The sequence below is a fragment of the Perna viridis genome, chromosome 1 (genome assembly GCF_037379345.1).
Source record: "Perna viridis isolate PV_CMFRI_1.1 ecotype Kerala chromosome 1, ASM3737934v1, whole genome shotgun sequence".
Classification (NCBI taxonomy): Eukaryota; Metazoa; Mollusca; class Bivalvia; order Mytilida; family Mytilidae; genus Perna; species Perna viridis.
In genome coordinates, this window is record NC_142445.1 from 22,024,474 (window position 1) to 22,271,304 (window position 246,831).

Sequence of the window (246,831 nt, forward strand, 5' to 3'; positions counted from 1 at the left end):
CTGCAGCTATTGTGTACTAGATCATCGTGTTGGTCTTGGAGAATGATACATTCACAAAAGAGTAGTTGTTCTTCTTGAACTTTTCATTGCTGTTGAGAAGATTATTGCTGAATTCGTCATAAATTTTTCATAATGGAGTTTTATATCGAAAAATTCTCAAATAACGCGATTTGGTTACCGTAATTAAGATTTGTTATTTAACGTATTTTTCGACTCGAGAAACAAGATGTTGAATAGTATAAACATATCTTTATTAAAAAACAAATAGTTTTACAACTGTGCCAAGCTCCGATTTACGCGAATTATCACCCCACACTGTTTAAAGTGGCAAATCCCATCTTTAAACACAATGCATTCTTTTTCCTATCTTGATAATGTAGATTCACAGTTAATTTTAAAACTATATACATTACATAACGTCAGCATGACCATAAACTAGACAAACGTTTTAATGAATTTTGGAGTCGTAAAAAGTCTCAGTTGTCAGGGTTTTTTTTACAATTAAATTGTTACCGTATAGATTGTTGTTTTTGTTAAACATTTGCTAACAAAGCCCTGCTGTTAATTAATACTTTCAATAGTTTTAGAAAATCAATTACTCTTTAAAGAAAGAGAAACTATGATGCAACACGTGTTTTTATTGTAGTTATAATCTAATAATAGTCACTAACTAGGATGTCGTGCCACAAATGGAACATGTTCCCATTCGATATTTGCATTCACTAGTCATTTATGATCTGTATTTCTAATTGAAAATAAATAACACATTACTGTTAGAAGTAGTAGAGTATATCTTCTCAGGAGTAAATCTGTTTAATTTTTTGATAGTGCAAATATCTTAGAGAGTACTGTAAACCTGGCAATGAATAAATAAGATAATTGATTGAAATACTACAACATAATTGCATGGTATACATATTGAAGGGTTCCCCTCTGTACAACAGGAACACTCTCACTCAGACGATTTATTATTCCATAACAAAAACAATTTAAAAAAGAAAAGTTTAAGAAGTGTAAATTACAAAAGAACATCAATAGTAAAGTACAGGTATTTACAAATCTATTTACTACTTTCTCTCTGTTGGTCCAATTGATGGACATTTCTCTTCATAGCTATTCAATGAAAATACGCCTCATTCATAAAAACTGAAAACTTTCTGACATATTTACTCATTGTTGCAATGTCACAGAAGTACTCAGAGATGTCTTAATTATTTAAATTGAATATATATTGCAAATACCATTGAAGCCGTTGGAAGTGTAAACAGATAAAGCCTTGAAATGCCAGTAATAGAAACACTTTTGATCGTTCAAATAGTCATAATGGAGGAAAGTGTCAAGGTTGCTACATGTCGCCACAACTTTTTATTGTAAACAACGAATTTACATTAAATTACATTCCCATTGACATAAAAATAAAGCTTAAACAAAGTGACTTATAGAATAGGACAAATAAGGCTTAATACATAATGTAAGCCTATTTTCTTGTTTAGAAGCCTAAGACAAAAGCCTCGAATAAGTGTATTAAGTGAGACACCATTGCTCTGAACAATATATAAGAAAATATTTTGTCAGTTTTATACTGGATTTTTCCGAGTTTTTCTGTTATCTTATTCAAGAGCCTATTAATATTTTTGAATGTATGTCGTCTATCGAGATATAGCTTGAAGATTAAAAGTCATCTGTGAACTATAATTGAAAGCGATGATGGTGGTTGCTCTTTAAATATCATTAAAGAGGCGATGCTAATGTATCTACAACATATAACTGACTAAACATTGTCAAAGAACTGTAATGTAGAACTAATTGCTCCCAAAGTACAGATGAAATTTTACCTTTTTTCATGTAATTTGATATTTTAAGGAATATTGAAATATTTAATATACATTTTTATGATTCATTTTTTACTATTTCATCATGAAAGGTGGACAAGCTTTTTCTTGTCCAGAGGGAGTTGTCACACCGAGGTGTCAATAGTCGCATCTTTTGTCAATCTAAGAAGATTTGAATGATCTTAATATTAAATCAGTACGTATTTGTACTGCCATTGGCTAATGATGATACCATCTAATAGAAACACAATAAACAAGTCATCGGAACCACAGACATATTAACGATACTGTCTCCTTGTCTATCTGTCAATATATCAATCAATTATTAAATTCAATTAATTTGGGTGTAATAAAAGTATTTCAATAAAAGGGAAACGATGACAAAATACCGGTATTATGCTTATCAGAACATCATCTTGCTTGCGATTTTCACGTTTGTGATCATTCAACAAAAATGTAGAAAGCAGTTAAGGGAGACAACAGTTAGAATAAAATATCGTGTTTTTTTTCTCTCCTATAATTTCTCATTGAATAATGTTCAACGGAGAAAAGGCTAAAAACCACTAATTCCACTTCCCATAGGCTTCTATGCTAATTTCACAATATTCAATGGCTTTCTGGACTTTACCTTAATTTTAACCTGCAGAGGACTATATATCAGCATGATTCTACACATGTCAGCTCACAATCCTCAGAATGGCATGTGGGGTTAGCAGACTTGCAGTGCAGTACTGGTCACCGGAAGTGAAGGGTCTATAAATAGCATGGGAAATCCCAGTGTTTTCACAAGATAGGGGTATATTTAAAAATCATTATGGAGATTAGGCTTCACATCACAAGAAGCAAAATGCACCTATAAAATGTACAGAAATGTTTTTCCTTTCAGAAACTGTTTAAATTTTTAAAATAAGATGAGAACTTTTTTCACAGCACTATGAGGAACAGGGGTAATTTCTGCGTAGGACTATTTTTGCGTACGTTCCAAATGCTCATTGGTTGAATTGGTGGTCTGTAACCTAATATTCAACGGAGAATTGCGTAGGATGCCATTAAATATTATAATAAAGCCTAGAACAGTCTTCTGACGACATAGTATTGTGGTAAAAAAGAAAATTATCCTAAACTTTACCTTTTGTGTAAGCTTAGTAAGAGAATTGCTTATAATTTTTAAATGGTTACTAAAAAAATCAAGTATACTTTGTATTGATGTAATAACAACTTGGTGTGGGGTTGTAGAATTTTAAAATCTGTATTAGCAAAAATATTTAAGGAATGACTGCCTATGAAAAATCATAATAATCATTATAATTAGTTTAAGTGAATTTAACAGATTTTTTTAAAACTTACAAGAATTGCGAAATTTTGCAAAGTTATAAATATTAATGCTTAGCTTTTTGATAATTTCCATTTACTTAATTTTTCTTAGTACTTCATTTTAATGTGCATTATGTTGTTACATGGTAAATATGTTCACGCCGTTGTTATGTTGTAATGTATACTAACATACCCCACGTGGGATCTTTGGTAAAAAAATCTTAATGTCTTATAAAGGAAGAATATATATGTCAGCTAAAGCATCCCCTGAATATTTTCCATGGTGTAATACTGATGGAGTAAATCTGGTGAAGACAAACAATCATTTTATCTAAGCAAATATGACATTTCGTTCATCGCGCAAGTGAATATCTAAACAAGGACGCGTTACGCTTTACTTAATCTTATTATTAAATTTTCTGAAATTGAGGTGTGAAAAAAAAAAGAAAATGTTTATACAGTAGACTTTGAGATATAAATCGTGAGTCATGATCAATATTAAAAAAATATTATTGCATTAAAAGGACTTCCTGTTGCGATCAACAAAATCATAAATTAACTCATATGCAAGTTTCATAAATGATATCAATTAAAAGGGAAAAAATAAAGAAACATGCTTATAATTGAAAACTCTCTTTGAAATGGTTTTTGTGGTAAGACATATTAGTCGGGTTCTCCCAGTAATCTAACCACACAATGACAATGATATCAAATACAAAAATAAAAAGTAAAATAAAAATAATAATTAGCATTAGAAGTCTGATTTTCACACACAGTTGATGTAATACTACTAATCTTTGGTTTAGTCTGAAAACATTCTTTTGATCTTATTATCTTTATGTTTGGTTATTACTTAAGAAATTTTCAAATTGCATTCGCGAAGTAAGATGCCGTTACTCTGTGTTAATCACAAATAATTGCTCTTTAGATACCACACTACATTAAATTACCAACTGTAAAGGCGTCCAAAGAAAAGTAGAAGCATACCTTGCCAACAAGCCATGTCCGGTCTTATAGAAAGTTGCATTACTGTTCTAATTCATATGTTTAAAGTAATATAAAGAGACAACAAATTAAATTAACGACGTGAAAAGAAAAAAAAAGCAAAAAAGGCAATAGTCAGGAGGAATAACAGACAAGAAGGGAAGAAGAGAAAGTCATAACCAAAGTAAAAAGAAATACCGACCGCGATGGTATTGACTAGGTGCAGGCGTTTCCGATAGAAATGATGCGTGAAACTAGGTTTTACAATGCATTTAAATCATTTTTAGTATTTGTTGCTATACTATAGTATACTTGCGTTATAATTTCTATTATTTAATTTTTACTGAGACTGCGTCGAATATCAGCTCTCTTTATGAACTCGGTAACTTTCATATATTAAATTCAGCTTTCTTCATTTTCAGTTAAAACTCAGATCTATGCTATTTCATGAATAATTAGTACGTATGTCTTGTTTGAAACTTCGTATTACCACATTTCATTTTAATAGTAAAATGTGAAAAGAATAAATTACAAAATATGAATCAGTATATCTAGTTTACTCAATCACGACTGTTTTTATAGATTAAGCATATAATGTAGCATTTTTGCAAGAGATAATAGTAAAATAAAGTAAAAAAATATTCAATCGAATGTCAATAATCAAAACAAACTGAATGGACAAATTATCAAAGCAAATAAAAGGAAGGAAAAATAACGAATACACAACTAAAATCCAAGAGCAATATCCAATTATAAGTTGTTTTTTTTTTAATCTTATATCAATTTTTGGAAACTTTATGTTACAAAGTAATGTCATTGCATTTTTCACTTGGAAACTCGAAGTCAGTGGACCCTTTCCCCAAGGATTCAGACCAAAGTTAAATCTGAAAAAAATCTTAATTTTTCTTTTACAAAAAATGCAGATCGGTGAAGAATGTAAATGAAGAGGAGTACAATAAAAGAAAAAACAGGAAACATTTTGACAAGTTCAACCGGAAATTTCCAAAGAAGCACACAATTACACAATTTCAACTACTAGTATTACAGTTAATGCATTTACAAGGTCAGTAACCTCGAAAATTCTAGTAAGATGGTTGAAATATGCCTGTAAGTGAAAGCATACGTCAAATTTTTGGTTAAAAATAGGTTGTTAGTGCCAGTCTGAATTCGACATATTGTTTGTTTACTGTGTTTGATATGAATTTTACCATTATAATGCAATTTCTTGTCGTTTTTGTTTTCACAAGACACACTTTATGTTCAAAATTTCGAGTTGTAGCATCTATGGGTTATCTATTTTGGTCAAATGCATAATCGATTGTATCCTGTATTTCGTTTATTTACAATATTGATAATGTAATAATTTGTTTTAACTTCGTTTTTTTTTAAAGCAAGACCAACAATGATAGAGACTCTGAAATATATGTACGATTTCGAATTTTTAAAGCCTATGCTGCCTTCCGTAACATCTAGAGGTAATAAAAAATTAGCAACTATACAAAAATCAAAATCTTCAAAAGTAACGTACTTTGAGTCCTCCACAGTGGGGCTGAATCTTGGAAAGTTACATCAGCCATTACGTCCAAGCTTGATGTTTTCTACACTCGGTGCCTACGAAGAATACTACGCATCTTCTGGCCAAAGTATATAATGACAAACTGTACCTGAGAACAAGAACCACCCCGATTTCTCCAGAGATTAAAAGGTGAAGATGGTTAGGACTTGCATGTAGAATACACCCTAACTCCATCAACAAATTCGCATTTTGACGGACTCCTAATGGAAAACAAGAAAAAGATGTAGACCAAAGAAGACACGGAGGAGTCAGTGGAGAAGGAGATGAAAGTAAAGGATTGGACGTGGGGACAAGTCCAGCTTTGGTCCCAAGACATACGGTCATAGAGGTCTCTGGTGACGGTCTTACGTGCGAACCAGCGCGAAGAGGACTAAGTAAGTAAGTATTAATTTGCTGTAATATTTTTTTTTTTCATTTCACTGATGATTTATATTTTTATGTAAAATTGCATTCTATAAGTTTTATTTTCTTCCAAATAAAGTCATATCTTTATTGTGACGTATATAAATGATCTAATATTAGCAGTTACACATTAGTATTTTTCTATGAACACAATGCTAAGAAAGCACAAGTCCTTTGTTTTTTTTCTAAGCTTTGGTAATTGAAATGAGTTAAAAAATAAAACAACATATGTTTCATTATTGAATAGAGGTTCACTATGCATAATGTGTTCTTTAAGAAGATGATCTGACATATATACAATCTGGTATATCTTATTGACATTTATATCGTTAGTAATGATATACTGGAAGAAGGATATTATAAGATCACAATGTTATGTTGTGAAAGCATTAGATAAAGATTAATTTTGAAGGCTGACGTAGTTATGATTTTAAATATGAATAATGAATGTAACTTTCGTAGGTTCACCAATTCGAAACTCTACAAACTAACGAACTATGACAAGCTTCGGAAGCTGATGCCCACAAATAAAAGAAAAACTTACCTGCAGCTAAGTCAACTTCTGTGTCACTAATATATGTTAGTAAAGTCACTTGATATAAGAAAATATCTAAAAATTGTTACAAGTTTTATTGGGAGCGTTTTTAACCCTTACATAATAAAAAATAATCCATAAATTCAGTTTATTAAGTGCAAATTTGATATTGTGGAAATCATTCGATATAAAAATTAATGATAAACCTATTATCATAAGCGTTCTTCATTGTGCGGTTAGAGTTGTAGGAGTCTAACCACGTTCGTTCCCATCATGTTCATTGATAACTTTTACCGGTTAGTTTATGATGATTTTATGATCAGAGATGGACGGATGTTACGTAAATGGGATTTCAGCGTCATATTATTGTTGCATAGTCATTCGTGCAACATGACAATTATGCACATAAAAGTACTTTATAGGAAAGCAACTTCCACATATAAAGTTCACACTGTACTCATGGTTTAATGGTTTAATTTAGAAACAATAAAGAATAAAGACTGGCATCGTGATTTTGATATACATTGCCAGATTACTAGTTCATTCACGTTGACGAAACGTCGCTAGCCTACATAGCTGAAAGTCCAGGGGGTTGTCAATGACTTGTCATATAACTACTTCATAACAAAACATTATAAAAATGTGTGAAGTCATAAATAAGATAAACTTAGATGTGAAGCAATAAAGAATAAAAAGTTTTAAGATAGAATCAATTGTAATGTTTAACCTTTATAGTGGTCAGTCGAATACCATCTCCATGAGTAACTTTTGGACTTAATAAAATTTTATCTCCTTAAATGTCTAGACTATTTTCATATAATAAATGTGATTGATTGTTAATGCATGTTTACGAAATGGTGTGAATGAATCACGGTTTTATTTTATTTTCAAATGATAATAGTAGATCCTAAGTTGACCGAAAATATCGATATCGATCAGAATTCAGGACAATTTTTGGATATCACTACTAACGAAAAAAGGTTATTCCAAGTCATCCAACACCTTTTTCGGTAGTGTCGTTTCTTTTTTTAAATTGTAAAATGACAATTTAAAAATAAAGATAAAAGAGTCTTTTCCACGAGAATTTAATGTTTCGTATTCGCAAAGCTAGCGACGGAGCGAAATAAAAAGTCGTTTCACTCGTGTGTAAGTCGGTTTTATATTTACATGTCTTGCATGGCTTCGGTTTTTAAATATTGATCTGGTAGCGCTCTAGTACGCCTCATCCGGTTGGGTCAACAGGGACCAAATTAAACCCTTGATGACGATTGAGAGTTAACTGAGATTACTTCCAAAGAACTTTGGCAAACAAGCGCATTTGCAGCATTTTGAGCATTACGGTCAGGTTCGAACTAAAAGCCTTATCTTTGCAATAAATACTTAATTTGACCGTTTAATTATATGCTACGGACGTAGTGGCACATACGTTATGATAAGCTACATAAGGTCTTTTGTTCGTGTGTTTTATTTCCATATAATACATTTATAGTTTTACCACGGGGGGGGGGGGGGGGGGGGCTATATCCCAATGTCAAATATACAGCCCCGCTAGTATACAACAACGAAAAGGATGATGCTAGATTTGGGGGTCCTCGCTTCAACTAATTTTTTTTTCAAATAAAATTGAATCGAATATATCATTATTTACTGCTCAGCAAGAAATTACTTTTTATATCGAAATTGAACGTTAATGAAATTGAATTTAATGTCAATCGAATGTCAAATAAATATCAAATGAATGTAAAACGAATGTCAAATGAATATCAAACGAATGTCGAATAAGTAACCAACTTCACATTGCTGCTGCATATTTGATAGTGGGTGCTAGCCCTGTAATTTTACTTACCATCTTGTGCTATTAAAAATGTGTTTTCTGATATCAAAGAGAATGCGGAGAATCCGATTTAAATTGTTAGTTCAGAGCAAAATCGTCGAATATGCATTTTTATACGATTTTCATTATTTTTTTTTGTACTTTTCCACAATTTTTTTCATAATTTTGCAATTTTAGCTACACTTAGATTTTCTTTACAAAATTCTATACAAATTTGGACATATTATCAGTTTTATTTTTACTGTTTTGACAGTTTTGGTTTTGGGTACTTCTTTTTTACAATTTATTTCCGGATTTACATCCTCCTATATATTAGCTTTTAATGCTGCTGATAAGAAGGCGTGTACAGCATCCGGGACTTCCAATACATGTATTAATGTAATTTTTTCTATTGAAACCACCTTAAATCTCAAAATGTTTTTTATGTCTTAAACGTTTTTTGTTATTTAAAAGGAACCTGTTAGTAACCATTTAATGCACATTAGGGGATGATGCACCATTTTAATTCAGTGAATCATAAAAATGATAAAGAGTTATAGTTTGAACTTTATTGATCATATGATTCCAAACATGCATTAAATGGATGTTCATTGTATGTCTATGTGTGTTAATGTGAGGTTTCTTCGTGTGACAAAAACTCTTTAGCATATCACTGAAACGATGAAATGGATCTGAACATGAAATAGGCAATTATGTCGATAATAAATTTAACATTTATCCATACCATCAATAGACATGTCAAAATTATATCATAAGGTTGAATGTTTCACCTTTCTTTTATATTGATCTCCATTAAACTCTCAAGTTCAAAACATATATTCTACAGAATTCGGCAAATTCACACCACACTTATTAGTATGATCACATAAAGTTTCAGAATCATTAGCCTTATACATTTTGTATTGAGTTCTTGCTGTCGTATTAACACGAAAAGAGTGACTACCTATCACAATCAAAGACTAATAGGTCCCCTCATGCAGAGAATACATGATAAACCGCAGCGTTAATCCGGAATTGAGTCTTTACAACTCCGACATTTACTTGTTGTGTTATTGTATTTATGTAGATTATGATTGAATTACATTAAGAAATTTTAATTTTGTTTATGAATGACTGATGTAAAAGGATTTATCGTGTATTAATAACTGTTTATTACAATATTCAATAAAATGCCGAGTATGACACTTCACGGATATTTGATTGTATAAATTAGAGATGAAGTCACTGAGTTTACTTATTATTTCTCCATTTTCTCTCTATTCATTCAATACAATAACATTAAAATTTTATGATAGAATTCAAGAATGGGTGGTACTGATTTGAACCTTCATGGAACAAAACTTTGAGAAACTTGAAGTGATACCTATTCATATGGTGAATATTGGAGTAATTGATAGAAATTAAGGAATTTTTATGACCATGCTCGTGTTATATCATACATTTAGAGCGATATCATTTACTTGTCCAGGTATTCATTTATATTGGAAGATTCTTTTTTAAGTTGGGCATAGGAATGCATATAGATAACAACTTTTATTGTGTCAATTGAATGTCAGTCCTGCCAAAACACATTTAGTATTGTGTATTAGTTTTGTGCATTACGCATTGATTTGGGTTTTTTTTCTTTAATTTTTCCTTCGTTTTTTTGCTTTGATGGAATTTCGGGTTGCATGTGTATTTTTTTATATTTATTTTTCACTTATCATAACACCAAACTTGTGTTTTGCTACTTTTTATTACCCCTTTTAGCAACTAAATGTCTTTTAGCTTGAACGTCTACACCATATAGGAACGTTACAGGTAGAACGGTGCCATTAATTTCCAATTGGCGACAATAGTAAAACTTTTGAAAAATTCACCTCTTCGAAACAATGACGGAGCTATATACTGACTTTTTTCCAGTCAAATCATCATTTTCTTAACTTAAAATGTGAGCAAAGTCATAGCGTCAGTCTGGAATTAATATCAGCACAATTTGTTCAATCACAGTGTCCGGAAGTATTTATTAAAGAAAGGTATACAAAAAGTCAACCTAAAATAATGAGAAATAGTACCGTTCTACCTATAATGTGCCTATCTTTACATAATCACATCATAGGCTCAACTATCTAATTACCACTAGGCACTGTACGACAAACTTGAGGTTTGATTTTTGCTTTCGTTTTTGTTGCCCCGTTTTTAACCCAAGTTATTGCTGTAACCTTGTTTTTTATTTGTGAAGACATCCAAAACATTTAGAAAATACAGTTTTTAAAGATCTCTATAACTCATCATACACCACATTTTTTAGTCTTTGTTTTTCGACTACTTAAATCGAAGTTGATCACCAAGTGTCCCCCGGATGCTGTAGTCGTCAACTCGTGGTTTGGAAAGTTCCATGGTATGAAATCTTTGATTATATATATATATATATATATATATATATATATATATATATATATATATATATATATATATATATATATATATATAATATTGTTCTGATAACGCTTTACTAAGTCAGAGTAAATATACTATTTGTTCAAATGCTAAATGTATTTTCTTTGTACTGCCCTGGTTAACATTTATTTATATATTACATACACTCGTTATTGTGAACAAGGTTTTAATTACGTCTGTTGGATGCTTGAGGCTGAATAGTTTAATTCATTATATCATTAGCAGATATCAGTGTTGCTGTGACTAAGCATTGGAACAATCCTGCAACTCAGTCTTTGATATAGCCACACGTGACACGAAAGCATGATAATATCTAATCAAGTAATGATTCTAGCATATTAATAAAAGTCACGAATATAACAACCTAAATGTAAGGTACCGGTTGATCGCATGCATTCATTAAGATTCAAGGTAAACAATATACACGTGGTGCAATGTCGTTAAATTTTGAGTTAAATTACAGAAGAAATTTCACTGCAAATACAGTTGCATTCATTTATTTGCGACGTCCTTTCTAGAAGTGTCCATGTTGAAAAAAAACCAAAAAAAACAAACAAACAAACAGAAAATATATTTGGATATACATTCCGACATATATTTCTATGGAAATAAATATATCCAATATAAGATTAAACACTAAGCAAGCAAACAAAATAATAATAACGTGTAGATTACAAAGCATATACTTCTTATAAAAGAAAGTTCAACTAGTAAAAAAGCGTATCAATTATTTGTCAAATTTGTTCGAAATAGGAGGTCCACACCCTTTATGAAATGATTTTTTTTTTATTAAAATGTCATGGATTTATGTCAATATTCAGAAAGCAAATTCATTATAAAGCGTTATATTATTAATACAAGTGAATATGATGCATATTTGTTCACATTTTCACATTGACCGCCCTTTCGTAAATTCTTTTATTTGCCAATGGTTTTGTTCAAGATATTCGCATTGATAACTGCACATACGCCTTTTTTCTGACAATTTTCAAACTCAATTTCCACTATTCGGTACTGCGAAAGAAAGACAGTAAGTAAGAATACATAAATACCCATTCACAACGTTTCGCTGAAAGAATGCTCGTTCAACAGAAACATTAGAAATGCTACCCTCTGAATGGGAATTCGACGATAGGAAATGTGTATATTATAAAATTTATGAGGGGGAGGGGCTCTTCCATCAATTTCTCTTTGAAATTCACACTACGAGACATAGTAAACAAGAAAACCAAGGTTCGAGCGGTAATCGAAAGATCATATTCCAAGGACAAAGCACAGAACGTGAAATATCCAAAATAACAAATACAAAGGAACAAAGAAATGGGCAGCACAGACTCCATTCAAAACTGGGAGCAGTGACCAGGTCCACCGGTAGGGTTAACGTCCTCTGCTTTTCTAGAAACAACCGATAATTGCTTATAGAATTTCATATCCTGGGTAGATGAGAGGGAAAAAGAAAACAATGACACGGTGAAAATTGGTTCTGAGGGGACAGGTGGATACACCATAGCGATCCTTGAGTTCACGATGATGGTCGTTAAACTTTTGTTATAATAACTAATTTTGTATACAATGTATACAATCCCCAAAACTAGGATTGTTTGAAGATCACACGTCATCTGTATAACAAACTGAACACTGAGCTCAAATGATGTGGCTTAACGATGTTCATTCTTCTAGAAAAGATCAGTTTTACAGTTAACTCAATAAGAGTGAAAGAAGGTACTTTACTGTGGCTTTAAGGCATAATTTACAAATGTGCAGTTAAAACAGAAGAACGTGATAAAAAAGAGAAATAGGATATTCTTAATTCGGAGATAAAGATACACATTTTGCACTTTGTTGATGTCAATTTTTTGAAACCTCCAAAAGTTGAAATATAATCAATGCAGCAGTAAGAATGTATACACTTTTTTACCAAATCATGGATCGTGAAGTTAATCGATATGATGATAGCATAAACTAAAGTTTTAGGAAGCTAATATGTGTGATGAAGGCGTTAGAACCGTTTCTATAAATGAAAGTAAACAGCTATGGTGAATTCAGATTTAAGATGATTGATATTCATTTGAGATGCCAAGGAACAAAACAGCTTAAATAAGGAACATGACAGAAATGGAACATGCGTTTGAAAAACAACCTTAATGACCGGAGATATAGATCTGGCCACGTGATTACGATCGAAACTCTTGAAGTAATGACTTTAATCAGAATGATACATATATCTTTCTACGAACTGGTCTTTGAGTTGTTTAGCATGATACAAAATCGATGCAAATTTCACACAAATGAACAATATTAACGATACGAAAACTTAAATTGACAAAACTGGACAAGACATTGAGTTAGTCGATAATGCATTTACTTAATGAATTAACACTATGTAAATCCCTTTAAAAAGGTCAAAACATGCGTTGATTGGTAGTGTCATCCTTTATACCAATTTAGTTAAAAATGATGCAAAGTGCAATCAAGGAAACCAAGATTCTAGCGGAGAAAAAAATAATATAAGCAGGAATTTAGACTAGACAGGGAAAACAAACATACAGAATTCCACTGAAAACTGGGAGTATAGACCAGGTGCACCGGTAGAGTAAGCGTTCTGCTTTTCTTCTCGAAACGCCCGCCGCTTTTCTCATAAAATGTCAATTCTGGGGTAGACGAAAGAGGTAAAGAAAACTATGACACGGTGAACAAATCAGTCCTCATTGTGCAGGCAGATACACTGAAACGATCCACGAGTTAGTTCATGATTACAACCATAAAATTTCAGTAGTCAGTGACTACATCTTGTACAACATAACCCTGTTCCAGAAGCCTAATTGTAAGAAGTATATCGCGGTACATAAATTCTGCGTTATTACGGCAAGCTCTGACATGACGTATGAGTTGTAATATGAAAACTCCATACGTAGGTGCTGAAGGGATGTAGTGTATAATCACAAAAAAATATAATACAACAATTGTGCTTAGCATTTTAATTTCCTTCCTCCCACCCATAAAATGGTAAAGCTGCTAATTCTAGACAGGAGATTATAATTGAAGTTCGTCCCTTTTAATACTCGTTTTGTGACATAATTTGAGAAATAAAATACGACGATACAGTTCTATGACAATATTATATATCTGTTCTTTTCATTTGTTTAAAGGGAGGAGTTCTCAAGTTTAAACGGTTCATTAGAATTGCATTCATAGTTTTTAAACTGTATTTCATTCTGTCAATTATCTCTTTTAAAAAAAAGATATGACATTGCAGATACCATTCATATAACCACAGCCAAATGGGAGATTTTTTTCTAGGTTGTATTGAAAGTCGTATTGTGTTTGAAAAACAAAAAAAAAACTAAACCGGTGAATATCAAAATGTTACGCTAAAACTGAAATGGATTTATTTTGATGATTAATGATTAATTTGAACATTTTTTAATTTTTGTTTGATTTCTTTTAAGTTGGCCAATTTGTAGTGATAAATGAGAATGATACAAAACAGGACGCTTTCCGTTGGTATTATTTCATCCGTCGGGTCAAGGTATCTATATGCCTACAGTTTTTGAAATTCCCTCATGTGTGCCGTTGTATTTGGTAAATTTTATTCATTAACTAGGGGTACCGTCTTTTTAAATCAATTATCGTTTATCATGCACATTACTTTTTTTTTATATTTATATTTTACATATTGTTTCTGTTTGGGTAATGTAGGGCACAAACCTTACTGAATTACCCTTCTTGTGGTTTGCTTAGTTGTTTTCTCTGATGTTGGTTTTCAAAGAACTGAATTGCTTTTTGATTGAATGGGGTTACATCATCGATATACAATTAATATCAATTATATTTTACCCCACAACACAAATGTGTACCTACAGCAAAGAAACTTTAGGACACTGTATATTAAGTCCTAATGCTTACACAGAATTTTATTTTTCTTCTATTTTTTATGTAAATTCCCATCCCTTCTGTGATTGAATATGTGCTATTTTTCACATAACGGGCAATCAATTCGTGATCAAATACATATCTGTTCTGCATAACATTATATCAGCAATAAAATGATTGTTGTAAATTTATTGCAGTATTTTTAACATATTTTCAGAGATTTTAGTATTTGGTTGCATGCATGGTTGTTTATTATGCTCGGCGGTTCAAAGAAGTTTTATATCTAATTGGAGAGATTGATGTTGCAAAGAAACAAGCATAAAATTTTATTTGGAAACCATTTAATTTGATCCTGTTATTTATCATTTTATTTTAGATATTGTCGGAGGAAAAAAGTGCATTAGCTGTGTGTAGTAAATTTTTTTCGAGTTTTTGATCATATCAGACAGCACATTTCAATTTACATGAACAGTTAAATGGGTTGGCAAGGATAGTTTCATTTATTCTTGAGGCTTGAAACATTTTGATGGAAGCTTAACTTGTTAAACATGTACTAAATCGAAACAAATATATTTAACAATGCTCTCATCTTTTGTTTACTGTCCATTATGATATGATGTTTGGTTTGGTACTGTTCTGATATTGATTGGGACTAACAAACGCAAATTTGTACATAAAAAAGATTTCAGGGCATTAACTGAAAAAAAAAATGGAAACAGCTGGATTGTGAAGTTTATAAAATACTGATGTTAAAGACTGGCTGTCACTTAAAATGTACGGAAGCTATGAAGTTAAAAGCAAAGAATACATATATATTGGTCGTCTCCATATTAAGGATGTAGACCTATGGTAAGGGATATAACTCTTAAAATCAGTGATATGTTTGCATCATATTCAAATACATCAAAACCTATCAAGCTTTAATTTCAAATAGAATGAAATAAATCAGAGTTACTTTGATGCTTAGATGAGATTGATATAAAATGCTTTGCACAAACGTTCCAATACGTTTGTGTGAAGCATTTTACACCAATCTCATCCTATTGTCCCTTGCCCTAGGTCTAGCACCTTAAATTGGAGCCAAGTCTGCAATAAAAGTAAAATTGCTAAGCTAAATTACAAAAAATCTTTGGCATAAGGAAAACAGTGTTTATAAGTGCACACATTCTTATTATCTATTGAAGGAAATAAGTATTTCAAGTGACACCTTAGAGGTACTCTTGATACAAACTCAAGTTATAAGCAATATTTCGGAAGAGAGATGATTTGATGTGATTTTGTTATCGCTTATTCTTTCTGATGATTATAGCAATCATAGAAGTGCAGACATTATGACACATGCCAGACATTTTGTCGAATTGGTATCACTTGAACTACTATTCTGTGAATTGAATCAGATATTCCAACAAGGAACCAATTCTCAAGTTATGTTTGGTAAAATAATTTATGTCAGTGTGACTAGGTACATTTACTTGTCTATGCCAGACACCTCCCAAGTAAAAGGTAATTTGGAATTTTGAAGGTTATCGAGATGCATGCTAGTTTGTAATTCTGGAAATCCATGCCCAGAATATTTCTTAATGAGTACCTGATTTGAAGCTCAATCACAAAACGTTTGATTGTGCATTTCATACATCGTCACAATGTCCTGTATGTATCTTCGAGTTCACCATGGCTCATTAGCTCCGACCAGATACAAAAATCCAGACATTATTCTATACATTTGCTTCTATACAATGTAGTTTTGCGACTTTGTTGTGTTTGTGTTTTTGTTTTTGTGTTTTTTTTTCATTGTTAACTTGCTTTCCTTAATAGCTATAGAACATGTTAAAAAAACTAGATTCACTACAAAAATCATGCGAACTGGTTTATACAATGGCAATATCCGAATTTCCGAATGGTAATTCTGCAAGCTTTTCATGTACGAGTTGATGTAATGTTCTACCAATTATATATTATCATATCGTTTGCTTTGTCCTTATAAGTAGATGTTGAGACTTCTTGACGAAGCCTTATACTCGGCGTCACAAAAATAACATACTGTTAAAATTTGAATAAAAATATTTTCTACGACTTTATTGACACCTACCGTCGTTTAAATTGTCTTAAATGACTTGCTTATTCGTTTAGGCAAACGGCTTCTCCCTAAACATTGAATCATTAAATTCCGGTCAGATTTTAATTCTCGGTGCCAATATTTACATTGTAAAAAGTCGGCCATGTTTACAGTGATCGGGTTGCTAGGAGATGTTGTTTACGTTTAAATGGTTTGTCCAAAAACCGAAGAACCCAGAATGTATTTCGGCGTTATTTCGGATATCTCGGATTTATTTTACGCCAACAACGTACAATACCGAGAAGTTGATCAAGCAGACGATTGTCACCGGAGTTCGAAGGGAACGTACGAACTTCGTTTGTAAACAAATCGTCCCGTAGAAACCAACATGGCGGATATTAGTATGGGATTTTCCCGTAAGGATTTGTTAGGCATGATTTAAGCTAATAAGCGACTTGTTTAGGGGAAGCCGTTTGGCTAAACGATTGAGCAAGTCATTTAAGACAATTTAAACGACGGTAGGTGTCAATAAAGTCGTAGAAAATATTTTTATTCAAATTTTAACAGTATGTTATTTATGTGACGCAGAGTATAGTCCAATCAAAGAAATATAAAATCTGAAAAAAAAAAACTGTGAGCGAATTGAGCTCACTTGGTGAAACCTCATTCCCTTCCCAAAAACTATATAGGAACCCAGAAGTCATTTAGATTAGGAAAAAAATAGAAGGTGCACAATGACATCGTGGGATTAAGAACTTTGTGAAAGCTTCATGAAATTCCATTCAAACATTTTAAAGGAGGTGCAGGTAAGAAGATGGTCCCCCTTTGGTCGACCAATGACAAAGTCCATGTTTCGAATCAGAAAGCCCAAAGTCATTCAGATTGAAAAACAAAATAAGAGGTGCACAATGCATAATGGCATAGAAACATTTGTCACATCTATGTTGTACGATACTCGACAGCTCAAACCGGTTTTTCACCTCAAAATACTATCAATTAACAAGCATGTACAACTTCCTAATTAATTGCAGACTGGCAATGAGACAATGTCTTAAATTGTGACTGTCAAATATATTGCCCCAAAATGCAAACTTGGTTTCATGAACTATCTTCAGTTGTAAATATCCTCAAATTCTTCAATTATTTAACATACGATTCAGTTTATTAAATGATCAACAATCATTTATCCTACAACACAAACATTCAGTCAGGTAATTAACTTCGAATTTTCTTTTCTTTAACACAATTTCAAAGCGACTAAAATTGACATTCTTTCAACGAAGTCCGATCTACACATGGCGTCGAGATGTTTATTGATGAAATACTCAAGTATTGCCCTCGGTTTAGTTCCAGCTTCATATTTTGTTGAATACAAACATGGACTTAGAAAAATAAATTCAATGAATTCCTCCAAATTAACTAATATTTACCTGAATTTTTCGCCTGTTTACTATTTTCATATTTTTTTCTTCACTATTTTGATATATCGCTAGCTGTTTTGAAAATGTTAAACAGTTTGTTTTTTTAATGTTCCTAAATATCACAATCTAATGCATTGGGAAGTTGTTTTTAATGATGTGAAATGCAGCAAAAACATGATCTTATTAACACAATATTCTCGAGATGAAAACGTCCCCTTGATATTAACTATAGATTTAGAAGTAAACGTTTTCATTTCAATTAGTAATATTACATTCCTCAGAATATTTCGAATTTCTATCTAATCAAGTACTAATGTTTTGATTATTTTAATTACAACCGCATTTTTCAAATTGTATTTGCTACTTGATATACTAATGGAATAAATAGATAACTTTGGATATTAACATCATCATCGTTACGAACAAGTTAACAATATTTGATTTTTTTTTCAATTGAAAGGCGTGGATATAGCAAAAACCTTAATACTTATTTAGTTGTTCCTGCATCCTTTTGGAAAAACATTGTTATTGAAATTAACAATCAACATTCTCGAATGAAGTATTGCACTACTTAATGTTCGAAGCTATATTTAGTTTTTCAAATTTGGAAAAGAAATACGGCCGAAAATCATTTGTTCAAAAGCTGGGTATCAATTCAAGTAATTAACGGCATTACCGACAGGACAAAAAATATACAGATTTTTTAATGCTACCAACCACTCATAAAACTCAAATTGTTGTTCCTCTAAATAACTGAAATGGACACAAACTACAGTTGGCTGTGTGACATAATAACGCACTCATTCTTTATACAACGAAAGTAATATAATGTAAAGAGGGAGCGTGTCCTTCAGAATAAAATGTGCAGACTCAAATTAGCTCAATTAACTTTGCAGACACTATAGTTTTTCTTGTAAACATCTTTAAAGATAAACTTTGATCAAGAATCTTTGATTCAATGAATCAAAATATATTTGGTAACTAAACGAAACATATCTACAAAAAATAATATAATTTTTTTTTATTCTAAAAATAAATTTAAGAAATTCAATTTTATTAAGAAAAATCACAATTATCTGTTTATGTGTACAGGCTTGCAGTTGCCTATAAAACATGATAATATTTGCGTGTAAGATTATACAGATCAACTATGATATATTATGCCTTTATGAAATATGAAAAAGGGCATGAATTCTTCGTTTTACGCGTGCATCCTTAATTTATTCACATATCTCCTTTTATTATAAAATAAGACACCAACAGATATCAGTAAAGGCTAAAAACCACTAATTCCACTTCCCATAGGCTTCTATGCTAATTTCACAATATTCAATGGCTTCTCTGGACTTTACCTTAACTTTAACCTGCAGATGACTATATATCAGCATGATTCTACATATGTCAGCTCACAATCCTCAGAATGGCATGTGGGGTTAGCAGACTTGCAGTGCAGTACTGGTCACCGGAAGTGAAGGGTCTATAAATAGCATGGGAAATCCCAGTGTTTTCACAAGATAGGGGTATATTTAAAAATCATTATGGAGATTAGGCTTCACATCACAAGAAGCAAAATGCACCTATAAAATGTACAGAAATGTTTTCCTTTCAGAAACTGTTTAAATTTTTTAAATAAGATGAGAACTTTTTTCACAGCACTATGAGGAACAGGGGTAATTTTTGCGTAGGACTATTTTTGCGTACGTTCCGAATGCTCATTGGTTGAATTGGTGGTCTGTAACCTAAAGACTGTATTTAATGCAATGCGTCTTATTTTAATTTTAAGTTGGAAGAGTTGACGAACATTTTAACATCGTAACAAAACGTGCCAGTCTCTCGGTTCATTATTTATAATCGTATGATGGGATTTTCAACATGTCCGACCTTTCAACATTTTTTTTTTTGCGTTTTTGTCATTTTGAACTTATAACATTTTTTTCCTAAACGATAATATTTCTCTGTTAAAAGGTCTAGACAGTTAGATATTTTGACTCGATCACATGAATATTGTTTGTTTCAATCAGAATAAAAATTTTACTTAGAAATATTTTAATTTGAAATTTCTTCGAATGCATAATATTAGATATGTTATTTATTACTGCTCAACTAATTATTCATGAAAGTAATGGATTAGAAAAATGAAAACAGAAGGAATGCATGCTGTTTTATACAAATAAATAAAATGAAACATGTATTTCAAACATTAAAAACTAAATTTATCTGAAAATGCTGTCAATTAAGATTTTTCAGTGCAATTGAACTAGGAACGTTACAATAAAAGCATTCTAGACTATGTACATGTATGTTTGGCGAGGTTTTTCATTTTTCCAACAACAAAAAATGGTTTCACTCGTACCTTAACTACTGAACAATTAATTTCAGTTAAAGCCATTAAAACTGGGGCAGCAAATATATCGGTAGCTATAACAAGCCTGTTTGTTTGGCTGTCCTTTGTAAATACTATATTTCTTTTGTATTTGTATGTTGGATCTAAATCCCTGTTTATTCTTCTTTAAGAATTGTTTAAAGGCAATTTCATTAGCCCAATAATATACAATAGCCTGAGTTTTGAGGTACATCGTATCAAAGAATATTTTATTTTTTCACTAACTTGTGTGGGCGATATATATAGAGAGCAAATCTTAAACATTTTTTTAAAATTATCTTTTATTTTTCAAAAACGTCATGAATGTTTAGCTATATAAAACCATAGTGTATACTTGATGGTTTTCTGTGTTTAATGTTCTGGGCCCGGTTTCATAAAAAAAATCTCAAATTGAGATTTTATACAAATCCTTGAGTTTTCCTCAAATTTTCAATTTCAAGCGATTTGATTGGTTAAAATTTGAGTTGAGGAAGGAGTTGAGGAAAATCTCAATTTGAGATTTTTTATGAAACCGGCCCCCAGACGCTATAAAAAATGGCTATGTTTTCCATTAAGCCGTTTCTCGGGGGAAGCGTTTTGATCATCTTATCTGAATTGAGCAATACAATGCCAATAAAAAAGAAAGAAAGAAAGAAAGAAAAGAAAGTCCATTAAATATACCTATACAGAAAGTGTTGATCAATATTATAAAAGAAATAAAACACTGGAAACAAACAAACGCTGAAAAGCAAATAGTATAACTCTTCAGTGCTCTAAAATTTTAGAAATTTTAGGTTACCACTGAAAATCACAAAATGAAACTTTCCACAATTTCTGTGGGCTTCACAAACTTGTAAGTAAAAGTTTTCAATTTGCTACAAGGTAAATAATTAATTAATAATTATTCCTCGTCAATTTTCATTTTTCCCTTGTGGCGGGGAAATCGGAATCATAGAACAATGATCTTTCTAAGCAGAAAATTTGGGTTCCAGTGAAATGTAAAAATAAATTACAAAAGAAAATAGCATGCGGATTTCCTCATATACACTTGGTTGTTTAATCTGTCGTTAAACCTATTATAAATAGAACCAAGAATTGCATGTTAGTGCATTTATGTAACTAAACGATTTTTTTTTCAAGGATAAGCTATTTTTAAAGGTAGGATTCTTTGATGTGTTAAAAATAGCAAAAACAATTAAAGAAAGTTTATATTTTGCTCTAGTAAGCGGTAACATTATATAAGATTATTATGTAAACCTATACTGATGTTAAAAGCAATACAATAAAAAATAAAAACAATTGTTAGCTTAAATATAAAAATGCACTTGGGCCATTTTACAAATAAACAGGTATATCAAAGACTGAAGTCTTCTTAGTCGCTAATCGTCAAAAATTCGATGCCACTGATTTTGGCTTGCATTCAACATCCGAAATGGCACGAAGGCGATATGCTCTAAAATCGGGTGCCTTCTGCTAGTATCTTGGTTCCCTTGATACTCTTTCGTAACCGAGACGACCCGAATGTTTCTCAATCAAAACAATGGTTACCAGGACGTGCGGGTAATGTTTTCGTTCTACACGTTTCTCTCAAGTTTATGACCTATATAGTCAATTGTCACGAGCCCCTGTGTCTGAATCGGTTCAATGCTAGCCGATTATGTCATCTTTTAATGTAAACTTCCCGTGCTCATGCAAGCAAAAAAACAAAACACAAAAAAACAAAACAAAACAAAAAACAGGGTATTAAAGTAGACACGCGTAGAACATACGTGGATGATATGATATGTAAGGGCTACATTTTGTTCTCGTGTGTAGCTAGAATTGACGGTTTCACGGTACCGATCAGCGTACTGAAATTACGAGTGCAAGAATTCGTAACATTAGTAGCGACTTAAAAAGATAAAATGAATGCAAGTTTGATTGGTGCTAGAACTGCTTATAGATATTAATTTTGATAAGTTACTTTTTTATATATGCAAGGATAACTGATAAATTCGTTTATATTGGTAGATTTCATTTAAATATACCTTTAAACCTATGCTGTCATTTCTACCTGTAAATTAGCTCAAAGGGATATTTTTTGTGCGCAAATGTAATAATGAAATGTTGCGGTAACGTTAGATTTATCCCGACATAACTAATCGATCAAATCGATCATCGATCAGTAATCAGTCACATTTCGAACACTAATCGATTGATTACTTTCTCTTATCGAACATTTATTTGGCGCAAAAATTAAAGCTCCGACAAAATCTTATGCGTGTATTTTTCACCAGGTAAAAGTATGTACTTGGACATGCATGGCTTAATCATTAGTTATGTTATGTGAAAAATTTAAAACGCATATTCAAGTTTTTTTTCTATAGGCACGTTTCTCAGCAGATTGTTTTTCCTCCATTTTATTAAGTTCTTTGTATGTTTCTGTGTTGTTTTCACGATGTCTGAAGTCTGATTTGTGGGATAATAGGGCACTAAGATTTCAGTTATTTGTCTAACATGTAATCACAGTTAGATATGCAGGTTCAAAACAAGTCTAACATGGATAGGTTGGAAATATGATCAAAGGGGAAAGCTGTACAATATCGATTTAGAACATTGAATTGTGCAGTGTTAGTGTATTTGAAGAGCTTAAACAATCAATTTATTAAGACAATATTGAAACTAAATTGAGGTTTGTTTTTTTAACTATCTCAGAATTTGCATGATTTTGAATAATTATTGACTGATTCTAATCGAAATGTGATTTTTCAAGTTGTCTGTATAATTTGATAAGACGAATTGTAACCATTCTTTTTTAATGGGCATCAATGACCAAACATTTTTTATGCTTGTCATTTTGAATTGTCATGTGAGGAGGGCCACAACAATGACAATAAAATAATAGTAGAAGTTCTTTGCATCACATTAATGACACTCCATGTGGTATTTTCATTTGCTAATTTACAATGAAATAAGACGTATTTTTTATCCATTTCATTATTGCCTGGTTAAATTACACTTAAAGGGGCAATAATAAAGTAGTTATGAACATAGAAGGTCATAATCAAGACATCAATTACATATCAAATGGATATTAATTAAACAAGCATATTCTATCTTTGGCTATAAACCACACCTGTACTGGCATGATAAGCAGATTCTTACCCTAATGAAACTGACCTTGCATACATAGAGTTTGGTTAAAATGTGAAAAAAGTAGTCTGAATATGGGTTACCACATTATTATTGGAACTATATTTTGATTTAATAATACATTAATTATCTATTTTTCTTGCATCAGGAATACTGTTGACATACTTATTTCGTTTGTTTGGGACGAAGAATAGTTTACTCATACTGGATACTATCAAACTAAGCGTTTCAAGGTTAAGTTGTCCTTTCAGGATTTTTATCCCCCGCCGCAACGCGGAGCGGGGACATAGAAATGCTGGTGTCCACCCGCCCGTCCGTGCGTTCGAAGCTTGTGTATGCAACTCCTCAGAAACGGCTAAACGCAATTTGACCGAATTTTGTAGGATTGTTTGTTACCATATGTAGTTCACCATACTTAACCGCTATTTTGATTCGACGATTTTTATAGGAGTTATGGGACTTTGTTCATTTTTTCACATTATTCGCAATAGGAACACATTGTGGACGCAACTCCTCAAAAACCGCTGAACGGAATTTTACCAAATTTTGTAGGATTGTTTGTCACCATATGTAGTTCATTATACTTAACTGCCATTTTGATTCGTCAATTTTTATGGGAGTTATGGGACTTTGTTCATTTTTCGCGTTCTTTTTTTGCGGATTTTTTTGTTGTATGAAGAATTCTTAACCTAACTTAATTTGATTCATTAAGATACATTAACCTTGAATCGCCATATGGACTTATGAAAGCACATAAGTTTTGAATCTACTATTTATACCAGTGTCAAACATTTGTAATTCAACTCTTTCTACAGCGGCGGGGGAAATATGGCTACGCGTAGCATTCTTGTGGTATTAAATTGTAAAACTAGTTATCCCTTTGTATGATTTACCCCTTTGCTTTAAGTTATTAAAATTCTGGGAATCTTATGCCAGTTCAGTTTCCATTGTGGGTGTTTTTAGAAAAGCAGAGGACGCTTACCCTATTGGTGCATCCGGTCCATGCAACCACATTTTAGTGGAGTCCGAGTTGCTTATTTACTTTGGTTTTTTTTTTTTGATCGTGTTATTTTGGTTATATCATGTTTTTTGCTGTGTGCGTGTTTAATTTATAGTCGTTATCCTTGGAAATATTCTTTTGATTGCCGTTCTAATCCTGGTTCTCTTGATCTTTGTAGTTATGTACTGTCTTCTATACCCCGACTTTACTTTTTTTTTATATTTCATTGCCAGTGACAACTTTGATGACCTTCCTATGAAGAGTTACTTTAAATTGCATCAAATATTTATTTCTTTCCAATTTACTTTTCCACTTTTCATTTTCAGTATCTTTCTTTATAACTTTGATAAAAATATTTTTAAAAATCATATAATGCAGTTGGTTCACAAAAGTGTTATCAGCTGTTCCGGCTGGATCGGTTGCAATCTTTGCATAGTTTAATGTTATTACCGACTGAAACCCTTGGCTAGCTTGAATGTAAATATCGACTGAACCCTCGGCTAGCTTTGATATTAACATCGCTTAAATCCTTTGCTAGCTTTAGTGTAAACATCGACTGAATCCTTTGCTAGTTTCAATGTAAATATTGGCTGAACTCTTAGCTGGTTTTAATGTAAATATCGGCGAACCTCTTGGCTTCGATGTAAATATAGACTAAATCCTAGGCTAGCTTTAGTGCAAGTATCGGCTGATCCTTAGGCTAGCCTAGCTTTGATGTAGATATAGACTGAACTCTTGGCTAGCTTTAGTGTTAATATCGGCTGAACTCTTGGCAGGCATCAACGTGATAAATAGGTGAAACCCTTGGCTAGCTTCTAGTCTTTTATTATGTTCGTCACAGATTGGTCCTTTGAATGACAATATAAACAACATAAAGATAGTATTTTTAAATTGTTTCAAACTTCTTTCTGTTTAAATATTATTTTGTGTAAGAATCAGGCAATGGGTGACACATCATTTTTCTCAATTTAGTCTTTTTTGCCTGGATTATATTCGGTACATCTAGAAAACAACTGAAAAGCTAATTAAATTTATCCTGAAGCATATATTTTTTGACTGCTTATATAAAGAAAAAGTACGGGAAAATTTCCCCGTCATTATTCCATAGTAAATTTTAACTAACTTTGACCTATCAATATCTTAAAAAGGCAAATTTTACAAACATTTTGATTGTTATTTCTGGAGATTATCAAGTATAAATACTTGGTTAATGCAATAAAATCTCTGCGTTTTTTCCTTCATGTTCCGCACCTTATACACATTTTGCCTGATTCTTAGTGGAAGAAGTACTTAAATCCTAACTCGAATTCGAAATATTGCTTTTTAGGAAACATTTCTTTATCGTCAATAATCTTCCGACAAAATATGAAGATTTCCGAAACAATGTCAAGTGATTCTTATACTTAGTATAGTTAGATGACTAAAAAATTGGTAAAAAAACTCTGAAGAATGAAGCTACCTCTTGCTTACCGTACATAAATCATCTCAAATACGGATTTTCTTCAAATCTCTGAGTTGTCAGGGTCTTACACTTGACATAACAATTTTTTTCAAGGAAACTTTGAAGTCTAAACCACTACATGGCGCAATAGTTAGCTCCGATTTTATCATGATATGGCAGTGATGATTTTAAAACATGATCAAGGATCAGTCATGGAGTTCAGAATGATAGTTGATTAGTATTTGATAATAGATGGTTTTCTCATTAAAGGTTTCAGATAGCTGGATATTCAATCAAATAAGGATGCCTTGGTCCTTCCCAGGTCATACTTTTGTGGATGAGCACGTACATTTGAAACACTTAATGAATCAGTTATGAAAAATCGTCATTAAATTATTTTGTTTACTTTATGACTTGTTGTTTTGTACTAAACTTAATTTGTTGAACCGAAATTGATTCCATTGATTGCTTTAAATCAGTATTAATGTTACCAAAAATATTTAAAATGCAAAAAAAACAAAAAACAAAAACACTTAGACAGTTAATTTGAAAATTAAGAATGGGTGAGTAAAAGTATATATCTGTGGCAAGTGTGCGATAATTGTTGTATTTTTATTAAAGAGTTCTTCAGTTCGCCTTAAAACAAGGTCAGTGCTAAGTCGTCATAGCCATATCTTATACATTTTTACAGCTCAAAAAGAAAAACTAAAAAAAAAAATAAATGGCAAGATATATTCCATTCCCAATAAAATAATTCGCATCCACCCATGAGATTGTTTCTGTTGGTATCTATCATTGGTTTGTTTGGGTTTTAAACAAATACAAAGTCTCGTCATGTCTTTTATGCTATAAACTTTAGACAATAACTTTGTCAGACCTGTCATTGGTAGATGTAAGAGTGGATCATCCGAGGGCATTATTATGACTTGTATAGAACTTTTATTACTTTTCTCGCACCTGAACCTATTAAGACCACACAGTTGTAGTTACTTTATTTCTTTTACGTGTACATTCCCAGAAAACTGATTAGGTTATTTAGTGCATTTTTGTTACACGAAAAACATATTGTGTAAAAAGTCTTAAAGTACAATCATCTTACATGATGCTTGAAATTATTCTGTGATGAATTATTTATCAGCATGCAGTTAAAAATACATCTTTTTGAACCAATGAGAAAATTTCAAGTTTGGTCAACTAACGTCTTCTCTAATAAAACACCACACAATATTTAGTATATATAAATAACACATGTTTATCTTCTTATAGAGAATATGACCATATTCAATACGCCTTCCATCAATTCTGTCACGGGCTGATCTTTGTGTCTCTGACGGTTCGGAAAACAGCACATACCTCTTTCTTACTTTCTTTTTAGATCGTTCTGATAGATGTTGCTTTGATTTTCCATTTTCTCTTTCCTTTAAGTATTCAGCCGAAGGTAGAACGAAGGTTCGAGTTAGTTGCCATTCTAATAGGAGCTGAACTTTCAATATCTTTCTTTTACAAGGTATCTTATGGTTTCTTGGATTTTTTTACTTGACACATATTATATAAATGGATTTATTTTCAAACAAATGCATTTTTCTCTTCCTTATGCATCGCTAAATACAGGAACTGATATGGTAATTCATCTTCGTGTCGTTTTTCTTACAACATTGGTTGCTATTCAATTCTTGCGTATGCTACCCTTGAAATAAATGACCAACTATTCTGTCGTATGAACTTCAAGTTATATTTTTCGGTAATTTCTAAAACATGGACTACTGTAGATCAGTAAATTGTAATGGTACAAATAACCTATGGAAGCAGAATTTGTCCCGTTGTAGATGGAACTTGTGCAGAATGGTTCAATGTTAAATCTAACGTCAGTCTAGCCATATATTTCTACAATCTTCCATAAAGTTCACTCAATGTCGTTTCAGATATATATGTAAGATTTAGTTCCCTGTCTTGTTTTAAGATGTTGCATAGTACAGATATCTGTTCTGAGTGTATCTTCCTATAAACAATATTCTACACTTTCAGAATTTTTCTTATTATTAATCAAAATATTAAATAATTTCTATTTACAGCATCGGGCGCAACTGTGGAATCTGACAGTGCGCACATGTTGCCGATTGTGGAATGGAATGAACAAAGAAACGTAACTCCACCTTGTATATAACTACACTGAAACGCAAGGGAAATTTTCGGCTATTGGCCTATAGGAAGTACGTGTGAGATAATGCATAGAAAAAAAATCATGCCTTTATTTTGAATGTCCATATAAATAAGCATTATCTCACACGCACTAGAATCAGTGGTTTTAGTGTGTAAATAGTTATTAAAGTACAATTCGATCACGCCGTAAAAAATGATCAAGATTTGTCAATGATTTGAAACATTTAAATCTAAAGATGACTTTCCCATTTCTTCCTGAAACTGACACTTCGTAGCCCAACAAAATAAATAAAACTCTAAGAATATAAAGCTTCACAGTAAACAGCTTGATACGTCCGCAGATGTCTAACCCTGAATATATGACACGGAATTGGAATTTCACCTGAATCAAAGTGGCCCATTATTTATAAATGGTTCGAGTCACGACCCCAAAAATTAATCACAGTCTTCTTTTGGGGTACTCCAGCAATGCTAGAGGTTGTCTGGCAAGCTATTTTCTGACTTGGTACTATGCTAACCTCTAGCATCTGACATGTTGAAAGCCACCGCAAATGTTAATTAGCTAAACGGGTTTTAAAATACTTTATGTCTTTTATTTATTTAAAAGATAAAAGACCGGAAATCGAACGATAAAAATCCTAAATATTTGTTAAATACCTAGAAAACATTTGTAATGAAGACAGTTGTCAAAATGACCAGCAATTTTGAATTAGGTCACTAATTTTACGGAATACAATATATTTTTGACGAAACGAACTCAAAGTTGGTAAAGACAATTCGTTGGTTAATTTGTCATGTTCGTTTCGCAAATTTTAAAATCCGTAATTTTATCAAACGGAATAACACACTCAAAAAGCTAAAAACCAAATATGAAGTTCATTTTAACTGCTTTTACAAAGGATTTCCAGGATTGCTGGATTTTCTCATCAGGTAGGTCATTGTTTTTCTTTAGTTTAGTCACCTTCTCCCGTGTAATGGTAAAGACACTGTATAAAACGTTTTAAATGGAAAATAGTTCACTATAATTCTGCCGATACCAAGGAACGGCGGAACCAGCGTTATGCAATATGGCGCTAGGAAGTAAGAGGTTGGGGTATGGAGGAACGGAATTCCAACCTCTTAAGTTGTAGGAGTACTTTTGGGGGATATGACACTTTACGATGCAATTTCATTGAGATACATAACTTGTGGTCAAGATATTGTCCGGACATAATGAAAATGCTTGTTTCTTGTCCTTTATTCATAAACAGTTCAGGTCACACACCCCCCCCCCCCGAAAAAAAAATCAATTCCAGCCTTCCGTTTGTCGTATGGCACCTTGTGGTACAATTTCAGATTCATTCATTTATAGTCAAATAATAGTCAAGGCATTTTCTGGACTTTTTGACGCAAACATGTACTTTCTAAATGGTTCAAGTCACGATTCCTTAAAATTAACCCCAGCCTTCCTTTTAAGGTATGCAACCTTTTATTACAATTACATAAAAATCCATTCACTTATTTTGTGGACATTATATAAAAAGCAGGTTTCTGGTCATTAATACCTTAAAACGGTTCGACAAAAAAAAACTAAGAATTAACCCCGCCCTTCCTTTTGTGGTATGGCATCGGAGTCATTAAGTTGGCACCGTGTGGATTGATTTCATTAAGGTCCATTCACTTATAGTCGAGTTACGGCCAGGAGACCAAATTGTCTATGGATGCCAGTATGATATATATATCATTTTTGCGGTCTGGAAATTAAGGAAGTCGTTCCAAAGGTGCATGCATGTTCTTTTATACATCTTAAGGAGTATGGACCTACGGTAAGGGACACAACTCTTACAAATTATTGGAACGTTTGTATTCAGCATTTGTAAGCATCAAATTCATTCTGTTTCAAATGAAAGCTTAATAGGCTTTGGTGAAACTGAAAAATGATACTAACATGTCACTGATTTCAAGAGTTATGTCTCTTATCCTTGATATACCTCCTTAAATCGTTACCTTCTTGCAATTTTTTTTTAAACAAAAAGATCATATCAATGTAACTGCAGGGGCGTAGCCAGGCCTGTTTTAGTTGTACGCAAAATTACGGCGAGGGGTCTTGGGGTGGGGTCGCTCAAGGCCCCCAGTGAGTCCGGCAAGGCGAAGCCCTGAGGGAATTTTAACGATTTTGGAGCCAGTTTTTCAGAGCCTATACTACGTTCATGGTATGCATATGTGGTAAATAACCTTTATTTCATCTTTTAAATGTGTGTTTTTATTTTTGTTACTTTTTCCGAAAATACGCAACTGCGTATTTGCGTATAGGCAGCTACGCCCCTGAACTGAGAAATGGACATCTGAAAGTTAAAAAAAAAAGAGGCTCCCAAAGAGCCTGAATCGCTCACCTGACAAACCATGCCCTATTAACTCAGTAAATAAAAGTATCATGCTTTGTTACCATGTTTGACCAAAAAATTGCTGTAAAAGAGCATATATCGATAATTCTGCAAGTTCAACTGAGTAACTAAGGCACTGCAAAATGTTGGAAATGCCTTCAGTGTTTTAGTACCTCAGGAAGGGGGATTAGCCTGCTATTTGTTTATCGATATAGAACATGAAGTTAAATCGTGGCTAGACAACATTTTCATTATCACCATTTATCTCAGGAGACAACACTATATAAACCAAATATCGTAGAAATCAAAACAAGTATAAAAATTAGAGGGAAAGTGGAAGCCATTTTGAAACAGGCCATCCATAACAAATTTTCGTCGTCACCATTCAACTTAGTATACTAAGAGAAATTAAAAAAATCATTGGAATCTGAGCAACTGGTAAAAATGGCCTTAAAATGGCAGCATAAAAAAATTCAATACTGGACTGGAAGTCAATTCATTACTCTGCAATAGTTGAGGCAAAATAAGCAAAAAGAAGGCATTTTGATCCGTGTGTTCTATTTTTAGAAATGACGGCCATGTTTTTCAACCCATGAAAAATTTTAAACAATCAGTTTGTGCAGGATTCCCTAAGGAACAATTACGTCAACTTTCATTAAATTATGCTGCACAGTTTCTGAGTAGATTTCCGAAGTTTTACACATGAAAAGCGAAAAAAAACTGTTTCAAGGGCTATAACTCCTACATCGGGTGACGAATCATTTTGAAAATTTCGGCATAGGTCGGTCTTCTAATAGTGAACAATATTATCCGTCAGAATTTTGGTAAATTCAACAGCTTTTGAGTTATTTGCAAAAAAAAAAAACAACAATATTTGGACTTTTTGACTCATATGTTCTACTTTTAGTAACAGTGGCCATGATTTTCACAAAAATTTATCAATCAGTTTGTGCCAGATACCGAAAGATATTGTTGCAGTTCAGTTTCAGAGAATGATATTCAAAGTTGTTAAGGTGAAATACAAAAAAAAAACTGTTTCAAGGGCCAGAACTCCTACATCAGGCAATGAATCATTTTCACAATTTCGGCATACCGATAGGTCCTTCTTTTGGTTAACAATATTAACCTCCATAAGAGCTAAATTCAACAGTTTTTGAATTAATTGGAAAAAAAAAACTATTTTGACTCCCATGTACTATTTTTAGTAAAATGTAACAGTGGCCATGTTTTTTTAAGTTTCAAAAATTTTAAACAATCAGTTTGTTCAGGATACCCTAAGGAACAGCCATGCCAAGTTTCATTCCAATTGGTCAAGCAGTTTCAGAGATGTTTGAAGAAAGCTAACGACGATAGATACAAAAAGTTATGACCATTACTTTAAGCTAGGTGACCTTAAAAGGAAAGTCACTACAACAAACGTGCCTCGAGTGACGTTATTAGTCCTTAGAAACAAGTTTACAGTAAGAATTGCTAAAGCTCAATGAACTATTAGAAAATTAGGATAGGTGGAACAATTTTCAAAAGGAGCACTTCTCTACACATTACTAATATCATAAGGGTACACTTCATATATTTCAGGTTAAAATTGTGCTGTGATTGTTTCTTATTTCCAACAGGCATTTCTAGGTATGTGGAGCTAAAAACATAAGTTTTAAAGAAAAAACTACAAAGACAGTGTGCAAAGTTCTTGCTTTCCACCCGATTTACAATTATAGGAATCCCGAAAGGCATTCAATGGTTTCAGAGGAGTTGCAAATGGGTCAGACAGCATGATCACTGCACACTATTTTTGGTTAGGGTCCAATAAACAATAAATACATTTGTACCTAGCATTGGATGCCAGGTACACATATGAGGTACACCAGGTATTTATCAGCTTATGAGGAAAGCTGTACTGTACATGTATCATCAGGTTTGAAATCTCATTAAGGGTATTCAAAATATTCAGAAACTTGACCACTTGCACATGTATTGCATTAAGTACTGAATGCTGGTATATATACAAGTCATGCTTGCATTATTTTTTTCAAGTGTGTAGGTATACATTTTTGTATCATGTTACATAATTGTGGAAAAAATATGTGTATGTTTACATGTAATAGGCAAAAAAAAACACTAATCAGATTCATGTTATCTATTTTCATATAAATAGTACTCATCAAAATATATCTCTTTCATTTAATGGTCAGCCAATCTATTGTAAACAATTCATTCACCTCAATTGACTTCCAAGTCTCATGTACATGTATGGCACACAAATACCTTTATCAACTCCAATATAACAAGAATATTGTTTTACACATAAAGCTGAACACACATCCAAAATTACTAACCTCAACCAGTTTACAGTGTATGCTGCAATGACCTTCTCAGTTTTGAGTCTCAAAAAAAAATTCTGGTTACGGAAGAATAATTAAAGCATATCAAATTTCAAAAAAAGAAGAATGTGCAAATATAAGAAAAATATATTCTTGGAGGGCTTGGACTACTTTCAATTGACATATTGACAGTAATACAATTAAGTGAAAAGCAAAAAATTCAAATTTGTTGAGATTGCTTTGTGTATTGAGTTAAGTACATGTACAAATGTACTTTAAAATTTTTAATCCATTGGAAAATACCATTTCAAAATCTTTTTTTATGGTTGTGACATGAAACAATTAAAAATAACTCATCTGCCAAAACAAGATCAAAGAATCACTTAAAGCTTTCATTGATAAAAATATAGTGTTCAAGCACAAATACGTTGTACATGTATAAAAACAATTTTTTTTAATGAAAGATTGTTCACAAATTTTTACATTTTCTGCATTTTCATGTAATGTTATTATCATCATCCAAACAAAAATGCAAAACTGATGCACCACACACAAACCATATTGGCCTACAAAAAAACCTTATCCTTGTGTATCAAATACCAATTTGTGACAATAGATAAAAACAATTAATTAAAGCATGTCAAATCTTTTGGTGTTTCATGTACTTCACTTTTGTACAAATGTACATTATGAGGTTTTGTGAAAAAAAAAAAAAAAAAACCCACACACACACTAACAAACAATTAAAGACATTTATTTATTGACCTTAAAATTTTTGTTTCCTAATTACTGCCAAGAAGATTAATTTTGTTGTTACTTCAAATATTTTTCAAAAATGTGTCTTATATATAACTTTTTTTACATCCAACTGAACTGAAGGCCATTCAATGAGATATAAGTAATATGACAATGAGAAAAAAAAAACATCAGGTCTACATTAAAATATATTTAATTGTTTGTTATTCACATAAAAAAAAACTATGAAGCAACTTAGAAACTTATTTAAACAGGGAAAGATAGTGTCAATCATAATTAAGGGACCCAAGATCACTCTTTAAATTGGTAAATAAACTTCAATAGATCTGATGAAATGCATTTTTGACTAATACATGTACATGTACATTTACTTGTACTTTTATCCCGGTTAGGGAAAACAATAAAATATGGATGGTGCTACCATTTCATTTACATCCTGGCAAATAAAGGACACATACATGTAGTGGTACATTGTACATTTGTATTTGTACATGTACATGAACATTTGTACATACATGTATTGACTGGGCATTTAGTTTTTTTTAAAGAGGGGAAAGAATAACTTTCTTGTACTATATTTTGACTCCAAAAAAACAGTCAAATCTATAAAAAAAAAAAAAATTATATCCATATCATTTCCAATAAATTTTCAAGTGTTAAAGCCTCTGAACTACATTTTGTACATGTACATTCAACTGAAAGTGCCACATTTATATCTTACATATATAAGTTTTCAGTAACACGTACACTTGATCATCTCTATCAAAATAAATACAGTAATACATACATGTATTGTATTTTTTTTGGATAAATATTTGATTCTAAAATAAACTAAAAAAGAATCAACTAAACCTTGAATCTAAATAATAAAATCTAAATCATAAACACAAAATACAAACTTAACAAACTATTGTACTCTGTAAAATACTCTAAAAACTATTTGAAATCTGTTCCAGTCAGCAAACCTTTCAAATACATGTATAAATTAACATACATGTACATGAATAGATGTTAATGTAAAAAAAAAACAAAAACAAAAACAAAAAAACAACATTGCAACCTACATGTTTACCCCTGATTATTAAAAATTATAATAAAATATTTGTTTAAAAAATGAATGCCCAATGGATAGGTCGATTTAAACTCCTGATTCACATGCGAATAGAAATTCTGTATTCTGTACTTTAATATAATTTTTCGACCTTAAATCCAAAAATTTCTAATCACCTGTTTACAGAAATGCCCTATATAGATCTATTTTCCTAGATGGTAAACTAAAAATGAAACTGGCAATTGTTAAATTCCCCGAAGCTAAGCTACAAAAGTAAGTCCAAATGTAGTTAACCAATTACCCAATAAACATTAACACCTGTAACAGAACTAAATGTACATGTAATCAAATAAGAAAGTGCAATGAATTTAATACAACAGATGTTCATTTTTGTTTTCATGTGCCAAAAAATACCCAACAATTATTAAATAGTCCTGAAAATATCAACTATGTTTTAAATTTCAACACCATAACAAATGAGCCTTGGCAAACATGCTAAGATGTTGAAATTAAATAAAGTGAGTTGAAATTTTGCAATAATCAAATTTCATGAGTTATAAATCTTTTTTCTTTATATTTCTTTTGGATTATCAGGCTGATATTCTAGTAATTGTCTGTCTATGATGTCACCATTTGTAGCAGGAGAACAATGTAAGCAATGTACATGTAACAAAGTTGCTGTCTACCTAATAGATTTTGTAGACAATGCAACACAATCACACAATAACCAAGCATAACATTGAATTTTTTAAATACATGTATCACTTGTTAGTATTACATTGTCCCATGGTGTGACATCACAAAATATTAAGCAATCCAAGAAGTGGATAAAACAAAAAATCATAGAGAAATATTATATTAGAGAATTTCTTATGATAAAGCGATATAATAATATACCAATGTATATTTAATAATACCCTTTTTACCGACCAGTTCAAGTTGACTGCAGTCTCAAATACTATTTACAATTTACTTTCAGAGAATATTGAAAAATACACAATGAGTTTACATTTTTACATGAACATGTACAAATGTACATGTAGTACCAATCAATTAATTCTTCTTTAAAGAAATAATTCTGAAAAAAATCACAATTTCAAATTCTATTGTGTATAGATTACTATTCACATGCATGTACAAATATATGAATTTAATTTACAGTAAATGAAACAAGCTGACTGAAAAAGATAACAAAATACAACAGAAATAAAAATACACACAGTAGCACTTTCATTTCATACTTTGGCAAGACAATACAATATAATAATAATGACTGAAAATTATACAACTGTCAACTTTTTCGTAATACAAAAATCAAATGCACCAAATACTTTTTTTAACTTATACATTATCTTTGTCATGGTTTTTTGTCAATAGATCTTTAAAAGGTAACAAATGCTGGCACACTTATAAAAAAAATATTAAATACATGTAGAAAACTTTACAATTCTGATATAGTATAAGTAGCACAACTGAAATACAAAAATAATACAACTATCGTTTATGCCATAATCCAAGATTTAAAGTGGTCAAACGCTTCAGTTGCATGATCTTTTCTAAACCCACTGTAGTTATCTTAGTACAACCATATAAATCAATAGAGTTTAAATTTCTTAAGTGGTCTGCTACTAGTCCCAAGCCTTTGTCTGTTATTCTAATACACTGGCCAATATTTAAGGTGGTCAACTCATGTAATGTTGCTACCAGTCTCTGAATGCCATCATCACTTATGTTACAAGCATTCAAATTCAAACACCGTAAACAGAATAATCCTTGAGCAATGTACTGAAGAGATTGGTCACCAACTTTGTCACAAAAACTCACATCTAGTGAGGTTATTTTAGCAGATCCATTTGCCAAGTATCCAATTCCAGTATCACTGATATTGTCACAACTTCTCAAATTCACTTCTTGCAAGTTAGGCATTTTAGAAATAAATTTCAAACCCATATCGGTGACACTACCACAAAAACTAAGATTTATTGTTTTAAGTTGTATTAGACCACCACTGACATGTTTTAATGCTTGGTCAGTGAGTTTTTGACAATCTTGTAATCCTAAATGCTCTAGTAAAAGTGTTCCTGAAGCTGCATTTGTGCTGAGACCAGCCAAGTGCCCAATGCCAATGTCTGAAATGTGTCGACAACTCCTCAGATTTAACTGCTTAAGTTTACTCAATCCCCATGCAATCAGAAGAAGTCCTGTGTTTGTGATATTACTACAGCCTCCAAGCTCTAAAACTTCTAAGTTCTTTAAACTTTGGGCTATTTTGCTAAGGCTGCTATCAGAAACTTGCTTACACAAACTGAGATTCAGTGAAGTAATACAAGGGAGATCATTCGAAAATGCACTTCCAAGGCCTACATCAGTCACATTATAGCAACCGCTCAAGTCTAAGCTCTCTAGATTTGAAATACCACATATTACATCACGTAAGCTTCTACGAAGGCTGAGAATTTGAACTTTTTTGATACCACGTTTTACAATACTGGGAAACAAAGACGGATTAGCTCGACGGAGATGAAGTTTAGAGATGACTCCTTTCCATACCATTCGATTGTATGCGGCATCTCGCCAAGCCACACAAACCTGGGCAGCTCTACCTTTGTCTTTAACGTCTAAATAACTGAATATTATGGTTAAAATCTCAGGAAATAGACATGAAATATTTGGTGAGGCCTTCTCGGCCTTGTTCTCCATTTTACATGGCTTCCTGTTCTGTCACGTGACGAAAGAAGGGCACCTACAATCACATGACGTTTATAGCGAATTTTAATTGGTGTATTAGAGAGAAGCGGGAAATTCAATATGTAGATCCCGCCTAAAAGAAGATTAAAATAATTAAAAGGTAAATTGAATTGAGCTGAAGTTTTCAAAAAAAAAGTTCCCGACTTGAAAAATCTGCCTGGCAAGTAAAAGCTCATTCAAAATCTTACTTTTAAGACATACGAATCGACTGCACATGACCCTGCTGCACGATGAAATATATATACAAACGCCCGGAGGCCTATAATTAAGGGATTTATCATTTTTACCTGGGAGGCGGGGGTTGGTAAAAATATAGGGGGATCACATTTTTTTCTGCTTACTGAAAAGGAATTTGGATATATTCCGGCAAGTACTTCAGGGAGACGTGTATGTGAAGACGTAATTCGTTGATGCAGTTGATACACAGAGACTATATAATACTTATAATAGTGATATAAAGTCAATGTTATGTATATATATAATCACGTGTGCATTATTTACATTGATTGATTGATTTATTTATTGGTGTTTGACATCCATACACGCAGCAATATATCAGCTATATCCGGGCGATGAACACGAAATGGATGACATGTATTTAATTAACAATAATGGGACACAAGGATCATAGGTACGACGAATATCGATTAATTGCCACTGATTGTTGGGAGAGGTGGTTAGGTTCGGGCAATTTAGCCTCATCTAGCGAAGCCGAGGCTCCTTCTCCTGTCGAATACCACAGCAGGGTTCTTTGAAATAATGTGCGAGGAACGAGGTATCCGTTTCCCAATACTAGATGCCCAATACCATGCACCACTATGGGTTGGGGTAAGGTTTTCCGTATTATGGCCTGACGACCCCAGCATGTAGCATGCCAAGGATACCCCATTTCTCCACCCGGGGCACACAACCCAACTGCTCTGTGGACAGAGCGCCTTGGCCACCAGGTAGGGTTCTAAGTGCTCTTTAAGTGTCATATTGCATATCGCTCGTTCCGACGTTCTTTGAAGTCGACGGAAATAAATGTAAAGAATAATATATACCATTAAAAAACTTTTTATACATTTATTTACCCTTACAGAGGAGGTGACTCAACTGAAGAAAAAAAGTTCGTTTTGGCAAAAATATATTGTATTACGGAAAATTAGTGATCAAATACAAAATGGCTGGTCACTTTGATAATTGTCTTCATTTCAAATGTTTTCTAGGTATTTGACAAACAAAAAAATAAATAAATACCTATGGCAAAGAACTGAGCGCCACTCTTGACCGTGCTGTTCCTACATTTTCGTGAATCCAACTTTTAACAAGAGCTCCTACAGAAAAAAAAAGAGAAGCGAGTATCCCAGTCCTTCAATATCAGTTTCCGTTAAATAGATGATGTTTTCTTCTCTGAAAAATCCTATAGTTTCAATGATTACCTTAAAAAACAACTGAAACACCTTCGCATGCCTCATATATAGACCATAATTTGTATGTAGATACTGTCAAGCATGCAGCTCACTAGTATATAACCACGAAAAGGGTGATCTCAGATTCGGAGTTGCCTCGCTTCAACTATTTTTTTTCCACATAAATTCGAATAACTTTTTACTGCTTGACAAATGATGAATCTAATAAATAAACACATGTATCAGCATCAAATACTTCTAATTAAATCAACATAATGATTTGAATATTCGAACTCCATATTTCTACAATCGCTTTGACCGAAAGCGACTGCGACTTGACGTCACTAAACAAACGCGGACAAAATTGTGGTCTGAGTTGAACAAAATCTACAATAGGAGGTGCACAATGGGGACAAATAATAAAGATTTTGGGAAAATCCACTGGTGTAAAGGAGGAGTTACGGATAATGTAACGGAATGAAGAAAGGAATGACGGAAGGACGCACACCCTATCACTATATACCGATAATACCCCCATGCACTTTGCAAGTGGGAGGTGTAATAAAATGTTCTTAAAATGGTACACGGATATCCATACGGTGTTCGGGCTGAAATAAATACATGTATCGATATTTATGATTTAACTCATTTTATCTATTACTTGTAGACGTTGTGCTATCATCTTAGTACGTTGAGAGAAATATCTATTGATTTGTTTGATACGATGTTAATTTTAATCGCATTGTTTATTACTTTGTGATATCAAGTTCAAGATCAAATCCCGTCGGTTTTAAAAAACGAAAATGGCGTATATTTTATGGTGATTATTTATCATAAGTACCTTAATCTTATTTTGTCGATTCTGGATAATTTTACACAGTGTCCAAGTTATTTACTATTTAATATCTTGAGAATGATTTCACTCAACTGTGAATAGTGTTAAACGCGTGTTGCGGAGCTACATTTTTGTTGCTAGATTAATCCCTAGTTTTATTGACACAAACGTTATGTTGTCATAAATCGTATCATCCCCACAATGCCAGGGTTTCTGTATCCAATTTTGTCCACGGGGAAAGTTAATGCGGTCTTCATATTTTAAACTGACCTTCACTTGTTATTTTTAAGTACTAAGATTTTTCATCCGGAGTCCACACAAATTTGAATCCATAACTGTACCTGTACTTATAATTTAGTACCGGAAGTTGTCAGTAGCGGATCGGACAAACGAAATTTTTATTTTATGCGTAAGATTTTTCTTTTTCAGTTATTATTATTTCATTTTGTCTTTCATTGCTACCTGTCTTTCATCTGGTCGAAATCCGACAGCCTTTTAACAAAAAGCAATTGTATGCATTGAACGCGTCTAGGTCTCGGGTAGTTACTCACGACACTGACTGAGCTGAGGTGATTAAATGAGTCAGACTCCGTACACCACCAGTGGTAGCTGCGAAACGTAGCTCTAACTATTTTTTTTTGTATTTTCTGAACGTTAGATCGCAAAATAATAAAAAAAAAAAGATCAAGAGCTACGATTTCGCAGCTACACCAGTGGTTGATAAGGAATTCCAAATTATACTTGGCGATCGTAATGCTAGTAGTAGTATAACAGTATACTACACAATACTGGTATAAAATGTTCCAGTATTGTATTCTATTATTCTACCAGTATTGTGTTTTTTTTTCAAAAACAATTCTGTTGTTTTGTAGCATAGACCTGTAATCAGGGATTCTAGTCACTTGTGATGAGTTGTGTAATAACCTATATAGAACATTGCCATTGTTATTTGGTTGTTTGTGGCTAATGAATTTTCTCAAATTTCAGTATTTAAAATCGGGTAACTTTGATAAACATGTGGGGATTTTTTATTTGTCAAAAAACATGGCCGCTGTTACTAAAATTAAAAATAGACCAAAGGGGTTGAATTGCTGAATTTTGCACATAACTCAAAAAGATGGGTTTAGCTGAAATCCGGTTGGGGTAAAATTGTTCAGCATGATGGGATGGACCTATGCCGAAATTTTCGGAAAGATCCATTGACGAATGAATGAGTTGTGGATCCTGAAGCTATTCAGGCTCTCCAGAACCTATGGTTTTTTTTAACAAATGAACATTTTTCACATGTATCAGGGGTTGAAAATTTATCTGGGAAGACCAGAGCCCTGGACTTTTTCATCTTTTGTACACTTAGCCTGAACAATGTTTTGTCAAGTCCCTATCATAAGATATATATATGCAATTTTGTTTTCTGATATTCTTATGTATATTTCTGTGTTTGCATGGAAAATGACACGGTGTCAATTGATTCCATCTCCCGATCGGATGCCTTGTCATCAGCTTTCCGTTTCTGCTTTTTTTAACCGTGACATTATAATTGAGCAACAATATCTTCCTCAAGGGAAAACCGTAATATTTATTTTCCCATGGCCAGCAATACTAACCTTTTCAAGTTTTTTAGGACCCCTGCAGGTCCGGGTGTCAAAAGAAAAGGCCTGCAGCAGAGTTAAGCTTGTTGTGCGACTAAATAGTGCTCATCCGGGGGCTAGGGCGCTCTGCCCACAGAGCAACTGGGTTGTGTGCCCCAAGTTGTGGAATGGGGTACCCCTGACGTGTTACATGCTGACTCTACCCACCTCTCCCTATTTCCAGTGGCAATCAAAATTTCTCGACCTCATTGTCCCCATCCAATTTTTCATTTCATCATCATTTCATGTTCATTTTATCATCCATTTCATGTTCATCGTCTGAACATAGCTGAAATATTGCTGCTCGGGCGTTTAATCCCAACAAACAAACAAACAAATCAAGTTTTTCAGTAATTTCTAATTAAAACTAGGACTCAAAAACCATTTTTTGTTGTAGTACTTTCCTTTAGAGATCGAAAAATCACGATGGGAACAGAGGTTGACCATCTTTTTTTTCAACCATCACAAGTTTGAAGGTACCGGAAGTTTTGCATTTTTTTTGGTTCAGCACTCATTTGTAATATGCAGTCTTTTTAAAATTGCATGAACTATGCATTTTGAAGGATAAAAAAATAAACTTATTTTTTTTTGTTTTAAACTTTTATCCTTTAAGAATCTGAGAGAGAAAAATCATTATTACAAATTTGTCAGTACACCAATCTATCCTTTCAAAGTTCTACTTCCTTTCATCTGAATAGGGTACACGATTGGTCAACCTAATGCAGGGAAGAAAATACTACTATTTGCCCTCAAAAGTTTATCAACGATAGATCTTTATCATTCCAGCGCTTGATTGATAAATTTGTAGTATGTCAAAAATGCGTCTGATCAAGCGCAGGTGTGATTCAGACTTGAGAATGACTAATCAATAGATTGATTTAGTGAATATCCATTCTGAAAATAAAGTTATAACTATTTATAGGTCAGGGAATAGATCGGGAAACATGGTCCAAATAATGACAACAAAATATTTCAAAACAAATAATTTTTATTTTTTTAGATTTGCCATGCCCGACAGACTTATTTCATTGACAAACGGCAAGTCCGAGGTTCATTTTTTTAGTCCCGGGTGCTGGGCTTTAGGAATTTTCAACCCCTGTGTATCTGTTTTTCATCTGTAAATCTGTCATTTTGTTTTAAAACTGCTAACTGTAGTTTACTCTGAAGTAAAATTTGTGCATCTATTAATGATCAATTAAATAAATTTGCTTTGTTTGATATTTAAGGACCTCTTCATCTTAGAATCATGCAAAATGTGATTCATGGTTGGAAAGCCTCCAAATAATTTTATTTTTGATATTTTGATTTTGATTTAAAATGCTTAAGTAAATGTACAGTATAAGTAGCATGTGGCTATTTATATAACCTTTTGTTCATATGAGATATAAATTATATAATTCAAAATTAAGGAAGATAACTCTGTAAATGACACTAAAATACAATTTTTGTTTGATTTTCAATATGAATTATATGCTAAGAGCAGACAGATTTGAATGAATGATTATACATTTCATCATTTACAATGTAGACTTACATTTATGTATAAAGCAAACTTATTAAAAAAATAAAAATGTGAAGCCATTTTGGGATGTATCACTTATTACAGAATTTGCATGATCCTGACAAAGCCTACTACTTGAATTAAATACTTTCTTGCAAAGGATAGCAAGTGAACACTAAATTTATATATTTTCAGCTGAAATGTCTGCTTGGCTGAAATATCCTAGGCCAAAACATCCTAAGCCAAATAGTTCTAGACCGAAATGTCCTAGCCTGAAAAGTCCTAGCCTGAAATGTCCTAGCCTGAAATGTTCTAGCCTGAAAAGTCCTAGCCTGAAAAGTCCTAGCCTGAAATGTCCTAGCCTGAAATGTCCTAGCCTGAAAAGTCTACTAGGTCCACCCACCATGTGAAACATAGTGTGGGGATCTGATTGTGAGATACATGTAGTCATGCCAGGGTGATCAAATTCAAATGTCAGCAGTATTTAACACCAATTTGTTGCAGGTCCATGAAGTGTAAAGAATAAAAAATAATTTGCACTAATATTCACCATGCTATGCAGAAAAAACTAAAAAAATTTCAACAACCAGCCCCAAACTGAAAAAAAGTGATATGCAAGTTTATGAAATAATACAATAAGTGCTGTTAGGCTATCATAAACCCACCATATACATTTATCTAATTTCCAATACTGGTACAAAATACCAAGGTACTAATTAGATCTACAACAAATACTGGCATTGTATAAATTTGAAAAAAAAAACAATCACAATATTGCAATACTGGAACATTTTTTTATTCCAGTATTGTGCACAGTACTGATATACCAATATTGTGATCGCCAAGTACGGGATATCCATGAGAAATTTTTAATCATGTGTAATCGTTCTGATTTTGCTATTTCTAATTTCTGACTGACTTCATTCTCTTATTTCCTCCAAGTTTAAGACTATTTTTAGGGTTCATCATGTTTATTCTTAGTGACTAGTCAGAATTTCCTCTGTGCATGGAACACTCCTCTAAGAAGATGAGGATTGCAGGGTCAGATGAAATTTTGACTATGGTAGTTAACTCTTAACAAAAATTTGCTGATATAATCTGTCGTAATATTTGCATGAATTCTGAATGCTTGCATGCATGTAGCTTCATAATATGTACATGTCCCAAATGTCAAACGAACAGCTTTTAATACTCTACTAGGACCAAAGAAATGTTACATACTAAACCTCAAAAAATAAGCCATCGGTTTTTCAACCTCAACAAGTCCCCTCAAACCCATACTTGGGACTCCAAATACAAGTAGATATAAAATGGGGAGAACATATCAACAATGTATGTAATGAAATGAAGCTCCACACTAGGCATTTTCAGATGGAATTTGCAACACTGTCCAAAAAAATGCCATAAAAAGCTAACATTGTATTAGTCAGCTCAATCATGGAGTAAAGCTATCATTTGGGATCCATACACTCTAAAAAGAAAGAAACAAACTCAAGGCCATCCTAAGTAGAGGGGCAAGATTGATCATGAGAGACTACAAGTTAAGAAGCTCAAAGACCTGGAATTGACCAACACTGCAAACCAGAAGTCAGCAACAACGACTGATATTCTTCAAAGTGGTTGAGGGGCAGATATCAGTGCTCACTCCGGGTGATCTGATTTCATTCCATTAAAGACTGAAAGACAAATTAGAGCAACATCATACAAAACTGTGTCATAAAAAATACCATTGATAAGCAAGTCTGCAACAGAGCAATAGTCATACCACCATACAAAACTGATCAGTTCAAAGACTCATTATTTGTATGCACAGCAGGTGACTGTAACCACCTAGAGGACTTTATAGTGAGTGTACACAGCAGTGGACTGGAACTACATAGAAGACTTTATAGTGAGTGTATACAGCAGTTGACTGGAACCACTTAGAGGACTTTATAGTGAGTGTACACAGCAGTTGACTGCAACCACCTGGTGGACTTAATAGTGAGTGTACACAGCACTTGACTGGAACCACCTGGAGGACTTTATAGTGAGTGTACATAAATCTGAGGAGTTCAGGTCGTTGCTCCACAGTGAGCACAACTAGATCAGCGCAGACTGCCCCATCACATAGTAGCCCAGAGAGATTATGTGACACACCCATACAGATACAGAATACAAATGGAATTCACAATAAAGCAGTATAGTTCCTATCTAATTTCTGTAGAGAATTTATTTACTTAAAATTTATTTGTTTCTGTGTGGTATCTTTATAATTGTTACAATTATGATTAATGGTGAAATTTTAGCCATAGAAATTTATGTTATGAAAATGGTTTTATGCATTGAAACAAACAAGTAAAATAACTATTTGTTGGTCCATTTCATGATCAGTCAGGTTGAAATGAAATTACAGTTACATCAATATCCATGGTTGAAGGGAAATATACACTGAATTTCAGCTAAAAAATCACCACTTCTTCTTTTCATTGAGATTTGTGTTTAGCATTTGGTTATTGTATTATTTCTACACAGAATGATAAAAAAAATCATGTAACACTTAAACAGGGAATATTAAAGAAAATTTGTCCAAATGACAGTGAGTGCTTACTTCAACCCCAGATGCAGCTTCAATTTCATTGTAGCTGATCATGAGATTTGACAGAGTTATCTGTCCTTGTACTTTCAAGTACAGAAGTCAGTCAGAGATAAATTGAGTGACTTCAACAATTTATTTTAATGTACATTACCATAATAATACTGTTACAATTTTTTGGTAATATTTTAAGGCATTACTACTGGCAACTGCTTTTCAGGCATCCTATTGATAATATAATTTCTCGCTTTGTTTTGCTTGGCAATCTGCATCACCAGGTATGGAACTAAGCTGTGCCTAAATGTTGTTACTGAAGCAATGTCAGAAAATTATTTAAATTCAGATGAGTTGTTTTCTGAAAAGAAAAGAAAGTCATGTTTGATTTTCGTGGTTATTGATAATTTGGTTGGATTATTCTTGATTTATAGACATTTTCATGGTTTTGCACATTATCCATAAATTTGATAACTTAAAAAGTACTTGTAAATTCACATATACTGTTTCTTGAAGCAAAAATTAAAGCCCACTCATGTAAATTATATGCAATGTATTATGATACACATACAATGAATGTGTTTGTTTTATTTAAAACACTGACACATAAAAAACTTATGGAACAACACAAATCGAAATAAACTGACTTTGAAGGATTGAACAATTTTTGTAAACTGTTTTTTATAAGTATTAATCAATTCTAATTTTATAACTTAGTTGCAATGAGGGTCTGTTTGTCCTGCGTAACTCTTCTTTCCAGGATTTTGAAAGCTTTAGTCACTTTTGCGTGAGAAAATGACGATCTTTTTATATACCCAATTGGTTCATGTATTTGATGTAGAGATTGTTAAAGGATAAAACTTGATTCAATATATATCACACTGTTACCTTCATTTCTATCTGAGCAGTCAAAATTCATTGACCACATACACATTGTGTACAGTGTACATGTATTTATAAGTGATATATTTGTCACTGACTGAAAATAACTTTCTGTTGTCTGCTGTGATGTCACAGTCCAAACGTCATTTGAATTTGCAAGGAGCCCCCGCCCCCAACTTGAATCACCACTTTTCTGGCACGGACCTTCATTTTGTTACAAGTTGTTCATTAGACATATTGAATTTTTATGGTAATAAATATACTTTGGGGAGGACAAGTTTTCTGGGCAGATTACTAAGGTGGAGTTACAGTAAAGAAAAAAAGCCACTTTATCAGTTAGGTTGTATAATTATAATTTATTTATTTCACTAATACGATTGTTTTTAATTTAAAAAAAGATCATGAGAAACAGTTGTATTTGGTGTTATATACACGTACTTGTATTTTCAGGTGTCATGCCACAATATTAAATCCTAATTAATTTCTATGTTGAATTCAGCTGTTTTTTTTTAGGCTAATAACCAATTTTTCTTTTAGTACTGATGGTGCTTGGTGGGTGTCATTATTATGGGGGACTCAATTTCAGCTTACCTTTGTCAGTGTTATTTCTTGCTATAAATAATCTCTGAAGTAAGAATGCCCACTGTTGTTACATGTAACACCACAGGGTTTTTGAACATTCTGTGGTGTAACCTTACTGCCATAAATCAATTTTACAGAGGACAAAAGAATTTGAAAAGCAATCCGAACATTTTGAAAAAATATATAGGTAGATACAATAAAAAAATACATATACTGGTAATCTAGGTCCTACTAGTATTAAAAATATTTAGAGACTTTTTGCTACTCGTATGGTATAGGTCACACTTAAAACTACCATTCTTAGCTAGCAAGAGGTTTATTGATTCTTAAAGAGTTATTACCCTTGAGATATCATTGTTTTCTGGTTTTTAGTGATGATTTGTTTATGCCCATGCTCAAAGAGTTATTTTCATGTCTGTTTATCATTTCTTATATGGTTTCTTATACATGCTTTTTATCCTTTAATACAATATTGTGCACATAAGGTACAGATCAAGGTAGATTATATGTTATATACATGTTGCTGCATTCAAAGATTCATTTATTACCCTATTTGTCCCCCATCGCAATGTTGAAGGGGACTAAAAAGTATCAGTATTCATCTGTCTATGTGTCCATCCATACGTCTGAACCTTGTGGATGCAACTCCTCAGAGACGGTTCATCGAATTTTGTTCAAACTTTGCAGGGTTGTTAGTCACCATGTGTAGTTGACCATATTTAACTGCCATTTTGATTCACCAAATTTAGGGGAGTTATGGGACTTTGTTGATTTTTCACTTGGTTCACTACAGGAACACTTTGTGACCACTATGAGACCATATGTAACCATATGTAGTTGATCATATTGAACTGCCATTTTGATAAGGCAAATTTTAGGGGAGTTAAGGGACTTTGTTGATTTTTTTACATGCTTTACTGCAGGAACACTTTGTGGATACAACTCCTTGTTTATCAATGAATGGTTTGTGGTTAAACTTTATATCATTGTTATTAACCATATGTGGTTGATTATATTGCACTGCAGTTTTATTCAGCAAATTTTATGGGACTTAGTGGGATTTATTTATAATATTCCACTATAGGAACGCTTTGTGGGTGCAACTCCTCAAAAACTGCTTATTTGGTTTTGTTAATTTTGTAGGATTGATAGTCACCATATGTAGTATGTTTTCACAAAGAATTTGGTTTGGTAAGGGCAAAAAATTGGCCTCAAAAACAAAGTCTATGTGAAGAAAATTTAATCTTGTTTCTCCAGCCCTTTAATGTGTTATATAGTTGATTTGATTGGTTTATGGTAATTATTTGAATATATATGGTCATATATGCCCTTCAGACTTGGCTAAAATCTGTTAAAAAGGCTGGAAAACACCAAATTTTGTGTAGTTTTTGACTCTTTTTAACAGTGCCCACATGTATGTTGATTCTTGTGCTTCATATATTTTGTGTATGATTGTCAGTTACGACTCATGTAAAAATATCTTGAGTCAACAGATGTGTGGCCACCTTCATTCAACACAAAAACCATCTTATAAATTGCAGAAATGTTAAAAGTTCAAGGTTTTTGTAAAAGTTACTTAATGCATACTGTTATTTCTTGAATAATGTCATAAATCTTGACAAAAACATCTTATTTTCAGTGTTTGTGACCATTTTACTACACTACTGCTACCTAGAAATCAGCTCTAATCAAATTTTCAAAAATGCCAAAATTATGAGGCCAAAAGGGGTCCCTACCAAACTTTCTCCTTTTACAGGAGTAATTGGGCTTTTTTTTCGTTGGAGGACATATACATGTAGCTGTGCGTAGCAATCTTGTTAGTGCAAAATGCCAGATCATCGTTCTCTAGTTTTTAAAAATTGCTTTCAAAGGTAAAATTATAAAATAGATGGTCCAAAATTAGTTAATTTATATGATGTTTCAGATTTAATTTAAACATATTTTTATTGCTCAAAGCACAACGGATTAGACAAAAGTGAATCACACTTAGGATGTCTTCTCCAATATACAATATAATAATTACAAATCTGTCGAGCATGCGTCATTTGTATAATAGTAATATTTTAGAAACAATAGGTACAAATGAAGACAAGGGGTTGATGAATGATGACGACATGACTTTGAAAAAGTACATGAAACAAAACACAAAAAATTTTACACTACAAGGAATCTTTTTGATGCTTTTATATAGTCTTGACTTGAAAATTCTAGTGTTTTGGTCATTTGTTAAATTCCTACCACCTTTGGTTAGAAGTTCAACATTAATTAAAGAGTTTTCTGGAAGCCAGTTCAGATCATTTATTAATGTATTTCTTTGTATGTCATATACTGGACAATCAAATAGAACATGTTTTATATTTTCAATTACAGCTCCACAATTACAGGACGGGTCTGCTATATTATTACAACGAAATAAATCGTAGTTTAGAAAAGAAGCAGAACATCTGAACTGTGTCAAAATAATATTAAGCTTTCTGGGACCAATTGAATAATGCGATGGAACATTTGGATTATCGTTTCTCAATCCAGCTTTAAATTTCTGTTTTGAGTCTACGTTTCTTAATATTGGGTCAAGTTGATTTCATTGCTTTATAGTTGAAGGGAAGAATGATTCAGTAAAGAATGTTAGTCTACAGAATGGTACAATAATATCTTGTCCATTCCGAAGGGGGTAGTTGGTAGTACTTTGAATACTAGGAGGGGTTATGTTGGTCAGGAAATTAGGTGCATTTTCTGGAAAATGTCGTAAAACATAGATAGTTTACGTAGTCTTCTTCTGTGTTTGCCATCCGATTTCTCTTTACAGAATATCAATTTTTGTAAAAGTTGGTAGACCTGTAACTATTCTCGCTGCTTCTAGTTGCAACTCTTCTAGTCTGTCTGAATTTCCATTCCCCCAATTGTCCAAAACTTCGTAAGCATACTCGAATATCGGTCTAATAAAAGCTAGATATAATTTGTTAAAGTGTAAAAGTTGAAAGTGTATATTTTAATTTACGAAGAATATTCACATGTTTTGATACTAGATAATATGTGTTCAACATGATTGTTCATTTGCCATCGCAGCTACCCCTAAGTGCTTATGAGACGTTGTCAGTGGAATATTTTTGTTATTTAAAGTTAAGTTAAAGGCAGGTATTTCAGTATTTGCAAAAATCATTCTCTGTTTTATCTGGATTGAATGACATGATCCATTTCTTTGACCAAACATCAAGCTGTCTAAGATCATGATCAATAGTACTTTTAATCTGTTCAGATACAGGAATGGTTTTAAATCCCTATATATAAGAGGGGTTCTTTAGACTACATGTACATGTATATTAGAATCATTGTGGTCCATTGTTTGTTAATTTTCCAAAACAATTTTACTGGTGGTGTTTTTCAGTTTCTTCTAACTTTATTATGACACAAAGATTTGTCTACAATTTCTCATGTGCATGTTACATATGCTCACATGATTCTCATGAAATTTTAGGCAATGATAGATTACTTTATGAGTGTGTGCAAAGGCATAACTTCTTATTTTCTCGCCCCGTGCAGGTCTGGGTGTTAAAAGAATAGGCCTGCAGCAGCGCTAAGCTTGTCGTAAAAGGCGACTAAATAGTGCTCAAAACCCTAGCCGGGGGCTAGGGCGCTTTGCCCACAGAGCAACTGGGATGTGTGCCCCAGGTGGTTGAATGGGGTACCCCTGGCGTGTTACATGCTGGGGTTGTCAGGCTATAATACGGAAAACCTGACCGCAAACCATAGTAGTGCACCTTGTTGGAAAAGATGCCACGTTCCTCGCACGTTAAAGAACCCTACTGTGGTATTTTCCTGGAGTAGGAACCATAGGGCTCCGCCACAGGAGGCTAAATTGCCCGACCCTACCCACCTCCCCCCATTCCCAGTGGCAATCAAAATTTGTCGACCCCATTGTCCTTTTGTCCCATCCCTTTTTCATTTCATCATTTCATGTTCATTTTATCATCAATTTCATGTTCATCGTCTGAATATAGCTGAAATATTGCTGCTCGAACGTTATACCCCAACAAACAAACAAACAAACAAACAAACATCTTATTTTCTCCATACTATATTTTGTGTGAAATATTTAAATCTGCCTAGAAAATTCTTTGAAATTTGATAACTTCCTTGAAAATGAAAATACTTTTTGAACCCTAATCATTAGTAATACAAGTGGAGTTTATGTCAATATGTACACAAGATAAAAAAACTTTCTGAGAAAATGTGACTTGCTATCACTGGAAATCCCGTTTCCTTAACAACAAGTACATTTGTATTGTGTTATTGATAAGTACCCAGTTGTAACAGCCTTATGAGTTGTTGTACCACTGCAAGCAAAAAGGATTTAATATTATGAGAGGGATTATTATTAATATTTTTGGAAATTTGTAACTTGGCAGGTATGATTTGGTCAGTCCATTTTAAATTTATGGCATTGGTATTATTCAGTATATTTTTGTACTATGGCGTGACTGTAAATGTCAAAGTGAAGAAATCTGGTAGATGTTCTTGTCTTGTAAATCTAAATCCTTATGATACATACATATATGTTGGATAAGTGTTTCAGTACTGATTGAATTTCATTTTTTTTTGTTAGAAGAATAATGTTTCTAATTTTTTTATGTAGATACTTGTGGAAATGGCAATGATAGTTTTACAGCTGAGCTCGTGTAAAAAAGCGATGTACTGCGACTCAATGTCTGTTTGCCTGTTAGTCATTCAGTTTAAACATACAAGTCTCTTCTTTTATATGAAAGCTTCTACTAGGAAAAATGTCTTTTAGAGGACTTTCAGGGCCTCATCTAGAAGGAGAAATGAGCAAAAACTTCTCATTGTTAGTGCTCACTTCTCCCATTTGTCTTTGGCAGGTATAAGTTTTTTTAATAGATTATAGAGACAAATATGTCAGTATTGTTATTTTTCAAATGTTCTTTGGAGTTTTTATCTAGAATGATAGAATTTGTACTCTTAGGAGCATCTTATCATTCAAAAATGCTTTTTGTTTAAAGATTTTTCTTTATGAGTTATTGTAAATTGCAAATGCAGCATGCTTTATAGATTGAGAAACAGAATTCAAGAATTTTTAACTGGAGAAAAAATGATGTGTATAAATCTTTCATGAATTGCATGTTGAAACTATGTACCAAATGTTTGCATTGTCAATAAGTTTTAATTTATGCTTATTAACTTTGTCTTGGAGGCATTTGAATATATTAGCTGGACATTTTGAATATGCTATACAGCATGCAAATTTTCATTATATTTGACCTACATTTGGATTAATTCTATCTTGTCTAGTGTCCTTCACATGTATCCCTAATTGTAGTAAATTTGATGTAAACATGCTAATTTACTATGACATGATATCTGTTTCTGCATGTTACAGATCACGAAACAGGTGTTAAACTGATTTTGTTTCCCCCCATATACATGTAATTGATACTGTGATGATATGTAAAGTCATACATTTTATTGCTGTGTCTGGGTGTAGCTCTCAGTAGGGTCTACTTATATAGAGGAATCAATTTCTAAGTAGTCTATAGTTTACTATTACTGATACATGCATGCATGTAAATGAAAGTATTAATTAATCAGATGAGTAGCTGAATGATTCATTATCGATGATGTGACAAATCCTGACGTTGTAACAGCAAGATTTAACACTTATAGGAAATATCACAGAGTCAAAAAGTCTGTAATTTGATGGTTTTGGAGGATGTAACTAATTTGAACAATAAGGCAGTGTCAAAAACAAGATATAGTCGTATTATATACCTTGTATTTGTTAACTACTCATGTGTTACTTAAAACAATAGCTTTGAATTCAGTTGACAATGTTCGTCCCAGAAATCTCTACATTGTACTGATTTGTACTCCTTGTGTCTGTAATACATCAAACTTATGAAAAGTAGTGCAGAAAATTAAGATGAATGGTAGAAAAAGACATTAAGACTCAGGAGTTCAATTTATTACCTGTTCTGTTAGGTTATGGATGTGACAAAGGACAGAAAAAAAAGGTGTTGAAGACTTGTTAAAGCCAGAATTTATTGTTTATTGCATTTTCATTCTATTTTATACAGAGATTTGATGTGGTTATAACTAAAGTATGGATGAAGATGGGGAATCAGAAGAACACAGGTTAGGTCCTTAATTAGTTTTTATTTTCATGAGTCTTTTTTCAATAAATCTGATTTTATTTACAGTTTCTCGCTAAAATATTCAACTTTTTTGTCCTTTTCTGATTTTAAAATGATTTTTTGCATTTAAAAAAATTGTTTAATTAAACAATTGTTATTCTATATTGTACCTTTTGCATTAATTTGTGGAAGAAAATTTGACATTTTCTGCTGTTGGTGTATGATCAGTGTTCATAATTTGAAATCTACACCAGAAATGCTAGAGGTTGTCTGGCCAGATATTTTTTGAAGTGTGACCATCCTTATATGATTGAGTACAGAAGAACTGAATTTTAACCTCTTATGTTCCATAGGAGTAAACTCAAACTCTATGATGAGATTTATGAATGAGAGTGCCTTGTATGTACTACATGTAAATATTAAGTGAAGTAACATGTAATACTTTCAAATGTAAGAAATCTCCTTGTGTATGGATATTTTATTTCCATACATGTATTTTTTGTACTAGGTATACAACAGCCATAACATTTGATGATCATATGAGCAGTCATTTCCACTCATGGAAGGAAGACTTTACAGAAAAACCTGAGAGATTTATGGAGACAATAAAGAGATGTGAAGAGTATGGACTTATCAAAAGATGTAAAAATCTCCCAGTAAGTTAATTGTATCTATTAGTACATGTAGGTTTCTTCCACCATTTATCTGTTTACATGTATATCTGCTAAATTATGCCCAAACTATCTCTACAATGGAGACTGTATATTTTTCTGTTGTGGTCTTTATGGAATAGATATCTGACATGTCTGACCTGACACCCAGATTTGACTTTTTTCTCCTATATAAGCTGTCAAAAACTTCAGAAATTTCTGTCTGACCCACTTTATTTTTGTCTGACATGTCTGTTGGTCAGGCGGTATTTCATAATGAATGCTGTCAGAAAAATTTGAATGAAACCTTACATATTAATGCAAGGCAATGCGGGATAGTAGAATTATTTATCAGTATTTTTTTTAGGTTTCTTTTAACTTACTGTAGTGTTCATGCATACGTTTATATTCAAAATATGTACTGACAAACAAATGCTGGTGACACGGATCAAGACATGTGATAGGTCTTGTTAAGAAGAATTATGCATACATTCATTTATTCAAAACTTCTTAATTTTTACTGCATTTTGTACAACTTATCAGGTTAAGTCCTATATAGTCATATATTCTATTGGCCTTAACAAGAGCCAGAATCTAGAGATGAGGGTTAAATGTTAACCTGCTATACTTGGATTCCTGCTGAAATTTCATTTCTAAAATATCAGGGTAATCATTTTACAGCACTTAATATGTCTACAAGATATTTTTAGTTTGGCCTTGTCTTGATTTAGGGTCACTATTTTTGTTTTTGGCTTCCTCTGAACAGTTTTCTTTTTTCTGCATTTTGTAAAGCTGAATTAGCAATTTTGTTTTTTTTTTTTGGTTTCCAGTCTAGGCTTGCTACTGAAAAAGAGATGCTGACATATCACACCAAAGAGTTAATTGATATTCTGGAGAAGTCACAACATTTACCTCTGGAGGAAATGAGGAAACTATCAAGAATGTACGACTACCTCTACTTTCATAAGGTACAAATAATTATTTGGAACAATATTATATGGGTTGGACATGGAATCCAGACTTCCTTACAGATTACTTATATTTAATTTAAGGAATTTATAGGTTGAAGAAAGAAAAAAATGTCTGTGTGTATACAAATAGTTAGTAAAACACAGCTTCAGAGGTAAAATAGGTAGTCTGCAGATGGTAATGACGGTTCTGGACTTAGATCTTTTGAAAAAGAAGGCTAAATTTAGATAGCCCATAGAACTACCATGAAAATTTTTCAAGTAGTCCTCTCCAAAATTAAGGTCGCACTGGACTACCGAACTACTGTTAGTTTTGATCTCTGACACAGTTTGAGGAGCAAGACAATTACTTTTTTTAATGTTTATTTCATATTCAGAAACAGTCACACACAACCTAACCAGTCTTAGTGTGTCATTCTGTTTTGCACTTTCGAGATAAATATTACCGATATATAGATTTTGCATGAAAGTGGTCATTTGCAAGGGTTATTTTCCTTGACTTTGTTTGATTTGTTCTATTTTAGTGGAAGATGAATGTAATTTAAAAAAAAAATACATATTTTAATTTAGAAACAACTATTGGTCACTTAAAATATTGCATGTGTAGACTTAATAATCATCCACTGTTGGATGGGTTTTTCTTCACAATGAATCACCTCTATCAAATGCACTGCTTGAATTTGATATGTACTCATACCTTAAAATACATTTAATTAAATTTAAAGATATTGAATCTGGAGAAAGATTTCTTGACTCCCTCAAACATAAATACTGGGCTTGATTTATGATATCTTGTGGATACTTACTGCTACATTTTAGAGTAACCAATAGGATCCTGGTGATTCAGTTGTTTGATTACTACTAGGTGTTAGTCATGGCCATTTAAGGAGGTAGACCTAGGGTAAGGGACACTTTTCATACAAATCATTGGAACGTTTGTATCAATCTCATTTAAGCATCAAAGTGACATTGACTGATTTCATTCTGTTTCAAATGAAAGCTGGATAGGCTTTCGTGAAATTGAATATGATACAAACATATCACTGATTTGATGAGTTATGTCCCTTACCCTAGGTCTACCTCCTTAAAGATATTTTTTTGATGTAGCCTTCTTTTATACTCAGCAAATCCAAACATCAGTGACTAGAAGGTTATTGACAATGCTCAAGAACACCCTTAGTAATTGTATTGGATATTTTTCCCTTGAATTTACCCTTAGATGGATACCCTTAGTGGAATATTGAATGTATCTCCCTATAGTGTAGGCACTCTATAACATTCTTGGGAGGTGTATGAATCATTTTCCTGTAATTAAGATGCTCAATAACAGCCTTAGAAGGTGTTTTGGATATATTTCTCTTTAATTAAGACCCCAAAAAAAAACATTTTAGGTGCATTGAATATATTTCCCTCTAATTTAGATACTCAATAACATAATTGGTAGGTTATTGGGTTGTCTTTGGAAGTTCCTGTAGGAAGTGAATTGCTTATTAACATGTAAATAGAATATTTTGACTTAGGAAACATATGACATAAGTCACTCATTAGAACGCAGATAAGAAAGGTAATGTATATTTTGCCTGAAAGTTTGGAGCCTGTTGCTCATCAACTTGTTCCTTTCATTTTGCCTTGACCTATGAATGATGGAGTGAGATTTAAGTATGACTTTTATTTGTTATTCTTGTACAATGGTCTTGTTGTTCACACTGACGCAAGTAAGATGAGGAAATAAAAAGGGTCATCATTCTTAGGGTCATAACTGGACTAGGAGGACATTGGGAAGGAGTAATTTGTCTTTTTTATTACCTTTATAATTGGATAATGTTCACTTTGTTCTGTGGTATTCTAGGTACACACTGACTGAAGTAAAATGAAAAAAAATCATTATTTATTACTGGACAAGGAGAAAATATGAACTGGGGATTTTTATTTCCTTGTTTGTTGTCAGTTAATTTCCTTGATAGAAACATAATGCAATATTCTGTACAACTTGTATTCTTTTTAATATTAATGTATGAATGTCATTGTAAATGGCTAATGAGGTCAGTGTCCAATGTATTTTATTTTTGTTGTACATCTCACTCCCCCACACCTGTTAAATGAATTAAATCTGTCTGTTAAGAAATAAGACAGATAGATACATATAAAAATATAAATGTCCTTTCCATCTGTTTATACAAGTTTGCCCTGTGAACAACAAACAACAAAGAATAGAAGTATATTGAAAAGTTCAATGTATATCTCTAGAGAATACACTGTAAACATATTAATTTTCATGGTTGCTAATTTTTGCAGATTCTGTCAAGTGAACATATTTGCAAGTATCAATTTTCACTGTATCAAAAAACGATAAGCATTATATAGTGTTAAAAATAAACTTTGTGGGTACAATTTTTCGCACTTTTCTGTCCACCGCGAAAAATTAACACTTTTACAGTAGTTAAACATGTTAAATTTTCCCTAAAAGAATTGAAGAGAAATTTCAAGATTTAAGGATGAAAACTTTCAAAAAGTCTATTTTTGTTGGCCACACATGCACTTTCTAGAAAAAAAAAATTAATGATGTTAATCCATTAAAGGGAATATGGCTTCTGAAAGTTACATATTCTTGACACTTATATAAGTTGGTACATAAATACATAAATGCAATGTAATTGTAATTCAAAGAAGCAGTAATTAAAATAAAATTAGCATTTAAACACTATAACTGGACTTGCCATAATTTGATGAATTATTTTGTACAGCTTTTTGATATAAAATTAAACACCATTCATTGAGAAATTTTACTTTTTGTTTTTTTTTTTTATTAAAATATAACTTGCGGTTGTTTTACAGCTGCAGCTGTATATCTTAAACCTGTATCATTGATTACCAGATTTTTTTGTAGGATATTTACACCAATGCTAGATTGGCCCTTGGATGTGTTATAGATCTGGTTGAGGAAGTTGTCACTGGCAAGGTAATTGTCAAATAAGTTATTTGAACTAGTGTTATTGGATTTTGAGAAAGCATTTCTTCATCATAAAGTAATTGAAATCCACATATGGCTTTTTGTGTAATGTATTGCTATAATTAAAATGGAATTGTGTTTATGCACATGTGAATAAATATACACATATATATGTTCATTTGAATTATAAATATTTGTAATCATATACCCTTACTTTTATTAGTAAATTTAAATCAATCTACTACATGTACACATTTTCTTGTTTTACAGGTTACCAATGGATTTGCCATAGTAAGGTATGTTTAACAAGTATTTAAGACAATCTCAATATAAGAAGAAGATGACTTAACATCATCATCATGTTACTAAATGTATTCACTATAACTCAGTCGCAATGGACTTACTTCTTACTTACACTTGTGGACACTATTGGCGAAAACAATATATTTTCCCATTGTTTTCATACTGAATTCTCCTTTTTTTGAAAGACTAATGATGTCACACTTTAAAATTACATTGTTTCATTGACATCAAAAGTTTATTCGAGACAAATCGGAGGTCATTTGGAGCAAAATGACAAGTGTGAATTCATGTATTAGCATATTATAACTCCACTCAATGAGTGGGTTGGTTTGTTTGGAATAATCTAGTCCGTCCATCTGTACATTCGATTTTCATAAAAATAATCTCAACTCTTAATGGATAGATTGATTTTATATAATATAGATGGGGCATATGCTGTGAGTGACTTTTATTGCTGTCCAACATCAACTTACAGTTTAGTGAGACTGTCTTTTTTATACAACTGCAAAATTTTGTTTCGATTGTAAAATGGTATCCCCCCTGTTGTTCTCATCATCATTGTTTGCATTGTTTGTATCTGTTAGCTTTGGTTTATTTACTATAACTTGTTCACTAAATGGAATGATTGGGTATACCTAACACCACAACACATATAAATTCATGATTTTTACTGTGTTAGTTCATTTTATTGTTAATTCCTTACTGCTAAAACCAGAACCTGTTAAGGGCAACAAATGCTGGTCTCAAATTACCTAATCTGTAAACAACTGCCTAATTCTTACAATGACAGGTACTCCTTACATTTCATTCTGGATATATAATTTTATTCTACTGGTGCAACCTTTGCCCTATAAGACATAAGATAATTTATCATAGAGATTTGTCAATCATACACAACAGGGTTCTATATTTATCATATTTAATCAAATTTGATGCATATTTATTTGTGATTGATTGTATATTAGATATTTTAGGAATTTATATCATGGAAAATATGCAAGTATTTGACATTTATCATTTGTAAAAGATAAACTGTAGTGTGTGTAAAACAACTTGGAAGTTTACCATACAATGTTTTGACATTTCAAGGCTGGCTAAAATCAAGCCAGGTCATGTTAAATTATCTGTATGAGGTTGTTAGAAGTGCATCTCAAAAGTTGATACAGTAAAGATTGTCTGCCCACTTGTTTTACAATATATCAAATATTCTAAGAGTTGATTTGATAATTATATGGTACATTGAAGCTGTCTACTTCCTGTTATCTTCACAAGAAGTAGCAAGGTATTATGTGATACCATCTTAAAAGTTGCATGTCACTTTGTTTGTCTGTCCCTTTTCAGTTTCTAGATGACAACTTGAGAACGAATCAATTATTTTTTTTTTAAATTTGCACATTTGTTTAGTACCATAACATACAGGTTAATTTCAATTTTCTGTAAATTTTCTGCAAAATCATAAATGTAGTTTCCATGTGAAGCCATTTTGAACATTTTGCCACACCTCTATTTATACCCCACTACACAAACTGTCGAAGTGGCAAGGTATAATATTGTTATATGTGATACCTTCCGAGAAGTTGTGTGTCCGTCTGTACAGCTATTTATTGAAATATGAACTGAAACTGAAGATGCTGTACATTTGAAACATTACTAAAAATTTAAGAGAAACAAATCAAAGTGTCTGTTATCAGTCAGCTTGTCAATATTTTTTGTGTAAGCACTATTCTCTTGAACTTTTCTATAGGTTTTAATTCAAGTTGAGACTTCTCATGTAGAAGTGCATAGAAATACATTAATAATGGAGTGATGCTTTTTTTTGTCTCATGGTCAAGTTCATGCTTGTACAGTTGTTGCAGTTTCTATCAGTCTACTTAAAGGATGTTTTTCATATTATTTTTACACAAAATGATATTGTGGATTACTTTCTTGAGAATGAGATATTCACTATAGGAATGTAGACTCAAAATCAATTTGTGAAGATAATAAGAACAAAGCAAAAGATGTAATTTCATGTGTAGTGTTAATTGGTTGATGATGAATTTAAACTGAATTGTCCTTATTTTTTTACTTTTTAGGCCACCGGGTCACCATGCCATGAATAATGAATTTAATGGATATTGTTATTTAAACAATGTAGCTATAGCAGCCAAACTGGCCATGGAAAAACATGGACTAGAAAGGTAACTTAACTGATCTTGTCACAGTATTTATACATGTTTATATTATATTTTGTTCATCTGAAAATCCTTTCACTTGCTTTGTCAAGGAAGACGTTAATGAAAGCTGAAAATGCAGTTTTACCATATGAATGATATAACGTTGACTGCTGATCAGATATTCTATCCCTCCAATTTTTTTTTCTGAATGAAAACTCTTGAATGATAATGCAATTCTACTACACGCTTCATATGTATGTCAATCAGTGGAAATGGATAAGTTTAAAATTATATACAGATGAGTAACAAATTTAGTTCGAGTTCTACTTACTTTATCATTTTGACAAATCAATCTTCAGTGAGGAACCTGAGACAATGTATTGCTATGTGCAATACCCTCAATATTCCAGGTTGTTACATTTCATATTTTATAGTTTCCATTTAAACAGTGTATTTCTGACCCATATTTTGTGATATTGCTTACTTAGCCTTTTGATACAAGTGATATTGCACAGCTCATGTTGACTGTTTATATTCACTATAGAATTGTTATCTGTGGTAAAACTATCAGAATCATAGGCAATATTAAAGTATCTAAAAAGTATTTTCCTAAATGTGTTAACTTTTAAAAAGACCTCCAAAAATAAATACATACAAAAAAAATGGTTATACTTTAACACAGTAAATGTATACCAAAATATATGTTTTAAAATTCAAGATGAAGCGTAACTCTCTTAATGGGAAATTCTTAAAATTTCTACAGAGACATGTAATAAAAAAGAAATATGGCAGCTCAAATCATGCAATATCATGCTTTAATGGACACTTTAAACAGATATCACCAAGGCCCAAGGCCGAGGTTGGATAATTCTTTTTATGTGAACCGTTAAATATGATATCACATGCCGTACTTGTATAATGTTGCTGTATTCTTTCTTTATTCTTTAATGATTCATTTTGTTTTTGTGGTTAAATTACTGGATGATATTCAACTGGCATATTCCTTGTAAGATATGTATATGCATTGGTTGTCTCCAGAAATTTTCATTATCAATTAAAATGAATCAAGTTTTCAATTATCTTGATGTTTTTTTTTAATTTTAGGGTTCTAATATTAGATTGGGATGTGCACCATGGTCAAGGAATACAATACTGTTTCTATGATAATCCTAAGTAAGTAAATCAATTTATATTTAACAATTGATTTAAACATTTAAGATGTTTTAATATTATCCCTCAAAAATTGAGACTCTTGCATATCCCTGCTATAAACAATTATCATTAAGCCAGTTTCTTTATGTACAGGAAGCCTTTCAAATTCATATGCATAAATGTTTATTTGTCCTATAATATGAAAAACTACAAATGCTGTGAAATAGTAGTAGTTTACTAAAATTTTAAAATACTGTAAATTCCAATACTTGTTGATGTTGAAATTTGTTATAAAAAAAGGAAAAGATTATTTAAGTAATCTTGTGTTATCATTTTTTTCTATTTTATTTCCTTTCCTTTTCAGTGTAATGTACATGTCTGTCCACAAATATTTAGATGGTAAAGAGTGGCCGTATTTACGGGAGTCGGATTACGATCATATAGGGGAAGGAGCTGGTGTTGGATATAATATCAATATACCTATTAATGTGGTGAGTTTATATGAAAATACTGATTTGTCTGGAATATTTCCCCTTCTATATCACAATTGTCTGTGACTGTCTGTGAATATGCCACATGTGGACTAAACTGCTCTGAGAGCATTCGGATTACAGAATATTTTTTATATTGGTCAGACCGGTAAGTGTACTTGTTCATAATACACTGTAACTTGATTAAACAAGTTTTACATGATGTTTTGGTGCTAGACTTTTTTGTGAATTTAAAATTTCACCACCAGTGGATGATATGTGCCTATAACATTATTAAAAATGGGGGAAGTTTAAAAATTTACTACAAGAAGACATTGTATGGAATATACTTTTATGTAGAATTTTTTTCTCTCAAATGTTTTTTACTTTATACACAACACAAGCTTATTTACATAAATTCTTCAAAAGAGTATAAACAGCTGAAGTGAAGAAAATGACTTTTGTGTTGTATCAGTGAAAAGCAAGAAAAAGAGGGCTATGTATTTCATCCTTCTGTATGAATGTTGTCGCAATTATCTTGGCTCCCAATGGAATGATTGATTTCAAATTTGGTGTGTGACTTAATATAGATAGTGCCTATAGTGTAAATCATTTACGGTGCCGTCTGGTATCAATTTCCAGTATGAGTAAGGGTATTCCTAGCACAACAATGTGCAACTCCATAAAATTTTTTACCAGAAATACAAAAATTATTTTTGTCCTAATTTTGATGCTTTCATTATATATAACAGATAGGCTGTGGTAACTGTGATTACATGGCAGTATTTCATCAAATTATACTACCGGTGGCTTATGAAGTAAGTATATTGGTTATTAGCATTTCTATATAATGATGTTATGTTTATACTTTTTCTTTCATTTAAATGAATCAATTTTGTAAGTTTCATCACTTAACTTTGTGAATTTTTTAGAATGGATCCTTTACTTCCATTCAGAAGAATAGGAAGTGGTTATTTATATATAGAGTGAAGACTATAAACTTATCAACATAAACCTCTTATGTGTAAATGTGATGTTAAAATATTATGCTTGACTATATTGACACTATGATAGAAAAGTCTAAAAAAAAAAACTGCATTATATTAGAAGTACACAGAAGTAGAAAACTTAATACAAACCTGTCATCAGTTTTGCATGCTTTTCAACAATAGAAATTCCTGATAAAAAAAAAGACAAATCTTACAAGCCATGTTGGTTAGAGAAACCATTATGTAGGGAAAATACTCATTAGGTAGTGATCTAATGTAGTCTTAGGTCTCATTAACCACTTCTGGTTCAAATGACCATCCACTATGTAGTACCAAAAACACACTGAAAATAGATCTATGCATTGTAAGCGCATTATTTGTCTGTATTCTAATCAAAAGTAGTCAAAATTCAGCTGAGAATGTGTACTTAAGAATCATATTTGTAATTACAAAAGTGTATGAATATTGTTTACATGTGTGAGTAATTTGCCTCCATGCTGTCAGTTAGCAGATAAGTTAAAAATATGGATTTTCAGTATTATTTATTGAAGTAAATTTGTGAAGAATTTCTACAATCATCATACCATTAGTATAATGTTTTGGAAAGCTTTATTTTCCAAACTTCGCAATGGTATGCAACTTAAAGATGTCATTTGTCCTGGGAATTCACACTGAAACTATGAAATTTACTTTTTAAACATGTAAAGTAATGAAAACCTTAGAAGTGGTTAGTGAGACCTCCTTACAATCAATTTACAACAAAAGAGCATGTGTAACCTTTAAACTCAACATGCTCAAAGAGAGTAATTAAACTTAATGGTAAGCAGTTATTGATTCCTTTACGAAAATGAACATCATACTAATAACATCCATCACATGACAAGCATTACAGGAGAACATGAATGAACAAAAACTGAAGTGACAACACAACCACAAAGTTCTTCTTTGTTTGATATTAGGTGTTAAGATCATCTTTCTTTAGAAAACTGATGTAAAGGATTAAAAGTAAAGTACATGTTATATGTTGTGGTTGAATTTGTGGTGTATATTTCAAAGGTATGGCATTATTGGAGGTGTATTTCTTTTCCATAGACATTTGTTTTGAACTTAAAGGAGAAAACCATGTTATTGTGCAAGTCATAAATATCGAAACTAATCTGTTAAATATTCATGAAAATAAAATTGAAACAAATTAATTTCCTTTTCTTAATTAATAAATCAAGATTTATAATTACGAAATTTGAATTTCCTGCGCCTATGGGCGCCACCATGACTGGTTGAACTGTGACGTCATGAAGTTGGTTTGTAAAGTGAAAGTAAATAGGTAATTGATTACGATGTCCGAAGAAATCGCAAATTTGGGACTTTTCCCTGTATAATTTCAACCCAAAATAAATAGAAGAGATTGAGGCACAACTTGTATAAGCAAATATCAGACATCATTGACGATCAACAGGATTTGCAGCCAGATGACTAGTGTTTGTAAGGAAAATTTTATGGCTACTTCCGAAGAATGTTTGTGTTGGTGGTAAAAAAACTTTTAGAACATTTCTCTTTTATCATTCCTGCAATCGTAAGCTTGACAAGTCATCATGTTTTGATGATAGATAAACATGATCATAGAAATATTTACGGAATATTCTTTGTTTACATATTATTTGCAGTACTTGTATCAGTACCAAACCGACTTAGTGACGTCACGAGCCAATCGGAAACTATCGGTAAAAATCAATAAAATCTGGCTATGATCTTCCTTCAGATAGGAGAGTTCTGCAAGATGGCTATTCACTTATATTTCAAGGATTTCAAACTTTGCATAGCCTTGAGCATTTTGCATAAAAAGTTATTTATTTTTGTTTATGTGGGTATGATTTATCATAAGAGCCTAACTTAATGCAAAGGTGGTCTTTCCCTTTAAGAAAAGGGGCTAAACTAGCGTAAGTGATAAGTAAAGCTTGTACATAAATAAAAGGAATACTATTTCATGGAATATTTATTATCAGCAACTTAATTATATTTCCATGGTTCTTACTGTCAGATTATTTCCTTCTTAAGCTACTGCAGTTGTACTTAAATATGATAACCTTCTGAATGACAGCACTTCATCAAATAAATGTTGACACTGTTTTTTAAGTAGCTGTCTTTGTAAGAATCATGCAAAATCTGAAAAATGTGATACATCCCAAAAAAGGCTACATATTTTTATTTTTGTAATTAAGTTGTTTTATGGGTCTATACTATGAAATGTGTAATTATTAATTCAAATCTGCCTGCTCTTAGGAGATAATCGACATTGAAAATACAGTAGATTCTATTGTATTGTAGTGCCATTTAGAGAGTTATCTCCCTTAATTTTGAAATCTACAGTGCATTTAATGTAATTTTTATCTCCTAAGAGCATGGGTTATATGAAAAGCCACATGTTTATTTCTGTTTAGTATGACATTTCAAACAAAATATCAAAAATAAAAATATATAGGCTTTTTACCCATGAATCACATTTTGCATGATCCTTAGCTGGAGTGCTACTTAATACCTCAACTGAACATCCCATTCCCCCTATCGACATATCTGTTAATGCTTCCACATTAGGGGGGAGACTTCCACTAAATCAATTCAAATTCAAAATCTCCCATATAAAAATTAATTTCAGATTTGCAGGAGATTTTGCTTAAAATTACTATAGTTTTGTGAAAAATACAAAATAATTGAATTTTTACATAAAAAATTTACTTTTATGTAAAAATTTCCCACATGAGAGTGTCAGTAGGGGTGAATCTCCCATTGTTCTGAAGGTTAACAGATATACTATCGAGCTCACTATGTTATTTTATCTCAACTTCAAAACTGCCATTATTCTAAATATCTAAACATTTTTTTTTGTAGTTTGACCCTCAACTTGTGATAGTATCAGCTGGTTTTGACGCTGCATTAGGTTGTCCTGAGGTAAGATTTACTTCTGTAATGTTATTGTTCTACTTTCTAAGTTGTGAAAACATAAATTTTCATTCCATGTCTTTCACCTGTTCATCAGTTTTGTCTTTTGTAAAGTTTTGCATCTACATAGCATACTGTCAATAATTTTAATTTCCAGCAGAAAAGTTATGAAGTACATGTAATACTTTGCAATAAAAATACAAGAAATATGGATATAGATATATATATTTTTTGATTTATATTTTTCTTTAATATTTTCAGGGTGAAATGGAAGTTTACCCATCATGTTTTGCTAATTTTACTAACTTATTAAAACCTCTTGCTGGTGGAAAACTATGTTTATCTTTAGAGGTAAGTTTATTATTTTACCGGGATAACTCTTTTATGCTATCTGGAATGTTTAAATTGTATTGAATAATTTACTGTGAAGATAATAGAATAGATAATGAAACTGTAGTAGTTTCTTTACTTTCATGAATAAATAAGTGTATATGGGTCAATTACTGGTGTTACTTCTTTGAAATAAAGTATGTTTTTATTGTTCTTTAATGCCCCAGCCACAGAGTCCCAAGGGTTCCTTGTCTTAACATTGTAATTATATCCTTCTGTAATTAAGGAACAGTTTTCATGACTTTTTGAATGCTTGTATTTATGAAGTTATTTCAATAGCTTTCAGTAATCAAAAATTTGTACAAATTCATTTATTTTATTGCAAATCATATTCGATTCATTATACCCTCTTATGAAGTTGCGACTTTTTTCTAAACGCTTGCAGATAATGACATTATTTTTTATATATAAATTCACCATGATATGTTACAGGTCAGGATTAACTTTCGTTTCGATCCAATGATTTTTACTGAAATTACGGGCCTTGAACTTGAAGTTTTCCTGACTTTTTTTTAAACGCTTGCAGATATTAACATGATTTTTGGTATATAAGTTCACCATGATTAGTTACAGGTCAAGTTTACGTTTTGTTCCGCTATGATGATATTTACTTTGGATTAACTAAAACTCGTAGAATTCACAGTCTGGAGTTTGAAACTACCATTCTGAGTAACAGAAGTTAGTTAGAAGATAAAGGTCTAAAGCCTAAAAAACACTCTTATTCCTTTTTTTATCGGGGTCCTTCTACATGTATATCTCTTACAAACAAATTTACTTGAGTATCCAACATGGGGACACGTGGGGTATGTGAGCGTGCTCACTAAGGTTCTTTAATTTACCCCTACTAACATTAATTTCTTTGTTCTCAGGTCTTCCTTTGTCTCTTTGGGATGCTTCATTATACACTTTTTTTTGCCATATCAGTAAAATGAAAATGAAAATAACAGGACCTCCCTCATCATATTTTCTGGCCATGAACAATATTAAAAGCACCCTCATCACTTGTTTGTTGCACTAAAAAGATGAAAAGAAATCCCTCTCTCCCTCATATTTCATGAAAAATTAGTATCAAGAATTCACTTTCCAAGGGCTAAATAAATCATTACTTCCAACATTTTACCGAGACAAGTGTTTTTCCTAAGAAAATTTCCTATTTAAAATTTGGTTCATTTTAAAAAATGTTTTGATTCTTTTTTTTGTATTTTAGGGTGGATATTGTATTGATACACTTGCAGAAGGTGTAGCTTTATCATTAAAGACTTTACTAGGTGATCCTTGTCCTTTACTGGAACCTCTTGGAGAACCACATCCAAGGTTAGATTTATGGTAGTGACATCTTATGTCCTGATAGGCTCAGTGGTTTCTTGGTAGTATGCTTGCCTTGTGTGTGGGTGGTTATGGATTGGCTTCCCAGCCAGTCATACTCAAGACTTAAGAATTAGAAATCACTGCTTTTCTGCCGAGCACATGGTATTAAAGAGATTAAATGATGTACATGGCAGGGTGTGTTCGATTGAACAAATGTTCTTATCTTGAAATACTTGATATATCTTCTATTGGACATCACAATCAATCAGCAAATCAACATTATGTGAAATTAGTGGAACCTTTTAGTCCAACACATCCTTGGAAACAAATGATTATCATACAGTTGGTTGGCATTTACAAGTGGAAAAAAAAACTGTTTTTAACTCTTGTTAGTTACTTACCTTATTTATCTTTTTTTTCAGGACAAGGGAATCAATATTGAACGTGATAAAAACAATTCGGCCTTACTGGAAATGTCTACAGTATCAAGGAGAATTAGCCGACTCTGTAGTGTCAGAGTTCAAAGGTGCTATGGATTGGCCTCCGCAGTAAGTAATAATCATGTATATTCTTAAAGGAGTAATGAAATTATGTTTGGTATTGTTATGTCGTTGATTATGGTCAAAGTTGAGTGGCATATCACTTTTTAATTTTTTAGTTTGTTTATTAATGACACAATGAATGATTAGGTCTTGTGTAGACACATTTGGTCACATATCATGAAAGTTGGTACCAATGCTTACTCTTCATGGGAGTTTGCACTAAGGCCATAATCAGTTAAAACCATGAAGCATCATTGTCTCTTTCCTTATTAATTAGATATTTAACATATGAAAACACATTTCCAGCTCTTTTAAAATTTGACCTATTTTGAATTTCAGGAGGGATGTAAAATTTTACACTAACGATAGACCTCGGACCTTTTCCCTCAGTCAGGAGTGTTTTAACCCAGAATACCTGGATGCTGAGGAGGAGCTGAAACTAAGAGTAGCTGAGCTTCTTAAAGAACCAGTACATCCCTGTGCACCAAACAAGTAGTGTAGGACTTCTATCTCCATTTGTTTTGTTTGTTGAAAAAGAATAGTATATTATGAGTTGGGAACTACACTCATAAGTATCTGAAAAACCAGTCACCAAGTCTTCATTTTAAATTATGAAGAGTTTTTTACTTGTTGTCCCAAACACACCAATATTCAATCTATGTTCATGGTGAATTTCACTCTGATTAATATTTAAACTACATTTATGCTGTTAATCTGTGAATTAATTTTCCTTGTTTTAACAAAATCTTATTCTGTTCAGTAGTTTAATTTGAACCCTTAGGTAATTCAAATATTGCTTTTGTTTCAATAAACCGTAAAAACACCCTGTGAAAACTGTCTTAGACAATATTAGTCTTAATTATTGGTTTACCAACCATATTTCATCTTACTTAGTAAAGATTCAAACTTTTTTTCTTCATAACGAGATGAGGATGTTTTTTTTTTTAATGACTTCTTGAATAAGAAATGAGCTTTCATGATTTAGCAAATTTGAAGTTTCTTAGCTGAATGTAACAATGATATTTTGATGTTTTTTTTACAAAACATTTGTCAGTAGTATTTAGTTCTACTTTTACAGAGTATGTTTAGGATATGCTGAGCAGTCCCTTTTACATAAAGACCTCAGTAGTGGGCAAGTATTATACAATACAACTGTTTACCACAGGAATAAGCTATTAATTGCTCTTTTACTACAAAATTTAATTTTTGCCATCCAGTTTTTCTGATGAATCCGCATTCAGAAGAGAAACTGCATCAGTCAGCATCTTTAGATAATAAAAAAAACTAGATTTTGACAACTGAATTTCTTGTTTTCTTTACAATTTTCTTCCTTCATTTGTACTATTTTATTATATATCAAGCATTAAAAAAAAATGTCATTGGCAATAAAATTCATTGATTTTTTTTTATAATTGGTGTGGTATTGTGTTCTTATTTTCAGTTTTGCATCCATATTTCATTTTAATATGAAAGCTTTACATGCAAGAAAATCTTTTTTAGGGGTTTTGAGGAATGTCCTGAAAGACTTACACATGTATGTAAATCACTGAAAGACAGTGGTGTTTGGAAGAGATGTCTGTTGACAAAGGTAATTATGTCAATAATTTCTGTGTTGGTACTTACATTTGTAAATATTTCTTTTTGTCACATTATCTCATAATATTGTAAGTTTTTAGTGATTTGAATGCATAATTTTCAGTATAGTCTGTTTTAAATGGAAAGTATACATTTCTTTTGGAAATCTAACAACCATGAAAACCATAAAAAAATGGTTCACAGCTCAATGTGCAGCATGTGATAATCATATGGTAATTTACATATGATAGTCATATGATTATCAAATGATTCTTATATATCAATTTTGTCTTGAAAACATATAAGAATCATATGTTTGTGCAAAACCATATGATTATCATATGATAATCATGTGATAATGATATGTAAACTGAAACATATGATTATCATATCATGCTTGATTCATATGATAATCATATGATGCAAACTCTATGATTTTCATGTGTAGAACATTTGGCTGTGTACCCTTCTTTACTTTCCTTTCTATATTTGTCAGATACTTCTCAGGATTATATCAGTAAAGGATTATAATTTTTCATTTTAAGGTGTTTACAATAAAGTCGTTAATAAACTTAGAGATTTGTATATTGATACTACTTTTAGGGGAGGAAAGCTACAGATGAAGAGTTGTCCCTAGCACATAATCCTGACTTCGTTAGGCAGCTTAAGAAAATAGAAAAATTAGATACAGAAGCTTTAATTAAGTACCAGACCAGTTATAAATCTGTTTATTTTTGTCAGGTAATGAAGGTTTGATTATTTTTTTAGTGGTCAATTTGAAATTTTCTTTTAGTTATAATTAAAACTCATGGATCAGACTAGTAGAAAAGATTGTAGCAATGGCAGCATATACTCAGTTGTCATTTTGGTATGTAAAATTAAAAGCAGTGCTTATCACATGACTTAAAAAAATATATATCATGAAGAATACATTATGGTGTAGGATTTTTATAAAATATAAAGAAACTTTTAGAAACGTGATATTGTGTATTGTAGGACAGTTTTGAGGCAGCATGCTGGTCTGTTGGAACATTGTTATCTGTTGTTGATAGTGTTTTATCAGGGCAGGTAAGTTGACTAGTAAAAACATCTTTTTTTGGTTGTTTGTTCTGCATGAACTTCAATTCTGTTGATGGCAGTGAAAGTTTTTTTTTTGTATTTTTCTATCTGCTTCATTTAAATTGATCTTTTGATTTTTATACAACTTCAAAAGATTGCAGTCATATAATGGTATGGCACTGCCATCCTTGTTGTCTGTGTTGTCGTCCCTAGACACTTGGTTTTCATGTGATGACTTGGATATATATTGGTTGATATTTATAAAGATTATAACAAAGTTCAAAACTACAATAGGAAGATTGGTATTGATTTTAGGGGTTATGGCTACAACCATTTTAGAATTAGGGGCCAAAAACAAGCATTTCATAGAATTTAACTATATAATTCCAGTGAAAGAGTAATCAAGGGAACCAAGGTTATAGCGGTAATCAAAAGAATGTAATCCACGGACAAAGACCAGACATGGAAAACAGACATACACAACAAAGAATATATAGTAACTAAAATCATACATACAAAGTAACAAAAGCAAATGAGCAACTTGGGCTCCACTAAAAACTGGGAGCATGGACCAGGTGCACCTGTAGGGTAAGCGTCCTCTGCTTTTCTAGGAACACCCACCGAGTTGTTCATAAAAAGTCATATCCGGGGTAGATGAAAGAGGAAAGAAAAACTATGACATGTTGAACAAATCAGTTTTCATGGCACAGATGGATAGACTGTAGCGATCCACGAGTTCATGATGACGACCATAAAACTTTTTTAGTTATGACTTCAATCTTGTAGCAACATAACCCTGTTCCAGAAGCCTATTTGTTAGAAGTCTAGCGCAATACAAAAAGTCTGCATAGATTCGGCAAGCTCTGGCATAACGTATGAGTTGTGATATGAAAACTATACGCAGGTGCTGAAGGGATGTCACCACAGATGAAGGGAAAGTCGACAAATCTGAATGAAAAGTCATCACGTTTGTCGTAAAGGTTGGTCAATAGTTTTCCTTTACCATCGATTTCTAAGTGTAGGTCAAGATATGAGATTGACCTCGCAGTGTCTGTTGTATCCTTTATCTCAGTTCTTTGGGGTAGATGCAATGTATCAAATCCCCGAAATTAGGATTGTTTAAAGATATTATGTCATCTATATAGCAGAAACTGAGATTAAAGGATCTAGCTAAACGATATTCTTTCTTTCGGATCAGGTCAGCTATACAGTCAGCCTCATAAGAGTGAAGGAAAAGGTCTGCAAGTAGAGGAGCACAATTTGTTCTTATTGGAATGCCGACCGTTTGTTGAAAAAACGCGTCCACCACACTGGACAAATATGTTGTCGATTAAAAATTCCAGCATTTTGTAAACATCATCTCCTGTATATTTGAAAGATGATTTGGAATTATTTTTCACAAAGTATGAGGAATCTCTACCAAGAACTATATATTTGTATCTAAGTGTACCCCCTTTTTTGGAAAAAACAAAGATGTATAATGTTTTTGAGTCGGGTTTTTAACTGAGAATGGGGAATAGAAGTATACATTGTTGAAAAATCATAGGTTTTAATGCTATTTTATTCTGATAATAGTCTTGAACAGATTGTCTCCAAAAGATCTTTCAAATTTTTCAGGGTCCACACTGAATTAATACCACTATGGGAGTAACAAGTGTTGTGGTAGGACTGCAGACCCTTTTGACAGCTGTGAATGTCCATTGTTTTACACCACTATATTTTACAAATGTCAGACTGGAATTTTGGGGTTAAGACTGTTTAGCAATGGAGGCCAGAAAGGGGCCAGAAACAAGAATTTTCATGATATCCAGACAAAAAAAATTAGACTTTAAGTAATTGGATATTTTTCAAATGGTACAACAATATACCATACCACCAAAGAAGGGCTTAGATTAATTTTGGGGGCTATTACTTGCAAGAAGTAACAATTATGGGCCAAAAAGGGTTCAGTAACAAGAGTTTTCTTGATGTCCAGACATAACTTGAGTGAAAGTGAATGAATCTCTTCTAAATTGTATAACATTGTGTCATACCTCAAAAAGAGCCTTGCAATGGATTTTAGGTTTTCAAATTGACCCAATTAATAAATTATGGGACCAGAAACAAAATTTTTTTATTGCTGGATGATAACTTGAGTAAAGGGAATAGATCTCTTTGAAATTCTACCACTAAGTACCATACCCAAAAAGTATGTTGGAGGTTGTGATGAGAAGCATTTAGGGGCCAAAAAGGGTCAAATTCGTATCCTGTATCAAATGTTAACCACAATCAACAATCAAATTATATGAAGTTTGAATTGTGTGTCCATACTTGTCCCTACTGTGCTGGGTTCCACTTCTGAACAAAGCATTTTTTGTTTTGTTTTAGTTGAAAGAAAAAACCATGGTGAGGTGATTTATTTAAAAAGATGAATTATCTTAGAAAGAAAGAAAAAAAATTAATGATTTTCTTTTTCAATTTTCAGTCACAAAGTGGGGCAGCTGTTATCAGGTTTGTTGTAAATCATGTTTTGCTCAGACTTAGTATCACTTGAATGTATTGAATGGTTTTAAAATAAAAAAATTGTATCTTAGACAATGGTAATTATAAATTACAGAAATAAGAATAAGTTTTGAAATAAATTATCTTTACTTTTTTCAGTCCCCTTTTTTAAAACAAGAAAGTATTATGAAATTACTTTTAATACAAAATAACAGCCTAAACATTTCCTTCCTATTAAAACATTATCAGTAATTCAGGGTAGTGTGCTCGTCTCGGGTTTGAGAGTCATGGGTTTGATGCCTGGCTGAGTCATATTATTGACTTAAAATTGGTAGTCACTGCTTCTTCCCAAAGCACGAAGTGTTTAAGAGGAAAGAGTAACGACTGGTCGGCTTTGTATCATGATAATGTGTCCAAGTGGAGTAGCATGCCTACCTGCTGTCTGTTGCTTCTGTAAGCTAGCACAATAAAAATCCAGCTCAGTATGTCTGATTAGTACAATGCTGGATTAGTCAATTGTTCTCATACTTATATGCATGAAATAGCTGCAATGGGACAATAAACCATAATTGATCAATCCTTTTTATTGATAGGCCACCAGGTCATCATGCTGAAGCTAATACAACAATGGGCTTCTGTCTTTTTAATAATGTTGGAATAGCTGCTAAATATGCTCAACAAAAATACAATGTCCAAAGGTATGGAGGTATATATAGTATGGGAAGTTTAATGATGTTTCATAGAAATGTATTTTAGTTGCACCTTAATAAATTAGAGCTGTCAGCAAATACTACATCTTTTGTTTACCTATTGTGAAAAAGACTAAAATAATAAAAAAGAAAATAGAGAGAAAAATTCAGATAACAATAGCTTGAAGTGAAGTAATTTCTTTCTTTTATTTTCGGAAGAAGATTTTTACAAAAAGACACCAGGCATTTTTGGTCACATCTGTAGTCCTTTTCTCTCTCATAAAATTTAAAAGACAAGAAAAATTATATGAAGTATATAAGAAGCAAAGATATCCAAACAACATAAAATTTACAAATCAAGGAAATTAATTGGGATTTATATAAAACTTGATACAACTGCTAAAGTACAAAATATTAGCATTTTTTTCTGCCGTCAAAGTTCTTTTAGTTAGCATGTACACTTAAAATTTTATATCTCAGGACATTAATTATCATTATTCAGTATATCAATTTTAGCTCCCAAGGTTTCATTTTTGTACTATATATAAATGCTTTACTTTACAGAATTGTAATAATTGACTGGGATATACACCATGGTAATGCATTACAGTCTCTGTTTTATGATGACACAAGGTAGGCCTTATTCTATGTTGTCACAAGGTAGTCCCGTTTAGTTATTTGTCTGTCTTTCCTATGATGACACAAGATCAGCCCCTTAGATATTTGTCAGTCTCTTTCCTATGATGACACAAGGTCAGCCCCCTTAGTTATTTATCAGTCTCTTTTCTATGATGACACAATGTAGGCCCTGTAGTTTTTCTATTATTCTTTCTATTAAAGACTCAAAATATGGGAAAACAAAATTAAAAAAAACAAACAACTTCTGCTGTAAAATCTTACCATTAGTTCTTTTAGGAATGAAAGACTAGATTTGACATATAAATTTTGTAATACATACTTAGCAATTGTATTATTATACCCCCAAAATGGGACTATATAGTGATGGGTTTGTAAGTTTCCCTGATGTTATAGAACTGAGGTACAGTGTTCAGTCCAGTATGGCTAGCCCTTGCCTAATAACTCATCCAATAAGGAAAACTGTACAATTCTGCCTTTACCAGTTCATTTTCCTGATGGCTTTGTTATAGAACTGAGGTACAGTGTTCAGTCCAGTGTGGCTAGTCCTTGACTAATAACTCATCCAATAAGGAAAACCGTGCAATTCTGTCTTTACCAGTTCAGTATTTGTCATATTGCCACTTCCAATACAGTATATTGGACAGATATTGTACTGTTGTACTGCAGCATTTTGTATTGTATTGACAATAATCATCATATTTAAGCTTGCATTCTATTGTCAGTCAATAACAATGTTTATAACTCACTTACCAACACATCAGTATACAATAATTACTGCACATTATTTACTTTTTATTAATTGCATGATTTTATTGTAGTGTTTTATACATATCACTTCACCGGTTTGACCTAGGGTCATTTTATCCGTATGGTGGAGAGGGTTTTCATAAGCGTATTGGTGGAAAGTCTGCTCAGGGATATAATGTCAATATAGCTTGGAATGATGTAAGCTTTGTTATTATATAGGTGATTTAAAATATAGAATAAGAAAAAATTTCTTTGCTAAGACCATAAAATTCAAAAATACCTTAATCGTAATTTCGAAAATATGAATTGTAATTTGCAGATTTACAAAATATACCTTGTGTAGCTTTATTAATATATTCATTTTGTAAATCTGGAAAGAAAGATATTAATTTCAGTATATATTTTTTGTAAAATTTCAGCAAGACAAGTATATAGGATAATTTTTAATATTTAAAAGCTCTGTGAAACAGAACAACATTCTGATAAAAACAGTCTATAAAAATGTCTTATTTTTAAAATGGTTGTTTATAAATATGTATTGGTACTTTCAGGGTTCAAGAGGCGATGCAGATTATATTGCAGCATTCCAACAAGTTATTTTACCTATTTGTTATGAGGTAATAGTCATAATTGCAATTGTATATATACTGAATATTACACGTCAAAATCTGGATCGCATGCTGTATCAACATGAGACTCCTATATGACCCCAAGGGCCACCAGCCCATGAGGTGATATAGGTCGAGGGTTGATACAGCATGTGATACAGATTTTAATATGTCATGTTCATTACATCATATATTTTAACCAAATTTCAAGTATAGTCTGTGAAGGGGTGCAATATAAGGTATGTGATATAGGTCTAGGGGTGTGATATATGATATTCAATATAGGTCTATAGGTGTGCAATATAGGGTGGATGATATAGGGTTTAAACAAACACTGATAATGCATATACAAAAAAGTTTTATTTTGACCTAAATATATGATATATGGTATTATTGTAAATATTTTATAGAAAATTTCAGTTATTTATTGTATATGGAATTGATATTAATTCCTAAACAGTGGATCTTTAAAGTAATGTGCCATTCACTGGATCAAAAGACTTTAGACTACAATCACGCCAACCAGTCTTGATGTATGTACTATGTACATGTATTTCAAGTAGAGTTTAATGTACCAATAATTCAGAAATTTTTGGAAATTTGATTTTACAGTGAAATGCAATACAAAAAGTAAAACTGTTCATGGCATAAAAATACTTTTTCATATAAATGTTAATCATAGCAAAGAAAAAGTATTAGCTTAATCTTCGCAGAAATGCACCATAAGCTTAGTTAATTTTCCCTTCCTTGAGTATAGTGCTACTTGTTCTGAAGTAGCCATAACAAAAACAAACCCATTTTTTAGTTTTAAATAAGTACTGTTACAGTCATTATTTTGTTATTTTTCTTTCAAATTGTTTTTTTAACCCTGTCTATTTATTTCAGTTTTCCCCAGATCTGGTGTTGGTAGCTGCTGGTTTCGATGCTGCTGAAGGAGATGTGCTGGTAAGGAAAACTATATATAAATTATTATCAATCATTAAATCAGTGAAATGGAATAATAAGATATTGGATTCCATTGAGAAAATCAACTTTGTTTACCCCTTGTTTAGTGGATTTTTCTTATTATAGATAATCACTGACTCAAGTCTTAATGGATTTGTTATACCTTGGCTATACCTACAAAGTTTGGGAAATTGTTTCTGAAGAAGAATAGCGGAATGATCAACTTTGTGAATTACTTTGCATGCAAATGATATGTTCCATTTAATGGTTTTAAGATTTTGTGTATAAATTTAGATTGTTTTTCTCTCAAAGGATATTTCAGTTTTTTTTTTGCGACACAACCAACTTTTGTAAGAATTCGGGGTATTTAAAGCATGATATGAAGAAAAATTTAAGAGAATTATACAAATATATTTAAGACAGCCAATCTAGCAATATAAGTGTTATTTTTGGTTCAGTTGTATCATGTACTTCAAAACAGCTTTTTTTAATTCAGGGTAACTACCATCTGTCTCCTGCTGTGTTTGGTCACATGACATCAATGTTAAAAAGTTTTGCAGATGGAAAAGTCATTTTGTCTTTAGAGGTAAGTATGTTTTGACTGATATTGGCCAGATAGGAATATTGATTCTTAATCAATAGAAGCCCAATTCAGCCCTTAAAATAAACTTAGTCAAATCAGTATAGATTATGCATTAAATTAAGTTAAACGTGTGCTTCCTTTACCAACAAAACCTTTTTTGCAGTTCCTTTTGTAGTTCATTCACAACATACATTGCATTCACAACATGGAAGCCTTATTGCAAAATGCAACCAAAATGTGTAAAATTTGCCAGTTTGTGGAAAAACACTTGATTTCACTACATTTTTCTTTGCAGGAGATTTCTGTTATAAAAGCCTATTGTATCATCACAATTTTTTACAAAATATTTAGTTTTTGAGGCATGTGGCCCATATGTCTAAAGTGTTAGTATACACATAAACCTCAAAATTACAAAAGAAATCATTGAAATTTGAATAGAAGTAATACTTCATGACGTCATTTTGACATGTAAATGTTGTAACAGCTTGTCTGGGTTAACTTAAGTCATCTTTTTAACACAAAAATATACCAGTAAGTCTTTTTAGAGGATAAGCTTAAAATTTCACTACACAACAGGGCCCAAGACTTACTGGTATAAACTGTTATAGTTACCCCTATCATTTATTAAAGTATAGTTATAATGTTTGGTTTGCGGTCATTTTAGCTTAATTTTTTTCAACTTCGTGCCTCAGATGAGTTTGAATGAAATATTTTGAAATGTTAATCAGTTTGAATCTTGACATGACACTTGATGATATTTCAGGGAGGATATAATCTGGAGATGACAGGAGAGTGTATGACCCATTGTGTATCTACATTACTTGGTGATCCAGTTCCATCATTAGGGTCTATCATACCAAGTCATAGGTAACTTCTTATAATGTAGGAAAAAAACAGATAGGCAGCAAAATCTGAATAGCTTATAGATTTTTATGAGTGTATATATCCAATTTTGTTCTTCAATGTTTGGGAAAGTTGGAGGATGGGGCTTGAATCACAGCCAAGTCAAATCAAAGACTTAAAAGTTGGTAGTTATTATAGTCAATATATATGAGATAGATTGATGACTGGTTGGCTCAGAGTATGAATAGTGTGGCTGAAATGAAATGGCATATCTTTCTGATGTGCTTTTGCTTCTGTAGACTACCATGTTAAAATCTGTCCCTGGTTGTTGGTCTGTTTTAATGTTATGGTCAGGAGATGCATGAAATATCTGGACATTAAATATCAATCAGTCTTTATGTTTGGGTGAATAAAACACACATGGTATATAGAGGGTAGTTCTGATATATTTTTTTTAGAGCTCAAGTTCTCAAATTTTGTTGTGTTGTTTTGTTTCAAAGTATGATTATTTGTCAGATCAGAGCATTGTACCATACCACAAAAAAGGCTTTTTGTTTGAAAGTGGCCTCTTTGATTCTGGTCAAATGTTTCGTCACAGTCCAAGTCAAAGCTGCATCAAGCTATATACTTGACCTAACTATTCAGGTTTCAACCTCAACAGTGGTATCAAGATGTGCCCTGCAAAGAATTGTATTTTATTTTTCTACAATTTGGGGAGACCTGCATTATTGCTGACAAAAACTTACTTTAAACAAAATATTTCTTTTCAGTGGTGTTGCTTGTATCTGTGAAACATTAGACATGCAGTCACAGTTCTGGAAATCCTTGCAGTACAGGGGTAAGTTTTGAGGAATTTCTTTAGTTGAAATGGAAATAACAAGGGTGTTTAAAGTTTACTCAATCAATGTAACTGGCCCATGTTCATAGTTCTTAATGGAATGTCTTTGATCAACTATTTTTGGTCTTCTGTGTATTTTACTTCAGTTTCTATTTAATTGTTGATTTATCCATTTTTTAGTTTGGCTTGTATTTAAGTTGATCCAATCTTGGGTCCAAAATTAAAATTTTATTTCAACAAAAAAAAAAATGATTTCCTGGGATTTTTTGATATGCTGACTATAACTGTTGAATTTGATTTTGTTTTTTTGCCCCGCTATTAAATTGGTCCAATATTGAGATCTTAGGTGTCAAAATCAAACTTTAAAAAATTTAATGAGTTTTTGTGTTTTTTTTTATATTATGTTTGTAACTTATTTTAGGTTTTGGATTAAAATATATGAAAGACCAATTTTCAATGTTGAAGTTCTTTAGTGTTTTCATTTTATGTCAGTAATTTATGGAGTCATACATTTAATTACTAGGATGTATCAAACTTAAATGTAGTTTTGATATTTATCCAAATGATAACGGTACAACCTGTGTGGTTGTATAAATCTGCACCATGAGGAGCATTTCTATATTAAGTGGTAGTTTTTAATAGATCAGATAATTTGCAAGGGTCATAGTTCGTGATTGGATAGAATTAAATGGGATGTTAATTTATTGTTTTCCTAAAAAATTCAGATACTTTTACACCTTTACATTTAATGAGAAACTCAGCCTATGTTTCTAGAAAATCAGAGGATACTTACCCTACTGATGCAACTGGTCCATGCTCTCAGTTTTTAATGGAGTCCAGGTGGCTCATTTACTTTTGTTTCTTTCTACATTTTACTTTGGTTAGTTCATGTTCTTTGTTGTGTGAGTCTTTTTCCCCTGTTTAGTGATTATCATTGAAATATATTCTTTTGTTTACCATTCAAATACTTGTCCCTTGATTTCACTTTGAATCTTCTCTACCAAAGGCAGTGTCTGAATTTGATATGAATCGATACTTAAAAAGCAAGCAGCTGAAGTCAGACTTCAGTTCTTATATATTTGAACAACTTTAACTGTTGTCCATTAGTATACGACATAATGTAGCCATGTTTCAGACATAAATTGATATTTTTTTTTCTCTTCTGTCAGTTTGTTGAACTTCATTTTTCAGTTGACCTTCCAACTCAGAAACAACTTGAAATCATCAAGAAACAGAAAGAAGATCAAACAAGAGAAATGACAGAACAGGAAATGGAAAATGGAGAAAAGGAATAACTCTGTTTTTTTTTTTTCAAAACAGGACACAACACTATAAAAATACCTCATATCTTAACATTTAGTCATTGTATACAGTAATTCTGAAGACCATCTTTTATCTATGAGTCATTTTGTCGACAAAATGAGTGAACCAATTGCCATTATTTGTCATTCATTTCATTATAGCAATTTGAAATAAGTGTTACCAATTTCAATAAAATTCTAGATAGTCTTCTGAGTGATTTGAAATAATTGTAGTTATCTAAGTAGGAATCTTACCTACATTATACCAATGTGTCCTACTTTATCTCCACAGAACACTGTCGATTATCAGGCCAGTTATGACAGGATTATCATAATTTACACTTTTCAATTTCATGAACGATAGTGTTCAAAAGATCACATAGCTAGAATTGTATTGAAATCAGTATCACGCTATTTCAAATTGGTTTAATGTCATACTGTTGCCGTAATGTTTTGTCTCAAAATATAAGATTTAAAAAGAAAGCTTATATTAGATAGTGTGTATGCATAATAATCACAACTTCAGCTTTTAATGTTGGTTTTTTCTACTGTTTTTCTTTATCCCTAACATATCAACCAGTTTCCTAAAATGATCAGGGCTTGTTGCATAAATCCCAATTCAATATTGATGGTCTTTCTGAATTTTTGATTCTACATTAAGTCTTGTAAATGATAATAAAATATAAAAGATTGTGTACTGTTCAGCTTGTTTTCAAACTTAGTTTTTTTTATGACCTAAGTTTTCCTGAGTAATTGGTACTTAAATTTTGATTTTAATGATATGTTAATCATTTGAATTAAAAGTTTAGGCTTAGTTATTCTCTTCATCCTGGCTGAGACATAAGGCGTCTTCAAGCTTCCACCAAAACTTTAAGCATGTTTATGTGTAAGAGAGTTAAATTGTGTATTCAGTACCACATGTATGCTTTGTTGTACTTTTGCTCTAAAAAAATGGATACTTTTTCTGTGTTTTATGATATAAATTAGATTTCACTACAATTTATTTTCAGAACAAACACTATCTGTTTAATATGTATCTTGAATGAATGAACTTCTTCTCAGCTAATGCTTGTGAAAATAATTTTTAGCATATAGGTCTTTAGAATAACTATGTAAGTAGTATTTATTAACATTATATCTTTACTCTGGTCTTTAGTATTGTCATAGTTTACCTCTCACCAAGTTGTATTATTTGTGTACTTAGATCTTCGAAGATTATCACAATCAAGTTTTTTTTCTCATGTCAGGGTACATTAGAGTTTTTTCCTTTGAATCTCTTGATCATTACAATGTAAGGACACATTTGATGGTTGTTTTTAGATGCCTTTTTAACAGAGGTATTATGCTATACTGCTGTCCTTCCATATGTTGTTTGACGACTCAAAGATACTTTGATGGACTTAAATAACATATTTGGTATTATGTTTTTCATCGTGGAAGGATGCCTCTTTTTCTTTATTAGTACTTTCTGAATTTTGTTTTCAAGTCATGGGGCTGTTAATCACTGGAATAGGTAGATGGGCATATCCTGTGTTTTAGTTAAGTATGGATCTGACTAAGAATCATGCAAATTGTGATACTTTGGAAATTTTTTATTTCAAGGGAATATAGATATAACTTTAAAACAATTGCCTTGGATGTTAATTTCTTTCATCAAATTGTCAATTTGAGAAATATTTTGACCTGTTTTATTGTGAACATTTGGTAAAAAAAAATTTTTTTGTCATGTTCAAGTGACTTCCAAAACTAATATTATCTAAATGTAAATATTGATAAAGTACAGTACAACCAAAAAATGTTCTTATTATTTTGCCAAATATGTGTATTGCCGAAATGTTAGTAAAGATTATGTAGACACTAGTAGTTGATTAAAAAAAAGTTGTAAGTGTAAAATATATTGTAAGTTATGACATCAAAATGCCATTTTCTAATATGACATCAATATTTACGATTTTTTCTCTTTGTAAAATTGACTCCAAATTTTTCCCCTTTTTTTTTGTTTTGCATGATCCTTATGAAGAAAAATACTCTTATAACCTCTATATCTTTTAAATATTTTATGTAAAAAGTTCTGTTAGTCAGGAAAAGAAATTTTGATCTATTATCTTTGATATTCAATATTTGTTACTGATTTTAAGAATGAAAAATGCACTTTTTCAGCTTACACAAGTTAGTTGCATTTTGTCATTACAAGTAGGGAAGCATCAGAAACATGTGATTGTTAGATGCATAGAAAGATGTTTTTATATTATTTAGTTTTAAGTAAATAATGGAACTGAATGAAAATATAGAAAGTAATTACATACCATTTTTAAATTGCCTCAAATACTGTCACTTACAATGAAGGGAAATCAGGTTAGATAATGGATGTAATACATGTATATGATGCATAATGTGTTTGATTGATTGTTTATTAGCTCATCGCTATTGCCATCACTTGGTGTACGTCATCGTCATCTGTCATCCTCAACAATTTTTTAAAACTCATCTCCTCTGAAACTGCTTGTCCACTAGGAACCAAAGTTGGGTTGAATGTTCTTTGGGGTATCATGCATAGAACTGATGTGGTGAATATTGATCTGTCGAAAAACATGGCTGCCATTACTAAAAGTAGAACATAGGAGTCAGACAGTATTTTTTCGATTATATCTCCAGAGTCCAGAACTGTTAGGTTTAGTTAAATTCTGAGACAGGTGAAAATGCTTAGCATGTGGTCAAATTTTTGTTTTAATTCATTAAGCCACATCAGAGTTATTGCCCTTTTTTACTTTTTTTTGGCAATTTTTAATGTTATTTCTGTCAAAAATCATCTCGTCTGACACTATTTGACCAATTGGAACCAAACTTGTTATGAATGTTTCTTGGGGTATCCTGCATAGAGCTGATGTTGGGATTTTTTGATCTGTTGAAAAAAAAACATGGCTGCCATTTCAAAAAATAGAACATAGGGGATCAGACAGTAGTTTTTTGCATACAGCTACAAAACCATTAGGTTAAGCAAAATTCTTCCAATGGCTGAAATGATCCTTATTATTAGGACTACAAAAGTTGTCAGATGACTCCTTGTAAGAGTTAATGCCCTTGATAGGGGTAACATGTCTTTTTTGCTTCTTTTTTTTCAGTTTTCAGCTACTATCTTGAAAACTATAATGGATAGAAAGAAACTTTCAATTTCTGTAATGATCCTTATGATAAGTCCTACCAAAAGTCTTCTAGAGTCAAAATTGTTGGACAACTTCTGTTTAAATTTATTGCCCTTGACACGCAAAATTCAACCAGGTGAGCAATTCAGGCTCTTTGTAACCTCTTAGTTGATACCATGTTACCATATGATTTGTTTGTTTGTTAGGTGTTTTCTTGTTTTGGAGCTAAATCTGGCAAATTTTTTTGGATATTGTGGAAGTAACATAATACTTCAACTTTTGCTGAAAGTTTACAAAGGCATATTAGAAATTCAATACAGACTGAAACAACAAAAAATTGCTCATAATATTTTTGATGTATTATGGTCTGATACCTACTTCTTCCTCAATTAGTTTGTTATTTTTTTTTTTATCATTTTATCTTTTTCTCAATGTTTATTGTTAGCAATGCAATTTGTTATCTGTATTAGTTGTGATGATGTCTTGTGTGTATGTGTTTGTGTGTAATGTGGTGTAAAAAAAACTCATTAAGTAATATAGGGACATCTTAAATCTGTTCAAAGCTTTGGTCATAGTCATCATGAATGTAAAAATATTCAAAGTTTTCTTATTGGCACTAGGACCTAAAATGAAATTAAAGTGAAAATAAGACATTTTTGAATGAACTGCATTTTTGAACATTTTATTGTTATCATGTATAGAAACAAGTTTCAAGATAATATTTATCAGTACATGATGTTCCTTCCTATGTTAGCTTAAGGATACATTGATTTCTTCAAAGTGTTCCGTTAGTTAAATCTAACTAAAACTGTACCTATCAATAGGGTATGTAAGTCTTGTCATGTGACCCCATGATTTTGCGAGAATGGTATCTAGTCTACTATTCAAAAGCATAGAAAGTTGTCATTTAGAGAGTTGTGAGATCAATGTTAAGGGCAAAAAACTGTCAATGTAAAAAAATACTGATAAAAATGAAAAATAACTATTTCTATGTGATAAATGTAGTAAGAAAATACATAAACTAGAAGATTTTGCATTGTTATACAGCGTTTCGAGTACCCGGAAGTAAACAATCAAATACAGATCGGTCTTCGGTTTTCAATACGTTCTACGTCGGAAATTCCAGTAAAGAAAATGAAACTAGAATGAGACTTACATACCCTATTGTTCCATTCAATCACTGCATGTAGGATCTAACAACACACCATTCTATTTTCTGTTCTGATGACCTTTCTAATTAGCCAATCAGATTTCATCTTTCATGAATTTGAAAGCATTATTCAAAGGCAAAACTCCCAAGTATTATGAAAAGGTCATCTGAACAGAAAGTAGAATGAAGTGTTGTTAGGTCCTATATGCAGTGACTGGATGGAACAATCGATAGGTCTAGTTTTACTTAGACTACCGTTAGTTGAATGCTTTACATTTTAGTTCAGAAAGGTATAATTCTGCCGTAAGTGTGCATGTGTTATGTGTGCTTGCTCACAAAAATTTTAGTTTTGGTTACTTCAGTTATTTGATGCTAGTTGTAGGATGTTTTCTCAATGTGAACTTATATTATTATATGATAAGACAATAACACTTTTATACAATAATGTTGTGTTGGTTGTTTTTTATTATCTATTTTTCCTCAAAAGAACATTTTCAACACTTTGTTGATTATGCACTGCTATATTGTTATGTTGCTGATGTCTCGACAAACAGGAATATGAGAGACCATCTACATAAAACATGATGTGCCTCTGAGTTACAAGTTCAAGCAATCATTTCCTGACTGCATACATAATTCTCACGAAATGTCACCTTCAACATATTTAATTTGGATCATTCATATTCCCAGAGAACAGGGGCCTGCCTGTGTGAATCATACATCATCAAGATCAGGTCAAGATGCGTTTACTAATGTATTCAAATAAGCTCTACATTCCATATATGGTATATTCTTTTTATAAGTTCACCATAATAATTTACTGTACGCCCCAAAAATCCTTGTATGCATTCAAAATTAAATTCTCAACCTACAATAAAATAAGCTACTGATTAACCGTCTGCTATGTACGAAGCATTCCTCACTAAAATCAGATGATAATTAATGCATGCATGACAAAGAATTTCACCTTTGCACCGGAACCAGGTTTAAACAGAAACAATAAAAGCAACAAAAGTGACATGACTCTGGTCATTCATTCATTCCTTAAGTAGGTCAGAGTTCATCATCATGATCATTTTTTTCAACATACATCTATGTGTACAGAGACAAAACCTGTCCATCAATTGTTTATTTTTAATTCTTTATTGAAGGCTGAATATTTTGACCACTGGAGTGGAGTTAACCCAGTATATCTGACATTGCTCGTGCTCCATCCCAGTTAGGAACATGTTGCTGTTTAACATTACTTGGTACACACTTAATACCTACAATAAATTTAGGACCTCTTAATTTTTTAGGTCAAAGGCCATGGAAACAATAATATTAGTACATGTACTTGCATTTACATTGATGTCCTAGAAAAACTATTTTGACCTAATATCAATGGGAAAAATAAACTTTGATTTCTAGTATGAGCACTGCATTACTCATTGGCAGACTGGGAACTTAATTGTTTCTTGATCATTTTTGATGTAAAATCCACAATGAAATGTCAGAATAGTTTAACAAAACCATGGTCATAAAAAAGTAACAAATTTATTCCACACAACAACTAAATGACTAGAACAGAACTGTTGCTAAACTGAACAACGTGAAACAACTTTGTGTTTACTATACCTAAATAAAGATGTTGAATAATATATAATACAGATTACAGTACTGTGCTTTAATTATAATGAATTTAAATGATCAACTAGAAATACTGTGAGCCCCGTCAAATACCTTCCCATCACCCACACCCCCCCCCCCAAAAAAAAATGCAAACATTTTGGTAATCATAACAAATGGTCCATTTTCAACAATTTTTCAAAGAATAAATTTCCTTGGCCGTTTCCACCTTTTTTTATAGAGTAAAACTTCATAACACAGAAATGTAAAATTTGACATTTATACAAATCGGAAGGGAGCTTAGCTAGATATGAACAATTCACCAAAGTTTCATAAAAGTTGGCGAAAGTGTTTTTGAGTTAATGTCCGAAAACTTGAAAATCCCCTTTTTTAAGTATAAAAATTCATAACAGAAATGAAAAATCTAAAATTTATAAAAATTGAAATGGAGCTTACATCAACAAATATGAACAATTCACCACAGTTTCATAAAAGTTGGTGAAAATGTTTTTGAGTTAATGTCTGAAGTGTGGACAACAGTATACCATAACACATCCCGTCTTAGATGGGCGTATAAAAATCCCTTGAGAATGGACTGAGATCGCTTTGATTTAAGCAGTAAATGCTATAAACACAATTAACTTGATTGAGTGTTTTTCAACAATGATGGACATAAGTGATAATTCCCTCTTCAATACAATCAAAATAGTCTTTAATGATTCCATCCAGGCTACCTCGAGCAGAGATTAGAAATTGATAGCATCCAACCACCCATTCTGTTTGATTTCATCCAGGATGGTCTAGTTTATGAATGTCATTTAAGCCTTTCTTTTGTTCTTTATTTGGTGCTGGACCATCCCCTGTATGATCTTGTTCTTCAAAGTCCCTACATTCTTCATGGACTCCCTCATTGTACCCTGGTATAGAACAGCCTGTATAACCTCCATTGTCTAAACAATATTGAACCAATGACTGCCAATACTCATCCTAAAACAGAAGCAGGTCATAATCTTCACACATAAAACAATTTTACCTATCACATGGATGAAGACAAAAAGCAAATTAAACAGGACTCTTGAAGTACTGTATTGCATATGGCAAGCAAAATACACTGACCATTACCAGCAAAAAAAGGGTCATATCCCTGTCGAAAATATCCATCTAAATGTAATCTAAACTCCATCACTAACTCATTTAGATATTACCACAAAAAACAATATTTCAAGTGTAAATCTTGAGCCTCGGCTTTTCCTATTGTTAAGATAATTACCTGTATCAGGATGTACGGATTTCCTATGACAATCAGTAATGCCTGAGCCCTGGTTATTGCTACATTAAATCTTTTAGGATTACTCAGGAATCCTAATGTATGCTTCTTATCAAATCCAATCATCTTCTCATTCGATCTGACCTAAAATTAATTGATTGACTGTTGTAACTGGGTTTACACCTAGACTATACATCTGTTTAGTAGGTATAGCTAACTGTCAACTTCACATGATAAGTTTGTCAACATCGGATAACTGAGATTTTACTCAGTAAGCAGAAAATTACAATCTCTGTCTTTTACCATAAAAGAACATTTGAAAAAGGGCTACTACAACCCATAATTTCATCATGGATCTTTCCTCTCTAAAAATTTTGAAGAAACTAAGCATCAAAATCCCCACTGCAGTAACAAAAAGGCATTGGATTAACTTTCCAGATCATTTTATAAATCATTTTTAAACACCAAAATGCATTAGCTAAAGAATCTAGAATAAACTTTGTAATGTTAAACAATGATAATTTGAAACTTACTGTAGATATAATAATAACTTGTCTCTCTTGCCCCTGGAATTCTTCAACTGATCCAATTTTAATGGAAGCCATCCCTAGCTTGTCAATTAATAGTCTGATCTTCTCCACCTAGGATTAAAATGAAATGCCACACTAAATTGCAGAAATTATTAGAAATAATTATTTAAATCCTTCACCCTAAGGAAATACTAATGTCAAATCACTTGGATTTCAAGCAAAAAAAAATTGAGTTTGAAATTTGTAATTCATTTTCTCTGCACTATAGCTAACATTGAAACAAATATCTGAAAGCATCACCATAACATTAACTTATCTTGTTACCCTTTAAAATTACAGTGGTATATACTGCAATGTTATTAAATTGCTTGTCTTAACCAACTTGGGTTATTCCATTTTTAAGTAGGGGATTTAAATTTTCTTGCCTTAACCAAAGTACATTTATAGGTTGTTTCATTGCTGTGATAAGGGATATTTTTTGACAAAAACATTTATGAAAATTTCTTCAACTGTATGGTTTCAATAATTTTCATTCTCATAAAACTTTGGAAAGAAAAAATACATTCCCTTGGATGTAATAGGCTTTAAAATCTAGTTGAAAAATACATACATAGGAAAATTTCAACTGGGCTAGCCCCTTCGATACAAGAATGGACAAAACCCTTGCCTTAACCAATATTCTAAAAATAGATCTTAGGAATTTATGAAAAAGAAAAATCATCCTTGTAATATCGTTTCATTGTATGACGTCACTATTTATGATAAAATTTTCTTCCAAGATGGACTTACATGCATTTGTATCCATCTTTTATTGAACACAATGATATAAAAAAATATTATCTTAAAAATACAATATAACTGTACAAAGCAAGGATTTTTATAGCAGCCTACAACAAAAATTCTTGTACCAAGTAACTTTTTAATCATTTATAATTTGTTGAATTTGAAGAAAAACAGTATCTAAAGAGTTTTGAAGATGGAAAGCAGTAACTGCAAAATTCTTTAAGCTACCAGTCAAGTATAATTACATCATCAGAAAACTTCTGCCATCATAACTTTTCCATTAATAAACTTTCATAAGAAACTTAGAATTAACATGGAATCACTGAATCATGATTTCACAATTATATATAAGCTCGTTATGCACTAATATGTTACATAGGTGATGTTAATTTGGGTATGGGTGGGCTCAGATCATTAATGCATTATGCATTCTAACCCCTTAACATAAATAACTCAATATTATTGTGATATGAGGCAGGTGTAAGCTGTAAGAGGACAAAGTTGAATATTTTAATCAAACAAAAATATACAGGATTACGTTTCAGTAAAAATGACTTCATGCTTTCTGATTGTTTTCGAGTTTTTAAGAGTATCGCACAGACAGTTCCTGTATGGTAAAGCTCCCGGTACTAGCTGATATAGGCAATGCCTACTCCATGTTATAATACGTATAATTTTTTTCTTCATATAAAGACAGAATTTTATATTTTTGGCCTTTTACAATTTTTCAGTAACTAGGATTTATTTTTCTTCATAATTAGACAAAATTTTAAGATGAAAGAGAATGATAGTGAACCAATACCTATCTATGTTAGAAGTGTGGTCGGATAGCTGACGTAGATACCCAGCAGTATGCGACAGCTGTCTTTCACAAAGTAAAAATAAAATAATACAACAACACTAAAGCTATCACCAAGTTGTTGAATCTTATTCAGTCGACTAGTGACACCTCGGTAGAGGTAATGAAAATAAATCACCTTAGTACAACAATTGCCAGTTTTTGTGGTTGTCTGAAAGTGATGGATGATGGTATAAAACCATGAGTAAATATCCCATGACCTGGATTACATGTATGATATGCAAACAAGAATAAGACTGTCATAAAACTGAGATACAAATAAAGATGAAAATTATGATGACTAAAATGTTAGTAAATTATAATGTTGGTGTCTACTTTCTGGTACAGTAACATGGCATAATGTAATAATATTGGCTATATGTTCGAGGGTTCTCCTGGGAGTTGTTCATACCTTTGAAATCCTTTGTAATTAGATTACCTATATATGGCAGTTTCCAACTCAATTACTTCATAAAATTTTAAACAATTTTTTCAAAACTGCATAGCTGCATAGGAAGTCACTCGAAAGAACACCCCCAAACAAGAGGCTCCCAGGAGCCTGAATCGCTCTCCTGGTTAATGTTCATCTTTCAAGGGCAATAGATTTAACAAGGAGTTGACTAACAATTTTGACTCAAGAAGACTTTGGTAGGATCATTTCAGCAATTGAAAGTTTCTTTCTATCTATTATAATTTTCAAGATATTGGCTGAAAATTAAAAAAAGATAATTTTTCTTCTTTCAAGGACAATAACTCTTACAAGGAGTCATCTGACAGCTCTGATCCCTCAAAGCTTTTGAAGGCCTTATAATAAGGATCATTTCAGTAATTGAAAGAGTTTGGCTAAACCTTACAGTTTTGGAGATATATGCGAAAACTACTGTCTGACCCCTATGTTCTATTTTTGGTACAACGGCCATGTTTTTTCAAGGATAAAAAATCCCAACTACAGTTCTATGTAGGATATCCCAAGATAATCAGTTTGGTTCCAATTGGTCAAGTAGTGTCACATGAGAAGATTTTTGAAAGAAATAACATTAAAAATAGCAAAAAATGTAGAAAAGGGGCACTAACTCCAACATGGCTGAACGGATGAAAACAAAAATTGGACAGCAAATAGATCTCATCATGCTAAACAATTTTACCCCGTATCAGAATTTAGCTAAACCTAACAGTTTTGGAAATATATGTGAAAACTACTGTCTAAACCCTATGTTCTATTTTTAGTAACGACAGCTATGTTTTTCAACGGACCAAAAATCACCACATCAGTTCTATGCAAGATAAACCAAGGAACATTCATACCAAGTTTAGTATCAATTGGTCAAGTAGTGTCAGAGGAGAAGAGTTTAGAAAAATTGTTAACGACAATGACGACAGACCTCAAGTGATAGCATTTGGATGCTAAACTTGTACATTAAATTAAGCAAAACCAAAAGTGGAATATTTGGTTCAAGTTGTCCTATAATTTATTCTTGCTGAGTATTTAATATTGGCCAAGTGGATTTTAGGGAAATGAGCAAATTGTTAAAAAGTTAATGTAGATGTGGGCAAAAGATATGCAATTAGATCTTTAGTCAAATAAAGCTAATAAAATGCTAACCACAATCAACAGAAACTTTAAAAAGAGACAGAGGACAGAAAATGACAGTGCTCACATCAGTCATAGAAAACTCATTGTGATTCTAAAGCACCTTCAAAAGCAAAATGCATAAAAAAATATACCGGTAATAAAAAAGCTGAGTTTTTTACCTTTAAAATTTGTATACAGCAGATAACAGGTAATATGTTAAAACTGTGTTTTAAGCAACAACTGACAAATATTTATGCATAAAAGCTTTGACTGTACACAGGGAATTGAATTATTCAAACTTTGAGCAATGGATCTTGTTTATTTTCTCTTCCTACATCTATTTCACTTTGGTAAGATTCATCCAAAACCACCAAAGTAATCTAGAACAATTGAAACACAAGTAAATGTGACAATTTAAGCCCAGGCTACTCAACTTAAAAGATGGTCGTGAGCAATTTTTGGGTATGAAATAGATCAGGGTGCTGTCCATGAAACAATTTGTCCCACCTGAATTACAGATACATGTTCAATTATTGTTTTGTTCTCAATGGTTTCTGTCAGACATTGTACAAGACAAACAGGAGGTAGAGTAAGAGAAAGTCTGTTCATACCAATTAATGGAAACCAAGATAGTTTTCATAAACAAATTTATTTTTACTACAGATTATATAAATTTATAAATCTGATCACAAACAGTTGTCAAACAGATCAATCATACCTGTTTCCTGTATGGTGTGATGATACCAATATCCTCAGCTTCAACCCTGGTGTTGGAATCATTAAGTAAACCCTGTAGGTATCGGATCACTTGTACTGTCTCAACAGGATTAAACCATGATGGACTGTTTCCTTCACGTACATCTTCACCCTGAAAATTCAAAACAGAACCTTTCTGGAAACTCTGCAGGCACTGGGTTAAACCAAGAATATATGTTGCATTCCTTAATGTCTTAACCATAATTTAATACACACCATGGTCCTTCGTAAATTAGTAAGTAATATCTATTTAGAATTGAATACTATATACAGACAAACAAAGGAACATGAGCTCCTTAACCTTTTAAAATGATTCTGTGACAGCGACTGGGCAACTACTATTTTTCTTTCAAGTGATACCAATATTAAAATTCTATTTTATTTGAACAAGCACATCAACATTTGCTTTTAATATCAAATTAAGAGACCATTTATTTTTACACAAAATTATATTAAAACATGAAAACTTCATAATGAGTGTTAACTTACCCTAACTCCATGGAATATAACAGGGAATCCTTTCTGTGGTAACATTGACCAGTTACAGAGTCTATGTGTCAGCTGACTGTCTGCCTTGACTATCAACTCATTATGGTAAAACAGCTGAGATGGCAGCCCTAACACAGCAGAATGTGATCTGTAGTTGTCAACTAGTTTAGTAACCTTTAAAATATAGAATACAGAGTGAACTAGATATCATTGAGATGGAATCCATCTCTGCGGGCCCTGCTGTGGTCAAAATGTAAATCAAGTCATCAAACAGGATATTTTTGTCTCCCCAAGCTCAAAATCAATTCCCACAATATGACACATCCATAAAAAGCGTGTGTTAGAACATCAAGAGGTTTAACAAGTAGTTGCAGAGAAAACTGTAACAAAAAATATGATGGAAAGACAGATGACAAAGCAAAGAAGGGTAAGACAAGTATTCCTCCTTCCTTCACAGATGGGTTAGAAAAATCAAATGTAAGTTCCCATACCAGCAGTCCTTTATAATGGAAAACCATATCTTACAAGCACTTAAGGAAGAAGGAAGAAAGGGTAAGACAACACAAATGCAACATTTCACATTCTATTTTGGGCTGTGATCATATTCAAAGATCAATGATAACATTGAATTTCAAATACTAACTAGTAAAGGATCATAACATCCATGATCAGCAAACATGGTCTCATTCCTGTCATACAGAGGTCTTGTCATCAGCCTTTCAAGGAGAGATAACTCTAAACCATACTCTTTAGCATGCTTAGATCTTAGAACTGGTCCTAGCTGCAATGGGTCTCCAGCTAACACTATCTGAAATGGTTGCAGTCCTCAGTCATTGCTCATTTTCAAAGGAAAAGATCTCAACTGTTAACTAATAAAAAATTCTACTATCACATATGATTTAACACTGAAACATTGAACAGAAAGTTAACGAGTTTATTAAAGATAGAACTCAGAAGCAGGTCTTAATATTCAGGAAATTTGACAATACAAAGTAATGTATTTACCTGCCCTGAATTGTCTCCAATCAAACAAGCTGCTACCAAACACTCTGGTTCTGTTGCCTGACCAGCCTATATAAACATAAAACAATTTTGAAAGAGATTAATATTCGAAAACTTTTCAAAGACTTCATTTTGCTAATTCTATATGTTCAAACTGAGAGTATGTCAATTTTCTTCGGAGCAACTTATGACCAATTTATTTTCCAAATAATCATAATTTTTTAAAAAACAAATGTGAAAGAGGGAAAGTGACCACCCCCTGCTGAAGAATATTTTGGTATTTATGTCAAACTATTCATAAGATTTTTCTACCACTAAAGAAAATACTGCATACATATTCACATCATAAAAAATCAATACAAAAGACTATCTTTAATGTCAGGGGAGTTGATTAATCTAATGACAAAGTTAGGTTATATGTGATGCATCCGAGTTCTGAAATTGAACTGTGCAGAGTTGTTCTGGTTTTGGTAAAGTGAGCAATGAGAATTGCCCAGATGCCTGTTAATACATATACAATATTAGGATATTGTCAAATAGTACAGCCTATATGTGTACGAGGCTTAGGGATGGGACAAAATTGGAGACTCTGACACTGTATTAAATGCATATGAAGACAAGATGGCAGATTACAGGCAGCACTATGCATACAAAATACGACATCTCTACCATATTTACAAACCTCATCAACAATAACATGTGTAAAATGTCCTGCCTTGATCCCTAATGAGTACAACACACCAGCTGATACACAAGTACAGACAACTATCCTGTAGCGTGAAGCTGTCTCAAGGTCCTCACCTACCACACAGTAGGGCTTCAGACACTCAGATATAGTCTCTTTGTTTCTCTGTATAGCATTCAATCTAACCATATCTGTTGTCTTAACTTGACCACTCTCATGTAATCTTTCTGCCTGTAAATAAAATCATACATATATTTGTACTGATCAGCCATGTGATTATATAGTGAACATGATGTTTTAGTAAAAATATCAGTTTGTCCACTTAAAATGACTTTTTTGAACTATTTTTTATGTTTAAAAAAGTACCTGAACATAGACATAAAGTTGGTGCACTACCAGCATGTCAAAATGATGTCACAAAATGTCATTTCTGTGGTAGTTTCAGATTTCTTATGAAACTGAAAGGTTAACATATCATTTATTTTTGCAAAAACACAGGCTGCATGCCTCAACAAACCAAATAATTTTTTAAAGTATCTAAGTTGTCAATGCCTGTGGTCTATACAGTCAACCCATCTTAAGTAACCTTCCATGGCAGAGCAAAATGATGGTCATAAAAGACAGGTCCAGTCATCTCTATATATATTAAGCTAATTTTACATATAATGCACGCCGTCCGTGCGAGACCCAAAAGGGTAGTCAGGGACATTAAAAACTCCCTCAGTCAGTCACTTTAATGCACTACATAGGAGTATTCAGATAATAGTCTTTTAAGACAGAATACTGCCAAATACAGGATGTCACTAAGACTGGCTTGACTGTATTACCTTCCTTTAAATATGTCACTTGAAGGTATTTGCCAAATTTTCGTGAATTTTACTTTATTTTGGACATCAGTTTCCATGACTAACAACTAAGTAGTCAGACCACAATTATCACATATTTATATACCGGTACTACCAAAATTTGCCGTAGCACTAAATTCCAGACCTGTACAACACTGAGGCTTCATTCTTTCTACATGCATTTATCATGAGGCTACAATAATATTTGCTCCTTTGACATACTCTGGTAGAACTTATCAGTGCTGGAATTGGCTTCAAAATTTGGTATTTTGGGTTTTGAGTTATTTTTGTATACAATTTACTTTTAAATCTGTAACATCCTTAGTATTTGGTTCTAATGCTCTTGATGAGAGGTTACCCTTTGAAACAAATGTATAGCAAACCGAAATTTGCAATATTTTATTTGCATATGACCAATTTTTTTTAATTCTACATCAATGAATTTGAAAGAAATTTTTGTAATCAGAACAAGTTAGCATTTAACTATAAATTTCCTAAAGTTTCACATTGGTATCACAAACTTTATTTGTAGAACTGAATTTAATGTGAAAAGAACATTAGCCCTTTCCGAAGAAACTTAGCATCACTACTTGAATTATGATTGAAGGCAAATTATGTATACATACAATCAGGTCAGCAGCACTGTTAGAAGGAGTACAAGCCAGAACTCGACTGAATGGAATCTGCTGTAAAATCTGTAATATACTCTCTACCACGGTCACAGTTTTTCCAGTGCCTGTATAAATTAAGTTTTCAGGAGACTATTTAAAAAATGATCTTTATTATTCAATAAAGAATCTGAGAATAATCCAGATCATATAGACATTTTTTTTTTTGGCTAAGCAACATTAATAACATTAAAATTTAACTAGAAAAAAGAAAAAAATCAGCCACACATTTCATAACATACCTGGAGGACCAAACAGTATATAAGGCACAGGTCTACTTTGTCCCTCCATTATTCTGGTAACTGCTGCTCTCTGTCTGACATTCAGTCTACTATTGAAGAACTTTATACCTCTCTGGAGTTTCGTGGGTGACTTGGTATTGAGAGGACTAATACAGGCACTCTGTGGTAGGAATTTCACCTGGGACATTTTTGGCATCAGAACAGTGGGGAAAAGGACTACAAGGGAAAATATAGATATTGGCTGAAAACAGGGGCAATAACTCTTACAAGGAGTCGTCTGATAACTTTTATCACCGAAGACTTTTGTATTTCTAATAATAAGGATCATTTTAGCTACTGAAAGAATCTGGCTAAACCTAATGGTTTTGGAGATATGTATGAAAAACTGTGTGTGACTGACCCCTATTTTCTATTTTTAGTAATGGTGGCCATGTTTTTTAACAGATCAAAAATCCCCATCCCAGTTTTATGCAAAATACCCCAAGGAATAGTCATACCAAGTTTGGTCCCAATTGGTCAAATATTGTCAGAGGAGAAAATATTTGAAAGAAATAACATTAAAAATAGCAAAAAAACATCAAACAGGGCAATAACTCCAACATGGCTTAATGGATTAAAACAAAAATTTGACCATATATAGATCTCACCATGCTGAACAGTTTAACCCCTTCAAAATTTGGCTAAACCTAACGGTTTTGGAGATATATGCAAAAAACTACTGTCCGACCCCACCCCAGTTCTATTTTTAGCAACGGTAGCCATGTTTTTTTGATGGATCAAAAATCCCCACATCAGTTCTATGCAGGATACCCCAAGAAACATTCAAAATAAGTTCGGTTCCGATTGGTCAAGCAGTGTTGGAAGAGAAGAGTTTTGAAAAATTGTTAACCACGATGGATGACGATGACAACAACCACGGGCAATGACAACAACGGACACTTCGACCAGGTGAGCTAAAAAGTCACAATCATTTCAGACAAACAGTGATCATGGTGATGGTATGGTAATATTCAGCTAATAATTGTTGTTAGAATACTGTGTAAAATTAATCCAAAATTTTAGCCAAATAACCTTTTGCACAATACTTTTTTACCCATTGTAACTTACCATTTTCTCCCAACTGGACAGCGAACTCAGCCGCCTGATGACATCTTCTAATTGGTGCTCTGTAATGATAAATTGTCAAGAAATGATAAAGTTAAATCATCACACAAATCATAGAGCAAATTTTAAGCAGTAATGTTATGAAACAAAAATATCCCATGAAAAAGTTTTAAAAAAGTTGTAATTTTTTTTCTCTAACATGTAATGTGTAGTATATACCTGTACTAAAGATACCATTTTGAAATTCTAGTTTTATATTGTATCAACAAGAAACTATAGACTGGCTCACTAAACAAAATACAATAATTCATGAAACATAAAATACAAAGCATCAGAACCATTTCTGACTCTGACATCCCCTCCCCAAAACTAAGTATTCAATCACTTGTAAAATTCCCATGAACTCAAAGATGATACATAAGGATTCATTTTTTATTTCATGAATGATATTTAAACCTCACCTATTGAATGTGAACTGTACATTGTAATCTTTACCACTATAGACATCCTGGAAGCTTTTGTTAAACTTCACAAGAACTTCATCTTTTAAAATCTGCAATATTTGAGAATAAGAAATAAATAAGAAGTTTTTTTATGTTCTTCTTAATAACCATAAGTGTTTAGAGAATTTTCTCCCATTCTAAGCCAGTGATAAAAAATTCATGTGACTGATATCAAATTTCCGCAACAGGGTTCTCAGCAATTTAAATTTTCAAAAATTTCTACAGATTTCATTGGAGAAACCAATTCTCCATCAGCCTTTTCTTGATTTCCACCATTTATCTACACTCTATGGAAAAATTATAATTTTAAAATGCAACCTAAAATCTTAAATTCATCATATTGATAATGATTGTAGAAGTCATTTAAACCAATCATCACTGAAGGTGAATATATTTATTTACAAAAAAACTATTTCAGCTAGTTGAAATAGACTAGTTCCAATTTCAATACAAATTTAGGTAGGCTAGGTAGAAATATGTCCATATTTTTCCAATGTGCCCTATTTTACTACCATAGAACACCTGTGTGATCTATTGGACACTGTCTTTTAAGTTTAAATAGCTGTCAATTATAATGGTGGATGGCAAATTCAAATGTTAAAGTCATTATAATTGACAGCTATTCAAAATTAAAAGATAGTGTCCAAAAGATCACACGGGTGTTCTCTGTTAGTTAAGTAGAACACACTAGTATAATGTAGGACTAATTTCTGCCTACAGAGCTATTTAAATTACTCACTACCCTACCTGAATTTGTATCGAAATTGGAACTGGTCTATTTCAACTAGCTGTAATATGTACTTGATAGGTTTGCTTTAAGTGCTTACTATAAGACCTTAAAACTTCCATGGCAAATGCAAGATTTTATGTTTTATGTAAAAGAGACAATGCTGTACAGCTGTAGTATGAGAATTTAAGATATGAGGATAATTAAGCATGAATTTTCTTACCTCATGAACATAACCCTCATAATAAGGGCCCTCAGGATCTACAGGGTCTGTTAGTAAGACTTTATCACCAATCAAAACTGAGGGTCTACCTTCTGCTAAGCCTGGAACCTTCAATCCAAGGTATTCCCCAACTCTTCTTAAACACACCTATAGAGAAATCCTCTTATTTTCAACAAGATATTTTGTTCTAAGGATAATTATTTGTTTAATTTTCAGGAGAAAACTTATTATTGTATAAATCAAAAGGATATCAATTGGTCATTAACTGAATTTTATATGTTATCTATTTATTAAAGCATGTATTTAAGGAGGTAGTACTAGGGCAAGGGACACATGTTTGTATTAAGCATTTTACATCAACCTCATGTAGGCATCAAAGTAACTTGGATTTATTTCATTCTGTTTCAAATGAAAGCTTGAAAGGCTTTGGTGAAATTGAATATAATACAAACATATCACTGATTTCAAGAGTTACGTCCCTTACCCTAGAAATACCTCCCAGTACATAGTTTGTGAGTACATAAAACAAGGGGATGTACTTGTTAAAGTGGTATGCTTGTTTTGAGATTCCTTCAGTCAGGTTTTGTTGTGTACTATAATATTTTGTACTTTTAAAGCTGCAAGCTTGTTTTCAGATCCTTTCAGTCAGGTTTTGTTGTGTACTATAATATTTTGTACTTTTAAAGCGGCAAGCTTGTTTTTAGATCATTTCAGTCAGATTTGTTATGAACTTTAATATTTTGTACATGTGAAAGTGATGTGCTTGTTTTCAGATCTTTTCAGTCAGGTTTTGTTATGTACTATAATATTTTGTACTTTTTTTTCTTAATTTATGAAGGAATGTTTAAATTTAGGATATTAACAAAGCCATCTAAATATACACTGTGTATATTCTCGGTATGTTTTAAGCTATTTATAATGACCAAGTACATTTTAATAGTAATTGTGGTATAGTAAACACACAAAAAGAACTGCATCGTCAGTCTAAAACACTTCAAAATGTTCTGTCTGATATAAGAAAGTGATTGATATAAATAGTAAATGATCACCTTAAATAAAACATTCAGAATTTTAACTCATTTTAATCATAGTAAAACTGCCTAGTAATATCCCTACATTTATTCAATGTTTAGTAAGTGATAAATGACCCTTGAAAACACCAAAATATCACAGTTAATATACTCGCATATTCTACATTTACTTAATGTTTAGCACTGATGAGAGATAAACAACCTCTGAAAACATCAAAGTTAATTTACCCTATCTAAATCAAATTCTCTTATATCAATCTCCATCTGTATTTCTTCTAGATGTAATAGGAGATCAAACCTAAGTATGTAACTCTCTAATGTAAGGTCCTGAAATCAGAAAACAGAAAAATGGCATTCTCATATCTGCCAACTGTCACTATATGTAGAGGATTTCCCTCCAAAATTTAAATTTAATTTTCAAAGAGCAATATTGACCACAATTTACAACCAACCATTAAAAAAAGTTGTGCATCAAATTTATGTTGTCATAAAAAGCCAGAAAACAACTTGATGAATTTGAAGGCCCATGTAGTGTTATATGCTGAGGACTATTTCATGCATAAAACCTCCTGGACATTTTCAAATATTTTCTGGTATGCATTTTATTTTGAGATGAATTGGTATAGGTAGTCATTCAGTATATGTTTGCCACTCAAATAAGAACAATCAGGCCATCAAAGAAAATCTCATAATATCATGATTATATGACTTTAGGAGGTAGATCTAGGGTAAGGGACATAACTCTTGAAATCAGTGATATGTTTGTATCATATCAATTTCACCAAGGCCTTTAAATCTTTCCTTTAAAACGGAATGAAATCAGTCCAAGTTACTTTGATGCCTACTTGAGATTGATGTAAAATGGTGAATACAAACATTCTAATGATTTTTAAGTTATGTCCCTTACTAAAGGTCAACCTCCTTAATAATGAAACAACAAAATGTCAATTTACTTTCTAATGCATACTTTGATTTATAAAAACCGATATACTTACAAAATATAGTACTATTTTCCTAATTTGTCAGTATTCTTACCGCACTCAATACAGGATATAGGTCTACAAGGTCTTCTCTGTCCATCACACACTCTCTCAATGGTGATGGAATGGTGTACTGCTTTAGTTTATTGGGTAAATAGTTTCTTTTACCAGACTTGCTAAAAATTGAAATCATAGCATTTAGTGAATGTTGTGAGTCTACCACATTTGATAATGTACATGAATTCTAAATCACTTTTTCAGTAATATTTTCAATATTACTTGTATTTTTATTTTTAAAACATTACTTTATTTTCAACTCCTATTTGGTGCATGTTCTCAGTTAAGTAAATTTCTAAACGGTAGGAATTAAAAAATTAAATTTTATGGATAAAAAAAATTGCTGTAATGTCCATGTCCACAGTATGTGTATAAAGTCCCACAGCTCTAAAACAGAAACTGAAAAAAAAGACAGCTTCCTTTTTTAATGACAAATACTGCACCATATCTTTCAAAATCTGTGGGAGCATTTTTGAGGTAAAATATGAGGTGCTGACTAACAGACAGAGGGATGGACAGCAGTATACCATTATACATAGGTCAAAAGTCTGGTGTATAGAAATTACAAAGTCTGCTGAGATTCATATTTCAACAAAATATTACACAGAAGAAGAATTGATATGCAGATATAATGATATACAGTTAAACACATGAGGAAACTCTAGATATGTGTTCATGTTTACAACAGTAATCTAAAAGTTTAAAAATAATTCTAATTGTTTTTTTTGACAAATAAACTTTTGACAATTTTTGAGTAAATAACATTCCATATCTGTTTATGGTGTCCAAAATTTACTGTTTTATACATAATAAAGGGATATTTAAACAAATTGAAAAGTTACTTGCATCAACTGATACAAACAATTCAACAAAGTTTCATGAAAATTTCTTTCTTTCTAATAACTGTCCAAAAACAGGAAAATCTCTCTTTTCATGGATTATATGCCTTTAATAACAAAGAGAAGTGAAATTATAATTAATAAAGGAAGTTTATGTTATTTGATAAACAAGTTCATCAAAGTTTCATGAAAATTGCAGACAGCATTTTTAAGTAACTGTCAACAAAAGAGGGAAATTGGTATACAGTATAAAAATCAGTAGTTGATTTCACCAACAACAAAAAAAATTCTTCTCACAATTAATTCTGCAAGTAATTTAAAGGTTATTTTTTTAACTGGACAACTGATTCTATTATATAACTAAAAAATCAGAACATTCACATGTAGTTATTTGATGCAGTTAACTGCAGTTCAATATCTCTGTATTACACCACTTAAAAGAGTGCAAAGATTTTTCGGGGGAATTTGACTTTAACAGTTAGTGTACTAACCTGTTGCTCATACAAGCTGGTTTCTGTCCTGAGATTCTCCATATATCAGACCCCCTGGCAGCTGTAGACCTGTACCTATTGAAGGCGTCATTACGACTTCCTGTGTAGTTATTGTTGGTGTTTATCATGGACATATAGGGGTCAGTAATGTCAGCTGTCAGGTATCGCCCTATCTTAAACCCATCAAATACCATCACAAGTAGCTGCTTCTCTGGACCATGTGATCTAAAACAGGATGGAAGCTATAAAATGACATCAATTTCACATAAAATTTTTAAGTGTGATATAAGTCATAAGTGATGAAACCATTATAGTGTTTTCTATAATGATGTAATATCTTATCAGGGTACAACAAATTTTACAATTATAATTTTTGTGAAGTGTACCGTTAAATCTTTTACTCCCTTTTTATTTGTAAATTTCTTTAAATAAGGCTTATTTCATTTTTGAATCAAACTGTGTATTGTTTTGTTTGTACAATTTTTTTTTTCAACAAGGAAATAATAATTTATATGATATGCCATCCTTTAAAAGTTATACAAAATACAAAAAAATATGGCATATTGAAAATCATATTCTAAAGTAGCAGAAAATGCTTGGAAATTACTAGTTAATGCTGAAGAAATGCTAACATAAAAATTTTACACATAAGAATGTAAAGCACCATTAATAATTGGTGCTTAGTGCAGTCATGGAGAAAAAAAATCATTTTGAGTTATTTAATAATTCATATTTTTGCAGATGCTATAACTTAGAAGTTTTACATGTAAATTGAATTGAAAAATTTATATAAAAAAATTTCACATGTTAATCAATAAGATTTGAAGTAATTAGCATAGCTCCTCATTGTCATTAATCAAAAGATTATTTGAGAACTTAATGGTATACATAAAACTTTAATTTTAAGCTGTGTTAATTTTAATTTGTTTTGACAACAATTAAATGATTTGAAAGCTTCAATTGCTAAACAACAAAGGGAAATGCAAGCTCTGAAAATCAAAAGTTTGGAGAACCCAAGCCCAGAAAAAAAGTGATGTTCACAAGTTCAAACAAAACTACCTGTATAAGAATAATTCCAGGTGTGAAATTTGAATATGTTTATACAACAATTTGAATATCTAAGAACTTCATGGTCAAGAAACAAAAGATGATACCCAAGCCTAAGTGTTGTCAAAACACAAGCCTGGAACATCAATGAATTACTTGCCAAAGCCATACTAAAGATGCATATGAAATGAAAACCTATAAAAAGAAAAAAAATTGTGATATTTTATTGTAGAGTGAACTAGTGTAAGCAACTGTGCAAAACTTGTCCAGAATCAGTATTTAACCATGGAAAGGTGTGATTCAACTTTAGCCCTACTTGACAATGATCAGTGGGAATCAGATGGTAAGATTTAAAACAGACTTGACAAAATGTAGTTATTTCTTTTAAATGTAAATACAAACCATAACTTATTTATAAACAATCTTTATAGTAGACTATATTTAATTCCTTGTATTAATCATATATAATTAATGACATGTTTTTTTTTCAAAATTAAATATACAACCTTAAGTTTTTTCTCATCATTATGACACAAATTAGGAATTGTTAATATGGAATGTTGTCTTCAATTTCAAATTCTAACACTTCCTTTTCAATATATTTTTTATTTTGTACAATAACCATTTTTTGAGTAATCCATCACAGCTTCAATAACATTAGATTTTGACTTATCATATTAATTTAGATAAAAGTAATGTACAAACATAACTAAGCCTAAAATATAATCTAAATGCTTGATGTTGTCTCACTACTAAAGAAATATGATTATTCTTCAAATTTACTCAAGATGTTCAAATTATTTATTAAAATGAAATTTCATGTCAATTTGGATTTCATATCTCCATTCTGTATGTCCAGTAATTCAATAAAAAAATGTTGGAGCATGTATCATGGAAAGATGCTCACTAATTATAGATATTTTTTTCTTACTTCAGACTGTTCTTCTGGATATGGGTCAACCCATGACATATCTGACAGTGAAATAACACCATTTTTCAAAAGAGACACACAAAGTACCCACTGTTCGTCATATTCCTGTCAGGAGAAAGAAACAACTAAATCACTGCCACAGAGAGCTACATGTGTCAACAAGATAGCCAGCATCTCAGATGGAAAAAACAGCCCAGCAGAGAGTATGTCATACAGAAATACTACAGTACTCTCAAGACATTTGCAGATGATCATATCAATACCAGATCTATGTGATATCATATTTGAAGTAGGTCCACAGAAGGTCAAAGTTAATGGGGTAAAGGCCATACTTGGATCAAGAAGCAGGTAAAAGTTCACTCAGCTACTATACAAATTTAAAGGAGTAGGGAAAATGTGAAACATACAGTACTAAATTACTAAAAGTATAAAAATGTTTAAGTGTTAATAAAAAAGAAAATTTAGTAAGTCATAAGAATAGTTTTCTTCTAATTTGGAAGCAACGTTATAGAGCAGCTACTTGACAATTCAATGATTATTAGTTTTCCCTGCAGTTTTTGAAAAGGGTACGGTAATCCAGGTAAAAAAAAGGCACTCAAGCATGTTAGAAGGCATGTGATAAAAGCATTAACATATATTGAGGGAAAATTGACAGATCAAAAAAAGGGCAGGGTACCCGCACCCATCCAAAACTGTCTGTCTGTATGGAACACTAACTGTACCTGAAAATGAAGGCAATGAAAGTTTTAATTTCAAGTTATTTTTGGCTGCAGAGTCATGTATAGTTTGATACTAATGAAACAAAGAGAGGCTGAACTCAAAAAGAAAGTACAAAAGAAATTAAGGAAGAAGGTACAGACAGATAAACTTGTCATACAAGTTACTAAGTATAAACCAGAAGATTTTACCAAACTGATGGAATATATGCACTGTGGGTCTGTCGATATGGATGAATACAGTCTGCCTGGTAAATATCTTAATAACAATGGTATAATGTGCACTATTAACATATAGTGTATATCAAATCACTTTGTGGACACACAAATTAAAATATGAACCATATAATTATGAAAAACATATACATGTAATAAGAAAAGAAAGCTAGTAGGATCATTCCTTTTTTAACATGCAATAATCTCCCTCTCTTATCAATCTTTAAGCACAACATTACGATACTGTATGCAATTCATTTGAATGTTTCTATAATGAATTGTATTAAATAACATTGTATTTTCTATCATAACAGGACTTCTGTGTGCAGCATCTCAGTTTGAGTTACAAGAACTAGAGGATGTATGTTGGGACTTCGTAGACCACTGCATCAAGAATAAAACAACATCAGCCCTGTTGAGATCAGCTAGGTCATACAATAATAACAGAACAGGACAGTTACTCATAGAAAAGGTAATGCTTCCTTCTACGAACCCAAATGAACAGGCATGTACATACATCTTCCTTGCCAATTCAAAAACTCTTGTTGAAACAGAAATTTTTGTGTCCAGAAAAAATGAACATAAAACCTTGTGGTTCAATGTTCATTGTACAAGGGAAGGATGAGAGGATCTACTCAGACTTTTTTTTTCATTTTGAAAAGCTAATGTGATGTGGATAGTGGATTAGCTATCAAAAAAGACAGACCAACATAATATCTAAATGTCTAGCTTCATTTGTTCAGCAATAAAACAGAAAAGTTCTTACAATTTAGTGAATGATATTGATTGGGTCCCGGTAGTTTGCTCACATGTAAGTGTACGCTTTGCAGTACCAAAGGACATAACAATTAAAAAAAACAATGAAAGTTAAAACAACATACATGTAATTTTATTTTTACAATTCTTCTTCCTTTTTTGCATAGATATACCGTAGTATGGTGAGATCTGTGACATTGTGAAGACCAACACCCTTTGGATACAGTATGATTGCAATAGAAGAGATGACCGAGAGTGTGAAGTCCAAAAAGCTTCATATATGGTATGGAAGGTGTTCACTTTCCCGCTATCTCCTGACTTAACATTCTCCTAATTGTGTGCCAGTGTCAAGTGGAGAACTAGCTGTATTCTCAGAATTTTCAGCATAAATCATAATAAATTACTTCAATTTCTGTCAAAACGTGTCATGAAAAAAAGAAAAACTCATCAAATATCCAGCTTTGAGAAAATTTTGAGAGGAAAATCTCCCACTTAGTAGACACCTATGTATCTACACGATTTGTAAGTTCTGGGACAGTGTGAAGACTGACATCCTTTGGATCCAGTAATATTACAATCGATGAGATCTGTGACAGTGTGTAAACCAACAAGCCAAAGCTGTACATTGGAATGGGAATGTCCAGTTAATGTGATCATGACAATGTGACATTATAGTGCTATTTGCTGGGACAAAATTTATAGTTGCTATTACTAAGTGCTATTGTATATAGTAAATAAAATCATACATCATTCATGTTATTTTAGGTAAGTTAGAGTATTATGCCTGAAAACAAAGTTACCTCCCCTTCGTTAATGTTTACAGTGCAATTCTTTGAAAACTAACTGTTTTACCTACAAATATTGGAAATGTGATCTTTTTGCAAGTAGAAATTTTAGCAAGGGGAATTTTTACTTGCATTTAGCAGATATTTCCCCTAAAATTTAATCGATGCTCGAAAAGTGGTGTGCAAAGATAAAACTTAACGATTCATACAAAATTGTAAAAGGTAATCAATTGGCAGCAAAATTGTGAGGTACTACCTAGCATTGAGAGTGATGTTGATATAAACAGACATGGCTGGGTAAATAGTGACAGATCCATCAGTAACATCTCTGTTCCCACCCTTCATCATTGTGGTATACTCTTGTAAAAACTTCACACTTTCTACTAAAAATTGAGATGATTCTGCAGGAATGTGACATTTCTGTAAAATTCTTGGTAATGTCCCTTTATTGAGTACCCACAGTGTCAATTTCTTTTGCTGTCCAACTTTCACATGTTTGATTTCATTGGACCCTTCAATATAGATACCATTTTTATCCTTTAAGAGTTCTTGGATGAAAGATGGTTGTGTAGGGCCTGTTATCAATTTAAAGGCAAACCTGCAATACAGCAATTAAAAGAATATATATCATTCCATGAATAAAACAATACTTTGCATCAAAAATAAATTAGTAGCTAAAATAATTTAGTAAGCAAATATGATAGAAAACCCAATTTTCTAATTGAATTTCTACATATGTCTGTTTTCATGTAAGAGTTTTACATCAGTAGGAATGTTAAATGGAAAGTATTTGTCCTATATAAAGAGGACCAGCAAAAAAATATAATATAAAAATAGGGGATGTGGTATGATTGCCAATGAGACAGTCATTCACCAAAAGCCAATCAATGAATGGTTAAACTACAGCAAGTTACCACAGTTTTCAATGATGGGCAAAACCCATATCATAAAGCAAGCTGTAAAAAGCCCCAAAATAAAAGAAGAAAATCAACCTAATCAATAGAAAAAAACTTAAACCCAATAACAATGAACATAAAATCCAATCTACCGGTAGTATGAACTAAGTTGTACTCATATGTGTGACAATGCATTACAGTTTTATAAGTAGTTTTTTTTTTGTTGTTGAATACAGGGAAATTTTTTACAGTGAAAAAAAAACCTTATCATAATCTACTTTCATAATAATTTTTGCTGCAGTTAAACATAAGCATTTATACAGACAAAAATAGCAAAAATCAAACTACAGACAAAAATAGCAAAAAATAAACGGTTGCACCTTGGTTTAACGATTTGTTCTTAAGTAAACATTAGACAAATTTCATACAACACATACTGATTAACAACAGGCATTTTCCATGGTTTGATTGACACTGCTCTCCAGTTACATCTCCCCTGTGCACTCTCTATTGCTTTAATTGTCACTTTGTCCCATTTGACTGGTTTGTATCCATCTACACAAGCTTCAGGGTAGAAAAATATTTCACCATCAAGATAACCATGGTCTCCTTGAAACCCTGTGATCTTTGATTCTTTTTCCAAGTAGCGTAACGGTTCCATTCTTTCTATGAACTTGTCATTTTCATCATATTCAGCCTTTATATAATCACCTACATATGGAATAAAGTCTTCATATAAATCTTCCCTTTTAAAAGAAATGTGACCATTAATTAATCCTTTCTCTCCATCAAATCTAGTTATTTTACCCACAATGCCATCCTGAGGAAGAACTTCTACCTCTTCAATACACTCTTCATCATTGTTTGTATCCCAAGACTCTTGAATGATTGAAACTTGCTCAGTTATCAATAATCCATCATCACCTTGTTGCCTCGCAACAACATCTACTTCATCACCTATTTGTGGTTTCACTTCATTGATGATTGTGTCAAATGAAAAATAAATGTCTCTATTTATAAGACCATGTTTTTCAAATACATGTGTAACTTTGCCACTGAAGTTTTTCACCTGGTCTGTCCTTGTAGATTGCCTGTTATCTGCTGGCTCTTGATGGATTTTGTCTATTGGGACTGCAATAGTTTGATCTGTTTCATAATGTTCTTCTTCATCGTCATCATGTTGGTAGACAAAACTGACAAGTTTGGACAGTGCAGAAAACATATTAACTTAGGTTTAACTGGAAGTTGAAAGTTAGATCATGAATGTATGGTGCATGTAAAGAGGTTCAAATTAAACTTTTCCAACTTTTAAACAAAGGGTCCACTTGAGGAAAACCAAAAGTCAACATAAAGTGTCAATGAAAAGGACCAAAGGTCCAGAACCTAGGTAAATGAAATTCAAAGGTACTAAGTTAGAGTACTGGACCTTGGACCAACACTAATTTGAATTCCTGCAGTAAGTCTGATATCTTACCTTAATTTCAAGATTTGGAAGTTAAACTTTTATGTGACATGTATTACAACATGAAATGTTTATATAACAGTACTGATATTGTCATTACCAGAGAAAACATGAACATTTTCATAAAACATAATAAACTGTATTACATGTGAAAAGCATGACGGGTTCCCCAAAAATGTTGGTCATAACAGATAAATATTGGCTAAAACAACATCAAGAAATAGTGTCAGTCCAAATGTAATATGAAAAGTTAAATCCAGATTTAAAATTGACCAGGCTGCTCTAAGACCAATGAGAATTTTGCTACATCTTAGTTGATTTATATTAATGAACACTGAACATTGCGTTTTGTCAGTTTTAAATACTTTAACAACTGTCTTTAGCTAAATATCCATTAATACAGGGATTAAAAGATCACTCTTTATATGGACAATTACAAGACACTGGTATAAATATTGAGGGTATCTTCCCAACTGTTTAGCATATTTATATGCTTGAAAACAGCAATTTTCCTTTGATCTCTTATTTTTTCACCTTCAACCTTTCAAACTTTTGCTAAATCTCATACAATAATCCCTTTAGGGATTCAGGGTCTGAAATGATTTTTCTGATTTGGATGCTTTGGACATTGAATAGCCTTGAAGTTGAAAGCTTGACAGCCCAGCAAGGACCCTTTTAGCAAATGTATCTTGATACCTGAAACCTTGCAGCAGTGTTATTCAAGTGACTTTTGTTTCTGCCTCTGTTGTGAAAATTACTTAAAGTTAATGTTCACCACCATGACTACTGGGATGGTGTGCCAGGGAGTGTAATATTCTGAAATAGATGTGCTTAACAACAGATCTGGCCTCTTATCAAAATATAAATAATGTAACATTACGAAGTATCATTACGGACACACTTGCCATGGGAAAGTAAAGACTGTTGTCTTTTAATTTTTAACCTGTATGGGAATACACGTCTTTTTTTCTTGTGAAAAAGTAAATCGAAAGCATGCTAGTTTCATTTTCAACCGAAAGGCCTCTCTCGGAACTTTACATTGGAAAATACAACAGTAATGAAAACCTCTGAAATTTCCGAAAAGTTTGACGTCACATCCGGGATTGATAATTTTTGTTGTGGAAGAAATATATGCGGAATAACCTAAAATAGCAACAAAGAAATTTGGCTCTGACTTACATTCGTTTTACTTTTCCTGGTAAAACTATCTCGTAAGTTTTCTGTAATATGTCTAGATAGGAATCTCTTAAAAGGCGGGGAATTATTATTCAAATTTCCGAGAAATATTTGTGTTTTTGTCAAGCTGTTTTGTCCCAAACAAAGACCATTTGTCTCGAAATTGAAACACGAAGAAAATAGGTGCAAATAGTTTTATTTCCCAGCCCTTTTTCACATTTAAATTCAAATGGTGATACCTTTCTTATGTATGATAAATTACTTTACCGTCTAATATTTACACCACCGGCACTGAGACCAAGTCACCAGTCTTGACTATATGGTGAATCTAATCAAATTCTGAGTCTTGTGTTACTAGGGTCTTATAATACTGAATAATGCTCACATTAAAAAAAATTTGGTATACTTGTAGATAGTTGAAGTATGAATTATTTGATAGAAGACAGGTGAAACATTTAACACTTCCAATAAGACATAAGTTATACCCCCATTTTGTCTGGCAATTGTTTGGTAAAATGAAAGGGGTACATTTTATATTCATACTAGTTACAAGCTCTCTTATTGATTTGAAACTTGCCAACATTAGGGCATTTCAATATAATTAAATCAATTAACATGGAAACATGTCACTGTTTGATGACAAAACGGATACATATTTCAAGGAAGTGACTACACTAAACAGACATTTGGTGCAGCATCCTGAAAATCAAGTGTCCATGAATGATGAAATGCTCAGTAAATTTGACAGCACAAAATAAATTCTGAAATTATGCAATCCAGAACTATCTCTGGTTGTACAACATAAACGTGTTCAAATGACATACAAAGTACATGTATTATTTCTATGCAACTTTTGTTAATCTTTTAAAAATTTAAGAAATTCATAAATGTTTTTGCTCTAGATATGTTGGCCACATGCTTTAACAAACTTGATTTTTACTCAAAACTTGTCTTTGTACTATATGCTTTTAGGGTTTGAATATTCACTTACATGTATAAGTTGTTGACACATTTGGCTGAAATTAAAAAAAAAGTAATGAAATCAAGTATTCTTTGCCCATTTGGCATGATTTCCCCATTTTGGGTCCACAGTGTACTAAGGTTTCCATGAACTGCAAAACACACAATTTACTAAATATCATCATGATTATGCATTATCCATACTGATTTTTCAAAGGTTATTTTCATGGTCAACTATTATAAACAGTGAACATACAAAATGTACCCTTTTTGGCAAAATTTTCACGTGTTCCATTGTTGCAGGAATTTGTTGGCAACAAAAACTGTCCCAGCAGTTTAACAATTTTGGATGGCCTTCCAAGTAGCTACATGTAAGTTGGAGAAATATGCATGATACATAAAACCTCATACATTTATCTACTATCTTACAGAATAGTTTGGTACATGTATACAGTTTATTACTGGGTAGATCCTTAATTTTGCCTCCAGATGTGATATTTTTTTGATTTTTAAAGGCATAATTTATGAAATGGTCAGAGATTCTGAGGTGGTTTTAAACAATTGAATGTAAACGTATAACATCCATAATGACTGAGGCATAACTCAACGAAAATTAAATTTCTGATTTTTGAGTATAACAGAAATAGTTTTAAATTAAAAAATCCTTGCAACTTTTTCATTTTTATATACATGTAGGTATGACACTGTCATCATTGTTGTCATCCATATTGTCAGTGTTGTCCATAGACACACGGTTCTGGTTGTTATGCAATAATTTGTGAAAAAGGTGGTTGATCTTTATAAAAATTTTTGACAAGTTACCAAACCACAAAATGAAGCCAAAAACAATTTTTTTTTTTGATATCTGGATGATAACTGGAGTGAAAAGGAATGGATTGCTTTCAGTGTATGAGAAATTGGTTAAAAGAATACCAGACCGAATCTCACATTTTGATCTTTTCTTTTATTTGAGCAACTAAAAAAACAATATTTTTTACTGGAACTAAGGCATTTTTACATTTTTTTAAAGGGCTAACATGTGACCACAAAGGTTCGAATCAAATATTTATCTTGTGTCATTTGTCTAATAGTACTCAAATTTCAAAGTTTGAATAGTGTGTCCATACTAGCCCCAACTGTTCAGGGTTCAACCTCTTGCACAGATTGAACCTAACCTGGAAGCCCAGGTAATATTTCCATTCCACAAGTTTCTCTCAAATATAACCCCAGGTCACCAGTGACGTCTTATGTCTTGTGATTGGCTGAGTGAATATGACGTTATTTTATTTACTTTAATACGTTCTAATATTCAAATTTAAAAGAAAAATGTTAAAATATTTTATCCAATTGATTATATCATCTTTCAATGCAAATGCACAAAAATTAAGTTAATTTTATCTTTGTTTTTATTTTATTTCATAAGTGGCAATTTACTCATATATTGTGCATATCCATTGTTGGTGACCTGGGTCGCTTATATATTGACCTGGGAACCAGATTAAGGTTGAACCCTGAAGACTTGGTGCTAGTATGGACACACCAGTCTGGGGTTGTACAATGTATCAAGCTGTGTCCTGCAAAGCATTTTATTGGATCATGTAAGTGGAAACACCTAAAGCCTGTACGACTATATTGGTTTATGCTGGTTCTTTATGCAGAGATAGTTGCTTAAATGACATGTGCATGCAAAACATAGAGCTCATTTGAGAATAACTACATGTAATTAGGGTTGTTAACTTTTGAGAATCTTTTTTTCTAATAAAATCAGATTAAACAGGAAAGAGATGAATATTGTCCTTACATTGGAAAAAATCAGCAATAAAACAAAAATGATTATGCACTCCAAGTATTGTCTAATGAAATTACTGCAATTTCTCAATGAACAGATGTTCCTTTTTTTACATGGTTGGAAGATTGTAATGACACTTGTCATGTTTATTTAATTTTTTATAATATAAATTATAATTGATCATTTATGATTAACAAACAAATATGCTATTAATTAATTAATGTTTACCTACAATTAAACATTGTATACTTGTACATTGTAGTTAAGTCTTACGACATTCATACCTCATTAAGGGACAAATGTGAAAAATTTATACATGCATGCATAATTTGTGCAACTGCCTTGTGTAGCTCATCATCTTTTGTTAGTTAGGCCAAATAAAAAAATGTCTGATACCTGCTACCTTACCCATCCTAGTTTTTTGGGCCTATTCTAACTATTGTATGACCTTTTTAAATCAAGCATGTTAAAGTCTTAATTGTTTCCCCATTTACTCGATGTAAAATGTTCTTGGAAAATAAAATAATTTCCCTACCTATCTACCCAATTGTTTTCTTACTGGTAGCAGGAAACAAGACTATTATTGTTTTGGCCTTATATAAATATGATAAAATAGTGCAGTTTGAGATGGGTTTAAATCTAGAAGTTTTTTTTTCTGGAAAGGTGTGGTTGCACTGCAGAGAAAATAGTATTGATTGTGTCAGTGTAAAGTTTATTTATTTTTATATCCTATTATTGTTGATTAACTTAGTCTTTCTGATGGCTCAAAGGTGAACTTTTTCCAACCTATAATTTTAACCCTTGCTTCCACATACAAATTAAAGTATTATGTATGATGCATGTAATTGCAGTAAATCTAAGTTTATAAGAGTAAGTTCTGAATAATTCATAAATGTAAAATCGAATGACATCTCCACCCTGCTTGATTAGTGATGTGTTAATTACCGATATCCTTAATAAGTAGAAAATTCTTGTGTAAATTACAGATTGCTAGTTAAGATAACATTTTATTTACATGGCAGGATATAGGTTATGTAACATTGTTTTGTAAGTAGGAAGATGTGCTTAAGGTGTGAAAAAATGATAGGAGGTACAGAGGAAATACCAATGGCTTTAGGGAAAAGATCTTTATTTATGATTTTAATATTTGATGAGACAAGATTGAGATGTTTAGTTTTATTTGATGCATGTGCATATATACATTTATCAGAATTTCATAACCCTTTGAATTTAAAAAAAAAAAAAAATGGAGGATATCTGCTTTGTTTGATTTCAGCCTTGGGGGTTCAAATTTATTTTCTAGAGTGGTACATGTAGGTCTAAGAATTTGATTTTTGCACCTGAATTGAGCAAATAAACTTTGTGACATAGTTCACATGAAATTTAGGTGAAACAAGCCTTCATGTGATATTCATGTAAAGCTTGATTAACATGAATTTCATATGAAAAATATTTGCCTGTGTAAGTCCATATTTAAGTGTCAGTTTAAATGGTTGAAGGCCCCTGGCCTAGGTACAGGTAAATAAAATTTCAAATGTTCTAGATCTAAAACTGAAGATTCTGGACCTCAGACAACCACTCTTTATTTGTCAAATCACACTTTTGCTTTCTAGATTTTATTTCTATTAGACAGTATTACACTGTAATTAGAGGCAGATAATTGTAGTGTCAGTCTATTCCTTTATGTCATCAGTGACTATGCATGTACATGGTCATTAGAAAATGTTCTATTTATGACAAAACTTTTGAGACCCTCTAATATATCTATAAATACTATTTTATCTGGTGAAAATTAATCTTCAGTCATTTTGTTCATAACACTTTTGCAGAGACTATGTTCCATTAATATATGTTTGAGAATAGAAAGACATACATGTATCTGTATGTAGAACTTTTACCTTTGAAATGACTAACATGTAAATGTGCTTGCATAGATTTCTTGTAATTTATGTTTCAAAAGTGCTAAAAAAACATTGAGTACCAGGTAATGAAATGGTATACTAGATTCAGAAGAGCCTTATCAAGATACATGTATTGAAGATTGGTTTCATTTCTATATAGCTTTTAAGTGTCAGTCCCTGTAAGAATCAGGCAGTTGGTGAAACATGGTAAGAAAAAAACCATCATTTTGATAGTGTAATTTGACTATTTACATTATCAGAATCAAGGAAAACAGACAAGAGTTGCAGTCTCGTTGAAATACACTGAAAATGAACATTTTAAGGGCAGATAACTCTGTCAAAAACCTCATTTTTCTAAGATTCTGTTGAAAAAATTTTGTGCAAAGCCATTGATGCAGAGATCAAATAATGTTTTTTTTCTTTCAAATAGAGAAAGTATCCTTTAGTGAAATTACATTGTCAGGTCAGTGGGGTTTTGACATGCATGTTTCTGATTTTTTCCATTTTGCCTGATTCTTACAAACACTTACACTTAAATATGAATCGTGCAACACTTTATGGCAATAAAAGAATAATGCAGATAAACAGTTTTAACACATATGTTCAGGTACTATTCTGTACCAAAAAAATCAATTAATGAAGTCTTTATGAGAATTATACATGTACATGTATTCATATTGGATATTATGTATGAACATAACCATAGGCTATTGAAAGATTTGAATTACTGATATTCCAGTATTATACCCTTATTATATCACCACATATGGCATTTAATGATCCACAAGCTTTGTTAGTAAATAAAGCTTGGCCTATTTAAATCTAAAATTACATAAGAAAGTAGGTCATGTGGAAAGAGAAAGTAGATAGTTCACACAGTTGGTATATGTAGATACAAGGAAAAATTCAGGTTAGTTCAGGTCAAATTTCTTGTTATTACAAATGTACAATGTATCTTTGAACACAAAACATATTGAATATAGTAATACAGGTAGGGCCAGTTTTCTGTATAATATATTACATGTACATGTATTAGATTCAGATCTCCTCCTGACAAAATTTGTTTCTTAGGTACAAAAATGTACTTTAGTTGGATTTTCAGGAAACTATCACCATAAATGTACATGTTAATGAGATGTTTCAAAGAATTAAGACAAAACATTTTCCAAGTACAAATTACTTCATTAATACATACATGTACATTAACTTAATTTTATAAACACATTTGATAAATGTTTACTGATTATACATTTGTATTGCACTAGAACTCTAACAAATAGGCTTCTGGTACAGGGTTATGTTGCTACAAGATTGAAGTCATCACTACAAAAGTTTTATGGTCGTCATTATGAACTTGTGGATCATTATGGTGTAACTATCTGCACCATGAAAACTGATTTATTCAACAGGTCATAGTTTTCCTTTCCTCGTTGTCTACCCCGGACTTGACTTTTTATGGGCAACTTGGCGGGTGTTTCTGGAAATGCAGAGGACGCTTACCCCACCGGTGCACCTGGTCCATGCTCCCAGTTTTTAGTGGAGTCCTAGTTGCTCATTTGCTTTTGTTATTTTGTATGTATGAATTTAGTTACTTTATGTTCTTTGTTGTGTATGTCTGTTTTCCATGTCTGCTCTTTGTCCCTGGATTACATTGTTTTGATTACCGCTATACCTTGGTTCCCTTGATTACTTTCAATACTCCCTATTTGTTTTTCGTACATAATGTACAGAACATGTATACTTATGTAAATATAGCAGGTGTAATTACATGCTATTTATGTGACATTTATACACATGATATGTTTACATTTATAGCAGTGTCCACCTACTTGTTAAAAGGTATCAATACATCAGTTCTCTTAGTCACACAGTTGTTATTGTTCTCTGATCAGGGATAATTACAAACATTAAACAAAAAGACCTTAAATTGTTTTGTGTCATTTTTTTTTGGACAGATTTTAATGTTGAAAAAGATGCAGTGTTTCAGTTTATACTTAGGTAACAACTGGCTATTGTTTATCCTATGATAGTTGCTATATTCTGCTGTAGATGATATATTATCCTCTTGTGATCAGTGATTGATTCAAGAAGTGGAATTTACTGTGGTTTTATTGTTAACATGTATGGACTAAGGTCAGAGGTTGAAAAATGCTGATTTAGTTAAATATATTGAGAATTTTTTTTTTTTTTTTCAGCTCCGAAATAAAATGACAGACACTATAGACATGAAGAGTCAAAATTCTGATGAGTCGGATTATGAGGAGTCAGACAACATGGATGACGATGAGGATGATTATTGTGGTTACTATGACAATGACACTGATGACCTTGACATTGACAAACCAAAGAAAAGTGATGATCCTGAATATTTTGAATTTGACATTTTACAATTAGAAGATGCTGAAAGACTTTTGAATGAAGAAGTGGAGGTTTTATGTAGCAAGTTAAAGGTACAATAATCTTTTCTAATCTTAAGTTTATTTTTGTACACCTATCTTTTTAGGAAGATGGTATAGTTTTATTGGACTCCTGTCTTCACAAAATTAGTTATATCTATAACTCTGAAACAGTATGAAGTATTTCAATTAATTGTGAAAAAAGTTTTTGTCTTTATAAAGTGAAACCCTCTACAGCATTCCCTTTCAGGGACTGTGGTACGATTTTCATACAGAATAAGAGTCTTGTATGTAAAATTTCATAAGTCTAAGTGTTCTTGCACGTACATTAACAATATTCATAATTTTTTTATGAATGCTGCCAGAAGTAATTTACTTACTCAGCACTTTTTTAACAATTGACTAAGAATATTAATATACTCTCAATTTACAGGTACCAGTCTAATATCATATTTTATTACTGATTCAATTATTTACTTCATGGAATAGTCATAATGGGAATATTAACTCACCTGTTTATAATTGGTGCTATTTTTTACAGATTGATCCCTCATTGGCTAAAATGCTATTACAAGTACATGACTGGAACAAAGAAACAGTTATAGAAAGGTTGGTTCCCCCCCCCCAAAAAAAAAAAGACACGACAAAATAACTGCTATTTCCAGTACAGGTCGTTAATAAGTTTGGTAAAAATTGTGAACTAATCATGCATGTCCTGTGTACGAAGTTGAACATACTTTTTAAAGACAATTTTTACACGTATAGATAGAACAGCTGGTACATGATGTGTGATGTCTGTATTAGGACAGGAACCAGATAATAGTGGTGTTAAATAGAAAACTGATCTTGATATTATCATCAAATAACATCCATAGGTGATAGACTATCAATTCTTTTTTTTTTTTCATTACAACTTGTCTTTTGATTTTTCTATTACATACATATTGACATTATAAATAGGTTGAGATATTTACATGTATGCTATTGTTAGGGTATTTAAAAAAAAACAAAAACTGCTTGAATTTCACACATTTTTTCATTGTCACCTTCGTACTTCCTTATTCTTCAAACAAACACATGTTGTGTAAATTGAGCTACCCGATATTTGCCATGCATGTGCCAGAATAGGGGGATGGGGATGAAATTGTTAGGGAGATGACAAAGTCAGGAAAATGAATATAAAATTAAATGAAAAAAAGAAGCACAGTTTATTTGTTTATGAAAAATTTGCACCTCGTTGTCTTAAATGTGCAATTAAATTTATTTTATGTGCAACAACAGCTTGGTATAAAAAAAACAGTCTATGCGATAACATTTTTTTCAGATACTAGACTAAATCAATTCATAAATGTAAGCATTTTCCTTTATAGTAAATAAAAATAGATATGAACTTCCATATATATATAATTTATTCTGGTTTAACCAATGTAGAACAAAGGTATACAATAAATACAAATGAATTCACAGACATATGTACCATCTTGTTGTAGTCGTTGAGGAAATCAGAAACAATTGAAGTAAAGAAGTATCATTAGCAGCTCAGGAAAATGTCATGGAGAATCCAGATTTTTATTGATAACTAATAGATTTACACAGTTTTCTGTGACTTTGAAAGCTGTTTTTGATTCTTGGTAGCGTTAAATTTTAAAACATTACATGTACATGTAGTTATGTGCTTTTTGTCAATAAGTAGCTTTCTATCTATTCACAAGCACAGAATCTTTCAGTAGATCCAGGCATAGGGTTAGTGGCTGAAAATTTACTTCTTCTTTCACAACAAATTGCCTTCAATTGACAAGCTTACTAGACCCAGCCATAGAGCTAGTGGCAGAAAATTTACTTCCTCTTTGGCAACAAATGGCCTTGAATGAACAAGCTTACTAGACCCAGGCATAGGGCTAGTGGCAGAAAGCATTGACATGCCATTCAATAGGTAAGCACAGCAGGCATCATGTAAGAAGCAGAAATCTATCTCTTGAGATCATGTTGTTTCTATGGTGACTTTTTTTTATTTCTGTGATTCATTACTTGCCTGTCTTTTTGATGTTCCTGACTATATTTTTCCAAGGGATAGTCCCTCTTTGGCACTTCATCTCTTTACAAATTATTATTTCTATCATCATTAACAAGAGTGTTATATAAAACTGTCATTAGTATTTTCCCTTTGATATGATGGTCCTAATTACATGTGATTGTATAAAGAATACAACAGTTCAAATTACTATTCATAATTATGATATTTAATTCTATAAATGACTACATTTGAGAAAGTAATATTTGTTTATAAGATCAAGCAAGATTAATTGTTTTCTTGTTTTTCAGACATATTAAAGACCCAGGAAAGTTGCTAATTGATTCCAAGATAAAGCCTGCTGTTAAATATAAGGTATTACATATTATTCCCATTGCTGTCATGAAAGAAGATGGAAATATTTTAAAGATAATTTGTTATTGTTGTTAATGTTTGTGAGATACTAAAGTATCAGTTATTTGGTTAATGGGGTTGGTCATATAACAATATAGTGTTATTGCACTTGCATTGTTTGATATTATCCTGAGAAGATATCATATTGCATCACTCATTCATATTTAACGGGTATTGTCCAGTGCCATCTACTGAGTTACTTATATTTAACCCGGATCCAAAATCCAATCATAATAGAAACTTTTGATATAACTTACAAAATGGCTACATACACATAACGTCATAAACAGAATCTACAGTTATCATTTTTGGTCATATTGAATCATTTGTGACATATTACAACTATCAGTTACTTGTATCATTGTTTACCTTTTCCACAGACGTTTTATGTCAAATCAATTTTCATTGGTGCTTCGCACCTGGAGAAGCAACCAATTGGAATTGGCTGGACGATACCCGCTAAATTTGAATGAGTGATGTTAGGGGTTTGACAGAGCGAGGGTGTACTCATAACCCTGACTTGGGAGAATATATGATACTGATATGAAGGATTACTGTGAAAGTTCTTAAATTCGTGGATACCAATTTTCATGGATTAGGGGAGAAACATAAGTTTGTGGATTCTAGAATTTGTGGTTTTGAAGTTCTTCAGTATACACATTTATGGAAATCTCCTTTTCATTGGAGACCAAATTTCATGGTTTGGCCTACCCATGAAAACCACGAAAATTGTTACCCCACGAACAATTACACTTTCACAGCACTTTAAGTAGAATAACGGTTTTATAGTGTAGTAATGAGTATTTTAAAAAATCCTTATGTCCTCATTGATATCATTTTGAACTACCAGTACATTTAATTCTTATTCTTATCTTATCAACATCTTCAAATTTGAACTAGTGCAATATACATCTTTCTTTGGTATTCTTTCTTCTCAGCCATTTGATTCTAAAATTAATGTTTATTAATTTTTTAGAGTAATCTCATCTATGTTATTTTCATCTTGGTGTTTCAACAGAAAGTTAACACATTTTGGATTGATCAGTAGCTTCCGTTTTGTGCTTGCACTATACAATTATGCAATATTATTGGAGAAAAGTTTAGAATGCATCAGTTCCGAAAATGATTGTTGATTCTGTGCCAGTACAAATGTATATTACTCAGTTTTTTTCTGGCCTTTCTATTGAAATAAATAAATAAATGTGTATGACTGCATGTACAAAGGTATATAATAAGTTGAAATTCCAAATTTTGTATTCAATATATATGAAAAAATTAGAAATTTCAATGAATAATGAAATTGTCAATTCAGTATGAAAAGTCCTTTCATAGATTAGTACTCTATATAATGTACATTCACATTTTGCAGTATTGATTTTAAATAAGTAGTATTTGATGGCTATTAAACAAAGGACATTAAAGAAAAATATTTCAACATATGTAGTAGATGCAGGGTTCGACACTAACAGTAGTCCAGTAGTCCTGTGCCACCCTAATTTGAGAGAGGACTACCTAGAAATTTTAATGGGTAGTCCTTTGGGCTACCTAAATTTATTCTTAAAATTTTACTATACTTAAAGACAGGGCCGCAAGATTATTTTGAGGACTACCTAATTTATTAATCAGAAAGCTACCTAGCTAAAAAACTTAGTGTCAACCCCTGAGATGTAGTAAGTTGTTTAATGGCTGTTACAGAAGATCAGTGATCTTCAAAGAATTACCAGAATACTGTAAACCTAACTGAAAGATTTATTTTCACGAGCAAGAAAGAATCATGAAAATAAATTGCCACAAATAATTCTCTTTATAATAGAATTCATCTTTGAGAGAGTGTTAATCTTGAAATTAAAAAGCCCTATAAGTGCATTGACATCCCAAATCATGAAAATAAATACTTAGTACATATAAATATGAATTCATAGAATCATAGAAATTATTCATGTATTTTTAGGATACATGTTTTGGGAACTACCGTACCTGTCCAGTATGTTACTTGTCTGTACAGAAAGACAAGATGTTTTCTTTATCATGTGGACATCAGTTCTGTAAAGATTGTTGGGATAGTTTCTTCCAGATACAGATACAACAAGGCATCACTACTGGTAAGGGTCACATGATTACCTCTCTATTATAGATCCTACTGAAATCATATGTACAGTGAAACTTCCCCAAACCAGACCCTCATAAAACCGGTCTTCCCATCAAACCGGCCATTTTCAAAAGTCCCAGTCGGTATACCTTAAAAAGAGTGTACAGACCTGCTACCCCCTAAAACCGTATAGGCCGGTTTTTCAGTTTCATTTACATATTTCAGATAAGATCAACCTCTCAATTCTGGCCACCGGGTTATTGTTCACCTGTAATAAATGTGTCAACAAAACTGTAAATGATTACGTAATATTACATAATTAATAATTCATTCACTGACTGGTTTGCATTTTATCAGTGGACAGATGATAATTGAAGGGGACTGTAGTTTAAACAACAAATTTAATCCAGTCATTACATTTTGTCACTGGTTGGTGTTAATTGTTGTGTACATACGTCAGACAACTGGGGTCATTTAAAAGTATGATCTTTACGATCTTTTAACTGTCAATTAATGTGACCTGTACCCAAGCCAAAACAACATAGGGGTGAAATTATTAGATTTATTGATAGGTAATTTACAAAAACAATACAAATAATTAATTACTATCAATAGCCCTTTGATTTTTAATACACATTCTTTCAAAACCGTGAACATTATTTTGTCAGCAGTACTGTTTGTAAAATCAAATCATTTACAAATGATGCAAGCTTTGAAATGTAATAAAAGGCCAAAAGTTTTGAATTGGCATTAAACATGTCTCAACCAACAAACTGACAAGGTGTTGGGTTATAGAACACATTAATGGAAACAGCTCTTAGAATGCATTGCTATTTTTCACAAAACCGGCCACTCCTATAAACCGGCCATTTTTTCTTGCCCCTGTGGTTGCCGGTTTGGAGAAGTTTCACTGTAAGTTTGTGTTAAAGCTAGGACATAAATCATATGTTTCTTTTCTTCTTTGTACATTTTAATTGTTAGTCATAAAGTAATTCCCTGCAATGTTTTTAAGTACCATTCTGTGTAAGAATCAGGCAGTGGGTAGCACATCATTTTTCTTAATTTGGACTTGTTTGTTCCCAAAATACTAAGTACATCTAGAAAACAACCAAAAACTATTTAAATTTATCCTGAAGCATTTGTGACAGATATTTTTTCACTGTTTATATAGAAAATATGTATGGGAAATTTTTTCTGTCATTTTTTTCCATTGTACATACCAACTAAACTTGACTTGTCAATAGCTTAAAAAGGCAAACTTTACAAACACTATGATGGTTATTTCTAGAGGTAATGAGGTTTATATACTCGTATAATGCAATGAATTCTTAGCATTTTTTTAATTTATGTGCCACACTTTATACACATTTTGCCTGATTCTTAGGCAGAGAGGTACTTAATTATTTGTTTGCAGTATATTAAGAATACCCTTTACCTGACATCTTACGAAATGTCATTTATCTTAAGGAACTTTTTCAATGTCAGAGCTTATGCTTGTGTTAGATTTGACTTCTTGATGATGAAGAAGATAAGGTTTATGCTGACAATAGTATTGTTTCATATACATTTTACTAATATTATATATATATTTATGTACTGACTCGATCATTAACAAAAAGATTTGCAACCATTAGGGCAACTTTTGATATTTCAATTTTCAAGTAAATTGATTTTGAAAATATTAGTTTTATTCTATATTTAGGTATAGAGTGTATGGAGAAGGACTGTAACATCTTGGTTCCAGAAGATTTTATTTGCAGTGCTCTGACAAAACCAGATTATAGAGATAAATATTCCACTAGATCATTCACTGATCATGTTGAGGTATCTTAACATTTGATTGTGTAGCTGGCCCTTCCAAGTAATAAATCAAACACTGACTATTGATCTCTTTGGACTTACTTTTTTTCTTTCCTGACTAATGGTGATGTTCAAGGGATGGAGTGAGTTTCCTAGAAACTTTAAATCTTCTCAGTTGTCCAGTAAACTACCTTAGACAGTTTATCAGGTCATTGACATTTAATCATGGGAAGACCAATTATCATATTTGTATATGTCTTAAGTATTTATAACACTTAATTCCAGTATATTTTTTTATTATGAATTATCAGATTCATTCATTATAGAATCAACGTATTTAATTTCAGGGTCATCCACAGCTGCGGTTCTGTCCCGGTCCTAATTGTTCTGTTATCATCAGAGCCAAGGAAATGAAAGCAAAGAAAGTAGAATGTGGCCATTGTAAAACTACATTCTGGTATGTTCAATCATAATGTTACATATGTATGCCTCTATGAAATGATACAGGTTTTTTTTATCAATGATAAGCTACTAAAATATCAAAATTACTTCGACTTAAATATTGAAATGAAAGTTTTTTTGTTAGTAACATATTCATTCTTCCTGAGTCAATTGTTTTTTTTTTTCTCCTAAACTAAAATTCATGTTAGTGGTAACTGTTAATAGACATATGTACTCACAAATATTTAGTATTGTATTGATTAATTCTGTAGTTTAAAAAAATAGACATTATGATTAATAGTGCTGTTTTTTTATTTACTTTGGAGCTAATGGCTTACTATAAATAGCTGTTTTTTATTTACTTTGGAGCTAAGGGCTTACTATAAATAGTAGGAATTTTATTTGTAACTTATTACTTGTTGATGTGGAGTGGTATAATGACATTATCATACATTTTACAGAATGAAATGAAAGAAACTTTAAATGAAATATTTTATTATTAAAAAAAAATAGTTATATTCACTACAAAGGGCACTAAATATAACAAAGATAAAAATCAGTTTAAATGGGTCACCACACCATGCTCTTATTTATGAAAAATATTTGCCAATTAATCTTATTTTTATCTTTTCAGTTTTAAATGTGGTATTGATTACCATGCCCCAACAGATTGTTCTACTATTAAGAAATGGTTGACTAAATGTGCTGATGATTCAGAGACGGCCAACTACATTAGTGCTAATACTAAAGATGTAAGTTCTATTTGATCTAAAAAAAGAAGTTTGTTTTTGTAAATATTGCTAAAGTTATCGTAAAGATTATACTTTTTAGAAAAATGTGGACTTATAGAAGATATATTAGTTATTACTTTGGTTGTATCTTTCCAAATTATGGTGCAAAAACTGAGTGATTTTTTTTTCTTTTTACAAATACTTTATATTACTGAATTTGAATACGTGTGAACTATGAAAATATTGGTTTAATCACAGTAATTTCTTTGATTTATTGCAGTGTCCCAAGTGCCATGTGTGTATAGAAAAGAATGGTGGTTGTAACCATGTGGTGAGTTGTTTATATTGTTGTGGGCTAGGAATTTCTTAAGTTTATCTACATTGTAGTTGCTAATATGGATAGTAAAGTATGTGTACTCTTATGGTAATTTACTTGTCTTTTGAATTGTTGTGTCTTCATATGGTTTAAATCCTGTTTTGCAGTTACAAACAAGTGTGTTTATGTATGTAGCAATCTGATATGGGGGTTGTTTGTCTTCCTTCCAACCAATAACCCAATAAATGTACTTGGTCGGTGCTATTTTAAGTTTTGCATTATTTTCTTTCAGTTTTCTTGAGTGTTTTTTTTTTTTTAACTCAGATGAGAAGTTAACAGTCCTGTTTTTAAGACTTTTTAAAAATGCAACAATTTTATTTGAGCAAACTAATATTCTTCCTTATAAAAGTGTATCTAGATATCCTGTTGTCCAATTCCCTTTTTTATTCTGTTTTATCTTTTCAGCAATGTACCAAATGTAAACATGATTTCTGTTGGATGTGTCTTGGAGGTAGGTGTAGCCTAAGTACTGATAATCATTTACTTGTACAGAGTATATTGATAATTTTTTTTAATATTGTGTAACGTTGTTTCACTCAATAGAGTTATTCATCTTTTTTATGAAATACCAAAACGTTGTATATCTATTGAACAGTTGTAAATGTAAAATTACAATGAGCAGCACTTAATAAAGTACTCCTTTTACACCCAAAAGTAATAAGATTCAAATTTCAGTATTTTGAACAAATTTTACATTACTACCGTTTGATTTTTTAAAATAATTCACAAATATTTTTTTTCCTAATTAGTATTTCTTCCATCTTCTGAGGTAAATCATTAATTAGAAATATTCTTATACTTGTTCTCTATTTCTACAGACTGGAAAGCTCATGGTAGTGAGTATTATGAATGCAGTAGATACAAAGAGAATCCTAACATTGCCAATGAGTCAGCACATGCTCAAGCCAGAGAGGCTCTCAAGAAATACCTCTTCTACTTTGAAAGGGTAAGAAGTTTAAGCATCAGTGGAATCTGATGTATTATCCTTCTATTTTGATGCTATAATATTATTTTTTTTGTAGATTATTCATCAGTTTTATTGCTGCTTTTAGTTATAAAATCAGACTGATAAATTAATTAATTAAAATATCAGTTTTGTTTAGTCTCCTACCTTTTACTCACATAATTTGCACATGTTCAGTTATACTCAATTCATATATATGTTTCATGATAGGAAAATCAATCTAGTATTATATGGTACACACAACAGAAATCCATTATAAAATATACATTGTGAAGTCAAATTAGATTAATTTGAGATAAATCATAAACATCTAATTTATTATAGTATGAAAACCACTCAAAGAGTTTAGAATTAGAAGAACAGACTTTACAAAAGATTACTTCTAGGATTCAGGAGAAAGTTATGAATAATGCTGGCACCTGGATAGACTGGCAGTATCTCTTAGATGCTGCAGCCCTCCTCAGAAAAGTAGGTCAAGTTAGAGGAAGGTAGTAGTTCTAACCTTCAATGTGGTCAAATGCAAGGCATGAACATAAAGTAGGGTTCTGTACAGCTAGTTAACCCCTTGAAATAGTCATAAATATAAACCCTACCTAACTTATCAGATTGTTTTCAGACAATTCAATCATTGTCAATTTATTGGGGTTACAGTAGTCTCAATTTCGTACTTTTTATATTTCCTACATTCAGATTATTTCCTATTCTTATCAATTTTAGCAGTTTAGCTCAGGTTATTTAATGCTACCCACTATCATGAATCATTTATTATATCTCCCACATCCTTTCGCCTGTATTTCCTTCCTTCCATTATGAAACTTACACAGAATCTTTATTTACGTGTTCCCATTGTGCACCTTATATTTTAGATTTTGATCCAAATCAATATGGAGGTCAGAAGGTACATGCTATTAATTGAGAAAGTGGGTGTATGAAGTCAGTGAGCATTGCTCGCAGGTTTTGCCTTTTTTTTTTGTGATTGTTTAATTAATGTGAACTGCTGTTTAAGTTGATAACATTTTGGAAGTCTTCAATGTAATAATTTCATGTGAAAAGATGTTACTAACACTGTATATTCCATTTTTTTAACAGTGTAGATACACATTGAAGTTTACCTACCCTTATGCTTACTACATGGAGAAAGGAGCCAGAAAACAGTTGGTGAGTTTATGTATTTGCTAAATTCAAGTACAAAAAATTGATATTAATAAATAATAAAATAAATAGTAAGTAGAAATTTTTGTAAAGAGGAATTGTAAAACAAGATTTGAAAATGAGATGACATGTTTTTAGCTCTTAATTTTATTCCTGTGCAAATTACAGGAATTATATTTTGTAAATCTGTACTACTAGATATGAATTATTGTATATCAAAATATAAGAAACCTTTCATTTTGTGTATTCACTTCATATTATACAATTTTTTGATAAATTGCTAGTATTTTTTAACACACCAATCTCTCATTTAAGTTTGAGTACCAACAAGCCCAGTTAGAGGCAGAAGTCGAAAACTTGTCTTGGAGTGTTGAAAGAGCAGAAATAACACACCGTGGGGTAAGCCATTGCTTTTGATTTTTTGTACCTTTTTATAAGTGAAGCAAAAATTACACAAACTGCATTATATAATATTATGAAACAATTTACTGTGACTAGAATCACTGATTTGTATCTGAAGCTTATGGAGTAAGTTACAAAATTTCTTACTTTTTATCCTCCATGAAGAAGATTTTTTGGTTGAATTAAGGTAATAAGAAAGTTACTTAACTCATAAGCATATATTGGGAAGGGAGATAAAAAGTGCATGACCTGGCAGAAAAATGAAAAAAGCCAAGTTAGGGTTCTGACTTGACATTCCTGAATTTCTTTTCATGGTGCAGACCAGCCCAAAAAAGTAACAATAAAGTCCATCCAATTATTAAAACTGGGACCACCACATAAGACCAAATTCAATGGCTTTTCAATAAGATTGATACAGAGTTTTTCCAGTAAGTACAACTCATTTTCATTTTGGAAACTTGAGAAATGTAGACTTAGTTATTAGAACTGTGAAACATGTGTATTTATAAATGAGACGAAAGCATTGTAAAAAACTTGGACTTTTTTATTGCAGGTCTTAGAAAATCAAATGGATGTTGCAGAGAAAAGACGACAGACATTGCTAAAAGATTTCCTGGAAATATAACATAATGGATGGAATGACTGATATGCTCAGGGACTGTATTGTTAGATGATATATGTTTGTCTTAAAGCTTTAATCTAAGTCAAAATAGCCATGTTGGATGGAATAAAAGCAACCAGTATGGGATATTCAGTTTTACTCCTTGCTGTTTATATAGGTGTATAAAATGACCAGGAAGTTTGCAAGGATGTTTCGCTCACATGGAAGTTTTTATTACTTCATTTGTGGTATTAAGGAATTTATTTTTTCAGTTCATTAAAACCTAAAATAAAACAATTGTCATAATGATGTTTAAACAGTAGTTGATAGAAATGATTTAGACCTGTATTTATCATTCTTACACACCAAATGGTATTATTATAAGTATATACATTATTGTATCATTGAAAATAATTCATTGTTGTCCAAAATATTGTACTTCATTTGAGATTGATATCCATCCAACAAGGCTCAGGTATAGTGAAACCTGAATAAAACAAACATGTAATGAGTGATCCGGGTTCCGTGACGATAAGTGGAAAGCCTAAGAGATTTCAGAACAATCTCAATTTGAGATGTTTAATAAAACCATGCTCTGACAATTTATGCAGGTTTGAAATGCATAGATAAGATAGGACACCAGGCCATAACTGGTTCAAACAGGTATCCAGTCTATTGATTGATTGTTTTGGATTGGTACCACTAGTATACAGGTGCCAGCCACCTCTAAGCATTAGTGCTGCAATGTCATGCTGTATAATTGGAGTATATCAGCATTCATTTGTATTTCATTATCATTATTATCAATAATTTTAGGACTTGTCATTATTTCAGAAGTTCAGAGGTAAGACTTTATGGTCTTTAATAACATGACTTATGAATTCTGTATTATTAGAATGAATCACTGCAAAAAAATAATCTTTAAGTTAATCAGATATTGGTTTATAAAATAGCATAAATGAATTAATCAGATATGGGTTTATAAAATACCATTATATGATGAAAGACTGTTTTAAGAATTGTGTATATTGGCCAATACTGTCTTTATAATGTTGTGATTCACAGCTGTTTTATCAATTGAATGCAAAGGCATTTATTGACAGTTTTCAGATTATTTCATTCATACAAAAAAATTGTTTCCTTATCTACAAAAAGTTATTGATATTTGGGGATTAGAAGAAGTTCAAGTTGATCAAAAGTTGAACGAATAGTGCAATACCATTACTTGTGATGTCTCTTATTTCTTAGTTGCCATTAGAAATGAGCTTTATATAATGTAGGAGATAGTTCAATTTTTATTTAGTGGCTTTTATCATAGTTTTACTGTTTTGCTTATGTGAAGGGGAAAAACCAAAATGAAAGCTTGATATCAAAAGGAGAAACATATTAAAAGACATGCCAATGTTATTCTTCATTCAAATTTATGTATATATTGCTTGGCTAAGCCAATATTTTGATCTTTTACATATTTAGATGTTAAAGGGTTATTTCAATGAATATGTTAATGATGTGTTAGGTTTTTATTAACCACAGTAATGACAGTAACATTACATCATTTAATTTTATGTTGTAAAATATTTTGGTTGCAGTTAGGACTAATTTCACCATTATAATAACATTGAAATTTTAGTCATTCTGAAACATATTAAACGATAAAAAAATCTGTTGACATAGAATAAGGAATTATTATTAGAGTCTGGAATATTTTTGAATTTTACAAGATGACTAGTAAAGATTTATTAAGTAATCCCTATAGTGTTAATCATGGCTAAGTACAAAGTAAGTTAGGGAACAAAAAACACGACCCAAGTTATTTCATCCCTTATGCCATCATTAAAAAAATCCTATATTTTCATTCAACACTTTTCAGAATTTGGGGTGGGCAGGCAAATTTTATTATTTTATTTATTATCAATGCTGTCAATTTGAAAAGAACTGACTTAAATTTGGAAAAAAAAACAAAATTTTTTGGGGAAGGTGAAAAAATTGGGTAGGGATGGGATTAGAATCTAGGACCTTTTTTGTTTTGGCCTTAGTCATGACACTTTGATTAGCCCCCTTAGTAAGAGCAAGTCTCATAAAATAATTTAAATCTATTTTCTAACCTTCCAAAATTATTCCAAATTCAAATAATACCTTGTTTTGAGTATAAATTTATCTTGGATATTTTATATCCAATTGAATTTGTATCCAACTACAGATTTAAGCTGTTGTTCATTGGGATCTCACCTACCAGATTTACATATATAGCTTGTATTTATGTGTTAAATTGTAAATATTTAATATTTAATGAATTTGTTGTGCAAGGGAGAGTGATCTATTTATGATGATTGTTATTGTTTGTTATTCTTTTTTTTTATCTCTAATATTTATGCTTGATATGGTGATATGGACAATATGTTGAACTTTGAGCAGTCTATACTGGTAGATATTAGCGCCTGATACATGTTTATGATTGTGCTTTAGAAATTAATTACAATACATGTATTCCAGATTCAAGTTTTGACTTTAAAACATTTGAAGGTAAAATGAAATTTGTCATACGTCGAAGTTTATTTTTTTGTGATTTAGCTTGATTTTTTTAGTTAACAGAAACTCTGATTTGTAAATTCGGTAATGGCATCAATTTTTTAATGGAAATTTGACTTTTCATTTTGAATTTAAATTTTTTGTGTGAGAAACCATGAAAATAGATATATTACAAGCAACAATTGTTTCACAGTAATACATTCAGTATTACATCTTGATACACTTTCTATTTTTTGTTCTTATTTTTAATCTTTCAATGGATGTAGTTTTTACTACATAGAACTAGTGTTGATCTGTTGTCATAATCAATTGTGTAGATTTTCAGTTATTGTTTGTAATGAATTATGAATCAAAATTGAAAGTAGACTGAGAATGAATCATGTTGAAGTTTTTAAGGAAGGAAAAGTCTATACTTGTTTGGCTGAATAATTCACCTGTATTACTGATTTGCTTTTTTTACTTGTTCAGGAATGACACATATCATTTTTTAATACTTTCATTTTGATTCGGAAAGTTATTACTCTTTAAAGTCTTGTATGTTACCATATTTCATCTATTTTTAGACAACCGGACAAAAAAATGAAATGAAAATATCAAGTTTACTGTGAAAGTACTTTTATTCGTGGGTGCCAATTTTTGTGGTTTAGGGAACTTTGATTAGTTCATAGATTCTGGAATTCATGGATTTGACAACTCTATCATACAAACGAATAAGAAATTTCCTTTTCATTGGGTACCAAATTTTGTGGTTTACCAAACCCACGAAATCCACGGAAATTGATACCCCAACGAACAATAATACTTTCACAGTAATTTATTATATTAGGTTAGTAACTTTAATATAGATGATTTTTTTCACTTAAGCTTTTTATAGACTATAGTTTTGTAATTCAGTAAATGGGTTGTTGTGAGTAATTCATGTTTCATTAACAGTATAATTTGAGTGTCCTATTCAGTGAGGAGTTGTCATTAGAGAGGGTTTCTATTGTGAATGGTAGAGTGAAGTATTGAATGCTGTCTATTTATTACCAAGGCATGTGTTGTGTTTTGTTATTAAACCCATTTTAATAATACTGGTATGCATTTTTTTCAAGCCCTATCTACATGTTTTTATATGGCTGCAAAGTTCTTTTAATCATTATTTGTTAGCTTCATCGGTTTCAGTCCTTTTTGGATAATTATCACAGACAAGGATTTTGTTTGTTTCATTACTATTTTGAAGAATTATCCAGTTAATTCATTAGGTTATCTGGTTATATGATTGTCTTATTGGTTATCTGGGGATTTTTATGGATGCAATTAAAGTAGGTGGTTTATAACTTTCAGTGTGCAAACAATTTGTCTTTTACACTTTCTATTGAAGTTTTGAATAGATATATCATGGCAGGGAAGGGTAATCGCCAAAAAATATTCCTCCCTGTCAATTTCCAAATGAATTTTCACAATGGTAAAATAGGCATATTGTGTACATTTTGGCAAAGGAGGAAAAAGGCATGTTTTTTGTGCATTTACCCTTGCAGATGTAAAAATTACCAATATTTTTTAAAAAATTGTTTGAAATATACTTGCTTGATTGATTTTTGGGGTTTAACACCCGAGCAGCAATATTTCAACCATATTCAGGCAAGAGATATACTTGCTATCAATCAGTCTGAATCCAGGATTCTTATGTTAGGTATAATGTAGTAATGAATATTCAGTATTTATTTTTTATCAAAACCATTTTTTCAAACCTAATGAGTTAGTAGAAGAGTTTTAGCAAATGTTGCATGTACAATTTATGTTGGCCTTATAAATTTCAATTCAGTAGACACTTGGGATTTAACGCCCGAGCAGCAATATTTCAACTATATTCAGGCGAGAAATATACTTGCTATCAATCAATCTGAATCCAGGATTCTTATATTAGCTATAATTTAGGAATGAATATTCAGTATTTATTTTTTATCAAAACCTTATTTTCAAACCTAATGAGTTAGTAGAAGAGTTTTAGCAAATGTTGCATGTACAATTTATGTTGGCCTTATAAATTTCAATTCAGTAGACACTGTTTTTCTGCCAAGTTTTATTGCATATTGGAAATTAGGTGGCTTTTGTCATAATGCCTCAGAATGGGGTGATATACTTTCATGTCAACCTTTTGATTTGGCAGCAAGCATGAATTACCTGAATAATCAAATCAATTAGTATTATAACATTTGCTGATAGTTGTTGAACTACCAAAGTCTTATTACAGAGAGTTAAAAAGTTATTTCAAGGGATAGAATCGGTCTACCTTTGATTAAGGAGGTAGACCTAAGGTAAGGGACACAACTCTTAAATATCATTGGAATGTTTGTATTCAGGCTCTTTATATCAATCTTGTGTAAGCATCAAAGTAACTTGAATTTATTTCATTCTGTTCCAAATGAAAGCTTGAAAGGCTTTGGTGAAATTGAATATGATATAAACATATCACTGATTTCATGAGTTTTGTCCCTTACCCTAGGTCTACCTCCTTACCTCCTTAAATAACAATTACCTAATGAAATGCCTTGTGTAGTTAATTGAACATTTGACAATAAGATATTCCATAGCTATTTAAATTTATGTTAGAAAGTCTTTCTCAATTGTCCAGTTCACTAATCAAGGAATTTTATCAGGTAACAGCCGTTAATTCGAAGGAAGACCAACTCTTTTTCTTGAAGTTAACTGTTTTCCTGGCTGTAGCAGCTTTTGAGAAATCTCATTAACTGCAGTCATTATAACCAGGAAGTAAATCATACATTTGGTTTAAGAATAAATAAAACAACAAAGATACAATATATTAGATTTATTTTGACAATGTATTATCAATATGGTATTAGTATTAGCACCATATTACAATTTCAATGTAAAAAAATATGAAAAATGTTTTCAAAATGATCACGTGTAAATATTCAACTTAAAACTAAACTTAGTTCCATGTGAGTGGGATCAGAAAAAAAGTAAAATATCAACTGTTCTGTTGAACAACTAAAATAAAAAAAAAGTTACCATTCAAAAAAACTACCAATAAGGTTTTGTTTCTGATTCAGTACACATGCACTTTATTTCATTTTTATTGAAAACAAAATCTTACGATTTTTGTGTTTGATATGAGAACTTACGTTGATAATCTATAAAAATACAAACTGTATAATGAAAGTATGAGTTTATAACCACTATAAATATAACCAAGCCAGTAACAAAATTAGCTATCACATATTAAAAATATGATGAAGTTTTGACATAATGATTCAAATTATAGATAATTCTAAAGATTTTTTTACTAGGCCGTTTCAACATTGCCTGATAATTTTGGAACTTCTTGTGGTAAATAAACATCACATGCAAACTATTCAACATGTATATACTTTCCTGACAAGGAAGAATTTAACCTTCAGTATACAGAAAGAAGCAGATTTCATAAAAGTAGGGCTAATTGGATACTTTAACTTTAAAAAAAAGTAACCATAGTGTTTTGCAAATGTGGCAGATTGGAAATGGTTTGTTTAGGATGAAAATTAAATTGTTTAGCAGTATATATCTAGTAGCCAGTTCTAGAATCAAGAATAACAGGGATACCATCAGAGAACAATATAGGATTCCACAATCCAAATGGTCACATGTAAAATGTATAAAAAGCTAAAAATCTTTTTCATAGCATGACCATAATAAGTCTGTCTATTGTAAAGCAGTTTAATATTGATCACAAGTATGAAAGAATTTTAAAAAGGCAAGATGTTTCTGCTTATTTTAAATCACTGTCAATATAGCAAGGCTAGGACTATACAAAAAAATCTTTGACAAGTTTTCAAGTTAAAACATTTACTGCAATAAATATCTAAAACTTGAACATAGTTTGTCAACATAAATCACTGGTAAATAAAAATTAACATATAATTTGCAAACTGAATTAAAAAAAAATTACATGAATTTACAACAAAATGCAACAATAACAAAAGCACTTTGAATTTACAGTGAGTAACATGGTTAACTTCAGGAGATAGAGCTGGCCTTCCCAAGATTAAATGGCTATGACTACTTTCTTAGGTAGTTAAGAGGTTGTCAATACAAAAAAAGCAACATGACTATGTATGACACAGGGTTAATTTTATCCCACTGAATTTTTTGTTTTAATGTCAAGTAGCATAAAGCTCAGAAAATGATTTTACAGTTCCCTAACAAAGCAACCAAATTTTGCTGAAATTAATGAGTTATCTCTCTTTCTTCAATGAATTTCAATGCTTTCCATGTTTATCTCCCTTTCTTCAATGAATTTCAATACTTTCTATGTAATTTATTTCTCTTTAATCATTGACATTAATCAAAAACTTGCATTCAACTTTGAGAAAGGGTGAAGTTGTGATATGAAATGGATGAAAGTTTTTTTAAAACAAAATTTTTCATGTGCCACCCACTGCCTGGTTTTTGTATGGACTCCCTCTTAAAAGGGAAACCGACAAGGAGATTTAAACTTTCTATCATATATACAACATGTAGATTTAAATGATAGAAAATTCAAATCACCTTTTATTTGTTCATTTAACTACCTAAGAAAATTCCATAAGTGATGGTCATGCAATCAAGTAAAGACCAATTCTATTCCCTGAACATTATCATCATATTCACTGTAAATTGAATAACAACATAGGAACAAATTCTCTATACACAACAAAGATATCACAAAAAGCATAACATCACTGAAAGTGTTCATCATTTGATTAATGCATTGCTTATGATGTAGGAAATAAACTAAGTAAGGGCCCACCAGCCACTGCAAACAAATAAAAAAAAAATTTTTGTTAAAGTTTTAAGCTTATTTCTGTGATATTGGCATGGTGGTGAAGAAAATCATGAAATCTTCTTTGCCATGTAGGAATAAATGCAAATAAAGAGACCAAAGAGCTTTTGGGCTACTTAAATTATTAAATTTTATGAACTAAATCTTGTTTTCTCTGAACAAGTGTAAAATAATACCACCACATAAAGTTTTTACTACAAATCATGTGTTCATGCTATCAATTGACAAAAGCTTCAGTCATTTCATGTACTGTTCACTATTAATTTCTTCAATAACCTTACAAATAAGACTGTGACAGAAAGATTGAGTTATCCTCAGGGTCCATTGAGGGGAAGGATTCAAGAGCAGGGTCATCAGAACAGCTCTTTTCTTAGAAAGGGGCCTTTTTCAAAATATGAAGATTTTATTGGTCCATAAACTTCCATTATTTATATATATACTTCATAAATGACTTGTATTTTCCCAAGGTGGGTCTTTGGCTTTAATTTTCAATTTTTTTCCAAGATCCGATGGGAGATCAGGGTTACAAGATCATTTAATAAAAGCAGCCTTTTCAAAGATGAAGATTTTATAGGTCAATTGCCTTACATTATTTATACAGACAGTATTTGCATCATAATGACTTCTAAATTTTCCCTCGCTTTAGTTTTAAACTGATCATGGACCTTTCAACCTAAGAAACGTACTTGAACACTTGCCTTTTTAGTACATACTAAACAAACGCACGAGAATTGATAAACCATAGTATATTCTATCTGTGAGACAGATATAGTCTATAGTCTAGAGATCAATTTTTAAACAGACGAGAACTTCATTCACTATAATAAATATGCTCATTGTACAATTTTTTTTTCTCATAGTAGGCCTGTAGACAGAAACTGCAACTTTTGTCATTGAATTCATGGTTCCTGTTTGGTCTTACAAATTCCTGTCAAATTATAACTGATTGTCAGTTAAGCTGCCATAATAGGAAAATACAAATCCCCCGTATATTTCTTAAAAAGTGATGTAACACCATGTTATGAAAACAGATGTTTGATCATAGAGATTACAATGGGTCGATTGCAATAAACTATTTTCAAAGTAATTGTATGTCGCTATAAAAGTCCTCTTCTTGAGTAGTATTTATGCACCAACTGTCCAAAATGCTGCAAAAATCTGACAGTCAATGGAGTGTTCTGACGAGCACTAACAACAGCACTTGATCACATCACACATCTCTACCTGGTTGTGTTACACAAACATCTATTGCTTGGAATGAGAAAAGACCACAGACATTTTATACACAGTAATCACAGAACTGCTAACTCTCCTACTGCTACAAATGTGCTTGTTGGTTTTCAATACTTTCATTACTTGATGATGAGTCTCTCTTTGAAATGTCTTCTTCTGTTACATCATCAGGAAGTTCTGCTATTACTACCTTTTGTAATACACTTATCCATCTGCAAGATAAAAAAGTTAAGTAGAGTTTTTTTTGTGATACAATAGAACTTTTGGATAATACATTTGTACTACAAGGACAATTGATTTGTCAGTGGGTTACATGATTATTATAATTTCTCCCTTTCTGAACAAGTGATTAAAAACTGTGTCTTTTTAACCATGGGGCTTTTTAAATTTCTATGAGAAATCTCCTGCCATTTTAAATTTTCCAAGTTTTCTACATATTTCATGGGAGAAACAGATTCTCTTTCAGCCTAGGGTTGATTTAAACTATGTCTACTTGTTGAAGATATTGTGTTGAAAATCTAAATTTTACCATCTTAAGTGGAGAAAACTCACTTGTAAAGGAGAATCAATATATCTGTACAGTACATTTGCACAGTGTTTCAAGTAAGGAAACTGTATTGTCAATTATTTCTGTTCTTTTACTTTTACAAAATTATACTAGTCTTGCTTTAATTCAAAGATAAACTCTTGTATGAATGACTTTCAAAACAAGACAGGATGAATGTTACAAGATACCAAAGTTTGAGATATTTTAAAATGAATATCTCAATAAATCAGCTAACAAATTATCTGTCATAGATTTGTTTTCTCAAATCACTTGAAGCACAGAATTGGAATGCATTTTGTTAAGCAATTTTAAAACATGAATATATTCCTGAAATAATACTTTTTTGGTAAAATACAAAAAAAAACATTTTACACAAGGAAAATTTAATAAAAAAAAACTACGGTCTAAATAATAGGAATAATCAACCTCAAAAAGGAAAAAATTAATGCTAGCTTGGTATTTATTTATTTTCAAGGATGCTAATGCATTCAACAAAATGAAAATAACCTACTTTTCTTTGCTGGTGACTGTTTCTGAGGAAAGGTAAGTCTGAGCTTTGATGTGTGAAACTTTGAACACATTTTCCCTATCAGCAGTCTCTGTTTTATCTACTTCTAAGACAGTATAACCAGGAAGAGGTATTGATGCAATAGCATAAGGATCCTATAAAATATAAAAAACATATTTAAATATTTTTTAACCTGAGAAGAGAAATATGTCCCTTATAAAATTCAAAAAGTAAAAAGTTTATTCATGCCCTTTATTAGTCTTCTAGCCAATCAGAATCTAGAAAAATCCACTTTGAGTTCTAATTTAGATGTCAGTATCTCATTATAATAAAATGTTCCTGACAGAAAGTTCCCTTGAGAAATTCAAAAATTGTTACAATTTTTTTTAACGAAATGTTTAAGAAAGGAAACAGTTTTTCTAATTGATAATGTAGTTTTTTTTCTCATACTTTTGAGAGTTTCAACATATTTTCCTTATTCTAATGTAATGTGTTTTGCTCATGAAAAACAATTTCCTTATACTCAAGTAACTTTGTTAGTGGAAAATAAACAAATCTAATATATTTTACCATGCCTACCTGATGTGCTTTGAAAATGTACATGGCAAAGTTATTATGAATTGCTACCCATCGTTTATGCCAACTTTTGCATTTGTCTTGGCTGATATAAAGGTAGCCTGACAGTACTGAAGGATCACTGGCATTCACCTAAAATTTACAGAACCAAAGTAAGTTAAATATAAAGTTATATATTTTGCCATACTAGTTATACTCCAACTTATATACTGGTACTTTGAAAGTCAAACAAAAACAGCAACTAAAATTATTTACTACTTTTGCCCGAATTATCTAAAGTCAAGTACCATTTTCGGAAATTGAAATTTATCCTTCTATTGAAAGTTGAGATAATTGCAATGAAATTTAGACAGATGAACCAATTGACAAAGTGGTTTCAATATACCACACACTTGTTGGAAAAATTCACTTTTCTAGTCTGAAAGTACTGATAGTTTTAACAATGAAATACAGAACAAAGTACATGTATTTCCTTAGACCAAAGTCTCCCTTTATCTTCAACAAAGAGCATTTAACTAACTAATTAGACCCAGCTGACTTGCATAAAAATTTAGTTTTTGACCTAAGTTCGGCACATAACATTTTCAAAAAGCTTGAACAAGTTCATCAATTAAAGAGTATGGACACAATTTTGTATATCAAGTGCAATGTTAAAATTGCTAAGAGCCAAGTTAAATAGAGAAGTCAAAGTTCTAAAATAGCTAAGAGCCAAGTTAAATAGAGAAGTCAAAGTTCTAAATTCTTGCTAAAGCAATTACAGTAGATGAAAAATAAATTGTACCACTGTTCATTCATTTCTAGGTTTGTAAAGTGGATAACTTGATCATGGCCATATTTGAACAGCTGTTAAAAAATGCATCACCTATGTGCTCAATAGAATAGAAAAAGGTAACTTTCTTCTCCATAAGTAAGGCATAACTCTACCATAGGAGATATTCTATTCCACAGTAACTTTAACCAGAGCTCTTGTAAATGGTACCACTCATATTCAATTAGCTATATGTATAAATACCTGTAGGATATCCTTTTTCTTTTTTGTTGAATGTTTTTCATTTGTTGGTGTTGAATGATCATCCTCATCACTTTTGAGAACACTATAGCAGTTATCACAAACACGGTTGAAATGATTGTTGTCATAACGTAAAGGCACTTTTTTGGAAGAACATTTGCCACAAACAACCTACAAAAGAAGTTTCTTTAAATATTTTTTTAACAGAAGTTACCACCATTCTTTCAGTCTCATCCAAACAAATAACATTTCCAACTAATCACCACTTTGAAAATGAATTGAAGCAAAAATAATAATAAATGGTAAATTCAGATTAAGACAAAAAAAACAAAGAAAGAAGTGTTTCAAAAATAAAAAAAACAAGTTATTAATAAAAAATAAAAACACAATAATAAACATCAATCAAACTTGAAAGCATTAAAAGCTTATTACTTCCCTTTGTTGTAAATAATATCAGGGACATACAACAGTCAAATATTGTCCATTATAAGGTCTCTATACATTTCTAATTTTCATATGGTTTTTCCAAACTGCCACAAAATTGTATGAACATTGTTGTTGACACAAACATACCTACATGTAGCCATACAAGATTGCCTTGATTTCCTGAACAGCAGCAAGAAATAATGTTAACTTACATCTCCACAAGCTCTACAATGGTGACGTCGTCGGATAGCAGTGAATTTGACAGCACACTTCATACACATTGTAACTTCATCATCCTTAATCCATTTGGGTGCAACAGTACCTAAGTTGACATTATCTGACATCTGAAAGTAAGACATTCAATTCTTCAGTTCCATCAAAGTTTAGGTATAAATCAATACAATAAAACCTGTCTTCACTTAAACAAGGTTCTAATAAATTGGTTAAAAGACAATAAAAGTAACAATTTCAGAGCTGAAAATAGGAGTCACATGATACAGGTTTACACTAGAAGAATTAAATAGTACTCCTGATAAGAATCATGCAAAATGTGATTCATGGTTGAAAAGCTTACATATTTTTATTTTTGATATTTTGTTTAAAATGTTATAGTTAACAAAAATTGACATATGGCTTTTCATATAACCCATACTCTTAGGAGATAAGAATTACCGGTATATAGAATGTACTGTAGAATTCAAAATTATTTAAAGGAAGATTACTCTGTAAATGACACTAAAGTACAATAAAAACTGTTGGATTTTCACTGTGGATCATCCTAAGAGCAGACAGACTGGAATGAATTATTATAAATTTTATCATATAGACCTATAAAGCAACTTAATAACAAAAATATAAATGTGTAGCCTTTTTTGGGGTGTATCATGTATTACAGAATTTGCATGATTCTTACAAAGACTACTACTTAAGTACCATTTCATTTAAAATTCAGACAATGTCAATGGTAGAGGTGATTCAAGGTGCAGAAAAACCAACTGAATGAAGGATGATTTTTCTATCTACATATGCCATATTTTATGTTACTATAGTCCTTCCTGAATACAGATCAGTATTTTGAAAAAAAAACATGCATTCCTCTCCCAATTAAATCAAACCATTCAAGAATGATAACTCTTAGAAAACACCAAGTGCAAGTATTTGCTACTTAAGATTCTCCTACTTATGTCTTATTTTAATTTTAAGTCAAAATTTTTTGGAGAAAATCAGTATTGAAACCGTCTATAAACTAATTTTCTCATGTTAAAAGATGAACACATATAAGAAGGTTTTTGAGCTTTTATCTTTCTGCCTCATAATTTAAGACAGGTATACATATAGAATACAATGTCATAGTATTACATCTAAAAAAAAAACTTTGAAGAATTAAAAAAAAAAAACTGAAGAATTAAAAAAAAAATCAGAAGATAATATATATTGACAAGGTACAAAACAAAGGTAAACTTACGCCACTAGCTCTCTTAGCCTCCTCATATTTCAGCGACATTCTTCTTTTATAAGTATCTATGGTTTTTCTAATTGTCTGAAATAAAATAGAAACAGTCAGTAGCATAAATTACAAGTATTTGTATTTTATAAGGACTTCTTATAAAAAAAGTTTGCATTCCTTTCATTCTAAATAATACAATTGTTGAAGTAAATCTTAAAAAATACATGACAAATGTCAATCATTACAAAATAATTCGCTATAAAAAAAATGGTCTAAAAGTCATTTCCCTTCTTTGCTATCATACAAAGCTTTAGAATAAAAAAAATATCTAGGATTTTATTTCATCTGTAAAACTTTATTTCTTCTTTTTATAAAATTAAAATACAAAACATAAAGTAAAGAAGTTCAAAAACAGAGAGACAATTTCATTTATTTAAAAAACAAACAAAACAAAACTGAAGTATAAGATAGATTACACAGGTGATAGTTCTCTAGCAAAATTTGTATCTAGTTTATACAAGGTGAACTGGTACTCACCTGACACCATCCAGCAGGCTCTCCACTGGCATTCCTGTGATCAAATTAAGAAAACATTATCAGAAACAAGGAACCAGTATGTGCATGTAGATTTTTTTATCGTTCTCTCAATGAAAATTTTAGCACATTAGTAATATACATTAAGCTAGAATATGAGAACAATTTTCCCAAATGTCTTTCTCTATAAGTAGGTACCTAGACTTTTATGGCAATACATGTATAAATAATGTATCAAGAATCACAAGTTTAACAGTTTCCATACCCACAACAAAATCCATTAGCTAACATTGTCTTAAAAAATTCCAATCCACAACTTCAAGAAAAATGAATAATGAAAAGTAGAAATAAAATCAATTGAATTAAGCTTACTCATCTAAAAACTGGATAATTTTCTGTCGACTTTTTACATAGAATGTATTAGGAATGTCTATACTCTCCCCCTCAAGGATCTGAAACAAAGAAATGGGAGTGTTACTACACATGTCAATCATACTTTATTATAAGTGAAGTAACCAATCTCAAACAGCTTTTTGAACTCTGTATACTAAAAATTTTAATTAAAATTGTTTTAACCACAATTTAAAAAATCTATATTTATGTCAAAATAATGTAAGCAAAATAAAAGAGAATTCATTTTTTCCATTAACTAAAGGAAACTGATGCAAAATACAAAATTTTACTTCTTCAGCTAGTAATCCTTTCAGAATAATTCTGCCCTAAATACTGATGAAAAGCTATTTCCTTAGGATTTTTTATTTGCATTTCATGGTTAAGTCTTTTCATTTTATCATGTATTCTCAACAAAATCTTAAATTAAAAAATTAAGAACTTAGACGGAAAGTTTAAAGAAAATTCATGAATCAATATTTAATGAAAAAAAAATTGACATGTATCCACAAATTTCTATTGTCTCCCTTTTGAAATATCTCACTGTTCACACATCATCAGCTGGTACACAAATTGTTGTTGCACAGACAGATTTACAGAAATCATTTAGTGTTGAAGGATTTTACACTAACAATGGCCTTTATCACATTTTTGCAAGGCTAAAACACTACAAGAAACTAGTATTACCATTAGTTTTTGATGCCTAATCACAAGCTGAGAAAACAATGTCCTTGGTACAATATCTTTGAAATCAAATTATTACAGCACAGTGCTTGTAAGTAAACTATTCCAATAGGTTTGCTGGCAAGTTAATTACTGACATTGGAGTTAGAACGAATGGAGTTTCAACATTTTATATTGTAAAAATTAGATTTTAAACCAAATCACATAGAAAATACTACATCCTATCAATTTTTTAAGTTTAAAACCTCGCTGGTTCAAAAATTCCATTCAACCAAGCCATTCTAAAGTTAAATCCCACATGAACCATGCACAATATTGGAAAATAACTTGAGTAGGTTGAATACACAATAAGAAGACCCATAACCAGCAGGCTATATATATCAAATGATCATGTGATATTATGGATGACAGACAGGACTGGAAAGCAAGCTGTGAGACAGTTCTATCATAATGTGCACAGTATATATACAGTGAAACTTGTCTAAAGCAAACACCTTTTGAACTTTAAAATTAGCTCTGTTTAGACAGGTGTTTATCAAGGTTTACAACATATTTAAATTTATATAAGGGGACTTTAAAAAGTCTCTGGTTTTGATATATTTTTGGATTATTCAGGGTTCAGTTTAGATTGATTTCACTGTATTTTGGTAAATAGTGACAAATTGAGAAATGATATGGACTTGGGTTATAGTTTACTTTAAATAAATATGAGTGTTTCCAACAAAACCGTTTCATTCTTCTTTTTCAAAGTATATATAGTTTTGTACATTTAGAAATGTCACAAATAGTGAAGTTTTCAAAAACTGATTGAGCCTAAAATTATCTTTCTAAAAATGCTTAAAAAAAGTATTTGGAAATTTTCTAATAAAAAAATAGAACTATTTGTGTATTTCAAATCAAAATAGACAAACACAGTGATCTTTTATATATGAAATAGTAGACAACCCTTCTTTCTTAAAAAAAAAAACCCAACAATAACAGCTTTATAAGTTCTATTAAATTCTTTCTAAAAAAAATAACAAAAATAGAAATTTGTCAATGCATCACTGATGTCTCTTTACATTTTTCTTCAAAATTATAAAATATCATTATTTCCAGAGTTGTGATAACAGACATAGGAAAGGATGGACAAACTGACAGATTTCTATATGCCCTGAACTGTGTCGGTGGGGCATATAAATCCTTTGGTAAAGCAACATGTAAATTTGGGATGTCACTTTGCATAAAGTTTGGCTATATTCTTCTGCAAAGTTTAAGCTAATCATGACTGTCTGAAATTTTTCAAACAGAGGTTACAATGAAAGGGAAGCTAAACAAGCAGGAATGAGGGGAGATAACTACAGGTTGATCTAACCTACCCATCGGAGACATTTATCACTGCGTTCCATAATCTACAATATCACAACACTCTAATATTCTCTAGAAATCATCCAAATTAAAGGTTAACATCCAATAACTACGATTTATCTACATTACATAAAGCAGGGCCAACATATATGCAATTTATCAGCTATAGTAATATGAAAAGTCTCCTTTCAAAAAAGCTTCTTTAAAATCTTAATTTAATATCTATACGAGCAAGCAAGGAAGTATGCAATATGTAAGAAAGTACAATGACAATGCTTAATACTGTGAAAGAACTCTTATTTGTTGGAAGCAACTTTTGTGGTTTTGCATCATTTAATTGATTCAATAAAAATAATTATAGATTCAATAAGATTACCAGTTTCTTTAAGGGTCAATATAAAAAAGGGAAGTAACAACCCACTGGTGCATCAGTGCATCATGATCTTTTTGGTTACGATCTGGAAATCTACACCTCATTTAGCTTAACTGGCAGTCAAAAACAAAGTATTGACTGCTAAAAATTTTATTTATCAATCATGAACAGATTTATCTGATGTATTAAACATTTAAGATATGCATAAAGTGTAATAAATAAAGGCTAGTCAAAACCTATGGACATAATTATGTGTATTTTTTAAAATTTGTTAAACTGTAAATGAAATAACACAAATAAGACATGTCTGTAAAAATCATGAAATGAATTGGATTGTCCAGCTAAGAATTGTGATATGTATCAGCAGAGTGGAATTGTTACAACCCTAATATCAAATAATGCTACATTGACCAAACAACAATTTGCACCCTACAAATGATAATTCTTTCACACTTTACACATATATCACACAATTTATCATTAGAGAATCTTACAAAGACCCAGACTTCGGCTTAGCAAGTAAATTGATGATTTCTATAATTTATACAAGTAAACAAAATGAGAGTAGTACATTTAGTAAGTGAACATGAAGTAAGCATTCTGCTTTTACCACTTTCTGTAGGGTTTATGGGTAATATGTGTGCATATCTTTAAATTTACTACAGTTCATTATTGGGATCTTTCAAACTAAGAGAAATCATGAGCACCTATGGGCACCTTCAGTTGAAATCTTAACAAACACTGAACTCTTCATTATCTAGACAAACCCTATGCACCAATGGACACCTTCAGGTGAAATCTGAACACACTCTACATACATCTCAGGGGACACCTATGGTTACCTTCAGGACCCTGAACTCTAGAAACCTACCTCCATGCCTTCCATTTCTAATTGTGATTTAATCTTGTAGCTGCCCAGCAATGGTTCACAACAGATCAACATCAGATCATTGAACTGTTAAATAAACATAACTGATTAATGTATAGACATTTACTAAAACATTTTGAAATCTCTGAGATGACACAGCTGGAAAATTAATAATTGTATACTACATCTTGCTATTAAGGATTTGTCCTTTTTAAATGTTTTATGTATGTTTATTGGTAAATATTTTTTTAATGATTAACTTTATATCATTTTCATTTTGCACTTTTCAAGTTGTGTAGTTTTATTCTACTGTTACAGTGAAAAAATTCCAGAAAATTATCCTTACCCTCATTTTACATTTTGCCTTAATTAACTTATAAATATGTCTCAAAACATAAAAAAAAAAATCTAAAATTCTTAAATATCAAAGTCTCATAATCTTAAAATTCATTTTGAATTTCAGGTCCGCTTGCTGATCACACTGCAATTTTTTGTTATCTTACCTATGACCTACCCAAGACCTCAATGAAAATGACGTTTCCAAAATTGAAATGAATGTGATACATACTAAGAAAAGAAATCGTTCCTGTCTTTCCCCTCCTCTGGCTGATATCTTTGTGATCCTACCCTCTCGTACTAACTCCCTTGTAGGACTGATAAGGTTATCATGGGTGTCGATCTTCCTAACTATGTTCAATAACTTATTAAAACTATCCTGCCAATGAAAGAGAATGTTTAAAATTAAAATTTTTCGAATTTTTTTTTCTCTGATTTATCCCTAAACAAGTAAATCACAGTAGTTCCAAAAGCTCAAGAAAGGTTTTTTTTATGTTTGAATTAATGACATGAATCATTTTGAAGAATTTGGTATAAAAATGAAAGAATAATCAGCTTTTTGTAATCAGAGCCCAAAAGAAATAATGGAATTGTTATATTTTCTACATAAACTACATAATTCACAGAAGACGAAGAACCAGGTACTTACAATTTTCTTCATGGCTTCATTTGAGTGTGTAGCTGCAGTTGTCACCATTTCTAAGGCAACTGTAACATAAAGATTACATATATATCATCTTTATTGAACAGAACTTATTAAAAGTAATTACCATAGGGTTTTTTTTTCTTCCATAGATTACTTACTGTAAATGTAATTTAATACAGTGACTTGGAGAAAGAGCAATAGGGCAATTGCAGAGTGGATATCAAATGAGCAGTATGGTACTAAGAAGGTAGACCCAGGATAAGAGATACAACCCTTACAAATCATTGGAAAGTTTGTATTCAGCATTTTACATCTCATGTAAGCCTCGATGTAACTTGGACTGATTTCATTCTGTTTTAAATGAAAGGTTGATAGGCCTTGGTGAAATTGAATTTGATAAAAACATATCACTGATTTCAAGTGTTACGTCCCTTATCCTAGGTCTATTTCCTTAAACAGATTAATACTACAGAACAAGATAACAACACCCATAGAGGTCACAGGTCAGTTCGTTATTCTGGTCCACATGTTTCAACACTTAAAGTGGTGTCATCAGATCATTACATGTACAAGTAAACAAGGTCCAACCTATACATTACTACACAATATAGTATTGTGTGTCTGATATTTTTCATGGGGTGCTAATTTTGGCTTATTTTAGCATTATGTTCGAAAACATCAAATTAAACTCCACAAAAAATGAACTCTGATGTAAGTACTTAGTGAACAATTGGACCAAAATTAGAATCAGCAAAATTTTTGCCCTCAAAATTGCCAAATTTTATACCCTTCATACAGTAATAGGCACTTCATTTAGCAAATTTTTAGTGGACCATCCCACCATTGCCTCTAATTGCAAATTTTCTGAAAATCATTTCCATCAGAAACTGTAACTTCTCTAACAAGGTATGGAAAACATGAAAAATATTTAATGCACTTTAATGTCCAGTCTTTTTACTTGGTGAATCAAAAAGGTGTTCCTTGTGCAATAGGGTGTGTTACTTATTTAACTTGTATTTAATTCATGTGGATTGCAGCTCTTATGCCAATATCCACTATACTGTCTATTTAACAAGTTAGTACATACTTTGAGCATCTTCTCTGTCAGCAGCATCTTCTGGAAGACGTTTGAGGTAATCTGTTGAAAGAGAAACAAAACTAATCTAAGTACTTACACTATATTTTTCTTTTGCTGTGTGCATACATGTAATTTTTTTCTAGAATTTTGTTTTGTGGGCCATTCTTTGTAAACAAAAAACTATTTCTATTTTTAAATTTGTGATATGTGAATATGTATGTTATTTCACAGGTTAATTTCTTTTTATTTATTCTGTAATGCTGAATGATTATGTACCCATAATAGAGTCCATACATAAAAAAATTCACATTTCAAACATGGAATAACTTTTGAAAAAAATACAACAAACCTTTGAGCAACATTTCATATCTGGGTATTCTTTGCACTGGTTCTAACATGTGATGCTGCAAAGTTAGACAGCCACACTCTGGAGTCATCTATAATGGTATAGTGAATTTATATTATCTTTCAGATATCTTAAAATTAACTACAGAGAGCTGATCTGGTCATCACAGATACCCCCACATTTCAAATTTGTTACAAATGGACAAAACTCTTGAAAAGAAAATGCAATCCATATCTTAACCAAACTTGGCCTGCATTTATGGTCCCTTTGATTTTATAAACTTTGAAGAGTTTTGGTTGAACAGTTCTTTCATTGTCATTCGGAAATAAAAGTATGAAGGACGAACAGCACACAAAGACCTGTGAATTACTATGGAGTCCATGCTGAATCTTTTGATTTTCTCTTTTTTTGATTTTTTCTAAAAAAAATCTGAATTATTAATAGATCAAGAAAAATCAAAAACATTCAAACCAACAAAAATTGAAGCTTTACCTGTATTTCTTTAATAATTGCTGCAAACTTTGGCGCTTTTTCGGACCACAGAGTTATTAAATTCATTGCATTATCAAAGTTTTTCACATATTCTGTGTACATCTTCAGCAGAGGGGCATATTGCTTCATCATGTCACCAATCTTAGATTCGGAAGACCTACAAAATAAATCTATTATTGATCTTTTGCATATGAAATTAATGCATTTTCTTCATGATGATATTTGAGATCAGATTCTTCATTGTAGAAAAGAGTAAAGTTAATTTCTGTAAACTCAGGAATTACTGTGTTCATGAATTATTTTATTTTTATAATTTTATGTGAAAATGTGATGATAATAATTATGGTTCAGAGTATTCCTCATAAATAGTAATAAAAATTCCATAACATGAGTTTTAGTCACTGCGAATTTATGTCAGATTCATTTTATGCAATAATTTCTTACTTCATAGTACCGTTGTAAAATAAAAGCAGAAAAGTAGCCCAATCCCATAGCCTTAGAATATGTGTCCTTTTTTAATGAATGCTTGTGTACCATCTTTTCTATATAGTTTCTATAACAATAGCAAGTTGATTATAGAAATTTCTCAAGATGTGAGAAATTACTTAATCAACAAGCTAATGTTGTAGACTCTGTTTCTCTTAATTTTTAAAAAAAGAACTCTTAGGCGTTACAGGAGAACAATGTTAGAAACATCACAACATCACTTTCGACCAATGATATTTTATGACAATTCGTTACAAACACACAACAACCATTGCCCCCATCTATGTTGGTCAATCAATGCATGAGAACTCGAATCTTTCTACAGCAATGTGAAAATTGATTAAAAATTAGACAATTAGTATTACAATGAAAAAAGTGGAATTAATTTAGTAATTTATTTTACTAAAATTTGAATAATCTACACAATCATTATACATGTTTTTGTGTAATTTCTAATAATTCATAAGTATAACTATACTACTGCTAGGATCAGCAAAATATTACAGGTTAAGTTTATCTAATTTGTACTAAAAGGTACTTAACATTACAAGGTGTATGCATGAACTTCAGTATGTGAACATATTTTTCATAGAAATGCCCATTACTTTCAAAAGTGCACCTAACATTGTAATGTTTTATGTCTCAAGCTACATGATGATACTGGTATATTTCTAGGATAAATGACCATGTATGACTGAATCCAAAATTTGGTACAGAAACTTATAGATTTCCAACTATGTACTTTCACATGAAACATTGCAGAGTGAAGGGAAAATAGGAAAAAATCAGACAGCATATACCTGAATCTTCTCACAAGAATATATCTTCAGAATCTGCTATGGCCAAAAAAAAAGAAATATCTGTTTCCTGATCCTTTACCTACCCTTGTTTTTTTGTGCATACCCTAAATATTTCATTGCCATTTTTGCTCAATCACTGTTAAAGTCTAGATTCTTTCCCCCTTAACTCAATGTAAAATTGAAAAATAAAATAATTTCCCTACCTACCTACCTACCTACCTATCTACCCTAATTTTATTTCTTGTTGGTAGCAGGAAAAACAAGAAAATTACCATTTCATTCCTAAATCTAATTTGCCTTACAACAGAAAAAAAAACTTTCCCAAACAATAATATTTATGTTACCCATAACTAACAATTATTTTAATCTCTAAAAATATTTATTCAAGGTAATAAACATAAGCTAGACATATGAAATAACAACCCCTTTTTTAGGTGTATCAAGTCAAATAACTCTGAAATAACAAAATTGGAAAACAACCAATGAGAACTCCCTTACCATTTTTTGACACGTTCTTCAATCTGAGGTAATAAGAAGCTGTTATGAAACTGGAAAATACTCTGAACATTGGAAAACATCTGAGGTATAACTCCATCTGGAAGGAAATTGTGGATTTTGTTCTCCTGCACAACTCTGAACTGGAAAGTCTGAAAAATAGGAAACATACATCAGATGCAATTAAAACCTTGTTTATATGTTTGACATTTACTGTAAAGGTATTAATTTTCATGGTTGCTTCTTTTTACAAATTATGTCAAGTTTACACATTTGTGGGTATCAATTCTTGCAGCTTCAAAAATAATAAGCTTTATATAGTGTAAAAAATTAAATTTCGCAGGAACATTTTTTTCACGCTTTTCCAACCACCCTGAAAATAGCGAAAATTAGTACACCCGAAATTTAATACTTTTACAGTCATTTTTAAAAAAAGTAGATCTGAACGAAACTTATACTAAATACATAACTGATCAAGGTATACCCACATTACAAACATAAAACAGCTCAATACCCCGGAAGTTTTTAAAGAATAAGTCCTTTGTTTAGAATAATGGAATGACAGAATGACAAAGTTGGCTTGAAGAGAGGATAGGAAAGGGAATATAATCTGCTACTTTGTGGCAGGAGCATTCTATAATGATCAAAAACATAAATTTTAGCACTATACTTGTTTTTCATTCACAAAAAACTAACTTATTTCTTTTGAAATGTTTTGAAATTGAGAGGTATAGCATAGCGGAAATTGATTCATATATATATCAAGTAGTGAATCCCTAAGAAAGAAATTTATTTAGCAACACTTGACCAATCCATTTGTACAAGACACTAATGGCTTTACTGATGTTTTTTTCTCATCCTTTGAAGTGCTCCTTAATGAAACATGGCTTCAAAGCAAATAATTAAAATCTGAAGTAGTTTATTAAGGAAGCTAGTCTCTTTAAAACTTCATCAATGATACTGCGAAGAAAGATACATTAAATTTAAGCAGTGCTGTAATAAGAAAATTTATCAAGGAAATGCTTTTTAAAAGTAATTGTCCAAAAATAAAAGTGTATGACCAACTATCAATAATAAACCAACAAAGATGAAGAATGTAAGCAATACCGACTTAAAGCAAACTTTCATAAGAGAATTTCCAACCTCAACAACAAATTTTAGTGACAAAGTGGTACTTCATGTCTTTCTACTAAACCATTCCTTACAAAGTAATAAGAGCTTTTGAGTAGCACTCCAGCAAAGAATCATGCAAAATGTGATTCATGAGTAAAAAGCCTACATATTTTTATTTTTAATATTTTGTTTGAATTGCTATAGTAAACAGAAATTAACATTCAGTTTTTCATATTACCAATGTTCATAGGAGATAAAAATCATATAGAATGCACTGTAGATTTCAAAATTAAGGGAGATAACTCTGTAAAAGACTCCATTGGATTTTCAATGTTGATTATTTCCTAAGAGGAGGCAGATTTGAATGAATAATTACACATTTTATAGTATAGACCCATAAAACAACAAATATAAAAATAAAAATATGTAGCCTTTTTTGGGGTGTATCACATATTTTCAGATTTTGCATGATTCTTACAAAGACAGCTACTTAAACTTCAGGCCTGTTCTCAAATTTTAATAGATAAAGAAGGATAAAATTAACAGGGAAGAAATTATATAACAATCCTTTCAGTATCACATCTAGGAAGTACAACGTTTAAATCCTTCATAACAGTTTTATATTATAAAGTAGGAAGTATTGTCACATAATTTAGTAATACATATATTTAAAACAGAATGTATGACAATACATGTATTGAGATTTTGACTGATTTAATATGTATAGTATTTTTTGTAGTGTAGGGAAAATGGCTGAAGATTTGGGTTGCAAACTTCTTCAACATTTATCATTTATCCAATGTTTTTCATCTACCTCATCAGGCAGGAATTCATAGAACTGGACCCTGAGTAGGCCACTCAAGGGGAGGGGGGGGGGGTTGTTTGCATGAAATCTTGATTTTTCACGAAGTCTAACATCCCCCCTATACTGAAGCCCTACTTCTATTATTTCATACAAAAGAACATGATCTAATAAAATGGCCAAGTATTACAGAATCCTGTTTAAATTCAGATTCAAATTAAAATTATTCATTGTTCAAACACATTTTCATTAAATGGTCATGACACAATAATAATATAATAACATATGCACATACAGTAGTATAAATTAATGATGTGTGTTTACTGAAAATTGTGCATTTTGATAATTTCATGTTTTATTCTAAATCTGCCTTACATACTCTGGTCCAAAGAATATTTCATAGGAGCGAACTCCTGACTGGTTTACAGTAGAAAAATTTCCTATACTTTTCATATTAAAAGTGCATTAGATTTCTGTTGTAAATTCATGTATCTTCTGATCCCATAGTATATAGCCTATTGAAGATATTTTAAGGTGATTTTTACAAGAAAACATGATCCTTATGTGTAATGGTACTTCAATAAATAAACTAAATAAGATTTTACAAATTTTTAAATTTGACACATTATTTCTTAGTTTACCTGATCTAGCAGCCTTAGTCGCTGTACATAAGCTACTTCTGTGGATAACAACTCTTCTACAATGTTTTGTATTTTGTCTTTAGGTGGTTCTGAACTCTCCTGTAAGAAGAAAATCAAAACATAGATAATCTTGCATGAACCATTGTAAACTCAAACATACATCAAGTCTTTGTATAGGGGTTATATGATAGTGCATTTGTTGCATTTCACTAGATCTTTTCCTTTTTCTATAATAGTATGAATTCATTCAAAATGTTTTGGGTGTACTGGTACTTACATGTAGCTTTTTTTAAGTACAGATTTTTATAAGAATACTGGTTTGTCTTGCAAAACTTATGTGAGACTCACATGTTTTGAAGCTGACCAGGCAGACTTTTCCGATAATCTTTTATTGTTTCTCTTTGATCTTTTAAAAATTTTCTAAATCTTACACATTTGCCTCTTAATTCTTGACAGTCCACATAATACTTCAATAGTTAGGATAAACATTACTTAATAAGCAAAAATGTTGAAATACATTCAATTTACTTACAAAACAATCACTATATTTTGATCAATCACATACCTAGAAAAAACTTTCATAGCACTGCAATTTTTTGCTATTACAGTATACATGTATTACAATTTAAAAATTATTGCCCTTTACTGCACTTTCTAAACACTATTTCAGTCAGTACTAGAAGTTCTGTAAATATGTTTAGATGTATCAATAATCACCTGCCTGATTTTTACGTGGATATACTTAAAGACATATGGCAAAGTGCAGATTGCTAATTTCAGTATACATCAGGTATTGTTTCAAAAATAACTTCACACAGAAACACAGTGAAATATTGGTTACTTCAGGCAAATAAGATTTTTGCTATTCTTAGTAAAACATAAAAAAGCCTACACTTGCAGTATACTCTGGAAGATGCACTAGCTGACCAATTTTCAATAAACAAAATTAAAAGAAGTGAATATAGGAGAAATTTTTAAAGTTCATTACTTAAAAGCATCATTAAAACCTATGAAGTAAGTTAATTGCATACAAAAAAACAAGTCAGACAGACAGAAAGACAGAGTTCCTTGGCATAGAACTTATCGAGACACGGCGCAAAATCAATAACACTTAAAAAGTAAAGTAATTACCATGTACCACTTCGACTGAGGAATAATCCCCATCATCAATCTCATTCATTCAAGAAGTTAACATCTAATTCCAAAAACCAAAGGAAAAAAAATCACTTTCCGTAAAAACAGCACAAATTGTCAAATAAATAATCTATTATTGTATTTCTTCACTGTTTACACTGAACATAAATAATCCAACAAGCGAATAACATGACATAACATCTTCAGATACTACATGTACAAACAGTAATACATGAATGCACTTTAAATCACTGGTAATATTCCAAAGAGATGCCATACAATTTTATATAAATCAACCTTTGCATTTTCTCACATCTTTATTATTGTAATCTAGTAAAACAACATATTTTTGTGTCTATATCTTATACTGAACAACTTCCATGTCAACATAAACTCCAACAAGTATATAGAGACTTTCCTGATATTTGAGTACAAAAGGACCTTGAAAAATCTGGAACGGAAAATGAGAGATTTGTACAGTAGATGTCAAGTTAGTCCCTGGTTTCTAAAATTTGCCTAAAGGCAAAAAAATTGACATGACGAGCAATGTCATTGAACTGCTTTATCATAGGTCACAAATATTGTTTCATATAAAAATGTCAATAATTCAATTTTCCTTAGGCTTAAAATATGAATAATATGGACATTTAATTGTGTTCTTATAAGCAGATTAAACAAAAAATAAAGTCCCTTGGTATTTAATGCATGAAAATACTAATGGAAGCCTTTTTAATGAACCCTATCAAGTATTAATACATGTGGTGCACTTTCATGTGGAAAATGTAACAGAAATGTCAAACAGTCAAATTTCATCTTTTACATTAACAAAATAGGGAATGTGTTTCCATGTACAAATTGTTTAAATGGCACAAGAACTTTTTTCTAGGCTAAGGTATTTATCAGAGTAGAATTCAGCAAAAAATTCAAAAGTTACTATATTTGTTTCAGTGCTAGTAACAATTATATGTTACTTCAGGCTCTCTTGAAATGTGCTATATCAAAATGTAAAGGGGTTATTTTTTCAGGGATAATTTGAATAATGTGATATAAAAGAGAAAGCGAGAGGTTCTAAAGTTATTTTATTTTTTCCAATGCTGGGTAAGATTACATGTTATTTCACCTCTCTAGAAATGTGCTATACTAAAATGTTAAGTTGTTATTTTTCTCGGGGGTAATTTTTAAAAATGCATTTTAGTGACTTAAAATTTTGCTAAAAACTGTTGTTTAGCCTGCCTATTCTCTGGACTGAAACTTTCAGAAAGGCAAACATGTGATATTTTTGCATATTTTAATGATCAAAGGAAAATGCCAAAAAAAAAAGCTCCCTAAACATGTGATTTTCACAACCATTCTGTAAAACATGTTGAATTTGAAAGAATAAAAGAACAATCCTGAACTTTAAAAAATATTTTCTGTAAAACAAATTTTAAATTCCCTAAACTTAACTCATTCTAAAACAGACTATTATAGAAGATTTTAATTGGTCAATGCAGTAATACACTGTGCAATGAATGTGTTTTAAAGCTCTGTTTGTCTTGACCTTGTCTTCCTGTCTAACCTTCAAGCATTCGGTTTCCTGACATGGCTTCCTGTACTTTCTTTATCAATTTAATCTGACAACAGTAAACTTACAAAAAGTAAACACGTTTGCCATTTTTGTTTATTTCAATTCAAAAGTTTTGAAATGCATTCTGTACTTCAATCTTGATGCAAAGCATCTATTTCTGGAATGAATGAGAAAGTGATATGACAATGTTCTATTCAAATGCAAAACCTGACCTCAGAGTCACACAACAGGAAGAAACATCCTAGATTTTGACTTAAACGGAACTTAAAGATGCAAACTTTCTTTCAGTAAATCAAAAGGACCCAAGATTAGAGATATTCAAACCAAATAGGTTGAAGAAAAAGACGAAGCAAAGAAAACAAAGCCAGAAATACAAAAACCATACATAAAGAAAACCAAAAAATCTACAGAAAACTAAAAAAATCATAAACCATTGCAACAGTACAGAAAGCATCCTACACAATGGGTAAATACAGGAGTTAATTAGGGCAAAATGGATATTTCAAGTTAAACAACCATATAGTGTCAGGCCTTTTACATAAATTCAGTACTTACAGGCGCTTGATTATCTGTTCCTGCTACACTGCTAACACCGCTATCATCCTGTATGGTACAACACTCATCCCCACTATCTGTTGTATGTAGACTGTCAATGTCTGATTCAGACCAACTGGAATCAAATAACTCCTCAGCATTCATAGACATCATGGCATCTGAGGCAATACCAGATTCATTTTCAGTTTTTTCCTGACCACTAGAAGTGGCATCTGAAGTTGTACCACATTCAGAAGATTTCAAACTGTTTCGGTTGCTGCTGCTATTTGACTCATTACAAGTGGAATGGACCACATCATCACTAAGAACACTATTGGAATCACCATTGACATTGTTAGAAACTTTTATTTCCTCATCTTTTAAGCTAGATTCACTACCAGGTGAAAGACTTAATCCTTCTGCATTATTAGTTTTATTCAGATTTATTTGTTTGACCAATGCTTTCACATAGCCTGGTTTAACAGAAACACCTCCGTATTTAACTGATTCCTCTTCCGACATCTTACTTTTTTGGTATCGATTACGCACCTTTTGGTATTCAGCACTCTGTTCATCCCCTACCAGAGGACTTCTTCTGAAATGTTCTGGTGAATTTGGAACAGATAAGGATCTTCGTAGACGTGAGTTTCTATTGCCTCTTTGAATACGTCGAAATATTTCAAGTCTCTCCTGAACAAGAGAAAGTGACGTTTTACGTTCTTCCGGAACAGTTTGTGAACTCGTTACAGAGTCTGCTGAATCAGAGTATGTTAAAGAAGTAACAGATGATACTTCCGAAATATTTTCTTCCTGGTTGAGTTCAACGTCTACTGGATAATCTCCAGGAGTCAATACCTCTTTATTCACATCTTTCTTATCTGAATTATCATCACTGAAAATTTTGTTTTCATCCGTACTATTCACAATATGATAATCTATAGAACCACCTGAATTTCTTGGTGTAGTTTCATCAGGATTGCTTTTAGTGTTTTTGGCATTTGCATTTACAATGGGAGTTTCCTGAAGTTCTGATGTTCTAGCTACATTTATATCATCATTTACAGCACTTTGATTATTTTCTAGTTCTTTACTATGTGTAGGGACACTTATATCTGAATCAGTATTTCCAACTTTAGCACTAGGATTGCTTTGAGATCTTGAAACTGCTCTCTTTAAATAACTTAAATCCACAGTTTTTGAAGTAGTCTCCCTTTCTGTCTCTGATTTAGACAGTTCATAACTTAACTCCTTGTTTTTTATTTCTTCCTCTAGTTTCTGAAGCTGGAACCCATCTACATCCACAGATTTGATTTCATCTATAGACTTGTCCCCTTCTGGTTCATCATCCACGAAATCGTTAGCCTCCTCCTCTTCAAACACACTACCTCTATAAGGATAACACTTTTCTCCCAATGTAGTGCTACTCTTTGCTTTTCTGGAAGTCTTTACATTACTCAGTAGTCTATCAAAGAACTTCGGCCGACAAGGAGCTGCGAAAAGAAAACAAAGGTAATATATGCTTAAACAAAAACTTTAAAGAATTACAAATACATGTATAGTAAAATCAGTGCATAAAGTATAAAGGCACAGGAACCTGGTGAAACCAATCTTTCAGAGAAGTGTTCTTTAATGAAATTACAACTATAAGGCAATAAAAAAAACAAAATAAACATTACTCAGGCAAAAAATACAAATCAGGACAAACTATTCAAACCAGTTTGGTATTTGTTAAAGCTGGCCCTACTGATGTCATTAGTTCAGGAAATTGCATTATCATGCAACATTAAGTAAATCAAAAACTATCAATATATGTTTATAATTTTACAAGAATCAGTACTCTGGCTTACATTTTATACAATATATAGCTCTTGTCTACCAATTCACTTTAAAACTTTCCTGTGAAAGCTATTTCTGTTTATCTTTTTCAACTGAAGAAAACCCAAAAAGTTACTCCAATTACAAACTAGACTATATTTTAGGTATTTTTATTGACAAGTAAAACTAGAATATCAAAACTTTTTACTATTAAGGAAGTTGATTTTCCAATACAACAAATTTATACCCCATATTTCATCACTCAGGTAACAAAATGAAAATAATAGAAACACATATTATATACCAATCATATCAGTAAGATTCAGGCATCCAGTGAAATATGGGCAGACTTTGACAAAGTTATTTCTCTGCTGTATGATATTAGAACAAAGGAATAAAGACAAGGATATTCAAATCTTCATGATATAATGAGATGCAATTTCACTGAGGAGCACTGTAAATTCACAATTTTCAAGGACAGCATTTCTGTCAATAGGATAACTTCCTTAGATTCTATCAAAAAAATTCCCCATTTCTTCAATGTTGTAGATAAGAAATAGAGAAGCCCTCTTTGATTAGAAATCAAACCAGTATATTTCTTTATACAAATCCAAAATTTACCTTATTCCTACAAAGTTTTGTACTGCATTCTGCAATGTATTTTTTTTTCATATACTTCCAACATTTGCTTGGTAAAAAATCATACAAACCAAGGAAACTATTATATTATCAAAGTAAATTGAGATATCAAATGAGGCACTTCATAAAACTTTTATAGATAAGACAATGGTTTCAATATGTAACCAAATAAGGCACCAACAAAGCAATCAGATCATTCTTACTTTGAATTGATGAATGTAACATCTTTATCACTCTAGAATAAAGTAATCCTTGCACATGTTCAAATCTGTTACAAAAATCTTAAAATCAAATAGATACATTCAACAGATTTGATCAAATTTCTTAAGGTCTAAATTACTACTACCTTAATGGAATAGACTCCTGTCAATAATATAAACACTGAAGAAGGAAGAAATTCATGGAGTTCTAGAACTAAATTTAGAAATAAATCACATCTAAAAATCAGTTTAAAATTTAAACCTACCACCAAAGATGCCTGTGCTAGAACACATCAACTCTTAGTCATGTAATTTTTCACATTGTCATGCAATTTATAAAATAGTTGTGAATGATCTGGAATCAATATGTTGATTATTTTGTGATTCAGTGAGTTGATGTGAAGGAATGATGCTTTTACACTAACGTAGCTTTTCTAAATCAATACTCATTCAGCTATCATTTGCTTAGGCGAACTGTCAAACATAGTCTGAATAATTTAACAACTTATTCCTTAGTCAATATTGGACATAAAATATTATTCTTCTAGAAAATTACATTCAGGAAATACTGCATAAGTAAATAATAATGATTTGTACAAATTTGTCCTATTATAGGAAATACATATTTTTATGTTAGCCAATTTATAATTCATCCATAAATTACCATCCACACAAAGATGTATTATTATGACAATTCAATCACATAAAAACCTTACTGAACCACTGTTGTCCATCCATAAGTACTATCTGAAACCTATTGTTTCCTTTTACAATCAATATTCCATTATTTGCCGAAGATTTCCAGGGATGATAATAAATTGAGCCAATTGGAAACTGAAACCTAAACTGACTATAATAATTGATCTTAAAAATAGGTTTTATATCCTGGCTTTATAAAACTTCATCACTTCAAACAAGGAACAAATTTTGTATTTATTTTTTTTTTTGTGTGTGTATTTTTAAGTGGTTGTATTAATCATACATTATTTTGCTATATCTACGAGCGAATTTTCACCAAATTCTAAGAAATAGACATGTAAATTCTAAAGTAGATATGATGTCCAATGGCTCTATCAATTTCTAATATGTATCTGCTGGTACCTATAAACAATATTCTCATTACTAAATTTTCAAATTGCATCTTTAGACTGTGCCATTAAACCAATGCTGGAGACTATCTGGGAGTAAAACTGTCCACCTAGTGCAATTTCAGTTTTATTCATTTGGTTTTAATGCTGTTGATAAGATGTTACTCTTGAGACAATTGTACAGCATTCCACTACAGAAGTTTTATGGTCGTCATCATGAACTCGTGGATCGTTATGGTGTATCCATCAGCACCATGAAAACTGATTTATTCAACGGGTCATAGTTTTCCTTTCCTCGTTTGTCTACCCCGGACTTGACCTTTTATGAGCAACTCGACAGGTGTTTCTAGAAAAGCAGAGGATGCTTACCCTACCGGTGCACCTGGTCTATGCTCCCAGTTTTTAGTGGAGTCCGAGTTGCTCATTTACTTTTGTTACTTTGTATGTATGATTTTAGTTACTTTATGTTCTTTGTTGTGTATGTCTGTTTTCCATGTCTGGTCTTTGTCCCTGGATTGCATTCTTTTGATTACCGCTATAACCTTGGTTCCCTTGATTACTCTTCCAAAATTAGCAATATTTATATGATTGATATATTTGTACATTAAAGATAAGGAATTGCCACATTTTCAGAATGTCTTTTTAGAAGACCAAAAAAACTTCAAAATCAATCACCTCATGAAAATTGTCCATAAATAAAGTATCTTGATTTTCCTTCAATATTTCACAGTAAGCAAATTTGGCAATGGACACAAATAACTTATCTGCACCTGAAATAACTATGACCTTTACTCTACTGCATGTTGGGAGTGCTAAGTTCTACTTCCTGTTATGTAACATTGTTAATGAAAATGAGCAACTCAGCACCGAAAACTGCATTTTGTCTGATTAATTAATGTTCAATAAACGCAACTGCAAAATATCACAGATAATGAAAAATTAATTAGTGAAAAAATATCATGATAAAATGCAGAATGTAGATGAGCAATAAATAGATCCCTTACCCCACATGCACATAGTTATAGATCCATCCTTGTTTTATCTGGAGAGAAAAGTATGGCTTCAAGAAAATCAATGGTGTCTCTGCATTGCGAGGACTTGCACGCTGACTCACATAAGGTGAAGGTTTTATTGGACATCTCTAGTGTATTGAATTAATTGTGGAGACTAACGACTCAGGTATTGCTCTTTTATTCAGACATGGGCAAATTAACAAGTTATAGATTTATATCATAAATCTAACATTGATTACAAACTCAGCATGTATAGTTGGAATCTATACTTATCACCTAATTTGGCTGGAACTGATAAGTAACTTTACTCCAAAGTAAATCTTATTTATATTACAAAATACTACAACTGAGAATTTTATAATTTTCACTGAACCCTTCAGGACTGAAAAGTTTGAATGCTTAAGCTATCTGATTGATATCTATAGGTCATAATACATTTAAACTGAAATGAAGGGACTTAAAAAAATTATTTGGTTTCGACATTTCTAAAATATTCAAGGTTTATTCATGAAGAGAATCATTTTGTTTATTCGAATTCTTTTGGGCTCATATGAACATTCTAGCTTTGGTACCAAATCTAGAAGTATTGACACAATCTCTACCACAAACCTAATAACCACTTCCTGTTTTACTAGGCATCACTCTGTTAGCTAGCTTATTATCTATGCTATACAGGATGTGAAATTTCACAAGGCTAGACCACTACTCTTTTAGAATCAATGAATCTCTTTCCAATGTACTGTACTAATTTGCATTAAAAAGGGGGGGTTCAGTATTGAATATACCTCTGCTCAAGAGATTGAAATTGACAGAGCTCCAGATTTATCAAGTTTGGCTCAGATAGTTGTCACTGTATTATACATCACCAATTACCCTGTATGTCAGTGTTTCATGAAATTATCTCATATCTTCTTTGAATGAGGAAAAAAAAACTGTTGATAAAGTTACACAGATGCAAAAAATATTACTGAATTTATCTTAACACAAATAATAACAATAAGGAAAATTGTATTGGATTACAGTAATTTATTTCTACTTCTTGAAATGGTTTGAATCGTGGAAAATGTAAATTACCACATGTCTACATGTATCTCCCTACTTTTTCAACAAATACATTATACAGAATTTTCCATTATTTATGTATTTTGTTGTTTTAGAAAGAATTTTTTTTTACCACAACACCACCACAAGAAAAACAAAAGTGATTTAAATAAAGTAAAAACAAAAACAAAAAAAACTGAAAAATACCAACTGGAGATTACTTGGATAGATTTATATGTTTTCACAAAATGGCTACATTTTGTTATTTCAATCACCTTTGGTCTTTTTCTTCAGGGTAGAGAGGTCTGGAATAGATCTGGTGCGACTGACTTTTTTTAGGTTGACTTGGACTGATTTGGTCCCAGAAACAAACACTTGGTCATCAAATGCTTTTAATTCATCTTTTGAAGATGGTTTGGGAAAACTCTCACTGTCACCTGTAATATTTAAATGAAAGAGGTAAAATAAGCATTTCTCATTAAGGCTATATTGAATAATTCAACAGGGACTACAAATGAACGTTTTACATGTGATAACAAAAGAAACATCAACTCAAAGAACAAACAAAAATATGAAAAACTTTTTCTGCAGAAGTAACACAGATGGAACAATCGATGTGAAATTAAAATTTCTTACCTCATTCAATTTGATAAAAGGTCTGTTTATTATAATTACAAAATTTTAAAATGGGATACTATGTGATATAGAAAACTGTGCCAAAGTCAGTCTTAGTGAAAATTAGAGGTTAAGCATGGTCATAAAAACTCAACACTAAAATATGTATCATCCAATTTAGACATTACCTTTAGAATAACAAAGGTAATAAATTCTTTCAAAGGCATTGAACATTCAAGTTAGATAATTAGGTTAAAAAATTCAGTTTTTAATTTAAAAATAAATTAATTCCGAAAATCTAGAATTTAAAGAATTAACATTCTTCAAAAGAAATATTAATAAATTCAAACAGTATAAATATTGCCTGGATCTTACATTGACTGGTATCTTAAACTTGACACATATCTGATAAGCCACAGTGTTGCTTTTATCCTATATTTATTTCTTGATATTACTTATACCATTTGCTCCTCCTTTTATTAATCTTGTTTATAATCATATCAATGTGCAATATCAACAGAAAATTTTCTATTTTAGTACATATTTTAAACTTTTTAAATGACCAGGAAAATATCTAAAATTATATACAGATGTTTTACAAGGACGCTTATAACCTAGTACCTTTAAATTGTTAAGTTAAATACCTCACTTTGTTTACATTGGAAAAAAATCCTTATAGATCCAAAATAAATAACAAAATACTGGAGAATAATAGATCAATGTGGAAAAAAAATACTTCTATTTCATATACAAATTACAACGACAATAACGAGAACACAAATTGGTCAACATGACAGGATGTCCATCATATGTGATCATCAGAGTGTGACATAATTCCCTCGGAAAAACCATGATTATTAACACTAAATAGGGCATAAAACTGTCCTGAGACACTGATATATACATGTACCTGTATGTTCTAGTTTACTATGTGGTTAATCAGACAGGTAGTTTTGACACTACTATGCCACTGTAATACTGTTATGAATTGGTGGATTATCATAGAATTTTTAGTTAATTGATATTTACATGAGTAAGTCCAAGTAAATCATAGCATAGGCTAGAGGGTTAAATATATAAAATACATAAAAGCTATTTAAAAAGTATTCTATGTGTGAAAATCAGAATGAGACACCTAACTATGGTTGAGTCAAAAACCATATTGGTCACAAAAACACAAAGAAAAACAAAATTCAAAAACAAATATAAAAACAACAAAAAACTTGAAATACCTACATTCAATCAAGTACTGTCAAATACCAATATTTACAAAAAATATCTAAAACAGCAGAATTTCAATACTTACATTGTTATGTATGGCACAACACTATATATTTAAACTAACCAGGCAATCACAATTTAAAGAAATTATTTAAAGAAACCCACAGTTTTGTATATTCTTACACAAACTGAAATGAATAAACCAGTTTTTTTCATTCGACAGCCTTGACTTTACTCAATTTTATTTGGAAGAAAAAAAAAACATCTCAGTTTCAACAATGAAACTATAACTCACGTTCAATTTATATGTTTTTTGATGAAGAAATGATAGTAAGATTTTCTCATAATAGAAACATAGCAGAAATACTGTTTTCATACATGAAGCAATGTTGTAAATTTAACCTCTGACCCCACCCATCATTAATTGTTTTAAAAATATGTTATCTTTGACTAACTAGTGGCAGAAAAGTAATTACTGTTGTGCAATAAGTAAAAAAACAGATGTTTGTTGAAAATAATAACATCAAATTGCATTTGAGAATTTTGAACATATTTGCAAATCACTTACTAAGTAATTTGAGCAGAAGAAATTGAATGCCAATACACAATGTAAGTTGCTTCTAAATCTCTCTCAGTACTAAAAAATCTTTATTTTCCCAATCCTTAGATGAACGAATTCAGTGGAACACCTTATCTGACCAAGTATTGGACAGGTAACACACAAGTTGGAAACAAAACTTTAAAACCTAGAAAGTTTTTTTTATTTTTGGACTTGTTTTTGTTTTTGTTTTTTCTGGGGGGTGGAGGGCTAGACCACCCCTTTTGCTTGAACAGCTCTCTTGATTTTATAAAGAACAATGATCATCACAGGAGCATCCCTCCACAGGACTGTCAGTACTTTTTGGAATTTCTGGATCTGCCACTGAAGTTTTTGAGAATAAATGTGACTGATAACAGATTGTTAGTTATTGAAGATCACTATCATTGTTACTTGTAACCGTTAAAACTCTACTTCCGTGTTCAAAATTGAATTAAAGTGAATTTTAAAATGATAAGATGAAAAAATGTCACAATAACACGGCAATGATATCCATTTTGCACTAAAGGTGCAATGAATGGTGTATGGAGAATGTATTTAAATCAAGCTACCTTATATGTTTTACAAGTGTAGCAAACATCATGATAATTTGAACCCCCCTCCCCCCCACCCCCCACCCCCCCAAAAAAAAAAGATCAAAAACAAAACAAAAAACCCAGACTTCAATATTCAATATATTACAGAAAAAAATATTCACATCTGCAACTCCCACATTTTAATCACACACTTATTATAAATTTCTTGCACCAAATAAAAAAAAAATAACCCAATTATAGGATGTGATCTATTTTGAATGTGACATTGATTCATACAGAGTTTACCTGTAATATTTATTATGTAATTTGAGCACAAAAACATAAAATTGTCACTCTGATTCAAAATCTACCTATAAAATTGTTTTTTTGCTGACGAGATAGTGAACAGTAACAAACTGAGACAAATTAATCACAGACTAAAATGACTAGAGATCCTGGTCGAACAGATGTTTTTTTTTATAAATAACAGTGGTTGTATTATGGCAGCGGTCATTGTTAACATTACAGGATGGAAAACCACAACATTGATTCACGATGATAAAAATTACTCTGGAATTGTTTTAGGATATTGCTTGATTTGTAAATAAATTTCCAGGGTTTTATAATGTAGAAGAAAATTGTGCATAACAGACAAAATGCCCCCCCCCCTTTTCCTAAATATTTGCTGGCAAAGAAATTTGGAAAAGGCATAAAGATAGCAGTTCCAGTAAATTCTAATGTCTCCTGACAGTGCCATAAAACTATATAGAGAGTAAAACCAAGCAAGTCACAAAGCTTTGCTAGACAAAGTTCTACTGTATTTTGGATACACAGCTAGCAAACCATAAAATATTGGTCAAAATTGTTTTTTATCAAAAATTAATTAATAAATGCAACCCATATAAGGTATTATGACTTAGTAGCAAAAAAGAGTGGGAACTGAAAATCTTCATCTGTTGCAGTTATGGCAAAATACACTGTAATGGAAATGGAAACCCAAAATCAGCTATGATAATTTGTTTCCTATCAACTTCTGCATATTTCTGGTTAAACCATAGTTTCAGAAAGTAATACAATACAAAATAGGAAATAACAAAACAATAAGTTATGATGCAAGCTGAATACTGAAACCCTGTTAAGAAGAGCAAACTGAATCATGAAAGAAATCAGATAACCCATTGATATCTTGATACATACTACACAATAATATCATATGGACCCTATAGTAAAAACAAGACAGTTACAAATTACACTTGAATGGTCACGGTATGCCATGGACTGGTGGCTAACAACACTGCTACAACTGTTTTACCACATAATTACATATTTGTACCAAAAATGACCATAAACTACCAATAAAAACTACAAGATATATATGAGAGGTAAATTTATGATATAGTTCTTCTATTTCAGTCACTTCATGTGACTCTTTGTCATTTTCTCACCAAGGAAATAAATCAAATGCAGATTTTTTTTATCTATAAATATAATTCATGATATTTAATAAAATTGAAACTCTGCATTCTGTGAAAAAATTGAAGTGCTTTTAATCTATAAACATAATTTATGATGTTCAATATAAAGTTAAAATTCTGAATTGTGAAAATAAATCTAAGTCTCAAAAGGTTGGAGTTGAACCAAAACTTTTGTTCTTCATCTATATCATCTGTATAGCTGACTGATACCCAAAAATCAAATTTATGAAAGAGAGTGATTAAATTTATTAATGTGTCAATATTTGTTAAGTCCAAGCAAAAAAGATCAAAATAAATACATGTAAAAATGATTGCAATTTAAATAACAATACTTACCCCAGAACACTCCAAACACTAGCAATAGTACAGATACTTGATAAAGAGGAAGATTACCTGATATAATGATAATATTTCCTGTACTTGTCAATTAAGGAAATATTTGACATTAAAGAAACCGATTAAGACAAATATATACATTGTTACATAAATTCTATTTTTTGTCAACATCTTTGAAACAAATGCACTATTTGCAAAATGCAAAAAAAAGCTGTAAGCTTCCAGCATCAACAAAATAAGAAATAACTGACATAATAAGATACATTTCGTTGACATCTAATAGGAGTACTAAAGAGACTATGTGATCTTCAAAAATACATGCATTAAAGCATTTTGTATTTTACATGTAAATGTAATACAGATGTATATGAGAAATGGTATATATTTCATTGAAACAATTCTAAGTATATTATTACTATACTGACACCAACTATTCATTCAATAGACATAAATGATAATTATACAGTCCCTAAAAACATGTGGACAATTGGACTGGCAAGTCTGTGCACTAAGACATAGTCTTGTCATGTCCTAAAGACCATTGGACAAATATGTACATGAAAAAATTGGTGTCATTTATCTTGATCAGAACTGTTACAGAATATTAACAGCTTTATTTAAGCCAACTCAATAATGACAGTATCATATTTAGAAGGCAACTCATTTTACCAATACACCATGAAAGAGGTGCACTTGAAACTTCATAACTAATTAGCATAGTTTTATAGCATATTGCATATGCAAGTTAAAATATTATGAATTTAATGTAAATTCACCTACCATATATTCCGGAATAAGGAAATCCAAAGCAAGGTTAAAATTTTAATACCCTATTCTCATTAGTGAACAAAACCTTAATCCATTCAATTTGAAACAACAGAAAAGTTGTGTGTAGACAGTCTCATTAAAAGAGATATACAAACAGGAAGTTGACACTTTTGATTGTGAGTGACATAAATGATGTATATTTATGTATTTACAGTTTTGGTACAGGTTAAACAAGGTCACCTGTACAGCATCTAAACCTATATGGATGGTCATGGATATTAGGGAATGTTGTCAAGTGAAAATTGTCTTATCTGTCACCTCAGTATTCTGTCACCTGTACAGTATCTTAACCTACATGGATATTAGGGAAAACTGTCATATCTGTCACCTCAGTATTCTGTCACATGTACAGTATCTTAACCTACATGGATGTTAGGGAAAACTGTCCTATCTGTCACCTCAGTATTCTGTCACCTGTACAGTATCTATGTGTATTTGAATAGGCTGTTTGTACAGAACTATTTAAATAAAAAAGAAAACACTTATGGGGTGAATAAAGTTGTAATTTTACATTACTTAAGATATAAAACATGTTTTGTGACCATAAAATTATGGTATGAAAAAAAGATAAACAATACATATATTTATCATTCTAGTAAGTTTCTAGAAGAATCACAAACAAATGCCTCACAACCTGAAGCATGCTTACTATTACACCACTGGTAACCCCCATCCCCCAAGAGGATTAGTTAACATAGTGAAATTACATTTACATTGTATAAAAAGACTTCAGTAAATGTGTTTTCTTACTTAACCAAAATTCAAGATGTTAGCACAATGCATACTAGCAGGGGCGGATTCAGGCGGGGGCATGGCGGGTGTGCACCCCCTAAAATTTGCAAAGCATGGGTTGTCAGGGTAGATTAAGGTGGTTTTAGCTTGAAACTTTAGTTTCTCGCTAATTTTACCACAAAGGATATTTACATTGCACCCACTCTAGAAGAATATTTTAAAAATTTAACCTCAAAAAATTTTCATCTCGCTCTGCTCTGTGAAACTTTAACTGTGCAACCCCCCTTATCTAAAATAATGGATCTGCCCCAGACTAGTTATTACATACAAAAAGTTTATGATGATGCTTTAGCTATTTTCCTGGTATGTTGAATAAACAAAATAATTCAAAAAGGGCTTTAAAAGTACATCAAAGACTTATAATTAAAATACAAAATTTACTTCACAAGGTAACTCATTCAGTTTTAAATAACATTTAAAACCTTTACAAAAAGTAATCTCCCTTTAGCATTAAAATTCTATACAGTGTAAAATTCTTTTTAACTTCTTTAATGTTGAAAAGCAACAAAAGATTTGAATAAGATGTCCAACTCCTGATAAATCAATTACATGCTAAGTAAGCAATATCAAGTCAAAAATTGTCATTATTGCATACAAAAAATTATTTTTCACTAAAACCTTTTTTTTTTAACAAAACACACCAACAAAATATAAATAGGAAGTAATTTCCTACACTTCATGAGAATAAAAATAAAAAAAACAGTCTTATCCACAACAGCTAGTTCCTTGCACCTTATTCCTGATATACTCTTTTTACCTTGTTCTTTAGGTTCCATTGCAATTGATGTAACTCTAGGTTTCTTCAAACACTTCATCTTAATTCAGACATTTTTTTTAATAGATACAGGATATAAATGTGACTGTATGATTTGTAAATAACATATCCTGAATACTCAGTAACAATACATATATTGTACTTAAAACACTAAAATATGTAGTTATCTCCCTTGCAAAAATAATGCATCTACTCAAAAAACATGTAATGTTTGAAAAAGCAGACCTAAAATTTATGTTAAGTTTGAATAACCATCAAATCCTACAGATATATAAAAAAGCAAGATAAAAGATATAATCTAAATGCGCTTAAATCAAATTACTTTTCGAGGGTATGAATGAATTGGCACTTAAATTTTAATACCACATACATGTGGTTTTGACTCATGGCTATATTTGGCAATAATAGCAACACATTGTTCTTCAAAATTTACAATATTTAACACTATCATTTTTTACCTACTCTGAATTCTGAGATTTATATCACAAATGCACACTCCCTGGCCTGAATTATTCTTTCATATTTTACAAGAAATTTCCCTTCAGAAAAATGAATCAAATTGCATGAAAATGGGATCCAGTTTGCTAATCTATCTCATAGGAGGAAAATAAAAGTGAGAGCAATATGTAATATATGTTGACAAGTTGAATGTATTAAGCAAAAAGAGATGTTTCTTTCTTTCCAGTAGTAAGGGTAATCAAGGGAACCAAGGTTATAGCGGTAATCAAAAGAATGTAATCCAGGGACAAAGACCAGACATGGAAAACAGACATACACAGCAAAGAACATAAAGTAACTAAAATCATACATACAAAGTAACAAAAGCAAATGAGCAACTCGGACTCCACTGAAAACTGGGAGCATGGAGCAGGTGCACCGGTAGGGTAAGCATCCTCTGCTTTTCTATAAACCCGCCGAGTTGCTCATAAAAAGTCAAGTCCGGGGTAGACAAACAAGGAAAGGAAAACTATGATCCTTTGAATAAATCAGTTTTCATGGTGCAGATGGATACACCATAATGATCCATGAGTTCATGATGACGACCATAAAACTTCTGTAGTGATGACTTCAATCTTGTAGCAAGATAACCCTGTTCCAGAAGCCTATTTGTTAAAGTTCTAGCGTGATACAATAAGTCAATAAGTACAATGTTATAGTTGAGGTAGTACTAACGGGAATAGTCTATTGCTTCCAATGAACTTGCCTAGTAAAGGAACCACAATGATATACAACAAGTTTCTTTAGAAAATAAAACAGGATTTGTTGACATACCTAGATTATACGATTGACTTCTTTCCATATTACAGAATTTACGTCGTAAGTTTTCTGCAGTAGGGAGCTATAGATGAACAAGGAAAGGAAATGACTAAAGATCAACACACTGAATCAGACATTACATGTTATGTTACTTTTAGGTTGCAGGACAAGTTAATATAAAGTATAAATAAATTCTTTGCAGGGAGCAGCTTTATACATTCCTTTGAACAGTTAGGCAAGTATGTACACACCATTCAAGCGTGATTCAGCTCTGATGAATTTTACCAGAAGAGAAGTGACCTGTTTTGGCCCCTAATTAGCCTCCTTTTTGTGGTATGGCTTCTGGTGGTACCATTTCAAGCATATCCACTCACCTACGAGTTACTTAAGTTTTTTCTGGGCATCAGGAAAATACTGACTTCTGACCACTTTTTGACCATAATTTAAGAAAGGTCCCAAACCCTCTATGGTGTTACAGCACCTAGTGGTATAATATCAAAGAGATCCATCATCAGGGAAATGCTTCTTCCTATCATTGCTCCACTTCTGATGTACAATGTCAATAAGATTTTAGGAACATTCCCTTCCTTTGCAGTGTAAAATCAAAGACTGAAGTCTTCAAAGTCAATAATCATCATATTTTGGCTTACTTTCAACATTTCGAAATGGCACAGAATCTTGTTCCCTTGATATGATTTTAGCATTCTTTGGGTTGCTTATGATATTGACCTGGGAACCAGATCAAACAACTGGCAATGAATATTTATAGATATCGGAGCACTGCTGATGTATATGACCTAAACAGTCTTGTAACAAGCCCATGTGCCAGAATCCAAAACTGGGCAATGTTCAATGCTAACCAATCATTTCATGTAAACTTCCCATTCTCATACCAGCAAGAAACACACATAGAACACCCATGTATTATACATAGATCTGCAGCATAATGTTGAGTAGTAATATATAATAATGCAAATCATATGCGAATATAAATTAATAAGTGCAAGAAGTCACTAATAATATCAGTGACTTAAAAATAAATAGGCTACATATGAAATATATTTATGAGCAATTAATTTAATCTATTATCTTTTTTATTATAAAAGAAATGTTATCTACTCACACTACAGATCAAAATAAGTCTAAAAAACTTAAAAAAACTTCACCTCAATAGAAAGATTAAAAAAAAGAGTCATCCCTCATAAAAAAATATTTCTATTAAAAACTTATAAGAAATGCATCAATAGACATTAAATGAACTATCTTAAAGCCTAAGTAGGCATTTCTTCCATGAAAGTAAATTAAACATGGGGTAAAAAAATATCAAATAAAAATACTATCATAATTTATGAAAATATATATATTTGTATAATTTATACTTTAGCGCTTTTGTCTTTTTCAGTAATTTCTTTGTTCAGTTAATCTACCAATTCAAACTCCCAAAAATGAAACCTACAAACTGATATTTACAAAATAGGGCATTAATGGAACATTAAAAGATTCCCCCACCTAATGAAATGGGGATGACATAATGTTCAAAATAGCCTAACTTGAAAACAACATTTTGGATTTTGCTGAAAACTGAATTAAACCTGTATTTTATGGTACATAACAACTGTGCAAAGTTTAATAAAAAAATTCATTGATCTGGAAACTGTCAGGAGTGGAACTGATGGACAGACGGACACACAACTTTTCAAAGGGCAACACATAATACCTTGCCACTTCGTGTGGCAGGGTATAAAAACATGAAAACTATTGCTAACAAAACAATATACCTTTGCTGTAACTGTATCAGATTTCATCAGCACCTAAAGTCATACTGTCCAAGATACTGAACTTCAAATTGTTCACTGGTTTGGAGTAACAGAATATTCAGGGAATTTCTTAAAGTATACAATCTCATATTCTATCTCACTTTTAGGGTGGAGATTTCTACCATAGTTAATATCATAACTCAAATTGTTCACTGGTTTGGATATATATATATATATCATTAATTACACCTTCTGATTGGTATATAGCAAGTGTATTTTTAATATATTTATAAGATTTGTCGTTTTTACAGCTGCTGGGGAATATATATGTCGTATTATCCCCTTAGTCATGGTATTTGCTAAAACGTATATTATTTACCTTCTTGAACCTAATCCTACCCAAGTTCATTCAGAAATTAATTTGTTTTCATAGAATCATTTATCAATTTTGAAACTAGAAGTCCTGTTTATCACAAGAGCCCCCGCCTCATTTGTTAGTAGTGATTTTTTTTTAGTAAATCAAATGTGTCTGTAAGACACTAATGATGCCCCCGCTTGCTAGATTTGCCAAATTAAGAACATGTTTATTTTTGTATGAAGACATGGTTTGCAAAGACTTGTGTTATTCATGGTCTGGGCATCAATTTGGGGATCAGATATTCCTAAATATATTCATATCTACACATTGTATCCTGGCCAGTGTCATGAAACTCTGTTTGGTAGTGTCAGACTAGTTGCAATGAGAAAAGAGGGCCCAATGGACGTATTAATGGACACATAAAAAATGTTAATACATGTATCCCCAATAACAAATCCCCAACTTTGTTGCTTGGGATATATTTCTGACAAAAATAACAAAGTCTATACCAAGTTCTGTAATATTTCATGAAAATCAAGATCCTATGACCTTGCACAGCATCAGTATGTGTAGAAACATCCTGTAAAAAAAAGAGATAGCCATACAAGCCATAAAGCCCTATTTCTGATGAAAATGACTAAGGCTAATTTTCACCAAGTTCTGTAATATTTCACGAAAAATCAAGATCCTATGACCTTGCACACCATCATTATGTATAGAAACATCTTGCAAAACATATTTTGGATGTAGTTCAAAAACTACAGAAAGAGGTAACCATACAAGCCATATAGCCCTATTTTTGACGGAACTAAGTAAGTCTAACTTTCACCAATTTCTGTAATATTTCACGAAAATCAAAATCCTTTGACACTGGACACCTTCATCATGTGTAGAAATATCCTCTAAAATATTTTAGATGTAGTTCAAAAACTGTACGAGGAGATAGCCGGACAAGCCATGATCCATATATTTCTGAGTAAAATGACTAAGTATAACTATCACCAATTTCCGTAATATTTTACAAAAATCAAAATCCTTTGGCCCTGCACACCTTCATCATATGTAGAAATATCCTATAAAATATTTTAGATGTAGTTCAAAAACTGTACGAAGGAGATAGCCATACAAGCCATGTAATCCGGACGGACGGACGGACAGGGGTAAATTAACATGCCCCCGACAGTTTGTCGTGGGGGGCATAAAAAAACAGAAGTGTTCCTAATTAAAGTCAAACAATAAACAGTTGATGACATAGCCGTGAAGCAGAACTATAAATACATGGTAACACTAATGAAAAAGACTTTGAAAGCATAGAACAATCAGTCACTTTTAAAATTGATATTCAGCTTAATTAAACAGATATATCATGGCAGAGAAGAATATATCTGTTCAGTATACACATCTCCCTTTTTTTTCAAGGTTTCAAAATATAATTAACATATTTAAATATCCATCACTTGCAACCAATTGCAGGTCAAAACTCACAGTGGCATTGAGATGACCTGATATAACAACAGAAAGTGGGAAAAAAGTTGTAATAGCATTCATTATAACAACAACTGAAGTACTATACAACAAACATCCACATACTTATTGAAAAATCTTTTTAACAGAAAAGAGCCCACTCCCCCCCCCCCCCCCCACTTAGCAGATTCCCTAACAAGGAAATGGAAATGGGAATTGCAATATGACCAAGAAAAAATTCATTTCTAGGAAAATCAATCCAATCCAAGAATATATTCCTCTTAACCATTCACCAAAGTTTGAAGGAAATTCGTCAAAAGAGGAAGGTGCTATCCAAGCAACAACATGCTATGATACAAAAACAGGCAAATAGACCCAGTGATGGACGGACAGATGGTCACGTCAAAAGTTATATATCCCTACAACATTTTACATAGTGAATAATAAATGACAGTATACTAACCTTGGAAACAGAATAGAAATAAATACTCCAGTTAAAATTTTACAAATATTAAATTTCCCTTCCACATCAAACAACAAAACTCCATCAACAGGAAGTATTGTTAAGACCACAATTTATACATACTTGACTTGAAATTTTCTTCCTTATCTGTTAAAGTAATATTGGCTCATGTAAATATAAGACACCATTAATATTATTTTTATAAATATAATGAACATTTTAGTGCACTCAACAGTTTCTATGAAATTTACAATTTTATATAAGCCTATCTATCAGTATAAATGTTATTTCACAAAATGAACTACATATAGCAGAACTATATATCAGTATTACTACTTAATAGACCTTCCACGGGAAAGAAAAAAGGTTCGTGTTCTATTAAGATTAGATGGCACCTGAAATCTTGTTTGAAGACATGTTTGTGTACACAGTGAATATCTGCCTATACAACTACTTGTATTTTGCCACCATTTTTCTTAAGAACAACATATTAAAAAAAGGGGTTACATTTCTAAACACCCCTGTGTAGCCTGTCTTTAGAGACCATCTATTTAATGTGACCACAAAAGTTGTCTTCAATATTGTAACACTTAACATTAAAGAAATGTCATAAAAATCAATTGAGAAATATAGGCATACATGCACTTTTTAATTGAAAATGTGTATTTCTTTTTCCCTGGTAGATAACTCCACCAAAAATTTATGGCCAGCCCTTATTTACAAGTTTGTTGGAGGATGATTTGGTACAAGCTCCCCAAAAAGCCCTGAGAAACAAGATTGCTACATGTAGTCATAGGTCCCCTGTCACAGAAAAAGTTTGAAAACCCAATAAAAGTACAAAAATGTATATCACTGAAATTGCTATGTAATGTGGAGGTATAACACTTATAAATTATATATATTTATAAACAATACTAGGAATTATCTCCATGATCAAAGAGGCTAAATGCCCACAAATGCCACAAAATTTGAACAAAACTCATCCATTGGATTCAGAGGAGTCGCATACACAATGATAGAAAACAATCAAAGTATTCATGGCTATCAATCTCATATTATCATTTACTTAAAATTTTACAAAATATCAACCAACCTCCATTATTGAAACATTAGAATTTTGTTTGAAATAGATAAATAAATATTATGGAATAAAATGATATAATATACTAATATAGAAATCTGTAATCTGGTTTGATAAAACAATGTCACATGTTCTTGGGTCATTCGTTGGGTTAACCGAACATCGTTGGATCACATAGTAAGGTCTACTGCTCCTGAGAAAATCTCATGAAAAATCCCTAAAGAGCCTCAAACGTTTCTAAAAACAGTTTCTTCCAGTAACATAAGTTAATTCATAACAATAAGAACAACAATGGCTTCCTGTGAAAGGTTTGCTGCTGTTGATAAGGCCAAAATTAAGCGCTTGTTGTCTGACAAGGATTCCGACAATCAAAAAATACAGTCTTTGAAAGAGAAGGTTATAAGAGCCATGAAGTGTTTTAAAGCATTGCATAAAAAATTTACTAAGGATGATAGTTTTGAGTCTGGAAATAAACATAAATTTTAAAAAATTTGGGGTGTGGCCAGCTTTGGCCTCTTATAACTCAAAAAACCATAAGAGATATTTGACATCTTACATTTTTATAAGGAATCCAATTATTGTACCAAAAATTAAAAAAAAAAGTTTTTTTAGGTGTGGTCCCAATTCTTACCCTTTTAATTTCAAATCAGTAAAAGATAAGTGTAAAATACTCTTATTACAGAATTTCAAAAGGAACGTACTGAATCATCAGAATCATCAAAATTGAATTAGCAATAAACTATTTCTATCAAATACTGACAACACATATTTCCCCCTTTTAAACCCTTGTTTTCAAAGCGGGTGGGGCAAAAACCTTAAAAAAATATTATAATAGGGCCCTCTGCTATGTCCCAAGGAACAATGTGTTAGAATTTCAAAAAGATTAGATCTGTTTTACTCATTTTATGTTAAATACACCAAAGTTAACAGATGCCAAACATGATGATAGTGTGATACCATTATATGTCTGCAAATTTTTTGTGGTCATATAAAAACAGAGAAAAATAGAAAATACAAAAAATAAAGAGGAGCATTACCATCAAGACAAATCATGCATAAAAAATCCTTTAAATCCCTAAATGCCTTAGATAATTATAGAACTAAGGGCAGGCATATTGGCAGATGGGTTTGATGGACAGATTAGCATTGCAACATCTAATAATTCACAAATTAGCTGTAAAAGGGGAACAAAAAATTCTGAGGTCAAAACCTCTCAAATTATTTACCGGTAATAAATGATGAAGAGGCCAACCTCTCAAAAGAGTAATATTTTATACAAGACACATGTTGATTTCTCCATAACTCTTTATAGGACCTTGTTGATGTAACTGTAATAACGGAAGTGCTTAATGAAACATTGTTTATGTAATACATATATATATATAACAAATCTATCAACACATTTAAAACATCATACATCCACCCAAAATACTGAACAAAATCATCTGGTCTATAAATTATTTTACTTGGCACAATTGTTAAAAAAAAAAAAGAAACTTCAACCAAGACCTTCTATTGACAGGAGATATTGAATCCATACAAAATAACTATGATGATGATTTCATTTATGAATATTCATAAAATTTGACAGTTTAATGAATTATGGATTCTTTGATTTTCTTCTCAATTAACAAATACAATATTTTACATAAAACAGCTTGATATGACTGCTGAGGTGACACACTGAACAGTTGGGGCAAGTATAAATACACCATTTAAGCTTGATACACTCTAATTTTTTATTGCAATTCAGTATTAGACACAGGAAAAGAATTGATCATAATTACAGTGGTCCCTTTTTGGTCCCTTATTCCATAACAAGCACAACCCCCAAAATCAATTCCAGGCTTCTTTTGTGGTATGGCACCAATTTCATAATGATCTATATTGTAATACTCAACTCACTGTCCAGATACTGTTAAAGTACAATTTTTCTTGCGGTACCAATTTTCGTGGTTTTCATGGGTGAGCCAAACCACGAAATTTAGTTACCAATGAAAAGAAAGTTCCTATTGATGTGTATACGGAAAATCTCAAAACCACAAATTAAAGAATCCATGAGCTTGTGTATCACCCTTAATCAACGAAAAATGGTATCCATGAATTAAAGTACTTTCACAGTATGAAGAGTCTACGGATGAAGAATGGCAATGATAACAGCACTATACCAAATATATGACTGCAAAGTTTTGTAGTCTTATACCAATACTCGCTTTTTCTTTGAAAATTTCAAATTCATGGCTTGACACAATAACTACCATAAGACCATGTAAATTGGTAGCAGAAACAAAACAAAATAAAAGCACTTTCTCAGTAGAAAAGTGCAGAGATCCTAGCTTCTATGTGTATACAACCTATTTAGAGTTAATTTCATATAAGAGCTAAAAGAAATCTATTGTTTGGTCATACTTACTACTGACACCTTAACAGAATGGAAAGTTAAGAGAATTATCTTCTGAGATTATTGAGAACAAAAATGCAAGTAATTCTTTCATTCTTTTTTTTTTTCATTACTCAAAAGAGACAAAATTTCCAACAAAAGGAACAAAAACAACATTAAAAGTTACTGAAGAACTCTTTACATCTACTTATAGATTTTAAAATCTTTTAAACAGTTGTTCTTGCACATAAATTTAAGAAACAACTAATATGCAATACCATTGTTAACATTCAATCAAAAATTTTAGAGTTTTGCAGTAAAATAAATCTTACCAGCAGATTTATTTCTATGAAATTGCAATTTCCTAAACATTATTGAAATCTCCTAAAACACAAAATCCACATCCTTTTGCTAGAAAACAATTACATAAGTTAACATGATGATCTACATTGTGTATGTTACAACTTGAAGCAAGAAACCATTAGTCAAGAAATTTGTACTACAAAAAGTAAAACCAAGCCTAATCTGTTGACACTACAATAATTTTGTCATAATTATTGTGGTATAAAACTGACAAGGTTTTACTTTGTGTGAAGGGTTAAAACTGTCCCCCAGGACAGAGAGATTTATACTGAGAGCAAACTAAGGGTCAAAATTCTATTCAAATGATGGAAGGTTGGTATTTAAATGCATGGAAAAGTGTTGTTAAGTCCTATGGGTCAATGACATGCTACCACATGATGTGATGGAGTTTTTCTGAGGACCCTAATTGTAATTTCTAGCTTTCAAATGATCTGTAAAGCATTCAATTACAATTACGGTTATAACAAAGGTTTTGTAACTCCAACACAACTTGTGAATGCAAAAATGAAAGAAAACTTCTTTCCCACAACATTACCAATCCTTACAGTAATTTCATACATTTTATTTCTGTGTATATATGCACTAAATTCCTATTAAAAGTTAAAAAAAAATGCCAGCTATAACATTGAATTTAATGACAAATGATACAATTATAGATAAAACTAGTTCTCAGAAAAGTCAAGGAAATAGGAAAGAACATTTTGTCAAATTACACATTTCTTTGCCAATATTGAAACACTGAAAAAATATTTACATGCATTCTTAAAGATTGTAGGCGGAATGAAGGGTACAATTCACAGAAAACTGTAAAAAACTTAATACCAAATGCAAAACACCATTTATTTATGAGAGGGATCATTACATTAATTATCAATGATGGACTCAGACAGCAAAATTCTGAGACCCTAATTGTAATTTCTAGCTTTCAAATGATCTGTAAAGCATTCAATTACATTACAGTTATAACAAAAGTTTTGTAACTCCCACACATCTTGAAGATGCATTAACCACCTGAAAGAATCTACAAGCACTTGATTGGGTCATGGTTAGAAATCATGTGACAGGGGAGATAAGTCTTGTTTGACAAACTAATGGCTAATTATTATTTGGTATCAGTCTTGTATTACATATTCCGGGTGTACATCAAAACATGGAGGCTAAAAAAATATAGTGCACTTCCTATTTGCCTTTTTCTGTTTTTGTTTCTTGGCAAATGACTATAATTTTTCATCAAAAGTACAGGGTAAATATCAAGCTATGACACAAAAAACTTGTTTTTGAAGGAAAAACAGTATTTTCATGAAAAATACTGCTTCAGAAAAGGGATCTATTTTATGAACTCAAAATAAAAGTGAAAGTAGAAAAGTCATCCTGGTGTACCAAAGTTCGTGCCTTTTTTTTCTAAAATGGACCTAAAAATTATTTTTGACATTTCCTTCATGGAAAAACATGGTTAAAGTATTTCCTACATGAATGTATTATTTTTCTCTTATTATCTATAAGTGCCTTATGGAAAATATATTGATATATGTATTTATTGCAATATATTCTCATAACATTATCATGGGAAACCATACTTTTGTAAATATCTAAGTGGTAGGGAAACCATACTTTTGTAAATATCTAAGTGGTATGGTTTACTTAGAAAAAAATATTTCAAGAAAGATTAAATTATTGACTCATGGTAACAATGAAAAAAAGTGGCAATTTATAATATTAATGCCAAAAATACAGTAAAACTTCTGCATGTATTTACAAAAAGCATGGATAAAACATGAAATGAATGGAGGCCACAGAAAAACATACAATGTACTTGTCAGTCTCATAAGGGGAATTGTTTCAATGCAAACATCATGATATCTGATGCTTATTCTATGTATTAATCAGACATTCTGATCAACTTTCCGAAGGATTTCTACAGAATTGTATTTAACATAGTAAAAGTTGAATCTAGTAAGTGAAAGAAGAGGCTCCAAGGAACCTAAATAGCTCACCTGGTTAATGTTTTTGCCTTTCAAGGGCAATAACTCTGATAATGAGTCATCCAATACATCTGTAGGCCTCATCATAAAGATCATTTCAGCAACTGAAAGTTTCATTCTACCTATCATAGTTTTCAAGATATTGGCTGAAAACTGTAAAAAAATGTTATTTTTCACCTTTCAAGGGCAATAATTCTTACATGAAGTTGTCAGACAACTTTGCCAGCACTCCACACTATTGTAGAACTGCCTAATTTTGGTCTTGTAATCTGATACTTTGTAACATATATCACTTTAAAACATTGTCAAGAATCTGAAAATCTATATATCTAGAAATAGATCAAGTCAAGGCCTTCAGAATGCAGTAAAAGTTTTCTGGAAAAAATTTATGCAGAACAAATAGCGGTACCATAGAAACCAAGCAAAAATATGCTAAAATTTGCAAAACAATTGATAAAATCAGGTTTAAAAATGTTGAAATTCCCTCAAATTATCTTAAATTTTTATTTCATGCCCTGAAGCTGTCAAAACTTTTTCCTTGGAAAACCCCTTCCTCATATGGGCATTGCCGGTTAGATTTTTAACTATTTCACTTTGTATTCCACCTATCAAATTAGCATGGTAAAAAATGACTTACTTTCACTTTAACAATGAGTCAAATTGTCACTGAAAAAAGCCCCTTCAACACTGAAAATATATGAACCATTGCAAAATATTTTTAAAAGTCCCCTTTTTCAGAAAATGTTTTATATACATTAGAATCTTCATTTTTAATCACTATAGTAACCACCAGTTCCCATTAATGTCCTCTTTCATCCCTAACTAAAAGTGCAAAACTTAACTGAACTGTGGAGTGCTGGCTTTGATCCCTTGCAGATTTTTGTAGGCCTTATAATAAAAAAAAACTACTGTCTGATCCCTATCTTCTATTTTTAGTAATGGCAGCCATGTTTTATGACACATCAAACATCCCCATATCAGTTCTATACAGGATACCCCAAGGAATACTAATACAAAGTTTGGTTCTAATTTGTCAGACTTAAAGATTTTTGAAAGAAATAACATTAAAAATACAAAAAAACATCAAAAAAGGGCAATAACTCCTATATGGCTCAACAGATTAAAACAAAAATTTTACCACGGATTGATCTTGTCAATCAAAACACTTTTACCTCAAGTAAAATTTGGCTAAACCTTACAATTTTGGAGATATATGCAAAAAACTACTGACTGACCTTTATGTCCCATTTTTAGTAACAGTGGCCATGTTTTTTGATGCATCAAAAATCCCCAAAACAGTATTATGCAGGATACCCCAAGGAACATTCATATCTAGTTTGGTTCCAATTGGTAAAATAGAGTCAGAGGTGAAGATTTTTGAAAGAAATAACATTAAAAATAGAAAAAAAACATGGAAAAAGGGCAATAACTCCAACACCACTTCACAGACTAAAAAGAAAATTCACCACAGATAGATCACATCTTGCTGAACACTTTTATCCTATGTCAGAATTTGGTTCCAAAAACTACTGTATGACCCCTATCTTCTATTTTAAGTAATGGCAGTCATGTTTTTTAATGCATCAAAAATCCCCATTACATTATATGCAGGATACCCCAAGGAACATTCATACCAAGTTTGGTTCCAATTGGTCAAGTAGAGTCAGAGGAAAAGAGTTTTGAAAAATTGTTAATGACGACGGATGATGACGCCAAGTGATGGCAATAGCTCACATGGCCTTTGGAAAGGTGAGGTAAGAAAACTGAAATATTATAACTTATCCACATTTACAATCTTAGCACACTCACATCTGGTATGGAAAGTGCCCCGACCAATTCAACTAAAAGTACCCAATCACACATTCAGTCTGCAGACCATCTATTCCAGTACAAAAATTCTGACTTTTTTAAAATTATCAAACCATGTTCCATCACTTTAAACGATATATTTGACTACAACGATGACGAACCACATTGTACCATATCAAAATGTGGTATAAAAAATTGCAAAACATGCAACATTCTTATAACCGACCCTTACTTCTCCAGTTCCCTTACAAACAAAACCTTCCATACAAGAAGTCACGATGACATAAGTTGCAAATCAACAAACTTAATATATGGATTAGAATGCAACTTATGTGGTTTAATATATGTCGGAGAAACGCAAGAACGATTAAAGGAAAGAATGTGTGGTCATCGTTCGGGAATTAACACCACCAAATTCCCAACAATTTATAAACACCTTAATCAAAAAGATCATTCAATCCTCTCCATGAAAGTTTGTATTAGAAAAAAATTACCATCCTACGAACAGTCCCGTTCTAAGTAAAAACTATCGTAGAGAAAGAGAGGAGTACTGGATACGCAGACCAGGTACTGCAATACCTTACGGATGCAATGACAACATCAAAAGTATAGGAAACGTTTCAAGCCAATATAACAATAACATAAATGTGATGAATTTATTTGACAAAAATTCAAGACGGGAAAGGAGTCATGGCCATCGCCACTATACGTCACCTAAGTTACATGATGTCTCCATAGATGGTCTCCTTCCTTTCATACAAAAACGTCTTGGACTTCATCACATTAGAACCAAACTTTATTCTATACCTCTCACTCTACTACACTCCCTTTACAAAACAAGTCTTGACACTGTTTCTGACCCCACTTCATCATTATACAGACTTGTTACCATCATTTTGGATATTGATTTCCAAAGACTCCTTAAACCAGTATGTGTGAAAAGTCAAGATGAAGAAAAACGATCATTTCTTCCACTACTGTTTGTCAACAAAGGTATAGATGCAATTAATTTGGCTAACATCCTCCATCACAAAAACGTTACCAACAAAGTTCCCCCATATTTCAAAGACAAATCCATACCAATTATTTCATATTCCTATACTTCACCCATCGCATCCAAAATTTTCAATTATAAAAGGCTATTGCAGAACCTCGAGATTGAGGACTTCAAGGCTAAACCACCTAACTGTTCTTGCAAAACCTATCCATTCAAATATGGTCCTTCTGGTCACGTCATTACGAGATTTAACCCTTATCAAAAACGAATCTCTGCGTAATATCTTTTCTGAAGGTCCCAAGTACTGTGAACCACGCTCCATAAATTGGAATTATAACTTTAAAGTTCTTATGGATGCCGTCGAGGACTATGCAAGAAAATGGATAAAATGAGAACAAGAAGACAATGATTTTCTGTCAGAGTGGTTGAAGGCCGTGAGGTCTTTAATTTTGAAACGAATGAAAGTCTTAAGTAGGTCAATGAGTGCCAAGCTACATCAGTTTTCAAAGACCCTGATGTAGCAAAAACATTGTCTACTATACATGACAAATATGTTGTCGTACCAGCAAACAAAGCCCAAAACAACATTGTTTTTGTCTGCAAAACGTTTTATATCCAATGTTTATTATCAGAGGTAGACGTAGAAAATAATAGCAGTGATAAGACCTACACTGCTACCACTCTTTCCAAAGAAGAGATTGTGGAAAACCATAAATCTGTGCTATCCTCTTTTGGTCTCTCTACCAAGGACGATGATTGTGATTTACCGTCCATGTACTGGATTCCTAAACTTCACAAGAATCCATACAAACAATGTTTCATAGCTGGATCTGCAAAATGTACCACCAAACCTCTTTCAAAACTTTTAACTTCTATACTCACAACTGTCAAAGAGGGTCTACAGTCCTACCACAACACTTGTTACTCCCGTAGTGGTATTAATTCAATGTGGATCCTGAAAAATTCAAAAGATCTTTTGGAGACAATCAGTTCAAGACTATTATCTGAATATAATAGCATTAAAACCTATGATTTTTCAACACTGTATACTTCTATTCCCCATACTCAGTTAAAATACCGACTTAAAAACATTATACATCTTTGTTTTTCCAAAAAAGATGGTACACCTAGATACAAATATATAGTTCTTGGTAGAGATTCCTCATACTTTGTAAGAAATAATTCCAAATCATCTTCCAAATATACAGAGGAAGATGTTTACAAAATGCTGGAATTTTTAATCGACAACATATTTGTCCAGTGTGGTGGACGTGTTTTTCAACAAACGATCGGCATTCCAATGGGAACAAATTGTGCTCCTTTACTAGCTGACCTATTCCTTCATTCTTATGAGGCTGACTTTATAGCTGATCTGATCAGAAAGAAAGAATATTGTTTGGCTAGATCCTTCAATATCAGTTTCCGCTATATAGATGACGTGTTATCTTTAAACAATCCTAATTTCGGGGATTTGATACATCGCATCTACCCAAAAGAACTTGAGATAAAAGATACTACAGACACTGTGAAGTCAGCCTCATATCTTGACCTACACTTAGAAATCGATGGTAAAGGAAAACTATTGACCAAACTTTACGACAAACGTGATGACTTTTCATTCAGAATTGTCAACTTTCCTTTCATCTGTGGCAACATCCCTTCGGCTCCTGCGTATGGAGTGTTCATATCACAACTCATACGTTATGCCAGAGCTTGCCGAAACTACGCAGACTTTTTGTATCGCGCTAGAACTCTAACAAATAAGCTTCTGGAACAGGGTTATGTTGCTACAATATTGAAGTCATCACTACAGAAGTTTTATGGTCGTCATCATGAACTCGTGGATCGTTATGGTGTATCCATCAGCACCATGAAAACTGATGTATTCAACGGGTCATAGTTTTCCTTTCCTCGTTTGTCTACCCTGGACTTGACTTTTTATGAGCAACTCGGCGGGTGTTTCTAGAAAAGTAGAGGACGCTTACCCTACCGGTGCACCTGGTCCATGCTCCCAGTTTTTAGTGGAGTCCGAGTTGCTCATTTACTTTTGTTACTTTGTATGTATGATTTTAGTTACTTTATGTTCTTTGTTGTGTATGTCTGTTTTCCATGTCTGATCTTTGTCCCTGGATTACATTCTTTTGATTACCGCTATAACCTTGGTTCCCTTGATTACTCTTTTAAGGGTCAAATTTTCATCTTCTTAATTTCCTCAAGATATTAAAAAAGTCCAATACTGCAATTTATCAGTAGTATCAATGTTCTTGCATTTATATTTATTGTTGGCCTGTTAAATTTGAATTACTAAGTGACTGCATAATTTTGTAAATCCAAAAAATCATACTTCTACATTTTGTCTACCTGCAATGCTGCTGATAACTGTTTCTTATTTTAATGTAAAATTACATACCTGAGTGGAAAAATTCTGCAAGGTCTGACAGGTCAACAAGATCTGTGACCTCTTTGACCTTCACCATAGGCTCTCCTTTTCTTGTACGAAGACGGATGTATGGTTTCAGGTATTCTTGGGAGACAATAATGTTCACTTTCCATTGTGGGAAGTTATCGTCTGGTAGTATATCAATAATGTGGCCTTCATCTGAAAAAGGAAAAAAAATAAGTATTGAAATTAGCATGACTATGTTAGGCACCAAATTTAATCTGTTCCTCCTTTAATTGCAGATCTGCACAATGTCAGAATGTGAGCTTTAAGTTGCATCTGATTTACATGTAAAAGCACATGTATAAACAGGAGAATTTTGCATTTTCTCTTTTCTACTTGAGATTTTACAGAACAAATAATATATTGGGATAAAGTCACAAAAATGCTGTGTGGCTAACAATGAAATATTTAAAATTATAAGTGAAATTGACCATGGAACTATGAAAGTTAATCAAAATTAGCCTTCTTCAATTTTCCTTTTACAGTGAAACCTCTCTAAATCAAATCCCTTTCAGACTGTAGAATTTGGTTGGTTCGGACAGGTGTATGATTTACCAAGGTTCAAAATACATTTAAACTGACAAAATGGGGCTTCAAAACTTGTCTGTTGTAGGCAGGTTTTTTATTAATTCAGGGTTCAGTTTAGACAGGTTTATGGTTAATTTAGGGTTTGGTTTAGACAGGTTGATGGTTAATTCAAGGTTTGGTAAAGACAGGTTTATGGTTAATTCAGGTTTTGGTTTAGACAGGTTAATGGTTAATTCAAGCTTTGGTGTGGACAGAATTATGGTTAATTCAGGGTTCAGTTTAGACAGGTTTCACTGTATACATAAAAACAAGAGTAAAGCCATTTGTATGTAAGTATTCATATTTTTTAATGTTCACAACTTCCCTTGTGAATACACATATTCCTATTTTTTTTAAAATTAAATGTTGCATTTATACAAAAGCATGTGCTCCATATGCAAATTAAGAGATATGCAGTAGATAGGTAGGCTACTATTGTAGGCTTAAATTATGTACACTCATAAAAAATGAGAGGTTATTTCAATTCGAATTGTCAATTTGCTCATATTGTTAGCATAAATTTAATGTGAATCAGGTCACTTCATCATGATCAGAACAAAAAATAATCTTTAAACATTGAATGATCATACCAGTATTTATTTTTTTTAAATTCCCTAGCAATGCAAATTTGTATCAAATATTTTAAGTTAGGGTAGTGGAGGAGGTAGGGGCATTAACAGTATAAAACCCAGAGTATTTCAAAATACCAATTAATTAGTAAAAATGAAGATTTTGCACTAAAAGGTTATATTTCTTTTACTGTTTTAGATGACATTTACAGAATTAATGTTTGCATTCAAAGATTAAGAAGTTTTTATACTGAAGGTTATGACAGTTGAAAAAAAATGAAACTCAGTAAAGCAAACAACTTACATTGTTTCACTATTTCTACATCCACATCATCAACATCAGAGAGAGAAATATCTTGACCCATTGTCCATGTCATAAATTTACATTCTTATTTTTTTATCACCTCACACCTATCATTTAGATACTATTTTTCACTTAAAATTGATCTTCCTGTTCTCCTGTGATCCATTACATAGAACAGTTTCAATTCCAGCACTCACAAGGAAGTTTAATATATTAATACTATAATACAATCATATTACACATGATTATATAAGTTGACAATATTTTATCAAATCCACAATCTTAAAACTATATCAGATATCATTCAATTATCTTTAGAATAAGTATTTCCATTTCTATTTAAAAAAATATGCTTTACGATCATACATCCCTCTTGAGCTGCTTAAGGAAAGTATACATTCAGCATCCAATTTACCTCTTCACTAATATCAAAAGGTGAAAATTGTGCATCTGTTATGTTTTAAAAGCTGCATTAAGTATTTCTTTTTCCCATACATATTTCTTTAATTAACAAAACAGATATTTCTCGTGATATATATTTAGTCTGATAAGCAGATAATTAGTCAATCAATTCCTGAAATGTTTTACCTTGAACAATTATATTTCAATCCATTCATGAACTTGATTGGCTCATTACTGAATTCTGGGAGAAGAGGCACTAAGCTGAAGAAATCTAAAAATTAAATTTTGTTGCAAAATATGCTGATTATAATATTACATATGAATCTTATTAAATAGAATGAATCTCATCAAGAAGTTTTAATGCTGCATATGAAATATAAAGAGCATGTAAAAAGTACTATCAGTATATAAGGTACAATAAAGCAAACAAAAAACTGAACTAAAATTAAACTAATTCATTTATGTCATATACATTTCTTGTGATACAATGTATTGATTTTGACTACATCGATCAAGGTACTATATATATAGCAGTTCTAAACAAACTGATACCAATTTCATTTCATACAAGGGCCTAATCTAGAGAAAGAAATGATCAAAAACTGTTCCTATTTGTCTTTGACATGAAGGAGCTTTTTGTAATAGATTACACAGACAAAAATGTCAGTATTGTTATTTTTCAAACAGAATTTAATAAATGTCTCCTACTCATTGGTGTCCAGATTAGGCCCTGTTTGACATGACAGACAGCTATTTAATTCAAACTAAAAACTGAGCCCAAAAAATCACACAAGTCTTCAATAGTAAGACACATTGGAATAATGTAGAGCATAATTCTCCATTAAGATCAATGAAGATCCACCCAGAAGCTTACCTAGTTATGTAAGTGGTACCAGTCCATTTCAAAATGCCTAAAATTTCATTTTATGATATGAATAGGAATGATTTAATCTTCTAATACCAAAAAATAACCTAACATTGACATTAACCACAAGGCAAAATGTTTTGGAGTATGCATATATAGCATTCCATTTACAATCAATAAATAACAAAGTTCTAAACAATTAAGTAAGATCTAATAACATTTCCTTTAATCATCTCATTAATTTATTACTGATAAAATTAAAGTAACAGGGTCCTAGTTATTTAGTATGCTGTTCCACATCAATATGCAGGAAGTGTGGGATTATCTCTACAAATTTTATGGTTTATCTAGCAAAGCCAAAAGATATATAAAACACCAACCATGGAAGAGAATTTTTCAGATAAATACAATGAAATTATATTGTTTATATTGCGGTTTGATCGAGAGGGTACAGCTGACATGAACAACCAGATGGTTCCTGAACATCACTTAAACAACTGCGGCTAATCTTTGTCAATTGGCAATTACTATCTTCTACCGCTATTTTATTCTTATCACAGATTTCAAAGAATAAATCTGAATATGTTGTAAATAGATTTCTTTTTTAGTACTTGGCCAGCTTTATATGATGACTAAATGATGTTACAGTAGCAGGTTCACAGGCAGGATTTAGTTTATCCACATTTGGGTTAATGGGGCAAAAAACAAATTGATCCCCCTTGATGGATTAGAATCCCCCATTTTATAAGTTTCTGGATTTGCCCTAGTGTTGTAGAGTTGACAAGGGTCATTTTATTGTATTTCTTTATTTTTTATTTCATTTATAAAACCCTAGACAAATTTTCAAATTATAGTAACTTCTTAAGGTATTAAATTACTGGCTGTGACTCGGATCATATACTACATATAAACAAATCTGAACATACAACTAGTTTTCTATGTAAAAATGTTCCAATAGACCACATGCCTTAAAATTTTGTTCAAGATTATATACAAATTCTCAGAAAGAAACTTGGATAGTTAGATACTGTAAAACATGAAAATGTAGCGGCAGTTCCATTACTGCCATTTCCCACTAAGGCTATTTATGCAAAAATTAAAATGTAGTGTGGTACAAAAATTTCCAAGTTTTGAGTACTTATATAAAAATAATAGGATGCCAATCCTATTTCTTGGCCATTCAATTCTGCGTCTCACTCTTTCAAATATGCAGTATGCAACAAAGAAGCCAATTGAAAGCGATTTATTTTCACGTTTCTTCTTGCTGGCCAAATTATAAAAAAAATTGCTCATGGAAATAATTTGGTTTGCAGCATCATAATTTCCTTTCAACTACTGCACTTAATCAATTGATTGATTGATTATGGCTTAACATCCTATATATGGCACATATTTTATACATTTCAGGAAGAGAACGATTGGCAAATCAAACATATCCTGCTTTGTAATAGTATGACACTAGATTAAAGCACAATGTATACGATTCAATCATACATTTCTTGTTATAAACCCATGTACTTTACACTCAGATTTCTACTTGTTGATCTCTATACAATTTACTTTTAAAGCTTTTAACTCAAAGTTATCAGTCTGCAGACCAAACCACATGGCCAGGAATCTGATGTAACAAAAACACTTCACTCTGTAAAACTGCAACAATTGTTTAGGAAAGGTTCTAATTGTATACATTGAAAATTACAAATGCATCAAATGTTACAAGATTTTGATCATGAGGTCAGCCAAAATACATTGCTTAATTAGAGACATTTTAGTTCAAGAATGCACTAAGAATACTATGCCTATATTCATAAAATATCTAGGTTCCTAAATGTGTTACCTCTCTTTGATTAATTAAAAAGAAACTGTGTTGTAGTTGAATTAGCTGGAAGAATTCATTCAGTTTTTCATTCAATAAATATGAAAACATATCATTAAAAATCCTGATGCATAATTTAAACTGAAATCTACCAATCCAAAATCCATTAACAAAATTCTGATAAATTATAAGTATTGATACCAATAAATGAGTCTCAAGAAGTATCAGAAAATTTATCAACTTGTGAGCCAGTGCCCTTTGACAGTTTAAAAATTAATATAAATATGGGTGTATAGTGAAATACCCAAATAGAAAAAAACAAAAAATCTTACCTTCAAGGTCAAGCACCTATTGAATTCTGCATGGTACAAATCTGGTGTCTTTTACAAATATTTGCAGAGTTTTTTCAATCCATCTAGACCAGACATTTACACCTAGATTAATGTACCATATGGTACAATTTTATAGTGATCTACACACTAATTCATTGTTTGGAAACTTTTTGGCCATAACTAAATAATATAGAGCTCCTTTTGTGGTCTTGGACCTTGTGGTACAATTTCACAGAAAAAACTGTCTAGTAACCAGAAAAAAACTTGTTTTTATGCCCTCTTTGGCCACTAAATATTATAGAGCCAAAAACAAAACATAAAATAAATCCAAATCTTCCTCTTGTAGACGGCAACATAGAGATCAATACACTTACATGTACACTTCAGTTATTACCTTTTTTTTTAATTACATGTAACTAATGAAGTTCTCACATAAAATGTTGTTTATTTTTTATATAAAATTTAATATGCATATCTTTATAAGGTTATAAATAAGTGTAGAAAATTGCAGTTAAAAATTAATTCGAGATTTTGAGATATCTCATTCTCAATTTTTTATTTTGATTTAATTTTGCTTAATTTTTTTTTTTTTTTAATATTTCAAATAAATACCAAATTTAATACCTTTATATGTACAAAATTTCAATTCTGTACTTTGTATAGTTCTGAAATTTTGAATGAAAACCTTAGCCAACCGCAGCATGATTCAACCGCAGTGGTTGATCCCTGAACAGTTGGGGCAAGTGCAGACACAATATTAGTTTATGATGCACTTAAGCATAGGAACAAGCAACTCATTATGGACACTAAATTGCACAACACTTGAAATTCCAATAAAAATTTTCAAAATCAGACCAAAAATGATAAAATTGATTTTTTTGGGGTGTGGCCCCCTTCACCCCTTTTAACTCAAATACCACAAGAGATATCTGAAATCTGATTGATTAACACAGGCAGGAATTTTCATAAGGAATCCAATAAACAAACAATTTTGAAATCAGATCAATAAATGAACAGCGTTCCAATGTCCACCGCAAAAAAAGTGCAGAAAACTTGAAAATCACAGAAATCGTCTAAGTCCAAGGGCCATAACTTCCGTAAAAATCATTCAACCATAACCACAGTCAAACTTATTCTGTAACTTCTCATAGTAAGACTACACACAAAATATAAAATCAATTGGTAAAAGCATTACCAAAAAAAGTGGAAAACTCTAAATTCACTGAAATTTTCTAAGTCCAAGGCAATAACTTCCATAAAAATCATTCAAACGTAACCAAAGTTGAACTGTAACTCTTCATAATTAGGCCACCTACCAAAAACAAACTTATTTGGTAAAAGCATAACAAAAAAAAGTGTGGAAAGCACGGATGGACAAACAGTACGACGGTGCGACGGACGGCACGATGGACGGATGGATGGTTTGACAGACAGACGGACAGACGCCCAGCATTTCCATATCCCCCTCGTGACATGTCACGGGGGACAAAAATTTAATAAAAGGCATCAATGTGCACAGCGAAGAATAGACTGATACGACCACAGTGGTTGAAGCCTGAGCAGTTAGGGCAAGTGTAGACACATTAGTTTTTGACACAATTAAGCCAAAGGACTTACAATTTATTATGGATACAACAAGGGTTTGGACACTATATTGCACAAAATTTTAAATCCAATTAAACATGATTAAAATCAAACCAAAAATAAAAAAGTTTGGTATGGTCTCTTTGACCCCTTATTATTACTTATAACTGGAAACTATAAGAAGATATCTGAAATCTGATTGAAAAATGCAGGCAGGGATTTTTATAAGGAATCCAATAAACAAATTTGGAAATTGGATCAAAAATAAAAAAGTTGAAATTTTGGGGCATTTTTTTTGCCCAACTTTGACCACCTATAACTTGGAAACAGTTCATAACCCATAAAATCTTGGGCTGACAGAACAACTATGCACACAGAGAGCATTAGATACTTTTTTTTCTTTATTGATCCATTAATGCAAAGTATATTTCAAAAACTTTAACAGCATAATTAAGTACAAACAATAAAGCCTCAAACACATTACATAATAAAATTAAAATTATCCTGTCATGTCATACATTTACGACTATCCTGATAAAAATATTGGTTTTAAGGTAAAATTGTATAAATATCACAAGTTATGAAGTTAAATTAGACTCAATATCATTCTTAGAAAACACATATTTTTATACTTAACAATTCACATTGAATAAAATATTTCATAGTATACAAAAAGAAATATTTCAGAGACATATATAAGAAAATGTATTCATGAAAAAATATTTACAAATATAATAATTGTGAGCAAGGCTCACTTGCTGATCCCCCTCCTCCCCTCCCAAACAATAAACCATATACGAAACTCTACAAGTCATTCAAAAGGAAAAACACAATAGGAGGTGCACATTGGCATCATGCAATAAAAAAATTTTGAAACTTTCATCGAATTCCATTCAATGGTTTGATAGAAAGAGTAATCAAGAGAACCAAGATTCTAGCTGAAATCCAAATGTAATCCAGGGACAAAGACCAGACATGGAAAACAGACATACACAACAAAGAACATAAAGTAACTAAAATAATACATACAAAGTAACAAAAGTTAATGAGCAACTTGGACTCCACTAAAAACTGGGAGCATGGACAAGGTGCACCTGTAGGGTAAGCATCCTCTGCTTTTCTAAAAACACCCGCTGAGTTGCTCATAAAAAGACAAGTCCGAGGTAGACGAAAGAGACAAGGAACACTATGGCATGTTGAACAAATCAGTTTTCATGCTGCAGATGGATACACTGTAATGATCCACAAGTTCATGATGATGACCATAAAAATGAGACCATAAAAGTTGCTGATTATAACTGTGGACAGATGAACAGACAGACAATATGACCCCTATATATCTCCCACTTTTCAAGGGGGGACAAATATATATCAATTCTACTTCAGGTGATATGGTTGAACTTACTTCTCTACGTGAAAAGGAATCATTTAGAATTTCAACAAGCAAGCTTTAGAGAGCATATTAAAATCTTAATTTATTCATTAAAAGATAAAAAAAATAAATCAAAGATAAGTTCTTCCAATGAAATGTGTAGAGGAAACTTGGAATAATTTTACCATGTGCACAGAGTTAGGAAATAATTTTAATAAAGACTCTAGGCTAATGGAGAATCAGTTTCTCCCATGAAATGTGCTGAAAACTAGGAAAATTTGATCAATACACTGTCAAATGTCGAATGCATTTCAATAACTTCCTTAGTCTTAGAATGGAAAAAAATGTACAATAATTTGTCAAATAGCAAAGATATACTAATTGAAAATCATGAGATTCTTTGCTTGCAGGAGATCTATTAAAGACTGATACTTGAAACAATTTTCTACTGCTACAAAATGTACTGCCAGTCAATAGAAATTTAAGTTCCATTTTTTTCAGAACTCATTAAACAGTGACTTCAACAACAGTTTCTAAGTCACCACTTTCTGATTTCACCTTGTAGATTTTTATATCTGGTTTTGGGTTACTCTCTTCTGTTTCAACTACAGGTATCTTTACATCTCCTGTTTTAACTACTGTTTTTGTTTCACCAGTTTCTGTTTTAATCAAATTCACTTGACTAAGAGTGTCTGTACTTACAGTACTAGAATGAGATTCAATTTCACAGTATTCACTTTTAACTACCTTAATAGGTAGTTCAAATAGTTTGTTTTCAGGCTTGATAACTTTCATACAGGTAGCAGATTCAGTTGTACTGGTACTTAAATCGTAGTCAGACTTAGAGATTTCAAATGTGTTACTTGCCTCCACAGTATCATTGTCGACCATTCCTTTAGGATAAGATATGTTACTGTCATTTATGGCGACTTCTGTATCAGAATTAGTCTTGCTTAATTCTGTTTTAAGATCTTTTGGTTCTAGACTTTCTTCCATATTTTCTATTTTATCAAATTTGGCAACAGATTTAATTTTGTGATCTTCCAGTTCCACTACATGTATTTTTACATTGCATTCTTTTTCATTCATCTCTGTTTTATTATAAGCTTTACTATAGTCTATTTTACCAACTGTAGAACAAATTTCCAATGGTTGAGTTTGCATTATTCCTTCATTCTGTTTTGTCTTATCACCATTTATTTTCAAGATTTCTACAAAAATTTCTTTTTCATCAGAACCAAATTTAAATTCTGATTTTCCTTCTTTTGTTTTAAAATGAAGGTTTCCTTTTCCTAGATTAACTTCAGGGTATCCTTCTGCTGAGTTAATTTCAGGACATCCTCCTCCTAATTCAATATTGGATTCTCCTTTATTCTGTCTTTTATCACTGGCCTCTTTTTCTTCACTTTGTTGTGTCTCCATCACTGCAATATCACAACTATCATTATTAGTGTCACAGCTTGAATGGTAACTTGCTTTCATACTGGCTTCAGAATTGTCACACGTAAGAAGAATATCAGTTTTATTTTGTTGACAAGAATCTATTTCAAAGTCATCAGATTTCTCCTTATTTTTTAAGCCTGGACATGTTTTATTGACATGATCTAATGCTACCTTCTGATAGATGAAAGATTCACCACAACAGTTGCAGCAAAAGTATGTGTTGATACTGTAAGCCATCTTTGGTTTAATATCTGTAGCCAGCAACTTTTTACAAGAATTAGCACAATGTAGTTTAGCCTTAATTTCAGTTTCAAAAGAGGTCTTGCAGCCATTGCAAGTAAATACAGTTTGATAATTGAGACTTTTAATCTGCATGACAGTCTCCCTGATATCTGACCTGCAAGGACATTTGATTTTTTCATCCTTGTGCAAATATGCATTTACCTTTCTTTTCCTATCAACTTCCAAAAGATCTAGGCTGTTAGCTTGATGTTCTGTACACATTTTAAGAACAGAACCCTTTTTATTTGTATTTAATGACAAATCTTTTTTCCATTCCTTGAACGGCAAAATATGAGGACCCTCTTTCCTGCCTTTTGAGGCCAAGGCAGGTAGTACCACAAATTTTGATTCAGTTTTAGTATTAGCGGTCTTATTAGATTGAAATACATTATGCCCAGTGTACCTGCTCTTTTTTCCATGGTTTAGCTTTTTAGTACTTGAAGCTGCCTTAGTTGGTGTCTTTGATGATGGTTCTAGCTGTTTACTTTGTCCAACTGAGATCATAGTATCATAATCTTTAGCACTTTTTCTTTCACTTCTTGCACATTTACTGATAGGAACTTTTCCATGGTCAGTTGAAGTAGTGTTCTCTTCTAAATCAAAACCAAAATAGTTCTTGGCAGAGAACTTGTCTTCATCGTCCATGGCAATATTGTGTTTCGTTGTTCACATTTAAGACAGATATAAACCTCTGAAAAGAGAGAGTTAGTTTTATTAGATTTAACTCTGATGGTATTGCATATACAGTAAATTATGCCAAGTTGCAAAAAAAAAATTAAAATGAATGTGCAACAGCATGGTAAAAAATTATTTGATTGAACCAAATGAAAGCTTTTTCCGCATCTTATCTCTCTCTTATCTTCTCATAAACACAAAAGATCAGATACAGAGAAAAGTTCATAAAACAATTATCAACATCAACTAAACTGAAAAGGAGAAAGGCAAAAAGGAAATTACAATGCCTAAATGTGTAGACTCAAAATGAAACAATTAAGAAGACTGACAATTTTGACTAATGAGTAGGTTGTCTAGGAGCAACAACTTAAGACATCCACAGAAGACTTAGACACACTAGAACAACTTTTTGTGAATTAAGGAGGTAGACCTAGGGTAAGGGGCATAACTCATGAAATCAGTCATATGTTTGTATCATATTCAATTTCACCAAAGCCTCTCAAGCCTTCATTTGAAGCAGAATAACATGAATCCATTTGAAAATGAAAGTTAATTAGATGCTTACATAAGATCAATGTTAAATGCTGAATACAAACATTCCAATGACTTTTAATAGTTGTGTCCCTTACCCTAGGTCTACCTCCTTAAGTAAGATATGGTATAATGGACAAACTAACAGAAAGACAAAGTAACTTAGTAATCATAAGAACTATTTAGTTCCTGGAGTCGAAAAATATAGGTTTATTTCATTTATAATGTATATATCAGGAAATTTTCGTGTTGACTTTTTCTGCAGTTCGAGATGGAAATTAGCCAGTTTAATTTTCGCTGTGTTTAAATTTCATGTCTTTACAAAACATACACGAATACTTCCCTGTATAAATAAACGTTCTAACTTATAAGATTTCCAGAAAAAGAGAGTTACTTCATAATAAAGATAAATGAACCAATTTTATCGACGTGTGAAAATAGAATTGTCTTTGGGGCACTGTAAGGGCATTTAAATTAATCGGTAATGTGATCTTTTGTTTTAATCCAGATGATTAAATAGCATGCTCTATTCATATATTGCAAATATGCCCAATCTAGACGCTATCCTTGGTAGGAAAGATGCATAATTAAGTCCTTTCATGAATTTATATCCGTGGTGCCATATGTTATCTTTTAATCAATTTTATGACCTACATCCAAGCTTATGGAATAAATACTGGCAATTCTTTTATTATTCAAATTAATTCCTAATTAGGGTGTCATAATGTATTGTTAAATAAACAATATTAAGACAAAAGAACTGAGGGGAAAGGCAATATAATGTTTTAACACCGATTTCCTGATGGATTAGTCCTTTTTGAAAGATAAAATATGCCTACATTTAAAGGAAATTTACGCTGGGTCTAATTTTAGCTAAAAAAACAGATTGCCCTTTACAAAGTATAATATTGCACAAGCTTCCGAAAACCATTTATACATAAATTTGATGCTAAAGCTATTATGCTTGACAACTTCTCCTTTACGGTAAGTTTGATAACACAAAACTGAAAAATAAATTTAAATTGGTCTTCAGTTTTGAATGCTTTTTTAAGAAATTCTGCATAAAAAATAAATAGAGAACAAGACTTACAAGCCTTATAAGCTTGAAGTCATCCAATTAACATGAATTGTGTAAAGTCACATTGGAATACCAGTTATCAATGATTTGAAGTTCACTTGAAATTATTTGTTTTACAAATTGTATTAAATTTTTAACCAGAGTTTTATCCCTAGGGCAAAAGGAGAAAAGGAGACAACCTCTAAATCCAAGTGAGGTGCACTTTAATCATTTCTAATGTTCATTACATAACAAATACATTCATTTACACCTTCCTTCAACAACTATTTTAATTAATATACGAATAATAACTATAAATATATCATGCAAAATTACATAGGGCAAACACAGGACAGGATAAAATTACTGATGCAAAACAATTTTGGGTTACCAGACTCAATCTGACCCTAACATGTCATTATCCAAATAATGAAAAAAAGAGGAGGGCTGTACGGAAATCAGAACTATACTGATACACCGAGTTACATCAATAATCTTAGTCCAAATAATTGTACCATCTTAGGAGACTAATTTTTATATTATATGGTCCCATCCATAAACATCAGATTAAAAAAGGCAGTGGTTGCTCATCTATGCATTCATGGACAGGTAGTCTCTGCAGGCTAATGATCCACACATCTGGTTTTAGTAAATAACATACGAAAATATTGATTAATGATTTCCCAAACTGTGTTAACTGAACAGTTTTTTTTACAGCATACAGCTTGTTAAGAGACCACCTGTGCTAAACATTGTATATATTATTTTACTATAAATCATAAGATGCAAAACCATTACAAATATTTATTTCATTTATGAAATGTTTTCAAAAAGCATTGACCAACTATTTATTCTGTGAGTATTTAAAGTACTATAGTATTATTACGACAACTATAAAATGTAAAAATTTTGTATGTTAATCTTTACTTTGTTCATAGTAAATTTAGAAATCTCATGTGAAATTGGTTTTATTGCATATCAAATATATTCAATTGCAAAACAAGAGAGAGAACCAGGGACATTCCTAGTTGGCACTGTACCATTTTCTTGTTAGCCTTTGATTTATGCATATTTCAACTCGGCAGGTGTTTCTAGAAAAGCAGAGGACGCTTACCCTACCAATGCACCTGGTCCATGCTCCCAGTTTTTAGTGGAGTCCAAGTTGCTCATTTACTTTTGTTACTTTGTATGTATGATTTTAGTTACTTTATGTTCTTTGTTGTGTGTGTCTGTTTTCCATGTCTGGTCTTTGTCCCTGGATTACATTCTTTTGATTACCGCTATAACCTTGGTTCTTAATAAATGCTTCTTAATTTTGGTTACTCATGCTAAACTTTATTAGATAACAAATAAAGGAGGTAATATTTCTCTCTGCTGTATGTTGGAGTTTCTTTTGTATAAATGTATATAGTTCTTTTCTTCATAGTTTTTGACGAAGTCTTCCAAATTATCAAAAGTATCAAATATCTGACCCACTTAAAATCTGTCCATTTCTTTTTAACACAAAAATAAAAAACGATAGCGGAATGTATAAAATTTAATTCATTGGAAAAATGTTCAGTTACCACAGTTTGCAAAGTCATCAATCAATATTTACGTAACTGTAAGGATTCCATATGTCATTGATGCAAACCGAATGTGTGGTCGATTTGCCTGAAGAGGCTGCTGGTCCATAAATGCGTGAACTAGCAGCCGGTGCCTTAAATAAATACCTCAACAAACATCATCATCATGAAAAAAAGAAGAGTAAATTGATAGTCAATAACACCGCAAGGAAGTGGAAATCTTGTCAATAAAGATATAGGATGTAAAATATTGCATGATTTAAAAGTATAGAGAAAACACTATTGTTAGTACTTTTTGGTCCGCTTCAAATCGCTGTTCCCTTCGATTCCCCCAACACTTTTGCATAATTCTACTTTCACTTTACAACATCCGGTTTTCGGTTTTCTTTGGTATTTCCATTCTGTATATTCTATAAACAGAATGATAAGATTGTCGAGGATAGCTACAGTTTTGATGTAAGGTTTTACTCATTTATTTGTAATTAGGCCGTGTTTGGTTTAGAATATCCCACACTCTATATACTGAATGAACAAAATATACTATTTGGTTTTGGTGTCCTCGTTTTGGATCAAGAGAAAGTTCTACTGTATTGCCATTGGTCTGTCCACAGGGGCTCGTTACAATTGACTATAGATAGGGAGGTCAGTCAAAATATGAAGTATGTAGAAAATGTACAAGTTTATATTAGTTTGAAAGAGCCCAACAAATGTAACTTTTTGGTGCAAAAATTTTTAAAATCGGTCAAGGGGTTCAAAAGTTATTACAATTTAAAGTTCAAAATTTTGGTCATTTTTCTTGCGAAGGCAATAATGTCACATTTTGGGCACTTCTGTGGCCCACATAAGTCAAACAGGTAAAGAAATTCATACATTGTGTCTTAATCATATAAATAAAGCCATTTCATACTTTGATTTAAGCCATTCAGGAAAATTGTATCTTAGATACAAAGAAAATTACACTTTTTTAAAATCGGCAAAAAAACACTTTGGACTTAGTTTTTTTTTGCTATGTGTCAACAGCATCATGAATTAAAGTGCCATTTTTGGATATTCATATTTGGAAATTGGAAGGTAGTAGAATTCTGATACTTTGCTATTCTTTCAAGAGTAATCCATTAAACAGAAATAAATAAACAAATATTATGTAAAAACCTCTGATTTGTTTTTCATTGGAATCAAAAACGCTGCGGCAGACCCCCTTTTTTTTATATGCGTTTTTTCAACAAAAAAATACATTTTTGCTTACTAAGAATTCAAAAAAAATATTTAATTTTTTCTGTCACTTGTTTTGTGTGGCAATAAAGTTGCTTGACTTGAAAAATCATGTTTTTCTGCTCAAAAAAATTTTTTGAGGTAGAAAATTTACATTTTAGGGTAAATTTTAGAGCTATTTTCAGTGCAAAAAATGGCGAAAGGTCAGACAGAAAAAGACATTTTGAATTTAAAAGCAGTTTTTAGCACATGACAGTTATTGTTATTGTGATTAAATATGTAAAAACACATTTTTATCAAGAAATAATTGAATTATATTTAAAAATCAACAAGCAAATGTTGAAAAATGGGGGTAAATCGAACATTTTTGAAAATTTCAGATTTAAAAAAAAAAACGCATATTTATGCTAATATTGATCAAAATATCAACCTACCATATACTTATGTGGTACCATTTTAAAGCTTAGAATCTAAGCTATCACATGAAGATACTTTCATCTTATTTTGCTATAAAATGTTTAATGTGGATGAAAATTTGTTAGGCCTATACCTTAAATGAAGCCAGACGATAATCAAAATAAACATACATTTTTGCTGCAAAAAGTGGCAAAATAATATTATATCAAGGTCTGGTCAATTCTAAGATTCCTAATGTAGTCTTGTAATGTTTTCTTGTTTAAATAGGGTCTTTAAACATAATAATAATCTCATGATTATGTTAAAATTGAATAAAATTTCAAAAACAAATGCTGTTTTCCCAAGAAATTGAGAAAATTTTTATGAATACATTGACTTGAACCAATGCGCATCCTTTCACTATGGAACTTTGAAGCCCTAGCTGTTTCCTCATGTGTACTATTATGTACATTAAATGATAATAAACAAAATATCATCATTTGATTAAATTTAATGAACTTTTCGAAGTTTCCATTTCAGGCCAGAAGGGTTTCTTCACCAGGATCTACTATGTCTGCCAAATCTACAAAAGAGATTATGTACATAAGGACATTACACCTATTAACATCATTTACCTTATCAATTTACTTACAGTTAGTTTACTTTCTATTAAATCATAATCTGGTTTGCTAACAATCTGAAAAAATGTAAAACTTTATTTGATGTTGGTTGCTCACAAAGCGGTTGACAAAAGATGTGGCGAGGAGTTAAAAACACCAAACTTCCTTTTCCAGAATAATTATCTTCATTTCAAAACAAGAAGATTGTTTTATAAGGTTATATTAATGTTATGTTAAATAACTTAATATGAATAATTTCGCTGCGTGATCCGTCTGGTTCTTCTATCAAGTGTTGAACTCTCTTACCAATCAGGTTATCAGGTTCAAGTGTGTCTGGAACTACCCTACTTACTGTACCCCATATGGTCCTACCTCAGACAGCCCATATTCGTCTCATAGCATAGCCCACTTTGCTCCTCAGGCCATCTGAAATAAACAAGTAGTGGAATTCAATGAATATGTACTGTGAAGCAGTTTTAAAGCAGAGTCTAAACACAAAACTAATCGACAGTTCTTGTAAGTAATATATGATTCAAATGTAAATGCTTATTTGTTACCATAATTAAAAGACTCAAAAGTTTTACTATTAAAATAAATAAAGCTACTAAACTAAATCAAAGTATAAAAACTAACTTACCATAAATTCGAAACATCTCCAGAACTCAACAAAATGAAACTAAAATGATGAAAAACAAACAGAAAATAAAACTAAATCATAATAAAATTTACATCAGTGTTTACTTTTTATATGACAAAATAAAATAAATATTTAGGCAGCCTGTTTACTAATACTTTCTTCTGAAATAAATCAATAATTAGAAGAAAAAACATAGTACAAGTATGTTTCATATACATACAACAAAAGATTGGTATTATGAGTCAATCAATGTGATCCTAAAAAGGCAAAAAAAAAATTAAACCATAATTAATTAAAATTTAATGATAAATAATGTATATTACTAGGATTTTAAACCTTTTCCAAGCAATTGTACATGTATATGAATATTAAATAAGTAGAGCATCTACAATCCTCTAAAAAATGAATATGTAAGTTAGCTGTTAAAAATTGTACAATATGAATATATAAAGTAAACTTAAGAAGATGCAGGTCATATGTAAAATATGCAATTGCCACATATATAAATCTCATCAAATAAGTTCTATTTATCAAGTAAAGTACAAGCAGGGCTACATGATAATTGTTCTAATAAAAGTCATAATTAATATATATTAACTGATAAAATGAAAACCAGAAAAAAAGTTGTGTATCATTTGAAGAAGCAATTTAAGGTTGATTTTTTTTCTACATATGATAATTTTGGATAAATAAAACAGTTAAAATAAATATAAAGAAGGTTTATGCTTAAACATGTGAGTTTCATATAAATTGGGCACTACATATAAATTAAAATTGAATTATCAAGAAAATTAAATGCAATATGTGCAAATTCTCCCAACCAATAGAAAAAAAGCAAGGTAAAATACAGAGACTTCCGATAATATAGGAAAGTCGATAAAGTCCGAAAGATTTTGAATGGATTGCAATCAAACGTTGGGAGAATTTACTTCATTACATATTCATCGTTTAATAAAAATGTTATGGAAACATATTCCAACTAATGCTAAATGAGTGTAATCTTTTTTAAATCAGCTCATACAGAATCAAACGAAAATCAGACCTTCCAAGAAGGTGAATATAGTTTTTAAGCTTGCAGATGATAAAAGGTCATTCTAGAATTTGACCTTACGGAAACAGGGCGATTAGGCTTATATTAGACATAATTTAGGTACTTACCGTAAGTGATTGGCCTCCATGGCCTAGGTCCATCGTTGTCTGCACCACCAGTCAAAAATCCGTCCAGAAAACAGTCGGTAAAAGGCATTTATCCACGAGTGTTCGAAAATCTTAACAGAAGCTATGGCGGATCAGTAACATCCGGTTAGCAAGAACGATAACCGGTCCCGCTTTAATTTTTGTGAAAACCACGCCCTGACCACCCTAATATCCAATCGATTCCGCAAGCTATTATTGTTTTTCTTCTGAAACCAGGGTTACGGATGGACGCAGATAGGATTAAATTTTCGGAATCCGACTGTCAGTGCATTCCGGGTACGCAAAAACTATTTTTTTTCAACATGTTTTTCCTTAAAATTACGTAAAAAATATGTTTTGTAACCAAAAAATTAGCCTGACAACCGGATTATCAAAATTGAAGATATTTCCAAAAATTTAAGCCATAAATGAAGAAAATCGGTCCAGTAATAGCTTGCGGAATGAATTTTGAAATAGGTATGATCTTTGACACATAGTTTTTCAGGCGGCCATTTTTCTCAAAGTATCGTCACTTCAAACGTTTGTACCAAATGACCATCAACTCCAATAACAATTAAAGTTGTATATTTAGAAAGAGAAATGTCTCATCTTCAATTACATATATTTTTTATTGTCATGCAATGGATTTTTAACCATTTTCTAACGTGTTAAAGTTGACTCAAAATTGAGAATTTTGCTCTCGCAAGAATATCGATAAACGCACTACCGACCTCCCTACTATAGATCAGAAACTTTATCAGGGCCCCGTATATAACAACTCAACAATTTTTTGTATTGTTATATATCATATTTTCAGATCTATATATTACTTTTTCTGATGCAGTTCAGTATAGTTTCGCTTTTTACCCTTTGACCTTAAAGACGCTCTTCCATTGAAACAAAAGTCACTTGATCGCAATTGTTTCCCGATGCACCTAATACTGATTACTTAGTGGCGTTAACAAAAAAAACGGTACTGAAAGGGAACTTTGCAGTGCTTATAAAACTTGCATATTTAGTTTAGGACTACTGAAATAACAGAAACCTAATACCTTACACTTCAGCAAAACAGTGATGGACATATTATTTAATATATTTTCAACTCACAGGAGTTTCTTATGCTCATCTCATTGAAAAAATATTAAATATTCTAATAATATCACATACCCTATATTACACCCTGAGACCTATATTGCACCCCTTCACAAACCACCCTTGAAATATGGTTAAAATGTATGATAAAATGAACAGGACATTTCAAAATCTGTATCACATGCAATATCAACCCTCGACCTACATGTATATCACTGCTGGTGGCCCTTGAGGTGATTAATAGGATAATTAATTGGAAAGAGTGAATAACCAAAACATCATCAGGAGTACCGAAGAACACCTAGATTTAACAAGTGTGCGGAACTTGTTCCACACTCTAGTTAAATCCTCAAGCGTTCTTGGCATGAGTGATCATATTTTGGTTATTCACGATAACCAATTGATTATCCTATTTATAATATATATTTTCGTCATAATTTATTTATATTTTCAGCATGAATTTTAAATTCTGTGATTTGTGGATTGATATCAAAGTTGTGACATTATTGCAGAAGAAAGTGCGAGAATGAAATTACCAAATTTATTTCACAGTGTGAATTATCGAAATTTATTACACCGGGAATATTCGATAAAACACTGCTATCTTTATAATAAATAAGAGTTTCGGGTTGATACAGCATGTGATACAGATTTTGACATGTAATATTCAGTATATAATGGGGCCCTGATTATGTTTATGACCTATATTGTCAATTGTAACAAGCCCCAGTGGTCTGTCTAAGCTTAACAGGTAATAGGAGAGTTTTTTTGTGATGTCATCACTTACAGGTCTATGATTTGGTTTTGGTTGGCAAAAAATCCATTGAGGGGCATGGGACATCAACTTTAAATCATCATAACTTATTAATTTTTAAGATAATTGAAAAATTCTTTTGGTTTCCTAAACTGATGAATTCTATCTATGGAATTTTTAAATAAATATTATATGAACACAAAATTTTGATAATAGTTTTATACAAAAATAGAGGTTTACATATAAATATCATTACAAATTTATTTTTTAAAGTAAAAGAATTATAAATTCACATACAAAAAAATGAATTATTTTAGCTATATGAAACAGTTTACAGAACCGACATTGGATATAAAATAACAAAGTTATGAAGTTTTTAAAATTGGGATTCTAATCTAATTGAAATTGTCAATTGTTCATTTGCAAACCAATTTGACAGCTAATGGTATGCAAATTATTGAGTATGACATCACAAATGAGATTGATAAACTCTCATGTAAGGTATTGGTGTGCATCCCTGAAAATTTTTACCCAGCCCATTCATGTACTGGTATTCTGACAATGAAAAATGACACCCATTACATGCATTAATGTAACCTATTTCTGTATCTACATATCATATCAGGATGCTGGTTAGTACATATGACATCGTATCTAAAGAAATAGTTATCATGTCAGAGCTAATTAGGGTTATTGGATCACTTCCTGGTATCAATTTAGCACCAATTGATGTGTAAATCTTTATTTTCTTTGATGATTTCAATATGGTTTGATTGATTGATGTCAAATCAATAACCATGTGTAATTGAAATATTTCATTTGTAAATGTTAACACATATACATCAACTAAAAAGCTCTTTTCATACCGTTGACTGATTGATTGCTGACGGATCGATGACCAATGACCAATCTGATCACAGTTTTGTCATGCAAAACGACATTACATCTGTTTGAAATAAAAGAAATGTAAAATAAAAGTATGAATTGATGTTTAAATATATTTCATTATGTAAATATTTGTAAAATTGACAAAGAAAATAATAAAAACCTTAAAAAACAGTGACCGCTCTGTCATCATGTGATGCGATCACCAGTTTAATGGATCGGTTTGATAGATCGTTGACTGACCGGAAACTGATCAGTGACCGATGACAGATCACAATTTTTGTTGCACGGATCAGTTCAGGTACTGTATATCACTAATCATAAAAAAATAGACCCATATGGGTCTCACATCTGTACCTACCCATTGAACTTAAGTTCATTAAGACACATTGTTCTGACCCTGAGCTAACTAATCATTACTCAATATCTGAAGTACTACATGTATGTGCTTGCCAAAGAGACAGTGACTGTGAAAGCAGAATTTTGAAAAAAAAATCAAAAATAGTTCAGTTAAGCTAAAATCTGGCAGGGAGTAAAATTCTTCAGCATGATGGTATGGACCTATGCTGAAATTTTCAGAAAGATCCCTTGATGGATGAATGAGTTATGGGTCCTAATATGGATTTTTTCCCCCAAATTTTACATTTCCAACTTTAAAAATCTTCTCCTCTGAAACTATTGGATGGCTTGAAACAAAACTTGGCATGAATGTTCCATAGAACATCTTTAATAATCTGTACTTGGGGATTTTCAATCTTGTAAAAAAAAAAACATAGCCGACTAAAAATAAATCATAGTGGTCAAATTTTAAAATTTTACAGAGTAAAACTGGACCTATGCCAAAATTTTTAGAAAGACCCATTGAGAGATGCATGAGTTATGGGTTCTGAAATGGATTTTTACATTTCCAACTTTGAAAATCTTTGTTATCTTCATCTGCATCCACCAGTAGGATGACATGGCATACATGTTTGTTAAAAATCTCCACACACAGATTATTAAGGATATGCTAACAGTTAGCATATCCTTAATAATCTGTGTGTGGAGATTTTTGATCTGTTGAAAAACATGGCCGACTGCCATTACTAAAAATTGAGGATTTGTGGAAATAACTCAAAAACCAATGGGTTTAACAAAAAATTCATGGGGTAAACTTGATCAGCATGATGAGACAGACCCATGCCAATTTTTTTATAAATATCTGTTGAACGATGTTGGAGTTAAAGTCTAAAAATGACTATAAGATATTTTATTCCTAATATAAAAGTGCGTGGATAACCAAGATGCTCTCTGTTGATAATGTGATTCTTGAAACAATAGTACATTAGGGTCAAGAGTCAAGCTTTAGAAAGCTAGAAAGACTATTTTTGACCAGGTGAATTCAGGCTCTCTAGAACCTCTAGATATGTCTTGTCAACATAATGTTTTTGTTTTTTAAATCAGTTCAATTTTCGTATGACATGTTCTTCTGCTCTAGAGGGCCTCTGATAATGATGCTACAATAAACAGGATAGGAAAGTAGGTGAAGCCAAAGTTTTATATACTGTCAGTGACTGTATATCATCAATTAATATTCCTGTATTGTCAATGCATTTTGGTTGCTCAAATAAAATGATAGCAGTTTAAATGTATTGATACAACTTGGTTTCCAGAAAAAATATTTGTTTCTATAGCCCTGTACTATAGAAAGCTAATGTTTGCTCATTGTAGTACTGCATTGAGTATACTGTAGCATGTTAAGAGTATGCCTTAATGGGGACAGAAATCTATGTATTATGAGCAGTTTTTTAACTTTCACAGTTGGTGATTAAAATCTGTGATACATATATGTAATCAAATCAAAAGTAGGTCAGGTCAAAGTATAGGACCTATCAAACTACTGTTTACTGATAAGTGTTTTAAGGTAAAGGAAAAAGTACCCTCCATTTTCTATAAGATGTTCTATAGGTTTCATGTGCATTCTAAAAATTTCCAGTGACATTAGACTTTTGTAAATACAAGGTACATGTATTTATGCTTGAATTCTTTTTCTTTGACTGTTTACAGTAACACCTGTGTTATACTGTTTACTGGTACATGTATACTAAATACTGTAATATTGATGAAACAGTTAAAAAATTTATAAGTACATTGTCTTGATAATTTATGTATTTTGTGTCATTGTTAATTCAAAGATTTGATATTTTTTATAATGTTCATATTGACAGAAAACATGACTAGATCTTTAATTTGTTTTTTAAATGCATTTCTGAAACAGTTTTGCTTAACAACATGTAAGAAATGATGACAAGTCTCCAAAATTAATGCTGAATGTAATTTATTATTTACAGAATGCTTTGAATTGAGCATTTTGAATTCAAAATCCTATAACTCTCCTCTTAAATTTTAAAGGAGAAGGAGAACCCACAATGCAAAATAGAGCACTCATACTCATTCTTGCATTGTTCACCAAATATTGTTAGACATTTCTATTGTTTTAGGCTATTGTTGACCCATTGGATTTAATTTTATGGGTAATTTTCAATTTTGATGGAGAACTTAATGCCTTCTGATTGATCCTTGAATGTAAATTATTTTGTTTTGATTTTCAGATCTGCATGTAGAAGAACAATGTTTTCTGCGGCAGTCTGTACTGAAATAGGCAAACCATTGGAAATTCAACAGAAAAAGGAGCATGGACTGTCGCCAGATGATGACCAGGTATATTCTGATAGACATTAACCAGGTGTATTTTAGAGGATTGGGTGATGTATACAGGCGAGCAGGTGTACATTTCTTGACTTTTGCTGTTATTATTCTTGAGTCATTGACCTTTTCATATCTGAAAATGAGACAGTGCAATATTTGCTGAACAACTTGAAGTGTACTTTTGCAGAATCAAGCAAGGAAATTTGGTTTGCTGTTAATTTGGGAGCTTTTTGAATTTAAATATCATGTGCAAAGACTGAGTAACAAAGTAAAAAAAAATTTCATTACTCCAAACAAATTATGATTTCTGTTCATTTTAACAATATTTCTGTTGCTATTGAGCATTCAACTTGAAGTTGTGAAAATGCACACTATCCATATAGTTGTAGGATACCCTGCCATTCCTTGGTTTATGTTTGAAAATTTTAAATGTTATCATATTCAGAAACACTAGTACCCATGTTAGTCAGATAAATGTTGTATGAATTGCTAAAGACATTTTTAAATGCATTTCTTCTTGTTAGTTTTATGAACCATTCATATGTAAATTTATACCAGTTTTCACACTTTTTAATGTATATTAAGTTGTTCTTGGGTGGGGACAATATATGTCTTATGGTATTATTTTTCTTTACTGGCCTAATATCAGTTTTTCTTGCTTTTTAGCTCTTCTGAACTGAAGGGTAAAAGATTGCTACAGTCACCCATTTTAGACGGTCAGATAACCAATTTCTGTGTATATCTCAAAACTAAAAAATTTTAAAAGATACTGGAAAAATAATGCAACCTTCCAATTTCTGCTTGAAAAGCTGTATTGACTGTTACATTTTGTTAAATTGTATGACTTCTAATTGGAATTATTTATATGACTTCAAATTGGAGTTATTGTCCTTGGAAGGTCAAATATGATGATTTATTGGGTTTTTAGCTTATTTGTTATACCTTGCAAAGCATATTATATTGAAAGAAATTTTGGGTGCAGGTTGTGTGATGACTCCTTAATAGAGTTGTTGCCCTTGAAAGACCAAATTTGATGAAATTTGTGGTTTTAAGCAAATAACTTGAAAACCATAATTGAAAGGAAAAAAAACTTTTGATCATTGAAATGATCTTTATAACAAAGACAGAAGTCTTTGTAGCGTCCAGATTGAGTGTAAACCCCTTTTTAGAGCTTTTGTCCTTGAAGGACAAAAACTGCAAAATTTTGTAGTGTTTAATAATAGATAGAAATAAACTTTCACTTATCTAAATGATCCTTATCCTTATAACAAGGCCTGTGTTATTCCTCTTAGGGTCCAAGTTGTGTGACAAATCCTTATTAAGAGTTATTTCCCCTTGAGAGGCAAACTAACACAATTTTTGTTTTTGTTATTTTGGTTCTAAATAAAAAAGACAGTAAATATTTTGAAATAACTTGATAAGCAAGGTTGAAGTCATTTCTTTTTAGACTAAAAAAAAAATTCCTTAAATAACTGATATTTTTATGTGGTTTTTTTTCTGCCACTACAAGTGCTTGTTTTTTATAAACAGGTATTAGTTGCCAACAAGTATAGTGGTGTCAACTTTGCTGACATTCTTTTGTGTCTAGGAAAATATCAAGCTATAATGACACCACCTTTTATTCCAGGTTTGTGTGTTTAGATTAATGTCTCATGAATGTCTCACTGTAAATATATTAATTTTTGACGGTATCTTTTATATTTGCTGGTATCAATTTCCACAATTTTAAACAAAAAATATTAGCATTATATTACGTTCAAAATCAGTTTTGTGAGTACTGTTTTTCGTGAATATCTGCCCACCATGAAAATAGCAAAAATTAGAATGTTTGCAGTAATTGAGAATTAAGTTTAGAGGTGTTCAGTGGATATTCTATTTTTATTATGATAGAATAAAGATTGGATATGGTGAAATGCAACAAATGCACCAGCATATGATTTAAATACAAAATGGTAAATAATTTCAGAGATCACCAAAAGTATTTCAACAAGTGTACACACCCCTGTAAGTAAGCGTTGAAAGGTCCTGTCAGGTGTGGTACATAATATTCATATCATACTGTCATTTTCAGAGCTTAGTAGTCTCTTATGATGCTAGATTATTAAGACACATTGATATTATTTACTCCGAGTTATTCAAAGATAAAGTTCATCTTCAAGAGACACTCTCTAATTACTTCATTCAAGCCGTAATGTGAAAAGAGTTGTATGTATTGTTTTCTAGGAAATGAAGTAACTGGAATTGTTGAAGAAGTTGGTAAAAATGTCACAAAGCTGAAGAAAGGAGACAAAGTGTTTGCAATGCCAATGGGAGGTGCTTTTTCTACTCACTGTCTAGCCCCTGAAGAAGTAAGTCAGAATCCTTTAGAATTTTATTATACTCTCAGTCACATGAGATGTACATATCACATGAGGTTTTTAATTTCATAATATATTAAAAAAACACTAAAGAATGCAGACTAGGAAATCTCAGAAACCCTTTGGTTATATTTCAATGTGACTCTTCATGTTGTATCTCTAAAAATAACCTCAAATTTCAAAGTAATTCTCCGCAAAGTTAAAGTTAAGCTTTTCTTCTCATGGTACAAAAGCTCTAATTTAAATTATTTTCTCCTTTAAGCACATTCAATGTTTAATTTTTCTTTCCTTTTCAGTACACATGGAAGCTTCCACCATCAGTGGATCTTAAAACAGGTGCAGCACTGGTTGTTAATTATGGTACAGCTTATCTAGCCTTGACAAGGAAGGCAAATGTACAGCCAGGGTGTGTATTCCTATCTGTAAAAGTACCAGGGCACAGTTTCTTAAAGAATCTTGAATTGAATTTTTTCTTAAATCCATCTTCAACTTAACTTTTGAGTAATCAAATCACTTGAAATTGAAGATTTGAGACAATCTCAATTATTTGAAGGACATCTCAATTTTGAGGTTATTTAATAATGATGAGAAGTTACCCTAGGTACACGTGTACAGCATACCAAAAGTTACAGTACATGAATTTATGTCAGATTGGTGCGTATGTATTTTAATGTTGACATCTTTTTTAGCAATTTTTAAAAGTTTTCATTTGCCGTACAACTTCATTCTCTTTGTCAATATAAAGCAAAGTTTGCTTATTTTTACAGCCATTAAGTAATTCCTTTGCCAGCACTCCACAGTATTGTAGAACTGCCTAATTTTGGTCTTGTAATCTGATGCTTTGTAACATTTATCACTTTAAAAAATTGTCAAGCATCTGTAAATCTATATATCTACAAATAGCTCAAGCCAAGGCCTTCAGGATGCAGTAAAAATTTACTGGAAAAAAATTACCCACAGCATATAGGGTTACCATAGAAACCATGCAAAAATATGCGAAAATTTGCAAAAAAGTTCATAAAATCAGGTTTAAAAATATCAAATTTCCCGCAAAATATCTGAAATTTTTATTTCAATCCCTGAAACTGTTCAAACTTTTCCCTTCAAAAACCCCTTCCTCATATGGGCATCGCCGGTTAGATTTTGAACTATTTCACTTTGTAATCCACTTATTAAATTTAGCATGGTAAAAAATTGACTTACTTTCACTTTCACAATGAAGTCAAATTGTCATTGAAAAAAAGCCCCTTCAACATTGAAAATATATAAAACATTGCAAAATACTTTTAAAAGTCCCCTTTTTTCAGAAAATGTTTTATCAACAATAGATTCTTCATTTTTAATCACTATAGCAACCACTGGTTTCCATTTATGTCATTTTTCATCCCTAGCCAAAAGTGCGAAACTAAACTAAACTAAAAATTTCAGGATTCAGGAAGACAAAGGACATTTGCAAGTTAAAACTATAAAGGCCTTTTAATACTTACATATATTTGAATGTATTTATATCTCCTCCAAAGGAGAGGGGGTATACCATTTTACTCTTGTCTGTGGATCTGCGTTACTGTCCATAACAATTTTTTCTGTCACAGTTTTCTCAAGAACTCATCAAAACTGCTTGAAATTTTAACACATTTTTCCTGTAGGTATGTTTTATGATGTGACCCATTTTTGGAAAGTTTCAACAACAACTTCCTGTTTGTTTATTATCTTACTTTGTATTGTGATTTAAAGCCGGGACGTCACTAGTGAGCCAACACTCACAGATTTCTTGTTTGAAGCTTGACTTGTTTTAATTCTTTTCTAAATGTTGAAATGTGCCCTCTCAAAATTTAATTTTCTTGACACTGCACTATAGAGTAATGTACTTGTTCTCTGTTTGATTATTTCAGTGAGACAGTATTAGTAACTGCTGCAGCGGGAGGAACAGGTTTAGCTGCCGTGGATATTTGTCGGAATGTCTTGAAAGCAGAGGTAATTTATTTTTGTAATTTCTTACTTCATGTAAAATCAAAGACTGAAGTGTTCTAAGTGACTAATTGTCAGATATTATGTCACTGATTTTGGTTTGCTTTCCACATCCAGGCGAGTTCATTACTCTACTAAACTCAACTCCAAATCAATCAGTGATTTTATTTCATTTTCACCATAAACCCTGGCATAGATATACTGGTATGAATGGACTTGGTTCAAAATTTAAATAATCACAAATTTTTAATAGTGAGCTGAAAATTGAAGGTTTTAGATCCATTGATAAAATACATTCATGTTCTAGTCCATTTCACTTCTTTTGACAGATCATACATTTGTGCATTACCAGCAAAATAGATGTATCCTTTTTAGCTCACCTGGCCGAAGTTTATGTGAGCTATTGCCATCACTTGGCATCAGTCATCGTCATTGTCCATTGTTGTTAACAATTTTTCAAAACCCTTCTCCTCTGGCATTACTTGACTGATTGGAACCAAACTTGGTATGAATGTTCCTTGTGGTATCCTTCATAGAACTGATGTGGGGATAGTTTATCCATAAAAAAAATTATGACTACTGTTACTTAAAATAGAACATAGGGGTCAGATAGTAGTTTTTCACATATTTATCCAAAACTGTTAGGTTAAGCCAAATTCTGACTTATGATAAAAGTGCTCAGCATTATGAGATCTATCCATGGTCAAATTTTCGTTTTAATCTGTTAAGCCATGTTGGAGTCATTGCCTTTTTTCAAAGTTTTTTTTTTGTTATTTTCAATATTTCATTCAAAAATCTTCTCCTCTGACACTACTTGACCAAAACCACATCATATGTGTTAAAATAGATGCTTATTGTGGGATTGTCTAAGGGAAGTAACTCTATTTTATAGCTGTTAACATACTTACATTTCTTAATGCAATTCCTCATAAAACATTTAATGGATTTTGATGAAATTCTATGGGAATCTTGAGTAGCATATTTAGATGTGTATGTAGGAAGATTATTATCATTGGATTATTGCAAGGGGGTTGGATTACATGTTACTTCTGATAAGAATGGTCTCCACTTCTTTATGGATTTTCATGAAACTTAACAGAAAAGTCAGGTATTTACAAAAAGGAATATTATTGATTGATCCTTAAAATAGGAGATTATTCAATTAAAGGAATTTAAATATTCAAAGTTCAGATGAAGCAGGGGATTCCTTTTTGTAAGCTTGCTCACAATATTTTTATTTTCTGTATATTTATTGTCCCCTGTAGAAATACTGGTGTTTTAGTGTCTGTCTGTGCCTGTGCCTGTGTCTGTCCATCACACTTTGTGGACACAACTCCTTTGAAACCACTCAACATATTATGATCAAATTTTGTAGGATTGTTAGTCACAAATAAAAACTCACCATATGCATTTGATCATATTATTACACCCCCATTTTGATTTGACAATTTTTACAGGAGTTATGGAACTTTGTTGAATTTGTACATGCTACACTATAGGAACACTTTGTGTAAGCAACTCCCAAGAAACTGCTCAACAGATTAAGTGTAAATTTTGAAGACTGTTAGGCATATGCTGTTGATGAGATTACACCGCAATTTTGATTCCACAAATTTTACAGGAATCATGGGGTTTTTGCTCTTCTTTTTTTGTTTTGTGGTGGCGGGTGGAATATGGCTATGTGTAGCCAATGTAAATTTGTAAGTACAGGTTCACCTCAAAATCAAACAAATAAAGAAAAAGATGATGGTAAGTTGGAGGTTTTTATCAACTTTTTAAATAATCCTAAATCTTTTTAAAAAGTAATGTTTATGATGAAATTACTAATTGGTTGAGAAAGTATTGAAATTGATATTTTAGTTGAGAACAATCCTGCCATTTTGTAAAACTAGTCATTTTTCAGCACATTCCTAACCTCCTTTATTACTTTTATTGGTTCTAAAAGTACTAATGGGACATTCCTAATACATTTACACTATGAAGAAACTCATCAAACAAATCTACCTGATTCTTAGGTAAGCCTGTACTAGAAGATAATGTGTATATTCATATGCTAGTATGTTCATTTTCCAATGGAAAACATGGACTTGGTCAATATGCACAAAATGAAGTGAGAGTATGAATTTCCATAAATTTCTTTTCTTTTTAAGAAAGTGATTGCTGCCTGTGGTGGACCAGAGAAAGGAGAACTGGCTAGGAGGAAAGGTGCTACACATGTGATAGATTACAAACAGGAGAACGTTAGGAAAAAGATTAAACAGATTACAAATGGCAAGGGAATAGATGTTGTCTTTGATCCTGTTGGAGGGGATATGTTTCTTGATTTAGTCAAAAGGTATGAGGAATATTTTGAATGAAGAACAAGTTTATTAATTTTTATAATAAATTGGTTTAACATTATAACATCAGGTTTTTATCAGATATAGATTTACAACTATATGTATACAAACATTCAAGTAATGTCAAATATGTGTGGTAAAATGATACCATTTCAGTGAACACAGAACTAATTGTTCATACCATAAGGCCATGTAAAATTATGTCTGTTTACTTTAAGGTTGAAGTGCATGAAAAAATAGGGTATGTAGATAGGTAAAATCATTTTACTTTTTAAATTATTTTATATAGACACTTATGGAAGGATTTCTTGACTTTATAGTGTTCAACAAAAAATGATAGTAAGCAGCATTTCTTCAAGAAAAATACCAATAAAATGTGCTAGGGTAGGCATCAAAAAATTGGTAGGTAGGGTAACCTTAAACACACATATTTTTTTCTTGGCCTAATAAATCATTCATTAATATCTTATTATTATCATATTAAAAGTAAGTAATATAGGTCAACAAAATACATGAAAATAGTTTGCACTACAATCTGGTAATTACGCTTTGAGAAATTAACATCCATCGTTCAGTGCAGTAAAAAATAAATTGAATGCTATTTTGTGTTGCTGTAATTTTTTGCTATTGTGATAGATATATCATGAAGATTTTATTCTTAATTTTAATTACTTTATCAAGTGATGACTCTTTAATTACCTGAAGACAAACATACACAATGTTTGAGCTATAGATATGCATGAACACAGTAGTTTTCAAAACATTTCATACAAAATAATAGAAAAAATGTAAAATATAATACTAAATAAAGATTCTTATTCAATTTGGGAACTATGTTCATAGTTAGCAATTGATAAGTGTCATTAGAGCATACACATTTAAAATAAAAATTCAGTTGAAATTATAATACTTAGTTTGAACAAACTAAGACTTTGAAGATTTATACCCACAATCAATAACTTTTCCACATTGATTAAATCTTACAAAAATAATTGTTTTTAAAGATGACATGACATTTTTACAAAGTGTTGGACTTTTTTTTTAGTCTTGCTAAGGAGGGTAGAATTTTAACCATAGGATATGCCTCAGGAAAAATCCCAAGTATTCCTGCCAATCTATTGCTGCTGAATTCAGCATCAGTCATGGGCCTGTATTGGGGAGAATACAGACAGTTCCGTGAGAAAGTATTCAAACAGTCAGTTGCAGATGTATTACAGCATGCAGAAATGAACAATATTACACCTCATGTCAGAAGAGAGTTTCCCATCAATAAGGTATATCTGGATTTTTCTCTGAATGTGTGAAAAGAGGAGTAGATCATATTCAATCTGTTAATTACCATATATGGGGTTATTTCGGCAGGTTTAAAATTTTGCGATTTTTAGGCAAAATAGTATGCGAAAAAATTTGCCAATTCTAATTTTGGTGGGTGGTAAGTTGTGCTCTAAGTACCTAAGCCCAGAGTAAATATTTTGCAGAATTTATTTTGGTATTTTTAGACAGACTGCTAAAATACTTAAAATAACACCCCACAAAAATTACCAGCTATAAGGTATTAGATTTATTGTGCCCACCATTGACTGTGCAATTTGACTTTGTTCTGCAATACTATCAAACTGAAGACACATAATGGAATTTTTTTAATTTTTAATTTCATATAGAAGGTTTTTTTACTTTTGATGTAGAAATGGTCTGAATTTTTAAAATTTGTATGGATTTTTAATTTTCTATTTTTTATTTTAAGCTCAATTGTAATATAAATGAAATTGTAAATAGCCCAATGTGTCATAAGTCTAATTGAATGGTGTTTATTTGGTCTTCATGTGTTTTTATAACTTGTATGTGAGTATTATATTGTTGATCAAGTGTGGACTTCAGTAAACTAATTATATTGTATCATTATCATTGAAGATTTGCTTTTGTTATTACTGATTGATTTGTTTATTTCCTCTTTCTATTTCAGGTAAATGAAGCATTCCAGTATGTCTTAGGAAGAGGCTCTACAGGGAAAGTTGTAATAAGTTTGGACAAACAAGAATCTAATCTGTAGTTTTAATTATAACTTTTATTTTATCATTATTCAGGAAAGTGCGGTTTACATTTTAAACCACACCAAATAGTTTTTTTCAAAAATTGTTGTGGAAAAAAAAGATTGGTGTTTCCTGATTTTTAATCGAGTGGTTGAGACAAATCAAATCAGTTAAAGTTTTATTAGGTGACCTCTCAAGGGAGAACAAAATCCTGGTCACATTAGACCGGTTGCCTTTATATACAGGTTAATTTTACATAGAATGTAGTTCATAGAGGTATTTTAATCATTGACTCTTAAGGCAACATGTTTGACAATGCCAGTCAAGTATCAGTCTTTTTTTAGAATCATACAAATATGTGCAATATTACTAAAGAGCAACCAATATTATTTTATTTTTTACACTTTGTACACAACTCTCATATGAATTTTCACCTTAAACTTGATTTGCCATTTTCATTTCTTATCTCCCCTTTAATTGGCTTTTGATTGATGTATGGTGTAATTACTGCAGAATAATTAATAGCAAAAATAACAGTAAAATAAATAACTGTACCATCCAATACAAAAAGTAAAGTGATTAAGATTTTTAAAAATTATTATAGAATGTATTTTGTCAGGGGGAGATAATTTGTGTCAAAGGCTCTCAAAATAAAATAATCAGAAAACTATATATGATGTCCAATGTCAGTCACAATTAAAGAGAAGAGATTTTTTGGTACCACAGTGTCTGAGATGGTTTAAGTGTAAAATATAAAACTTAATCATTTTGCATCAAAAATCATTTTTATAAAACACAAACAAAGGTAAAAGTGCAATAAATTCTATTTTTCTGGTTGCCATATAGCTTAAGTTAATCACATCTGGGATCACAAAAATAATTAACTTCCATGCTAAGTAACCAGTTTTATAACAAGTTTAGAATATATCATCAGAAATATCTTCACAGAAATTCTTGACTTGGTACAGGCTCTAAAAAGTACTTTGACATGATCACAACCCCCCTTAAAATCTGGCCTATGGAAAACATATTACACAATTAAACACACCTAAAAATCTGTTCAAAAAGGTCTGAGTCCCCTGTTACAATGGGAAGGTTGTATAGAGTTACATTTATATTAGTTGTTTTGGGTAAAAGTAATTATTGTGAGTGAGAGAAGTTGATATGCTATATTAAAAGTGTAAATAAGCATTGTTCAGTTTTGTTTTGATTATTCATAATGATCATTTTTATGCAAAGTGCCTCAAGAATTCATATCTTCAAATAGATTTAAAAGTTATACAGTGATGCAGTATTCATCCTAAAGTTGTCATTGGGTAGCAAATTAGCTACCATTGTGTGTATGATATATGAAAAATGTTATTTTTATATGTAGTCCTACTAGTGTCATTAGTCAAACAGTGTCATTGACCATACATGGTAATATGTACCACTAGTGTCATAAGTCACACATGGTAATATTTACCACTAGTGTCATTGACCATACATGTTAATATGTACTACTAGTGTCATAAGTCATACATGGTAATATGTACCACTAGTGTCATTAGTCGCACATTACATATGTTATTGATCACACATGGTAATGTGTACCACTTGTGTCATTAGTCACACATGGTAATATGTACCACTGGTGTCATTGCTACTTATACTCATAAATGATCCATTGAATGAGTACTGGGGTAGTAATCTGCTGTTCTCATTGATGTTAAATGGGTTTATAGGGGATGATACCACTCCTAGACCATCCTCTGATAATAACTCTTCAAGATCTTCCTCGTTTAATTCCTCTAGATCTTTGTCATCTAATCCTTCCAAAGCAACATCATTTATTAACTTGCTTAGTTCAGGATCATTACTTTCAGTCATTTTTGCCATTTTTTCCTTAAAGTCTTCTGCCTGTTGTTTACTTTTCTTTTGACTTTTTTCTACGAAATACATTCCCGTCACTGCTAAAACAAGGACAGCAAACACTCCAAGTATTCCTATAGTAATTGATAACCTTGGATTGTCAATGGCAAAAAAATAAACGTCCTCAAACAGCGACGGAGGTGGGTCAATAATTACAAAATAGTTAAATAGAATCCATTCAATACCATCACTATCCCGAACTATACAGCTCCAGTTTCCAGTCATATTCTTTATTGCATTTTCAAAAGTTTTTCCCCCAGTGTTGTTTAGAAACGGTTCTGGGACTGTAACATCTTTACCATTAAAGGTCCAAACTTTATCTCCATCGTCTACCATGTGGTGCAAGGTGTGTGAAGGACAGTCCATGATCAACGATCGAGATTCCTTCACGTGCATCTCTTTGCCGGGTTTTGTTGCTAGTGTATACAATGCAACCGTTTGAAATTGTTTTGGTTCGTATTCCATTTGACACGTGTATATCCCTTGGTCCTTTGGTACCAAATTCTGTATCTGTAAAGTATTAAATTGGTAAGTCATTCTTTCGAGTTCAATAGCTAAGGCATACCCGTTAAGGAGCCACCGTACTGATGATCGTTTATATTGCTGGGCGAGTTCCCGGCTAATTGGATTGTTACAGCTAATTTCCAAAATTTCTTCCACATTTTTGACAAAGCGAACTTCAGAGGTTTCTACGGAACTATTATCACTTTTCTTCAATTTCTTCCTTAATTTTTTTATTGATTTCATCTTCTTGCTGATAAATTTCTTCATTTTCTTTGGTAATGCAATTTTTGAAATAAACCTTTTCTTTCTTGTAATATCCTTCCTTTGAAAAATGGTGCGGTCTCCATTTGTTTCTGTCTTACAGTTTTTCATCTTCATTCCTACAAACATATTGATATATTTTACTTGAAAGCGAGGGAATATTAGAATATGTTTATATATCTGTAGTAGAATTGCCATTTGGTAAATTAAACCCATGATCTCAATTGAGTTAAACTAAATGTGCATAAATTATCTTGACACCATCAACATCTTATAATAATACCCAACTCAACGAGTGAATGGTATTATACACATATTGCCTGCAGGAAAGGGTGATACGCCGAAGTAACACATGAGGTAGATATTTTCTGAGTGTTTTACTCGGTGTATCACCCTCTGCTTCATTCAATGTGCTATATCCTATTTAAATACATCACACTTTTTGTGCACATGTGCATAACCTTTCAGAAACTCAAGTGTAGTTGTTGCAATATTTCAGAAGTAGAGAATGTGAAAACTATAATAAAAGTTACAAGTATTTCAGCATTTAAATAAAACAACAATAGCAAAATACTAATTAGAAAAATGAATAGATGTGGCATACGTTGTAAGCGACTTGGGGAGCTACATAAATCAACTCGTGGGACTTAGCCATTTTTCGCTGTATGGAATGATACAAAAAATTTCGTCACAAAAATATTGGCTCCCATTGGGTGGATTGGTTTTTAATTTGGTGTGTTGCTTTATAAAGATTGGGCATCTGTTGTAAGCGATTTTTGGGTGCTGTCCGGTATTAACTTCCTGTACGAGTGGGGGTATTACTAGAATGACAATGCGTGCAAATGCATGTTTTGTATAGTATAGAAATTCACAGAGATGGATACAAGAATTGAAGGGTGAAAGGGTGTGCAGACTAACCATGGAGTGTAATATAAAGTTAAGAGGGTATGTGCACCGTCACGCTTTCGCAATTTTCTTCATTTCAACCATTTAACGGGAGGATTCAGGCGGGGGCGTGGCGGGCATGTGCCCTGCCACTAAAATTTGCAAAGCATGGGTTGTCGGGTATATTTCGGTGCTTTTAGGTTGAAACTTTAAGTTTCTTGCTATTTTTACCACAAAAGATATCTACATTGCACCCACTCTAGAAGAATATTTAAAAAATATAAACTTAACAAAATTGTTCGCCTTGCTCGGCGAAATTTTAACTGTGCGCCCCCCTTAATCTAAAATTCTGTATAAGTATTCAGCATGATGAGATCTATCTGTGGTAAAATTTTGGTGAAAATCAGTTGAGGTCTCACTAACAACTTCTAACGTTTCCATTACTTTACATGTTAAAAAAGTGATTTTCAAAGTTTCACTGTGAATTCCCAGGATAAATGACACCTTAAAGTTGCATACCATTGCGCAGCTGGGAAAAATAAGGCTTTCAAAATCATTATGCTAATGGTACGATGAGAAATTCTTCACAAAATTTAATTGAATAAATAATACTGAAAAATCCACATTTTAACCTTTTCTGCTAACTGAGAGCATGGAGGCAGATAACTCACAGATGTAAACAATATACACTTTTGCAGTAAATTACATGTATGGTTTTAAAGTACACATTCCCAGCTTTATTTTGATTACTTTTAATCAGATTACACACAAATAATGCACTTACAATGCATAGGTCTAGGTTCAGCGTGTTTTTTTTTACTACATATGGGGTGGCCATTTGACCCGGAAGTGGTTAGTGAGACCTGACATGTTGGAGTTATTGCCCTTTTTGAGGCCATTCAGGCTCCTGGGCCAGCACTCCACAGTATTGAAGAACTGCCTAATTTTGGTCTTGTAATCTAATGCTTTATAACATTTATCACTTTAAAAAATTGTCAAGCATCTGTAAATCTATATATCTAGAAATAGCTCCAGCCAAGGCCTTCAGGATGCAGCAAAAGTTTGCTGAAAAAAAATTACCCACAGCAAATAAGGTTACCATAGAGACCATGCAAAAATATGCTAAAATTTGCAAAAGTTCATAAAAGCAGGTTTATAAATATCAAATTTCCCGCAAAATATCTTAAATTTTTATTTCATCCCCTGAAACTGTCCAAACTTTTTCCTTCGAAAACCCCATCCTCATATGGGCATCGCCGGTTAGATTTTGAGCTATTTCACTTTGTAATCCACTTATTAAATTTAGCAGGTACGAGAACACAATTAATTCCCCTTGGTTTTCGTTGTATATACGAATACAGTTCCAACTTTGGTAGTAGGTACCTTCCACATTTTTTCATATTTTTACTGGAAACTTATGTGCTGAAGTTTGCCTCTAATTGGTAGAAAATAGGTTAAAATTACATGGGATTTTTTTTCATTAATCAATTCTGACTAAAAGTTGTGATTTGGTTCAGTGGAAGAAGGTTAAAATTTAGGACTTCTAACTCAGTTCATTTGTCATGTTTACCCCATCTCCGAATTATATGTATTAATTTCAGAAAATGATGGTAAAATTTTCTACAATTTATATATAAAATCCTGTTTGTACATATCTTTAGGCCAGAGAAGTTTTATTCAGTTTGCACCGGTGGAATTTTTTTAATCTACTCAAATATGTATATTGAAATGCACTTGAAAATTAATTGCGGTCTCATGCCTAATATGGTAAAAAATTGACTTACTTTCACTTTCACAATGAAGTCAAATTGTCATTGAAAAAAGCCCCTTCAACATTGAAAATATATAACACATTGCAAAATACTTTGAAAAGTCCCCTTTTTCAGAAAATGTTTTATCAACAATAGATTCTTCATTTTTAATCACTATAGCAACCACCGGTTTCCATTAATATCATTTTTCATCCCTATCCAAAAGTGCGAAACTAAACTAAACTGTGGAGTGCCGGCTGGAGGGGGGGGATCTTGTTTATGTTTACTATCAAGCAAAGAAAGTGGAAACAGAGAATGTGTCAAAGAGATACAACCATGCATAGCAAATATTGACAGTAAGGAAGAAACACAAATTGCAGTCGATGGGCCTTCGATGAACAGTGAACATTTTCCGTAATCGACAGGGACTTGCTCCCGCTATCAAAATATGCAGCCCGTCTAGTATATAAACACGAAAAGAGTTATCCCAGATGTGGGAGTGCCTCGCTTCAACTAATTTTTTCGTTCAAATAAAATCGGACATATTATTATTATCTCTCAGCAACCACTTAATAGGGACAAATCTAATAAATAAACACAAATATAACCATCAAATAATTCTGATTAAATCAAAACAATGATTTGTACATTAAACTCCATATAGTAGTAATCTATTGGACCGAAAGTGTAACTACTGTGACCATAACATCGCCAGGCGCGGATCCAAACAAAAATTGGTAAGAAAAAATATGTTTGCATGAAATCTTAATTTTTCACCACAAGTTTCACCTCATAATATTTTTTGCCTTGCTTTGCACGGTATGTAATTCAATTAACACCCCCCTAAACTAAAATCCTGGATCCGCCCCTGATCGCTAAATAAAGAGTGTCCACACTTGGCGCAGCATGAACAGTTGAGGCAACAACCAAGTGTGGACACATTTACATTTGTATTAGTTTTTGATACACCTTTAAACAGTATGGGGGCTTAATTTTATAGTTCGTTATGGACACAACAACTAGTTTTGACACAATATAGCACAAAATTTGAAAATTTATGACAAATTTTCAAAATCGGACCAAAATTAGAAAAAAAGTCTATTTTTTGGGGTGTGGCACCTTTGACCCATTATAACTCGAAAACGGTAAGAGATATCTGAAACCTGATTGAAAACGATAAGAAAATAGTAAAAAGATAAAAAGCTGTCTCCAAAACGGTTAAAAACAAGCCTACCCAATAAAAAACAGATTGACATCTGAATCATAAAAATAGGATCAACAATAAGCAATCAATTGACATCACCTATCTCCCCTTTTAGCTCCTTATTTCCAAAGGGGTGCGACAAAAACCTCCAAATTACCATGTTCCAAGCAAACATATTTGAAAAGTTTTACTCAAGTTTTCGTAAATAAACTAAAGTTAACGGTCGCCAACGACAGGGTAATACCATTATATTTAGAGAGAGAGAGGTCGAAGTACATGTTGCTGGTACTTGCAATAACTAAATTGTGATAATGTCCAAGATTTAGAATATTTTATTTATAAGTGTTTAATTTGAATAATGGCAGTTTTTGTATGTCTTCACACAATCCCTGGATGTGAAAGGTGTAAAAAATCAGAGAACCCCTTTATAGCTACCCTGGGCTTAAAGGGGAGTTCGTAATATTGCAGGGTTTGTAAATAAACTGTATATGAATCTTCAATAAAAAAAATCCATTACACGATGGAAAAAAATGTTTGCAGACGTATAAAAACCAGGCTTCCTCGACACTTATCATGTTTGCGAAAACACTAGAAAACACAAAGTTTCCCGTACTTACTAGTGTCATTTATAAGATACACGATACCCCGTTTGCAACATATATACCTTAAATACACAATCTTGTGTCCAGTTTGTTGTTTTTTTTTAGAAAAATATCATTAAATCATTTTGTTTCCATATTTGAGTTAATGTGTGTATTCTCTGACATGTCTGCTTGCTATTTAATGCTGATTATACTATGCCAAGTTAGACGAAAAACAGTGTGTTCTGAATGTAACGGATGTCGTTTTGTGACGTACTAATGTAAGTAGCACTCCAGGTAAGAATCATGCAAAATGTGATCCATGGTTGGAAAGCGTACATAATTTTAGTTTTGATATTTTATTTAAGGAGGTAGACCTAGGGTAAGGGATGCAACCCTTACAAATCATTGGAACGTTTGTATTCAGCACTTTTAAATCAATGTCATGTAAGCATCAAAGTAACTTAGATTTATTTTATTCTGTGTCAAATGAAAGCTTGATAGGCTTTGGTGAAATTGAACATGATACAAACATATCAGAGACTTCATGAGCTATGTCCCTTATTCTAGGTCTACCCCCTTAAAATGATATAGTTAACAGAAATTAATATTTGGTTTTTCAAATAACTCGTGCTATTGGGAGATAAAAAAAATTATAGAATTCAAAATAAGGGAGACAATTATGTAAATGACATTAAAATAAAAAAGAAACTAGGATTTTCAATGTCGATTATCTCCTAAGAGCAGACAGATTGGAACGAATAATTATACATTCCATAATACAGAACAATAGAGCAACTTAATAACAAAAATAAAAATGTGTAGCCTTGTTCATGTGTATCACATTTTACTGAAGTTGCATAATTCTTACAAAGACTACTACATACTAAGAATGAAATAAATTACATAGAAATTCTAGCACTACAAAATTTTAAATAAGGGGAAATAACTCTTTGATCTGTTCAATATTAAGTTGATTTGTTAAGGAACTATGAAAACATATGAATCATCCACTTCTGATACAGAAAAATCCCTGTGTTTTTCATGTCATGATAATGGGTTTAACATTATATTGTAACAAAGAGTCCGGTTGTCAAAAGAAAAGGCCCGCAGCAGCGCTAAGCTTGTCGTAAGAGGCGACTAAATAGTACTCAGAACCCTGGCCTTGGGCTAGGGCGCTCTGCCCAGAAAGCAACTGGGTTGTGTGCCCCAGATGGTGGAATGGGCTTCATGCTGGGGTCGTCAGGCCATAATACGGAAAAACTGACCGAAAACCATATTGGCGTATCTTGTCGTGAAAGATCCACGTTCATCACACGTTAAAGAACCCTGCTGTAGTACTCTCTCGGAGTAGGAACCTTTTGGCTCTTCCACAGGAAGCTAAATTGCCCGACCCTACCCACCTCTCCTTATTTCCAGTAGCAATCAAAATTTGTTGACCCATTATTCTTGTGTCCCATCCCATATTTCATATCATCATTTCATGTTCATTCTATCATCCATTTCATGTTCATCGCCTGAATATAGCTGAAATACTGCTGCTACTGCGTTAAACCCCAGCAATCAATAAATCATATAGGCAGTCAAAAAATATCTGCGACACAGATGCTTCAGAATAAATTCAAATAACTTTTCAGTTGTTTCCTAGGAATATATATTGAATATATATTTGAGGCAAAACCGACCAAATTGGAAGCTGCATCTTAAAACAAACTAATGAAAACAGAAACAAATTACTAGCATGGAAAGCGCGGTCCAGTAATCAGCTATCTTTTCAAATGGTTAAGATGACTCTCGTCTTCTCCATTGTATTTCATATCGCAGGTGTACTCACTTCAAATTTCATAACAACGGAACTTTTGATTATTCCAAATGATAAGAAATTCGTGTTGTATATCCTATTTATGAATTGAAGGACATTTTTTGTTATTTTGTTTTGTCTCTTTGACATGGGAATTGTGTTTGTAATGTAGTATGCATCTTCACCCCTCTGTAAACGCTCTTTCGTATATACATATGCAAACATATTCTGCAAGACTCAAATGACACCACTTTTAAATCCAACAACCTGTAACTACGAAAATGTTTTGCAAAAAAATCGTAATCATTTGGTCCTGAACACCTACATAATTCATATGAACATTCCAAATCATAAAATCTATAGTCAAAGGACAAGCCATGTACGTACCTTTAATTTAGACTGACAAACGGAAGGAATTGGGTAAATTATCATGACATCGACTGATCATTTAGGGACACAAAAGACTTCCTGCTGTAATGCTGAACTACATACAATATACAGAAGAACTTGGTGATCCTACAATTTCACAACAATACCAGCTTGTGTCGAAACCGGGACCCTTTTCACTGTAAGCCGATTCTTTAGCAACTGAGCTTTTAATAGTACTCCACGAGCGCAGCTAATGGGGCGCGTTATTTTAATTTACTTGTGAGAGGAAGTCTTAGCTACATACAGGTGGAGTGTTTGACATGGCATTACTCATTGTGTCTTTTAGGTTATTTTTAACAAATTATTGTATGGGTTTAGAGTGTGTCAAACCACATTGAAGTGATATCTAGATGTTAATTTTCGTGCAGTTTGTTACAGGGATTAGGGACTATATGATACTAACTGTTAGTAGTATAAAGTCCCTGTAGGTGTATTGAAAAACAATAATTCCTCGAATATAACTGTTTTCCATGTGTAAATCGGTGGCAGATGCATATTGTACCGACCATTTGTGTGACGGACAAATAGGAACAGATATTTCCACATGATCAGAGGAGTCCTGAATTCAATCAGGACTTTATACCACATTTCCTGATTCGACAAAATATATCCAAATCTTCACACTATCTCAACTGGAACATATCCAGAGATTACCATAAAAACCTTAGATAATCAGACAGACGGTATTTATACGTGTCGTAAAAATGTTGATTTCCATGGCCGACAAATCTTACGAGTCTTCAAAGTACAAACTTAGTTAACCGGCTAATTTTTCGAAATTTTAAATTCCGTAAAATTTTCGCCCTTCTCCCTTATCGAAGTATAATATTTGTTCTTGGTCTATGTTTGACTATGTTTGGGAGCCTTTATGAATCTTCATGAAACTTCTACTAATGCATTTCAGAAAATGTAATTTTTAATGAAAATTGATTTCGCGATATTTGGGACAGAACTCCTAAACGTCTTCGTAAATATTCATGAAACCATTATAAATCAACCATACAAAGGTAAAGGGGAAACACCGACTGCATTTTATGGAAATATTCACTTTATAAAAAAGTGATCGATTCTGTTTTTGCAAACAAATACAAAAGTCGCCAAAACCCGCAAATGGTTGTAAGCCGAAATTGACCGATTAAGAATGCAATGTTTACCCAAGAAATCAAATTGTCATCGAAATCGAACAAATTGAATGTTCAAGATTTTGCTGATTGTGACAGCCATTTAAAAAAAAAATGAAGGCTTTCACACCAACAAAAAATATTACGCCTGTGATGTCAGCAGGTCAAGAACAGATTTTTGGATAACTTCTTGTACGACTGAATGGCTACACTAATTTAGCAAATTGTGGTGCTGGAATTATAGATAAAATCATTTTGTCCGCGAGAGTTGAGAAAACAATGTTTGCCTAGATACAGCCATCCTCCCAAGTCAGGGTTTTGAGTCCACTCTGACTTGGGAGGATGAGATACAGCGTATGCTACATATATAATTTCGGGGGGCATAATTTCAATTTAGAGGGGCGTAATTAGAAGTTTTTTGTCCTAGTTGAACGATCGAGGCGTGCAAAAAGTGGTTAAAAGAGAAACCTCAAATTCGGATTGTGAAATTGTTGAAAAATTGAATTAAATAAGCGGAAATTCAAACTTTTGATCGTCAGAAATTTGATAAAAACCTAAAATTTCTAGCAGGAAAAATCATCTCCCTGATGACTAAAGGTGGAATGTTGCTTCTGCCCCTTTCTGTACCCGCCACTTTGTTTTTAGTATAATCCAAATAATTTGCTGTTTCTTTTTTGTTGTTTTTTTTTTGTGTTTTTGTTGTTGTTGTTTGTTAATGCTATGTATGTTCAGTTCTTAATAGTATTTGGTTAGAAATGAAGGATCGTGGTTGGAGAACGTCATCTTAGGGAAAAAAACTCCCAGTTTGTTAACACTTAGTGACACACCTACAATGATATAACTAAACTTACTTCGTCAATTCTTGGGAAAGTAAGCTATTACTATGGTCCATGGTAGTACTATAGTTTGTTTAACGTAAATGTATATGTTTGTTTCCTTCTGAAAACTCCAACTGAAAACGACAAGCTCCAAGACCGAGTTTGCTTTGAGATTCGAATAAAAGAGGTAAAAAAGCGATTTTTTTTTTTTTTTTTTTTTTTGTTTGACAACATATTTTTAGTTTTAAACGTAGCCAATCATGTAGAATCCATATATGGATATCAGAGGCATTAATAAAATACAGTTCAAACTTCTATAGATGTATTTGTATTTTTCTGTGACAATCAATCATGTAAAATATAATTTCAATCTTAAACTGAAAAAAAAACGGGCATTGTATTTATATGAAACAATCAATTTGATACATTTTAATATTCATCCACAAGATCTCTTTCGCGGCGGAAGTACTTTTAAGGCGGTTATCAACCGGAAGTCCTTTTGATTGTGGCATCAGATGGTTTTCAGACTCAGTTTTTGTTGCATTGAATGTCTATTCCGATTCGTTCGTTCTGTTCCGATTTCATTTCGTTTATTCCGATTCATTTCGTTTTGTTTCGACTTCATTTCGCATTTTACATGTACCCGCATCATTTGCATAAAGGGGTGTGTTTAATGAATTAGTGTAGGGAATATGAACTGCTCGCTCTGAAATTGGCATTCCATGTTCCAGTTATTTATTTCCTAAACCAAGCTTATGGTCCAATATTGTATCGCCTATAAGGTCAACCGTCAGGAAAAATAGACTTAAAATCGTGTTGGTGATCACAAATCAAGGTACATGTAACATATAAATATGAACAAATGTAATAGTCCATATACAAGCATAAACCAGCCAGTACATCATTTACACCGTTTGTTCCGTGTGAACAAAGTGAACAGACTCTTAACTTACGTCAAGGTCAACTATGTCGTCTTGCGGAACCGATTCAAAATTTCCTAGATCATCCTCTGATTTCTTGATTTCAACTTTTTTCTTTTTCCAAGTGTCCTTCAGCTCCTTGTTTGTACCAGCACGATGAATAAATATGATGTAAAGAACGAAGAGAAAAATTACAACATTCATGCTTTGTGTCAACGCACAAATTGGGTGAGATTTTACAAATTCTATAAACGGACTTTGCGGTGGAGGTAGTGGCAAAACTTTAACTTGATATCTAATGAGAATCCATGTTCTTTGGAACGTTTTGTCCACTGCACTGCAAGTATAACGACCGGCGTGGTGCAGCGATACGTTGTTAATTAACTCCTCCTGTCTTAAAGCTGCGGGTACGTCTCGATAAATGAAATCCCCATCCAAAGTCCAGTCACGGTATACATTAAGAAACATACGACCAAGGGGTGAACTAGGACACCAGAGTTTTAACATTCCCTGTTCCTGAACCGTTTTTGGGATCCCCTTTTTTCTTGTGACGATGGATGCAAAAAATACAGTCTTCTTATAACTTTTGCCGATTACGACTTGACACGTATAAAGGCCAGAGTCAGTAGTACGAAACTTTAAAATCTCAAAGCCTGATTCACCATGTGTTATGATTCTTTTATTGTCTATCTTTAACGGTTTGTTATTAAACACCCACTGGACAGTCATGTTAACGACAGCTGCCCGAATGGCCTTTTCGTCTGTCATATCACATACTAATTTGACAGACGATCCTTTTGCCACAAACTTTCTCATTTGAAACTTAAGTAACCTTTCGTTAATTTTCTTCTGAATTTCAGCAGGAATGTATTCAAGGCCTTTCTTTTTCTTTCCACCATTTTCCGAAGTTGTGTTAACTAATTCTCCATTGCGTCTTATTTCCAATACATCTCTTTTGTAATGCAAGCGTTTTCGCTTCTTTTTTAACCTTGCGGCTCGTATTGTCGGTAGTAAAAAATCCATTGAAGTGCACGACTGCTTTCTCGCTTCTGGAAAACACCACGTCAGTTATTTGTCTAGTTTGCATCTTTATTGAGTATGTCATTTAATCCTACGTAAAATACCTTAATATCCCTGTTGGGAAATATATCAAGTTTTTTTATATAAATGAGACAGTAGAGACAGCTATTGCTACAAGCAAACTACAATGATATGTAAAAGTCTGGTCCTAAAATTTTTAGAAGAGAGAGAGTCCGATCCAGAAAAAAAATCAAAGGGAACGGGGGTGGTTCCAGCCTATCATTTGCTCATTTTGGTCAAAATTAACAAAATGTGCTGAACCAATATTAATGTTTTAAATAATTAGATCTTTCATGGTCTCAATATATCTACCAGGCCAGGGAAAGATTGCATCTACTTACCGAATGTATCCTCATTACTTTTCGTTACTGTCCATTCTGACCAATTACCATTACAGACACGAGATTGGTAACATCTGCCTTTACACAACGATGCATCTGTAGTTATGAAAGTGTCATTACATCTGTATAGGTGTTCCCCGTCTTCACACCTGGAGTGCGCTTTAGTCACAGAAACAAGTAAAAACAATGCACAAGTAAAGCAAGAGGCATCAGACGTCGACATACTACTTACAATATACAGTTGCTTACACGGTCTTGCGTAACGTATCGTAGGGACGGAGTTATTATTCCCGCCAAAATGCCCACTACGTTAGCGACGTTACTTCTATCCGCCTTCCATATGTAAAACAACCAGGAGAACTTAGATTTAACGATTAACCGGATTTTTCAAATTAAACTTTTTCTAAGAAAAAAATCCTTCACCCAAGCAGCTGTGACAAAACCCAGAGTTATCAAAATTAAAAAACGATTTTGGGGTACATGCTGCACGAAAACGTACAGGGCTTGCTCCCACTGTCAAATATGCAGCCCGATTAGTATATAAACATATTATATTAGTCGGTCTGCATATACTAGTCGGGCTGCATATTTGATAGTGGGAGCATGCCCCTGTGGAATACGCATTTATGTCAGTCACTTCATGGATCTCCTAATCTTGGGCGACGATTTTTCGTGTTTCAGTTCTGTAAAGAGGACTACTTTTGTTTGTGTTGGAGTTGAATATTCTAACCCTGGTGAGTTCGAAGATCGGGTTTCAATTAGATATGTCGTAACGGATGCAGCGTCTTCTACTGTAAAGAATGAAATACTATGCCCCGCGCCATAAAGTTACTAAAAATACTATTCTGAGAATATTCTTAAAATTTCCATTGTACACTAAGTCTTTGAAACTCATGATGTCACAAACAGCAGGTTTTGTGGCGCTGGCGCCAGTGATCACATACACGAAATGGATGTTCGAATGCTGGAAAGACAAATACTTTGTATAGCATGTAGACGTGATGCTACGTATCGGATATTCGGAGAGTCCGTCCAAAATGATCTCTTCTGAATTGGTTAAAATGGATGAGGATAGATTTCTTAGATATGATATAAAACGTGTCCGACAGTCCTTATACGGGAATAGAAGGAAGCTAAAATCTCGGCGATATCGTATCTTATATCAGATTTATAACCAATAAAGATGAGAATCTTCTCGTATAGTGAATGATGATATTAGTATGTGAAGATAACTTTAAATTTCTATGTAGGGAAATCGGAATTTCGCTGATGTACGACATTTTTAAATGTGGTTCTTTTCTCACTTGTATACCATTCACAGATACAAGAATGGTCATAACTTTCAACTTGTATTTTACTAGCTACCGACCAAAACTGGCGATTGCTATCGGAAATCATTCACGCCCATAAATAGTTCGTGGGCTGAGATAACCCCCTTGCATTTTTGTATTTTTTGGCTACTTTTTATACCTTCTTGAGGCAAAAATCTATTTTTAAAGTTTTTTTATTCTACGAACTTCTTCTATCTATAAAATGAAGTAAACTAACATATTTATAAATCATCATGTAGCCCATTGTCTCAGCTTTACAATGGTACCAAGAAAATTGCGATAACGCTATGGGTTTTGTGGTAAAATGAAACAATGTACCCCTACCCCACCGAAAAATCGCTTAAATTGACATATTTTTCAATTTCAAAACCCCTAGAGTATTAATGTTTCAGTAAAAATAGCTTATACGGTATCTTCAGTTTAGTATTATCACAATTTATCATTAGCAGCATACTGACATCGTATTTTAGGTGTTCATAATTAAGACAATGATGGTCCTAATATATCTGATCAATTCAGGCGCTTAGATTTTCTTTTTGGGGTAATAATTACAATAAAATCGTAAAAAGAGGAATTTTCAGAATTTCAAAATTTCTTCTAGATCACCCGTTATTTCCCTTTTTTTTTTAGAATAACGTGGATCAAATAAGCTTATGTGTGATGCAGTACATTAATATAGTGTCTAAGCTTCAAAATGAGCCCAAGTAATAAATATTTGAACTTTTGTAATTCAAGTTAGTTGAAAAATTGCCACTACCCATGAAAAAAATACCTCAACATGAACTCAAATGTTAATAATTAATATATAAACGGTGTACAATAGACATGTTGGGTACTATTGTTTTAGTTATTGGTGTATCCAACATATGTTCACATTTCAGGGCGTATTTTAAAGTTTCAATGTGACAATAATTTTCAGAATTTCATATTTCCTTCCATTTCACCTATAATTGGCATTTTTTTTTCAAATACCGTACTTCAAATCAGCTTTTGTATATTCAAATACAATTATATAGTGTCTTAGCTTTGTAATGAGCCCAACTAATAATTATTCGAACTTTTCAAAGTTCAATTAGGTGAAAAATTGCCACCCACCCATGAAAAGAATACATAAATATGAACCAAAATGTTAATTTTTAGGACATAATCGATGTAATAAAGACATGTTGTGTACTATTGTTTTAATTATCGATGCATTCATTATATCTTCTCATTTCCGGCGAGTTATTTTCAGTTTCAAGCTGATTATAATGATTTTTTTTTAATTGGGAATTTTCGGATTTTAATATTTTCTTCCATTTCTCCTGTAATGGACAATGTTTTTGAAGTACCCTACTTCAAACAAGCTGTTGTATATTCAAACACATTTGTGTAGCATCTTACCTTTCTAATGAGCCTATGCTATGCACAATTAAACGTATTCTAGGCCATATGGCCAAAAGAATGGTGCCCCTACTCACTAAAATCTGCCCCAATGTGAAAGAAAATGATCGTTTATAGCATACACGAAATGTACGCAATGTCTGTCTGGCATTTATTATGGAGATCTTGTATCATTCACATTATCAAGCAAAATTATGCTTTCATTGTTCCGAAGACAAAATATTACCAAAAAAGGGAAATTTTAGAATAAAACAGATTATCACGCATTTTAGCACGTAAATTGTATAATTTTTTTTTAAATATCACAGATATGATGATTTGATTTTGTTTGCTATCATTATTTTTATACATATAAGGTTTCAAAGAAGCAACTACGATGAATGATTGGCATACATGTATCCAACACCATTTAAAAAATGCTAATCTCCCATATACGAATTTTTTTTTTCACGGAAATTTTAGTGGGTATGGGGTACCATTCTTTCGCCGAAATGGCTTGGAATACGTTAAAGTATGCGATGACTTGGCTCATTAGAAAGCTAAGATGCTAAATAGATGTGTTATACATGCAAAAGTTTGTTTGAAGTAGGGTACTTGAAAAAAAAAAATGCCAATTACCGATGAAATGGCAGAAAATATGAAAATCCGAAAATTCCCAATTTCATGAAAAACTCATTATTGTCATATTGAAATTGAACAACACGCGCCTGAAATGAGCAGGTATGTTGAATACATCAATAATTAAAATATTAGGACACAACATGTCTATTGTACACCGCTAATATGCCAAAAATTAACATTTTAGTTCATGTTGAGGCATTTTTTCTCATGGGTATGGGGTAGCAATTTCCCACTTATTTGGACTTGGAAAAGTTCAAATATTTTTTACTTGGGCTCATTAGAAAGCTAAGACACTATATAATTTTATTTAAATATACAAAAGCTTGTTTGAAGTACGGTATATGAAGGAAATGGCCAACTATAGGTGAAATTTAAGAAAATATGAAATTCCGAAAATTCCACTTTTTATGAAAAACTCATAATTGTCACATTAAAACTGAAAAATACGCGCCTGAAATGAAAAAAATTTGTTGAATACATCGATAATTAAAACAATAGTATCCAACATGTCTATTGCATACCGTTCATATGCCAAAAATTAACATTTTAGTTCATGATGAGGCATTTTTTTATCATGGGTATGGGGTGGCAATTTTCCATCTAACTTGACTTGGAAAAGTTCAAATATTTATTACTTGAACTCATTTTGAATCTAATACATTATATTTATGAACCGTGTCACACAAAAACTTGTTGAAACTACGTTATTCTGAAAATAGACCATATCGGGTGATATTGTTGAAAATTCTAAAATTCCCATTTTTCAGATCTTACAGCAATGTCACCCCAAAAGGAAGAACTATGTGCCTGAATTGATCAGATATGTTAGGTACATCATTATCTGAAGTATGAATACCTAAAATATAATTTATACGGTGTCAGTATGCTGTGAGTGAGAATTCTGTTTAATATTGAGACCAGTTTTATAGGGGTAGGGATAATATTTTTAACATTTTTTTGAAAATCCTTTCTTAAAAATTAGTTTTTTCGTGGTTTGTTTTTGTAGAAAATTAAATTATCTTTCGAATGATACCAAAGTTGAGACGTTTAGTTGAACAATAATTTGTAGAGTCGAATTTATGTGACTTTTGACCGAAAAATCGAAGATCCCATTTTTTGCATTTTTTGATAAATTCTGACTACGGAAATCGCCAAAATTCATCAAAAGAACACCAGAAGTGTAAATTGTGATAATACCAAACAGAAAATACCAAATAAGCCTTTTTTTTACTGAAGCATTAATACTCTAGGGGTTTTGACATTGAAAAATATGTCAATTTAAGCGATTTTTCGGCGGGGTAGGGGTAGATTTTTTTCATTTAACCGTTAAACCCTCTGTGTTACCGCAATTTTCTTGGTACCATTGTAGAGCTGAGACAATGGGCTACATGATGATACCTAAATTTGTTTAGTTTGTTTACACATGCTATCCCAGGAAGGCTAAACGCTCAAGCAATTGAGTCACAAATCTTGGCTTCTTAATCCAGTGGGGTACAAATATAGGCTTATACTGAAAAAGAATTCGAGAATATTTTGGCGACAAATTGATTCGGTAATGGGAGCGTTGTATTAAGGTACCTAAAAATCACCATGAAGTTGATGAGTGGGGGGGGGGTTGCACGGTGGACCCTCCTAACCCATGGATTATAAACCAGTGCTGCTAACGGCCTGACCTTATTTAAACCATTCCACCTCCCTTTGAGGAATGGATGCGCATTGTTGTTTGAGAGCTGTATCCAAATATTGTCATAAAGTCGTGGCGTTTCCATCTTACTAAAGCTTGGTCGCACAAGATTCGGAATCTCGAACTTTCCAAGGAATAGGAATATAAGCGTTATGCTGATGAGATCAGTAAATCACTGATACATTTCTTTGGTTTAGCTTTACTAGAGCCTTGAGATGTCATTGATAAGTTGACAGAGGACCTCGTCCCAGATATGCAAAGTAACCGTTTAGTTGAGCAGTTTCCAGTCTATATCGATATATATATATATATCGATGATTCCGCTAATTTCTGCCGCCAAATTGACCAGATGTTCCGTCAAGTGTTTGCCAAACAGACAAGGGAGCTGAGGCCTTTCATGCTCATTAAACGAGCAATTTATCGATGTTCGTTTTTCATGGACACTATAGAGAAACCATGATACAGGCCACAACATACTTGAAGCACAGGATCACCATATAATTTAAGATTTATCTGTATTTTGGCGCAAAAGGATTCTTATTTATTTTTTTCCCTGCTAGTCAACAACGAAAGTTGAAAAATTAACTGGCGCAAAAGGAGATCACATGATTTCCTGGGACAGTGAAAAAGGGTGTGTCCAAATGATAGAAAATCACTTAAGCGTGACGGTGCTATCCCATATTTGGCCGCTCAGCGTCCACTGTTTTCCGATTCTGTATCCGCCCGTGTACCCTGTATATGCCCCCGTAGAAAAAAAAATTGTTGAAAAATTGTGAGTGTTAAATCATGTAAAACACTCACTTCGTGTTAACGGTGATCCTGTCAAAAAAATTGTTTGCCCCCTCCCTTCTTACCTAAAACTCTGGATCCGCCAGTGAATATACATGTAGTACTGTGACCAACATTAAAGAAATATTCTTTCTAACAAAGTAAAGAAATTTGAAAGGAAAGAGTCTAGCTACTATAAAAATCTTGATAAAATCTTCCAAAAAATTCTCCAGCGAATTCAAATAAACTTCGGTGAACTATGTTTAAAAAATCCATTTGTGATATTTGGTATGCATCGGAAGATGTCCGTCCGGCTTCATACAAACCCAGGATTGCTAACCGGAAGTAGTGTGTGCAAGGTCAAAGCCTGTCGAAAATCATGCTTTCCCACCGGGTTTTCACCAAAACTGTGCATTGCATACGCAATGAACTATTTTCTGTGAACAGGAGGTCGTTTTCTATGACAATATCGTGCATGCAGAAGCCTCCCCAAAAAGGTGGAAAGAAGACTTACGTAAGAGACAAACCCCATGTCAATGTAGGAACAATAGGGCACGTGGATCACGGCAAAACGACTTTGACAGCCGCTATAACTAAAGTTCTTGCTAGTGAAAAGAAGGCAGACTTTAAGAAATATGATGAAATAGACCATGCCCCTGAAGAAAGAAAAAGAGGAATCACAATTAATGCTGCTGTGGTCAATTATCAAACAGATAAGCGTCACTATGGACATGTTGACTGTCCTGGTCACGCTGATTACATTAAAAACATGATTACAGGTGATTTATTTAGCAATGTAGTTATTTAAATTTTGCATCTGAAACCAGGGACCCTTGCAGGTCTGGATGTCAAAAGAATAGGCCCCCAGCAGTGTTAAGCTTGTCGTAAAAGGTGACTAAATAGTGCTCAGAAACCTGGCCAGGGCCTGGGGTGCTCTGCACACAGAGCAACTGTGTTGTGTGTCCCAGGTGGTGCAATGGGGTTAACCCTGGCTTGTTACATGCTGGGGTCATGATGCCATAATACCCAAAACCTGACCGCAAACCATAGTGGTGCAAAATCTTGGAGAAAAATGCCACGTTCCTCGTATATTAAAGAACCCTTCGGTGGTATTCTCCCGAAGCAGGAACGATAGTGCTCCGCCACAGGAGGTTAAATTGCCCTATTTCCAGTGGCAGTCAAAATTTGTTGATCCCATTATTCTTGCATCCCATCCCATTTTTCATTTCATCATCATTTCATGTTCATTTTATCATCCATTTCATGTTCATCACCTGAATATAGCTGAAATATTGCTGCTTAGGCATTAAATCCCAACAAGCAGTCAATGAATGAAATCAAGGCTCATGACAGTTTTGAAGTTCAACAGTTTGGGAACAACACCTCTACTTATGATTAACCCTCCATTTTGGGTACTGACCAGTGCTCAGTAATTTTTCATAATGTTTTTGTAATAATGATGTTTTAAATTTTATCGATAACATTTGGTTAAGTTAAAGAAGACCATAGTTCCTATACAATTGATTTGACAGATAATGACATGTCATCATTGGGCAAACTTGTTTACAAATTCCAAAATTGGAGCATCATTTTACCAGTGCTCGATAATAAATGTAAACCTTGAAAACGGTAACATTAGAAAAGTTTATATAGTATTCATGTTGCTAACAAATAAGGGATTTATTAAAGAGATGGATATAATTGAAATTTTCAGTCACCCGAATCAAAATATTTGTTAACAAAGCAATAGCTTTTACGAGGGTCTGACTGGTTTTCTGTTTACATGTGATTAAGTGCTTTGTCCTTCAAAATAACTACTTTTCACAGTTAGTATAATTTACATGTACATGTACATTTTAACAATTGGTGAGAGAGTAACCTTTTCCTGAGCCTACATAAGGGATTTCATTATTTTTTAGCAATGCAGGTACCATTGGTTTAGTAGGAGGTACTTTTTATCATTTTCTTTTTTAAGCATATATGAAATTTTATCAAATCTGGAGGTACAAAAATGTACCTTTCAGTAGATTAGTAGAGTAAAAGTACCTGGTACGGCCTCTTAATGAAATGCCTGCTACATGTATGTGAAAATATCAGTATTAGTTGTTTAAATTATCATCTGCCATAGAGCCCCACTGCATACTCTCAATCATTTTCCTTAATGAAGATAAGATAATTATTTTACATTGGAACACGATAAAAAGGAAAACACTATCATGTTAAGCTTTTATTGAGGAACAAAACAAAGTATTTCTTATTCAGCACTAGTTGTTATTGAGTACTGGTCAGGGTAGTGGGTTTTTTATCTATTAAAAAATTACATTTTTAGGAAGTTTGGAAATTTTAACTTTTTATTTAAAAGTGGGAATGTTTATTGTATTAAGAGTAATTGAATCAATGAAAATAAAAATATACTTCCATTGCAAAAGTTAACTAGATTAACACAGATATTTCCAGTGTTTAACAATATTTCATATCTGGATAACTCTTCATTTTTATATGACCTCAAAAAAAAATTGAAGTCGTATACAGTGGAAGTACTTTTATTCATGGTACCAAATTTTGTGGTTTTGGAGAAAATGACCAGTTCGAGGATTTTTGAATTCTGTATTTGACAATTCCATTATACAAACAAATGGAAAATTTTCTTTTCGCTGAGAACCAAATTTTGTGGTTTATCAAACCCACGAAATCCACGAAAATTGGTACCCCACGAACAATAATACTTTATGGCTCTGTCGCAGCCGTCGTCGATAGACACTTGGATTACTTGCAAATATTATAGTTGTGGTTGACCATGTGTTATGAAATTTTGATATGATTTTACTAACCACTAGAGGAAGATTTCTATTTAATTTAGAGTTTTTGGCCCATACTATTTTGAAGCCCTTAAGATGACAACTTGGATAAAACGCTCAAGAAAGGGGGAAAAGATTCAACATATATTACTTGTATATCAAATTCTCATTTTAATAACGCACATTGTTTCCTTTTTTTTTCTTTGATTTCAAATTAATAAATTTACTGATTCATTATCATGTTCCCATTGTGCACCTCCTATTTTAGATTTTGATCCAAATCAATTTGGAGGTCACAAGGGGGATGTTATCAAATGGGGGAGTGAGGGATATCAGGTGAGTGAGCATTACTCACAGTTTTTCTAGTTTTAACTTGAAATAAGTGTTGAAAATGAGTAAAAAAGTAATTTATAAAACTAACCTTTACTAAGGAGGTTAGTCATTCTGGCACGACCAAAGGTTTGGGTTAGTTTGATAAGAAAAGGCATGGAAAACTTACTTACCCCCTAAACCGTGGCAGCATGTAAAGGTTTGTTTTTCATATTGATTTTTTTCTCTCATTTTGTAAATTCCAAAACTGTTTAAACTTTAAATAAAACCTTGTTTATATCTGGAAGATGAAGAGTTATGTATCCTAAAACCTGAAGTTAGTCAACAATTACATGCCAATAGCTTTCTGCTGATGCATTGATAAGGAAAAGAGGAGGTCATGTGCCATTTATCATATGGCAGCCTTTTCTTTAATAGTATTTTTTTTAACCAATACCATATGGTGGGTTATTTTGGTGGGTGTAAAATTAGGCGATTTTGAGACAACAAGGCATACAAACAATTTTGGTGTTGCTAATTTTGGCGGATGCTAATACAGTAGATGCACTGATTACTTAAGCCTATAGTAAATATTTGCTGAATTTATTTTGACACTTTTAGACAAACCACTAAAATGCACCAAAATTACATGCTGTACGTTATTCAATTTATTATCAAAAAAATTAATTGATTATTGGTCAATTATAATTAGAGAAGTCAATATGTTCTCAAATACTTGAGTACCTTAAAGCCTAACTGTATAAAAAAAAAAGTATCTTAGCCTTAAAAAGGGCTTCGGTGATTTCGTTTCTTTCATTTGATAAAAGTCTTATTTGTTTTATTTTTAAATTTTCACACTGACCCAGTGCTTGCCTTTAGCCACTCTCCCAAAGTCCCAGGCTAGTAAAAATTGATTCGGGCCACTGAAATGATGTGAACATTTCTTGTTTCAGGCTAGTTGAATCCTATACAGTCCTCTATTATTCGGGTTAGTCATTGAGAATTTTGAAGTAAAGAACTGCTGAACATTTCATACATTGACATTGTCACTTTTCTGTTGCAGGAGCTGCTCAGATGGATGGATGTATTTTGGTTGTAGCTGCTGATGATGGCACCATGCCACAGACAAGGGAACATCTTTTGTTGGCTAAACAAATCGGTATCCCAAAATTAGTAGTGTTCATTAACAAAGTGGATAATGCAGATGAAGAAATGTTGGAGTTAGTGGAATTGGAAGTAAGAGAACTTTTGTCAGAGTTTGGCTTTGATGGGGAAAATACACCAGTTATATTTGGATCTGCTCTCAAAGCATTAAAAGGTGAAAGTCCAGAAATAGGTGAAACAAGAGTTAGAGACTTGTTAAATGCAGTTGACGATTATATTGAAGAACCGACCAGAGACTTAGATAAATCATTCTTTCTACCTATTGAAGGAACTTACTCTATTCCTGGCCGTGGTACTGTAGTATCAGGCAAACTTTTACGAGGAAAAATTAAAAAGGGTACCGAGTGTGAAATTCTTGGTTATGATAAGAAAATAAAGTCTATTATCAATGGTATTGAGATGTTCCATCAAATTTTAGATGAAGGTCAAGCTGGTGACCAAATGGGAGCACTGCTCAAGAATGTTAAAAGAGAGACTATAAGAAGAGGTATGGTGTTATGTAAACCTGGAGATCAACAACTGGTTAATAAGATATCAGCCCAGATTTATCTTCTGAATAAAGATGAAGGTGGAAGACAAAAGCCAATGACAAACTTTTTTCAAACACAACTCTTCTGCAGAACATGGCATTGCACAGGAATAATAGAAATCCCAGAAAGAGAAATGGTTATGCCCGGTGAGGATACAAAAATTATCTTCACATTGAAGAAGAAAATGGTCTTGGAGAAAGGAGAGAGGTTCACAATTAGAGATGGAAGCACCACCATTGGTTATGGTGTCGTTACTGAAATCATGGACAATGTTGATGTGGAAGCCATGGAAGAAAACATCAAAAAAATAAAGAAGGCCAAAAAGAAGGAACAGGAAGCAGTAGAGCAATATTAAAAAAAATGCCAGTGACTGAGATTTTCATGTACATTTTAAAAGTCATATTAGAGCCATAGTGTAAAATACTGCAAAGCTATTGTATCACCATTTAAATGCTCTATAGAAATCTGTGAAATACCGGTACATAATCTGTGCACTTCATAGGAACAATTCTAATGTTGTATAATGACCAACTATCAGTATATCTATTCATATTTGTTACTGCAAATTTGTTTTATTTTTTGGCCTGTCAACTTTATATTTGTGAAGATTTCAGGATTTGTTATGGTTTTAATTTGTTTACATATATGTGCAGCTTCAAACCTTACAGTAAGGATTAAAAGAAATGGATAATTTGATAATATAAATCATTTTGAGTGAATGAAGTTAATATAGTCCTTGTGAATGTTGAAATAAAAGTTCGGGAACATTTTTAGTTACTAATATAATATTTAAATGCATGCATGTATGTATGGTTTCGTCATAAATGCTGTCTCTTTTTACCTTGTGCATGGAACCAAAATGCTATAATTGCATGAATAATACAAAGTGCTATTGAATAGAAGTTATGGTCATTAAAATTTGACCTATTACAGTTGTACCATTCAGTCACTGTCTACATGCAATTGATACAATGTAGGTCTTATCTTAAAGGGAAAGATCACCTTTGCATTAAGTTGGGCTCTTATGATAAATCATACCCACGTAAACAACAATAAATAACCTTTAATGCAGAATGCGCTTTTATAAAATGCTCAAAGCTATGCAAAGTTCGAAATCCTTGAAATATTAGTGGATAGCCATCTTGCAGAACTCTCATATCTGTAAGGAAGATCATAGCCAGATTTCATTGATTTTTGACCAATAGCTTCCGATTGGCTTGTGACGTCACCAAGTCGGTTTGGTACTGATAGAAATACTGCAATAATATGTAAACAAAGAATATTCCATAAATATCTCTACGATCATGTTTATCTTATCACCAAAACATGATGACTTGTCAAGCTTACGATTGCACGAATGATAAGAGAGAAATGTTCTTAAAGTGTTTTTTTAACCAGCAACATGAACATTCTTCAGTAGTAGTATACAAATACTAGTCATCTGGCTGCAAGTCCTATTGTTTGTCAGTGGTGTCTGACATTTGCTTATACATGTTGTTCCTCAATCTCTTCTATTTATTTTTGGTCGAAATTATAGGGGAAACGACCCAAATTGGCGATTTCTTCGGACATCGTAATCATTTACCTATTTACTTTCACTTTACAAACCGACTTCGTGACGTCACAGTTCAACTGATCATGGTGGCGCCCTTAGGCGTGGGAAATTCAAATTCCTAATTAGAAATCTCGATTTATTAATTAAGAAAAGGAAATTGATTTGTTTCAATTTAATTTTCATGAATATTTAACAGGTTAGTTTTGATATTTATGACTTGCACAATAACATGGACTTCTCCTTTAATTTGATTGGGTCGTTTTCAAGTGCTTGAAGGAAAGTTTATTGCACTGTACATGTACAATAAGTCATTAGAATGTACAAGAAGGAAATTATGGTGCATATACTATTTATTGAGTATTGAACATCACAAGTACATGAATTTGAAATGAACTTTAGTTCTGTAAAAAGTGCTGTGTAAAAAAATGTATGTTTTTTTTTTATTGTAGAGTTGTTGATGAAGATCAAATAATATTATTTAATGTCACTCTTCTTTTTCTGATTTTGCCTCTGTTATTTGTCCTATGTCTTTAGTGAGTTTCAGCTAGGGGCTATAAAATGTAGCTTCCCTTTCTTTTGATTGAAATGAATTACACATCTGTAGTTTTCCTAAAAAAATATTGATGAAACTTGCACAGATGGAAGCCTACTCCTTATAATTTTTGTGTGTATTTTGTTGTCGTTTTTTTTGGGGGGGAGGGGGGGTTTAGTTTTTCAAATACCATAAAGAGCTTCAAAGAGTGCAGCATGTTGATTTCTGTTCACTTGGGGCAAGTATGGACACAGTACTAGTTTTTGGCACACTTAAAAGGATAAGGATTTACAGTTCATTATAGACACAACAACTTGTTTGGAAACAATATAGCACAAAATTTGAAATTAAATCAAAAGTGAAAAAAGTTCTGCTTTAAGGATGCTAATCAAAGACCTTTGCCTTTGATCCCTGTAACTATATAAACGAGAGAGATGTAAATCTGATAGGAAAAGGCATGCAGGGTTATTTATAACGAATCCAATTAAAAGTATCAAAACTGGACCAAAAATCAAAAACTTAATTTTTTGTGTGTTTGTGTGTGTTGTCTCTTTGCCCTCATAACTCGATAACTAAGATATCTATAACCTAATAGAAAAAGGCATGCAGGGATTGAAATTTTATAGGAAGGTTGGGTATCATATGTAGGTTACATGAAGGAATCATATTAATATCAGAGGACTCCAAAGGGAGATAATCCGACAGGTGTCTTACATTTAAGTCCCATTTGAAGCTGGAGGTATTCTCTGTGTGAGCTTGTTCACAGTATATCTATTTTCAAGAGTAACACATTGCTATCTGAATCATCAAAATCATATTAACAATGAACTTTTTCTTTCAATTGTAATGCTAATACTTATTTTCCCTTTTTTATCACATTAATTTCACAGAGGGAGGGGCAAAAAAAATATAGGGCTGTCTGACATGTCCCCAGGAACAATGTGTTAAAATTTTAAAAGATTAAACTAGTTACTCAAATTTTCATAGATAAGCAAAAGTTAACGGACACAAACAAACCATGACAGTCTGTTATCATTATATGACCTAAAGAGCCTTAATTACTTACCTAGCTTGATAAGCAACATTCTATTCTCAGCTCATCTGGCCTAAAAGGCCATGTGAGCCATTCTCATCTCATGGCTTCTTTCGTCGTCGTCTGTTGTTAACTTTTCTTTTAAAATCTTCTCTGAAACCACTCGGTGGATAATTACCAAACTTAGTCATCAGCATCCTTAGGGTATGTACTTTAAATATTGTATCGATTGTATAGATCATGCATTAAACATGTTGCTATTTTTTACCAGATGGGTCAATTCACCAATTTCTACATATATTTTAAAAACTATAGTAGAAATTTGAAAATAAATGTGATTTTCCATCTTCAGCTTGAAGAGCTCTATTAAAGTCTTCATTGAGTCAAAGTTGTCAGACAACTCCTTGATAGTTATTGCCCTTGAAAAATGACGGTTTTTGCAGTTTTCAGCCAATATCTTGAAAATTCTAAACGATAGGAAAATACTTTTAATTGATGAAGTGATAACATTATTATTAGGCCTACAAAAGTTTTCATTGGTTTGAAGTTGTCAGACTAGGTCTCACTAACCACTTCTAACGTTTCCATTACTTTACATGTTAAAAAACTAATTTTCCAAGTCTCACTGTGAATTCCCAGGACAAATGACATCTTAAAGTTGCATACCACTGCGAAGCTTGGAAAATAAGGCTTCAAAATTATTATGCTAATGGTACGATGATAGTAGAAATTCTTCACAAAATTTACTTGCATAAATAATACTGAAAATCAACATTTTTACCTATTCTGCTAACTGACAGCATGGAGGCAAATTACTCACACATGTAAACAATATTCATACACTTTTGTAGTTAATTACATATATGATTTTAAAGTACACATTCTCAGCTTCATTTTGACTACTTTTAATCATAATACACACAAATAATGCACTTACAATGCATATGTCTAGGTTCAGTGTGTTTTTGGTAGTACATAGAGGGGGTGGCCATTTGACCCGGAAGTGGTTAGTGAGACCTTAAAAACATTTTATGAGTTTTTACGTTTTTTCTTTTTTTACATTTTATGAAAGCTTGTGGTATTGTGAGTCTAATAAGACCAAAACTCAAAATCAGACATAGGACTACAAAGAAATGGTCATTTTTATATCATGTCCCTCAGTGATATTTTCCCTAAATTACTAAAAAATTACAATTTTAACTAACTTGTCACACCAAAGTGATACCTATGATAATTCAAGAAGTTGTAATAGCAAATATCATTTATTATTATGAAAAAAGAACAGATTTCAACAATTTATATCATACCTATTTTATTACTGTGTGATTCTAAGTCCGTGCTGTGTGACTATTTGAGTACTTTGAATATCCCAAGCAGTGACATTGTGTATTTCATGGATGATGTCAAGTTATGAGTCACTATTACTGATAAAAATCTTGTTGCTATGTTGTTTTTTAAAATACTTTGCACAATGCACCTCTTAAAATATAGCCAGATTACCAATATCACTATACTGATTTTATGGGAAAATGGAAATAATGACCAGGAAAGGCAGTTTTTCTCAAATTATGCATTTCTCTGAAATATGCCATAATTTAATTTATGGTCTCACTAACCACTTCTAACGTTTCCATTACTTTACATGTTAAAAAACTAATTTTCAAAGTCTCACTGTGAATTCCCAGGACAAATGACATCTTAAAGTTGCATACCACTGCGAAGCTTGGAAAATAAGGCTTCCAAAATCATTATGCTAATGGTACGATGATAGTAGAAATTCTTCACAAAATTTACTTGCATAAATAATACTGAAAATCAACATTTTTACCTATTCTGCTAACTGACAGTATGGAGGCAAATTACTCACACATGTAAACAATATTCATACACTTTTGTAGTTAATTACATATATGATTATAAAGTACACATTCTCAGCTTCATTTTGACTACTTTTAATCATAATACACACAAATAATGCACTTACAATGCATATGTCTAGGTTCAGTGTGTTTTTGGTACTACATGGGGGGCTGGCCATTTGACCCGGAAGTGGTTAATGAGACCCTACCTCATTTTTGAGTTATTGCCCGTTCAATTGATAAAATGAACCTTGTGATAAGGACTACGAAAGAGTCCATTGGTTTGAAATTGTGGGACAACTCTTATTGCCCTTGAAAGAAAAAAAATGGTTTTTGCATTTTATCAGCCGATATCTTGAAAACTATATATAGGAGAACTTTCAATTCATGAAATAGTCCTGTGGTAAGGCAGTACTTTTCACGGGTCAAAGAAGTCAGAAAATTCCTTGTTAGGGTAACTACCCTTGATTTGGGATAAATTACTGTTTTTGCAGTTTTCAGCCAATATCGTGAATATTATAATAGATAGGAAAAAACTTTCAACGGATGAAATGATCCTTATGATAAGACCTATGATAATCTTATAGGTCAAAGTTATTGGATGACTCCTTGTTAGAGTTATTGCCCTTGAAAGGCAAAAAAAAGATGTTTTTGCAGTTTTCAGCCCTTTATTTTGAAAACTATAATAGATAAAAAAAATATTCAATTGATGAAATATTCCTTATGATAAGGCTTATTAAAGTCTTTTGGTTAAAGTTGTCAGACAACTCCTTTTTAGAGTTATTGCCCTTGGAAGGTGAAAAATGGTGGGGGTTTTTTTATTATTATTTTTCGGCCTTTATCTTGGAAACTATGATAGATAGAAAAAACTTTCCATTGATGAAACAATTCTTATAATAAGGCCTACAAAAGACTCTTGGTCGTAGTAGTTCTTGTCCTTGAAGGGCAAAAATTGGATGAGCGACTCAGTCTCCTGGGAGCCTCTTGTTTGTAATAGCTGCTGTTTTTTCTCAAATGAAAATTTCTGAAGTTTATACCTAAGGAATAATTAATTTTCATTGAAATCTATCCAATAGTTTCAGTCATTGGAGAAGAAAATTTTTGAATGTAATGGCCTTAAAAATAGCTAAGAGACGTAAAAGAGCCCTCTGGCCTGGTGAACTAAAAATGAATCAAGCCCTTCCTTTTATGGTATTATACTGTACTCTATAATTTTAACTGAATCCAAAACTTAACAACTCAATTTTTTATTGAATTTCAAATTTTGAGCTAAATTGTGTTTAAATGAGTTG

At 31.9% G+C, this 246,831-nt stretch overlaps 9 protein-coding genes and 1 long non-coding RNA gene across 26 annotated transcripts; 4 read left to right on the forward strand and 6 right to left on the reverse strand.

Moving 5' to 3' along the window:
* Positions 1 to 32,843: 32,843 nt before the first annotated feature.
* On the reverse strand, positions 32,844 to 37,573 carry LOC148627789 (F-box/LRR-repeat protein 14-like). The gene has a single exon (XM_088578984.1). It carries the CDS (start codon positions 37,547 to 37,549, stop codon positions 36,344 to 36,346), a length of 1,206 nt encoding a protein of 401 aa, XP_088435110.1. The 5' UTR covers positions 37,550 to 37,573; the 3' UTR covers positions 32,844 to 36,343.
* Positions 37,574 to 40,158: 2,585 nt separating this feature from the next.
* LOC148627790 (protein deacetylase HDAC6-like) lies at positions 40,159 to 84,989 on the forward strand. Of its 4 annotated transcripts, none has more exons than XM_088579026.1 (29): positions 40,159 to 40,232; positions 53,072 to 53,129; positions 53,637 to 53,784; positions 54,609 to 54,746; positions 57,634 to 57,705; positions 57,967 to 57,992; positions 60,075 to 60,179; positions 61,260 to 61,328; positions 61,672 to 61,798; positions 62,530 to 62,595; positions 65,653 to 65,712; positions 65,965 to 66,054; positions 67,301 to 67,407; positions 67,824 to 67,949; positions 68,283 to 68,435; positions 69,022 to 69,075; positions 69,444 to 69,531; positions 70,122 to 70,259; positions 70,515 to 70,586; positions 73,042 to 73,067; positions 73,652 to 73,756; positions 74,312 to 74,380; positions 75,205 to 75,331; positions 75,685 to 75,750; positions 76,627 to 76,686; positions 77,183 to 77,272; positions 78,033 to 78,136; positions 78,883 to 78,950; positions 80,142 to 84,989. In XM_088579026.1, exons 2-29 carry the CDS (start codon positions 53,098 to 53,100, stop codon positions 80,243 to 80,245), a joined length of 2,490 nt encoding a protein of 829 aa, XP_088435152.1. In that variant the 5' UTR covers positions 40,159 to 40,232; positions 53,072 to 53,097; the 3' UTR covers positions 80,246 to 84,989. The 4 variants fall into 4 exon arrangements, with proteins under 4 accessions (XP_088435152.1, XP_088435169.1, XP_088435161.1 ...); XM_088579043.1 differs by lacking the exon at positions 40,159 to 40,232 and adding an exon at positions 42,710 to 44,981; XM_088579035.1 differs by lacking the exon at positions 40,159 to 40,232 and adding an exon at positions 51,224 to 51,391.
* Positions 84,990 to 85,664: 675 nt separating this feature from the next.
* LOC148627791 (RNA helicase Mov10l1-like) lies at positions 85,665 to 109,622 on the reverse strand. 3 transcript variants are annotated; one of them, XM_088579004.1, is made up of 19 exons: positions 109,538 to 109,622; positions 107,570 to 108,370; positions 106,493 to 106,834; positions 101,786 to 102,010; positions 100,454 to 100,574; positions 99,647 to 99,745; positions 98,388 to 98,534; positions 97,396 to 97,487; positions 96,938 to 96,996; positions 95,831 to 96,046; positions 95,547 to 95,656; positions 94,073 to 94,306; positions 93,394 to 93,459; positions 93,032 to 93,196; positions 92,389 to 92,562; positions 91,862 to 92,011; positions 87,953 to 88,060; positions 87,423 to 87,563; positions 85,665 to 87,139 (listed from the first exon to the last, which is right to left on the reverse strand). In XM_088579004.1, exons 2-19 carry the CDS (start codon positions 108,352 to 108,354, stop codon positions 86,939 to 86,941), a joined length of 3,435 nt encoding a protein of 1,144 aa, XP_088435130.1. In that variant the 5' UTR covers positions 108,355 to 108,370; positions 109,538 to 109,622; the 3' UTR covers positions 85,665 to 86,938. The 3 variants fall into 3 exon arrangements, with proteins under 3 accessions (XP_088435130.1, XP_088435122.1, XP_088435140.1); XM_088578996.1 differs by having other exon boundaries at positions 109,500 to 109,616; XM_088579014.1 differs by lacking the exon at positions 109,538 to 109,622 and adding an exon at positions 109,291 to 109,456.
* Positions 109,623 to 109,673: 51 nt separating this feature from the next.
* Positions 109,674 to 131,399, forward strand: LOC148627792 (putative E3 ubiquitin-protein ligase ariadne-2). 2 transcript variants are annotated; one of them, XM_088579136.1, is made up of 16 exons: positions 109,684 to 109,805; positions 111,034 to 111,101; positions 116,616 to 116,870; positions 117,358 to 117,425; positions 119,139 to 119,202; positions 121,193 to 121,343; positions 123,033 to 123,154; positions 123,478 to 123,587; positions 124,206 to 124,323; positions 124,583 to 124,633; positions 125,084 to 125,129; positions 125,497 to 125,624; positions 125,967 to 126,110; positions 126,732 to 126,800; positions 127,110 to 127,193; positions 127,750 to 131,399. In XM_088579136.1, the coding sequence occupies exons 3-16, from the start codon at positions 116,628 to 116,630 to the stop codon at positions 127,819 to 127,821; spliced, it is 1,470 nt and encodes a 489-aa protein (XP_088435262.1). In that variant the 5' UTR covers positions 109,684 to 109,805; positions 111,034 to 111,101; positions 116,616 to 116,627; the 3' UTR covers positions 127,822 to 131,399. The 2 variants fall into 2 exon arrangements, with proteins under 2 accessions (XP_088435252.1, XP_088435262.1); XM_088579126.1 differs by lacking the exon at positions 111,034 to 111,101 and having other exon boundaries at positions 109,674 to 109,805.
* Positions 131,400 to 133,123: 1,724 nt separating this feature from the next.
* Positions 133,124 to 186,478, reverse strand: LOC148627793 (FYVE, RhoGEF and PH domain-containing protein 2-like). 6 transcript variants are annotated; one of them, XM_088579066.1, is made up of 21 exons: positions 186,288 to 186,478; positions 184,815 to 185,003; positions 161,614 to 161,775; positions 155,564 to 157,032; positions 152,308 to 152,406; positions 149,755 to 149,903; positions 147,971 to 148,127; positions 147,482 to 147,569; positions 147,142 to 147,192; positions 146,058 to 146,116; positions 145,641 to 145,787; positions 145,076 to 145,159; positions 143,843 to 143,875; positions 141,783 to 141,862; positions 141,414 to 141,447; positions 140,895 to 140,969; positions 139,642 to 139,773; positions 139,007 to 139,174; positions 137,998 to 138,126; positions 137,422 to 137,573; positions 133,124 to 136,575 (listed from the first exon to the last, which is right to left on the reverse strand). In XM_088579066.1, exons 1-21 carry the CDS (start codon positions 186,358 to 186,360, stop codon positions 136,449 to 136,451), a joined length of 3,657 nt encoding a protein of 1,218 aa, XP_088435192.1. In that variant the 5' UTR covers positions 186,361 to 186,478; the 3' UTR covers positions 133,124 to 136,448. The 6 variants fall into 6 exon arrangements, with proteins under 6 accessions (XP_088435192.1, XP_088435203.1, XP_088435219.1 ...); XM_088579077.1 differs by lacking the exon at positions 143,843 to 143,875; XM_088579093.1 differs by lacking the exons at positions 184,815 to 185,003; positions 186,288 to 186,478 and adding an exon at positions 169,766 to 169,886.
* Positions 186,479 to 191,660: 5,182 nt separating this feature from the next.
* LOC148627794 (uncharacterized) lies at positions 191,661 to 198,584 on the reverse strand. Its single transcript, XM_088579149.1, has 2 exons — positions 198,504 to 198,584; positions 191,661 to 195,074 (listed from the first exon to the last, which is right to left on the reverse strand). The coding sequence occupies exon 2, from the start codon at positions 195,026 to 195,028 to the stop codon at positions 193,166 to 193,168; it is 1,863 nt and encodes a 620-aa protein (XP_088435275.1). The 5' UTR covers positions 195,029 to 195,074; positions 198,504 to 198,584; the 3' UTR covers positions 191,661 to 193,165.
* Positions 198,570 to 217,556, forward strand: LOC148627795 (protein Cryzl2-like). Of its 4 annotated transcripts, none has more exons than XM_088579184.1 (9): positions 198,570 to 198,667; positions 207,575 to 207,683; positions 209,202 to 209,298; positions 209,895 to 210,019; positions 210,325 to 210,434; positions 211,921 to 212,002; positions 214,147 to 214,331; positions 215,381 to 215,609; positions 216,299 to 217,556. In XM_088579184.1, the coding sequence occupies exons 1-9, from the start codon at positions 198,633 to 198,635 to the stop codon at positions 216,383 to 216,385; spliced, it is 1,059 nt and encodes a 352-aa protein (XP_088435310.1). In that variant the 5' UTR covers positions 198,570 to 198,632; the 3' UTR covers positions 216,386 to 217,556. The 4 variants fall into 4 exon arrangements, with proteins under 4 accessions (XP_088435310.1, XP_088435335.1, XP_088435328.1 ...); XM_088579209.1 differs by lacking the exon at positions 198,570 to 198,667 and adding an exon at positions 203,013 to 203,225; XM_088579202.1 differs by lacking the exon at positions 198,570 to 198,667 and adding an exon at positions 203,777 to 204,095.
* On the reverse strand, positions 200,313 to 202,992 carry LOC148627796 (uncharacterized). 2 transcript variants are annotated; one of them, XR_015921585.1, is made up of 4 exons: positions 202,235 to 202,992; positions 201,077 to 201,115; positions 200,812 to 200,865; positions 200,313 to 200,402 (listed from the first exon to the last, which is right to left on the reverse strand). It is a non-coding gene; the product is annotated as an uncharacterized LOC148627796 (long non-coding RNA). The 2 variants fall into 2 exon arrangements; XR_015921584.1 differs by having other exon boundaries at positions 200,313 to 200,865.
* A 104-nt stretch (positions 217,557 to 217,660) lies between the features above and the next one.
* On the reverse strand, positions 217,661 to 230,247 carry LOC148627797 (uncharacterized). Of its 2 annotated transcripts, none has more exons than XM_088579164.1 (2): positions 229,973 to 230,247; positions 217,661 to 219,160 (listed from the first exon to the last, which is right to left on the reverse strand). In XM_088579164.1, the coding sequence occupies exons 1-2, from the start codon at positions 230,193 to 230,195 to the stop codon at positions 217,974 to 217,976; spliced, it is 1,410 nt and encodes a 469-aa protein (XP_088435290.1). In that variant the 5' UTR covers positions 230,196 to 230,247; the 3' UTR covers positions 217,661 to 217,973. The 2 variants fall into 2 exon arrangements, with proteins under 2 accessions (XP_088435290.1, XP_088435298.1); XM_088579172.1 differs by lacking the exon at positions 217,661 to 219,160 and adding an exon at positions 227,937 to 229,600 and having other exon boundaries at positions 229,973 to 230,244.
* A 5,829-nt stretch (positions 230,248 to 236,076) lies between these two features.
* On the forward strand, positions 236,077 to 242,602 carry LOC148627798 (uncharacterized). Its single transcript, XM_088579248.1, has 2 exons — positions 236,077 to 236,538; positions 239,930 to 242,602. Exons 1-2 carry the CDS (start codon positions 236,139 to 236,141, stop codon positions 240,913 to 240,915), a joined length of 1,386 nt encoding a protein of 461 aa, XP_088435374.1. The 5' UTR covers positions 236,077 to 236,138; the 3' UTR covers positions 240,916 to 242,602.
* The last annotated feature ends 4,229 nt before the right edge of the window (positions 242,603 to 246,831 follow it).

Excerpts from the sequence above, each read along its gene's own strand:
- LOC148627794 (XM_088579149.1), bottom strand. The coding sequence starts at position 195,028 with ATGGACGATGAAGACAAGTTCTCTGCCAAGAACTATTTTGGTTTTGAT.
- LOC148627795 (XM_088579184.1), top strand. The coding sequence starts at position 198,633 with ATGATAAGATTGTCGAGGATAGCTACAGTTTTGAT. Across the intron at positions 198,668-207,574 it reads AGGATAGCTACAGTTTTGAT|ATCTGCATGTAGAAGAACAA; the intron begins GTAAGGTTTTAC and ends TTTGATTTTCAG. Across the intron at positions 215,610-216,298 it reads GAGAGTTTCCCATCAATAAG|GTAAATGAAGCATTCCAGTA; the intron begins GTATATCTGGAT and ends TTTCTATTTCAG.
- LOC148627792 (XM_088579126.1), top strand. The coding sequence starts at position 116,628 with ATGACAGACACTATAGACATGAAGAGTCAAAATTCTGATGAGTCGGAT. Across the intron at positions 124,324-124,582 it reads TTAGTGCTAATACTAAAGAT|TGTCCCAAGTGCCATGTGTG; the intron begins GTAAGTTCTATT and ends GATTTATTGCAG. Across the intron at positions 127,194-127,749 it reads CAGAAATAACACACCGTGGG|GTCTTAGAAAATCAAATGGA; the intron begins GTAAGCCATTGC and ends TTTTTATTGCAG.
- LOC148627793 (XM_088579066.1), bottom strand. The coding sequence starts at position 186,360 with ATGACATGGACAATGGGTCAAGATATTTCTCTCTCTGATGTTGATGAT. Across the intron at positions 145,788-146,057 it reads ATGAAGCCATGAAGAAAATT|GATAGTTTTAATAAGTTATT; the intron begins GTAAGTACCTGG and ends TTTCATTGGCAG. Across the intron at positions 139,774-140,894 it reads AGGCTAAGAGAGCTAGTGGC|ATGTCAGATAATGTCAACTT; the intron begins GTAAGTTTACCT and ends TCTTACTTTCAG.
- LOC148627797 (XM_088579164.1), bottom strand. The coding sequence starts at position 230,195 with ATGTCGACGTCTGATGCCTCTTGCTTTACTTGTGCATTGTTTTTACTT. Across the intron at positions 219,161-229,972 it reads AAGTAATGAGGATACATTCG|GAATGAAGATGAAAAACTGT; the intron begins GTAAGTAGATGC and ends ATATGTTTGTAG.
- LOC148627790 (XM_088579026.1), top strand. The coding sequence starts at position 53,098 with ATGGATGAAGATGGGGAATCAGAAGAACACAG. Across the intron at positions 68,436-69,021 it reads CATCCCTGTGCACCAAACAA|AGTATGTTTAGGATATGCTG; the intron begins GTAGTGTAGGAC and ends CTACTTTTACAG. Across the intron at positions 70,587-73,041 it reads ATAGTGTTTTATCAGGGCAG|TCACAAAGTGGGGCAGCTGT; the intron begins GTAAGTTGACTA and ends TTCAATTTTCAG.
- LOC148627789 (XM_088578984.1), bottom strand. The coding sequence starts at position 37,549 with ATGGAGAACAAGGCCGAGAAGGCCTCACCAAATATTTCATGTCTATTT.
- LOC148627791 (XM_088579004.1), bottom strand. The coding sequence starts at position 108,354 with ATGTTTTCTGCACTGTCCAAACTTGTCAGTTTTGTCTACCAACATGAT. Across the intron at positions 97,488-98,387 it reads ATGAGGGTTATGTTCATGAG|ATTTTAAAAGATGAAGTTCT; the intron begins GTAAGAAAATTC and ends CAAATATTGCAG. Across the intron at positions 92,012-92,388 it reads TTATATTCCATGGAGTTAGG|GGTGAAGATGTACGTGAAGG; the intron begins GTAAGTTAACAC and ends TTGAATTTTCAG.
- LOC148627798 (XM_088579248.1), top strand. The coding sequence starts at position 236,139 with ATGCTTTCCCACCGGGTTTTCACCAAAACTGTGCATTGCATACGCAAT. Across the intron at positions 236,539-239,929 it reads CATTAAAAACATGATTACAG|GAGCTGCTCAGATGGATGGA; the intron begins GTGATTTATTTA and ends TTTCTGTTGCAG.